We start from the raw sequence: 243,872 nt of genomic DNA, 5'->3' as shown, positions 1-243,872 counted from the left end.
ACGGAAAGTGTGGACCTTAGGCCGGATTGATGAATATGACTTTACATTTTGGAAAGCTTCGTAGAACTCTTGCCTCGGGCCAAAAAGGATGGTTTTTGCTTGTCCTTGAGCCAGAGCCTATAGTGTGTGAAGTGAAGAGGAGTTGTATAGCCTATGTCAGAGAGGACTATCTGAAGTTATGCAGCCAAGCCTTCGTTTCATCAAACCATGTTCCTGCTTTCGAGTGGAAAGCTCCGTTCTAGCAGGCAAGCAGGCAGGCACCAGTTTCAAATTGAAGATGGACTAAAATCTATAAGTGTTAAATATATGCGACAGTTACCCTGCCCCACAGGCAATATATCTTCTTTGAGTGATAAATAGAAAAATTTAGAGAAGCAAAAAAGCGGCATTCCACGGGTCCGAAAGTGCTGCCGTGATTTCGGCTGAGTTTATCATTCGGTTTTTCGCACTTGGGATTGCGGTAGAGAAATGGTATCAGATGTGCCTCTTAAACTTTAAAAGTTCTCTCATTGCTAAATAAATTAGAGTTTATCCTTTGCTCCTTTCTAAGTGATGAAGTTAGAAAGTTGGCCTACGGCAAAAAAGTCAACTTTTGAACTAAGACAGATAGATTTTTTTTTTCGACGGCAGTCGATAGCTTTTGATGAGCTGATTAAAGTATATGTCATCAATTTTTTGTACAAAAATTCCTTCATGAGATATACCAGTTTGAAAGTTTAAAGTGGTTGACAACTCCGAAAGTGCTGCCGTGATTTTGGCTGGGTTTATCATTTGTTCTTTCGGACTTGGGATTGAGGTAGAGAAATGTTATCAAATGTACTTCTTAAGCTTTAAAAGTTCTATCATTGCTAAAGAAATTGGAGCTTATCCTTTGCTCCTTTCTAAGTGGTGACGTTAGAAAGTTGGCCTACGGCAAAAAAAAACGACCAACTTTTGAACTAAGACAGATAGAATTTTTTTTTTTTTTTTGACGGCAATCGATAGCTCTTGATGAGCTCATCAAAGTATATATCATCCATTTTTTGGTACAACAATTCCTACAGGAGATTATGCTAGTTTGAAAGTTTCAAGGGGTTGACAACTTCAGTAGTAGGGTACACACTGAAACCAAAAATAAGCCAATACCAATTGTGAGACATGTAGGGGACATGTAAGGAAAGGTCGGTTGTTAGCTCATAATCATCTTTGGCAGTGAGGGGTTTGCAAATTTTGCTATTTGGTGTACCTATTATTTGTTTCCAGTTTATTTGATGGTAAGACCAAGTTGGTTCTAGTGGTAAGACATGTGGGGGACTTGTAAGTAATAATCGTCTGTTAGACTACAGTCTTCCTTAGTGAAGAGGGGTTTGTAACTTTTGCTAATTGCTGTAGCCTACCCATACTCACTGTAACCTAGAATTAAGTGTTTACGCAACGGGTACAAACGATATCGTAAAACAACGAGGCAGTTTCGTAATAATTAAGAGAGTGTCATCTATGGTATTTTGATCCTGAAATTCTACGAATAACTTTATAATACCAACTAGGTTATATAAGATATTTTTCCAAGTCTTGATTCGTCACGATGTCTACGATTGAAAAGGATAACGTTCAACTGGCTGCAAAGTCAATTTAGTCTCTTCTTTCGATATTCTTTTGTTATTGTTGTTTTTTCAACGCTGAGGAATAGCCTTTGATCATGCGATTACTGATCGCGTTCTTCTTTGAACATAACGTTTTAAAAGCTTCGATAGGCTGACAACTTCAGCGTTTAACCGATAGCAAAGAAACAAAACCAAAGTGTTGCTCTCGCAACACTTTATTCGGCGATGCCGGACAAAGGTTGCCGCAACACTTCACGTTGCTCAGGCAACTTAGGTCTAGTTTATATTTTATTTACGAAAGGGGATAGAAATATAGCCTACTTACCAGCCTATTTAACTACTTTAGAGAAAAAATCTTGATTTTAACAAACTCAAAAAAAATTTGTAAAAAAAAATTGAACATTTAACATTAAAAAGAAAAAAAATGCTCGCTCTACTGTTTTTGAAAAAATAAACAGTAGAAAAAAGAAAAAATCTTTAATTCTAGTTGACATTAGGACTAGACTTCAAAAGGAAGAATCCCCCTCCCCCTTAAAAAAATGTGGTTTCTTTCCTAGCTTTTCTTTCATATTTAGGAGCCTGTAAGAAAAAAAAAAATTAAGCTTCTTTTAAAACTATCAATTAGCTCTCAGGCCTAGAACGCGGTGTTCATATTTTTTTTTTTAAATAGTTTGGGGTAACAAACGGTACTTAAGGAATGGCTTGCCTCAATTATAACTGAAACTCTAAAAATTGAGAATTTTGATCGCTGTAGATACACCAAAAGTATCGGCTTTTAATGCAAATTCTTACAACTTGATTTAGTTTAATGCTACAAAAAAAATCTAAGAGACTGAAGAAGTTCAAGAGATTTTTGAAAAATACAGGGGGGGGGGGCAAAAGTAAAGCGATCTTAAATGAAACCACGGTACGAACTTCAGCATTTCCGAAAATTTATTTTTTAGTATTGAAGTTTCTAGATAAGAAATTCTTTATATTTATTTTTTGCCAAAAGAAATATTACAAATGGGTATTTATTTATTTTTTTCTGAGCTGATAACTTAATATAAAAATTCATAAAAGATCTCAGAAGAGCTCATTCAAATGGAAATTAAAAGTTTAGTGCTCTTTTTCTATGATCAAAAAAGGTCAAGACAACAAGCCCATTTTCCAAGCCCTTTCCTCCCCCTCCCAAAGACATCCAATCAAAATTTTTAGATAGCTATTTGATTTACGAAAGGTGAAAGATCTAATAATCATGTCTTCGGGGATGGCATGTCCCAGGGAAGGGTACGTAATTTGCATATTGTCTCATACATAGTATTTATCATTGAAAAATATGAAGACAAAATCGGTCGGATTTTGCTTGGAAAATTTTCTATCGTATGATTTTATTTGGAAAGTAATGTTTTAGTGGTTAGTTTTCCACAAGAAACTATGTACAGGGGAGTAAGGGAAGAGAAGGAGATTTCTTGAAAAGATTCGACATGGTTAAAATTTGAGTAAAAAGAATCTTTTTTCAACGAAAAGTAAGTATCATTATTAAATTTAAAAGTGAATTGAAACAACTATGTATAAAAAGAGGCAATTTTAGCCTCAGAGCCTCACTCTTTAAAAAAAATGATTTTTGATATTTTGTCACAATTAAGAAGGATTAATCAAACAAAAAAGGTTGTTAAACATGAATGACAAGTATTTTAAATAGCTTGAAGACTTTAGACCAGAGAGCAAAGGTTAAGGTGGGGGCATCCTACCCCAAGCGTACGAAATAATTTTGTTCATTTCATATTATTCATTGAAAAAATTTGTTGTTTTTTATTTTATTGTTCTAAAGGCTAGTCATCAAGGGCAATATATTTCTTGCGATTATAATATATATAACTGATACGTACTTTTATTTATAACCATGTGTATATCGCACTATAATTGGCTTAGGATCCCCTGACTCTGACGTAATAACTGAACTACTTGACTTACTGCTCCTGTCACATGATATGCGGCGTAGAGAGCGTAGCAACTTTTCTCTTCCAGGTCGACAGATCTGCTGCTATGAGGAGTACCTCAACAGCAGCGACGTCAACCATGCGAGGAGATTCTGCAAGTTGTCCTTCCATCTGGTTCGAGACCAATCTCTTGGGTGTCCCCAACCATGATATGAGGGGTTAAATTGTATATTATTCAACCAAGGGCTATCGATGGCATCCGAAAAAGATCGCTAAACTGTCGGAGAGCTTGCTTTGTCATTTGCGATGAGAATAGAGCTTGGTGAGTAAGGGCCAGGAGCTCTTCATTACCCACAAAATCGTCCCATCTGAACCGTTCAATGTGATGGAACTGTTTTGCATGGAAAGTTTGTATCCTGCTCAAAATGGTGAACTTGAGGGGACATGTCTTGGCTGTGTAGAGAAGTCTGAGTTAAAAAATGAATTATCCGTATGCGTCTTCATTCACCTAGAAAGATCTTTATATAGCATTGAGCTTTTCTACGATAAATTCAGCTTTCATGATTTGGCTGCTTAGGTCCGAAACCATGGAGCCATAATTTAAAATCAGAGAGCAAAGACAGACGAAGTTACTAACAACTTCGACTTGGGCCTCAAAAACCCTAATTTAAAATCGAGAAGCGTAAGCGGTGCGGGGGGTTTGACCAAGATTAGTTTTGCCAATTTACTTTAAGCCTGCCTTTTACAGCTTCGGCCTGCAGAACATTAATAGCATCTATAAGCTGTTACATGGAGTCGGCAACAAGCGGAAAGATGGGACTCAATCTTTAAATTTGAGGCCAAACGGCAATAGATTTTCAAGGATTTAACACTCTGATTGATGCTGAAAACCTGTATACAAAATAAACGTAGTCCTGCTTTTTCTAGAACTCAGTAGAATTACTCTGAGGATAATCTAATGAGATTTGAATAGCTAGGCTTATTTCTTGAAACAACTACTTCTAGGTTACACTGTGCCACTCTATAATTTTCAATAAAGTTGTAGCCTGCTTCTTTGTTGACGAGGATAGTACCCTTGTTTCAGTTAATATGTATTTATTGGTCTTCATAGTGTTAGAAAAATCTGGGCTAATCTACAAAGAGGATGGGGTATTAGGCCTTAGTTTTTTCCACCTGAACCACTCCTTTTATATGTATCTAAACTAAGATTGAAACTATCTGTTGGGGTGGCGCTTCGTGCCACCTCAACACCTAGTTGGTGGGGGCACTTCCCCCTCCCAAAGCCCCCCCCCCCCTGCGCGCATAAGTCGTTACGCGCCATATTAGTTACGCGCCATTGTAGTTGTGTCCCTGTGTCCCACCTGTGAATATAGATATATATATATATATTTATTTATATAAAAATAAGTTGTCTGTGTGTGTGTGGGCCTGTCTGTCGGGTGACGTCATGTTTGTGTGTTGATTGACGTCATGAAGTTAGTTGTCGTCATTTTTGTTGTGACGGTGACGTCATTAAAGATATTTGAGACATGCGTTCAGGTAGAAATCTATTAATGTTTAACTGTAAAATGACTGATGAACTTACAATGGCAACAGCCGAGGAAGATGCTCAAAGAGTCTATGCCAAAGAACTTGCTGCTGATAGAGAAAGTAAGAAAAGAAAGCATGCCGAGGAATCAAAAGAACAGCAAGGAAACAGGCTTGAGGCTGATAGAGAAAGAAAGAACAGAAAGCGTGCCGAGGAACTACCAGGGCAACGCGAAACCAGACTTGCTGCTAAAAGAGAAAGTGAAAAAACAAGGCGTGCCGAGGAACTACCAGAGCAACATGAAACCAGACTTGCTGCTAAAAGAGAAAGCGAAAAAAGAAGGCATGCCGAGGAACTACCAGAGCAACATGAAACTAGACTTGCTGCTAAAAGAGAAAGTGAAAAAAGAAGGCGTGCCGAGGAATCACAAGAACAGCAAGAAATCAGGCTTGCTGCTGATAGAGAAAGTAAGAAAAGAAAGCGTGCCGAGGAATCAGAGCAACCTGAAAGTTATCGCCTGGCATTCAGGTACAGCCCAGTCGATGATTATAGCTTGAGTAGATGTGTTCAAATCGGGACTATGTCTAAAATTTGTCCCTATTGCAAGGCCTTGAAATTCAATGGTGAAACAATGGGAATGTGTTGCGCCTCAGAAAGGTTAAACTTCCTCTATTGGCTGTACCACCAGAGCCATTCAAGACTTTTCTTACTGGAACTACGTCAGAATCTAAGCGTTTTTTTGCCAAAAATCAGAAAATATAACTCATAATTCCAAATGACGTCGTTTGGAGCCCAAATCGAAAATCTAGATCAATTTATGTCTACTTTCAAAGTAAAAGGGCAAATTTATCATAGGGCAGGGTCCCTTCTACCATTCTCAGGCGGGAATCATAAATTTTTACAATTGTACTTCATCAGTGATAGAAATTCTGAATTGAATGCACGTTGAGAAATTTCTCCCAACTTTGAAAGGACAATCGTTTCCCAATTGCAACATCTTTTCCACGAAAATAATACTTTAGTGCGTCTGTTCAAAAAAGCCATCGATTTGATGCCTACTGATACGCATAAAATTATTATTTCCGCTGACAAAACACCTCCTGGCCAACATGTGAGTAGATACAATGCTCCAACTATCGACGAAGTAGCAATCGTTATGGTCGGTGATCAGTTTTTACCTCGAGATATTATTCTTCATAAGCGAAACGCTCAGTTGTTAAGAATAGCTGAAACTCATCGATGCTACGATGCCCAACAATATCCTATCATTTTTTGGGATGGAGCCGACGGCTATCACTTTAATATTAAATTGATGAATCCAGCCACTAACAAAGAAATGACTAAGAAATGCAGTGCAGTGCATTATTATTCCTATAGATTAATGATTCGGCAGGATGAAGACAATTATATTTTAAAATGCCGTCAATTGTTTCACCAATTCGTCGTTGATATGTATGCTAAAATTGAATCAGAATGTTTGCTATTTATCCATCTGAATCAGACCAAGCTCCGTTCTGAACAATATATTCATTTGCGAGATGCAGTTATAAATGACGGTAATACCACAAACGTTGGAAGATTAACAATTTTACCTTCGTCATGTGCTGGCAGTCCCCGTCATATGCATGAATATGCTCAAGATGCTATTGCGGATGCTCGTCTCTATGGTCGTCCAGATTTATTTATTACATTTACATGTAATCAATCTTGGGACGAGATACAGCAGCTATTACTTCAAGGACAATCGGCGGTTCATAGACATGACATTACGGCCCGTGTCTTCCGGCAAAAGTTGAAATCACTGATAAACTACATAGTAAATTTTGAAGTGTTTGGGTCAGTGCGATGCTGGATGTACTCAGTGGAATGGCAAAAACGAGGTTTGTCACACGCACATATACTAATCTGGCTACATAAAAAAATTACTTCGAACGCAATTGATGATGTGATTTCCGCTGAAATACCTGATGAAAATGTCGATAAGGGGTTACATGATATTATTGTAAAAAATATGATACATGGACCTTGCGATGCACTGAACGAAAATTCACCATGCATGGCCAAAGGAAGGTGCACGAAGCAATATCCTCGACTTTTAGTATCCAACACAATTACTGGCAATGATGGTTACCCACAATATAGAAGAAGATCTACTGAAGATGGCGGTAAATGATGCAGCTGAAACTATAGATGAGAAAGATATGCAAACTATGCTCTACTCGTGTGTGGCCAACCTCCCCAAACCAAACTGAGAAACGCTTGCATACCTTATGTGCCATTTGCATCGGTAAGAATGATTTCATATCTGCACACATGGGATACCCCAAAAGGGTGAAGACTGACGTCTTGCCAATTTGTTAGTTTTAAGGTTGGGTAGCAGGGGACCCAGTGTTCCTCTTTGATGCGAATTTTCGACAAAAAAACGGATGTCGTGTCTGTCTCCCATCTCCCTACGAAGAACGAATTCTATTTTATATCGAAGAACGAATCTCCCTAAGAATTTTAGTTTAGCTACTTTTCGCTATCTTGAAAAGTGGTAAGGTTAGGAAAATGCAACTAGAGGATGGGTCTAGAGACTAAAGTTTGTCCTGAGAAGGTATTTAGAATTCCATATCTCCACTCCTTCTCCCTACTGAGGGCAGTGACTTGTGATGACCTGTATAAATTTTTTGTTATAAAAGTAAAACCTTACAAAATATATTTTCGGGTTTAATGAAACACAAGAAAACTGTTTACAGCTTTGCAACTTTGATGAATCCCAATTTATGAGGTTTCAAAGATATGCAAACACATTTCATAAACTTATATAAGAAAACATTTGATATGGCCTAAAACTATTCAAATAACAGTAGTTGCATTTTCAGAATTAAAGCCAGAGAAAAAGAAACTGATAACTGAAAATTAAGGCAAAATTTTGTCTTGTCAAAATTTCAATAGGCATAGACCTGTCAAGAAGGCTAATTTCCAAGACTTAGAAATCATAAGAGGGGTAACATAGAAGCTTGGCGATAGTTTCCCAGAGAATTTTCCCCATGCTTTTGACCCTAGATTCATTACTAAAATTTTCATTTTCCTAACCTAACCCCTTTCCAAGATAGCGAAAAGTAGCAGAACTAAAATTTTACCGAAAATTTCTCCCGTAGAATTTCAATCCTTCTATACCCTGATTCACCCAAGAGAGACCTTCTTGCGTGAATTTTCTAAACTTACTTATATTGACATTCATTTTTTTTCTTCTGTCAATTCGTGAATTAGTGCCCGCCGAACTCTACAAAGGAAAACTAAACTTATTTTACTAAAAATCTTTCCCAAAATAGCAATGTTTTAGTTAAATATATTTAAGAAAAATACATTATTGGAGCTGAGAGGGGGAAACGAATCACACCTGAAAATGTTAGAATACCAATTTTCTGAAAAAAAAAATCTTTGTTTTGTTCTCTGTGCTAGTTTTGGTGCGTCATATTTCTGTTCTTCTACGGTTTTAACGGGCTTGAATTAGATATGATAAACAGCGTCATCAATTAACTTATCACTCGAAAATTTTCTATTTTTAATGCGAATTTTATGTTTTGTAAGAAATACTACATCTTTTTCAAAAAATCAAGCTCTTAGGTGCAATAGACACTGATCTTCAAGAAGCAGCTACAAAAACTACCCTAAATTCCAATATCAATAGACCATGTATTTTAATTTAACGATTTCCAAATTAAACCTAATTATTTCTTATCAAAATGTAAATTTGAATTTTATTGTATTTTTTATTATTATTTAATAAATATAAAAATGAAACGTATAAAAATTAGACAGTTGTATTATTACCCAAAAACTGATTTTTTTAATGTATATTTTGTATCAAGTAGGAAAAATTAGATATTGTTAAAAGTCTAATATTTAGCTGCAATATCTAAATTTTGTATAATTAGGTTTATAAACTCAAAAGTAACTTTTCAATTTAAACTTTAAATTTGGTATTCACGGTAACATACATTTTTGATTGAAGATTATTTGATCTAAATAGATAAGAAAAATTTAAAATTTGAGATATTAGGAGCCATATTGAAGAGAAACTAGGTCAATTAAATTCCCCAAAAAAGTTCTACTTTCCAAAAGAAAAATATATCTTTCTTTTCAGTTTCACTGGGGCATTATTGTCTGCAAGTCGCACTATTATTTTCTTCTCGTATTGTTCTGTGCCTTCTCTGCAATTTCTTCTCTAACTTTATTCTTCTCTATCGTTTACCTCTGAGTTGCCGGTTAAAATGAGAACTCATGGACTACCCTGAGAAATATTTCCGTATTTTCATCTGAATGGGCCCAGTTCCTTACCAATTTTGCTCATTATGAAATTTAATTTTGTCAATATTTATGTTAGCATTAAACTTTTCTCTTTTTCGATGTAATAAAAAAGAATTTAAGTAGTTTTGCTGGTCTCATGTGGCCTTAGTCAGAGACAAGTTGCTACAACAGCGGTAGTAGAGTAAAGAACTGTTTAAAGTTCAGCAATAAAAATTAAAAACTGACTAACTTTGAGATATAAAACTACTTTATCTGGTAATGTATTGTATTTTTGTTCAATACTGAGACTCCAATTTCAAGTAAATCGTCAATTATTTTTCCTTATTTTTTCATTTTGTTTTTACTTTCCTTCTTAGTTTTGCCTTTTTTTAAATTACTTTCTCCGAATATCAGTCTTTTTCATAGGGACTTTTTTCCATAGCTCTACCTTGTTCCGATGCATAGTAAAACAAGATGCTATTTTTTTTTCACCAAAATTAAAATGTTATACAAATAATTTTCAGGACACGTAACGCGTGTATGTACTTTGTGGCTTTAGTATTGCTTATAACCTTGCCCTACAAGTTCACATTTGTATGAAATTAACAGTATGCCCCAAGACGAAGGAGAAATAAAAAAAAAATTCCACACGTGACTGTTAAAAACACTTTAGCAAATTAACGTAATTTTACTAAAAAGAAATAATTCTTTCAGTTTCCTTCCTTTTTTTTAAGTTTCACTGGATTATTTGGGTTGTTACTTGTGTTTTCACCTTTGCCTTATTCTCCAAAGCTCCAACCTCGAAAGGAATCTGTGGAATTTGTTATGCATATAAGAATCTCGTTACAGCCATGGGGAGGCAGGGGAGGATCGAGGAGGTGACCGTGCCCCCTCAATATTTTTATGGACTTCTATTTTTTTGTTTTTTCTCCTTTTTAGTTAAACTTGTCAATTTGGTCAATTATTGGCACCCTTCTCATATTTCCCCCTATCCTAAGATTCTGCTCTTTATCCACCTTTTAGGGGGGGGGGGGGTATATCTTAGATATTTTTTCAGGAGAGTGGAATCCTCCAAAAAGCGTATTTTTAGATCGTTAAATTTTAATGATTCAAGCAAAACTCGTGTTACAATTCTTCAAAAAAGTGCCAATGAGTATCGCAAGATTTTGAGAGTTCAGAGTTCTGAGTTTCATCTACCAATAAAAACAGAATGGAAATAAAACATTCTTATTGCCCCTTGAAAGGCTTCATGGCCATGGGGTCGAGAGTATTTGCCTTATGGCACCAACATCATTCGATATGTGCCTAGGATGTGTTCTTGAGGGGTGGAAAATGAATGAAAAGTAATATGTGTTATTAAAAAAAATTCAAAATTCGTCATTAAAGTAATATGCGTCTTCATCTAAAGAATTCAAATATAATGGGAGTTTGTAGACCAGGCTATTCCAATATATACCATGTTACCCCAAGGTTTTTTTTTCTGAAACTGTTAATATTCTCTCAACTCAACTTTTATTTCATCTTTATTTCTGTCAGTGTTGCCGAGTCACCGGCCTGTCAAATGCCCATAGAAAATTTAGCGAGGGTTTTTAGTCACACAATAGTTGGATACTCTCAACCAGACCCACCGCCTGCACTAATTTTAGCCCAAACGAGAACATTGAAGAATGTAAGTAAATCTTAGTAATTTAAGTAATGATGTGCTGAAATAAGAAAAGATGTAATTAGTTCATAAGTCTATTTTTTTAAGTCTAATTTTTTATTTTCACACTTACAAATAAATGAATAGACTAAAAACAGTTTCTCGCCTGAGAAAACCTATAAGGGTTTGTGGTTGCACGTACGTCCACGTAACTACTTACCTATTAACTCTACTATTTAATTAATAGTATTATAGATAAACCAAAAATAAATAAATTATAGCCAATATTTAAGAAAAAATGAACATATAAAATAGATAATTGAATTAAAAACGAAAATAGATTAATAAAAATAGCAAAGAAAAACAATAATTACAAATCCAGACTCTATCACTTTTCAATTCTCAACTCTCCCTTCTCTCATTTACCAATATTAGCCTATCTTTTTGTATTTTGACTCTTAAGCGTTTATTGAAAAGTGTTTCTTTCTTTTTCTTAAGAATCTTCTGAATAATCATTTTTTGTGGGCAACCCATCTTAAATAACAGTATTCGGTAATAGTCTTTGTCTTAGTCTATTTTTGAAATTTTGTTTTGTTGCACCAGTCTGGTGTATTAAATCGTTAGAAAAATGTAATCTATATAGTTCATAAATTATAAAATTAATTTGTATTTAATTGCGCACTCTTCTTTTAATTTGAATGGACATTTTAAACATTTCGTGGTGTCTTTTTGTAACAACAACTTATTCTAGGAACAATCATACTTCTTACCAACTAGTACCAAACAAATGAACACAGCACTTCTCTACGAAAAGAAATAACTTAGAAGCTAAAATTCTGTACGTGAAAGATCGAAAGTAAAGCTGGCGAAGCATTACAAAATTTTGAGAAATAAACTAAAGAAAGGGACTTGGTGTCAACGAATTTAGAGAAGAATATATTGTCGTTAGTTTGCTTAAACAATCAGTAATGTGTTGCAAGTGCGAAAGAAAATTGTGAACGGAAGAAAATAGTAGGCTACAGATTTGAGAAACAAAAAAAAAGGAAGATTAGAATGGAAAACTTAAATAAAATTGAAGGATCAATTTTTTTTAATGAATATATGCCATCCCATGTCGAATTTCAACTCTAACATTTTTCTAATCCTTTTAAGAATTTAGTTGTGTAGGTGGAATTGTATACATTAAAAAAGGTAAAAAAAAATTTATTAATATACAAGTCCAAGTTTTTAAAGGTTTTTGTACATTATTAATATTCCAGTTTTAGGAATTCTAGTATGTTCCTAGTATCAGAAAAGTTAAAATCAATGTAATAATTTAATTCCCCTTTGTGTCTCAGCTAAGGTTTAGAACACTACCGACTAATACCAGAAGCTATCGTGTCTTTGCGATCTCGATACATTTATTTTGAATGTATTTTAATAATATTTTATTTCTTTTCCTCGTGAGAAGGGGGTCAGTAAATTTTGTTTAAACTATTTTTAGGGCCAAGCCTTTTTTAGGGCTTTGGTGTTACAACCTTTAGCTACAGATTTATTAAATAGTCTTTAGATAATATTTTAGCCTTTCCTTGCTGTGTTTTTTAGACCGTCCAGCTGTTGTATGGATTGCTGTCTTGTGTTTCTATTTTGTTTATAAGCAGAACACTACTTTTTCTTGGTACTAATTATTTCTCTTATATTTAAGGTAATGGAAAAATTGCTGACGCTACCACCAGATTACTGGGCACAGTTTATAGTTGTGGACAACGCTGATCCTGTCACTCCAGGCTACAGTACTCGAAGTCAAAGAGGATCCGTGACAAGCACAACCGATTCAGCTGGCAGCATTTGGTAAGAACGACTTCGATAATTTCGGTAGCTATATGCCACTTGGAGAAATAAGAAACATTTCGGGGTCAAGGAGTGGTCCATATTGTTGCCTGATTTATGGGCATAATGAAGATTTAGAGCACTCTATGAACAATTTTAAAGTTTAAGGATTTGATGGATGAAATTTTGGGATTCGAGTAAGAAGGAGGGTATCGATAGTGGCAATTTAGAAAAGTAATTCCCAAATGGATATTAGGAATTTAGGAAGAATGGTTGTGCAGGGAGAAATCTCATAAGAACGATAATGAATCTCATACTTGTATATTTTGATAAATTTGATAAATGATTCAATATTTTTTTTTAAATTCTAATACATTCTACAAATTTAAGAAAATTGTCATGTAAACAAAGAGCTGTATTTTCATTAGTGGTAAGCTAATGCTTTGTTGAATAAAACCGGGATAAAGAGGGCTTTTGGATAGATTTTCGGACAAAATAGAACATGCAATGTCTCCCTACATAGTTGTACTTCCTAAATTCCTAGTATTCTGTTGGCAATTACTCTTCTTAATTTCCACCACTAACAGCTACATATAGTTTTTGGAGGGTGGAGGATCGGTAGGATAAGGAGAGAGAGAGTGTGATAAGTTAGGTATACACATAATGGGTGGACCGTGTCCAGGATATATGTTCTGAGGGTACCAAAAAAAAAAAAAATCAAATACGCATAAAAAATTTGTTTATATGTATTTTGTTATGATTTTACGTGTTGGACAGAAATTCGTGTCGGAATTGATACGGCCTTGCTTAGTGGGGTGTGAATTGTTTATTTTTCGTCATGTGTTTTTTCTTCATGTTTTCGTTTTGATGTCTTGTTTTAACCCATTGTCCATGTGGCTCCCATATTTAAATTTAACGTCTCTGATTTCTCCATATTGACCAATTTCCAAAGCATGTACCTCTTACCGGTACACCACCTTTACAACAGCACTGTCTTATCAGAGTGCCATCTCCTTTCCAAAATGTTAAGCTTCTCTTAGTGAAAAAACTAGGTTTTCAGCATTTTTCTTGGGGGTAAAGGGGGTCTAGGGTGTCCAAAATAAATATATCAGTTTAGGTATCTAGTTTATTCATATATAAAATCCAAACCAGGTTCTTTTGCACTTATAGGGATACATTGTTCCTATGGATTTGTATTTGTTAAAACAGTTCTAAGCTTCAAACATAAACTTTTTTTTTAATTAAAAATTTCAAATTTAATTTTTCTTAGCATAATTCGTCTTTATTAACAAGAATTCCAAGGTTCTTGTCTTATATTTTTTTATAATGGTATTATTTACCTACTTTAAATTTCTACTTAAACTAACTAAAACCCTAATTTTAAGTTTAACTTTCCCTCATCTATAGTATAAGCTATTAATTTTTTCGTTTTACCCTGTTTTTTTTTTTTTTTTACCAAACAACTCAGACTTTACAGCTATATGAATTTTATTGATGTCAGATCTAATCCTGATGTAACAAATTCTTTTTGTTCAAAGTTTATTCTGTAGTCTAAAAAGCGAGAAAAAATAATGGTATCTTGGGTGCGCTTTCTTTTTCCCATATCCAAAAGTGACAAAGATTATCATAAGCAAGCTGAGATATTATAATATAGATGAATAAAGATCATAAAGAGTCGAACATAGTCAGCATATTCACAATAAGCTTAAAAAAACTTGACAGCGGCAGATGATAGAACTTTCCTGATATGGTACATATATCACGTTAGAAACAGAAAAAAAGAACAAAATAGTAACGGTCTAGATAAATATTATTCATGCAGTATTTTCCCCTGAAGTTATGTCCACTTCAAATCCTTAAAACCTTTGCCGTTATTACTACTAATTCAAAAGACTACTATAAGCTGCTGCATAAAGGCTACCTAGCTGTAGAGTTCTGATCATAGCTTTTATTACTATTATTATTATTTAAGAACTAGCTGTTGGGGTGGTGATTCACACACCCCCCAAAGCCCCCCCCCCCGCGAGTAAGTCATTACGCGCCATATTAGTTACGCGGCATTGTAGTTGTGTCCCTGTGTACCACCTATGAATATAGATAGATTTATATATGTGTTTTGAACTACGTAAAACTTGCGAATATGTAACATTCTTGGCTTTCCCATTGTCTGTGCATATACAAAGCCTTATGTACTTATAATTACGTCATATTCAAACGCTCTTTTTAAAAACAAACAAACATTCATACACACAACTCGTGTTTATAGATAGATAGATAGATAAGTGTATTTCAAAAACCCTTGGGCCATATACACACAAAATATAAATAAATAACAGACAAGCAAGGAAATTATTGTTTATATAGATAGATAGATAGATAGATAGATAGATAGATAGATACAATAGATAAAAACTTGCGAATATTCAACATTCTTCGCCGTCCAATTGTCACTGCATATAAATAGATTGTCAGATTTACCGACCCTCGAACATGCAACGTACAATTGTCCATGGGAAAAACAATCAGTTTTAAGATCTAAACCACATTTTTCTAATGGTTGACCTTGAGCTATGTTGATGGTGATTGCAAATGCTAATCGAATTGGGACTTGCAATCATTTAAATTGAAGAGGCAGATCTGTTGGAATCATGGGAATGCGAGGAATAAGAACAGCCTCACCCTCAAAAGGCCCTGTCAAGATTTTGGCCTCTATTACGTTTTCCATTTTTTTTTTACGGCGAGTCGCGTGCCATTGCAAAGCTTTGGTGGGTTGATATTTCTTAACAGTATTATTGATACGCCTATTTTTAGTTGTAGCACATGTGGTGGAAACCCTGAAAGATCCAAAGAATTTAAAAATTCAGATGGATAATTAACCGCCTCATTTGGTTCCAAAATTATGTCGACTGACTTGTAAAGGACTGCCTGGTCTCGAATCTTGGTTAAAACAATATTGTTGATTTCGTGGACGTCTATATTTTTGGGTGCAAGAATCGTTCTTTCACATAGCCATTTTTTATTTTTATATATAAAAATAAGTTGTCTGTCTGTGTGTCTGTCTGTGGATCAGGTGACGTCATGTTTCTGTGTTGACTGACGTCATGTTTTCGACTGACGAAATTACGAAATTACATTCGGACACAAATGACGACCAGGACACCGGCACATAGGGAATATAACTGACGACCGGGACACTCAAAGAGAAAGCGACCGGGACACAAGGAATATTCAATTAGCAATCACCATCAACAAAGCACCGGGACACAAATGACGACCGGGACACAGGGAGTATAAATGACGATCAGGACATAAGTAAAAAAAAAAACTAAAAAAAGGTAAAAACTACAAAAAAACTAAAAAGAAAAAAACAAACTAAAAACTAATAAAAAAACTAAAAAAAAAAAAAAAAATAAAAAGAAAAAAGAAAAAAAACTAAAAAAACCAAAAAAAAATAAAAAGAAAAAAGGGGAAAAATACAAAAATTTATTTCATCATTTACCATTTCAAAAACGAATGTATATACAGACTGGGACACCGGAATACAAATGACGACCGGGACACAGGGAATATAAATGACGACCGGGACACAGGGACACAACTACAACGGGGACGCCGGGGGGCACAGGGGGATATATAAATGACGATGGGGACACAGAGAATGTTCGATTAGCAATCACCAAAGCTCAATCAACAAAGCTCAAGGGCAATCATTAGAATCATGAGGTATAACTAAAAAAACTAAAAAAAAGGCAGAAAACTAAAACCTAAAAAAAGACCAATTCAAAAACGAATGTATATACAGACCGGGACACCGGGACACGAATGACGACCGGGACACCGGGACACAAGGAATATCAATGACGCCCGGGACCCTCAAAGAGAATTCACAGACTGGGACACCGGGACATAAATGACGACCGGAACAAATGGAATATAAATGACGACCGGGACACCGGGGGGCACACGGGGATATATAAATGACGACGGCAACACAGGGAATCGTCGATTAGCAATCACCATCAACAAAGCTCAAGGGCAATCATTAGAATCATGAGGTATAGATCTGAATACGGATTGTTTTCCCATGGACCATTATTGTTGCATGTTCAAGAGTCGGTAAACCTGACAATCTATTTATATGCACAGACAATGGGACAGCAAAGAATGTTGTATATTCGCAAGTTTTACGTAGTTAAATATATATATATATATATATATATATATATATATATATATATATATATATATATATATATATATATATATATATATATATATATATATATATATATATATATATATATATATATATATATATATTCACAGGTGGGACATAGGGACACAACTACAATGGCGCGTAACTAATATGGCGCGTAACGACTTACCCACGCGGGGGGGGGCTTGGGGGAGGGGCGCGAAGCGCCCCCACCAACTAGGTGTTGGGGTGGCGCGAAGCGCCACCCCAACAGCTAGTTATTTTTATAATTGTTTAGAATATTTGGAAATACTTTTTCAATCAATTCATTTTTGACGTCACTAAATTACAGAATTCAGCAGGTAGTTGTATACGTCCTGAAATTGAGTCTACTGGGAGCTTTCCTTTTCCAATTGCCAGCAATTGATCTTAAAATGTTTGATCAGAGTCACCGTTTTGCAATCGGACACGCATATTTGTAGTTAATTTTAATGTCTTTACGTGTGCCCATAAATTATAATTTTTCAGGCAAGCATTCATTTCGTCTGCAGGGGTTGATCTAGGTATTATAGGCAATGTTTGCCTAAAATCTCCCGCAATGCCAGAATCAGTTTTATCACAAACGTTTTACCAGTACCTCCTGGCGCATCCAAAAAGAAAGTTTCTCCAACGTTGTTATCGACACAATGCATTATCGTATCATAAATATCTTTTTGTTCCGACGTTAACTTGGAAATGTTATTTTGTACATACGACAATAGATCACTTGCTGTTCTTGTGATTCCTCGGCAAGCCTTCTTTTTTCACTTTCTCTTTTAGCAGCAAGTCTAGTTTCGCGTCGCTCTGGTAGTTCCTCGGCACGCTCTCTGTTCTTACTTTCTCTATCAGCCGCAAGCCTGTTTTCTTGCTGTTCTTGTGATTCCTCGGCAAGCCTTCTTTTTTCACTTTCTCTTTTAGCAGCAAGTCTAGTTTCGCGTTGCTCTGGTAGTTCCTCGGCACGCTCTCTGTTCTTACTTTCTCTATCAGCCGCAAGCCTGTTTTCTTGCTGTTCTTGTGATTCCTCGGCACGCTTTCTTTTCTTACTTTCTCTATCAGCAGCATGTTTTTTGGCATAGACTCTTTGAGCAGCTTCCTGGGCTGTTGCCATTGTAGGTTCTTCAGTCACTTTACAATTAAACATTTTTCCGTGAACGAATGTCTTAAATACCTTAAATGACGTCATCGCCATAACAAACATGACGACAAATAACTTCATGACGACATGACATGAAAATATGATGTCACTTGACAGACACACAGACAACTTATTTTTATATATATAGATACGTCAGTTGACAAACATGACGTCAGTCGACACACAAACATGACGTCAGTAGACAGACACACAGACAAACAACTTATTTTTATATATATATAGATTAACGACGCTTCTTGACTACTAAGGTCCCTGCGTCGGCCTTGCAGTGAAATCCAGCAGCGTGATTCGATCTCTGGGTCCCGTATTACCAAGCTAAGGTCAAATCCACTGCGCCACCACAGGACTTTTATTACTATTTATTTTTCTATTAAGTACTTCAAATTTTTGTCCTGTCGTAAAATTTATTTTACTTAATATGGAACTCAACATTACACAAGGAATATGACAATGAAATAAACAAAGAGTAGCCGCATTTTGACCTTTTATTAAAGACGGGGGAGATAACTAAAGTCGTATATTATACCAAAGACCTCAATTCGGGACGAAAATAGTGTCTCCCTATTTTACATGCCTACTTCTATGTTTTAATAAATGATGACTTAAGTAAAGAGATCTTTTATTGGCGTAGACATCCTTAATGCGGCCCTGTTGATTGTCCCTCTCTTTTCTATTCTATCTAAATTGCAGGAGTTTGTCGTTCTGTAAACTTTTTTTTTATCCCTGGTGTAGTAAACCAGTATTCCAATATTTGGATATTTTTTTCCGATAGCTTGGCACAAAAATGCAGCTAAAAAAAACCTTAATCCATCCCCTCCAACAAATTTTGGCAAAAACCATTAGTGACATTTTTTTATTGCTTAATTTTTCTTTAGTTTTTACCTTACCATCACAGAAACAGAAAGATTGTGCTCAGCATATTGTATTCTAAATTGATTATAACGAACACTTCTACTAAGATAGTCGTAAAACCTTGACATGGTTTGGCCTTTATGTATGGCTTTATAGCCAAGTTAAGACCTATATGAACAATAGTAAGTATTATTTTATGAACAAATTAGAGTTTTTCCTCGGTTGTCACCATTATTTTGTTCACCAATCACATGAAAACTAATGAAAACCCAATTAAGGGCCAAAAGTCCCTTAATCTGCTCCTGTTGATGTCACTTCCTTTTCTTTTCTAGGAGCTTCCATCGTCTGCAGCAGCAGAAGTACTTCTCTACTTCATTTTAACAATAATGAGTTTTATTTCGTTTCCATTCTCCAAGGAAATGTTCTTTCTTTTTATAGTTCTGTTTTTTTTGTCTTTTAGACATGATTTTTTGTTAAGCCTGCAAAATTACTGGATAATTATAAACATTTTTAATCTTGCAAAATAATAATCTTAATATTTTATTAGAAAGTATACTCTAGCATAAATATTTCATTTATTACGAAAGTCTGTCAGGGCGTTCTCTACAAGCATGTGTTTGCATATTTTGAACGGTCTTTTGGCTTATAAGTAACATAGATCGTTCTGTCTTAAACCACCAACTAAGTAAAAAAAAACTCTCACAGTAAAACAACTACATTGAAAATTCTCATTAGTTTACATAATTTCTTTTCTACAATCATGCTCGTGTCCAACTATTGTGTCTTAACCATATTCTTTTTGTTTTTGTAAATCCTTGGCAAAATATTGAATTTAGGAAGCTTAATTGACACAAACAGAAAAAAATGTTAGGTCAAATTTCTTCGAATTGTAGGACAAACTTAATAAGAAAAATAGACTCGTATAATCTGAAACAAAGGTGTTCAGTCAGTATAGTTCACAGAATTTAGACCAGAAAGATTTCTCAGAAGAGAGGAGGTCTAACCCTGTCTTGGCCATTATCACCCTCTTCCCTAACCTTAAGGTGCCATGGCGGGAGAGAGCTCTCCCAAATAAAGTTACTAGACTAGGTTAAATTATATTAAACCAGACACCAACGTGTCTTTCAATACCTATGATAAACGGTTATTTTTATCTCATTTGTTTGTGCAAAACTTTTGCTACTCATATTACGAAATGTACACTTTCTGTAAGACACTGAATGCATTATTATTTTCATTTGATAAAATAGGATATTTTCAAATTCGGTTTTAGAATTGAGATTGTTTACAAATTTTTAGATAAAAGACTGTCAATTGAAAGCACTCATCAATTAAAATTTGAGTCAAGCGGCTGCAAGTTACCTGAACTATATTTGAGATTGTTCTTCAGTTTTAAATTAGTACATTCAGCGGAAGTTTGAGGTTGTACAGACGGGCCCTTACAAAAAGTAAAAAAAAAATACAAAAACTTATGTTTACAAAATGATATCTTATCTCTTTAAATTCTAAAACTGGGATGACGGTAACAACACCGAGTTTTGCTCTAAAGACACTAAAAGTACACATAAATGTAAACTCTAAAGTACACATTCCTGCATGCAAACAATCAATTGACCTGAACAATAAAACATCAAAATGATCACTCGTACAAAGAAAATATCCCTATGAAACAAAAGAATTTTCCTAAAGTTTATGTTGTAGAGCTCAAATTGCAGCAAACTGATAAAAAAAAAACAAAAAAAAACTTTTTATTAATGAAATGTAAGAACTCTTTTTTTTTCAGAATTCGCTTTTTGATAGTTTGATAAGTTTGATAGTTCACTTTTTGATAGTTACCAATTAAAATTCCGAGGAAATATAGACAAAAAAGAACTACTTCAAAAGTTGGTTCCTATATAGACATTGATCCGTCACCCAAGATAATATCAAAAATAGTTTACCATTTTAGAAATATAGTTGTTCGGGTGGTTCATACACTAGAGGCTGAGATTTTCGCCCCAGTCTGGTTATTGTTGCAGATAGACCTGAAAAGCTCGGGTATTTTTGTTTGAATATTTTTTTCTTGGACTTATACCCATATTCCTTCGGGTTTTATTGTATTTTTTATTTCACATTTTTTAATGTCATTTTCTCTGCACGCATGGCTGAGAGGTGCTGGGGGGTCGGGTAGAAGGCTTATAGAAGAAAATATATTTTGTATCTGTCTCTCATAGTTTATTGTGTCATAAATAAACAGTTAGTCTGAATACTATATTTGATCATTCAATTATGCTTTTCCTTTTTCTTTTTTGTTTCATCCCGTGCTCTAGAAGAGTCTAGGCTTGAACTGTTAAATTCCTTATTCTTAGAGCTTTTATGAAAGAAAGACTTGCCATTGTAGGTAAAATAAATCCTTTTTTGATTTGCATAAATACTTTCTAAGACCCCACTGCCTCTCAATTTCAAAGAACTTGAAAGAAATAAAAAAAAATGGGATAAAACTTTCATTTCAAGCCGATAACAAGCAATGTCAGTCTTATGTCCACACATATTTTTTAATCAGTAAACACAAGTATGAAACTAAATTTAAAGCCAATTATCAATTGAAGTAAATCAAAAAATTTATAACTAAATATAATTTTTTTTTTGCACAAAGCGTCAAAAAAGTAGAAAGTTTATTTTATATACGACTATTAACATCGCCCCTTTTAAACACAAAGCTATCTTATTTTGCCAAAAGAAATCCCAACGACATGGGATGCTTGAAAAAAATTCAAAAACTTTGTTTAGATAATTCTCTTTTAACTTGGCGTTTTCTTATTTCTTCTTTTTTTTAGAGCTATGTCATGACATCATGATGCCTCAATTATAGTTAGTTCATAAATAAATAAATAAAATCATGTAAAAACTAAAAGAGAACATTTAAAGAATTGTAAAGATCATTGAACTTTGAGCTAGGGCTGATGGGCGAAGCCTCTGGTCACATGCCCTGCTTTCAGCCTATATCGCAAGATTTCGCAATTTTTTCCATCATTTCTCATCCTTTTGGTCGACTGAAATGAATAATTTTTAGACAATTCTATAAGAGTTAGGCCAACTTTGCCTCTCACAAAGACCATCTGTCTCGGCTTTAGTTAATTTAGCCATGGCCCGAAAGCTCCCTAATGTTTATGCTGATTTGGAAGAAGCAGCACAAGTAAAAATCTCAACTACCCAACGCTTCAGAAAATACTTCTTTAAGTTCTAAAATCAAGGTCAGCGCTAAAAATTCCGAAGTAATTTGGTTGCATGTGCGGTGCTTTAGAAAAGCGAATGGGAATAGGCAAGTTTATGTCTCTGGTATTTTAATCTTTCTTACCATCTTCTTCGGGGTCTTTCAACGTATGCCACTGTGCAATAGGATGTCTTGGAGAAGCTAGCATAGCAGAACAATGGCGCAGCTCAGTGGCACTTTCATTATATCCCAAGATGACTTTACCAATCGGGTCTGAAGAACCAATCCTATCGAAGTCTACCACCATTATGATCAGCTTTACTTTCTAAAACATGGTTTATACCCCAGTGAGAACATCCAAGGCTAACAAATATACATAAAGGATTTCAAGCAAAACAAACAGGAAAGGGAAATTTTTACTCATATTACACCCGAGTCAAATTACCAAATATACAGAATTAACAAACATGCGTCTGCGTTCTGCACGACTGAAACATTTTTGGGAAAAAAGAGAAAGAAACACGTGAAAACTTCAAGGCTAAGGATTAAGTTCTTTGATGAGCAGGAAATTTTTTTTTAACAGCTGTTCGCGACGTACTGCAAGTAAAGAGCGACACTTTTTAATAGTACCTAAAACCCAAATAATCAGTGAAAGCTGAGTGAAATAAGAACCAACTGTGAAAATGGTATAACTGCAGTATTTCAGAAGCTCTTACTGGTATTCCGTATTTCGTTGAAACTGTCTCAAAAAGGTCATGAGGTGGCTGAGCAAATTAAGACACCCGTGTGCATCAAGGTTTGTGAAAAGTGCATTTATGTTATCTCAGGAATGGCTAAGGCTATTAGGTTATTTTCAGATATTATAGAGGTGAATATTTGTGTTATTTTAGGAATGGCTAAGGTCATTTTAACAGGATGTGGGTTTGAATAGTAAACCGAATTGAAATATACGAGGTGTGTTAAACTTATTGAAATGATATGTCTGCCATCACTCAGAAAGAGATTAGGACATAAAAACAAACCTTGAAACTTTTAGTTTCAAAGTTTTAATGGAAACTCTGAATCTTTTAAAAATTTAAACTTTTAGGGAAGGTTGAAGGGGATTGTTTAAGTAAGTCAAAAGTTATTCTGAACAACCGTGTTGTCAAAAGGGCATAAACTCGATATAAGATTTGAAAAATGTATGTGTCAAACAGAAATAGCTGTTCACCTCCCAGTGTGAAAAACCTTCTTTAAAATCTTTTGTAATTCATTTTAATAGCATAATTTTAGCCCAACTAATACATTTATATTGTAGAATCATTTTTACAGATTTTCTTTTATATATATATATATATATATATATATATATATATATATATATATATATATATATATATATATATATATATATATATATATATTTATATTTATATTTATATATATATAAAAATATATACATATATATATATATATATATATATATATATATATATATATATATATATATATATATATATATATATATATATATATATATATATATATATATATACATATATATATATTATATATATATATATATATATATATATATATATATATATATATATATATATATATTTATAGAAAATCTTAAAAGGGCAGCACTGCTCTTCAGTAATAACAGTTTATCTGTCAACTATCTTGAAAATATTTGTATAGATGACGCAAAAAGGCCAATTCTAACCGCAATGTTTCAATGTACTGAACTTGAAAAGCAATTTTTCTTTCAAAACTAAAACCATCAACAAAGCTATCGGAAAAGATTTGGTCATATAAGACTGTGTCTAGGTTCCCAATGTTAAAACCCATTAATAAATCTTCCTAATTACTTGACCTGTCTAAATCACTTTTTACACCAGAAAACGGAAGTTTTCAGTAAAAAACTTTAAAAATCCATAGAAGACATATATCAGATGTACAAACATTATACCCAATACTGGTCATGTTGCTATTAAGTTTTATTGTAGGCCAACGCTACAATAAGACTAAAGACGAGAGTACAGAGAGAAGTAGAAGACTTTACATCATGAAGCCTATCAAATTTTTAGTTAGGTAAATATAAAGGTATTAATAGCCATTAGCATTAGAATTCAAAAGATCACCAACCATCTGAAACAATTTGTGACAACTTTGACGCTAGGAAAGAACTTCATCCAATCTGGAAATCGGACTATTACTTTGGTGGATGAAATGAAGCGTAAGCACTCTGACACTTTCGATCGTCTACTAGCCGAATTTGACAGGAGGTTCACATATAACTTGCCAGCGCTGAGCACACTCGAAGCCTCGGATCCAAGCTCGACAAAGTTTATGGACACAGAGTTGGTCAAGCGTTTCTCTGATCTTTACGGCAAGCTGGATATTGACGATATACTTCTCGAATCTCAAGCTGGTATTACCAAGCATTTCTTGCTCGATAAGGAGAAAAAGCGGAAAACTTCCTAGATATTGTCGAACATCTTCAGGCATTACCAGTGGCTTACTCAGAAGTAATTAAAATACTTCGTATTGCTGCCACACTTCCTGTGACAGCAGCGAGCAATGAGCGTTTGTTTTCTCGCTTATAAATAGTGAAAAACTACCTGCGGTATACAACAGGAGACGATTGTCTCAGTCACCTCTTTTTGATGTTTGCAGAGAAGGATTTAGTAAAAATTTGGACCACAACCAGCTTGTTGATGATTTTGCAAAGATGAAACCTCTGCGGTTCCCCTTGTTACCTTGAGTGTTGTAATATTTTTTGTCTCTTGTTGTGTTTTTCCTTTTTGTAAATATATTTGATCTGAAAGAATTTTGCTGAAGGGAAATCGAGATTTTGGTTCCGACCCTCAGCATGCAAATGAAGATAACTTTCATCGATGCATTGTTTACTTAAATAAGAAAGTTTCTTGCTGTGGAACGCCAACCTGTAGTCTGGTTGAACTTTCTACTTTCAGTTTAATCACTTAACCTCGTTGATTGTGATCTTCGATGTTAGAATCAAACAGTTCGTGGTAACAAACTGTAGTAAGGAGCGACCCGGCTCAATAGTAAACGAAACTCTAAAAAACGGAATTTCGATGCTAAAAGATAAATCAAAAGAATCAGATTTTTATGCTGAGTTTAAATATATATAGGGTTATATAAATATATATAACCCTATATAGGCCAGTGTATTCTCCTGATGAGCCCTTATGTTGGGTGTTGCCTCTGAATTATTTGTCTATATTATTTTTTCTATTGTTTGGTAAATGACGACTTATACTTATTGACGACATGACTGCCTGTCCATGGATTATTCTTTATGGTTGATTGTGTGTGGCTATGCTGTTTGACCTATGTGATTGTATGGATGAGTAGGGTTAAGGCCTCATTCAAGTGCTGGTCTATATTAGTCACTAATTTAGGAAAACAGTCTTCCTTTTCTCCTTCTGTCTCTCTCTTTTTTTTTTGTGCTGTTGCATTGGTGATTTTTCTTTTCATGATATAAGTTTCATCAAATTTAGTCTTTGTCATCAGAAGTTACGAGCCTGAGAAAATTTGCATTATTTTAGAAAATAGGGGGTAACACCCCCTAAAAGTCATAGGATCTTAACGAAAATCGCACCATCGGATTCAGCATATCAGAGAACCCTGTAGCAAAAATTTCATGTATCCTATCTAAAAAAATGTGAAATTTCGTATTTTTTGCCAGAAGACAATTCACGGGTGCGTGTTTATTTGTTTTTTTTTTTTGTTTTTTTTTCCCAGGGGTCTTCGTATCGACCAAGTGGTCCTAGAGTGTTGCAAGAGGGCTCATTCTAACGGAAATGAAAAGTTCTAGTGCCCTTTTTAAGTGACAAAAAAATTGGAGGGCACCTAGGCCCCCTCCCACGCTCATTTTTTACCAAAGTCAACGGATCAAAATTTTGAGATAGCCATTTTGTTCCGCATAGTCTAAAACCATAATAACTATGTCTTTGGGGATGACTTACCCCCCACAGTCCGTGGGGGAGGGGCTATGAGTTACAAACTTTGGACAATGTTTACATACAGTAATGGTTACTGGGAAGTGTACCGACGTTATCAGGGGGATTTTTTTGGTGTGGGTGTGGGGTTCAGGGGAGGGGGCTATATGGGAGGATCTTTCCTTCGAGAAATATTTCATGGGGGAAGAGAAGTTCAATGAATTGGGCACAGGACTTTCTAGCATTACTAAAAAAAACAATGAAAATACAAACATGAAAAAGTTTTTTCAATTGAAAGTAACGAGAAGCATTAAAACTTAAAACGAACAGAGATTATTACGCATATGAGGGGTTCTAACAATACTTTAGCATAAAGAGCGAGGTATTTAGGAGGAGATAAATACTTCACTCTTTATGCTAAAATTTTTTTCAGTAATTTCAACTATTTATTCTACGGCCTTTCTGATTCAGGGGTCATTCTTAAAGAATTGGGACAAAACAAGATTTAGTGTGAAGAGCGAGGTATTAACGAGGGGACCAACCCCCTCATATTTATAATCAAAAATATAAGAATATAAAAGTTTGTTACGTAAGTTAATTCTTAAGTTGCGTATTTTTTACTTATAAAAACGTTCGCTAAAAATTAAAAGATCTAGTTGCCCTTTTAAGTAACCGAAAAATTGGAAGACAACTAGGCCTCCTTCCCCACCCTTATTTCTCAAAATCGTATGATCAAAACTAAGAGAAAGCCATTTAGCCAAAACAGAATTAATATACAAATTTCATTTTAATAATTTATGTACGGAGAGCCAAAATCAGACATACATTAATTCAAAAACTTTCAGAAATTAAATAAAAAAAACAAGTTTTTTGAAATGAAAGTAAGGAGCGACATTAAAACTTAAAACAAACAGAAATTACTCCGTATATGGAAGGGGTTTTTCCTCCTCGACGCCCCGCTCCTTGCGCTAAAGTTTGATTCTTTCTCGCAACTCTATTTTTTAAAACAATAAAAAATTTTAGCGTAAGGAGTGGGGCGTCGAGGAGGAAAAAACCCTTTCATATACGGAGTAATTTCTGTTCGTTTTAAGTTTTAATGTCGCTCCTTACTTTCATTTCAAAAAACTTGTTTTTTTTGTTTAATTAATTTTAGAGGTCAGTGTGGCTGAGTTCCAAATTCGGTTACAGTGCATTTCCAAGCAACACACGGATGTTGAATATTCTAAGTAAAAACTTAGAATATTCAATCGATGTGCTGCCAAAACCCGCATTTTTTCTTACGCGACACAAAGTGAGTCGAGGAGGGGGGGGGCCAAGATGCAGTTCATGCCCACCCCAAGATTTAGTCCAAATGGTGCCTCTGGATGACAGATGCTAACCCTTATTACGAAGAGGAGTGTTGCACTCTAAGATTTTTCTATCAAATACACATATATAAAAGAAAATCTGTAAAAATGTGATACAAATGGGAATTGTACTGCGAAAATGTTTTAGTTGGGCTAAAATTATGCTATTAAAATGAATTACAAAAGAATTTAAAGATGAATTTGAATTGAAAGATGAAAGAGACGAATGTAAAGATGGTTTTACACACAGGGAGCTGAACAAGAAGCTGTTTCTGTTTGACACATCTGTTTTTCGGATCTTTTACCAATTTAATGCCGTTTCGGCGAAACGGTTTTAAAGATTAACTTTTGACTAACTTAAACAATCCCCTTTAACTTTTCTAAAAGTTTAAACTTTTAAAAGCTTCAGAGTTTCCATTGAAAATTTGAAGTTAAAAGTTTTCAGGTTTGGTCTTATGTCTAGCACAAAATATTACCGTTTTACCAATAGGGTGTGAGCGACATTTGTTAGCATCAATGACCACTTACTTGTTCTCATCCAACAAAACTGCTACAGTAGTCTCATCTTTGGACTCCATCAGCTTCATTAATTCTGACGCCGTTTGAACTACATATTTGAGAAAATCTCTCTTGGTGGTTTCAAAAATCCTCTGAAGCCTTCTTGCATTTCGTCAGTGGCTGCTTCACAAACTTCGTCATTTCGTCAGTGGCATTTCGTCAGTGGCTTCTTGACAAACTTGTATATATTCTAAAAAAGAAAAGACATAATTTTTGAATTTTTCATTTTGCTACTGTAACTATTTTATCATTTTTATCAACTAAAAACTTGTTTCGGACTCATTTTCTTATGGATTTAGATTTAATAACATCAATATAATTATCTTGTTCCAGCAGTTACTCACCACCTCGCTCACGATATGAATTAGAAAGAATATAAATTATGATTTTGTAAAATACATAATACTAAAAAAGAAATAAAAAAAAACAATCAAGTTATCAAATGGCTGTGACATGGTATCCATAAGTGAAGCTGACTACCATCTGTTTTGAACATTGAAAATTTCAAAACAAATCATCCATTTGAATTGTAGGGGAAAAAAAAACACTTTTTAAGGTGAATTTTAACAATCTAAGAAGAAGAGGACCCGTTTAAGGTATGTATTATTCCCAGATAAAAGTATAATCCATGTCTTTGTCCTCGTTATATATTTGAATCGTGGACAAAGAAACATAATTTTTTTTTTACAAACAAACTACGATTTTATTTATATAGATTCAATAAAAATTGCCTGTACGCAACCACTTTCAAAAGGCACAGAAAATTATTGTCAGCCTCCCACACCTTCGAATTATCTGAAACTGGACAAAGGTGATGAAGCCTCTTAAAAAAGCAAAGGTAACAGCTAGCTGACCACTATAGTTTACCTGACTCCCCAATCCAGCACCAGTTAGGCCAAATAAAGCACAGTATTTTCAGAAGGAACCACATTTTTTTTCGCTGTACGCAAGACAGGGAAATGAATTGAACCACTCATATCTGAATTTCTTTGACTGTTTAGCTTTAGAATTCACAGGGAAGCTGATTTCAGACGATGTTTTCCAAGTTTCTTGTAAAAATTTAAGGCAAAATAGGACCTATTCAACAAAGAAATGCCGCTATTGAATTTTACTCGCATAGAAATTAATTTATAACCTTAAATTGTAAATCTTTTGAAAATTGCTTAAAGTAGAAAATATTCATTAAAATTACTTACTTTTGATGTTGAAGACAGGTCAGATTGAAAAAAAAGTACTTGATGGTGGTTCATCCGTTTTTGCCTCAACACTAATCATAACGGTGGTCACTGTTTCCCTCCCCCCCTCAACTTCGCGAAAATACCCCCACGAGCCCCCTGTCCCTTAACCCAAAAAACACCTCTACGGAAAATACACCCTTGAAAATGCCCCCCTGAAAACAACCCCAATGGAAAATAAACTCCGCAGAAAATAAATCCTCTTGAAAATACCCTCCCCCTTCCGTGGAAAAGAAGGCTTTCTTAATTTTGAGAATTTTATTTGAGTTTTTTTTTTAATTTTCCCTTGGGGGAAGGAATTTTGGTACTTGTGTATTATACGCCAATCACTCAAGTTTACCTGTGTAAAACACGAGAACAACTTACGCTGTAACACTTACGCAGTGTATTTGTGCGTGTGAGTTTTCCCTTCTGTGTGTTTTTGTCTCTCTCCATGCTTGTTTTTTTTCTTATTGTGCCTTTGACTTTGTGCGGTTGTTTGTGTATGTGTGCATGTGTTTTTCCCTCTGCATGTTTTGGTCCTTCTCTGTGTGTCTGTTTGTCTGAACGTATGTTTACCCGTATGTTTGGCTTTGTGTGTAAAACACGAGAACAACTTACGCTATAACAACTTACGCTGTAACACTTACGCTGTGTATTTGTGCGTGTGGGTTTTCCCTTCTGTGTGTTTTTGTCTCTCTCCATGCCTGTTTTTTTCTTATTGTGTCTTTGACTTTGTGTGGTTGTTTGTGTATGTGTGCATGTGTTTTTCCCTCTGCATGTTTTGGTCTCTCTCTGTGTGTCTGTTTGACTGAATGTATGTTTACCCGTATGTTTGGCTTTGTGTGTTGGTTTTTTTTTTTTTTTTTCATCTGTGTGTTTTTGTCTCTTCCCATCTACCTGTGTGTCTGACTTTGGGCTGTTTTGTGTATGTGTTTTCTCCACTGTGTGTTTTTTGTTTGTCTCTCCCTGCCTGTTTGTCCGACTGTTTGTGTGTCTAACCAGAGTTTGTGTGTCTACTATTTTATTCAGTTATTGTTTAGCATCGCATTGGTGCTCTTCAGATAAGAACTTGTTTTGGTGAAAGAGGTGAAATGGGTTCCTCCATGCCAAAAAGGACACATTTCTTGCTTTAATATCGTCATCCCCAATATCAGCAGTAAGCTGAGATTATAATAAATATGAACAACAACACATTTTTCTTTCTGTATTTTAAACACTTAAATGTGCCTTGATTTAGATTTTTGACATTTTGGAAGGTCTTTTTTGTGCGAAACTGGTTAAAATGAACCACTGATTGAGACATATTTATCCCTAGATTTACTTGTTCCTATCCTAGTTGCCATCGGATCACTTATAAGTCTTAAAAAGGGAACTAGAACTTTCAGTTTCTTTGCAAAGAAATACTTCGCCTAGACTGAAAAATATGAATTTGCCCCAGAACATATCCATAGGGATATAGCTTGCCAGCAAGTTGATAACCTAGGAAATTCAGTTGTTATTCAGTGTCTTTCAGCTATTATTTTTCAGTTTTACCGAAATTGGGCTATTACTCCATTTCGGAAAGTTCTTTTTACAACCTATAAACTTTCTATCTAAGCCTAAAACCGCTTCTTTCCACTTTTACCAAAAATCAGCCTGTACATACATATCGGAAAGTTTGACACTCGTGGCAAGGGGAGGAAAAAAAGCACTACCCTCTACTTCTGCACGGTGCTGTTAAACTATCTAATGGTGCTTGTTCTATGGTGCGAAATGAGAATTAGTTGATTAATTTTTAGTACCCACGCGAGAGGGTTAAAATTTTCTCTAGATGAAATTAGTATTGGTAAGCACTGGGATGCTGACATTGGTTTGTTCAAATTTGATAAGAAAATATCTGAAATCAGAATCTGATTAAAATGTAGCTAGGCACTTTATGCTGCAAAATATGTTTTCAATATTTTTGGATGGTTTATATTATTCCCCGCTGTTTTTTTAAAGTTTAGACTAGTGTTTTTTTAGACAAAATTTAAAAAATTGAAATTTATGGAAAAACGGAAGGAACATTATTCAGCTAAAACCAATTTTTACTTTATAAAAGATATAGCTGTAGACTGAACTTGTTGCTGTACTTATTTTGACGTCATATTTAAACGTTGACCTTAAAATTGGTTACCTGTTTTTAAAGTCCTGTGGTGGTGCAGTGGATTTGACCTTAGCTTGGTAATACGGGACCCAGAGATCGAATCACGCTGCAGGAATGCACTGCAGGGCCGACGCAGGGACTATAGTAGTCAAGAAGCGTCGTTAATTCTTAAGTAATAATTGATAATACCTGTTTTTAAATAGATTTTAGATTATCAGTAGAGTAGCTAAGAGTGTTTTGGAGCCCTCCCCATGCTTCTGGATAAGAAAAATGAATCGTATTTTGTTTTTCACCACATTTCGGATTCAAAACATTCGGCTTCTGCTCTATTTTTGTTAAATAGTTGAAACGTTAAATAATTATTTTAATTTCTTCACCTCTTGACTATTTCGGACATAATGGCCATCTCAAAATTTTGATTGGATACATTTTTGGAAAAAGAGGGTGTGGAAAGGGGGGGGGATTGATACTGTCCAATCACGTTTGTCTCTTAAAAAGGGCATAAGAAAATATTATTTCTAATTGAACTAGCTCCCTCAGAACTTTATTACACCACCCCTTGCATTTGAAGTACCCCTGGAGGAAAAAAATCAGCTTTACGGCCTTAGGGTTGGTGGGGGGAAGACTAGTTGCCATCGGATCACTTATAAGTCTTAAAAAGGGAACTAGAACTTTTAGTTTCTTTGCAAGGAAATACTTCGCCTAGACTGAAAAAACTATTGTGCTTTTTTTCTTGAGACTTTATTGTGGGATTTTGAAGGCCTCTATAACTTAAGAAACATAGTGTGACAAAGTGAATATTGTAGTTTCGTATGTGTCAATGTAAAATCTCCATAAAATTTTGATTATTTCTTTGATTGATGTATAGTCTGTCTTGTATTTTATTTCGTTGACACCATTTTGTTCCATTAATTGATTTAATTTGACTACCTTTTAGCTGTTGTCTAGCCATTTTATTGTTTTATATTTTTTATCAACACAAATTGGAAAGAGGGGAGGGTGGTACAACTTCATAAAAATAGAGAGAAAATATCGAATTGTGTTGAAAGTACATTAAAGGGTAGTGCTTGTATTAGAATCCTTGAGAAAAAATGGTGCTGGGGACTCGTCCACTAAGGCCACGTCTGGATAAGGATATATAAATAAAATATAAATCCAAGCCCTTTCCTCCAATAGGATCTTTAAGATATCAGGCTTTGGGCTTCCCCACCCTCCAAAAAATAAAGACTCCGATACTGAATCTCCAAGTAGCGTGTTGGTTTAAAATTATAGTATACCTAAAATTATAGCTTTTTCTTAGCACGGGGCAACTAAAATAATCTGTATATATATATATATATATATATATATATATATATATATATATATATATATATATATATATATATATATATATATATATATATATATATATATATATATATATATTATATATATAGATTATTTTAGTTGCCCCGTGCTAAAAAAAAGCTAATGGAACTCTTTATAATTCAACTCTAGTCATTACCTTTGACAACTGCTTTACTGGAAGGCGAAGTGTATCCTCGATGCAGAGCCTGCCATAAGTGCTTTAAGAAATGCTATTGTTGCCCTAGGTGGATTTCACACACGCATGAGTTTCCTAGGAACCATTTGCTTCCTTATGGCTAACTCGGGACTTTTGGAAATCCTAAGTCAAGTATACGCGCCTGACACTGTGCGTAGTATGTTACAAGGAACAGCTGTCTCTCGTTTTGTACGAGGCCATGGTCTGTTGGTGGTAGCCCTTTATGCGAACCTTTTATCATCAGAACTGGATAGCAGAACATTTGATGGTAATGAAATCTGGACATACTTGGAATCCTGAAAAAGAACCTGAGAGTTGAACGAAGCGGCAATCTTGAGCTTTATCTACAGTCATTGTTGGAAATGCTTCCTTACTTTGCTGCTTCCGGACACAATCTTTACACTAAGTCTACTTGGATGTTCGTGCAGTCCATGTTTCAGTTGATGAAAGACAACCCAGAGCAGTACAGAACGTCACAAAAGTACCTATTCATCCGAGTGCTGACAACTACTGGGCGGCACTTTCTCCTGATTTGGTGATCGAACAGACGTTAATAAGCAGTATGAAAGCGAGTGGCGGTCTGACGAGAGGTAGAGGCATGACTGAATTGCAGCGGAAAATTTGGACTTCTGCTATGCCTACTTTGGTTCTCGTTTACGAACGCATGCATAGGCTGACTGGCTTCGCGGAGTTGACTGTTGAAAATAAAGCAGAAGCAATATCTTCGAGGAGAGCTAGAGATCTGGCGGACATCGAAAAGATAGTTCGACACATTGAGCCCCTAAAACCCTACAGGCAGGATTCACAGCTGTTGAGCGTGGCTACTGGTGTCCGCGCTACATCATCTGTAAACTCAAGACGATGTCAAATCTGTGGGAGAAACCATTCTGAAGGATACGGAAGCGAAAGACATTTACAAATATGTTTTCAGGAGAAAGAAGAAAGCTACAACTATGGCTGAGAAGTCGTCCGTGGTGATAGACAGCGATATTTATCACTATAGCCGAATATCCCAGCTCTAATCTTGCAACGTCTAGCCGAAGTGGCTAGCACCAGTGGTTCTGATTTGAAAGAGGTTCTGTCGTTCGAGCTCTGTAGTTTTCCATCATCACTCTTTAGTTAGTTCGAGGTGAGGAGGATAGCCTCTCTAACAAATGCACTGATAAAAATTGAGGGGCTCGATGGTCCAGTGACATTGCCAACCTCTCAGAGAGTCTTAGACGGTGGCTGGCTAGTCCACAAAATCCCGTGAACTGCCGGATCCAGATACTCTGAGGTGCCAGATTCTTACTTAGATTATGTCACAAGACATTGCGGCCAGGCATTGGTAGTTTTTGACTCTTAGACTGATGCACCAAAGACAAAAAACTGCACACAACTGAAGAGAACCAAAGGACCATGTCCAACGATTCAATTCTCTCCTAACATAAAGATTGTCAAAAGTAAAGAGGAATTTCTGAGAAATCACAAAAACCAACAACGCTTCATCAGCCTACTTGCTGAGACGCTGGCGAACTCAGGATGCAAATTTCTGCACGCTCAAGATGATGCCGATGTCTTAGTTGTACAAACTGCAGTCAGTTGCGCTAAAAGTTCGTCGACCACATTGATTGGGAATGATACCCACCTATTAGTCCTTCTGCTGTACCATGCCAAACTTGATGCATGTGATATCTTTATGCAGAAAGACACACATGGAAATAACCGAAGAATGTACGACATAAAAAGGATCAAGGACAAACTAGGAACCGAAGCAGCAGAAAATCTACTCGTTTGCCAGGCAATGTCTGGCTGCAATACAACATCTAGACTTCACGGCGTAGGGAAACCAGCTGTGGTTTCCTTGTCACTTAATGATGGGATTTTTAAAGATGCTTGCAAGACTTTCAAGGCACCAGAATCTAACCACCAGGAGATCGCCGAAGCTGGAGAGAAAGATTTGCTCTGCATCTACAAAGGGCAAAGCAATGAGAAGACCCTGAAGAATGTTTGGGTGCGAGATTTTAAAATTCGGGTTGCAAGTGCAAATACTTTTGTTCAGGCAGAGCGGCTTCCACCGACTTTGGCTGCCGAAAAGTTGGCACCTCTCTTCGTCACGTAATATGTATGTTCCCATAATCACGGATGCTTAACCAGAACCGGAGAACCTGCTGAAGATGGTGCAATGCCAGTGCACCAGTAGGTGCGAGTCGCTCGGATGCAGCTGTCGTCGGAACTGTTTGCCCAGCAGCTTTGCCTGCGGGGAGTGTAAAGGGGCGTTATGTGCTAACGCTGCAGCGAGACAGGATGAGGATGATAACGAAGACGAGCAAGAAGAAGAATTAGCTTTAGGTTGTGCTTTAAAATCAAAATGTTCTAGTGATTAGTTTACCTGAGTTCAAAATGTTCCTTTTATAACTGATTGATCTGAAGTTTTGATTTCGATTAAAGAAGTGGTTTTTGAAGATGTTATACTTAGCAACCCTTCATATTACAGGCTCCTTAGAGGTGGAAATTAAATAAAATAAAATAATTTTTTTAGCTGAAAGTAAGGAGCGACATTAAAACTTAAAACGAACAGAAATTATTCCGTATATGAAATGAGTTGTCCCCTCCGCAATCCCTCGCTCTTTACGCTAAAGCTTTTAATTTTTTTTAAAAGTAGAATTGTGGCAAAGAGTCAAACTTTAGCGTAAAGAGCGAGGGATTGCGGAGGGGACAACTCATTTCATATACGGAATAATTTCTGTTCGTTTTAAGTTTTAATGTCGCTCCTTACTTTCAGCTAAAAAAATTATTTTTTTTATTTAATTTCTGAACGTTTTTGAATTAATGCATGTTTGGTTTTGGCTCTCCGCACATAAATTATTAAAATGAAATTTGTATATCAATTCTTTTTTATTTGCTAAATGGCTTTCTCTTAGTTTTGATCAGACGATTTTGAGAAATAAGGGGTGGAGAAGGAGGCCTAGTTGCCCTCCAATTTTTCGGTTACTTAAAAATGCAACTAGAACTTTTAATTTTTAACGAGCGTTTTTATTAGTAAAAAATATACGTAACTTAAGAATTAACTTACGTAACAAACTTTCATAACCTTATATTTTTAATATGTATACGAGGGGGTTTGTACCCTCGTTAGTACCTCGCTCTTTACACTAAATCGTAAGTTTTGTCCCAATTCTTTAAGAATGACCCCTGAATCAGAAAGGCCGTAGAATAAATAGTTTAAATTACTAAAAATACTTTAGCATAAAGAGCAAGGTATTTATCTCCTCCTAAATACCTCGCTCTTTATGCTAAAGTATTTTTAGAACCCCTCATATGCGTAATAATCTCTGTTCGTTTTAAGTTTCAATGCTACTTTTTCCTTTCATTTGAAAAAACGTTTTCATGTTTATTTTTCATTGTTTTCTTATAGTAATGCTAGAGAATCCTGCGCCCTTTTCATTGAATTTTTCTTCCCCCATGACAGATTCCTCCAAGGAAAGATCCTCCAACATAGCCCCCTCTACTCAGCCCCACCCCCAAACAAAATAAAATCCCCCTGAAAACGTCTGTACACTTCCCAATAACCATTACTATATGTAAACACTGGTCAAAGTTTGTAACTTGCAGCCCCTCCCCCCAGGGATTGTGGGGGAGTAAGTCATCCCCAAAGACATAGTTTTTATGGTTTTCGACTATGTTGAACAAAATGGCTATCTCAAAATTTTGATCCGTTGACTTTGGGAAAAAAATGAGCGTGGGAGGGGGCCTAGATGCCCTCCAATTTTTTTTGGTCACTTAAAAAGGGCACTAGAACTTTTCTTTTCCGTTAGAATGAGCCCTCTTGCAACATTCTATGACCACTTGGTCGATACGATGACCCCTGGGGAAAAGAAAAAAAAAAAAAAAAAAAACAAACAAATAAACACGCACCCGTGATTTGTCTTCTGGCAAAAAATACAAAATTCCACATTTTTGTAGATAAGAGCTTGAAACTTCTACAGTAGGGTTCTCTGATACGCTGAATCTGATGGTGTCATTTTCGTTAAGATCCTACGACTTTTAGGGGGTGTTTTCCCCTATTTTCCTAAATAAGGCAAATTTTCTCAGGCTCGTAACTCTTGATGGGTAAGACTAAACTTGATGAAACTTATATATTTAAAATCAGCATTAAAATGCGATTCTTTTGATGTAGCTATTGATATCAAAATTCAATTTCTTAGAGTTTTGGTTACTATTGAGCCGGGGCGCTCCTTACTACAGTTCGTTACCACGAACTGTTTGATGAGGTAAATAGTTAAAAAAAACTGCTTTTGACCTCATATCTGGCAATACGGCACTTCATTTGATATAAAATGATCATTTAGCCTTAGGAATCCGGCAAATAATGACCTGCGTACTTTACCCCCTCCCCGCTCTGTGAAGATCAAAATTGATGCTGGGGTGCGGAAAAATTGATTTCATATCAATTTTATATCGACTCAAACCCAAAAATACGTCCAAATAGAAATTTCAATTTCCCCCACTTATTTCCCCCCTTCAAAGGGGGGCGGGTAGTTATGCAAGGGAGATTCGGGGGGATTTTTTTATGTGATTAAGCTGATTTTTGTGAACATTTTGATGTCAAAAAAAATTTTGTTTCAATTTCCCCGAGGTCAAACCGCATTTTTCCTCCACTAATACTGGTAAATAAACACTACCAGTATACAATCAAACCATACTGTGTGCAGCTATACTATCGAATCTTGAATTACTACAATACTTGCCGAAATTTCAATGGCCCAAAAATCAACATTACAAATAGTACATGCTCATTGGTAATAAGCTATCTTAAGTGTTTATATTTTAGTTGTCGCTAACAAGAAGTATCACCTCTCCAATGCAGCTAAGAGATTACAAAGGTTGAGGGGTTTCAAGGATCAAGTTGCCTGTTATATATTGTTAGTTGTCCTTATTTTACATGCTAACGACTTCTTGTTGTTTACGTTTTACTGACGCTTTAATTTTGCAGATTAATTGTTTACCTCTTTCAGAGGACACAGCAAAAGTACACTGAATTTACACTCTATTAAAATCAACACTCAATTACACCTCTTCAAATACATTGAATTTAAAAAAGCCATACTAAACTTTTCTTTTCATCCAATACAAGAGAAAAATAAGAGAGACGTTGAGCATTGCATACTGAGGGAGGTCTCAAGCGGTTAAATACTGGGATTCTTTTGTACAAATTAAAGTCAATACCAATTAATTAAAGTCATTAATTAATATAAATTAAAGTCAATACCAATTAGAGATTCTGGACTAGTTGGTAGTCCCCCTTCAGTCCATAGAGTGAAGTGAAGATGCCATATAGTTCTTTGTGCACCCGACTGTATATTTTTTACAGATAGTTGTACCACTTGACAGACCATGCTTGAAAAGGACTTAGTTTTTGTTACACGAAACTGAAATGAAAGAGAGTAAATACAAAACTCTAAAAAGGCTTCGTCGTTACACGAATAATAAAAGAACTATTCTCTTTGTAAACGCAAAATAGTTTTTGCCATCATGATAAAGATTTTCTCAAAGGCCATGAAAAGAAATCGCTTTGCATTAAAGGCTCGTTTGGCCCCAAAGCCCTTAACTTGCGTTCATACTTGATCGCAGGCTATACATAGATACATTGATTTTTATGTGCCTGTAAATAGAGCAGCTCCCATTTCTGTTTTTGCAATTAGAATATAACTTTTCCGGGTTTTTCATTTGTGTATTTTAGATTGTCACTTTTTAGAATTTGAAAGTTCATATCTGATTTCCAACGTTGTTTTTAGGCTATAGCATCAAAAGAAAAAAAATATAAATTTAATTATATAAATGTTGTAATTATTTAATTATAAATCTAATTATATAATTATAAAAATACATAGCTTTTTGCTCCACAAGAATGGTTCTCATAGGTTTCAAATTAGCCATTCAGAACATTATATATATATATATATATATATATATATATATATATATATATATATATATATATATATATATATATATATGTATATATATTAGCTGTTGGGGTGGCGCTTCGCGCCACCCCAACACCTAGTTGGTGGGGGCGCTTCGCGCCCCCACCAAGCCCCCCCGCACGCGTAAGTCGTTACGCGCCATGTTAGTTACGCGCCATTGTAGTTGTGTCCCTATGTCCCCCGGCGCCCCCGTTGTAGTTGTGTCCCTGTGTCCCGGTCGTCATTTATATTCCCTGTGTCCCGGTCGTCATTTGTATTCCGGTGTCCCAGTCTGTATATACATTCGTTTTTGAAATGGTAAATGATGAAATAATTTTTTATATTTTTCCCCTTTTTTTATTTTTAGTTTTTTTGGTTTTTACATTTTTTTTAGTTTTTTTAGTTTTTTTTTCTTTTTTCTTTTTAGTTTTTTTTTTATTTTTATTTTTTTAGTTTTGTTTTTCTCCTTTATTTTTCTTTTTGTTTCCTTTTTTTATTTTTTTTTATTTTTTAGTTTTTTTTAGTTTTTTAGCATTTTTAGTTTTTTTTATTAGTTTTTAGTTTGTTTTTTTCTTTTTAGTTTTTTTGTAGTTTTTACCCTTTTTTTTAGTTTTTTTTTACTTATGTCCTGGTCGTCATTTATACTCCCTGTGTCCCGGTCGTCATTTGTTATGGTTTGTTGACGGTGTTTTGTTGATGGTGATTGCTAATTGAACATTCCTTGTTTCCCGGTCGCTTTCTCTTTGAGTGTCCCGGTCGTCATTTATATTCCCTATGTGCCGGTGTCCTGGTCGTCATTTGTGTCCCAATGTAATTTCGTAATTTCGTCAGTCGAAAACATGACGTCAGTCAACACAGAGACATGACGTCACCTGATCCACAGACAGACAGACAGACAACTTATTTTTATATATATAGATATATATATATATATATATATATATATATATATATATATATATATATATATATATATATCTATCTATCTATATAAAAATAAGTTGTCTGTCTGTGGATGTGTGGATCAGGTGACGTCACCTGAAAAAACTGGATCAGGTGACGTCAAAACTGAAAAAACTAAAAAAAGGCAAAAACTACAAAAAAAACTAAAAACTAATAAAAAAAAATAAAAAAGCTAAAAAACTAAAAAAACTAAAAAAAGGCAAAAACTACAAAAAAACTAAAAACTAATAAAAAAGCTAAAAAACTAAAAAAACTAAAAAAAGGCAAAAACTACAAAAAAAACTAAAAACTAATAAAAAAAATAAAAAAGCTAAAAAACTAAAAAAACTAAAAAAACTAAAAAAAGGTAAAAAACTAAAAAAACTAAAAACTAAAAAAAACTAAAAAAAGGAAAAAACTGAAAAATAAGCTAAAATAAAGGTAAAAACCAATAAAAAACTAAAAAAAAACTGAAAAAACTAAAAAAAGGCAAAAACTACAAAAAAAAAACTAAAAACTAATAAAAAAAGTAAAAAAGCTAAAAAACTAAAAAAACTAAAAAAACTAAAAAAAGGTGTAAAACTAAAAAAAAAAAAATAAAAAAAAACTAAAAAAAAGGAAAAAACTGAAAAATAAGCTAAAATAAAGGTAAAAACCAATAAAAAACTAAAAAGAAAAAAAGGAAAAAACTAAAAAAAATTTTCATCTAAAAAACTAAAAAAAACTAAAAAAGGTAAAAACTAAAGAACTAAAAAAGAAAAAAATAAATGACGAAACTCAAAGAGAAAGCGACCAGGACAAAAGGAATGTTCGATTAGCAATCAACAAAGCACCGGGACACAGGGAGTATAAATGACGACCAGGACATAAGTAAAAAAAAAAAACTATCTATATATATATAAAAATAAGTTGTCTGTGGATCTGTGGATCGTGGATCAGGTGACGTCACCTGAAAAAACTGGATCAGGTGACGTCAAAACTGAAAAAACTAAAAAAAGGCAAAAACTACAAAAAAAAACTAAAAACTAATAAAAAAAATAAAAAAGCTAAAAAACTAAAAAAACTAAAAAAAGGCAAAAACTACAAAAAAACTAAAAACTAATAAAAAAGCTAAAAAACTAAAAAAACAAAAAAAAAGGCAAAAACTACAAAAAAAAACTAAAAACTAATAAAAAAAATAAAAAAGCCAAAAAACTAAAAAAACTAAAAAAACTAAAAAAAGGTAAAAAACTAAAAAAACTAAAAACTAAAAAAAACTAAAAAAAAAAAAGGAAAAAACTGAAAAATAAGCTAAAATAAAGGTAAAAACCAATAAAAAACTAAAAAAAAAACTGAAAAAACTAAAAAAAGGCAAAAACTACAAAAAAACTAAAAACTAATAAAAAAAGTAAAAAAGCTAAAAAACTAAAAAAACTAAAAAAACTAAAAAAACTAAAAAAAGGTAAAAAACTAAAAAAAAATAAAAATAAAAAAAACTAAAAAAAAAGGAAAAAACTGAAAAATAAGCTAACATAAAGGTAAAAACCAATAAAAAACTAAAAAGAAAAAAAGGAAAAAACTAAAAAAAATTTTCATTTAAAAAACTAAAAAAAAACTAAAAAAGGTAAAAACTAAAAGAACTAAAAAAGAAAAAAATAAATGACGACACTCAAAGAGAAAGCGACCAGGACAAAAGGAATGTTCGATTAGCAATCAACAAAGCACCGGGACACAGGGAGTATAAATGACGACCAGGACATAAGTAAAAAAAAAAATTAACAAAACTAAAAAGAAGGTAAAAACTACAAAAAAACTAAAAAGAAAAAAAAACTAAAAACTAATAAAAAACTAAAAAATCTAAAAATCTAAATAAACTAAAAAAGAAAAAAAAAGGAAAAAAATAAAGGAGAAAAACAAAACTAAAAAACGAATGTATATACAGACCGGTACACCGGGATACAAATGACGACCGGGACACAGGGAATATAAATGACGACCGGGACACAGGGACACAACTACAACGGGGACACCGGGGGAAACAGGGGGATATAAATGACGACCGGGACAAAAAAACTAAAAAGAAAAAAAAACTAAAAACTAATAAAAAAACTAAAAAATCTAAAAATCTAAATAAGCTAAAAAAGAAAAAAAAAGGAAAAAAATAAAGGAGAAAAACAAAACTAAAAAACGAATGTATATACAGACCGGGACACCGGGATACAAATGACGACCGGGACACAGGGAATATAAATGACGACCGGGACACAGGGACACAACTACAACGGGGACACCGGGGGAAACAGGGGGATGTAAATGACGACCGGGACACCGGGACAGGGAATGGTCGATTAGCAATCACCATCAACAAAGCTCAAGGGCAATCATTAGAATCATGAGGTATAGATCTGAATACAGATTGTTTTCCCATGGACCATTATATGTTGCATGTTCAAGAGTCGGTAAACCTGACAATCTATTTATATGCAAAGACAATGGGACAGCAAAGAATGTTGTATATTCGCAAGTTTTACGTAGTTAAAACCATATATATATATATATATATATATATATATATATATATATATCTATATTCACAGGTGGGACATAGGGACACAACTACAATGGCGCGTAACTATTATGGCGCGTAACGACTTACGCGCGCGGGGGGGCTTGGGGGGGGCGCAAAGCGCCCCCACCAACTAGGTGTTGGGGTGGCGCGAAGCGCCACCCCAACAGCTAGTATATATATATATATATATATATATATATATATATATATATATATATATATATATATATATATATATATCTATATATATAAAAATAAGTTGTCTGTGTGTGGATCTGTGTGTGGATCAGGTGACGTCATGTTTGTCCGCATATGACGTCTGAATTATTTCACACTAATACAAAAGAAGAAAAAAACTAAAAAAGGTAAAAACTACAAAAAAAACTAAAAAGGAAAAAAAAACTAAAAAAGCTAAAAAACTAAAAAAAAACTAAAAAAAGGTAAAAATCTAATAACTAAAAAAAACTGAAAAAAAATAAAAAAAGGCAAAAACTACAAAAAAAATAAAAACTAATAAAAAAACTAAAAAAGCTAAAAAACTAAAGAAACTAAAAAAAAACTAAAAAAAGGTAAAAAACTAAAAAAAACTAAAAACTAAAAAAGAAAAAAACTAAAAAAAAGGAAAAAACTGAAAAATAAAAGAGAAAAAGAAAACTAAAAAAATATGAATAAATATATATAAAAATAAGTTTTTTGTGGGTTATGTCTGTCTGTCTGTCTGTCGAGTGACGTCGTGTTTGTCCGCATATGACGTCTGAATTATTTCACACTAATACAAAAGAAGAAAAAAAACTAAAAAAGGTAAAAACTACAAAAAAACTAAAAAGAAAAAAAACTAAAAAAGCTAAAAAACTAAAAAAAACTGAAAAAAGGTAAAAAACTAAAAACTAAAAAAAACTGAAAAAACTAAAAAAAGGCAAAAACTAAAAAAAAACTAAAAACTAATAAAAAACTAAAAAAGCTAAAAAACTAAAAAAACTAAAAAAACTAAAAAAAGGTAAAAAACAAAAAAAAAACTAAAAACTAAAAAAGAAAAAACTAAAAAAAGGAAAAAACTGAAAAATAAGAGAAAAAGAAAACTAAAAAAATATTAATAAATATAAAAAATATAAAAATAAATATAATATAAATTAGCAATCAACAAAGCACCGAGACACAAATGACGACCGGGACACAGGGAGTATAAATGACGACCAGGACATAAGTAAAAAAAAAAACTAAAAAAACTAAAAAAATGGTAAAAACTACAAAAAAACTAAAAACTAATAAAAAAACTAAAAAATCTAAAAATCTAAATAAACTAAAAAAAAAAAAGAAAAAAGGAGAAAAACAAAACTAAAAAACGAATGTATATACAGACCGGGACACCGGGATACAAATGACGACCGGGACACAGGGAATATAAATGACGACCGGGACACAGGGACACAACTACAATGGGGACGCCGGGGGGCACAGGGGGATATAAATGACGACCGGGACACCGGGACACAAGGAATATAAATGACGCCCGGGACACTCAAAGAGAAATCACAGACTGGAACACCGGGACACAAATGACGACCGGGACACAGGGAATATAAATGACGACCGGGACACAGGGACATAACTACAAAGGGGACGCCGGGGTGCACAGGGGGATATATAAATGACGATGGCGACTCAGGGAATGGTCGATTAGCAATCACCATCAACAAAGCTCAAGGGCAATCATTAGAATCATGAGGTATAGATCTGAATACGGATTGTTTTCCCATGGACCATTATATGTTGCATGTTCAAGAGTCGGTAAACCTGACAATCTATTTATATGCACAGACAATGGGACAGCAAAGAATGTTGTATATTCGCAAGTTTTACGTAGTTAAAAACATATATATATATATATATATATATATATATATATATATATATATATATATATATATATATATATACGGGACACCGGGATATGTCATTTGTATCCCGGTGTCCCGGTCTGTATATACATTCATTTTTTAGTTTTGTTTTTCTCCTTTATTTTTTTCCTTTTTTCTTTTTTTTCTTTTTTAGTTTATTTAGATTTTTTTTAGTTTTCTTTTTCTCTTTTATTTTTCAGTTTTTTCCTTTTTTTTAGTTTTTTTCTTTTTTAGTTTTTAGTTTTTTTTAGTTTTTTACCTTTTTTTAGTTTTTTTTTAGTTTTTTTAGTTTTTTAGCTTTTTTAGTTTTTTTATTAGTTTTTATTTTTTTTTGTAGTTTTTGCCTTTTTTTATTTTTTTCAGTTTTTTTTTAGTTATTAGATTTTTCCTTTTTTTAGTTTTTTTTAGTTTTTTAGCTTTTTTAGTTTTTTTTTTCTTTTTATTTTTTTTTTGTAGTTTTTACCTTTTTTAGTTTTTTTCTTCTTTTGTATTAGTGTGAAATAATTCAGACGTCATATGCGGACAAACATGACGTCACCTGATCCACACACAGATCCACACACAGACAACTTATTTTTATATATATAGATATATATATATATATATATTGGAGAATTTGAAATTCAGTTTGAAAGCAAAAATGAGTTACATCACAAATGGGCTAATAGCACTGTATATTTTAAAGAAAATACCCTACAAGTAAATACAAGTCTCGGCATTAGTCCCTAAAAGCTCCTAAGGTTGCGCTTTTTCCCTGAAGTCCCTTCCGAAATTCTTTACTTGGGAACATGGTGTATTTGAAAGAGCCTCTTTAGATAATATAGCTTCTCGACAAATCCGGTTGCACAGGTCTCTGTTGTGCATGTCGCAGTTCAGAAATAAACAACAAAAAAAGAAGGGATTTCGTCTGTGGCGAAAGTTTCTTCTAGCTGTCATAAATATAGGCAGCTAATAGCGGCATAGTGGGTAGAAAGGAGGATGAGTCATATTATCGTACTGCCAAAGGATGTAGAGCAATACTGACATACAAGGTTGGTGAGATGGCTTGGTCATATCGTAGTAAGGTTCAAGGATATACGTTTTCCTTTAGCTTCATAATATAAGCCATACAAGCAAGAATTTGTTCAAATTGTATTCTAATGGTGCAAATTACTTACTCTTTCCGCCCAAAGGTTAATTAATATGCTTATATCTGGTTGCGCGATAACAGAATTCCATGGATGGAATATTCAGATAGAAAAAATCTTGTGCTCAGTGTCCCAACTGTGTTTAGGAAAAACAAAGGACAAATTCAAATTTTGCCGCTCCTGGTTAACTAAAGAAGATACAGATGGCAGAAAGATAAAACATGGTGTCGGATTGCAGGAAAAACCTAAGCAGTCCCAAAGCCTTTTACCCCTTAAATCAGCATGAAGAGCACAAAAAAGCGACAATCTACCTCATAAAAATCTAATAATGATAGATAGTGATAGGCCAAACGTCAATAGAAAGGTATGGTCGCAAATGAATACATTTCTCTCGTTCTATCGTGAATTTTCTAGGTAAGTGAATTTCTATCGTTTTTGTGAGAGAAGCTTTCCAGGTGATTTCACGGAGCTCAATCTCTTTTTTAACCACTTGTGTTTTTTGTGGCATCTTGATTGTACCTTAATTTTTTTTTGGGGGGGGGGGTTGATTAAAGTAGACGACAGTTGAAGAAGAAATAGTTGAAGAGCTTGTCAATGGGATACGAGAAAGAGGGTGGATGTTAAACTACATTAAAAAAAAAAAAAATGTGACCATTTCTCCTCTCCCATCAAAATGTGAGCAAAATATGGCATAGACAATATTGATTCCTGAATCCTGACTATACCATCAATCTACTCAAAAAGACAAAAAACGAGGAAACACATAAAATAAAGACGAAGGTGCATTTTATTTCAACAGTTGAAAATTAGACACCAAAATATGGCTAAAAGTCACAAGAAAATTAACAACACGTCAAACACCAAACAGTGGTATACTATAATTTTAAACCAACACGCTACTTGGAGATTCAGTATCCGAGTCTTTATTTTTTGGAGGGTGGGGAAGCCCAAAGCCTGATATCTTAAAGATCCCATTGGAGGAAAGTGCTGGAATTTATATTTTATTTATATATCCTTATCCAGACGTGGCCTTAGTTGACGAGTCCCCAGCACCATTTTTTCTCAAGGATTCTAATACAAGCACTACGATTTAATGTACTTTCAACACAATTCGAAATTTTCTCTCTATTTTTATAAAGTTGTACCACCCTCCCCTCTTTCCAATTTGTGTTGATAAAAAATATAAAACAATAAAATGGTTAGACAACAGCTAAAAGGTGGTCAAATTAAATCAATTAATGGAACAAAATGGTGTCAATGAAATAAAATACAAGACAGTCTATACATCAATCAAAGAAATAATCAAAGTTTTATGGAGATTTTACATTGACACATACGAAACTACAATATTCACTTTGTCACACTATGTTTCTTAAGTTATAGAGGCCTTCAAAATCCCACAATAAAGTCTCAAGAAAAAAAGCACAATAGTTTTTTCAGTCTAGGCGAAGTATTTCTTTGCAAAGAAACTGAAAGTTCTAGTTCCCTTTTTAAGACTTATAAGTGATCCGATGGCAACTAGTCTTCCCCCCACCAACCCTAAGGCCGTAAAGCTGATTTTTTTTCTCCAGGGGTACTTCAAATGCAAGGGGCGGTGTAATAAAGTTCTGAGGGGGCTAGTTCAATTAGAAATAATATTTTCTTATGCCCTTTTTAAGAGACAGACGTGATTGGACAGTATCAATCCCCCCCTTTCCACGCCCTCTTTTTCCAAAAATGTATCCAATCAAAATTTTTAAATGGCCATTATGTCCGAAATAGTCAAGAGGTGAAGAAATTAAAATAATTATTTAACGTTTCAACTATTTAACAAAAATAGAGCAGAAGCCGAATGTTTTGAATCCAAAATGTGGTGAAAACAAAATGCAATTCATTTTTCTTATCCAGAAGCATGGGGAGGGCTCCAAAACACTCTTAGCTACTCTACTGGTAATCTAAAATCTATTTAAAAACAGGTATTATCAGTTATTACTTAAGAATTAACGACGCTTCTTGACTACTATAGTCCCTGCGTCGGCCCTGCAGTGCATTCCTGCAGCGTGATTCGATCTCTGGGTCCCGTATTACCAAGCTAAGGTCAAATCCACTGCGCCACCACAGGACTTTAAAAACAGGTAACCAATTTTAAGGTCAACGTTTAAATATGACGTCAAAATAAGTACAGCAACAAGTTCAGTCTACAGCTATATCTTTTATAAAGTAAAAAATGGTTTTAGCAGAATAATGTTCCTTCCGTTTTTCCATAAATTTCAATTTTTTAAATTTTGTCTAAAAAACACTAATCTAAACTTTAAAAAAACAGCGGGGAATAATATAAACCATCCAAAAATATTGAAAACATATTTTGCAGCATAAAGTGCCTAGCTACATTTTAATCAGATTCTGATTTCAGATATTTTCTTATCAAATTTGAACAAACCAATGTCAGCATCCCAGTGCTTACCAATACTAATTTCATCTAGAGAAAATTTTAACCCTCTCGCGTGGGTACTAAAAATTAACCAACTAATTCTCATTTCGCACCATTGAACAAGCACCATAGAACAAGCACCATTAGATAGTTTAACAGCACCGTGCAGAAGTAGAGGGTAGTGCTTTTTTTCCTCCCCTTGCCACGAGTGTCAAACTTTCCGATATGTACGTACAGGCTGATTTTTGGTAAAAGTGGAAAGAAGCGGTTTTAGGCTTAGATAGAAAGTTTATAGGTTGGTAAAAAGAACTTTCCGAAATGGAGTAATAGCCCAATTTCGGTAAAACTGAAAAATAATAGCTGAAAGACACTGAATAACAACTGAATTTCCTAGGTTATCAACTTGCTGGCAAGCTATATCCCTATGGATATGTTCTGGGGCAAATTCATATTTTTCAGTCTAGGCGAAGTATTTCTTTGCAAAGAAACTGAAAGTTCTAGTTCCCTTTTTAAGACTTATAAGTGATCCGATGGCAACTAGGATAGGAACAAGTAAATCTAGGGATAAATATGTCTCAATCAGTGGTTCATTTTAACCAGTTTCGCACAAAAAAGACCTTCCAAAATGTCAAAAATCTAAATCAAGGCACATTTAAGTGTTTAAAATACAGAAAGAAAAATGTGTTGTTGTTCATATTTATTATAATCTCAGCTTACTGCTGATATTGGGGATGACGATATTAAAGCAAGAAATGTGTCCTTTTTGGCATGGAGGAACCCATTTCACCTCTTTCACCAAAACAAGTTCTTATCTTAAGAGCACCAATGCGATGCTAAACAATAACTGAATAAAATAGTACTAAGTAAATAACCAAAAATCTGATTTTGGAACTTGAGCGTGCACTCAATCTCCAAACTGCTGTTTGATAGTCGACCCAACCCTTGAGCTGAATAGTTGGTAGCATTATCTAGACTAATAGTAGGTAAACACTTAACTCGACACAAGTACCTAAAATCACAAAGGTACAAATGGCTGAAAATAGGAGATACACACAAAAAAAGAGAGTGAGAGAGAGAGAGAAAGATATACAGAAGAGAGAGAGAGAGAGAGAGAGAGAGAGAGAGAGAGAGAGAGAGGGAGGGAGAGAGAGAGTGAGAGAGAGAGAAAGAGAGAGAGAGAGAGAGAAGAGAAGGGGCAAAAGACAAACTTACTGAGTATATGAAATTCACGAGATCTTCCAATGATTTACAGTAGGATAACATATTGTAATTTCTCGAACTCATTTTTGACTGTTTTTTTGTGTGTGTTACTTCTTGTGTAAATGGAATCAGGATCACAGCCGTACTGCCTTAAGCAGTAAAGAAACCTACGAACATTACATATTATCAGAATCATCTATTTCAAAACAGCTTTCATAATACTTGACGGAAAATATCGCTAACTAAATAGCACTGTTTTTTACCCTAGGATAGTTTATCAAAGGTACTAATAAAAATAGCACGAATGATTTATTAATTAGTTAGTTCCGAAAGGTAATATAATTAATTTGTTCCTCTTCCTGGTGTTAATCACTAAGTAGAAGGATACCGGTGATTGGGACTAGCACAGAGAAATTGACCTAAACAAACCAGCCATCAATAAAGACAATGATGAGTTCCACATTAGCGAAATTTGGGAACCCATTACCCATAGAATGAAAACTCACAATAACCTCCACCCCTCTCCTATAGGCCCAACCCCTTTAAGATCTATTAGGATAGCGGCAATCAATGCCTCTACCAAAATTCGGGCCTTATCACAGCAATGATTCCTATGTTCGGCTCATTATTAGTGTTTTTCAGTAATTTTAGTTTTATTTATTTAGTGATTGCATTTTCTGGCAAGAGATTTGAATTTGAACTTGATGATGAGAGGCACAGGTCCTGTTGAATTTACTGTTTGAAGAAAATCTATCACCTGACATCCATAACTTAGATAAGCTTATTACTATTTACCATTATTATGCCTAAAGGTCAGGGTAGCTTCAGAGAATATACTCCCATGTAACCCAATCCCTGAATTTTTTGGTCACTGAAAATGGCACTAGAACTTTTAATTTCCGTTTGAATGAGCTCTCTTGTATTATTTTAAGACCATTGGATTAATACGATCACCCCTAGGAAAAAAAGAACAAATAAACGATTAAATACACATTCGCGATTTTTCTCTTGGCAAAAAAACACAAAATTCCACATTTTCGCAGATAGGTGCTTGAAACCTCTACACTAGGGTTCTCTGATACACTGAATCAGATTTTCTAACATTCACTAAGAATCTCTTATTTTTATGGTTTTTGCCCTTTTTTGAGAATAAGGCAAATTTTCTCGGGGTCGTAAATTTCTATGGGCAAGACTAAACTTATGTATATGAAATCAGCACAAAAATCTAATTCTTTTGATTTATCTATCAAACAGTTCGTGGTGACGAACTGTAGTAAGGAGCGACCCGGGTCAATAGTAAACGAAACTCTAAAAAATGGAATTTCAATGCTAAAAGATATATCAAAAGAATCAGATTTTTATGCCCATTTTAAATATATAAGTTTCATCAAATTTAGTCTTTGTCATCAGAAGTTACGAGCCTGAGAAAATTTCCCTTATTTTAGAAAATAGGGGGTAACACCCCCTAAAAGTCATAGGATCTTAACGAAAATCACACCATCGGATTCAGCGTAGCAGAGAACCCTATAGAAAAAATTTCAAGGTCCAATCTACAAAAATGTGGAATTTCGTATTTCTTGCCAGAAGACAAATCACGGGTGCGTGTTTATTTGTTTTTTTGTTTGTTTTTTGCCCCAGGGGTCATCGTATCGACCAAGTGGTCCTAGAATTTCGCAAGAGGGCTCATTCTAACGGAAATGACAAGTTCTAGTCCCCTTTTTAAGTGACCAAAAAATTAGAGGGCACCTAGGCCCCCTCTCACACTAACTTTTTTTACGAAAGTCAACGGATCAAAATTTTGAGATAGCCATTTTGTTCCGCATAGTCGAAAACCATAATAACTATGTCTTTGGGGATGACGTACCCCCCACAGTCTCTGGGAGAGGGGCTGCAAGTTATAAACTTTGGCCAATGTTTACATACAGTAATGGTTACTGGAAAGTGTACCGACGTTATCAGGGGGATTTTTTTTGGTTTTGGTGTGGGGTTCAGGGGAGGGGGCTATATGGGAGGATCTTTTCTTGGAGGAATATTTCATGGGGGAAGAGAAATTCAATCAAAAGGGCGCAGGACTTTCTAGCATTACTATAAAAAAACAAACAATGAAAATATAAACATGAAAAAGTTTTTTCAATTGAAAGTAACGAGAAGCATCAATACTTAAAACGAACAGAGATTATTACGCATATGAGGGGTTCTAACAATACTTTAGCATAAAGAGCGAGGTATTTAGGAGGAGATAAATACTTCACTCTTTATGCTGAACATTTTTAAAGTAATTTCAACTATTTATTCTACGGACTTTCTGATTCAGGGGTCATTCTTAAAGAATTGGGACAAAACAAGATTTAGTGTGAAGAGCAAGGTATTAACGAGGGGACCAACCCCCTCATATATATAATCAAAAATATAAGAATATAAAAGTTTGTTACGTAAGTTAATTCTTAAGTTACGTATTTTTTTACTAATAAAAACGTTCGTTAAAAATTAAAAGATCTAGTTGCCTTTTTAAGTAACCGAAAAATTGGAGGACAACTAGGCCTCCTTCCCCACCCCTTATTTCTCAAAATCGTCTGATCAAAACTAAAAGAAAGCCATTTAGCCAAAAAAAGAATTATTATGCAAATTTCATTTTAATAATTTATGTACGGAAAGCCAAAATCAGACCTGCATTAATTCAAAAACTTTCAGAAATTAAATAAAAAAAACAAGTTTTTTGAAATAAAAGTAAGGAGCGACATTAAAACTTAAAACGAACAGAAATTACTCCTTATATGAGACGGGTTTTTCCTCCTCGACGCCCCGCTCCTTGCGCTAAAGTTTGATTCTTTCTCGCAACTCTACTTTTTAAAACAATAAAAAACTTAAGCGTAAGGAGCGAGGCGTCGAGGAGAAAAAACCCCTTTCATATAAGGAGTAATTTCTGTTTGTTTTAAGTTTTAATGTCGCTCCTTACTTTCATTTCAAAAAACTTGTTTTTTTTTATTTTTTGTAACAAATTCGACGTAGATAACTTCGAAGGCCACACTGCCTTTCATGACGCAAGTAAAGCAGTTCAAAATAGGGATGATACCTTTTTATTGACAGTGAATATATATAAAATTATTTAACAGGATATTTCGAACACATATACAGTGTTCATCATCAGTAGTAAAACTGAGTTTTACTACTGATGATGAACACTGTATATGTGTTCGAAATATCCAGTTAAATAATTTTATGTCTATTCACTGTCAATAAAAAGGTACCATCCCTATTTTGAACTGTTTTATTTTGGTGACAAATTCTGTTTTTTCGAAGTTTTGGTCACTGCTTTGCTACAACTAACTGTTTGACTCTATTCATTTATTTGAGCGTATTTTGACCAAGTAATTTTCGCCTCGTTGGTTGTCCTTTTTTACTCAAATATTGTTTATTTTTCTGAATTTCCTTTTTCTGATATTTTTCTCTTTTTCCTTTTTGTGTGTGATCGTTTCGTTGTTGCTAGGGTTTTTTACCAATAAAAAAAAAAAAAAAAAAAAAAAAAAAAAAAAAAAAAAAAACAATGAAAAAGGAAAAGAGTATCTCTTAAGGCTTCCTCGGATTGATTTAGTCCACCATCCCGCTTCTCCCTAAAAAAACTTAAAAGTCTATGAATTAATTTAAATTACTATGTTTGCTCTCTTCATTTGCAAAGTTATAAGTGTCTACCCTATTTAGAAAGATTAGAACTTTACACGTATTCTTCACATTAAACTACGGTAATTCAAATCGCACTATGTAGAATGCTTTCTGAACCTAATATTTATATCCATTCGCTTAAATGAAATCCTTCTCAATAACACACGGTACTTATTGTCTGTACTGAAAAATAATCAATTTTTGCTTAATTGCAACTTTTTTGTTTAATTGTAATCCCCCCCCCACTCCCCATCCCCTGAGATATTTATCTTACTCACTAACAAAAATGGATACAAACAATTTTTTATGCGTTCTTTGTATTTTGTTTATAAAACTCCCCAAGAAAAAATCCCTTTGTAACCCCTCCCTCCCCCTCAAAAAAGGTTGAGTATATAGCTATTGGTATATATTCCTCTAAAACCGACGGATGATAATTGTAGTGACTCCAAAGAAAAATAGATAGGATCCATGAACACATAGAAAAATAGGATATGGCTGCTTCATGAAAAATAGATAGGATCCCTAGGTAGAAACATAATTATTTTATAAGGTGATTTTAATGCTCGGATTCTTAGAAAGAAGAAATGACAATATCCTAGCGCAGAATATTCGATAGAGGAAAAAAGAAATATTAACGGTTATTGACTGCTGTAATTTTCTTCGTATACTTTTATTTAAGGTACAACGATTGGCTTTTATTCTGGGTTAATTTATCAGAAAAAATGTATATATGGCTTTTAATGACTGTAATTTTTTAGAAAGACTACCATTTTTCAACTGAAAGTTTAAACTTTATCCTTTTATGAAACACATACGATGATTTGAGAAGTTAGCACATTATTTTACAACGTAATCAAAACATAAGTTTAGAAGTTCTTTATTTTGCATTCTATTTTATGAATTCATTTAAAGGTGATGCAATGTCTGAAAGTGACGTCATTAGCACTTTACACACCAGATGACGTCAGCATATCTATGTGTATCATTGCAGGTCATGCAATGTCTGAAAGTGACGTCATTAATACTTCACACTAAATGACGTCAGCATATCTATATAAGAATATGTAGTTGAAGTTCATCATTTAGTTGATTACAAGCATTACACCCAAGATGTATCCCGAAAGATTTAGACATTTGTATGCGCGGAAAAAAGTCCAAAAGGGCCGTGTATGGAGAATGATCCAGCAACTCCAAAACTCTCATGTGAAACAGAAATGCTTCAATGAAAGTGACCAAAAATGGGGATCAGTTGAAAAATTGAAACACATTTTTGACAAAAAAGAAGCAGCAAATCCATCAGTTGATGCAGCAGCACCGGATCAAAAGTTTGAGGGTAGAGAAAATAGAACAGGAGCGCCTGTTCAGAACAAAATGAGAAACTCCACCCAAATTACCAAGAATTGCAGCACCGGCAACGTAATTGAAGCACTACCAGGTGGCAAAATATTGCAGACATTTGAGAAGAACGCACGAGGAAAAACAAATCCTGAAACAAAGCTAATAAACCGAGAAAAAATCAACCGTTCCATCAAAGCAGAAAAAAAAATTGGCTGTTATAATACTTACGAGGAGGAAGCAACAGTTGACGAAATATCTAAAACGCTGACCCGAAAGTTTGAGGAAATAGAAGGAAGAAAAAGAAATGCTGAAACAAACGTGCCAGATCCAGAAAAAACTGATTGCACAATCAACGTGAAACATAAGATGATTCAGAAACTCCAAAAATCGCATATGAAACAGAAATGCTTCAATGAAAGTGACCGAAAATGGGCATCGGTTGAAAAATTGAAACACATTTTTGACAACAAAGAAGCAGCAAATCCATCAGTTGATGCAGCAGCACCGGATCAAAAGTTTGAGGGTAGAGAAAATGGAACAGGAGCACCTGTTCAAAACAAAATCAGAAACTCCACCCAAATGACCAAGAATTGCAGCACCGGCAACGTAATTGAAGCACTACCAGGTGGCAAAATATTGCAGACATTTGAGAAGAACGCACGAGAAAAAACAAATCCTGAAACAAAGCTAATAAATCGAGAAAAAATCAACCGTTCCATCAAAGCAGAAAAAAAAATTGGCGGTTATAATACTTACGAGGAGGAAGCAACAATTGACGAGATATCTGAAGGTAAATGCAGCAATGAAGAAAAAAATAAAGATAAAGACAGGTGTAAGATGTGCCAACAGAAATTAGAAACATTTGATACACAAGATGATTGTTGTGAAATATACAAGATACAAGAACAAATATGTCATTATCTATCAAAACATAATATTTCGAAACGAAATCAATTAGATATTGCTCAAATACTAGAAACTCTTTCCAGTGAGCTGGATGTAATTGATAGAGACAAAATTATCGCTATTGACAACATCCTTGAGACAATTCAGTTGCAGATATCCCGTTTGGCTGGCCTATATTTGTTGGAGAATGATCCAATTTGCTTAGAACGTTTGAAAATGCTATATCATTTAGACCAACAAATAAGACAAGAAAAATCAGAATTATCTGAGAAAAGTTCACTCAAAGATAGATTAAGGTCTCTAATGTCTAAAAAGCGTATTAGCAATTTCCAATTGTGGTCACCTTTTAGTGTTGCTAAAGCTCATACAGACAAGGATCTTGATATACAAAATATGCAAGAAGTGTGGAGTTACCGTTGGAGTCGCGAAAGTTTGAAAGAAAGCACATTTGAAAAAATTTGGAATCTCGAAAAAACACTGGAAAATATTTCAAATAAACTAGACAAGATCGAGAGTATAAAAGAAAATGCAATTGAGACGTTGCTCAAATCGATAATGATAAGAGAATTGCGTCTGGCTGCCATATATGTGATTAATCGAGACAAAAATTACTTGCAAGAAATACACCGGCTATTAAACCTGGATAAGAAAATTTCCCAATTGAGGGAAAACACAAAATGTCAGAGAAAGTGGGACAACGGTGCTCTTGAGAAAGTGGTTACATCCTTGACAAATAGCGTGGCAATTTAGTTTTATTTTATCTGTGTTTATTTGTTTTATATAAAATTTATTAAGCAATAAAAATTTTCCAAAGCTTACCTTGTTAGTAGTCGAAGCTCCACCACGAAGACTCATTTTTACAGAACGAGATGTCATATGTCATTCTAGATAAGGTTTGTCTATGAAGTGGTTAGATTTTATTTCCTGGCTATAAATGCGAAAATCTTATATGTGCGAATAAATAGTTTCTTAGACCATGAGACCTCCCTGTATTCTGAAAAATACTTTCCCTCCCAGGGACTTACATGGTATTTTGTCAAAGAGTCGGGGTTACAAATAACTTTTAAATTTGTGTTAGAAATTATATGATTGTTGCTAAGGTTTTACGAGATGGAAAAACTTTTTATGGGGGAGGGGCTCAACCAAAAACGAGGTGAAACCTCTTTTTCTTTTCTGAAAAAGGTAAATGCGCATTCAAAATATTAAGATGTTTCCATTGAAAGATGATACGGCATGTGGTTTTGGAAATTTCAAAAAAGATTAAAAGAATTGGTTCAATAATGTGAAGAGGTTGAATATACCTGTATATATTTCAACAATTAGAGTTTCTGATTCGCAATTAAGGCAATCCAATTTATGGCGATAGATTTTAGTAAAGTGCTATATTTGTATGAATAATACTTACATAACTTGGTAGTCCTTAAGTATGAAGGAGATAGTTCAAGGGCGCATAGAATGGTACATAGAAAGCACTGACCCTTTTGACCACCCCCAAGGAATGTAACTCAACAGCATACTTTTTGGGACTGCGGAAAATCTTGGGGGACTGCGCTTGGGCAGACGCCTGTCTGCTCAATCTCTTTTTTAACCACTTGTGTTGTTTTGTGGCATCTTGATTGTACCTTGATTTTTTTTTGGGGGGGGGGGTGATTAAAGTAGACGACAGTTGAAGAAGAAATAGTTGACGAGCTTGTCAATGGGATAGGAGAAGGAGGGTGGATGTTAAACCACATTAAAAAAAAGTGAGCATTTCTCCTCTCCCATCAAAACGTGAGCAAAATATGGCATAGGCAATATTGATTCCTGAAGCCTGACTATACCATCAATCTACTCAAAAAGACAAAAAACGAGGAAACGCATAAAATAAAGACGAAGGTGCATTTTATTTCAACAGTTGAAAATTAGACACCAAAATATGGCTAAAAGTCACAAGAAAATTAACAACACGTCAAACACCAAACAGTGGTATACTATAATTTTAAACCAACACGCTACTTGGAGATTCAGTATCCGAGTCTTTATTTTTTGGAGGGTGGGGAAGCCCAAAGCCTGATATCTTAAAGATCCCATTGGAGGAAAGTGCTGGGATTTATATTTTATTTATATATCCTTATCCAGACGTGGCCTTAGTGGACGAGTCCCCAGCACCATTTTTCTCAAGGAGTCTAATGCAAGCACTATGATTTGATGTACTTTCAACACAATTCGATATTTTTTCTCTCTTTTTATGAAGTTGTACCGCCCTCCCCTCTTTCCAATTTGTGTTGATAAAAAAAAAAGTGTGAATAGGAATAAATCCGTTTATTAGACAGTGATAATTCACAAATAATACTGGATATTTCGGTCACATGTACAGAGACCGTCATCAACAGAAACACAGCATTCTGATGATGACGGTCACAAAACATGTGACCGAAATATACAGAATTATTTGTGAATTATCACTGTCTAATAAAAGGATTTATACCTTTTTGAACTTTTATTTATCGTCATGGAAATGCAGTGTGGTCTGCGAAATTACCTAATTCCTTTGTTGGTGTGAATCTTCGTCAAAATTTTTGTTGAAGGAAACAATTTTTCTGAAAAATTATTAAAAATTTTTAATTATTAAGATTTATTATTAATTATTATTAATTAATTAATTTTAATTATTTAAAATTTTAATTATAATTTATTAATTATTAAATTATTAAATTTTATTATTATTAAAAATTAATTATTAAAAATTATTAAAAATTAATTATTAAAAATTATTAAAATTTAATAAAATTATTAAAAGCAGATTTTGGCAAAACGGAGGTCATGCTATAATTTTTTTTGTGCATTTTCTATTCTACGTCTGCCACTAAAAAAGGAAAGCTGTGTGGCAAGTGGGGTTCCAGATCTCACCCCCACCCTTATGTTTGGAAACTGTACCCAGCAAATGCCGGCTATGTAAGGATCGCTTCGTTATTTGGAAACCACTCCCTACCCCCGAGCAACTGCCAAGGAAAATTCCCAGGGCACCCCATCTTCCAATCTAATATTATTGATACTAGATAATATATTATTGATTGAAGAGACCTATCAAAATTCATTTACCCCTAATAATATGCCACTGTAAGAGTCATTAACATATTAATAAGAACACTAAAGAACGTAACAGAGCATTTGGCACTGAAAAACTATAAACCAATAAAATAGTTAGACAACAACTAAAAGGTAGTCAAATTAAATCAATTAATGGAACAAAATGGTGTCAATGAAATAAAATACAGGACAGACTATACATCAATCAAAAAAATAATCAAAGTTTTATGGAGATTTTAGATTGACACATACGAAACTACAATGTTTACTTTGTCACACTATGTTTCTTAAGTTATAGAGGCCTTTTTAAACTATTACATCCCCTTTTGTTCAAAATCCCACAATAAAGTCTCAAGACAAAAAGCACAATAATTTTTTCAGTCTAGGCGAAGTGATCCGATGGCAACTAGTCTCCCCCCACCAACCCTAAGGCAGTAAAGCTGATTTTTTTCTCCAGGGGTACTTCAAATGCAAGGGGTGGTGTTATAAAGTTCTGAGGGGGCTAGTTCAATTAGAAATAATGATTTCTTATGTCCTTTTAAGAGACAAACGTGATTGGACGGTATCAATCGCCCCCTTTCCACGCCCTCTTTTTCCCAAATGTATCCAATCAAAATTTTGAGATGGCCATTATGCCCGAAATAGTCAAGAGATGAAGTAATTAAAAAAATATTTTGACGTTTCAACTATTTAACAAAAATAGAGCAGAAGCCGAATGTTTTGAATCCGAAATGTGGTGAAAAACAAAATGCGATTCATTTTTCTTATCCAGAAGCGTGGGGAGGGCTCCAAAACACTCTTGGCTACTCTACTGATAATCTAAAATCTATTTAAAAACAGGTATTATTATTTATTACTAAAGAATTAACGACGCTTCTTGACTACTATGGTCCCTGCGTCGGCCCTGCAGTGCATTCCTGCAGCGTGATTCGATCTCTGGGTCCCGTATTACCAAGCTAAGGTCAAATCCACTGCACCACCACAGGACTTTAAAAACAGGTAACCAATTTTAAGGTCAACGTTTAAATATGATACTAATACTGCTAAAGCCAAATTGGCTGTTTGAAACCCAACACGCAAAATTATGCTTTCGAAGATAGTACAGGTAATGTACAGATAACAGAAACCAGCAAACGGTTTATTTTTCTATTTAAAGATTACCAGTAGGTAAGGACTACAACAAAATAAGTACAGCAACAAGTTCAGTCTACAGCTATATCTGTTATAAAGTAAAAAATAATTTTAGCTGAATAATGTTCCTTCCGTTTTTCCATAAATTCCGACTTTTTTAATTTTGACTTCAAAACACTAATCTAAACTTTAAAAAAACAGCGGGGAATAATATAAACCATCCAAAAATATTGAAAACATATTTTGCAGCATAAAGTGCCTAGCTACATTTTAATCAGATTCTGATTTCAGATATTTTCTTATCAAATTTGAACAAACCAATGTCAGCATCCCAGTGCTTACCAATACTAATTTCATCTAGAGAAAATTTTAACCCTCTCGCGTGGGTACTAAAAATTAATAAACTAATTCTCATTTCGCACCATTGAACAAGCACCATAGAACAAGCACCATTAGATAGTTTAGCAGCACCGTACAACCATGATCAAATCTAGCCACCGCTATAAAAATTATAGCAATTTTTACACTAAAACTTTCTGTTTTGTCACTAACTACAAATAAAAACTTAAAGAAGTAGAGGGTAGTGGTTTTTTTCCTCCCCTTGCCACGAGAGTCAAACTTTCCGATATGTATGTACAGGCTGATTTTTGGTAAAAGTGGAAAGAAGCGGTTTTAGGCTTAGATAGAAAGTTTATAGGTTGGTAAAAAGAGCTTTCAAAAATCGAGTAATAGCCAAATTTCGGTAAAACTGAAAAATAATAGCTGAAAAACACTGAATAACAGCTCAATTTCCCATGTCATTGGTATGAAAGAACATCAGTCTTACTAGAGTTCCATGGATTATTTTCTTGATCACATTCAAAGACACTTATTGGTATATAGCAGGAAATCATCAGCTTGCTGGCAAGCTATATCCCTATGGGTATGTTCTGGGGCAAGTTCATCCCATAAGATAGGAACAAGTAAATATAGGGATAAATATGTCTCAATCAGTGGTTCATTTTAACCAGTTTCGCACAAAAAAGACCTTCCAAAATGTCAAAAATCTAAATCAAGGCACATTTAAGCGTTTAAAAAAAAGAAAGAAAAATGTTTTGTTGTTCATATTTATTATAATCTCAGCTTACTGCTGATATTGGGGATGACGATATTAAAGCAAGAAATGTGTCCTTTTTGGCATGGAGGAACCCATTTCACCTCTTTCACCAAAACAAGTTCTTATCTGAAGAGCAACAATGTGATGCTAAACAATAACTGAATAAAATAGTACTAAGTAAATAGCCAAAGATTTGATTTTGGAACTTGAGCGTGCACTCAATCTCCAAACTGCTGTTTGATAGTTGATCCAACCCTTGGGCTGAATAGTTGGTGGCATCATCTAGACTAATAGTAGGTAAGCACTTAACTCGGCACAAGCACCTAACATCACAAAGATACAAATGGCTGAAAATAGGAGATACACACAAACAAACAAAAAAAACAAAAGAGAGAGAGAGAGAGAGAGAGAGAGAGAGAGAGAGAGAGAGAGAGAGAGAGAGAGAGAGAGAGAGAGAGGGGGAGGGGGGGGAGGGGAGAGAGGAGGGGAGAGAGGAGGGGAGAGAGGAGGGGAGAGAGAAAGAGAGGAGGGAAGAGAGAAAGAAAGGAGGGGAGAGAGAAAGAGAGGAGGGGAAGAGAGAAAGAGAGGAGGGGAGAGAAAAAGAGAGAAAGCAAAAAAAGACAAACAAAAACTAGAATATTAAAATTAAAACCTAACAAGCAGTAGACACAATCTGCCCTTTAAATTAGTCTCGATCCTTTCAAGTAATTGACGAGAGCTTGATAAACCGCCCTGTATTGCCCGAGTGCTGGCACAAAATTCATTCGTTGCTGACGTAAGTGCAGTAGCATCTTTGACACATCCACATCCTGAAATATTTAAAAAAAAAACTACAATTCATTGAATCTATACCCATCTATGAAAAATATTTTGTCTTCTAGCGTTTCGAACAATAAAGCGCCGTCAAAACCAAATTTTATAACTTCGGGTTATCGTTATTTCGGATGAATAACAAAGTCGTTTCTCTTCAAGCACTGAGTAATTAAATATCTATGTATATATGTTTCTCGAATTTTAGGTTACAACAATCAATAATATGCCACTAATATTGGTAGTTCTCTTTTTCCCCATATGATGCGGTTAAAATCCATTGCAAAAGAAATTGAAGCTGGGCAATTTTGGGCAGTGGGAAAGTGACCAAGCTGACAACCTTAATTAATTTTAATTAATTTTTTAATTAATTTTTTTAATTAATTAATTAATTCTTTTAATTAATTAATTTTTTTAATTTTTTAATTAATTCTTTTAATTAATTTTTTTTTGAATTGATAAAATTTTTAGTATAAGCACCCTACCATAGATGGTAGGGTGCTCCAACAAGTAAATTCTACTTCTTTATTTTCACAGGTTATTTTAGGTATATATATCTATTATCTTACATCGTATATCTTATCTTATATGTTATATCTATTATCCATTATCTATGTTATCTATACAAAAATTCCCAGAAAGAAAGTACATGCCGGAGGTAATATTCAGTAGTTAAATGAAATGCACAGGTGTCTCAAAACATGTCGTTTATGACACTAAAAAAAGATAAATAGTCGTATTTTTACTTAATTAATTCAATTGCGCGTCGTTTCAAAAGAGATATCTTTATGTGGAAGACTATTCAATTTCACTTTTACTTATTTCAGAGTGAAGAAATTCAATTTTAGGCTGGCAAAATTTGTTTAAAAGAAATACTGAGTCCTGTTTGAAAGATGTACTATTAAATATCGACTGAATGTACAATTGTAAAATTGGTAATTTTTAACAAATAAAAATATTTTTTTCCAGATACCAACTAGAAGTTTTTTTTTTAAAGCAAATTTCAGTTCTAATTAAATATATCAGCCAGAATTGACAGAGCAAAATTTTTACCTTCTACCAGAGCTTATTAAAAAAAAGAATAATAAAAAAAAAAAATCAATAAAACGCACAATCAAAGATTCCACAAAGACTCCATGGAACGAAAAGCAGGACTTGAGCGACAGCTGGAAGTGTATCCTACATTTTTAAAGCCTCAACTAGAGGGTTAAAATTAAACCGTGAACAAGGTGTGAGAGGGACTCCTATTTAAGGGCCTTAAATTATCAAAATAGTAAAGGCAACATAACTCTCAGATACAGAAATAAGAGACCCAAACACAATTGGGAGAGTCCCATGCAACCGTTCACAAGTGAACGAAGTACATGCAAGGTGACAAACTAAATGGAGATCTAAACTGAGCTTAGCTTTAATATACAGTAGCCATAATTTAGCCGACTATATTCAATTTGAATATACCAGCCAGAACTCACAAAGGCATGCCACCTGACCAAATTTTCCACTTTCTACCAAAGCTTAGCTTTAATATGCAGTAGTTAGAGCTTAGCCAAGTCAGATACGAAAATCATATATTCTCAAATTAAAGACTGAACAACCTGACTCAAAAAGAATTACTGTAGAGACAAAGAGTCTCCCTCTAAGTCTATTTAGTTTAGTTGTAAAAACAAACGACTTCACAAATAAGATATGTCCGGTAGAAGTGACAATTTACAATTCCAAAAACGAGATCAATGCGAATCCTTATCTATTTGGTTGTAATGTTACATATTTAGGCAACATTTAGATGAAAACAGATATTTTTTTCTGAAGGGGGGTGGGACGGGTCAATTGTAGAAAACTTTTTTTTTATAATTTAAAAGAAAATTAATAATTTAATTGATAAAGAAATTTAGAAATGTTTGGGATTTAAGGGGGAGCAGGTCCCAAGGCCCCCGTGATCATGTTTTAGGTTGAAGTGTGTGAGCGCTGTCAGCTTTGAAAATAAAACAAGGGGAATAAAAACTGGAAATAAAGGGAAGATAAATAGCTGGATACCCAAGATTACAAGGATAGTCCCTCATATCAACCAATCTCTTGCAACAAACTATCTCTTAATCTTTTCAATTAACCACAAAGATAGGTTGCATACGTGCCGATCAGCCAAGCCTTTATTGATATGAGCGGTAACAATTTCTCAGGAGAATTTTCCTGGAAAGGAGGGGTCACAAATTGGAAACAAGTATTTTGAAGTTTTTTTTTTCAAATTAAGGGCTATTCGGGGATTTCCGCCACTTTGTCTAAACAGCTGTTGAACTAACAGTATGTTGAAAACAGATAATAAATTAGTGATAGAAGTTGAAAACAGTAAAAGAAAATAACTTTAAAAACGAAAAAACTAAAAGCTAAAGAAAAAAAGGAGGTAAACAGAAGAAACTAGCACTTACTGAGTTAAAGTCAATGGAATGTCGAAGAATGTCAAAGAGTATAAAGACTCCAGCTCTTCCCACACCAGTAGCACACTGCACATATACAGGACGATTCCTATTATACGAATAAACAGGTTTATCGGGAGATTCCGCTACTGTTGCCATCTTTCGAATGGATTCTAGTTCTTCTGATAGGGCTACAGTTGAAGAGTTACAATTAGTGGGAACATAAAAGTATTGTGCATTGTGCGATTAAATAAGTATACGGTATAAGAAGACGATGTTACAGTAAGGGGAGACGAGGATAAGAATATACAGTACCTCAAGATCACCCTACCCAGTCCATTATAATTTTTTTTTAATTTGTGCGGCCAAACTATTTAGGGTTGATTATCAAAGAAGTCTTATCAAACTTCTAGATATTGAATAAGAGATCCTAATAAACGACTAAAAGCCGACAACTACTTTTCGAAAATTTTACAAGAACCATTTAACGTTTCGCGTTTTGTCCCGGGGATAGAGGTATTCAGTTCTTCTTTTTTTTCCAATCAATCTATCAATTCATCCAATCAATATATTTAGATGACCTGAAACAAACATGGGAGATACGACAATGGAACAAATACACACACACACAAAAAACATATTTTTAACATAGAAAATTACATCATCGGGAAATGTCAATTTTTGTTTTTTCGATTAAATGGAGCAGAATTTTCTTTTTGAAGTTCAAGAAACTACATACCCTAAAAATATTCTAATATACCTGCTAGGAAAATGCCTAAAATTATCTTAAAGGAAATATTATTTGAGCAGTTTGGCCGCTTTAGGAGTTTCCTGTTTGTCACCTTCTTTGGCTGAAAATCTCACCGACAAAAGGAACATAAAATTTTACAGTATTGTCAGTCAAGTTTCAAAGTCAAACGACAGCTCAAGATGATATCTAGTCCCCTGTGAGAACTCGCTAACGGGGTCCTTTATTTTTGAGACGGTCAGCCGACGCTGAAGCTCGCAAGATGATTTTTAAGGTACCATGTGATTTTAATAAAAAAAAGAAACTTTTCTTCCCTAAGTGTATAACACTGAAAAAAGAAAAACTACACACTAATAATAAGGTTGAAATGATTGAAATGACCTAGATGTTGTTCAGTATACTTTAACAAACAATAAACATGGCGAACAATAAAGGTGAACAGGAAAAAAAGGTAACGATAAAAACAAAAGATAACAAACAAGAAAGGTAAACAATAAACCTGTTCAAAAAAAGACACAAATAAAATAAAACGTCAATAAAATACAAACAACGATAAATCGGTAGCATTAAAAATAAGGAATATATATATATATATATATATATATATATATATATATATATATATATATATATATATATATATATATATATATATATATATATATATACCCGTGCTAAAAAAAAGCTAATGGAACTCTTTATAATTCAACCCTAGTCATTACCTTTGACAACCGCTTTACTGGAAGGCGAAGTGTATCCTCGATACAGAGCCTGCCATAAGTGCTTTAAGAAATGCTATTGTTGCCCTAGGTGGATATCACACACGCATGAGTTTCCTAGGTACCATTTGCTTCCTTATGGCTGACTCGGGACTTTTGGAAATCCCAAGTCAAGTATACGCGCTTGACACTGTGCGTAGCATGTTACAAGGCACAGCTGTCTCTCGTGCTGTGCGAGGCCATGGTCTGTTGGTGGTAGCCCTTTATGCGAACCTTTTATCATCAGAACTGGATAGCAGAACGTTTGATGGTAATGAAATCTGGACGTAATTGGAATCCTGAGAAAGAACCTGAGAGTTGAACGAAGCGGCAACCTTGAGCTTTATCTACAGTCGTTGTTGGAAATGCTTCCTTACTTTGCTGCTTCCGGACACAATCTTTACACTAAGTCTACTTGGATGTTCGTGCAGTCCATGTTTCAGTTGAGGAAAGACAACTCAGAGCAGTACAGAACGTCACAAAAGTAACTATTCATCCGAATACTGACAACTACTGGGCGGCACTTTCTCCTGATTTGGTGATCGAACAGACGTTAATAAGAAGTATGAAAGCGAGTGGCGGTCTGACGAGAGGTAGAGGCATGGCTGAATTGCAGCGGAAAATTTGGACTTCTGCTATGCCTACTTTGGTTCTCGGTTACGAACGCGTGCAGAGCCTGACTGGCCTCGCGGAGTTGACTGTTGAAAATAAAGCAAAAGCAATATCTTCGAGGAGAGCTAGAGATCTGGCGGACATCGAAAAGATAGTTCGACACATTGAACCCCTAAAACCCTTCAGGCAGGATTCACAGCTGTTGAGCGTGGCTACTGGTGTCCGCGCTACATCATCTGTAAACTCAGACGATGCCAAATCTGTGGGAGAAACCATTCTGAAGGATATGGAAGCGAAAGACATTTACAAATATGTTTTCAGGAAAACTATGGCTGAGAAGTCGTCCGTGGTGATAGATAGCGATATCTATCACTATAGCCGAATATCCCAGCTCTAATCTTGCAACGTCTAGCCGAAGTGGCTAGCACCAGTGGTTCTGACTTGAAAGAGGTTCTGTCGTTCGAGCTCTGTAGTTTTCCATCATCACTCTTTAGTTAGTTCGAGGTGATGAGGACAGTCGATAAAGCCTCTCTAACAAATGCACTGATAAAAATTGAGGGGCTCGATGGTCCAGTGACATTGCCAACCTCTCAGAGAGTCTTCGACGTTGGCTGGCTAGTCCACAAAATCCCGTGGACTGCCGGATCCAGATACTCTGAGGTGGCAGATTCTTACTTAGATAATGTCACAAGACATTTCGGCCAGGCATTGGTAGTTTTTGACTCTTACACTGATGCACCAAAGACAAAAAACTGCATACAACTGAAGAGAACCAAAGGACCGTGTCCAACGATTCAATTCTCTCCTAACATGAAGATTGTCAAAAGTAAAGAGGAATTTCTGATAAATCATAAAAACCAACAACGCTTCATTAACTACTTTCTGAGAGGCTGGCGAACTCAGGATGCAAGTTTCTGCACGCTCAAGATGATGCCGATGTCTTAGTTTTACAAACTGCAGTCAGTTGCACTAAAACTTCGTCGACCACTTTGATTGGGAATGATACCCACCTATTAGTCCTTCTGCTGTACCATGCCAAGCTTGATGCATGTGATATCTTTATGCAGAAAGACACACATGGAAATAACCGAAGAGTGTACGACATAAAAAGGATCAAGAACAAACTAGGAACCGAAGCAGCAGAAAATCTACTCGTTTGCCAGGCAATGTCTGGCTGCGATACAACATCTAGACTTCACGGCGTAGGGAGACCAGCAGTGGTTTCCTTATCACTTAATGAAGGGATTTTTAAAGATGCTTGCAAGACTTTCATGGCACCAGAATCCAACCATCGGGAGATCGCCGAAGCTGGAGAGAAAGCTTTGCTCTGCATCTACAAAGGGCAAAGCAATGAGAAGACCCTGAAGGATGTTCGGGTGCGAGAATTTACAATTCGGGTTGCAAGTGCAAATACTTTTGCTCAGGCAGAGCGGCTTCCGCCGACTTTGGCTGCCGCAAAGTTGGCACCTCTCTTCGTCACGTAATATGTATGTTCCCATAATGACGGATGCTTCACCAGTGCCGGAGAACTTGCTGAAGATGGTGCAATGCCAGTGCACCAGTGGGTGCGAGTCGCTCAGATGCAGCTGCCGTCGGAACGGCTTGCCCAGCAGCTTTGCCTGCGGGGAGTGTAAAGGGGCGTTATGTGCTAACGCTGCAGCGAGACAGGATGAGGATGATAACGAAGACGAGCAAGAAGGAGAATTAGCTTTAGGTTGTGCTTTAAAATCAAAATGTTCTTGTGATAAGTTTACCTGAGTTCTAAATGTTCCTTTTTATAACTGATTGATCTGAAGTTTTGATCTCGATTAAAGAAGTGGTTTTTGAAGATGTTATACTTAGCAACCCTTCATATTAGAGGCCCCTTAGAGGTGAAAATGAGGTAAATAGTTAAAAAAAAACTGCTTTTTGACCTCATATCTGGCAATACGGTACTTTATTTGATATAAAATGATCCTTTAGCCCTAGGAATCCGGAAAGTAATGACCTGCGTACTTTACCCCCTCCCCGCCGTTTTGTGAAGGTCAAAATTGATGCTGGGGTGCGGAAAAATTGATTTCTGATGTCAGGTTCGGATTCATAATACTTGATTTGATAGAAAACGAAGACTTAAACCCAAAAATACGTCCAAATAGAAATTCCAATTTCCCCCCTTCAAGGGGGGGGGGGTCCGGATAGTTGTGCAAGGGAGATTCGGGGGGATTTTTTTATGTGATTAAGCTGATTTTTGTGAAAATTTTGGTGTAAAAAAAATTCTGTTGCAATTTCCCCGAGGTCAAACCGTATTTTTCCTCCACTAATACTGGTAAATAAACACTACCAGTATACAATCAAACCATACTGTGTGCAGCTATACTATCGAATCTTGAATTACTACAATACTTGCCGAAATTTCAATGGCCCAAAAATCAACATTACAAATAGTACATGCTCATTGGTAATAAGCTATCTTAAGTGTTTATATCCAATGCAGCTAAGAGATAACAAAGGTTGAGGGGTTTCAGGGGTCAAGTTGCTTTTGTTGGGCCTGTTATATATTGTTAGTTGTCCTTAATTTACATACTAACGACCTCTTGTTGTTTACGTTTTACTGACGCTTTTTTTGCACAGATTAATTGTTTACCTCTTTCAGAGTACACTGCAAAAGTACAATGAATTTACACTCTATTAAAATTTACACACAATTACACCTCTTCAAATACATTGACTTTAAAAAAGCCATACTAATTTTTTTTTTCATCCAATACAAGAGAAAAATAAGAGAGAGTACTGGGATTCTTTTGTACAAATTAAAGTCAATAACAATTAATTAAAGTCAATACCAATTAGAGATTCTGGACTAGTTGGTAGTCCCCCTTCAGTCCATAGAGTGAAGTGAAGATGCCATATAGTTCTTTGTGCACCCGACTGTATATTTTTTACAGATAGTTGTACAACTTGACAGACCATGCTTGAAAAGGACTTAATTTTTGTTACACGAAACTGAAATGAAAGAGAGTAAATAGAAAACTGTAAAAGGCTTCGTGGTTACACGAATAATAAAAGAGCTATTCTCCTCGTAAACGCAAATTAGTTTTTACTATCATGATAAAGATTTTCTCAAAGGCCATGAAAAGAAATCGCTTGGCGTTAAAGGTTCGTTTGGCCCCAAAGCCCTTAACTTGCGTTCATACTTGATCGCAGGCTATACATAGATACATTGATTTTTATGTGCCTGTCAATAGAGCAGCTCCCATTTCTGTTTTTGCAATTTGAATATAACTTTTCCCGTTTTTGTGTTTTTTAGATTGTCAAAATTTCCTTTATAATTCACTTTTTAGAATTTGAAAGTTCATATCTGATTTCCAATGTTGTTTTTAGGCTATAGCATCAAAAGAAAAAAATATATAAATTTAATTATATAAATGTTGTAATTATTTCATTATAAATCTAATTATATAATTATAAAAGTATATAAATTTTTGCTCCATAAGAGATGTTCTCATAGGTTTCAAATTAGCCATTCAGAACATTATATATATATATATATATATATATATATATATATATATATATATATATATATATATATATATATATATATATATATATATATATATATATATATATATATATTGGAGAATTTGAAATTCAGTTTGAAGGCAGAAATGAGTTACATCACAAATGGGCTAATAGCACTGTATATTTTAAAGAAAATACCCTACAAGTAAATACAAGGCTCGGCATTAGTCCCTAAAAGCTCCTAAGGTTGCGCTTTTTCCCTGAAGTCCCTTGCAAAATTCTTTACTTGGGAACATGGAGCCTCTTTAGATAATATAGCTTCTCGACGAATTCGGTTGCACAGGTCTCTGTTGTGCATGTCGCAGTTCAGAAATAAACAACAAAAAAGAAGGGACTTCGTCTGTGGCGAAAGTTTCTTCTAGCTGTCATAAATATAGGCAGCTAATAGCGGCATAACATTGAACTTTCCACCTAAAGGTTAGTTAATATGCTAATATCTGGTTGCGCGATAAGAGAATTCCATGGATGGAATATATAGATAGAAAAAATCTTGTTCTCAGTGTCCCAACTATGTTTAGGAAAAACAAAGGACAAATTCAAATTTTGCCGCTCCTGGTTAGCTAAAGAAGATACGGATGGCAGAAAGATAAAATATGGTGTCGGGTTGCAGGAAAAACCTAAGCAGTCGCAAAGCCTTTTACACCTTAAATCAGCATGACGAGCACAAGGAAGCAACAATCTACCTCGTGAAAATCTAATAATGATAGATAGTGATAGGCCTAATGTCGATAGAAAGGTATGGTCGCAAATGAATACATTGAAGAGCAAAGTCTTCGAAAGAGCTTTTGAGTATTGGAACGTGTAATATCCATGTTATGCATAACGCGTTCATGGAAGGGCTCCAGGAACTTTCAGAGGAGTCATCCGACTTTGTTGACATCTTGAGGTGTATGTTCCTTGGCTGGCTTGCACTATGCAAGGATTTCCGAGAATACCAGACAATGAAAGGCGTCCCATGCAGCAGTTTCATTCAGCACGTCTCAACAAAGTGCTGACGTTGGATCCTGTTTTTTACCGAGCGATTGATCAGTGGCTGGTATTTTTACGAGTATTTTTTTTTGCATTTCGTGCCTGCAAAGGAAACATTATAGGAACGCCATGTCGTCAGAAAAGTATCTCAAGATTGTAAGCTGCCTAAGAAAAGAAAGACATGCTTGGAGAACTCAAAGTCTTACATTCATCGCCTGAGCTTTATACGGAATTCACAACACCGTTTCAGAAGAACGAATCAATTACGTACGCTCTTCCTGCAAAGATGAAAAGCTTATCTCTCACTGTTTTGGCGAGACATCTGGGCTTTTGTTTGACAAAATTAAATTTTGTGACTTTCATAGTAGGAAAATCAGACAAAACTGATAAGGTAGAAAAAAACTAACTTGATAAAGTGCTTTCAGCCAAAAAAAAAAAAAAAAAGGGAAATACCTTAAACGACACAGATCAAAAGATTCCAGCTTAGCTTCAGAGAGGGAAGCTTACCCAAAACTCCAAGAAAGTTTGCCTGCTTCATCCGCTTTCATCATCAAAATAGAGCCCAATCACAAATTTTTCTTTCTTCTTTTTTCTTCATTTACTTGCAAAATTAAAAAAAAATGCACATAAAAAAGACCAACTTAGAAAAATTTACGAAAAAAAATTGCTAGCTATGTTTGTGAGAACCTTTACTTCTTCTTTCATTTCCTCAACGGCGTTTATATGACATGGGACTTTCTTTCGTATAGGCTTCTTGGCATAGTCTCCGTTGTTTTAGCTTTTGCTTGCTCCTTTTCAAGTTGATTTGGTGCAGCCTCTAGCATAACTTTGGCTAGGCCTCTTTCAGTATCGTATTAATTCTTAATTCTAGAGTCTCCCATTAGCCTCCTGAACTAGCTTCTCTAGAGCTTTGGATTATCACGACCGTATTTCTTTTTCTCAAGAATACTCTTTTTGAGCTCTAGCAGTTTAACTTTTTCGCCCGCTAAAATTTTCCCCTCTTGGTCATTCTTAAGCCTCTCCTTTTCTGCTAGTCGTTTTCCATGCTCTTCCCTTTTTTTCTGAGGGGGGAATAGGAATTTATTAAATTCAACTTAAAAATACAAAGCCCTTGCTTTCTTTACTTTCTCGCCTCTAAATATGCTTTGTAGCTAGCACTGGTGCCACGGGCTAGTTGAACGCATAATCATTCTGGTGTTGAGGTTATTAGATCCCATGGAGGCTTTGTCTTCGGTAAGCACTCTTGCCAACTTTGAAAACGCTCTTACCACCTCTGCGTTGCTATGTTAAAGACCGAGGCGACATTCTAATACCTTGGCGACAGTAAGATTTTTAATTAAGTCTTCAATTTCATGAGTAAAAAAAAAAAGGTTCTGGAACTGGTCGTTTGGAGTACTTTCAGTAGCAGGAAAAGGAACATCGTCAAACTGTAAAAACCTGTACTCACTGCGCAGTCTCTCAACAGGAAGACAAAACGTCATAAATGCAGCATCTTCGCTATATCATTCACACTTCTCGCTAGTTTTCTGTTCCCTTGCGTGATAGAAACCTAAGGTGCATCGTCCTATTTTGCTATAATCTTTCAAAATTTCACCTACTCGGGCACCACCTTCCACACCTTCAAGACACAGGGACTAGTTCATTTAATAAAAAACACTCTTTTTAAGCACATTATTTCTTTTCAACTTGTCTAGAACTCCTGGCTTCATACGTCTTTCCATCAAATCAAAATTAGTACAAGGCGACCAATCTCGTCAAACATCGTACGAATTACATTTTTTCAGTCAGAAATGTACCAGTGAAACCCGTGACGACTTTGGCAAATGAGACGACGAATAGGAGAAGAGGTCATGTCTGCAAATCTTTTAGAATGTCCAATATTTTTTTTTGTAGCCACTCAAATTCGTTATGAATTTTAAATGGGGATGGAGGTACTTCAAAAGGCATATTTGGCGCGTTTTAACTATTCGAGAACACGTATGGCAGCATCAACTAGGGTCAAACACGGAGATTCAACGTGCTTTAGAAATCTGTGTCTAAGCAAGCCGAATTCTGTCGGAATTTTCTTACAGTCCTCAACTTTAGACGGCTATCCACTGAAGAAGCAGTAGATGCGGATCACCAAGTCAGCAAACATAGGGTCCTGAACTACTAGCCCCTAAAAAAAGGCTTTGTAAATTATATTTAATTTAATTTATTTTTCACCCACACGACACATAAAGTAAGTATGGTGGAGTAAGAATAAATATAAAAAAAAACAAAGAGAACAACAAATGCACGCACAAAATCAACGAAAAAAACGGATAAGACGGTGGTGAGGGGATAGTCGCGCAAAAGCTGTACTGGAGAGTTTTCTGTGAAGAATTTCCAAGTTAAAGTTATATCAGGAACTGAGAATTTTCTAACAAGAGTCCGATTTTTTGTCCAGGTGGAATATACAGAAGAAATTTGCAAAATTTAAAATAATTTATCCGAATTCTTTTTAAATTACCATTATTAAGAAGGGCGAAAAGACCTGAAGCATAAAGGACAGAATTATCACATAAAGTAGAATAAAGTTTGGCCAGCGCACGTCTATTATACTTCTCTTTGTTTGCAACAATCTTTGCATAACCAGTCTGAATCTTTTTACTTATATCACAAACAGTACGCTGACGTAAGCTCGAAAGATTGCTAGTAATAGAGATACCAAGCCAGCGAATACAATCAACAAGAGGGATAGTGAAGTTATTACTGCGAAGGGGAGTAGCAGCAGTACAGTTATAGGTAACAAACTCACACTTATCTGTATTAAGTGAAAGGCGAATATCAAAGAAAGCATCAGAAACTATAGAGACCATTTAGGAAAAACCCTATTCGGAACGGCTAATCAGAAGTAAGTCGTCAGCATACAAAAAATAAGAAACACCCGCAAGACCAGGAGGGTATGTACCTGACTTAGACAGCACACTAGAAATACAAATCTTAAAAAGCGTAGGGGACAGAACACCGCCCTGCCTAACTCCTCTTCGTACCGTTATAATAGTGTCTGGTGCAGATCTTAATTGAAGAAAAGAATTTGAATACCAAAACCTAAGAAGCATTATAACAGAGAGATTGACACCAAAATTATACCGAGAAAAAAGGAGCTGACTATGGACCACACTATCAAACGCTTTCGAAAGATCCAATGCACAAATCTAAAGACCATTTCCCTTGGAAGAATTATCAGCGAATAAAGAAGACAGAATCTCATGCTCATGCTGGCAACCCACCCCATGCCGAAAACCAAATTGGTTCTCACCCTCATTAATATTTTTAGTCATAAAAGGTAGAAGGATATACTCAAAAACCTTGCTAATATTATAAGAGACAGAAATAGGTCAATAACAGGAACAATCAGTCGGTGACTTTCCCCTTTTTAAAATTGACGAAACAGTGCCACACACAGATCTCTCAAGTACACCTGAAGTACATATACACATCTGAAAAAGAAGCTGAAAGTGACATATAAGGGGGGGGGGGGGTGCGGTCAATCGGCATATGCATCTTAGAAATACCATCCTAATCCATTGAATCAGATTTTAAACTTTTCACCGCATCAATTACGGAAGAAAAAGATATGGGCCATATGGCGTTGCGAAAGCGTTGTACTAAAGAAGGGGGTAAGAAGGCGAGTATATACAGAATGCACTGAATAGTTAATCACCGAAAAAATCGAAGAATAATGTTTACACCAAGCTAAAGATGGAAGGCAATTACTTGTCATAGTATCATCATTTAACTTGTCAGAATTGATCACTTTTCGCCAATCTTTTTTATTCAAAGGGAAGTCCATACCGCGGTAACGTGCCGACCTCAGATAAGGTTTATATTTAGTTTTAGTTTTACGTTTGATATCAGCTACACATCCAAAACTTGGCCGACCACATTCATTCCATATCTGGAGCCATAGTTTCGCTTTATTTTTTATCGACTTTCAACAACGTTCCATTGACCAGATATATAATTCACCAATATCTTCCACTAAACGTTTACGAAAGTGGGGATTCAGGTCTTCTGTTACCATACAGCTAATTTCAGCTCTGTTAGGGCTGAAGTTTTTTGACCTGTCATGTGACGCGATCATTGATCAAAATAGCCCATTAATCCTATTGCAAGACAGGGCTGACATATCTGAGATAGCGTTCTTAATAGTCCATAAAATATCTGCTTAAGGCTAGAACTGGTGTTAGAAATAATCTTCACTGGCTTGTTCTACTCGTGAGCCACAGGACATTTCAATCCGCGGCAAGTTTGAGCTCAGTCTTATTTCCTCATATCCTTCATGCTATGCGCCTTCAGAGTGTCGTAAAAGCGATTGCCATCCATCAGCATAGCTGAGGGTTTTTATCACAAATTTTCTAGAAAGCAAGCTCAGCATTAGATTTTACTTCAGCACAACAAACAGAAATTAGCTTGCCAGTTGCATTTCTTGCAGACTGCCAAGAATAGCAGAAGAAAAATCTTCCCATAGCCGAAATTTATGCAGTTATAAAAAACAAAACAAGCCTTAAAATAGAAAGAAAACGCAGAAGAATTTCGACTGGAGAAGCAGACTTGAAAAAAGGAGCCCAACTTCATTATAATCAAGGTCCTAATTCTTACCTAGTGAATTTTAGCAAAAAAAAAATCAGGTAGAATAAAAATAGGTGAACTCGGAAACCATAGATAGAACAACATCAGTCAGAAGTAAGGAAAAGCAAGAAAGAAAGAAGGAAAAAAAGATCATCAATCCTGGTAGGCCTGGTTAATAGTGCGAACCAATATGAATTTGAAAATGGATTTGCACACCATTCTTGACCAAAAACATAGATTTTAGGTCCGTTTGCAGTAGAGTGCCCTAAATAAAGAAAAATCTGACTATTTTTGTAGAAAATCTAAATTAACGGCAACACTGCCAGGGTGATCATAAAATCCAAATTTTTGTGTCTGATACAAAATATCTCATTGTTTCAGATTTTAAAATCCTTAAAAAAATTTGTCGCATAGCGAAGTTATTCCTAGGAAAGACCCCTACATCAACATAGCAATGAGACGTAAGTTAAAACCTGTTCCATAGCAGGAGCTGGCTAAACCTTTGATGACCAATAATTTGATCGAAAGATTCAACAAAATGGAGGGGGCAACCCATTTAAATATTCTTCTATAATGTCCAGTATTTCATGATCAAATACAGACTTAGACAAGACCAAGATTAAAGCTTATCACCAACGAGGTTGACGGTTTTAAGTAAAACTGTGAGGCGAGATTAGGGTCTTTCAATTTGATCCAGATGGGTTCAACCATTGCTTATATTAGTCCCAAATTCTTTAGGGTGGGCCCGAATTACAGAAAAGAGAATTGGGTTTACTTCTCTCCAAAAATTAACATCGACACATACACGAACGTAAACACAAAATTAAAATCGTTAACTTTTGTTAACGTTAGTGTTCGTGGAGATTTGAGAGAATACATCTTCATTTCAGAGAAATTCGGAAAAATCCCGTAAAATTCCGGGTAAGTGAAAGCACTAAACTAAACCCATTATACACTTGCAAATCTTCCATTAAAGTTCATCAAATTTAGACCTACATCACCAAAGTCCATGGTTCCCATATCGATCATAGGCCAATATTGAGTGCACGTCTCCTTGGCTACTGTTCCAAGACTAGATGAGCTTGTCTGATTTGATGCTGTGTGTTGATTTCTGCCACTGCTACTCCGCCCAAAGGAAAACCTAATAATGAAAAAAACAAATTATAAGAAAATTAGTCATTCGGTAAACTAAAATTAATAATTGAAACTTATGCTTGATCTTCTAGATCAGTGATTCTCAAATTTTTTTTTTTACCCATGGACCCCTTTTCCCTTCTTTTTATCCTGGTGGATCCCTTCATAGCTGTTGGACATAAGAACAATTTTCTATTCTTCACCAATATAAATTTTAAGGTTTAAATTATCAAAGAAATAGTTTACGATTAAGCTTTATTTTTAAATGTAAACTAATTTAATACAAATAAAATGTTCTACTATAATAATAATAATAATAATAATAATAATTATTATTATTACTATTATTGTGATAATAACTACAATATTACAATGTTTCTTCCAAGGGCAAGCAACACAAGCTCATGGAGAGTAGAGCTCCTCAGGCAGTTTAATTCCCTCCAACATTATGTAAACTGGATAAAAAAGGAGTTGAAATTAAATGTGTGATTAAAAAAAAAAGGAAAAGGCATGTTTATTCAATGAAATCCCTGTGGTTAATTCTTCTCGGCGAGTTGATTTATATTTGGTTCTATTGATGTTAATGATAGTCAAAGGTCCCTTCAACAAGATAAGATGTAGGAAAAGCAATAACGTAGTTTATGCCAGAGCATTGGGTACTTTGTAGCAACATCATTTGCTTTCCATATATTGCACTTGGCGATCTTTGAATTTTGCATGCATTATTTCATCACTTTGTATTTTGTTGAGGGGCTCTTGCAAAGACATGTCTATTTCGGCAACATTAACTTCGAAAGGAATTAAAACCCAAATCGGTATTTCCATTCCGAGTAGGTCGCCAACCCGAGTTTGCATATCTTCTTGTATATTTTCCAAATATCCAACATATAATGCAAGATCTTCATCTTACAAATCACTGTTAATACAGGCCAAACAAGGAAACTGTGCAAATGCATGACGCCTGATATTATTCTTATACAGCTGTAGTTTCCTTCGAAAAGCAGTAATAGCACTTTTACTAGATATCAGATCAGAATTGTTTTCTTGGAGCTGTTTATTAAGTGAATTAAATTTTTCAAATATATCTGATAAGTAAAACACATCACATTTATTTGCAAGCAGTTTTGCTCCAAGTTGTGTGTCAGCAAGAAAGGAAACAATAGAATCCCAAAGTGCAATGAAACGCTTAAGACAATTCCCCTTTGATAGCCATCTCACCTCTGTATGTAATACAAGCCGCCCAAACTTTTCTCAATTTTGCTTACCGAATTCACGAAAAAGGTGGTCTCGGAGAGAATTTGATTTAACATGGTTAACTACTTTCATTACAACAGTAAGGGCATCATGCAGACGTGCACTCATTTTCTTTGCAACTAAGTGTTGAGGGTGTATTACACAGTGAACACAATATAAAGTGAACAGTAAATTACAGTAAAAAATAAATTCTTAAAAATAAAGAGTGTTATGAGCTGGTTTTCTTCATGGACCCCCAAAATATCATTGTGGATCCCGGTTGAGAAATACTGTTCTAGATGAAATAAAAAGTGGTTTCCAAATTTAATATGAAAGGCAGAACGTTGTTCTTATTCATAGGAACTAAACTTATTTACTATTTAATTATTTATTCAATAAAACAATTTAAATGGACCGTAACACGATATCACAAATGGACCGTTATTTTTAAAATTTTAACCTGAAGAGATAGAACAACAAGGTGAAAAGAATACCCATATTTAACACAACTTCTACAAAGAGTCAAAACCGAAAGAAATAAAAAGACGAAAGAGAGAGAGAGAGAGAGAGAGAGAGAGAGAGGGAGAGAGAGAGAGAGAGAGAGAGAGAGAGAGAGAGAAAAAGAGAGAGAGAGAGAGAGAGAACAGCAAGAAAATTATTCATCAAATAGACCTTTATAGCAATTATTTTCAAAATTTAAAATTATATACACCAGACAAGAAAACCACCAACCAACCGTTTACATCTTTTTCGTTTTGACAATTTCAACAACAATTTCGTAAGTAGAAAATAAAATTATGTACGGCATTTATTGATGAAAATTGGATCACAGCAGCTATTATTTGGGCTTAAAAAAGCACCTCTTGGTAAATTATATTTTTAGACGGAACTGATATATATATATATATATATATATATATATATATATATATATATATATATATATATATATATATATATATATATATATATATATATATATATATATATATATATATATATATATATATATATATATATATATATATATATATATATATATATATATATATATATATATATATATATATATATATATATATATATATATATATATATATATATATATATATATATATATATATATATATATATATATATATATATATATATATATATATATATATATATATATATATATATATATATATATATATATATAACAAAAACATTACTGTACGTAATTCTACGGAGAAATAATATTTGAGTTAGGTTAAAGAACAGCAATTCAAAACAACCCCTTTGATCTTGTGAGGTAATTTCTGACCCAACGGTGTAAATGTTATTTTGTGTTTAAAAAATAAAAAGTTTCTTCCATATTTTTATCATTTCTTTCGTATTGAATGAGCCTAAAAAAGTCAATTAAATTTGAGTGCTTCTAGGAATGACATACTTCGTGTGCTATTTTGAGGTGACACTTCTGGAGTCCTAATAAAAAATAAGCTGTTTAAAAAAAAAATTAAAAAAAAATGTCAACTATTATCACCTAGTCAAGAATGAAGAAAATTTTTAATCTATATAGTTTGTCTTCATTGGTCAATAGAATCTTCAAATTATTATTATGTATTATGAAGATGGTAATATAGCCAATGAACTTACGGATTACGCATGGACTACTACAACTACTGACAACTCAGCACATCACTAAGCCCCTAGCGATCAACATAATTAAGCATGCATATCCTCCTTTCAGAGCCCACTCTCTACTCGCTTCCATGAGGCTCCAACTCGCATAATCAGACTTAAGCCTAACTGTGCCGAGAAAAACAATAGTTGACGATATATTATCATTAATTGATAAATGTAGCTTAACCATCTAGAATCCTCTTTCATTTGGGAACTAGACAATGGGATTAAGCCATTTTTTTTGGTATAGCCAATTGTTGGATATAGCTTATACAAACGTTACACCAGAGCGCAATGTAGTAACAAGGCACTATCGAAACGTGGGCGCTTCAAAATAAGGCAGATATACTGTATGTTTTCCAGATGAATCTTCTAAGCGTAATCTTGGAAAATCGTTGAAAAGAACGTGTAACGAACAATAGGCTGCAAGAAAAATATGGTTCTATCCTACTTCCTATGGCTAAAATGAAAGAAAATTTATAAAACGTTATACCGGAATAAAACAAAATGCTATATGTGTAACGTTTATAAAAGGTATAAAACATAATACCAGAATAAAACAAAATGCTTTATAGCATTTTGTTTTATTTTGGTATAATGTTCTAAAAATTCGAAGTATTCTTTCTTAAAAACAAAACCATTCATTCTTACCTGTTTAAAAGTACTGATGGTAGGTTTTGTGGTGGAATTTTGACGTTAGTATTTTGCTGCTCTATTTCACACAAAAGAATGACGATTCTCACATCAGATTCCCAAATTGACTGCCAAAACGCACTGACTGTATCAAATAAAGGTGCTTGTGCTGCTATATAAAACTTTTGAAGACCTCCTATTGAACCCTAAAATAGAATCAAGTAAAACAAAGGCAAAGGACATTAATATACAGAATGCAAGAAAGAAAAAAATGAGAGGAAGAAAAAACCAAAAAGAAAATCACTAAAAAACGCAAAAATTATGGTTGTGCCTTCCAGTGAAGCTAGAAGCGTGGAATTTTGATATGAATAAAAAAGGCAAAGTTTAAGAATATGGCGTTGGACTTTACAGTCCCTAACGGTGGTGTTGATCTCTGCTTCATGGCCCTTCAGCCAGGAAGTGCAATGGGGGATTAGGAGCAAGCCAACCTGTTCTTTAGCATACCACTCCTGTTTACATTCCCCAAATTTCTCCAGGAGCCCATTTAGAATTGGGTCGACTCTACCTGAGCTTACAGAATCACGCCACTGGCCCCCGTAACCAAATAAACAGCTACACCAGGAATCAAAACCCCGTCCTCAAGGACAAAGATTTGAAGTCTAGCGTGCTAACCATTTGGCTAGGACATGAATGACTTACATATTTTGGAATCATAAAAAAAAAGTAAGAAAATAAATATAAAAAAAATGACATTTGTATAAGTATTTTCATGTGTTTCCTTGAGGAACTAAAAGAGCAAAATTTTAAAGGAAGGAAAAATATACTCTGTTTAGTAAAGTCAATAGATACGTACATGTATCTTTGAGAACTCATTTCAAATTCTGAAATTTTGGTGTAAATAAAGTGAGATGTTTAGAATAAAAGAAAAATCAACGACATAGAGCTGAGAACCTGGAAGAAACGAGAAGGCACGAAACTGGCAGGAAAGGAAAATCGAAATAAACAAAAAAAGAGGCCCGGTACTGTCCAGAATTCGCGGATATAGCAACATAAGTAGATAGAACTGTCTCTGAACAGAACTTTTCAGAAACGCTTTTCGGTAACTAAATATTCCCTAGATAGTGGAGTCAATCGAAATTTCAGAGATCTCAACGCGAGCAAGCCAAAAACTATCTGCTTAGAATGATAGTACCGGAAAATACCAAACATTTAAAGCATATGACCTTAAAAAGATACTCTCCGACGGAGATGTACGCAGAAAGGGGGAGGGGGAGTATCGAGATCTTCCTTTCCTCAAAATATTGGATACTACCGCTACTACTACTAATAACTCACCGCAGCACCAAGTCGCCTGAGGCCACCACAGCTACGCAAGCTCCTCCTCCATCCCAATCTATTCAAAGCCTTCCTCTTTGCACCCTCCCAGGAAATTCCCATTTTCTTTAAATCTTTCTTTATAACATCCTCCCACCCCAACCGTGAAACAACCTGTTTTCCATTTAGCCCAACACGGTTGGCCAAAAAGGACTATCTTTGGTGATCTGTCATCCTTCATCCGCAGAACATGCCCTAGCCATCACAACCGTTCCCTCATTATAGCCCTAGAAAGCGAGCTTGAACAACACTTTTCGTATAGCCTGTTTGAAATACAGTCAGTCAGCGGGTACCCAGAACAATCCAGAGGCAACTTCTCAGGAAAAAATTTAGCAAATCTTCACTCGCTTTCTGGAGGGCCCATACTTCAAAGACATATTTGACCACTGTTATCACTGTAGCTTCCAATATTTTAATCATGGCATGGGCACCCGGAGGGGGGTAGAGAATGACCCCTCATGGAAATTCGGAACTATAAAGTGATCATAAGGAAACCAATGGAAAAAGAGTAGAATAGGGAAAGACCATGGCAAAAATACGTGTTGCCCCATTGTTAGCTGCCTACCGATAGATTTTGACCCTTAATAAGGAAAATATAAGTTCTAATTTGTGACTGATTGCCCCTTTCCAGTTTTCCCCAAAAATTTTTTTCTATGTGATTTAGTTGGAGTAACAAAAAAAAAAAAAAAAAATCATATTCTTCACAGTAATGAATGGTGAGTAAATAACGATCCTTGTTAATAACGAATGTATAAGAGCCTAACTATTGATAACATTAAATCAAATAATTAGATTTTTATGGTGATCCTAAATATGTATTTCTTTATTAGTAGTAATTCGTACACAGGGAAGTTCGTATAATTATAGTAAACACAAGGAAAACAACTTAAAAAGGGGCAATTTCGGTAAAAAATACGCCGTCAACATTAGCTGCCATTGCAAGAGTACCAATGAGCTGATATATGAAGCGACTATATCAGAAATGTTGCCCCTGAACGGGTTTCTGGAAATTTCTGTACTTTCTCCCTGAACGGATACGCCTTTTGTGTTTATTATGCTTCATTTTTTTCCAGGGGTGATCGTATTTATCTAGTTGTCACTTTGAAAAAGATTTGATTTTTTATAGTTATTAAGTATAAAGGTGTCAAATATATTGTTTTTGTGTTTAAATTAATAATATTGAATTACAAATCTTTATTTGATCTTCTTAATATTAGTTTCCATGTTTTATTTTGAACAAACTACTTTGATAATTTGTTACTTTTTATGAACACTGAGTCTAACGGTATTAAATATTTTGGTGTTTCTTAACCAAGTTCAAAACTTTCGATATAGTTGAAAAAATATCCGTTCACCGCTTCGACATTGCTCAACAGAACTGAATGCTGGAAGTTTATATATTAGTTTTTGTATGTAGGTTACTGTTTTGTGTAGTTCTTGTAATTACATACTTTTTTCATTTTTATATACTTTTACTTTCATTGACATACTTTTTCCACTGCCTTTAGGAAAATGTTTGTCTCTAAGCTTCATTCAATAAAAAACAAGAGCTAAGAGCTCATATGGCACTTGTGACAAGGCAAGAAGAGCTAAGAGCCAAGAGATCATATGGTTTGAGCTCTAGCAAAATTCTATGAATCAACAGATTGATTTAAAAGGAAAATAAAGAGGCTTAATGCTGGTCTGGATTTAAAATAAGAGCTCTGAGTCACGATGTCCTTCTAAATATCAAAATTCATTAAGATCCGATCACCCACTCGTATGTTATAAATACCTAATTTTTTCTAATTTTTCCTCTCCCTTTAGCCCCCTATATGGTCGAATCTTGGAAAACGACTTTATCAAGTCAATTTGTGCAGCTCCCTGACACTCCCACCAATTTCCATCGTCCTAGCACGTCCAGAAGCCCTAAACTCGCCAAAGCACTGAACCCCTCTCCCAACTCCCCCAAAGAGAGCGAATCCAGTACGGTTAAGTCAATCACGTATCTATGACATTTGCTTATTCTATCCACCAAGCTTCATCCCGATTCCTCCACTCCAAGTGTTTTCCAATCTTTCCCCCTCCAACACCCCCCAATGTCAAAAGATCTGGTCGGGATTTGAAATAAGAGCTCTGAGACATGAATTCCTTCTAAATATCAAATTTCATTAAGATCCGATCACTTATTCGTAAAATAAAAATACCCCAATTTTCACGTTTTCCAAGAATTCCGGTTTCCCCCTCCAACTCCCCCCAATGTCACAGGATCTGGTCGGAATTCAAAATTAGAACTTTAAAGCCCAAGACCATTCTAAATATCAAATTTCATTAAGATCTGGTCACCTTTTCGTAAATTAAAATACCTCAATTTTCAAAATTACCCCCCCCCCCAACTACACCAAAGAGAGCAGATCCGGTCCGATTATGTCAGTCACGTGTCTTAGACTGGTTCTTATTCTTCCCATCCAGTTTCATCCTGATCTCACCGCTTTAAGTATTTTCTAAGATTTCCAGTTCCCCTCAACTGCCCCCGCCCAATTACGCTGGATCCGGTTGAGATTTAAAATAAGAGATCTGAGTCACGAGGTCCTTCTAAATATGAAGTTTTATGAAGATCCGATCACTCCTTCGTAAGTTAAAAATACTTAATTTTTTTCAAATTTTTCAGAATTAACCCCCCCCCCAAATAGAGTGGATCCGTTCCAATTATGTAAATCACGTATCTAAGACTTCTGCTTATTTTACCCCACCCCAAACTCCTCCCAATGTCACCAGATCCGGTCGGGACTTAACATAAGAGCTTTGAGACATGATACTCTTCTAAATATCAAATTTCACTGAGATCCGATCACCCGTTCGTAAGTTAAAAATACCTCATTTTTTCTAATTTTTCAGAATTAACCCCCCCTCCCCCAACTACCCCAAAGAGAGCGGATCCGCTCCGGTTATGTCAATCATGTATCTAGGACTTGTACTTATTTTTCCCACCAAGTTTCATCCCGATCCCTCCACTCTAAGTGTTTTCCAAGTTTTAGGTTTCCCCCTCCCAACTCTCCCCCCAATGTCACCAGATCTGTTCAGGATTTAAAATAAGAGCTCTGAGACACGATATTCTTCTAAATATCAAATTTCATTGAGATCCGATCACCCGTTCGTAAGTAAAAAATACCTCATTTTTTTTATTTTTCAGAATTACCCCCCCCCCCCCGACTACCCCAAAGAGAGCAGATCCGTTCTAGTTATGTCAATCATGTATCTAGGACATGTGCTTATTTTTTCCACCAAGTTTCATCCCGATCCCTCCACTCTAAGTGTTTTTCACCCCTCCCAACCCCCCTCCCCAATGTCACCAGATCTGTTCGGGATTTAAAATAAAAGCTCTGAGACCCGATATCCCTCTAAATATCAAACTTCATTGAGATTCGATTACCCGTTCGTAAGTTAAAAATACCTCATTTTTTTCTAATTTTCCAGAATTAACCCCACCCCAACTATCCCAAAGAGAGCGGATCCGTTCCGGTTATGTCAATCATGTATCTAGGACTTGTGCTTATTTTTCCCACCAAGTTTCATCCCGATCCTTCCACTCTAAGTGTTTTCCAAGTTTTAGGTTTCCCCCTCCCATCTCCCCCCAAATGTCACCAGATCCGGTCGGGATTTAAAATAGCAGCTCTGAGACACGATATCCTTCCAAACATCAAATTTCATTAAGATCTGATCAGCCGTTCTAAGTTAAAAATACTTGAATTTTCCTATTTTTTCCAAATTAACGGGCCCCTACTCCCCCCCCCCCAGATGATCAAATCGGGAAAATGACTATTTCTAATTTAATCTGGTCCGGTCCCTGATACGTCAGCCAAATTTCATCGTCCTAGCTTACCTGGAAGTGCCTAAAGTAGCAAAACCAGGACCGACAGACCGACAGAATTTGCGATTGCTACATGTCACTTGGTTAATACCAAGTGCCATAAAAAGTTTTCTTTCAATTGAAAGTAAAGAGCAGCATCAAAACTTTAAACAAACGGAAGTTATTACGTATATGAAGGGTTTACCCCCTTTTCAACACCTCGATCTTCCCGCTATTGTTTTCCGGCACTTAAGAAAAAATTACTTATTGTTCTAATTAAACGACCCTTGGGTTTCACAAGTCGTTTTTAAAGAATTGTGGAAAAATTTAAACTTTAAGACGTAAAGAGCAAGTTTAAAGAGAGTTTAAACGTAAAGAGCGAGGTACTGAGAGGGGATGACCTCCTCATATACGTAACAATCTTTGTTTGTTCGAAGTTTTAATGTTGCTCCTTACTTTCAGTTGGAAAAACTTGTCTTTTTATTTAAATTTAATCTCTGATCGTTTTTTAAATAATACCAGGATATCTGGCTCAACCTCCATGGAAAAATCCCCCTCCCCACAGAAATATTCTCTGGACAATCCAATCCTAGCAAAAATTTACCCAAGACAATTACCACATCTCCACGCGTAAAATTGAATCGATAAAGAGAAAGCAAGACATAAAGAAATTTCGTATAGGAATTCTGGCAAATTCACTCAGTGTAAAATTTTCCCTGAAAAGCTAATACTCTGAGAGCTACCCTCTCCATGGAAAATTCTCCCCGTGCAAAATCTTCCCAGTGTAAAATTCATCCTCCCCTCCCCACTCGAAAAATGTATGAATATTTCTTCCAATAACAAAATACTATACGTAAACAATGGGCAAATTTTATGACCAAATAAACTTTCCCCAGGGGCTGTAAGGGGTTATTTTATCTCCAAAGACATAGTTATTGGTTTTTCAACTATGTTGAAAAATAATTATCTCAAAATTTTCATCGGATGATTTTAGGAAAAAAGTGGCGTGAGAGGGGGCCCAGTTGCCCTCTAATTTTTTTGGTCACTTAAAAAGGGCACTAAAACTTTTCATTTCCGTTAGAATGAGCCTTCTTCCGACGTTTTAGGCCGATAAAATCACCCCTAGAAAAAATAACAAACACACATCCGTAATTTTTGTTCTGGCAAAAATAACAAAATTAGACATTTTTGCAGGTAGGAGTTTGAAACCACTACAAAAGGGTTCTTTGATACGCTAAATATGATGGTGTGCTTTTCATTAAAATTATATGACTTCTAGAGAGACTTTCTTCCTTACTTTGAAAATCAAACAAATTCTCTCAGGCTCGTAGCTTTTGATGATTTAGAATAAACTTGATGAAACTATTGGCATCAAAATTCTTAGGGATTCGTTTACTATCGAGCTGGGTCGCTCCTTACTTACAGCTTATTACGACGAGCTGTTTTATTACCCATCAAAATCCAAGCAGAGATCAATAATGATCGTTTTTCTGCGTTACCAAAAGTATTGTATTCATAGAACTTTACAGTTTCCTGAAATACAATTAAACAAATAGAAAAATATTTTTCAACTAAAGTAAAGAGCAAGTTTAAAAATTAAAAAAGAAATTGAAATTACTCTGTATATATGGGGAACTGTCCCCTTCTCAACACCTTGCCCATTAAACAAAAGTTTTATTAGTGCTTTCAAAGGTCTTTTTTTCCAATTGCAAATTTTCTTTAAAAATATGGACAAAAATCAAACTTATCTGTAAAGGTAAGGAGCTAAGGAGGAGAGAGCCCCCTTCATACACAGAACAATCTGTTCAAATAGGTTTCAAATCTGTTCCTTCCTTTTAGTTGAAAAGCTCCTTATTTTATTTAGTGTCTAATTGTTTTCCAAATCACACTCAGGCCTAACCAAGATGTAATTTGAGGTACAGGTCCCTTAAATCCCTGGTTAATTGATTTTAAAATGTGTAAAATCAATAATTGTACGTTGATTAGTACCGTCCTGCGTTCAAATTTGCAATTTCAATTTGGAATAAAATTTGAATATGCTTAAAAAAATAGAACTAGCGAGCTACTTTCCCGACTTTAGATTCAAGGAGGCACTATCTAAGTACTGAAGCACCCACTTTCGTTTTACCATTCGAAGGGTTATAAAATAATTCTTAACGAAAGTATAACAGTTCAAAATAGGGATGGAACCTTTTAATCGCCAGTGAACAGATATAAAAATTTTAACTGGATATTTCGAACATATATACAGTGTTCATCATCAGCAGTATAATTTTACTGCTGATGATGAACACAATATATGTGTTCGAAATATCCAGTTAAAAAAATTTATATCTGTTCACTGTCGATTAGAAGGTTTCATCCCTATTTTGAACTGTTATATTTTCGTCATGGAAAGGCAGTGTGATCTTCGAGGCTATCTAAAATAATTCTTGCATAAAAAACAAACAACAAATAGCATAGCTTTTGTGTCAAAATGTGAAAAAGTATAAAGAATAAATATTTCTACCAGTAAAAAATGACATTCTTCTAAAATACAAAATGAAAACTTGAGGCGCTCATGATATATAAGTTGTTTTTGAATACATGGGAATGAACGAGTTATTAAAGAAATTTAGTATGTGTCTGTTGCCTTATTAAACTATAAAGATTTTTCGATTCATTCAAAAAGCTACAGTTCGGTATTAAAATGCATATATTTATTTAAGAATTAACGACGCTTCTTGACTACTACGGCCCCTGCGTCAGCCCTGCAGTACATCCCTGCAAAGTGATTCCATCTCTGGGTCCCGTATTACCGTAAGTCAAAGCCACTGCGCCACCACAAGACATATCCTCTATTTGTAAACTGTGAAAAAAGGCAGTTCTTCATTATTATTATTATTTAAGAATTAACGACGCTTCTTGACTACTATGGTCCCTGCGTCAGCCCTGCAGTGCATTCCTGCAAAATGATTCCATCTCTGGGTCCCGTATTACCAAGCTAAAGTCAAAGCCACTGCGCCACCACAAGACATATCCTCTATTTGTAAACTGTGAAAAAAGGCAGTTCTTCATTATTATTATTATTTAAGAATTAACGACGCTTCTTGACTACTACGGCCCCTGCGTCAGCCCTGCAGTGCATTCCTGCAAAGTGATTCCATCTCTGGGTCCCGTATTACCAAGCTAAAGTCAAAGCCACTGCGCCACCACAAGACATATCCTCTATTTGTAAACTGTGAAAAAAGGCAGTTGTTCATTATTATTATTATTGAAGAATTAACTACGCTTCTTGACTACTACAGCTCCTGCGTCAGCCCTGCAGTGCAATCCTGCAAAGTGATTCCATCTCTGGGTTCCGTATTACCAAGCTAAAGTCAAAGCCACTGCGCCACCACAAGACATATCCTCTATTTGTAAAATGTGAAAAAAGGCAGTTCTTCATTATTATTATTATTTAAGAATTAACTACGCTTCTTGACTACTACAGCTCCTGCGTCAGCCCTGCAGTGCAATCCTGCAAAGTGATTCCATCTCTGGGTTCCGTATTACCAAGCTAAAGTCAAAGCCACTGCGCCACCACAAGACATATCCTCTATTTGTAAAATGTGAAAAAAGGCAGTTCTTCATTATTATTATTATTTAAGAATTAACGACGCTTCTTGACTACTATGGTTCCTGCGTCAGCCCTGCAGCGCATTCCTGCAGAGTGATTCCATCTCTGGGTCCCGTATTACCAAGCTAAAGTCAAAGCCACTGCGCCACCACAAGACATATCCTCTATTTGTAAAATGTGAAAAAATGCAGTTCTTCATTATTATTATTATTTAAGAATTAACGACGCTTCTTGACTACTATGGTTCCTGCGTCAGCCCTGCAGTGCATTCCTGCAGAGTGATTCCATCTCTGGGTCCCGTATTACCAAGCTAAGGTCAAATCCACTGCGCCACCACAGGACTTAAAATGCATATATATTTCTAAAATTGTAATGGTTTGAAATACGAAATCATTAGTCTAAAATGTTGAAAGTGAAAATTCTGTCATTTCTTTTAGGGCCAGAAAGACCTAAGATAACAAAAGCCGATATGACTGTTTCTAGTTTCAAGACAAGAAAAGAGCCTTACCGTGTACCGTGTTTCGGTTCACGTTTTGTGTGTCGACCATTCCAACAATTGGAAGCATTTATTTTCCACAATTTAATCGGGAGGGGCAGTTTTGTTATTTCCCGATTTTATTCTATGAAATTACCAAAACTGATTTGCTATCAATATACTAAAGAGGTATTTTTAAAATCTAGGGCGGGAGAGAAGGGGGCTAAAATGTGTTGAAACTGAATGGGATAGACTATTTCTGTTGAAACTAAAAATCATGTAAAAACCTAATATCTATAAAATTATCTTTTAAGAATCTATAAATCTACAGAGAAGGTATGAGATATCATGGATCACGATTCGTGATTACTATTTCTTTCAGAAATGAATATCACAAATACCACTTCTTCCTCCACCGGCTTCAATTAAAGGAGGGAGGGCTATGCCCCTATTAGATCTGCCAACCCAAATAAAAAACATCATTTTTTTACTTACAGAAAAAAAGGTACGCTTTGGTCTACGTTTTGGTCTAAATCTGAAAAATGAAGATTGTAACTTAACGCAATTCTAAGCAATAAATAAAAATTCAGCTTCAAACCTTTTCGATACTTACAGAAATATGAGATGCATTAATATAACCAAAACGATTTTCCCTAGAAGGGGTGAGACGGATACGGTTCTCTTCGTACGGCAAAATGTCCGTATATCTAAAAACCAAAAGAACTGGTTGAACATTTTATAATATAATTTAAAATTGCTAAGAATTGAACAAACAAATCCTAACGAAAAGAGATTATCTTTTTTCAGAATTCTGGAACGATACAGGGAAACAATGACAACTCAGTATCAAAACAGGTTTAACCAATTAATGTATGTAAATAATTTGATAAATATGAATACGTTAATTGAGTATACCTAATTTTGAATTTGAAGAAGTTTTGAACAATTGCTATTCGAAGTTGAAAGTTAAAATAATTTCTCAAATCTACACTATTTTCTATTTCAAGGTATATATATATATATATATATATATATATATATATATATATATATATATATATATATATATATATATATATATATATATATATATATATATATATATATATATATATATATATATATATATATATATATATATATATATATATATATATATATATATATACTTTTGCAGTTTATTCAACTATCTAAAGATTTCCAGAGGTGAAACAAAATATTCAGACTGTTAAAGCGATATTTCTTTACATATATATTTTTTTTCTCCAACCCTTCGCACTAACTCGTTCAAACTAAATTTATGAAGCACAATACGTTATAAACAGAACCACTTTGATATCAATATACTTTACTTCAAAAACTAAAAAAGAAAAGAAAAAGGTTGCATGCTGGATATTAATTTAATATACCTATTGCCGAGAACAACAAAAATGCAGGATTTTTGCTTGCTTGCGAATGTGAGTTTTTAGAATATGTTTTAGTATTTGCTTGTGCTTGTGAGTTTTTAGATTATGCTTAAGCGGTTTTCACATGAATGCACAGATAGACTTAAACATTTAGACACGTGTCGGCAAACCAAAATATGTATTACCATTCACATAGACAAATTAAACGTCATCGATGATTCCCATGTAAAATTCTACATTCAAAATGTTTACTGTATTTCTTGGTATTATTCCTCGTGTTTAGAGGGTTATTCTTGTAAATATTCAATTTACTAGTCAATCAAGTCGTCTGACACTAGAATTGCCACCAATAAATTAGTTGGACTCAGTCACTTGGGTTTATGGACGATTTGTGCACCAGACACTGAAACATCAATAAAGTACCAATAACTATCAAAGTCTAACTTCTATTCCGTCAAATCTTGTATTTAGCTGCTCCTTTGCTGAATAAAACTGACTTTCAGCAAAAATTAAAACTGACTTTCAGCAAATATTATTATTTGTGCACAATTATCAAAAAAATGTGCATGATCCAGAAAACTGACAATTATCACATTTTTACAAAAACGTCAGATTAAAATATTCAAATGTCCCTATTTAACAGGGTTTCACAAACCAACAAAGAATAAGAGTTTTGTTGACCTACTTTATATTTACTCAATTACGACTCATACTTATCTTACTTTAGGTCTGATTTTTATTGGCATTTAAAACTCTTTTTAGGTTTATTTCTCATCGCTTTCACTTTTAAACGAAGGAATACAGCTTACGGGCCTAGAGCTACGCCAAGAGTATTAAGATATGGCCCATGTTCTAAACAGCATATGAATTGTACAGCCTTTAGTAAAAAAAAAAAAATAAAATAAAAAAATAAAAAAAAAGGAATCACTATCCCTATTCCTAGTAGGAAGTAGGCAATACCATTGTATCTTTAGCAGGAAAAACGAGGAACAATCTTACAAGCCAGTTTAGGATTATTTTTACCAGTTGCAACTGAATACTATTTAGAATAAGTTTTATTTTTGCTCACGAGTTAATTCAAATCAAAGACGTCTCTGTCTTTCCGTTCTGATCATTTTCAGTTTGACAAGAAAAATATTTCACGAAAATGCAGGAGAGGGGACTACGCTTTTTGGAATCTAGTACCCCAAAACCGATACTTTTCATAATCTAGGATGGGGAGAGGGGTAAATCTTGAAGACACAAATAATCCCCTTGTTCCTATCCCCAATTAATGCCACTGGGTTCTCTAAAAAAAAACCTATACTAGTAAATAGCTGCAAAAGGAATATTTCTGAATATCGATGCACTTCAATACTTTTACATTACATCTAATCACTTGAAAAAAGTATCGAATAAAAAAAAACTCTGGAATATGGTCTGCTTATAACTATCAGCAAATGAAAAATATGATCATGAATAAAAGAACAATGAGCAAGATATTCCAAACTTTTTGTCAAGGCAACATCCCACTGGCCACACCAAAATTTACAAAAAAAAACTTACTAATGTTAATAACAAAAATTTAATAGAACCTATGAACATAAATGCAGTACCAGACCGACCTATGTAACCTGCACACGCCAATCCAACCTCTGTGAGAGGACACTCTGGCAGCAACAAAGCACAGAGAAGATCGGGAGCTCTTTCCTGATGCCCTTTGTGACTCTGATGGCACAAGCGGATCTAAATTTGAAGGGACAAGTGCATTTTAAGGTAAGCAAATTCAGTTTTTTTTTTTTTTTTTTTTTTTTTTTTTTTTTTTTTTTTTTTTTTTTTTTTTTTTTTTTTACAGACTCTTTCCCAAACGTGTGACAAAAGGGGTTGTCAAAATACAGTACTTTCAGTTTAGAAAGTACTGCTTTAAGTTATAAAATATTTAATTATTTTATGTTTATCCTCCCTCCAAAATATGCGATTTCTGACCGATCTACGGCTGTAACTTGCACAAAAATGAAAAGATGCTTATGTCATATAAATGATTAGTTTCAGGTCTATCCTTTTATCCAGCAAGAAGTAGGATACAGTACAACTTTTGACTCTTTCTTGGATAATGGTATGAAATTGCTTAGAAAATACAGAGGTTCCTGCTTTGGCATTTTTCTAACTTATTTTCCCAATATTTTTCAATTTAAGAAAAATACAAAGCAAATTTTATAATTCTATTCAGTAGATAGAAAACACGAACCTTATAAAGAGAGAGAAGGAAAGAAGAAAGAATAAAAGCTACCTATTTCGAGGGGCATTCTCCGAATGTGCAGCGGTTGCAAAATCAGCATGCGGTTTTCTTTTGGGTATAAGCTCAAATTCTAGATGGAGTTGGTCACTTGACATCCGGTTTACCAGTGCTTGCAACTATACATAACAATAGACATGCTCAAGAAAAGTTCAGTAATAATAACTATCAAATAAAAGGGTATTCTCCAATAGCACTTCGTAAAGACGAAGAAGAAGAAGAAGAAGAAGCTTCCAAATCCAAACTAGAAGACATTTTTTTATTTATTTATTTAAGGAATTATATATTCCTATATGTATAATTATATAATTATATATACATATATAATTATTATATAATTAATTATATAATTATATATATATATATATATATATATATATATATATATATATATATATATATATATATATATATATATATATATATATAGGGTTTGGTGCGGCAAAAAAAAATATCAAAAACATACCTAGTCTCTGTTACTCTTTTGTGTATGGTTTGAACATTAAAATGAATTTCTTACAAAAGGAAATCCCTGCAAAATCGTAGAAGCTCTGAAACTAACTAAAAATACAGTTAGCTTATTGCAATAGACAAATATCCAAAGAATTTCTTATCTGTATACGGACAAATTGCAGCTTGTTGAGCTTTGAAGCACAGTAAGCAAAATAATCAATTTAATAGATTTCGATACGCGCTTATGAACGCAATTTAATAGCTGAAACTGCCGTGTCGAACGCCAAAATTTAAAAAAATCAAAAAGCTTATAATCAAAATCAAAAAACTTAAAAATCAATAAGCAAAAAGCTTATTGAAAGCGTGGTTGATTCCGATTTAAATTCTTAAATCTAAGGGGGAAAAAAGTAAATTCTCATGGATATAACGACCGTGATTTTTCAAGTGAAATCCAAAACCTAAGAGGTAAAAATACAACTCGAGTCATTGAAGGATTCCAAATTTTCATGTAAAAACCACGGTAAGCTTCAAGTTAAGCCCAAAACCTAAAGGAAAACACAGAATTCGGATTTGCAATAGTCTTCAAATTCTAAGAAAAATAACCACGTGATTTTCAAGTTAAGCCAACAACCTCAAAGAAAGAACAAAGCTAGGGTTTTCAAAGGTATTAGAATTCTCATAAAAACAGCCACGGTGAGTTTCAAGTTAAGCCCAAAACCTAAAAGAAAACACGAAATTGGGATTTTCAAAAGTCTTCAAATACTCATAAAAATAACCACGTGTCTTCAAGTTAAGCCAACAACCTCAAAGAAAGAACAAAGCTAGGGTTTTCAAAGGTATTAGAATTCTCATAAAAACAGCCACGGTGAGTTTCAAGTTAAGCCCAAAACCTAAAAGAAAAGACAAAATTGGGATTTTCAAAAGTCTTCAAATACTCATAAAAATAACCACGTGTCTTCAAGTTAAGCCAACAACCTCAAAGAAAGAACAAAGCTAGGGTTTTCAAAGGTATTAGAATTCTCATAAAAACAGCCACGGTGAGTTTCAAGTTAAACCCAAAACTTAAAAGAAAACACGAAATTGGGATTTTCAAAAGTCTTCAAATACTCATAAAAATAACCACGTGTCTTCAAGTTAAGCCAACAACCTCAAAGAAAGAACAAAGCTAGGGTTTTCAAAGGTATTAGAATTCTCATAAAAACAGCCACGGTGAGTTTCAAGTTAAGCTCAGAACCTAAAGAAAACAAAAACTTGGGTCTTCAAACTCTAATAGAAATTACAACAGTTACCTTCAAGTTAAGCAAATTAAATTGGGGTCTTCAATGAGTGACAGAAATAACAAAGTTATTTTCGGGTTAAGCCCAAAACCTAAAAGGAAAAATAAAAACTAGGGTCTCGTATTTGAAGCATAGCCGCAACTGTCTAATTTTAGCACAGACTCAATGAAACACGACACAACTTTTTTTGGGGGGCTTAATTGTTATGGAGCTATTTCTGACTTTGGCATCTTAATGAGCTTTGGTGAGAACAAAAGAAGTCCCTGACTTACAAGATTTGAGAGCTATTTGCTTATTATTTTTTTTTAAACTTTATGCTTGAAAAGAAAGAGCATAAATTTGTTCTAAGTAGGTGATCTAACAAATCAGGCTCAAATAACATTGTCGCATTCTTTAACTCGGTTTTAGGAGGGGTCGACGGATATTTCGTCACGTTAAAGGACACCCTAGCTTCAGGAGAGTAAAAAACAATCGATTCAACTACCATATTTAGATGAATCTCAGTTTTTAGAGCTCTTAACCCTATTTTCAAATTTTGACCTAAAGCTTTCTTACGAATAAAAAATGCAGGAAAAAAAAACACAGAATACCCCATATTATACGGGATTGTCACATCCAATAAATACAAAGAGAAAAAAATGGAATAAGGATTTAGCGGAAGATAAAACGAATTTTTTTCTTATCTTCTATCTAATCTTTAAGATAAGTCGAATTATGAATCTTTTGAAGATGACTAATTTTGAATTTGACCTTTTAAATATAGTTTTCTAATTACAACATATGTTTTTAGTTTCAATTATCTTAATAACACGATGAAGTTTTCAAAATTTCAAATGGATCAGTGTTTTAATAGTCGAGTTCAACGAATTCAACCTGGTCAGTAAACCATCACCCACAAAGTGCCAAAACAAGAGTCAATCAGCATTATACCCCAACAAAAAACCATTCCGGCAATTAAAAGGAATGAAAAGGAAAACTAGGAAAACACAATGCATCTTAAAGAGGTATCCTACCATACATACATTTTTTTTTAAATTATTATTACCCAAGTTTAGGGCGTGTTCATATAGGGTGGTTTTTCTCAACACAACAGTAAAGACTTAAAGATTAAATAACATTAGTGGCAGCAATATTAAACCCTACACAGATTCACTACACAATTTAGGCAAACAAGTTTATTATTGAAGCATTATGCAAAGCTCCCTTTTAACTAAAAAGATGCCACATTCCATGCTGTAAAAATACTGGCAGTCAATTTGACTTGAAACTAAGGACCAAGTTAATATAAATTAGCCTACAAACTTAGGAAGAAGAGAATTCTTATTTCTAAGCCTAAGAGGTTTTAACCCCTCCCCCACATTCAAAATCTTTTATATAAGGGTTAATAGTCGGTTTTAAAAGTTCAGTACTTATGCAAAAAGACAATATTATTTAGAAACTATTTGGTTTCAAATTAAATGTATAAACAAATACAAAAAGTAACAGAATACTGAATTCGCCCGTATAAATCCGTTTTTAGTGTGATAATTGGATTGTAATGGTAAAACAGATAAACTAGGTAAAACTGGTAAAACAGGTATAACTAGTAAAATAGGTAAAACTGGTAAAATAGGTAAAACCCAAAATATTATTGATTCTTATGTTATTACCTGAACAAAACTGCTTAGAGCTTAGAAAGGATGATCTAAGCCAATAAGTAGGCACGATGTATCTCGTAGGCACAGAATACTGGTGTGTAATACCAACAAAGTTTAGCTCCTATCTTAAAACTAATTAATTCGATAATTAAAAATCATTTGTTAAAAGAGAATGTTTCTGTTATGTGCTCAGATGGGAATATTTGTGAATTAGCTAAAAGGCGGATTGGAAACAGTTCTATGTAAATCTATTTTTGGATTCGTCTTTTCTAAGACGGAAAATTTCGTAACTGGATGCAAAGTCAGCTTTAATTCTAGTTTTCGATCATTCAGTTTATTTCAAGCTTGACTTTTAAATTTAGTGAATTTTAATCTTACCAATTGTCGTATCGGCTTTCAATGTTTGATTGAATGTGTCCATAAATAGGATAAAGGGTATAGATTTTCCACCTCTTTAGGTATTAATAACCTTTGTTTTCAAACTTTATGATGCACTTAAATTGTCAAAATCCAACCTAAGTAGCAGAGCCAAATCAATGTATCTAAGGGGATAAGGCATGTTGAAACGCAATAATAATCAATGGAATCACAAACACCATAGCCACAATTTCTTGCCAAAAGGAGGGGTTAATTGGGGAGGGAGGAGGAAAAGCTCATTGAAATTTACGAGATCAGAGAAGCTACATAAAGAATACAGGAAAAGTAACAATAGACAAAAAGAAGTTGCTATACTGCAAAACTGAAATATAATCTCATCCCCAATCCCTGCAGCTAACAACAATAATAAATTACGAAAAGAAAGGATGTCTGTTCAGTTCTGAGAATTATTACCTTGATTTAGAGCAATACATAGAAATTGAACTTTTTAAAATTATCCAAAATAGATTGCCATGACCAAAAAATTACCTCATGGCCAAAAACTAAAGTCCTCTTGAATTAAAAAGAAAGTTGATTGACCTATTCGAATCTATTAAATTTGTCTAGTGTCCAAAAGCCTTCCACGCCCTGAATCCTCCCCCTAACTACGCCACCAATGAACCTTTGGCCTAACTCCTTAATCAGATCAAACCAAAATATAAAAGATAACACAGCAGCTTACAAGACTGTCTTTGCTCACGGGCTTGAGGGGAGGAGCTTGCTGCGGCCAAGATAGCTCTGGTGGTATTTGCTCTAATGATTCAGCAGGGGCCAAAAATTCCGATTGACTGAGGTGATCTTGAGCCCATTTTGGCATATTGCCTTGCTTTTGGAGCAAAATGCCTCTAGTTGGAAGGTTCTGATAAATCGGTTCCCTTGATTCTTCAAGGTCCAAGTGAGGGGCAAGCACCTTTATATATAAAAAACAACAAATAAATAAATATACAGCACACATATTCTCAATGATTAAGGTGTATTTTTTATTTTCAAATAAAATTGTTATTAAAGCTATAGCCACATACTGTCATTATAGCATATGACACAATATGCTGTCGGCACTGTACTGTCATTACTGTATAATCAAGCGTAGCATAAAATATATTTTCTTGCTTCCTTTTCTTCCATTCGAGATTTATCTAATTTATTACTAAATGAAACATTCTATGAGTTGGTGAATTCACAAGGATGCTGAATTCCACTTATGAAGTACCACATTTCTATGCACCGTACTGTCATTATAGAACATGTCATAATATGCTGTCGGCACTATACTGTCATTGGTGTATAATCAAACTTAGTATAAAATGTATATTCTAGTTATCTTTTCTTCTATTAGAGATTTACTTTATCTATTATTTAGTGAATCATTCTATTAATTGGTGGGTCAAAGGGATGCTGAATAGCTTCTATACAGCACCAATTGTTTATGCACCATACTATCATTGCTGCCATTATAGAATATGTCATTATATACTTCCGGTACCATACTGTCATTGCTGTATAATACAGCTTAGTATAAAATATATTTATCGTCCGGGTTTGGAATTGAAGTATTTATTCCATCACGAGAAGTGATACAATAAACTTCTTTTTAGCATATTACGAATAAACCATTACTTTTTTACATCCTTTATGACTCTATATGTTTCATGGTGATCTGGTAGCTTAACTGCACACAGAATTAGAGAAAACCAAACATTTTTTTTTATAGTCAGAAAATGATGAAAGGTGACATACATAAAGTGAACATAGCTAACACTTCGTAAGTTGAAACTGTAATTATGCTATACTGATTCAATAATAAACAGCTAAACCGCTCAGATACCCGAATAAGGGTTTCAAATCCCACGGACGACATACTTTTTTAAAACAAATTCCCATTACAGTATTATCTGGTAATAATATGGTCAAACGAACACAAAGTAGAAAGTAATACGTGGTAACAATTTGGTAAAAATTGGTAATAATTTGGCAATAGCAATAATATGGTGAAGTTTTGGTAGATCAAGCTTACCTGTGAAACAGATACTTCGACGTCTTCTGTTTTAAAAATCTGTGGACTAGAATGAACCACTTCACTACCGATACTATTAACAAGGTTACTAATATTTTCATAAGTTCGCTGTGATTCGTGGTGAACTCTATGCTGATATGGAGGCTTGTTGTTCCCAATAGCTGGCAAATGGCCAACCGATGAGCTTGGCATTCTCAAATGATGGTAATGAGGTTGACTATTTCCAACGCCGACAAGGTTAGGATACGAAGAAGATATCTATAAGAATAGAGGGTGGTGAAAGTGAAAAGAAAATAAACTAAGAGAAGAAAAAGATGATACACACCATTTAGCATAGCCTCTGCTAATATACAAAACAGCAAGCTAATATACAAAACAGCAAGCATCAAAACAAGATGAGCGAAAAAAAAATTAGACCGATTAAGTAAATAAGAGGGGAAAATAGCTTCTTTCAGTGATATACGAAACATCAATGAAACAAAAGATAATAAATGTTGATTTTGTAATGAAAATACATATTTATCTTTCCGACTAACATTCTTATTTATCAGAATACCCAAGCTGGCAACACATCACAACGCCAAGCCACCTGTGACCAACATGGCCACATACGACCTTCCTCAACATTTATTTCATATAGGCCAATAAAGTAGAATCATACCATATTTTTGTACAGCTGATTTTTTGTTATAGGGTCATTTAAAGAATATCCAACACATTCTTTAACCACTGATCCAGAAAATATCCACCATATGTTTCTGAATCATTCAAAGTGCCTCACGTTTAAGATTAATACTTGATCAATATCGCCCATTCTAGTATTCTAATATTCGTTCTTAGGCTTATCGCCTTACTTTTTCATTTTATTTTCAACTGCACAAAAAAACCCATGCAGCTTGGCTATTCTACTTGATGCATTTCCCTTGCATCCTAAGTCCAATATAGGCCAATTATAGGCGCCTTATTTTTCCATTTTATTTTCAACTGCACAAAAAAGCCATGCAGCTTGGCTATTCTACTTGATGCATTTCCCTTGCATCCTAAGTCCAATATAGGCCAATTATAGGCGCCTTATTTTTCCATTTTATTTTCAACTGCACAAAAAAGCCATGCAGCTTGGCTATTCTACTTGATGCATTTCCCTTGCATCCTAATTCCAATATAATTCCAATCTAATATTACCAAAATTACTAATAATACAACCAGCTAAATGAAGCTATCCACTCGGTCAATTTTTTTTTACCGGCAACTAGATGGATTTTGATGTAATTTTGATTTACATCGAAATAATAAGATGTGATTTTAGTAGGGAAGGAACAGTATTCAGTATTATAAGATGTGAAGTTGGTGTTAGTAGGGAGGGAACAGTTTTCATGGTGACAGATAGCAATCTTGGTCACAAATAGATTTAATTTGAGTATCCTAAAATTTGAACTTGTGTAGAGTTGAATCAATTCCTTCGTTAGGCTGTAGGGATAATGATTTAAGCAGTTATTCTTCTTAACACAAGTTTTATAACCTATTCCTGTATTCAAAACCCTTAAAATTCTTTCACATAGCTAATAATATTTCCTATGGCACTCATATTATACTAATCTAAAGAGAGACTTAAAAAAGGGAAACCTTTCCATTTAATGCTGTATTTTCGGGAACTCATTATAAAACATTCATTCTCCTTCCACCATGCTTAAAGAATTCTTGCTAGTATTCCTTAGAAAATTTCCTCTCTAAAACTTTGGGACTTAATAAACTGTGTTTTTGGACATTCCTACCACCTTCTATTTTTACCAAACTCTAATCCCTACTCTTTCATATTCAACTATTTTGGGAACGCCTGTCCATAAGTTATCATCCTAAAAATTATCTACACAAACAATACCAGATTAGTAGTCATCCTTCCTAAATATCAGAGAGAGCCTTACTTTGACATCAATAACACCCCTCAATAGAGAACAAATGGTCCCATCAGTGTAGGCCAGGGACCAACGCCTCAAGTCTAATGAATTTGCTTCCACCAGCTTAAAACTGGACGGTAAGAAATGCCCTGAACCTCCAGTCGAATTGGCGAATTATGATTAATACATGATTTTCAACAATTGGTTATGCACTCTCACTCCAAGAGTCATCATCCTCCACAAGTAATCCCAGGTTCATTACCCCACAACAACTTATATAGTCATGCCCACAACAAAAATGCAACGATTGTGAGGTACTTTACAATAAAATAATATAGTGAGGAGATTAAACAGTCCACCATAACTACCTAAAATAACTGATTACTGCTCAAAATTCAGTATATTGCCGTATCGTTAACTAGGCTATAATTTTCTCAAGAGACATCACTCCTTAAGGCCATCCGGCAACACCAGTCACAGCCAAGATTCTAGTTAAGCAAAGTCTTGAAAGATGGCCACGCAGCCAAGATTTTCCTCCCAAGGATAGGTAAGGGGAAATGAGCTTATGATGGAGCAGAGATCCACAGCCATCTCAGAATACGGGGGCAGCTCAATGTTTTATACCCAATTTACCATCTTCGGTAATCTTTTTTTTTGCACAGAAGCATTTCCGCCCTTTTGTTTAAACCCTTAAAGCAAGATTACTTAAAGCTCAGCAGAATAGCCTGAAAAACAGCTTCGTTAATTTTTGATAAATGTAGAATAAAGTAAATTCAATCGCAACAAGTCTATCTGAAACGTATTACTGATCATTCTACGGATAATAACGATCCCAGCAAATGGAATCGGAGTAGCTTATAGCATGTATGTATGATTTACTTATATTTGAATTGATTAATTTTTCTTCTTAAAGCATCTTACATGAAAGAAAAAGAAAAACAAAACTAGATTATTGCCATCTCCAATAAAGATAGAATATGAAAGATAATCAGATCTTTGGCGGGTTAAATAAATCATTAAAATCAGCTAAATTATAGCTTATAAACGAAAAATGAAACTAATATATCAAAATGATTACATGAAGTTAAAATATCAAAACAATAAAAATGCAAAACATATCACTACTTTCCTCAGCAAATAATCTGTAAATTATATAATAATGACCAGATGAAAGTTTCAAAGCACGATAATACTGATATTAAAAAGTCCAAGGGATTTAAGCATACTCACCAACACGTACCAAAAACCCATATGGAATCTAAACAAAAACTTCGCGCTCGTATTACTAGCCGGAACCAAAGAAAATATCGAAATAAACAGAAGTGGATCTCCGAACCTTGAGTTCTTACGAAAAAAAGGATTAAAACGAATTGAAAGCATCTAAATATAGTGGACCTGATATCCCTCAAGCCCTCTGCTCTTAATGCTAAGTAAAGTAAAAAAAAAAGTAAGTAAGACGGCACTAGACCCTTAAGATCCAAAACGGCGGTGCTGATCTCCGTTTCATGACCCTTCAGCCAGGAAGTGCAATGGGGGGTTGGTGGCCAACCATCCTGTGCTTTCACACACCCTTTCTGCTTACCTTCTCCAGATTTCTCCAGGTACCCATTTAGAGCTGGGTCGACTCTGGCTGAGCTTACAGAGTCACGCCACTGACCCCCGTCCCAAACTAAAGAACTGGTCACAGCTGGGATTGAACCCGTGTCCCTTGGACACAGAATTCCCACGCCAGCGCAGCTTATAATGCTACAGTTCAACTTAGCACTTTTAAGCCCAACACATTTCAAATGTGTACTTTTTACCACAATACCTGAATATTCGTTGAAGTGTATTTGCTTTAAAATACAAAATTGTCAGTAAGACTGCAAACAGCAATATTTTCAGTTTCCATTTTTTGAAACACAATGGTAAAGCAAAACTAACAATTACTAGGAGGATGTGTTTGTTACATTCCAATAAGCTTTCAGCAAAGCTTCCCCAAAGAGATAAGTGCAATATATGTTTTAGTGTTAATATTTGTTTTTATTTTAATATGAAATACTTATGATATTGTGTGCTTAGTTGAATTACGGAGTATTCACGGAATACAACAATTCCCTTTCGGCCTGTTTTCCATTTATTTATGAACCTTTAAAAATTTGTAAACTATACTACAGAAGAATGTGCTTAAAAATGAAACACACGACCAATTTTAATTTAAATCCAGCAGAATATACTGATAGATGACGTATCGACAGCAACTTACGGATTCTTATATCGCCACCTACAATCTCCACTTAGATCAGACAGAGTGAAAATCAACAAAGGCAAAACTAGAAAGCGTAATTCTTGCCAAGTTTGGTTTAGACCTGGTAAATGTCATGATAACACGAATTATAGGACCTCAATTAAGTCAGATTGGGTAAGTACTCCGGCCAGATAAAACTAGGCCACTTACTGGTAATTTTTTCAGAAGAAATGTCAACACAATTTTTAGAACACATTTTTGGAACAAATAATAAGACAAGCGGAATCTCAGGTTTATGAAACGATTTATAACTGAAAACCTTGACAAAGTAAAAAAAGAGACAAAAACAAATCAGATAGTCCAAAGCCAGATTAAAAGACAAAAGAGAGATAATGTAAAAATGAAACAAAAAAACAAACCTGATAGTCAAAAGCCAGATTAGGACTGCTATAACTATTAATTTTCCCAAAGGGATACGGAGGAGGGGGTTTTCCGACAATCTGCTGAAGCATATTAGGGTCCTTATCAAGATAAATGATTTTATTATCTGCCCCTCGATAATAATTCATGTCGTTTCGATTACAGTCAGCTTCTGCAGGCATTGATGTGCTCCGTAGAAAGTGTTCAGCCATGATTGGACCATATTTTTGGACCAGCGCAGTGGCGTAATCAGGTGCTTTCCTAAACAAAAGGGTGTATAAAACATCAATATTGGCAAATGCATTAAATATACATGAATCATTATCTCAGGCTGGCCGGAATATCGAGCTGACAATATCTTAGACTGTTTTGAACCAGATTAATCAAGTAAATAAATGCAAAAAACGAAAGAAAGTCAATCCAAAGAAAATCTCCTCATTTTTCATGAACAAAGTCTAATTAAGAATATTGCAATTTTTATTGCTGTTGAAATAATGAAAAAAGAACTATTCCTTAACCATTTATAAGTACGATACTTGTATTTTTATGGGCTTTTTTTCTGTTTTCTTTTTTTTTATTTGACATAAGATGTGAATTGAAAATAAGTCTATCTTACATAAATAAGTCTAAATACACATCTTACAAGTAAATAAGTCCAATATTACAAAAATTAGTTTAATCTTACAAGTTTTCAGTAAAGATGGTGACTCACAATGGCAAAGATATGGTAATCACCACACTCTATCTACAAAAAAAATTATTTGCTGACAAAAACCAACCATAGACTCCTCTATTCGCTCTATAAACGTAAGTTTAGACACTTTGGAAATTCGGCATCTTACCCTTTAAAACCGTCACAGAAAAAATCAGTTAGCTTTCAAAATGTAATAATGGAATATTTGAAATCGGAATGGCATCTATAGTAGAATGTAATGATATAGAATACGTGCGATACTTGAAAAATATACGTATGTGGCTATTTCTATGTTACATCTATCCATCCTAAACAATGGCTAAAATATATGGTTTACGCGAACTTAAAGCTAGGAAGAAATAACTGTCTGCAGCTTTTTTTTTCACCTGGACCAGAAAAAATAGCAACAGTGCTTTTTCAAAGGATTGTAACAGTTTTGAGAAACTGGGCATCAAATTTAAAATTGTTTACCATCTTCTTTTTGTTTCTAATTGAATACATGATTTATGCAAATTTACCAGCAGGAAGAAAAGCTGTCAGTTTTTGAGAAACAGTTTTGAGAAACTGGGCATCAAATTTAAAATTCTTTACCATCTTCTTTTTGTTTCTAATTGAATACATGATTTATGCAAATTTACCAGCAGGAAGAAAAGCTGTCAGTTTTTGAGAAACAGTTTTGAGAAACTGGGCATCAAATTTAAAATTCTTTACCATCTTCTTTTTGTTTCTAATTGAATACATGATTTATGCAAATTTACCAGCAGGAAGAAAAGCTGTCAGTTTTTGAGAAACAGTTTTGAGAAACTGGGCATCAAATTTAAAATTCTTTACCATCTTCTTTTTGTTTCTAATTGAATACATGATTTATGCAAATTTACCAGCAGGAAGAAAAGCTGTCAGTTTTTGAGAAACAGTAGCCTACACACATTAACTAGCCTACACATGCCATTTTGGCATAAGCATTCATCCAGTTTTATAAATAATCTGCATTTTGTTATTTTTTCGACATTTTAGGAATGTTGGTATTATGAAAAAGCTCGACAAATGGGTACAACAGACAGAGAATAAAACATTGTATTTGTGAATTCACTTTTCCCTACTTTCATACAATATTGATGATTCAATTTTAGACTACACTGGAACGCGCGAAGAAAAATGAATTCTCTTTCACACAAAATCAGCAAACTATTTTAATTATCTTACTTTAGAAAAGCTTTTTCTTATTGGCGTTTTTATTTCCGTAAAAACGTTCAAAATCTATTACTTAACCTTTAAAAATCCAAATAAAACGGTATGTTTGAAACTTACCATTAAAGATCTGTCCAAAAACAGGCCTGAATTAATACAAAATAAGAATAACTGTTCCTATGCCTGCTTCTTGAACATCATTAATCATAAAAAAATATATATAAACCTGTGACATTCCATCTTTTTAAAATCGAAAGTCCGTTAACAGGGATGATATATATATATATATATATATATATATATATATATATATATATATATATATATATATATATATATATATATATATATATATATATATGTAGAAACATGTGATATTTCATCTTTGAAAATGGAAAGTCCGTTAACAGGGATGATACAATATACAAGTAGCTATCCCTATTAGTTCTTAGTTTTGATGTTAATTAAAACTGAATTTTATGCTAATTAGTCCTCTCATCCGAACCATACAAAAGTTTTCTGAAGATTGAGCCTAAAATAAAGTACGAAAAGTAAGACAGCTACTCTTGACGACCTAACCTTTGAGAAAGATTAAATTTAAGAATTTTTCAAAATAGCGGTTTTTGAAAAAAACTGAAGTCATCTTAGGTTTGAAATGAGTAGAAATAAAGTTAACTAAAATTTACGACGACCTAAAATCAATAATCATAAAAAAACATAGAAGATTAAATACTAATATATATGAATAAACAAATTCCCAAACGGGTAAAAATCAAATTGAATACTCAAGTCAAACTCAAAATGCACAAAAATTACTACAAACAGGATTTTGGTTACTGGCTCCTGGGACTTGCAATTTCGTGCTTGGAGGAAAGGGACACACACCTACCAACAAACATTTAAATAAGATGTAATATTGATCAATTTCAAATTTAAATTTTTTGCGGTATGTTTTAAAAAGAAACACTAATGTTTGTATTTTGTAGACTTACAAAAAAAGAAGGGAAAAAAAGGGGCATTTTAGGACCTCAGCGTGAAAATTAACATACGGGATATCAAATTCTGAGTTTGCTAATAAAATGCGAGACAGGATTTGCAACTCGAAAAAGCGGCTTCGTAGACAACACTGCCTTTTAACTAATAATTAAAATTAAACAAACATTCATTTAATTATTTTTCCTTCTCTCTTTTCCCCCGTTTATAAAGGCTTCAATATATGGATCCGAAATATTCGGACTTTTATTAGAATATTCATAAAAGAAATCTCAACGTTCTCTGTTTTAAGTGAAAGTTTTACCATTATCATATTTTCATTTCATTCTAATAATAATTGCTATTGGATAACACCTTCCATACTAAGTCGCCTACACAGAGCCTATGGTTTTTATGGCACTTGGTAAATACCGAGTGACATATAGCGATCGCAAATTCCGTCAGTCTGTCTGTCGGTCCCGGTTTTCCTAGTTTAGGCACTTCCAGATAAGCTAGGACGATGAAATTTGACAGGCGTATCAGGGACCAGGCCAGCTGAAATTAGAAATTGTCATTTCCCCGATTCGACCATCTGGGGGGGGGGGAGAAGGTTAATTCAGAAAAATTAGAAAAAATGAGGTATTTTTAACTTTCGAACAGATGATCAGATCTTAGTGAAATTCGATATTTGGAAAGATACCGTGTCTCAGAGCTCTTATTTTAAATCCCGACCGGATCCGGTGACACTGGGAGTTGGAGGGGGGAAATGAGCAGAAGTCCTGGATACGTGAATGACATAACCGGAACGGATCCGCTCTCTTTGAGGGAGTTGGGGGGAGGGTCAATTCTGAAAAATTGGAAAAAACGAGGAATTTTTAAGTTACGAAGAAGTGACCGGATCTTAATGAAATTTCATATTTCATTTTATTGAGTTACGAGGGACCTCGTAACTCAGATCTCTTATTTTAAATCGTGACCGGATCTAGTGTCGTTGGGGGGAGTTGGGAGAGAAAGGGGTCGGAAATCTTGGAAATGGCTTAGAGTGGAGAGATCAGGATGAAACTTGGTGGGAAAAATAAGCACAAGTCTAAGATACGTGAATGACATAACCAGGCCGGATCCGCTCTCTTCGGGGGAGTCGGGGAGGAGGGGGGTAATTCGGAGAAATTAGAAAAAATGAGGTATTTGTAACTTACGAACGGGTGATCAGATTTTAATAAAATTTGATATTTAGAAGGACCTTGTGCTTCAGAACTCCTATTTGAAATCCCGAACAGATTCGGAGACATTGGGGGGAGGGGGAGTTGGAGGGGGAAACCGGAAATCTTGGAAAACGTGAAAATTGAGGCGTCTTTATCTTACGAATGGGTGATCAGATCTTAATGAAACTTGATATATAGAAAGACTTTATGTCTCAGATGCTCCATTTTCCATTCGAATCGGATCCGGGGACATAGGGGGACGAAGGGGGGGGGGGAAAGAAATCTTGGAAACCGGAAATCTTGGAAAACGCTTAGAGTGGAGAGATCGGGGTGACACTTGATGGGAAGAATAAGCACAAGTTATAGATACGTGATTGACATAATTGGAACGGATCAGTTTTGTTTGGGGGAGCTAGGGGGGTGTTAAGTTGTAAGAATGAGAGATATTGAGGTATTTTTCAACTTAAGAACGGGTGACCGGATCTTAATGAAATTTGTTATTTAGAAGGAACTTATGTCTCAAAGCTCTTATTTCAAATCCCGACCAGAGCTGTAGACATGGGGGGGAGCTGGAGGGGGAAACCGGAAATCCTGGAAATCGCTTAGAGTAGAGAGATCGGGATAAAACTTGGTGGGTAGAATTAGCAAATGTTGTAGATACGTGATTGACGTAATGGGACTGGATATGCTCTCTTTGGGGGAGTTAGGGGGTGGGGTTCAGGGGTTTGGCGAGAATGGTGCTTCTGGACGTGCTAGAACGATGAAAATTGGTAGGCGTGTCAGGGAGCTGCACAAATTGACTTGATAAAGTCTCCATCTGGGGGGCTGAAGGGAGAGGAAAAATTAGAAAAAATGAGGTATTTATGTAACGTACGAGTGGGAGGTCGGATTTTAATGCATTTTGAAATTTAGAAAGACCTCGTGACTCAGAGATCTTATCTTAAATCCCGACCGACATTAAGCCTCTGATTTTCCTTTTAAATCAATCTATTGATTCTTAGAATTTTGCTAGAGCTCATGCCATATGAGCTCTTGGCTCTTCCGACCTCGTCACAAGTGCCATATGAGCTCTTAGCTCTTGTTTATTTATCAAACTTCCAACTTTCATGCACAAAAATTTTGGTTAGTATTCATTACTAGTAAGAACAAAAATGCCCAAAAAATCAAAGAAAGCAATTAAAGCAAACAAACCATACCTATAGGCAGGAAGTAAACTCCTAAGATGTTCCACGTCGTGCTGTGGACGTGGATGAGCTCTTCCTTGAACACTTGGAGCTGGAATAGAAGTTTCATCCATATTTACCCCCGGGTCATGAACAAGCCTTTGGACACCTTGAGCCGACGCAAGAAGCAAAGATTGAGCATCTCTTTGCAACTGCATATGCTTCTCTTCATATGAATGAAGTGGAATTTGATGTTCATTGACAGGCGAACAAACGGAGTGCAAACATGGCTAAATAAAATAAAAAACAACAGATAACAAATTGTTTTAACAAAAATTGTCTAAGAGGGTGGCCTACTATTCAATTATACATAGTTTACCTGACTTTACCAGGATTTACATTAAACAGAGCTTCCTGCATGTTTACCTAAGGTAACTACTTAGCAGGTAACTTTTAATACATAATTCTGAATTTTATCGAAGATTAGATTCTTCCGATGCAAAAATTTCTTTCAAACTACTGCTTTTTTTTAAGTTTTGGTTTCTATTGACAAGGGTGGCTCTTTACCCTTAAAATGGAGGAGTAATTTATGAAATTTGAAAATAAAATAGCACAAGTTTCCTAAAAAGCTTTTCACGCTTCAATCTTCATTTCCGAATCACATTTTTTTTTTTAGTTTGCTTAAAATAATCGTGATTATTTTAGATGACGATTATGAGGGTATTATGAGTTTTTACGTTAGCCTAGTGTGAATGGACTTATGTAAGTGTGAAAGATTACACTTAACGTAGCATAAATTAACCACTTAGCATAGAGAATTAAGTAGACAGTATATGAAAGTTGCTTCAACGCAAGATGACAATCTTATTATCATCCAATAGCTGAGTTTTAAGCCTTATTCATCAACCAAATTATATTTTTAAAATTTGCTTTGTATTTTTTAGATTACAAATACGTCAGAGACTTACTAAAATAGAAAAATACACCAATTTTAAGGCAGGTTCAGATTACTCTCTAAGGGAAAGTCCGAGTAATATCAGAATTTTGGCTATGTGAACAGATAGGTTTGAAACTATTGAATTGAAAATATAAGTTTTATAAATATTAAATACAAATAATCAAGTTATCTAATAATATAAGTACTAAATACAATAATTAAAATATAAGTTAATATAAATGGTTAATATAAACTAAATATAAGTTATAAATATAAACTATAAATAAAAATTACATAAATAAGATTTGAAAATATAAGTAAGTAGTTTAGTGTAAGTTCCAGTCATAAATTTGTTGCAAAGTCAAGTTTTTCATAAATGAAATTACAAAAAGCGCATGTTAAAGAAACAGTGATGTTTAAGTTAGTAAGAGAAACCAATAAAAAATAATGCTAAGATCCCTCGTATACGTAAATACCATTCTCACGGAAAATGTGAAATATCTTGTCATTTGTTTTTTAAGTAAAGGAATAAACCTAAAGGAGGAGCAAAATTAAACCTCTAAAAACACAGCCCCTCCAAAAAAAATTACTTAAAAGCCTGATCAAAAATCAGATAAATTTGGCAGAAAATCTTTAGAAAAAAGCAAAGAACATTCTGTCTAAAAAAGATGTAACCACCCAAAATGGATGCAGTGTCTACTATTACAGTGGTAGACGTAGAAATATTTTAACCAAGTTTATTTTAATCAGTTTAGGTACAAACTATTTTTAACAGTATTTACTATATCTCTATACGGGTACCTTTAGTTGTATGAAAATCATCAAAACAATGCTTGATTTCGTGCCAGGGTCCATATAGGATAGTCTCTTCAATGATCGCAACAATTCCGCACAGCCTTTGCTTCAAGTCGACGTTGTATTCCGTCGTCGAAAATTTTTGTCTGCTCCAAATTATCTTTTATATGGATATGGCCCATCCCTCCGGACCCATTCCTCTGAAAATGTTTGACTGAGAAACTGACGAATATGCAGTCCCGAATTTAGTAGTGCATCTTACTTGACAAGCCAATAGTTGTGAAGGTCTATTTTCGGTCAGAAGCTTTAGGTAAACATGTGTAATAGCTGTTGCCTCACTGAGAGAGATGTACCATTTATTCGGTTATATATGATTCCAAATGATATACTCACCTTTGGACTATGAATGTAAAGCTCTCCAGTCAAATTGGACGTGTTCTGATCCCTAATATTCACTTTGTTTTTGTTTGGTTTTCCTGAGATATGAAAGTTTGCCTCGTTATCAAAACAAAGCTTGCTTGAGGAACGCTTCATTCTTAGAGATACTTCCTAGCAGATTGAGTGCAAAGTGTGAATTATTTTTTAAGTGCAAAGAAGCTCCATGAGCACCTTGTATTTTATCAACACAAATTAAATTACTGTCTTGCAGTTCCCTAATGTTTTACTACGCTACAAGGTACTAAATTAGGTCCACTCTCATTTGTTACTTTTTTTAACCGTGTTTTAACAACAATTCGTGAGCGTTTTAAATTTTCCGATGACTCAACTGCCTTTACACTGCGACTAAGCCCTCCGACTACCGAGCAGTCTGACTTGAGGAGAATTTTTAATGATTTAAAAGCTGAATTAAGGACAGTTAAAACTGACAGGTCAATGAGACTAAGAGCTCTTCTATGAATTTTTCCTTAATAAAAGTTTACAGCTACACTTCCTGTAATTCCCTACTACCGATAAAGTAAACAGTGAAAATACTTTTGTACGAATATTTGAGATGGAACTCGCAAGTTGACTATCTGACCAAAAAAGGTGCCTCAATTTACGGTTGTTTTTTTTTCAACCTGAAGAGATTTGTTATCCCAGCTGAGGTTTAATATATGTATACTTTGTAGGTTAAACCTTCTCTTTGATATGCATGTCCAGCTTCGCATCCGGGACTAACAAACGATCAATCAGATTAATCAGATAATAAAAGAACTACAAAAATCAAAATGAAAAAGATAAAAAATCAAAGAGCAAAAATGTAAAAAATTAAAAATCAATGAAAAAAATATCTTGGTACTGCCCAGTTATTTAGATTCGTGAATATAAAGCAAAATCATTCATCTGAAAGCGGGTAGTAATTAAGAAACAGTAATTTCTTCATAAAAAGATAATAGACGTCCCATCTCCGGCGTTATTATATGTTTTTGTACTTATACTAAAATAGAACACCCAAATAAATTGAAAGGACACAAAAGACATCTATAGTATATTCATTGAGTGAGTCCGTCATAACAGCAACCAAGCTAAAATAAACATTTTCATCTGGAAATTGGTAAACCATTTTTCTTTATATTGAGATAAGAGATGCCAAATCTCAAGTATTTCAATATTATAATCGACAGGTATTAAAACAGAAACCTTAAAACAATAAAAAGGCATGCTAACATAAAATCACATACCCTAGGTCCATGAAGCGAGTCTGCCGTATCAGGAACTAAGCTCAGCTTTGACAAGTCAACATTAAGAGCTCCAGCATCTTCCAAATTTTGTAAATTCTGTTTAAAAAATGTATGTTGTAGAACGCATAAACGCCAAACATAACGAGCTGCATCAGAAGACTCAAATGTAAACGTCACATTTCTCTCTTTTTCCTGACATTCAATACCGAAAGTCCTCTTTTGGTTAACTAAATTGACAATGTCATCCCATCTAAAAGGAAACAATGTCGTTTTGAAGCTATAGGCATAGGGAATAATTAACTACAATCATTTTTTTTCCAAGACGGATAGTCATGTATATGTGTTTATTTTATTGCTTTTTTTTCGTTATCGATTTTATTCACCCATTGTTGATAGATGAGAAGAGGGCTCATCAAACATGAACATAAAGTACTACTACCGTTTTTAAGTCACAAAAGGAATCACACAAAACCAATTTGCAGTTTCTGCTATTTTGTGCCACGGAACAACTTGACCCAAACAGGGAAAGAAGCAATCGGCGTGGATAGACACCAATATAAAGGTTACATTTCTCCCTCTTTTTTAAAGCTAATCCCCAAAAGTTCCTTTTATGTCTATTTCTTCGACAATGTCATCCCATCTTCAAGGCAAAAAAAGTTCTGAGCCTACATATATATTGCATTCGTTGTTGACAGATCAGGAGAGGGGTCATTTGAACAGGAACCTAAAAGACTATTACCCCTTTTAAGTAGAAAAAGGGATAACGCCGCAGTAAATTGTAGATTTCTGCCATTCCGTGCCACTAAACAACGATTTTCACCCGAACAAGGTAAAAGTGATCGGCATGGACAGACTCAAATATAATGGTTACATTTCTCTCTTTTTTATTTAAACTAAATCCCAGAAGTCGTTTGGTTGTATAGATTGACAATGTCATCCCACCTAGAGGGAAAACAGAGTTAGGAGCATATACTAAGTCATTTAGTTTTTGTTGCCTAACTTGCAGTGCCAGTATGTCAGAACTAGATGCAGTGCCAGACATGAGCAATCAAGTAAGAGCCCAGGTTTGAACCGTCCTAACATATTTTTCCAAATTAAAATTATCATGATTTGATCAGATATTTATTATATATTAGCTAAATACAGTTTCTTTCCATTTCAAATGATAAAACTTCTGGAATTCTTCTTCTACCCGTTGACAGAGCTACCAAATAGGCTAGTAGGGAAAGCTAGCATTTAAAAAAGAAGAAGAACATATTTCCATTAATTAAAAGAATGTCTGTCGGAAGAAAAACGTAAGCAACATTCCTTTTGGATGGTATCTGAAGACTAGAAATTCTGGAATAAGCCCATGCAAGAGTATTATAGAAACTAGCGGGTTTTTGAAGGACGTTGTGCAAGCCATTTTTAAAGATAGTTCTGACTGTTCTGCTTATGCAAGAGTGGCTCTAGAAGCTAGGGATTTTTGAAGGCCGCTCTGCAAGCGATTTTAAAGACCGTTCTGCCTATGCAAGAGTGGTTCGAGCAACTAGCGTTTGTTGAAGACCAATCTGCAAGCAATTTTTCATGAACGCTTTGCAAGTGATTTTTAAGGACCGTTCTGTCTATGCAAGAGTGGTTCTAGAAACTAACAATTTATGAAGACCCCTCTGCAAGCGATTTTGAAAACCATTCTGCCGATTTTTGCAAGATTGTTCGGCCTATGCAAGAGTTTGTTCTAGGAACTAACAATTTATGAAGACCCCTCTGCAAGCGATTTTTGAAGACCATTTTGCCGATTTTTGCAAGATTGTTCGGCCTATGCAAGAATGGTTTTAGAAACGAGCGATTGTTGAAGACTGCTCTGCAGGCGATTTTAGAAGATCGTTCTGCTTATACAAGAGTGGTTATAGAAACTAGCGATTTTTGAAGACCCCTCTGCAAGCCATTTTCGAAAACCGTGCTGCCTATGCAAGAGTTGTTCTAGAAACGAGTGACTTTTGAGTGCCATTATGGAAAAAAATTCAGCATTAGCATTTTTTTAGGGCCGTACCTCATCGAAAAGGGTCACTAGATGATCACGTCTGGTAGATATTCTAGTCTACAGCCTTACCCGGCAAACCTTTAAGCTGCATGAAAGTAGATCTCTAGAAGGAACAAGAAGATCCCTTCTACTGACGCAGATCTTTGAAAAGTTCAGTTACGGGTCCCCCTTCCTTAAAGTTTTCTGAGACAAGACCCTTAAGATTAATAGTAGCGGCCCTTTTGTACAGTTACTCAAAACAGGGTAAGACAGCTAATTTTCGGTACATTAGTTCTGCCGAGCATCAATAATAGTTGATTATCTGTTATATATTTAATATAGTATATAATGCTTAAAAATAGATTCAAATATAAGTAAAATTTAGACTGTTTTCAAACGCCCTAATTTGTTGCAATTACAGACCCTACTGATGCGACTGCGGGAATCTTGTAAAACCTGGAAACTGATAAGTTCACATTTAAATATTTTTTTAAAGCTTGAGAAGAAGATAGAAATGTATATACGGAGTTCAGAGACTAATAATGTGACTAACCATATCCAACCAATGGATAATAAGCAATACTTTAAGAAATAACCTAATCCATCATCAGTGTCTCAAAGTACCTAGAGTGAAGGCTACAAAGCAACGTTTAACAACCTAAAAATATCACAGACCTACTGGGTCGTAACCAGGATTTTGATTCTGGGAGGCTAGATAGGATATCCTAAAACTGTGCTCCTTTATGGAATTTTTCATGCTTCGTGGGGGTTAGTTCGAAAGATCCCTCTCTCAAGATACGGTCTTTGGACCACATTAATTTTCAAGATATACTAGTGTAAATAAGTTAGAGACACTAGGCGGTGGAGGGTAGCCTAGAACTTGTCCCCGTGAGAAAAAAAAAGAAGCTATTTTACTATTCCGAAGATTTTTCATATGAAAGTAGAATTGATGTTAAAACTTATAACGACCATTCTTTGTCCCAAATATTGGGGAGCTCGCCCCTCCCATCAACCCCTTACGTTTTGCGTTGAGGTTTAACTTGCACCTTTAAGAAAGCGATGTTCATCTTTTTAATCACTGATACGACGCCTGGGGAACGAATGTTTTCAGTTAAATGTCATTGCTTTAAAACATAAGCTTTTCGCTAAGACTTTGAGAGCAAAACTTTTAGATTACACAATTTTTTTAACACAGTAAATAAATTCAAACATAAGAGAGAAGGAAAGAGAATCAATAGGAAAAAAGACAAAACCCTACCTATAATGAACCAGGGCCTCCGTATTTGACCTACGTACAAGAACACCATGCAAACTAGCTGCAACAAGAACTTCTTGATTAGCTTCATTCTTAGCTAAAAAGCATTCTTGACCATAGCCATCAAGCTTTTGGGCACCCAAAAGGTAACAGCACTCAGCTAATCCCTGACTTATTCCCTAAATGAGATAATAAGCATAAATCAAATACGTAATATATTAAATACATTTAATAAATAGGAAAATAATTATATTAGTATAAGTTCTATACAGACTTATTCATAAAATCTGAGACTTTGGGAGAATACTAAGGTTTCTAGAGGGGTTTGATGTTTCAGACATATGATTTTGGGCCCAGCCCTAAATCAAAAATTTAATACGTGCAAAACCAGGAATTGCACAAAAAGTTGGAAACAAATAGTAATTGCAACTTGTCGCCTAAGAGTGGAAACTGGCCATTGGCAAAAGCCACCATTTTTTGGCATTTTTATTGTGTTGGTCTCAGAAACTCGAGTAGACTCTAATTATTACAGCAATTGGGTCAGTTACAATGATTACACTAATATTACTTTATTTTAAACTGAACCAATTCAAAAAGAAGCCTTGCACTAAAGAGCGTTTTTTATGTTTTTTATGTTTTTATGTTTATGTTTTTTTATGTTTTGTTTATGTTTTGTTTATGTTTTTTTATGTTTTTATGTTTTTTTATGTTTTTTATGTTTTGTTTATGTTTTTTATGTTTTATGTTTTTTACTCTACTCTTCTGTGCTTCTACTCTTATACTTTACCCATACTTCTTGGTTGGGGCTAAAAATAAACTCAAGAATCAACCTATAGCAAAAGCTAATTCATCTGTAAACGTAGAATGAACAAAAAAGCCTTACATTTGACGACACATGTTGAAATCATTAAATTAAAATTGTTGAAATTAATAAATTTATTCAGACTGGTCAAATACAACAGGATACGTAAGAGTTTATTTAGCTTATACTTAACAAGACTTGAATAGCTCTAGAGGTCTTAAAGTACGCTTATAGAGGAAGCAGTCCTAGTGTGGGTTGAATTGTTCTCCTACGCTAATATACAGGTATATTTTGCGCTATCAGAAGTATGACAGAAAAAAAATATCAGAAGTATGACAGAAAAAAAATACCGCCTATGACAGAAAAAAAAACATACCGCCTGTATACAGGTATGTTTTCCGCTATCAGAAATATGACAGAAAAAAAGACAGTAGAAAGAAAAACAATTTATTTGACTATAGATTTTTTTTAACGTGTATCAAAGTACATTTTCTTTGTTCAAACAGTTCGTGGTAACGAACTATAGTAAGGAGCGACCCGGCTCAATAGTAACCAAAACTCTAAAAAATGAAATTTTGATACCAATAGCTACATCAAAAGAATCACATTTTAATGCTGATTTTAAATATTTAAGTTTCATCAAGTTTAGTCTTACCCATCAAAAGTTAGAGCCTGAGAAAATATGCCTTATTTTAGAAAGTAGGGGGAAACACCCCCTAAAAGTCATAGAATCTTAACGAAAATCACAGCGTCAGATTCAGCGTATAAGAGAACCCTATTGTAAGAGTTTCAAGCTCCTATCTACAAAAACGTGGAATTTTGTATTTTTTGCCAGAAGGCAGATCACGAATGCGTGTTTATTTGTTTGGGTTGTTTTTTGTTTTTTTTTCCCCAGGGTTGATCGCATCGACCCAGTGGTCCTAGAATGTTTCGAGAGAACTCTTTCTAGCGGAACTGAAAAGTTCTAGTGCCCTTTCTAATTGACCAAAAAAATTGGAGGCCACCTAGGCCTCCTCCCACGCTAATTATTTTCCAAAAGTTAACGGATCAAAATTCTGAGATAGCCATTTTATTCCACGTAGTCGAAAAACCTTATAACTATGTCTTTGGGGACGACTTACTCCCCCCCCAGTCCAAGTGGGAGGGGCTACAGGTTACAAACTTTGACCAGGTCTTACATATAGTAATGGTTATTGGGAAGTGTACAGACATTTTCAGGGGGATTTTTTTGTTGGGGGAGGGGTTGAAAAGAGGGGGATATGCTAGGGGAACTTTCCATCGAGGAATTTGTCATGGGGAAGAAAATTTGCATGAAGGGAGCGCAGGATGTTCTAGCATTATTAAGAAAAACAATGAAAAAATAAATATGAAAAAGTTTTTTCAGCTGGAAGTAAGGAGCAGCATTAAAACTTAAAACGAACAGAAATTATTACGCATATGAGGGGCTCACCTCCTCCTAATACATTGCTCTTTACGCTAAAGTATTTTTAGTAATTTCAACTATTTATTCTACGGCTTTTGTGATTTAGGGGTCATTCTTAATGAATTGGGACAAAATTTAAGCTTTAGTGTAAAGAGCAAGGTACTAACGAGGGGGCGAACCCCCTCATATATGTAATAAAAACATGAGAATACAAAAGTTCGTTACGTAGACTAATTTATAAGTTACGTATATCTTTTACTAGTAAAAACATTCTTAAAAAATTAAAAGTTCTAGTTGCCTTTTTAAGTAACCAAAAAATCGGAGGGCAGCTAGGCTTCCTCCCCCGCTCTTTTTTTTCTCAAAATCATTCAATCAAAACTATGAGAAAGCCATTTAGCCAATAAAAAATATATGCAAATTTCGTTTTAATTATTCCTCTGCGGAGAGCCAAAATCCAAATATGCATTGATTCAAAAACGTTCAGAAATTAAATAAAAAAACAAGTTTTTTTAACTGAAAGTAAGGAGCGACGTTAAAACTTAAAACGAACAGAAATTACTTGGTATATGAAAGTGGCTGCTTCCTCATCAACGCCCAGCTCTTTAAGCTAAGTTTTTTACTGTTTTAAAAAGAAGAGTTGAGAGAAAGAGTCAAACTTAAGCGTAAAGAGCGGGGTGCTGATGAGTAAATGTGGATGAGGAAAATGAAGATGTGGCTTCACTTTTTGCCACAATTCAGTAAGAAAGACTCCTCAAACACAAGGGTGGTTGAGTTTGAATGAGAATTGTTTTTAAAGAACTTTAAGACTTTAGTGTAAAGAGCGAGGGTTAAGGAAGGGGCAGTCCCCTCATTCACCGAAAACGTTTCTGTTCATTTTAAGTTTTAATGTTGCTCCTTACTCTCAGTTGAAAAAAAACCTTTTTTTAATTTAATTTATTAAGACATATTTGATTGCTTAAGTTTCAAATCGCCAATTCAAACAATCCGATTTCTTTGCCATAATCCTTAGTACTTTCTAAGTTTTGAACTACAAGTCCAGCTTAGTCCTTGTTTGCTTAATGCTAAAATTTCAAGAGCAAATGAAACCAATTCAATCATTAGAAAAAAATCCCACTAAATAGGCATAAACACACCTGTAATGCTGCATATTGTCTTGCAACAGCCTCTGTGACAGCTGTTCTTTGTGATTCTGTTACCAAATGTCGAGGTACAAGAACGAAATCCCTTAAATATGATACACTGTGTCGTTCAGGGTCGTAATCAGCAAATTCAGCTGAAAAAATAAACAGAGGCTATTAGGTTTATATAGAGATGATTTTGTAAAAAAATACACTCTCATACATAAAATAAAGTTAAAAGCATATGACTCCCTTTTTTCATAACGGGCTTCACGGCTCCATCACAAATGATAATTAACTATTAATCCTAGTTTCACCAGCTTATTCTCTGTTTTTAAGCTATTTGTTGAACAACTTCCCGTGAAATCGTAAATAGAATAATTTTCAGAGATTATTTCTGCTGGGATGAATTCAACTTGGCGACCAATCGTCAAGCGACATTCGTTTTCAAGGTTCCTTGCGGGGTGAACTCTAAACAAGGTAGTACCGACGTAATGTACTTTGATGAGTTGATCACAAAGGATTTGCTCTGTCTAAAATGAACTTTGACAACTCTTCTGGTGGAGTGCAATGCATCTATGCTTTAAAATTCTCTTATCAATATTTTCGGATTATAACAGATAAATTATAAATTTTAAATTAAAATATATACATATTTTAGCATCAGACACATTCATTTTGAATACTTTGGAGGCTTTAAAACTTTTTCTTGAAACACATTTTTTTCTTTTGCATATGCCTATTGTTGGGTTTGAAATTCCCATATGCATATTTACAGATTATTATATATAATTTATACATACATTATAGATATTATATTAAAATACATACGGGAATTTCAAAGCCAACAATAGGCATATACAAAAGAAACAATGCAATATTAAAAGATATGTTTTGCAAAAAAAATTTAAAGCGTCGAAAGTGGGCTATTCAAAATTAAATTGTCTGAAGTTAAAATATGTATGTATTTTAATATAATATCTATAATTTACCTATTATAATCTTTAAATATGTATACGGGAATTTCAAAGCCAACCATAGGCACATACAAAAGAAACAATGCAAAAGAAAAAGATATGTTTGAAGGAAAAGTTTTTAAAGTGTCTATAGTATTCAAAATGAAATTGTCTGATGTTAAAATATGTATATATTTCAATATAATATCTGTAATTTATCCATAATAATCTGTAAATATGTATACGGGAATTTCAAAGTCAAAAATAGGCATATACGAAAGAAAAATGCAAAAGAAAAAAGATATTTTGAACAATTAGTTTTAAAGCCTCCAAAGTATTCAAAATGATATTGTCTGATGTTAAAATATGTACATTTTTTAATTAAATATCCATATTTAAAGATTATTATGGATATTATACTAAAATATATACATATTGTAACATCAGAAAATTTCCTTTTGAATACTTTGGACGTCTTAAAAACTTTTCCTTCAAACGTAACTTTTTCTTTTACATTGATTCTTTTGTCTATGCCGATTGTTGGCTTTGAAATTCCCGCAAGTATAAATACAGGTAGTTCTTTATATCTCAATTATTTTACACTTATAACAAATTATTTGGACCATTTTGAAGAACTTCACACGTAGAAGACCTCTAGTCGTAAAAAAAAGAAAGTGCCTCTAAAGTAATAATTGAGTCGTAAATCTAGTCGTAAAAAAAAGAAAGTGCCTCTAAAGTAATAAGTACACACAGCAATGTCTTTACAGAACCATAAAGATTTAAACATAAATGAACAAGTCAAGGCACATAAATTAAATTAATTACTCAACAGTCATGATTACATTCTATCTTCAGAGATGGCAATTTGTGCATTTGAAAAATTTAACATAACTATGCACATTAAATAAAGGCGATGCAGATGTAGCATGTTATATATCAAGTAGAAAATAAATAAAAGGCTGTTAAGAGAGCAAATTTTTTCACTTAATTTCAGTTTATATGAGAAGTGGATCACTTACAGTTTTTTGGTATTTGATTTGCCGAGCATCAAGTATTTATTCAGATTACAAATATATTCATGTTCACTTCTGAATTTAATAATAACAAAAAGCTTATTCTGATGGCCACTCAGACTCAATTTGTATCCTGAAATGGCCACAAACAAAATTACCGATTTGGTTTTACTAGATCTACTGCAAGAAATGCAACAAACAAAGGGCCCCATGCCACCCTTGATTTTTTTTTTACCCATAGGTTTCGGAAAATTTCTTTTTGGGGATACTTTCGGTGAAAATGCCTTTTTTGTACTTCCATTGAATAAACTGAAGAAAATGACAAATTTGCCCTGCTCTTAGATTAAAAAAAAAAAAAAAACGTTTTGCCCCTCTTCCTAAATTTTCATGAACTAAAACCATCGTTCAGACCCCCCAGAATAAATCCCCTAGTAATCCTCCAGTTAAAATTGGACGGAGCAGATATACGGAGGGAAGAAGATCTTTCCTTCACAGGAAAGATCTATCAAACTATCAAATAGACTATCAAAAAAGACTTACAACTATCAAAGTTCGTCAATGTACTCCTAAATAGAAATGTAACTTTAAGATTCCATTTACCTTGTAAACTGTAGGCTGCCAAAGGAATGGCTTCTTCAAGTGTGCATCTTAATCTTCCTTCAGCTACATCAGCTTTTAGCTGTAGAAAATAATGATAACGAGTGGTTTCATCTTTAATTAGACTCAGCCCAGGTCCAGGTACATAAAACATTACCCTAAGATATAGATAAACCTCTTGAGCGAGTCTATCCAATTGCTTTTTTAAAGGTCGATCCAAATCTACCCATCTTACTCTTGGGTAGCCTCTTTTTGATACATAACGAAGACCAAAAAATTCTGGCTAGAAAAAAGCACACATCAACCCAAGCAATAAATTTACATTCCTTTTCACACAAAGCCCACCGAGATTGAGCCACAGGATTTTTTTCTGAAACTAGGCCTAGCATCGGTTCTAAATTTGTCATTTCCCGGAAAAATGGGCAAGAAATCTGGAAAGTTCGACCAATCAAGATGCATCTGTAAAAGGTGGTTCATGTTGGTTGATGCCTTACAATCCTTTCCAGCATATTTGAAAACGACAAGTTTCCGGAAAACTCATTTTCCTACCATTAGCATATGCCTTGAAGTGCAGATTGAATTTAATATAGTTCTAGGCTCTAGCTTTGCAAAATTTCAGAAAATTTAATCAAAACGATAAATTCTATCAGAAAAAATGGAAATAGTGATAATATGCTGAAGAGAAGCATCATTTTTGTGCTGAAGCAATGAAGAAATAATTCCATGTTCTACACGAGTCTGATGATCCTGGGGATTTGTAAGCTGGGGCTGTTTTGTTTGCTTATTATTTCTACTTCTTTGTAGACCATAGAAAATGCGGGATTTAACATTTTTCTGGAGACTTTGCAAACTTCCGAGACATTTGTCTGTTTTACGATCTCCGTAATTGACAAATAGTTTAAATTTCACTCTCCAGCCGTTACTGTGGTCGGCTTCTAATTACGAGAAAAAACAAACATGTCTTCGCTCTAAATATCTGTTTCCAATTCTTTTTTTCTTTGGTACTAATCGTTTATACAAGGCATTCTCTCGGGGGAGGGCATTAAAGAATTTTCCTTAGAGGGTGGATGGGCTGAAAAATAAAATAGATTTTAGTTGTAAGGCACTTATTTTCTTTGGGAGGAGTTCTTTGGAGTAATGCCAAAGGGGGAAGGGTTCCCTTCCTTCTGTATGCTAACATTAATGGCACATCTAGGATTTTTGTACGAGGGGAGGGGTTGCGAAAAACTTAAAAAACGCACTTTGAAAAACCAATGGGAACCGAAGCAGGTTTATAAGACAGGCTAGTGAGAATTATACCGGCTAGTCAGGAATAACAAGAAAAGAATCAAGTTATTCAGAATTTGAACCACTTCTATTGCCACAACCAATTTTAACCATAAACGAGCACCAGTAAACGGTCACGGATATTACTTTGCACAGTTAAAAAAAAATATTATTTGTTATTTTAGAATTGAATGTGTGCTATAATTGGAATTTAGCGCAAAGAATCACTAGCCAGAAACACTCCCCACTAGCGTGCTCGATTTGCTTTCCAAGTGCAGCCAGTTCTTGTCTTCTTGCGAACAATAGTGGAAGCTTTCTGCTAATCGCTAACTATAGAAACAAACAGCGGAAATCAAAGCCAGTTCCTTTTCCGGCTCATTCTCAGATTCTTGTAATATTCACTGTCAATATATATTTTTTAAACATCTTTAAACCACAACTATCCATGCTGACCTCCAAAGACTCCCCCCCCCCCCGCTAAAAAAAATTTTACGGGCTCTGCAGTGTTATATCTGTGTGTTATATGCATTGTTATACGCAGTGTTATATCAAACTGTTATGTCGCCTATTTTGATAGATGTTTTTTTTTGCTTTTTTTTAATACACCAGACTAACCGAATATAGCCTAACACGCCAAAAATTAGGACGACAGGGATAACAAAGGAAAGAACTGTAGCGAATACTCTTTTATGAGGATTGAAGATAAAACATTCTGTCCCTTTCCTCCAAACACAAAATTCTAAGTCCCCTTACCCCTCTCTCAAAAAAAAAATTTCCTGAAAGTTTTAAGCAGTGAGGAAAAAACGTGGTAAGTTTATCAAAATATAACAAATTTCCCCTTTTAACGTAACCTAGCTGCATGCTATCCCTACAACAAGAAAGTTTTTCTTACTTTTGGGCATAAAAATCTTCACTTACGATGTTTTTATGTAAGTTTAAGGGGAAATATACTTTTATATCTACTGGCGACAATTACTCCTTAGAATTCATCATGCAAAACATGGTTTACTTCTTGCACAAACTTTATTTGTAATTTTAGTGCATTCTTAAAGCCAGCACTGAAAGATTTAAATCAAAGGCAGATGATATAATTGATACCAAGGATATATTCAGGGCACTGATTTCTTTTTTATTTTACAAAACGCATCAAAAATTTCTTTACATGCTTTTTCGTTCCTTTTTTTGGGAGTCAGACAAAATTACGGGGAGGAGGGTTTTCCAAACCCGTTAATCCCCCTCTCTCCTGAATACGGCCTTGATCAATAGCCTACAGATGTGATCTCTTATCTTTTCATATAAAAGGAAAATACTCACTAAATGAAATACATTTTAATAGAAAATGAAGAATGTGGGCAGCATAAATTCTGAAATTAGCATTTTAAATCCAATAGTGTTAATCAATGTCATTAAATTTCATACTGTATTCTCGTCAAGTATTAATAGTCATGAGACTTTGAAATTTGCAAGGGTTGTATAGGGCCAAATTGGGACAGTCTAGATTTTAATGCATGCACTGGTGTGGCACATTCAGTTTTTCAAAAATAGATACAAAAGTGTTCACATAAGCAAACAAGCTCAATGAAGAAAAAAAATCACTAAAACACCATTAAATATTCCAAAATGTAAAATTAACAGAAGATGAAATGAATAAGGACTGATTGCCTATCATTGACAAATTCCATTGCAAAGAATATTATTCATTGGTTTCTGAACAAGTTTCACTTTGCTGTTGTTGGCTATAAAGGATTATTTTTGCATTCCTGAAAAGTATTCTTAAAACCAAAATTATTTTGCCTTTCAGGTTAATGCTGCTGCAAGCGAAAAAATTGGGATTTTTCCATAAAAATTTGCCAATCCAAGGGCAATTTAATTGGACTATTTCAGATCTATTCTATTTTATGCATATTCCAGGTGGCAATTCTTAAAAGTTAACATTAGTCATCTCTGATAAACTCAAAAGAAAGTGTTCCAATCAGACTGGGAAATAGATGAATAGCTTGAAGGTCGTTTGCTTGTATATAAGTAACGGAGTCAGGGATAGCGTTTTGAGAGCCCAGACACCCTCTGAGATGCAAATTGCGTAAATGGGTATTTTCTATTGCACAGCGACAATAAAAGGTATTTTTCAAGAGCTAGATCCCCCCCCCCTTCCTTCATCCTTTATTTTCCTTTTATCCTTCTCTTTCGTAATTTTCGAAAAAATAAGCAAAAAGAAAAATGTGACCTTGTAATCATTTTCATAGTGGTTTCTGCAGGTTTTGCAAACAATGCAAGTTTCTACATATTTGTCGTCATGTTATTTCAGGAATCAGTGCGTCTGATAAGCGTATTTTTGGTCATGTCGACCTGTGTTCAGTTTTATCTTATATTGATAATTCGTGTAATTATGCTCATGCATCATCAGGGGTGGAGGGTAGGCTTAAAACTCAACCTTTTTAGGGCGACGTCAAAAGTATTCACGACCAACCCCCTCCCCTAGATCGTGTTTCATTCAACTTTCAGCCTTATCCCCCTGCAAACCCTATGCAAAGCAGTATACCCCAGGAATCCATCCCCCCAAAACAATCCTCTGCCCGAAGTACTTAGGCGTATCCAGTCAACCCAACCCCCAAAATCACTTTATTCAATTCGGACCATACCCCCCCCCCCCCCTCACTCTCATTCTTCCCAAAAAATCACCTTCTTTCGACTCCGTTCCTCTCCGCACGTCCAAGAAGTTACCGACTGGTTATGGACTTCACTCGTAATTTGTCGAAACAAACCCGACCCTTCCCTCTCCCAGTATCGTCTCGCCTTCCCATCCCCCCATATAAAGACCACTCCCAATTTGACTTATTCCATGATCACCCGGAAACCTTTCCCCCACCCCTTGCACTTTATCCCCCTGGCTACCCTACCAGTGTGACTCTGGTTTAAGAGTTGCCACATGCGAAAATTAACCTGTAATAAATATTCCGCCACAAAAACAATTCGCTCCATCCCATCGTCCACTTAAAGCTTCACTCTTGAAGTCCAACCATAGACCAGTTAATACTTCACTGATTACCTGTGATTATTCAGGTAAAAGATATGATTTCCCCTCTTTAATAGAAGAAAATTTTACAAAAGAACAAAATTTTACCCGCGGCTCTGCCAATTTACCCCATAATTTTAAAAGTGAACCTCTTCCCATCCCACTTCAAAACCGGTTTAATAGTTTCTCGATATAGGGTGGTGAGTTTGAGCCTTAGGACAAACCTTCCTACAATACCCCGAATGATAATATTTCACTTTCAGGGGATGTTCTTTCCACCACCCTATTGATTTTAATATTTACACCCAGCCCGAGTTGCGTCAGAATAAGGCTTTTTTGAAGAAATCAGTTGTTAAAGAGTAGAGAGTAGAGGGGCTTTAATCCATTTCAAGATAAAAAAAACAACTAATCATTTCCCTGTTTTCATCCTTACGAACGCCAAAATTTTGGATTTTGAAAAGTTAGTTGAGTTAGAAACAACAGCAAAATTGAACCATATTGATTTAATTGCAGTTACTAAAGTCCAGGCACAAAATCCAGATCTCCTTAAAATGACTGGTTTTCAGGATTTTATAAAGCTACGCCCGGTTGACCACCCACTGGCAAAAAAAAAGGAGGATGAGTAAGGATTTTTTGCAAAAGATTGCCAATCTCCTACCCATATCCATGTGCCAGGATTAGGTAACTGCGATGAAACCATTTGGATATCTACTAAGTCTAAATGCCAGCCTCGGCGTTATACTAATTTAATCAGTTACTTATTTTATTATTGACCCGGACAGAATACTTGCTCTCGTCGTAATTTCTATGATAGGCTGCAAGCAAGCCTTGACATTGTGACGAAAAAGTATCCAAATGCCAGGGTTTTTATAGCAGGAGACGCAAACGAACTAAGTCTTAATTATCTGTGCAAAGATCTGAAGCCCACGCAAATTCTTGATTTCCCTACTACAAAAGGTGGAACCAGTTTGGATGTTATTTGCACCAATCTTAAAACCTTTTACAATATTCCAACTACCCTTCCCCTCTCAGTGATAACTATCGTTTCATGCTATATTTGAAACCACTGCTAGTTTTTAAAACAAATTACTCCATTTCTGAATTTTCGTACCAGCCAATAGCAAGTCAAGGTCTTTGTGATTTTGGATCTTGGATTACGTCTGAGAGTTGGGATGATGTTTTGTCGTGAGTAAAACTTAATTCAAAGGTTAGTTTGTTCAACAAAAATTAATGACAAATTACCAAAATTATTTCCCAGAGGTTACCAAAAAGGTACGTTCCTCAGACAAACCTTACATAGATGAAAAAAAAGGACTAATTCATTTGAAGCTAAAACTTTTTCGCCTTAGAAAGAAAGAGCAAGCCTTAACCCTCCGTAAACAAATAAAGAAAGAAATACGTCGTGCTGTTTTTCGTTATGGTAAGAAGAAATTAAATTACTTAAAATGGAGCAAACCTTAGCAACAGTTTAAGAAAGTGAAAGAAGTAGGGGGTCGCTCGTGCAAGAACCTTGATTTTCTTCTGGATGAACCACCTGAACAAACAGCCAATGAGCTTAATAAACACCTAACTAGCAGTGTGCAAACGTTCCCCCCTCTCTCGGAAATTTCAGGAATCTCTCGGAATCCCGGAAATTTCAGTGAAACAAATAATAGAAAAAATACAGAAACTGAAAAAAACCTAGTATTTGTCCTATATTTGTAATATCCCAATTGATCTAATAAAAGCATTACCTGATAAACTATCAACACCCCTTATTATTTTTCTTAATGATATTAGTAATTCCAGATGTTACCCTTCATGCTGGAAGCTGGGCTACATTGCTCCAATCCAAAGGAATGGAGGCATGAATGACTTTATTGGAGTACAGCCAATTACCTTAACCCCAGTTTTTTTTTTCAAAAATGCATGAGCATTTCTCAGCTAATTGGTTAAAAACAAAAGATTCGTAAACTTACTAACTTACAGCAATTTGGAAACCTGACGGAGACATCTAGATTTCAAACTACCTTGTTAGTCTTCTTGACACCATTTTTAAAAACCCTGATACTTGGCTGAATCTTTTATTAATTGACCTCCAGACAGCATATGACCTAATTGACCACAATATCCTTGTAAATAAACTGCAGATGGAGTTGCAAGTGAGTCCCTTTCTAGTTAAAATTGTTGGCTCCTATTTAACAAATCGTTATCAAGTACTTAAATATAAAAATGTTTATTCGGATACGCTTCCTATCTTTTGTGGGGTGCCTCAGGGATCTCTGATGTGTCCCATTTTATTCCCCATACATTCCTCATACACGGTTAATAGCCTCCATGACTGACCACACAGAGTGATGGAAGTATGTGGACAACCTGCCTGCACTTGAGGTTGGCAAAAGAAATATTAAAAGCTTAATTATGACATTACTTGACAATGTCACACAGGAGGCTTCTTTGTCGAAGATGAAAGTAAACCCTAATAAATCGTGAGTTATGACAGTTAATTTTTTTTTTAATCATCCCCCACTTTCACAAATCTCATTCCTCCCAAAATTTCTGTCACTTGCATTAAACTACTTGGAGTGACAATTACTGCTAACTTGAAGTAGGATTTCCACGTTCAAAACATACTCAACCAAGCTTCCTCTTCTAGAAATTTTGACAAAATTGTTTTGCCCCTCTAAGGAGCTTCTCCAACTTAAGTGTTCTTTTCTTTGGCCAATGCTCGAGTTTGTTTGTCCAATGTGGCATTTAGGTCTTTCTTCAGAACAAATCTGTGTGATCGAAAATGTCATGAAGAGGAGAAATCATGAAGAGAAGGTTCCATATCATTATCTACTAGGTAAGTTCAAACTCACCACGTTGGTCGAGAAAAGGAGCCTCCTGTGCCTCCAATTCGGCACCAAGACCCTGTCTGTTCCCTGATTACGTTCCACCATCCCCAAGCCCAACCATCCTGCTTGTAATACACCATCCTGTTTAAAATCACTCATATCCCTGCTAAACATGAAAGATATTGCAAGAATTTTGTTCCAGGTTTTATTGAGCTGCATAATAACCAAGAAAACTAGTCATTAATTTTATTGTTAACTATTTATTTTTCATTTTTGGCTTTTTAATCAGTTTCGAATCTTTCATTTTTCATGTAATTTTAACAATGAATTATGTCTGATGTGAAGGTTAGGTTTTTTCAATATATGTATGTATATATGCTTGTGTTTTTTTTATGTAAAATTCAAATTCGGCAACCATGCTGCAAGAAAAATTTCAAATTAAAATTATATTTTTTTTTGTATTTGGCCTTTCAAGCTTTTTTCAATTGATATATCTATAAAATTCACAAGCCAAAACATAACTAGCATAGAAACTAGGTTTTACCTGTTCAAGGTTCAGCCGTTGACAGACATTGTCAAGACAATCCCAGCCGCTACTAGTTACAGACAATGTACATTCTACAATTGAACTGTCAAGTAGTTCCACACAAATAACATAAAGTCCATTGGATGCAACATTGTAATGATGCTTTTTCTTCAACTTTAGTCCAAATGGCATTTTTAGAACTAGCTTAATTCAAATAATTTAAAATATAATCCATTCCTCAAAGCTTTAGTGAGTCAAATATGGACAATCACTTTTGAGATCAGAGAGTGCTGAATAAAACAATGTTTAAACGATTATTTCCTTGAAGAGTGTCCCTTGCTTTTCTTTGCAGATTGTCATTACCTGAAAAAGACAAAATGACAAAAACAAGCATAAACATCTATAACAGGATTTAAGGAAAATGAACAAGTCAATTAAAAAAAATAGTGCCAATGCAAATATATCAAATAGATTAAGATAAGCTTTTAGTGACTAAACTTTGGAAAGTCGAGGATTGTCCTGGATGTCTGTAGATAATGAGTTTTGATTCATTCATTTATTTTATTACTTGTGGGGATTATGATGATACGTAGTTCCCAGAGGAAAAGTAAAGCAGTGATGTTGCTTTCTTTTCATATCTATAGTTGAGTCTGGTGGTATTAGTGGTGTCGGTGGCCTGGTGTTCTTTTAATTTATGTATTTTGTTTTCTCTATCTCCCCCTTGGACAAGCTTTAATTTTTAGGTGAGGCAGTAACCATTTTTTGTTTATTATCTGTTTGATGAATAAATCCTTCTCTCTCTTGATGGGAGGAGATCAGAATACAAAAACAAGAGCTAAGAGCTCTTATGGCACTTGTGACGAGACGAGAAGAGCTAAGAGCCAAGAGATCATATGGTATGAGCTCGAACAAAATTCTATGAATCAATAGATTGATTTAAAAAGGAAAATAAGAGGCTCAATGCCGGTCAGGATTTAAAATAAGAGCTCTGACTCACGATGTCCTTCTAAATATCAAAATTCATTAAGATCCGATCACCCACTCGTAAGTTATAAATACCTAATTTTTTCTAATTTTTCCTCTCCCTTTTGCCCCCCAGATGGTCGAATCTGGGAAAACGACTTTATGAAGTCAAATTGTGCAGCTCCCTGACACGCCTACCAATTTTCATCGTCCTAGCATGTCCAGAAGCACCAAACTCGCCAAATCACTGAACCCCTCCCACCAACTCCGCCAAAGAGAGCGAATCCAGTACGATTCTGTCAATCACATATCAAGGACATTTGTTTATTCTATCCACCAAGCTTCATCCCGATTCCTCCACTCCACGTGTTTTCCCAAGATTTCCCCCTCCAACTCCCCCCAATGTTAAAAGATCTGGTCGGGATTTGAAATAAGAGCCCTGAGACATGAATTCCTTCTAAAAATCAAATTTCATTAAGATCCGATCATCTATTCGTAAGATAAAAATACCCCAATTTTCACGTTTTCCAAGTATTCCGGTTTCCCCCTCCAACTCCCCCCAATGTCACAGGATCTGGTCGGAATTTAAAATTAGAACTTTAAACCACAAGATCCTTCTAAATATCAAATTTCATTGAGATCTGGTCACCCTTTCGTAAGTTACAAATACCTCAATTTTCAAAATTACCCTCCCCCCCTCCGCCCCCAATTCCACCAAAGAGAGCAGATCCGGTCCGGTTATGTCAGTCACGTATATTAGACAAGTTTCTATTCTTCCCAACCAGTTTCATCCTAATCTCACCGCTTTAAGTATTTTCTAAGATTTCCGGTCCCCCAACTGCCCCCCCCCCAATTACGCTTGATCCGGTTGAAATTTAAAATAGGTGATCTGAGTTACGAGGTCCTTCTAAATATGAGGTTTCATGAAGATCCGACCACTCCTTCGTAAGTTAAAAATACGTCATTTCTTCTAATTTTCTAAATTAACCCCCCCCCCCCCAATAGAGCAGATCCGTTCCAATTATGTAAATCACCTATATAAGACTTCTGCGTATTTTTCTCACCAAGTTTGATCCCGATCCCTCCAATCTAAGCGTTTTCCATAATTTTGGGTTCCCCCACCCCAAACTTCCCCCAATGTCACCAGATCCAGTCAGGATTTAAAATAAGAGCTTTGAGACACGATATCCTTCTAAATATCAAATTTCATTGAGATCCGATCACTCGTTCGTAAGTTAAAAATACCTCATTTTTCCTAATTTTTCAGAATTAATCCCCCCCCGACTACCCCAAAGAGAGCGGATCCATTCTGGTTATGTCAATCATGTATTTAGGACTTGTGCTTATTTTTCCCACCAAGTTTCATCCCGATCCCGCCACTCTAAGTGTTTTCCAAGTTTTAGGTTTCCCCCTCCCAACTCCCCCCCAATGTCACCAGATCTGGTCAGTTTTAAAATAAGAGCTCTGAGCCACGATATCCTTCTAAATATCAAATTTCATTGAGATCCAATCACCCATTCGTAAGTTAAAAATACCTCATTTTTTCTAATTTTTCATAAATAACCCCCCCCCCCAAACTACCCCAAAGAGAGCGGATCCGTTTCGTTTATGTCAATCATGTATCTAGGACTTGTGTTTATTTTTCCCACCAAGTTTCATCCTGATCCCTCCTCTCTAAGTGTTTTCCAAGTTTTAAGTTTACCCCTCCCAACTCCCCCCTATGTCAACAGATCCGGTCGGGATTTGAAATAAGAGCTCTAAGACACGATATCCTTCTAAACATCAAATTTCATTGAGATCCGATCACCCGTTCGTAAGCTAAAAATACCTAATTTTTTCTAATTTTCAGAATTACCCCCCCCCCCCCCCAACTACTCCAAAGAGAGCGGATCCGTTCCGATTATGTCAATCGTGTATCTGGGACTTGTGCTTATTTTTCCCATCAAGTTTCATCCCGATCCCTCCACTCTAAGTGTTTTCCAAGATTTTAGGTTCCCCCCCCCCCAACTCCCCCCAATGTCATCAGATCCGGTCGGGATCTAAAATAAGAGCTCTGAGACACAATTTCATTAAGATCCCATCACCAGCTCATAAATTAAAAATACTTCATTTTTTCTATTTTTTCCGAATTAACCGGCCCCCCACTCCCCCCAGATGGTCAAATCATGAAAACGACTATTTCTAATTTAATCTGGTCCGGTTCCTGATACGCTTACCAAATTTTATCGTCCTAGCTTACCTGGAAGTGCCTAAAGTAGCAAAACTGGGACCCACAGACTGACAGACAGACCAACAGAATTTGCGATTGCTATATGTCACTTGGTTAATACCAAGTGCCATAAAAAGTAAACCTCCCTTCTCATTACAGATAAATATATCTGACATTTATTTTCATTTAACATAACTAATTTGCTTCATATTTCCTAAAATTAATTGCGAAGATATGTAAGTGAATATCACCTACTATAAAGGAGGGGCGGTGGATCATTTTATAAGTGGGGGGCTACGCCTTCAAGAGTACATTTTAATGCCAAACTATCAAAATCTCATCGAGCCCTTAGATAAATAGCCAATAAAATAAGCTCCAGGGAGGGGAAGGGAGGTAAAAATATATTTCTAATTTCTCTTTATTTTCGGGAATATCCCCAGCCTACACTGTTGTTAGTGGTGAAGGAGAGGAAGGGTAATAGGGCTCCTCTATTGCGAAAACCTTTTCTCACCTAGCCTAAAATGTTAAATTCACAGGTCAAACCATTACAGAGATGGAAAAGGCAAGATGGGGAAATCATTCGCCTCAACAGGAAAGTTCTAGGGGGAGGAGCAGCAAATTCTACCAGGAGCTTTTTTTCAGCTATTTTATATAGTAATATTTTTCTTTTCTATTTATATGCAATTTTTTAATGCGTTTAAACGTATTTAAGAATCAGAAGCCTCTATTGTAGAGGGTATGATGGTTTTGGCTGCATGGAACAACAAGCTTTTTGAAAGCACTGAAAGTTTTAGTGTAAATACTGAAGTGTTGAGGAGAGGATGGCTTCAATCATATATGGTATAATTTTTCTTTATTTAAAGTTTTAATTATGCTCCTTAATTTCAATTGAAAAAACTGTTTTGATCTATCTTACAGACTTTGATATATCTTACAGAATTATTTTTATATTTTACTTCTTTTAATTCTTTTTTTTTAGTCTTTTTGAGGCTGAGGGTTGAGTGATTGTATAAGGTAAGATAAAGCTTAAAGAAGCTTTATCTTACCTATCTTACCTCCTTTATCTTACAATCAACATGAGTAGGGCCCATAACCACTGTGCCTCTCGAGGCCAGAACATAATTCGCACTTTACTAAAAAAAAATCAATTTTTTCACTTTTACAACTTTAATATTGAAGAACTGTAAAGATTTTAGGAAATAAATATGAGCATATGTATATTAAACTGAAGATGCATATTCATTTGTAGTTTTTTCAGCGAAGTGCAAATTATATTCTGGTTTTGTGAAGGCATTGGGTTTATGAGCCCTAATCATGTTAATTTCTGCTTGTTTTGAGTTTGACTCTGATATTTACTATAATGTCTGTTTGTTAGGTTTCATTTATTTATTAATGCTGACTTGTGGTAATTTACGCCTGGTAGATTATTTGATTCTATTTATGCCCATTTTTGGTTTAATCGAGTTCTTTACTTTGCTAAAAAAAAGTATTTTTTTAACTAATTTAAAATAAGGACTCCTGTTCTTCTTAAAATTTCCTGATTCTAAGTTTAAGTTTTAATCTTTGTTATTAAAAAAATGCCCCTTAAATGTAATTAAATAAAAAAAAACAATTTTTTTTTATCTGCACGTAAAGAGCAACATTAAAACTTAAAACGAATGAGAGGTTGTCCTCTCCTCAACGTCCACTCTTTACGCTAAAGTTTGAGACTTTGTCACAACTCTACTTTTTAAAACAATAAAAAACTTTAGCATACAGAGCAAGGCATTGAGGAGGGGACAACCCCTTTCACATATGGAATAATTTCTGTTCGTTTCAAGTTTTAATGTTGCTCCTTACTTGCAGTTAAAAAAAAACCTGTTTTTCATTTAATTTCTGAATGTTTTTGAATTGATGCATGTTTTGATTTTGGCTCACTGCACATGAATAATTAAAACGAAATTTGCATATTATTTTTTTTTTTTTGCAAAATGGCTTTCTCATAGTTTTATTCGGACGATTTTGAAAAAAGGAGTGGGGGAGGAGGCCTAGTTGCCCTCCAATTTTGGTTACTTAAAAATGCAACTAGAACTTTTTTTGTGAACGTTTTTATTAGTAATAAATATACATAACTTACAAATTAACTACCATAACAAACTTCTATATTTGTATATTTTTATTACATATTTTGGGGGTTCGCCCCCTCATCAATACTCTTCTTTTTACACTAAAGCTTGAATTTTGTCCCAATTCTGTAAGAATTTTGGAGGAGACGAACTTCCTTATATACATAATATTTTCTGTTTGTTTAAGCTTTAATGCTGCTCCTTATTTCCAGCTGAAAAAACAACTTTTTTTTATTTAATTTCCTTTTGTTTGTTTTTTTAAATAATGCTAGAAAAACCTGGACAGATCCCTAGCATTTAATTTAATAAAATTAAAATTTGATCAAGAAAATAATCCTTAAAAGCCCCATGCCACTAGACTCTGAAGATTGGTCATGCCTAACTTTTTTTTTATTATTAAGTCTATCTGTAAAGAACTAACTGTTTTCAGAATTCACACTTGTTATCCCAGGTGCTCCAGGGGTTATTTCATCCTTGGATGCATATTTATTTATTGTTGAATTTTTTGAAAATAAAATTGGTACCTGACAAAGTTGACCAGATTTTCACTAGGGTTATAGAAAGACTGAATATCAAAAAAGGTTCTAAGAGGGGGGCTAGTTGGTCTCCAATCACTTTTGACTTTAAAAGAAAGCACTAGAACACTCAGTTCCTGATTGAATGAGCATCCTCCAAAGTTTCTACAATCATTTGGGTGACTATGAGGGATAGGGGATGAAGCCACCTCATGAAAGGAATAAATCCTGATTGCTTAAGGTTTAATGTTGCTCTTTGTTTTCATGTAATAATACTTGTTATGTTTGTTTAATAGAAGAAATAGTTGTCATGTTTGGTCCTGGTCATCTTATTGGTTAGGATTTTCTAGGGATCATTTTAGAGGCCAAGATATCAAAATTTTGACAAGACATTTCTCTGGAAACAACATACACAGCTGAGTAAAGGAAAACACACTATGCATGTCTGCCATTTCTTGTGACTTACTTGGGGAAATGAGTGGAAATATCTATCAACTGGACTTCAAATTCAGAAATAAGGGAGGGAGCATAGGTAAACCAAAAGACTCAGTGTGTATCCTGGAATCAAAATAGGAAGAGTGGAACCACTCACATTTATAAAAATTTAATTCGCCTTTTATCAACATTTCACTGTATGACATAAGATCATATTAAACTTAAGATCAATAGAAATAAATATCTATAATACTTCACACTCAATAATAAATTTATTAATAAATAAAATTAAACTGAACATTTCATTCATAATGATATTAGTTGCTGAAAGCTCATTAAAATTTTTGAAATTTTAATTAATTGTAATTTTCATTTTATTTTCAAAGCTGTAATAAGCACAAAAAAAATTATTTGTGATATAATTCATTTTGAGTAAAGTGCCAATGATGCAGAAGGCTTTAAAAACTCTTACTGTTAGGAAAGGGGGCAGTAGCCAAACTCTTGTTTTTAGTGATTTTTGTTCGTTTTCAGCTTGATTTGGATATTCAATTTCAGTTTTACTTTTTTAAAGATTTATTTATTCATTTTATTTGTATGTTTGTTATGATTGTTTATTTAATTTCTGTTTGTTTTGGGTCTTATTTACTCTTTAATAGTAAAAGATTTTTGTTTGTTTTAAATTTGTTTGTCCTGCCCCCAAAACATAATATATAAAAGAAAAGAGACTTATAATAATCCACAACCTTTACAAGTAAAATGAAAATTTAAAAAAAAAGTTTCAAACATCCTTACTTCAGTGAAGTTCAACCAGGACTTTTCATTTTGTTTACCTTCTTTCATTTTGTATATTTGGTATCCTTAAACCAGCCTAAATATAATGGGATGCATGGGGCATCCCATGCAGTTTTTATGTTTTTGCACACAAGTGTTGATGAAATGAATTTTTGAAAGCATCAACACTGGGACAGTCACTGCTTTATTTGCAAGGAAATCCCTCATGTTCATGACACAGTTTGAGAAGAGGTTGTTTCTTAACCTTGTTTTTACTCTTCTGTGAAACAGCTCTATTGATTGGCCTATTTTTCTGGCAGTGTTGTCTAACTGGAAGGGAATTCTCCATAATAGAGTACCTTGTAGGCAATAATAATTTATTCCCTTTTCTTACTCTAACTAAAAGTATGAAGCTTGAGTCTCTTAAGACAAAATGTGTAATCACCATGATGTATATACTTGTTGGCATGTCTTTGTACAGACTCTAACCTCCCTTGTAGAGGGGAATATAAACATTCACACCAAACTCTAATTGGGATAGATTACAGATTTTAAAACACTGGTTGTGATAGCAGGTGACCTGCTACTGAATGTCTGTTTGAACAAACCTAAGTGTTTGTATGGCCTTTGCTGAAGTGATCTAAGCACTGCAACCATCTGAAGAATTCTTCACAGTAGGCCTATTACTTGCAAGAAGAGGTTATTGTGATCAATCTATTGAGGCCATGTAATACCACTACCTGGATAATCTGGGATAATCAGGTAGCTATCCCCTTATAATAACTGGGATAATCAGGGAGTGGGGCACCCTATCAGCACAGTATTATTAGACTGAAAGAGCAAAATAAAATAAAAATTAAATTAAAAATAAAAGAGTAAAATAAAATTTTCACCAATGATTTGTCAGCATAGCCTAAATTGAAAATGTAGTTTTGACAAGCAATTGAATAGAAAATAATATATATTTAATATTTGTGATTTATGGAATAATTATCAAGCCATAAAAGTTTCATTTCTATAATCAGAAGAAATTTAGTTTTGTGTTATTATTTGAATAAAACTGAAACACTAAGAAGATATATATATATATATATATATATATATATATATATATATATATATATATATATATATATATATATATATATATATATATATATATATATATATATATATATATATATCAAAATAGGCTAATTGGTATTTGCACAGAGAGATCCTTCTAAGAAAGCCAACAAATTAATATTTTTAAGTGTTTGATCTTAAACAGTTCTAATAATAACCATATTGATACTTAGCTTATGTTTTTAGCTAGCCTATACACTGATATATACAATTGTCAATGCATATTTGGTAGCAAGTTGAGGGTTTTGTTTTATATAACTTGGCTTTATTGGATAGGGCTATAACTTTTTTTACTCTAGACTCTTGATTTCTTAATTAACTCTTGAGAGTTAATTAAGGAATTGCACGGTGCTCCTTTTTAGATATTAATGTTTCCTTAAAAGAGCAAATCTCTACTTGTATGACCAAAAATCACTGGTGATTATGAAACCATAATCCACAGGTAGCCTAGTAAGCACACTAGGCTACCTTTAGATTTTAGCATCCCTGATAGATTCATTTACCGTAAAAAACTACACCAAGAAGTCTATCGCCTAGGATTTTATGTGATTTAATCAAAGAACCCAGCCTAGGCCTAATAGAGAAAAAAACCTAGCACACTTTTTTTAACTATAATCTTGATGAAGGTATTCTAATCAAAATTATGTTAGAAAATTTAGATTAATACCATTTAGAATTCTGTGGATAAAATGTACAAATACAGCAAGGTGACAAGACAATTGCTATCAAACTTTCAAAGAATTAAAAGGAATTTGCTAGTATTTACAGATAGAATCTTTCTGAATGAAAATTTCTGATGAAGCAGGTTTCGTTTAACCTTTCCGCTAGGTAGCGAGAACTTACACTGCTATCTATAATCAAGAGCCTTAGAGATCTAGCATTTGTTTTCCTGATAAAGCCTATCGGAAGAAAGAGACAAAACAAGGATTAGACACAACCCTTTATACTTATCCTGAAGGTGAACTAACCTAGTTCGAGGCCTACTGTTCCGTTTTTTAGTTGTGTCTTTTAAAAGGATAAGCTGATTATATAGAGGAAGGCTACCTTAGTTTATGTGGAGTAGGCTACTTTGCTTCCTTAAGTGAGAAATTCCTGTTGACACCAGTGGTGCAAGCTTGCAGTTTTTTGGAGAGGGGGGATAAATTGTATTTTTTTAAATCCAGGGGGAGAAAATTAAACATTTTTTCATTTCCCTAATGAATAGGCCTACCAAAATTAAGGGTATTTATCAGTGAAAGTAGCTGACCTGCAAAGGTAGCATATTTTTCAAAATCCAGTTTAGCAAATGCCCCTCTCCCTGACAACTTCTTATACATTGGAACCATTTTGGTATAAAGGACTCAGTACAAAAAGAATGCATGGTAAAATTCTAGTTTAGGGACTTCTTGCTATCTTGGAAAGAGGTTAGGCTAGGAAAATGAAACTTTCAGGGATGGGTCTACAGGCTAAAGTATGGTAAAATTCTAGTTAATTGACTTCTGGCTATCTCAGAAAGGGTTTAGGTTAGGAAAAATGAAACTTTCAGGGATGGATCTACAGGGTAGAGTATGTCCCTGGAAGGCATTTTAAAGTTCCCACCTCCACTCCTTTTCCTTCAGAAGGATCTGAAAGTGGTGGACATGACAGGTCTATACCTATTGAAATTTTGACAAAACAACATTTAACCTTAATTTTCAGTTGCTAGTTGCTTTTTTTCTGCCTATAGTTCTGAAAATGCAATTCCTGTTAGGCTATTTGAGAAGAAGTTTAAGCCATATCAATGTTTTTTTTTTCAAAATTTAGGAAATGTATATGCATATCTTTAAAACCGTATAAAATGGAATTGAGCAAAGTTATGAAGCTGAAAACAATTTTGTTGTACTTCAATTAAGTAGAAGATCTATTTTGCAAGGTTCCACTTTAATAACACACATATTTTTAAAGGTTATCAAAGGTCAGGACCCTCTAGAGAGAGAAGGTGTAGAGGTAGTTGCTTCAAAATACCTTCCCATGACATACTTTAGTCTGTAGATTTATCCCTGGAAGTTTCATTTTCCTAACCTGAACCCTTTCTGATATAGCAAGAAGTCAACTAACTAGAATTTCACCTAAAGTATGTCCTGGGAAGGTATTTTGAAGTGCCTACCTCCACTTGTAAATAAAACCTGCCATGTAAATTTCAAGGCCCTCTAGAGGGAGAAGGAGTGGAGTTGGTCACTTCAAAACATCTTCCCAGGATATACTTTAGCATGTAGACCCATCCCTGAAAGTCATTTTCCTAACCAAATCCCTTTCTGAGATACCCAAAAGTCAGTAAACTAAAATTTTACCAAGTGCATAATAAATTTCTTAGCAATCTTTAGACAACACAGCTCCACATGTTCATCCTCTGCCTAATCTATTCAAAGCCTTTCATTTTACTCACTCCCAGGAAGTTCCAATTTCTCTTGAATCTTTCTGTACAGTATCTGGTAAAATTATGACAGTTCATATTATTGACTTACTAATAAAGTGAACATACCACTCAACACATTTTTTATCCTCTTTATGAATATAATAATTGCTTCTATTGCAATTTTAAATGTAAGCACTTTATAAGCTATTAAAAAAGATAGATGCTCAGTGACAATATGAGTTATTGGTCATTTTCTGACAAAATAATGCTATATTTTCTCAGTGCTAAAATTATTTGTAATAAGGTTAAATTTGGTCAAAAAGTGCTTAAATTTGAATTTGCAATAGAAGCAATTATTATATTCACAAAGAGCATAAAAAAGGCTTCAAGTGGTATATTCACTTTATTGGTAAGTCAATAACATGAACTGTCATAAATTTACCCAATATCCCTCTGGTAAATGTATCACAGTTCATATAATTGATTTATCAATAAAGTGAACATACCACTCAATGCCTTTTTTATGCTTTTTATGAATATAGTAATCACTTATATCACAAATTCAAATTTAAGTACTTTTTGATCTAACCTAATCTAACTATAAATAATTTTGGCACTGAGAAAATATAGTATTATTTTGTCAAAAATGACAGAGAAAACGATGCTCAGAAAAAATAGCGTTATTTTGTCAAAAATGACCAATAATTTGTACTTTAATTGAAAATTTGTCTTCTTTAAGAGCAGAAAAAGTGCTTAAAATTTGAATTTTTAATAGAAGCAACTATTATATTCATAAAGAGCATAAAAAATGCATCAATTGGTATGTTCACTTTAATGGTAAGTTTATTATATGAACTATGATATATTTACCATCCTCCCACCCAAACTGTAGATGCACTGTTTTCCATTTAGCCCTAGATGGTTGGCCTAAAAGTACAATGCAACGTATAATCTTTTATCTGGTATCCAAAACAATCTATAGGAAATTTCCCTGGAAAACATCTAGCAGTGCCTAACCTCAGACAAACATCCTGATTAAATTAAAATGTAGGTATCTTGGTATATATTTTGAGGTTAGTTTCTCCAGTAGGAAACACTTTAAAGTTTTACCAAATTAATTTTTCTCTATGAGTTTTCCATAAGCCTAGCTGACTCTTTAACCTTAAACCACATTTATGAGCAATAAGACAAACTCCTGTAGGCTATTTGCCAGACATTCCAATGTGATGACATATTGTTCCAAAAAAAGCCAATGTAATAACAGCATATAAGTTTCTAAATTTTGAGGATAGTATTCCTGGCCTTTTCCACTGGAAAAATTATAAGAGAACTTGTGGTCACCCTCAAAAGCTTTTCTGGGAATAAGTAAGCACCAAACTAGGGAATAAGGTCTAGCTTAGAAGCAATTATTATATTCATAAAGAGAATAAAAAAGGCATCAATTGGTATGTTCACTTTAATGGTAAGTGTATTATATGAACTATGATATATTTACAATCCTCCCACCCAAACTGTAGATGCCCTGTTTTCCATTTAGCCCTAGATGGTTGGCCTAAAAGTACAATCTTCAGCAATGTATAATCTTTTATCTGGTATCCAAAACAATCTATAGGAAATTTCCCTGGAAAACATCTAGTAGTGCCTAACCTCAGACAAACATCCTGATTAAATCAAAATGTAGGTATCTTGGTATATATTCTGAGGTTAGTTTCTCCAGTAGGAAACACTTTAAAGTTTTACGAAATTAATTGTTCTCTATGATTTTCCCATAAGCCTAGCTGACTCTTTACCCTTAAACCACATTTGTGAGCAATAAGACAAAATCCTGTAGGCTATTTGCCAAACATTCCAATGTGATGACATATTGTTCCAAAGAAGCCAATGCAATAACAGCATATAAGTTTCTAAATTTTGAGGATAGTATTCCTGGCCTTTTCCACTGGAAAAATTATAAGAGAACTTTTGGTCACCCTCAAAAGCTTTTCTGGGAATGAGTAAGCACCAAACTAGGGAATAAGGTCTAGTCTAATATGCAAGATCTACCAGTAAGTCTTGAAACTTACTCTTACCAAATAAGCAACTACTAACTTTGGTAAGTTACTGCATAAGTGGTAAGTTTCAAATGCTCAATGAATTTAAAAGGAAATATTCTCTTTTCTCCAACAGATTTATAAGAAAAATATTATTTTTGATTATTTTTATTCGTTTATTTCCTACTTTGTTTGCAAAAGGGATTTTTTTTTTTTTAGCACTCTAGCTTCAGATATTCTTGATAAGAGATAAGCTAGAGCTGCTACTCCTCCTCATCTAGTGCATCTTCAAATGCTTCTGGCAGATCATCTTCCACCAGACCATCTCAACTATTATGTTACATGATTGCAGTAGAAACATTCCTTCCAGTCTTTCACATCAATTTCCAGGTATTCTTGAAGCTGCATGGTGATGCTCAATTTTTTGGTTATTGAGCAACTGATAGAATATTAGATTTGTGTTTGCTGTTTCATTTTTATGTGGTTTCTATGGTGGGTCTATACTAGTCCATAACCTGACCAGAGTCTGTTACAGAAGGCTAAAGTAACAAAGATTGTTGAGATTTTTGTAGCCACTCCTGCAAGCACCAACTTCACAAAAAACAGCCCACCAACAGGCTGTCAATTCAACAGCTTTTGCAGTCTCAAAGTATAATGATTTGAAAAATGTGTCACTTTTTGGATATGTAGCTACTGAGTTCTGTGTTCAAGACCCCAACAAAGTTGGCTTCAGATCTTTTGTTAAATGAATCATTGCCATTTATAAATCAACAGTTCAACCTTTACTCAAATACAATTTGTCAGTATGGTATTCATTGAATAAAAAAGACAGAGCAAGGGTTGAAAAAATACAGAAAAGAGCAACTAAGCTTGTTTCATATTTGAAACATTTTCTGTATGAAAATAGACTGCACAGACTAGATTGCCAAGTCTTCAATTCTTGAGGGATAGGGCAGACATTGTTAACACATTCCATATAATGAAAGGTTTTGATAAAATAAGTACATCATAGTTCTTCACATTTAATGACACTAACAGGAGCCGTTATCACCCACACAAATTGTACCCCTCACTTTCAAAAAGGAAAATAGGCCAACATTCATTTTACAGCAGGGTGTAATTTATTCTCGTTTGCCACAACCTCTTCTACCAGATGCCACTCAAAGAAACTGTCTAAGACGTTATGCCAACTCTGCTAGAGAAGTCACTGTCAGAATGTGCTGTCTCTGCAACCTGTCTTGAAACTTTCAAATCAAGAGTGGATGCTGAATGGAGTGATGTAGAGTGGAAGTATGATTGGGCAGCCCGTGAGTCTTCAACTCGTCTTTAATTCTTCACAGAGCTTACAAGGAGGAAATTGTTAGATTGCTCCAAGCTGCAATTTAAGGTAATGATATAAACACATTCAAAACAAAACTAGCAGAAACGCATTTTCACAGTAAATCATTTATAGTATTATTTGTCAGTGTTTGTTATAGTTGTTATTTTTCATAGATTTGTATGTGTGTATAATGTTGGCAGCATTGTTATAACTTATTTTTGTTATGTTTAGCACAACAAGCTTGAAAGCCTACTGCATTTAGTATTAATAAAAAAATATCACCATCCTTCTGAAATTGGTAGACAAATTTTGTACCCTCATTTATTCAACATACTGCATCCATAAACCCATTCTGTGTCAGAGGGTTTGCACCAAAAAGCAGATTAAGTGGAGTAGCTATATCCAGGGTGGGATCATATGCATTATCCTCTTATTTTCTTGATACTTGTTAGCTTTCTTGGCCTTTTTGACTGGCAAAAATGGAACAGTCTTCTGTAAATGCCACTGTAACAAATTGAAGTATGGGATGAGTCACAAAGCAAGAGCATCCTATCCTTCAAAGAAGTGGCAGCCATGGGAAATTTGCTTCAAGAATTTCAGACGGGCCGTTAATTAATCCAGTTTCACATCATTGAAAAATACTTCTCTTTTATCATGAATACCCTTATTTATATCACACCTTCTATCAGTTGACATAGACTGTAAAGGTTCCCATGACTCTTTCATGAAGCACATAGATCAGTAGATGTAGGTAGTTTTTGGCTGGTAGTAAGGACGACTTTAGCCATGTGATAAGACCTGACAAATGTGATGACCTTAAAGATATTATTGACACACTGGTCTTAGCTTTTTGTGGTATCTTGGACAAGTAGATTCAAAATGTGAGGGATGTACCCAATAGTTTGAAGGTGGGGATATTTTTGCTTCAATAACAAAGTAGCACGTTTATTTACACTAGGATTATCAAGGCTAATCTTGTCAATCTCTATTATTGCATTCCTGTATCCAGGCATAGCAGAGCACCAAACTTTAGCAACTCATTCCAGTTCATCAGCTATAAACTGTAGAGTGTGCAACTTATTGCTTGTTTCTACTGATTCAAGGAAGAGCTTTGTCAGTGACAAGGACATAGTTGACAATGCATTCCCATCTAATATTTGTCTATCCATTGGAAGACAGAGTTTTAGCTGTTTTGTAGTTATGAGTTTCCAGTTTAATGTCAAGTGTGCTTTCAGTAAAACATTTATCCAGGTACTTGATATGCACTTTGTTATCCAAAATGTCCTTCATAGCTGGATTTGTAGCTCTTATTGCCTCTGCAGAATCTTCATTTTTGACCAAAGTAAATTGTATATTGCATGCATAAAATTTACAATCACAAACTTTGGTGCATGCTCTATGGTCCTGTTGTTCTATGGTTCCTGTTATTTAAATTCCTGTTGTTCTATGGTCACCTTTTGAATACACATAAGTCTGGTTTGCTAGACTTTTCTAGCTTGAATCAATGCACTAAACTGTGCAATTTATTTGAAACCGCTTTTAACCGGTTTTGAAACCGGTTTTACCCATCATGTAATTTTACCTTCAAAAAAGCTGCAATAATTTTACATTCATAAAACCCTATATACTAAACCTTCTTTTTTGATACCTTAATTGCATAGCCTTTATAGAAGAAAAAACTTACATAATAAAAACAAAAAAAAAAGAAAACTTTTCTAGGCTACCTCACACCAAGCAGAGTAAAAGTTGGTAACAATAGCAGCTTAACAAATGGCTACCTCACACCAAGCAGAGTAAAAGTTGGTAGCAATAGCAGTTTAACAAACTAATACAGTAAATTGTGAAAAAAAAATTGTAAACATATGCAGTGATGGACAGATAGAGAACATTGAAAACAACTAAAGACATTGAATTAAACTTGGCCAAGATTATAAAATAAGATAAAAAGTCAGAGCATTGGCAAAACCTCCTTCTAATGACATTTCATCCAGAAATAATTAAGAATCTAGTGGGATGATGGAGAGGTTTTATGTATGGACATTTGTTTCTTCTGTGTCACCATTGCAATGCTAGTTTAGAAGAGATTGGTTTATTAGCTTTCTGGTGGATATCTTTGTGTATTTGATTTCAGTAGCACTTGAGGAAAGAAGCTTTTATGAAGAAAACCTTAAGGCCTAATAACAAAGTAACAGCATTGTTTGATTCCTCAAATGACACTGTCCAAATATAATATTTGTTACTCTAACAAAAGTATACACCTCTTGCTATTATTTTTTTATTATAGTGGTTGCTTCATTGTAAGAATCTTATTATGGAATTACCTTATGTTAGGAAGAACATTACATTGGGAACTAAGTTTGTTCTGTAAGTAACCCTCTCTATATTTTGAAAATAGTATTCTGCATGGCCTCTTCTGAACTAAACATATAACCGGTTATTATTCCTAACCTGTGAAAAAAGGAAAGCCCACTGTGGAGAAGGAAACACTAAAAAAAATTTGAAGACCACTTTGAAACGTTATAACATGCTTACTACCCCCCCCCCCCCCTTAGTCAAGCATATACCATGAATAATGTATAAACAATGAATATGCTGTATGTGACTTTTATCAAAATGATTTTACATCAAACAAGCAATACAATATATGCAATAAAGAAAACATTGGATTTTGTTAACTGATTTGTAGTTTTCTTTGTTGTAGCTTTGCAAGCACAAATTGCATCAGGACTACATTCAGCAATAAGGGACACTCAATCATACTTTTTTTCGTTTAGTCCATCATACTTAAAGAAACAATATTCAGGTTATTTCACAACTTAGCTGGAGAGATTTGAGAATTATTAATTATGCCAGCTGAAGAATAATGTGGACTACTCATGCTCATATAACTTGAAAAGCCTTTATTCTTGCTGCTATTTAATGAAAACACGGATAAAAATATATTATGACATGTACTGATTGTGCAATTAATGTTTATATTTATGTACTATTTACACTGTTTACTTCTTTTTATTAAGTTGAATTGATGTAACAGCTTTCTCTGTCACATGTTTTTTCATGATGTTGTACTATTTTTATGCCAAAGTCAGACTTGCCAACAGCAGTTCAGCTAAAGGGCTTTACATTTAATGCAATTCTTCTTGAACTTGTCATCATGAAATTGCACTGTATTTCTGCCCTCAAATGAAAGACAAACAATTGGATTTTTCACTATTAAATCTGTCGTACATAACAATACCAATTGGGGATTGTTAGATATGTGATTATTGGGTTAAATCATACATACTAGCAATTTGGATGAATCTATATCAAATTAACAGTGTTTCTCGACTACTAAGGTCCTTGCATTGGCCCTGCAGTATGTTGATATAGCTGGGTTTGATCTCTTGGTCCTGTATTACCAAGAAAATGTGAAACTGGCTGCACCACCATAGGACATGTGGGATCTAAAGCGTCAATGTTGAATGTTAAACTGATTTATTATTATTTAAGAATTAACGACGCTCTTGACTACTAAGGTCCCTGCGTCGGCCCTGCAGTGCATTCCTGCAGCGAGATTCGATCTCTGGGTCCCGTATTACCAAGCTAAGGTCAAATCCACTGCGCCACCACAGGACTGTTAAACTGACAACAATGCTTCGATTCAAATTTGAAATTCCTGTCCAAAAACGAAAGTTCATTCTAGCCATGCTAATCTTCAATTCCAGCATTTACATCTGTCTCTTCGTAGTGCTTTTGATTGGTCAGTTAAACCAATACCACAGTAAGTAAAGTGAATTTGAGTACAGTGAAAATGTTGCAGTGGTACCTGCAACCTAGCAAAGGACAATATAACAAGAACCAGACAAATGCATAACAAAGTTTCACACTGCTGCAATATCGCACAAAATGGCCGTTTTTGCGTGATCTGTCAAATGTCATCTATCTGTTGCTACAAGTTTGTGGGTCATGACTATTCAATGGCTTGAATAGTCATGCCCCTTTCATATACGAAGTAATTTCTGTTCGTTTTAAGTTTTAATTTTGCTCCTTACTTTCAGTTAAAAATAACTTGTTTTTTTTATTTAATTTCTGAACGTTTTTCAATCAATGCATGTTTTGATTTTGGCTCTCTGCAGAGGAATAATTAAAACGAAATTTGCATATTTATTATTTTTTTTTTTGCTAAATGACTTTCTCATAATTTTGATTGAATGATTTTGAGAAAAAAGAGTGGGGGAGGAAGCCTAGTTGCCCTCCGATTTTTTGGTTAATTAAGATAAAGGCAACTAGAACTTTTAATTTTTACGAATCTTTTTTTTTAGTAAAAGAAATACGTAACTTATAAATTAGCTTACGTAAAGAAGTTTTGTATTCTCATGTTTTTATTACATATATGAGGGGGTTCGCCCCCTCGTCAGTACCTCGCTCTTTACACTAAAGCTTAGATTTTGTCCCAATTCATTGAGAATGACCTCTGAATCACCAAAGCCGTAAAATAAATAGTTAAAATTACTAAAAATACTTTAGCGTAAAGATCGGGGTATTAGGAGGAGGTGAGCTCCTCATATGGGTAATAATTTCCGTTCGTTTTAAGTTTTAATGCTGTTCTTTACTTCCAGCTGAAAAAAACTTTTTCATATTTCTTTTTTCATTGTTTTTTTTTTTAATAATGCTAGTAAATCCTGCGCTCCCTTCATGGGAATTTTCTTCTACCATGACAAATTCCTCGATGGAAAGTCAGTTGACTTTAGGAAAAAAATGAGCGTGGGAGGGAGCCGAGATGCCCTCCAATTTTTTGGTCACTTAAAAAGGGCACTAGAACTTTTCATTTCCGTTAGAATGAGCCCTCTTGCGACATTCTAGGACCACTTGGTCGATACGATGACCCCTGGGGAAAAAAAAAACAAATAAACACGCACCCGTGATTTGTCTTCTGGCAAAAAATACAAAATTCCACATTTTTGTAGATATGAGCTTGAAACTTCTACAGTAGGGTTCTCTGAGACGCTGAATCTGATGGTGTCATTTTCGTTAAGATCCTACGACTTTTAGGGGGTGTTTTCCCCTATTTTCCTAAATAAGGCAAATTTTCTCAGGCTCGTAACTTTTGATGGGTAAGACTAAACTTGATGAAACTTATATATTTAAAATCAGCATTAAAATGCGATTCTGTTGATGTAGCTATTGATATCAAAATTCAATTTTTAGAGTTTTGGTTACTATTGAGCCGGATCGCTCCTTACTACAGTTCGTTACCACGAACTGTTTGATTTAGCCTATTCCTATGCTCTTTAGTTATGTCCTGATAGTTTTTGCACTTCAGTCGCAACAGTGAACTGTTTCTGTGTGAACATTTTTGCCATTTTCTTGCATCTGCTAACCCTGGAACATTTTGTAATGCAAAGAATCAACTCAGTGTGAACTGAGGGATGTATGTAATTGTAAACTGCACATATGATAATTTGTGAAGGTAAATACTGTATAGGAGGCTGTAAATATGTAGTATATGCTAATAATTAGTCCAATTACATGGACTAATTCCACAGGTCCTTCGGACATTAGTCCAAAGGACCTGTGGTAGAAAACTTACCAAAGATAGGGAATCTGCATGCATCTATGTGCATTACAATTCAGATACAATTTTTTTTTTATTTTTTTAGGAAAGAAAGTTGAAGTTGTTACCTCCACCATGAAAGAAAGTGATTCACCACCCAAATCGGAAAAACAAGATAAAACTCTGAGGGTGGGACAAAGAGTTGAAATTCCTGGCCGAGATGCAATTGGCACTGTTGCATACATTGGAACAGCCCTGTTTTCTCCTGGAAAATGGGTTGGTGTTGTTCTGGATGAGGCAAAAGGAAAAAACAATGGTACTGTCATGGGCAAAGCCTACTTCTCTGTGAGTATATTCTCCTGTTGTTGCCAAATCAGGGACTTCCACACAAGATGATTACAGTTAGGATGTGGTTACAGTCAGGCTCTAAATGATTGTGATTATTGTTGTTTGTGCAATCCTATCTGCTGTCTCTTGTTTTATTTGTACTGCATGCTCTTTTTCATTTTTAATTAACTGAGGGTGCTTGAGCAAAGACAAACAAAACGTAAAACTGACTATAGCCTTTTTTTTATACAATTGATGCGTTAATCTTGGGAAATTTTTATTTCCAGCTTTTACCTCCAGTGTTACATGCTTTTAAAAGAAGCAACAATTCCGTTCGTGAAAGGTAACCATTAAAATAAATCGAAAAAAAATTGCAATGTATAAATAATTTTACATTGCTTGCAATTAGATTTTGCAGAAGAAAGGGTATTTTTAGCTCAGTAAAGTAAATTATGTTGTAATTGTCAATTTAACGTTTGTTGATACGCAAATATTAAATCCTGTTAAAAATAATGTGATGCATTTTCTTTGATGATCAGATTTCGTTGATGATAATTGACAATTTAGCTGTGAAGATCCACATTTCACCTCCAGTCCTATACCTGATATATGATTTGGAGTAGTGAATGGTGGTTCTTTGAGGCAAGATTGTGAAACTGTGCTCTCAAATCCACATAAAAACCGTAATTTTGTGGGACTGGAAAAGTAGGCTCCAAAATTACCTCACAATATGAACAATATAGTGTGAAATAAATAAAGAAATAAACTTTTAGCAATGGAAAATTAACAGTCTTAAATAATTTTTACGAAAAATTAAGCAAAAAAACGGGTTTTAATTTCTACAAAGCAGTGAACGAAAAAATAAAAATGCAACACTCTCTTCAATTGAAGAATATGCAATCCAGTTGTGATTTTTTAGCCAAGCATATGAGAACTTACTTTTTCGGCTACCAATTTTTCGAAAAGGGATTTTAAAGTTTTCATCAGAAACCCATACGGTCTTCAGTATGTCAAGTTTCTCTTGATTCTCTAAAGCGAGTAGCCTGTTCTTTATAAATAAGTTAATTTCTTTTGCATGATTTCCTTACCAGTTTGAACGTTGAGAAGCTTGAGAGAAGAGACTAGTATTAGTTTCCGTTTCTATTACTGATTCTTACTGATAGACACTTTTCACTGATTGGCCAGTATGAACTACGTCACAACGCTGTTTTTTACTTGCATTAAAAAATACGTTACTCATTTTCAAGGAAACAACGAACAGCCAAATCTCATAAGGAAAGCCAAATCTTCTTTTCTGGAAAATAAAGAAAACACTGTATTTAGACTTTTGCCAATAGTTTGCGCCACTAGTTAAAAACTAGTTTGTTTTTATGAATTAATTAAATTTTAATTTTTAATTATAGTGCAAAGAGAACCATGGTGTTTTTGTGCGACAGTCTCAGCTTGTTGTCCTAGAAGACCAAACACCTTCCTCTACCATTACTAGTCCCGCGGGTGGCCCACCTCAAACTGGAACTGTTAATACCCCTACTGCAGTCAAAAGTCGGTAAGTTACCTACAAATCATAATTAGCATCCACCTTAAACATAATGGAGTAGTATATACAAAAAAGATTCCCGAAAAATCAAATGCTTTTAATCAAGATTCTGGCAGGTTAATATTATAAGTATATAAGGCACTTAGTTCGAAGTGACCATAATCTGGACTTAAGATATTTCAACTCTATTTTGATCGCAAGAAAATTAGGATACTGCACTTACGTTATATTTAAAGCTTGTTCACGGGAGCTTAAAGACATTTTAGTCATGGAACTATAACTATGTTATTAAAATTTTCTTGTATCAGCTTGAAATGAAAGAAAATACATTTGTGAAAATACAGTTCTATATCCATGGATAATGCTCCTGATGGGTAGTATTTGACAGTAAGATCGATATATTCGTTTGGATATTGAATATCAAAATAATAGATCGTGCATAGATCATCTCGATTAATCTGTTAATTAAATGCTAAAATATACATATCTGCTAATTTTACTAAGAACTTGCCTAATATTGTGTATTTTTGGATTTTGGATATTTATGTCCTTATCTAGCTAATGATAGTTCTGTCAAAGCAGAAGTTCCCGCTTGAAATCGGTACTAATAATGCTGTTTACAAGTGTTTCATGGAATTAAATGTAGAAACTAAGTGTCAGAAATTTATAATAGGGTGGATTTCTAAAATTAATGTATGTTTTTAAAGTAATCTTATTCGTTTCTGTAGTTTTCTTGGACTCTGGTTGCAAAACTAGAAAAAGGCGTAGTACTGTCACTAGCAAAGCCAATATTTACTAGTCTCATAAATTTATGCTAGTGCAGTTAATATATTTGTTATGTTTACCAGGTTTTATTCTTTTATGTCAGTGTACCCAAGGGCCCAAGAACCGGAAGACTTCAAAAAAGGTAAAATTCAATGCACAAATAAATGTAAAGGCCAGTGCCAGCTAAGTAAAACAGTACTTTAGAATGAATGACTATGTTTTTGTCGAATTTTTTATTTCGATTCTATTTAGAACCCATAAGCTTATGAAAAAAATATAATAAAAAATATTAACTGCGAAACCGAAAGTAATATCAACCCTTAGACAGACAAGAAGGAAAATGACATAAGTAAATATTTTGGTAAGGGCTTCTGCCAAGCCGTCTTCAAAAGAAGCCGGCTTAAAAGAAGAAGAAAAACTATCCTTTTGAAGTTAACTCCAACAGAGCACGAGAAAACACTCCTCTTGCTGGTATTACCCTCGTTTTCTTGGTTGTTTTTTAAATTGTATTTTCATCTGTTTGTCATACACCATGTATAGTCAGTGTGATCTTGAAATGTATTCAGAACCATTAAAGTCTGACTACATGTTCAATTTAAAATTCCTTTGATTTGTACCATATTTGTTCGATTCTTTTGATTTTATTGTCTGCTCTTAGACGAGGTAAAGGCTGCTAAGTATTAGTAAAACTGCCGTGTATGGTTATTTTATTATCTTTGAAATATACTGAAACTAAACATCCGCGCCATATTTAATTAAGAAAGAATTTTTTTTTTTTTTTTAGTAGAACATTTCCGTCTTTTCTTTTTCTTTTTTAAATTAAGTTAATGTCATAAGGAGTAAGAACTTAAAACCGGAATATAACCTAGTTTATAACTTGGTATTTTAAAGTCAGGCTGATAACATTTTTGAAAGCATAAACTATGTTGGAAATGTCTGTTATTAGAGATGTCTCTGATATAATGTTTTACTTGAAAAATCTATCTTTGCTGACGTTCAGCGTCAAAGTAGAGCCAAAATCCTTTATTTGCACTTTTTTGGCTCTATAAAATTTTTTCAATATTTTTGGTGTGATGTTAGACCTAAATAATATATTCAAAGTAATTTTCAATTTTTTTTATTTTAGGTTGGTAGGTAAAGCTCAATCTCAGGTCTCAAGTGATTGCAAAATTGTTGTACTAGGCTGAGAAAATCCAACCGCAGGACTTCTGAAATAACATAATCAAAAATTAGCACAGTGAACATTACCTTAATATGAACCATATCTACAGTCACAATAGTAATTTATATTTACAACTAAATATTACAATCATAATAGCAGTTATATAACATCCATTTATAGGGTACTTGGTCTTGGTAACTCTTATTTTTCGTTAGTACGTTAATCATTAAGATTCTGAAATTAAACTTAGGAATGCTAAACGTAAAACTTATTTTAAGATTTTCAAGTATTTTTCCCAACATTTTTAATAGTAAACAAATGAGTTGCGACATGTTACGACAGATAACAAATACACAGTCTTTTTGAAATAGCTTGAAAGGTCTTGTTTCGGAAAAATAGAAATGGGTTGAACTTACTTTGGTACTAATACAGTGTGTGTCTACTAAGTAATGCTACGTCACTGTTTATAGACTAAAAGGCAAGTCGTGTAAAAACTTGTAAGAAAAGCCCTTCCACAGGATAATCAGCTTCTTTATCATGGTGGGTTCCGTTAATAGAGATAGTATGTAGATGGCATTTGTGGATGGCTGAGATCCTTCAATGTCAAAAAAGACTAATTGAAGCCCTATATTACCTATCCATGTCGTTCTGTTTTGTTATCTTTATGCTCCCATCTCACACGTGGCTCTGTATAGAGTACCATATAGAGTATAGAGCACATTCGTGTAGAATACCTTCTTGTCATTCTTTTCTCCAAGTGGCAAGACTTCTCAAGGTACATTCAACTTGCTTGGTGAAACTTCGCTCAGACTTATTGTTGCTCGGCGAAAACTACTGGGCAAAACGATGGTCTGTGGAATAAAACTGCATAAAAATTCTGACCCTAATCCTACAAACCAAGATGGTCTATTTGGCCTGTTTTCGTGTTAACATTTTAGGCTTTATAACATAATCTTTCGGAAAAGGACAATATTCAACAACATGAAGAGTCTCATCATTATGTCAGCAGTAGCAATTATGGTATTGATATATTTGTTGTTTTTAGTAAAAAAAAAAAAAATAATAATAATTCTGCAGTCGTTCTAGTTGTGTTTTGATTGTGGTCAGGCCCAGATTTACCAATAGGCCCACTGGGCCCCTGGCTAGGTGCGCACAATGCTAGGGGGTGCAGCAAATTATCACTGAGTGATTTTTTTTTTAATAAAATTTGTACTGATGTGATTTATCATCAGTGTGCGAGGTACACTCCGCCGCCGTGGTGCCTATTCACAGAAATGTGATTCTAAAAAACACAGGAATTCCATGGCCACTTATAAACTGTCAGGTGTCTCCGAAGAACGGCAGCTGAGAGCTCAGTATCACCTCTCTCTTTAGACTATTTCATTACTTTTGGTTCATCAGTTGCGTTCCGTTCAGTGCTTCCACTGCCCCCGAATTTTTTGGGATTTTCCCAAAAATTTTCGCACAAAAGAGCGGCAAAAATGGTCGGGTCTGGAAGCATCAGAGCTTTAAATCCAGTTCTTATCGTGGAGCTACAAAAAAAAGTTTAAAAATGTCTGATAAAGCTTTTTGAATTAGCACAGCAAAGATGTATTCACATGTCTCATTGTTTGGGATATCCACGAAGTTTTGCAAATGCCTATAATCCTTTTTCTGGTCTATAGACTGTATGTTTATTTGACCTTATCAAAACTGTTGATAAGCCTTCATTTGGAAAAATAGTTGAATAGCATAAGCATTCTAATGTTTTTAGGAAAAACTAGGTTTTATGGAATAACACGTTTTTCCGTGTGGAAATGGTGTTCAACCGTAACTCGCCTTCCTATGGACCAAACTACTTATTAGACACACTGTATTAAACATTTAGTTGCTGTGTTATTGAGATAAAAAATACGAGTGAATTATTCAGACTATAGTACTGTTTTATTTATGTTTATGCTATTGAATTGTAATATTATACGCTATTTAAAAGAAAATGCCAATTTCTATCTATTAATCCTCACGCCGCTTCAAAAAAGATTTCACGTGTAGAAATAACATTTCTTCTGTTATCTAACACAGTCAGTGTTTTTTGCCTTCTAGGGACTCAGTTTTATTTTTATTTCATCTGGATTAAAGGTATTCATAATTCTCATTGAAATTAATCTGTAAACAAAGAACATAGTCTGTTATTTTGTAATTAAATTTTCCAAGACAATTAATAATTACAATTATTTTTTGTTTAATAGCTGATAATTATTCTGGGAAAATGGCAAAAAAAAAGAGTTTGTTTGAATTTTCTTTTATCAGTTTTAAGTTGGTTTAAATTAAGATTTTCTACTGATATTTACTCTCGTTTCAAAGCAATATAAAAACTTGGCTGAAATAGCACATATCTTTAATTAAAGAGGGAAGTTCCATGGATTGTCTCCTTGGATTCATTAATAACAGTAATTTTTATTATCTAAAATAGTAGAATTTTGACTTGATAAGAGTCTGATATCATTTTTTGGATCTGATTATTTGAAAAGGAACAAAAACAAGCTGATTGATCTATTAGGGTGGTTTTCGACTTTCAATTATGATTTGGGATATTATTGTATTGTTGGAGAAAATTGTTGGAGTGTTTTTTGGAGAAAATAATTTAGCTTGTTTTTTGCGTATACGTCGTTAAATTTTGTAATTTAAGTGTATAACATTTCACGGGGGTATGATATTTGCAAATCTACAAATTCTAGTTTGTACCTTAGAAATTAAAAATTTGCAGTTTGAGTGTATTGCATTTCAAGAATGTATCAATTTCTCTAGTTCGAAATTCTATAGTTCAGTAATTTAAATTTTGTAATTTAAATATATAGTACTTCCAAGGTGTATCAATTTGCAAATCCGCAAATTCTAATTTTTAATTCAGGTATATCAAATTCACAAACCCACAAGTTCCTATTCGTAATTGAACTTGATACTAACCTAGCCAAAAGCTGACGAATTTGTCTCCAAACTTAATATAAAAAGATCAATGCCGTATTCTTTCTTTTTTTTCTACAAAGAGAATAATTTTAAAGAAAAAAAACACTCCGAATATTGTCTAGTTTTTGCTGAAACTGTAGTTTTGCATGTAGTATTGTTGGCTCCTTCTCAAAATCGTTGACTTAATCAGCTGTTGAAGTTACAATTGACAATTGAGGTTGTAAGTTAGTAAATTGTACATTAATACTTAATGGAACACAGGTTATTTTTTGTTGTTCATTTTATTTCAGTTCATTTATTGAATCTCATTTGGCTAAAGTCAGTGAATTGACTATCCAACAACGGTACAAACTGTAGGTAAGAAGTGACCTGGCCCAATAGTAACCGAAACTCTAAAAAATGAATTTCATAATAGCGAATGCATCAAAAGAACCACCTGTTTAAACTGATCCCAAATTTATGAAATTCATTAAGTTTAATGTCACCCGTCAAAAATTACGAGTTTGAGAAAATTTGCCTGGTTATCGAAAAAAAAAGAAAGCACATTCAGTTAAAGCTTACAAAGGGAAAACACTTACTTGCTTCTTGCTTCCAGTTGAAAAAACTAGGTTTTTTTTAAACTAATGAAAGATCAGTAATAGAAAACATTAAAAGCTTTGTGATACTGGGCATATATGAGTATTTCTCTGTGACTGCGTTAAGAACGAATGGACACAACGGACGAACGTGCGTTGTGTAAGGACGAATGGAAACTTGAATACGAATCTTCTTGTTAAGATGTACCCTTTTAATTTAAATATAGAAAAATCTAAAATAGAGTGCATAGTTTACTAAATTAATGGATGTTGTTCTAGCAACCCTATTTGTTTTTGTGATTTTCCCCAGACCCTCTTTGCAGAAAAAAAAGATGCAGTAACATCACAAGCCGATATTTAGTAGTAATACAAGTTTAGGCTAGCTCAATTAATGCAATTATTATGTTTACCAAGTTTTGTTCTTTTATATTAGTGTACTCAAGGGCCCAGCAGCTGGAGGACTTAAAAAAAGGTAAACTTTCAATGCACAAATAAATATAAAGGCGAATGCCAGCTAAGTAAAACAGTACTTTGGAATGAAATGTTTTTATTTGGAAGGTATTACGTTTCAATAACGATTTCAGCTTAAAATTTGCGTGATTCGCTCTAAAAGCTGCTAAAAAAATTGTTTATGTCAGTTCTCACCGACGCTAATATTTTACTCAGTAATCAGCCATCCTTTGAATCATATTACTTATTAAGAAACCCTGTTTATTAAGCATTTATTTATATGTTTTATGTTAGATTCAAATTATACTGATTTATTCAGACTTTAGTACTGTTTTACCCATATTGATGCTATTAAATTCTAATATTTTATGCTTTTTAAAATAAATAAAGCCAATTTCTGTTTATTAATCCTCACTTTCACTCCAAAAAATTTTCACAAGTAGAAATAACTTATCTTCTGTTAACTAACGCAATTAATGTCTTTGTGCTCTCAAGTAAAATTGGAAGGAAGCCATCTAATATTCCAAGATATATTGGGTTCAGGTATTAAATATAGCTAAGCCTTTCTAGCATGGTTGAGCATGAACGACCTGACACACTAGTTGTTTTCTTTAGGTTCCTTTACTTCAGTCAGACTTCTATCAACTTTTATTTCTTATGTTGCAAAGCATGGAATGTTCTTTTTTTGTCGTTATCCCGCTTTGCATCAGTTATTTTTATTGTATTAATTGCGCAGCTAATAAACCAATTTCCTTGCAAAGCAAACATAAGAGATTGTTTCGTAAGCCTCATTGCCCTAACATAATATAAACAAATTTGAAGGAATCAAGATCGAGGAAGTAGTCTTTTAGGGGCTGCAAGAATACTGGACAAACAAAGCGAATATGTCGGGAGGACAACCGCTACCCGAATATTCGCCTTGTTTGTCCAGTATTTTTTTTTTTGCCTTAAAAAAGCCCCACTCTCAACCTGTATTTTTTCAAATATATTTTTGCAAATATTGAAAATAAAACTTATGGAGGATGTGCATTGCTGGTTTTTCATTATAATGAGCGTGTTTGTTTAGTTGCTTAAGACTCGAGGATGTATTGAAGGACATTATAATTAAGCATTAGTCAAATTTACTGTTTATTGTATTCAGTGGCAAAAACTTATTGTTTTTATGTTTGTCATTTGCTAGTTATTTTTCGTTTGTTGAACATTTCTTTATGGATACTAAAAATCAAGTCAAGGGCTTCAAAACCATGGAAAAAAGAGAAAAACAAACTTACTAATTCGAATCATTGATGTTTCTTAGGTACGACCTTATTTCTCTTCATAAGTTAATTCTATTGAGGTGTCTTCCAAAGGTCTTGAAATTTCTTTACCGGTTTCATAAGAGTAGTAAATATTATGAATGAAGTAGTATGTGTGAAATATCAGTTTTTAGGATGATTCGCAGTGGCGAATTTTGAAAGTGTAGGGGACGAAGATACAGGTTACATTTTATGAAATGTCGAAATGCACAATATACGTCGTTGCTGACCTAACAGACCCATCTTATGGACGTGAATGGCAAGAATGAAGAATTATAGTTTTAGATTTCCCACATGAATTCTAGCAATCCACTTTAGTACTTAGACTGAAGGAAGGAGAATCGAAAAACCTCTCTCAGAGGTCGGATTAGGCATAGATTATAAAAAGGGACAATTATCTGCTCCATTCTTGCTTCTCTGCCAGTTTTTTTCTTTTTTTTTTAAATACATTCCCCTATTTTCTTTTTCCACTTGCATTGAATCAATCCCAGGGTTTGAAAGCACAAACTACGGGATTAAATGTAACTTCTAACTAGGTATGGTTGAAATTCAACCGTCCTTCCTCATAAAAGCTCTAATGACTGGAATTTTAATACCCCCCACCCCCATCAAGAGGCAAGATAGGCCACAAACCTCGTATAAAAAAATAGATAATTATATGTTACCTCTCATCAAGTTAGGTTGAGTTTTAACAACCTCTTGTTGGGTTAATCTGAATAAATCATAAGCGACTCCCTTCCCCAAAGGGGTTAAATTGTGTCCTGACCCAGAGAAGGTTCAACGTGGAAATCAGCTCTCACTTTCCACAAGGGTTTTCAACTGTAGACGTTTCCAATGAGTGCAAATCAAGGACCAAAAAGATCAATTTTCATTCAAAAAGAGCGGGTAACAAACTTTGGGTGCGCCCAGTGTCTTAAAAATAACCATAAGTTATCCTGCTGTTATTAAACATGTTGCCCTTAAATGTTCCAAATGTATTTGAATTGAAAAGTCAGGAGGGCTCCCTACTTAAATGAACCTCAAAATAACGAGTTAGATAATAATTCTCGTTCTATTTATAGCTAATATGTAATAATCTGCTAGAATTTTGCGTGTGTTGATTTTGATCGCTTGGAATTTTAAACAAGTTATAGTTGACTTCATACAGTATTCCAGTAAGGCTTTTGCCTCCAATTTGCTTAATTGTTTTGAAAAAAATATTAGAAGTCCAAGTAGCTAGTCAAGAACTATAGCTGACTTCACTGTAGCCAAGTCGAATACCGTACCGTAGCAGCAAATAATGGTAAGCACACTCTTAGTCCTACAAAATAATTCTTCTTTTTCTTCTATAGATTTTTCTTCTTTCCGTTTCTTCCCAATTTCTATGTTAAAGGAGTAGTTATCTTTGTACAATTTAAGAAACTGGATAGCTGCTTGTTTGGTGAATGTACTACTTTGAACATATTAATAGTATATAAACTATATAAAACAGCATATGAGTATATAAAAACATTTCGAATTTGTTGTCAGTATCCTCTCAAATTTTGCCTTCATAGACTTAGGCTTAATAGTACTAGTATCACAGTAGTTGTGGTGCTAGTAGTAGAAGTAGTTGCAGTGTTAGTATTACACTAGTAGTAGTAGTAACAGTACTAGCAGCAGTATTAATAGCGGTAGTAGCGTGTACATTTTGCGTTTTGATCAGTTGAACATCCCTTCATGATGCCCAGGAAGTTTCACCTTGGCACGGTAAGCCGTTCCAAAAATATTGCTGATTTGCGCTTTTGACCCCCTTTTCATCTTAATACTCTAAGCCTTACATGTTGTTGCAATTGAAGTAGTAGTTGGAGTAGCTTAGTAGCAGTAGCAGCATTGGTAAAAGTAGCAGTGTTAGTAGTGACATGCATTTGTTACCTTTTTGACAATTAATCTTCCCCTTTAAGCATTCTCTAAAAGTTCCAACTTAATACCTAAATCTATACTTGAGATACGCCCTTTTGACAATCTGCATGCTCACAGTATGTTTCGATGTAATTCAAACTCCCCCTCAATATTCTGTCAAATTTTCAACTTCATATATATATATATATATATATATATATATATATATATATATATATATATATATATATATATATATATATATATATATATATATATATATATATATAACGTTGGGTGATCTTGCCTTTGCATCATTGCTGCTGCTGCTGCTGTCCACACTCCACTATCAACTTCCAACAGTGTAATTAAATCACTCATTTTTAATCGTAAATTATATTTGTCAAGTAAAACTTGAAGAAAAAATATATTCTTACTGTATCTATGGTTACTGTGTCTATGGGTAGCTATCTCTCTGATATTTACTTTCTTACTGTTGTAAAATTCATCTAAATTTCCCCTTATATTTATTCAGTGATCAGTATCTGGTGAACTTTATGGTATAGTAAAGCGGTTTATTTGAATTGAAACGGCTAGGATTGATCATTGTAGTTATTTTGGCTACAGATAGCTGCGGCCATCGGACGTATCATGATTACAGATAGGGGCGACCATAGCACCTTTAATGACTGCAGATAGAGGTTACTATTGTTCCTATAATGGCTACAAACAGGGGCGACCATAGCAGTTATTATGGCTACAGATAGGGGTGACCATCGGACTTGTGGAGACATGGGGCGACGATGATAAATAATCAAGACTGGGTGAATAGATGGCAGCATGAGGGGGTGACGTGAGTATTTGTATAGAGGGATGGGGGCGACGTCAGTATTTGTTCAGGCCTTACTAATTCTTAAACCTGATGAACTACATATAATTGGATTCAGCATAAAACCCTATCCTTTAGATTAATCTATTATTATCCAAATTTTGTTTTTAGAGTTTCCTTTAATCTTGAGCCAAGTCGCTTCTTACTTACAGTTTGTTGACACCGAACTATTTTATTGTCCTCAACATCCCCTGAAAGTTTCAGTTGATTACGCTTAGCAGTTCCTAATATTCGTAAATATACCCCTAACATTTTTCGAAAGTTTCAACATAACACCCTAAGCCGTTTTGAAGACCAGGATCAAATATGATTGCTTTTAGGCTTTATATATAATTTATTTGCTCAGGCAGAAATCATGGGGTACATAGACAGGGAGTAAGGCTCAGGATAAATAAGGAAGCTTCTAAGTCTGGTTTAGGCTGGGAAGGTATTGATAACAGAATGGTGGTCGGTTATTTCATGACTTAAAAAAAGTAATTTTTCAGTCAAAATAGTAAGGGCCAGTAGTGTCAACATAACACCTAAGCCGTTTTGAAGACCAGGATCAAAGGTGAATTTATTGCTTTTAGGTTTGAGATATAATTTATTCAGGCAGGAATCATGGGGTACATAGACAGGGAGAAAGGCTCAGGATGAATAAGGAAGCTTCTTAGTCTTGTTTAGACTGGGAAGGTATTGATAACAGAATGGTGGTCGGTTATTTCATGACTTAAAAAAAGTAATTTTTTCAGTCAAAATAGTAAGGGCCAGTAGTGTCAACATAACACCTAAGCCGTTTTGAAGACCAGGATCAAAGGTGAATTTATTGCTTTTAGGTTTGAGATATAATTTATTCAGGCAGGAATCATGGGGTACATAGACAGGGAGAAAGGCTCAGGATGAATAAGGAAGCTTCTTAGTCTTGTTTAGACTGGGAAGGTATTGATAACAGAATGGTGGTCGGTTATTTCATGACTTAAAAAAAGTAATTTTTTCAGTCAAAATAGTAAGGGCCAGTAGTGTCAACATAACAGCTAAGCCGTTTTGAAGACCAGGATCAAAGGTGAATTTATTGCTTTTAGGCTTGAGATATAATTTATTCAGGCAGGAATCATGGGGTACATAGACAGGGAGAAAGGCTCAGGATGAATAAGGAAGCTTCTTAGTCTTGTTTAGACTGGGAAGGTATTGATAACAGAATGGTAGCTGCTCATTTCATGACTAAAAAAAAAAATGTTTTAGTCAAAATAGTAAAGGCCCCTGCCGAATCGACTGATGGAGATAACAGTAACTCAGATTATTTTTACTGTCAGCTAGGGGAACAAATAGACGGGTGTATGGTAGGAACATGGGATTCTAATGCCCATGCTGGTAGAAATAGGGATCAATGGTATCCTTGCCCAAGGAAATATGCTGTAGGAAAGGAAAACAGTAACAGTTATAGACCGTAGCAATTTTGCAGATATAATAATGTATTTATTACCTATATAGTATTTGGTCATAAAAAGGCCCATAAGTTAACATGGTGTTCACCTGATGGTTGAACAACTAACCTTATTGATTATGTTAGTGTAACTGAAGACTAGCAGAATCGATTCAAGACACTAGGGTGTTTAGGAGCGCTTTTATTAATGTTAAAAGTAGAGAGCACCATCTAGTAGTATCTAGAGTTAATTTAAGGCTTAAATTTAGGAAGGGTAACTACCTTCTGGGAAGCTATGACGCTTGTGGACTTCAGGATGACAATCTGAGAGAAACTTCCTGGGAACAGTTTAATACTAAACTAGATAGTTCTAAGAGAACTATACCTATATATAAAGTTATTTTTTCCTGTGCTTTAGCGCTTTAAATTGTAGCTTCTTCTTTCAAATGACCTTCGAAAATATATATACCTCTCCACATGGTGAGATAAGTTCCATTTTAAGTATCAACTTAGGTCCTATTTTAGGCAGTTTTTTTTTTCTGAATAAGGCACTAACTTGCACAAGCGTATTGATCTTTTAGCCTAAAAACGTGCTTGTGGCGCGAATGAAATTAATAAAAAAGAGATTAAATCGATCTAAACAAAAGAAAAATATTTTGAGGAATAATTATGGAAATATTAACTTGTTTTTTCTTCAATTGTAGCTCTATTTATAGGCTATCAATGATAACAAAGACGCCTGGTGCTGCATCACCTACAGTATCTTTGACTACTGTTACACCTACGCCTTCGTCCGATGGAACCGAATCACTGAAACCAGAACTGGGAAGCAAAAGAGCATCTTTTATTGAAGTAAGTATCAAAGATAATAGTTATCTGAGAAAACGTATCGTTGCCTGTATCGCAATATTTGGGTAGCTATCACCAGTGAATTGGTTGTAATGGAATGAATAATGACGTTTTCACGTCGCTTTGTGACAAATATACGTGCGTGGTACGTAGGGGTCATGGTATAGAGTCAAAACATTGGCTGATCCCCTTCCCCCCAATCCTCTTTATGTGCGCGTTCGGATGTCTCTTTCTGTCAATACAGTCGGTTTTTTGTCCTTTTTTCTGTATAAAGTGTAAAAATTTTAGAAAATACATAACTATTTACCTTCCAATGACTGGGTAATATTGTTTATTTGATTCAAGTACGATTCATGGAAATATCCTGACTGGGTGTTTGTGTTTTTCTCTTTAAAATTCTAGTAAATAAATTAATAAACAATAATAAAAAAAGAACATTAAATAACCTACAGGGAAAAATTGGTTTTTCTTCCGATGAAGTTTTTAAGGAAGCTTCTCACGCCCCCCCCCCCTCTCCCAGGGCTATCATTGACCCTTAAACGTCGATCATTGCTAGTTGCAGTAATTGGCTGTGAATCACTTTAGACCGCATGCATTTATTTATTTTTTGTGAATTTCAGACATGTAATATTTTAAACTGGCTACTATTAGAAATTCTGAAGTCACCTTCCGTCTTTTCCAGAATGGGGGATGAATGCCTCCTAAAGATCGGACAATAAGGAAAGCTTTTTGGCCATCAACAATTTTTTTTCATTTTTTGTGTCTTCCGTATTTGATGACTTTTTGGCCGCCGTGGTCGAATTTTAGTGTCAATTTGCTTCAAACATTTGAAAGTTTGTAACCTTCGGAAGAAGCAATAAAATAAAAGCAAGTTTTTTTCAGCTCTAAAAATAACTTCTTTTTTCTTGTCAATGAGGATTACCGCTGAAATTTTTGAGTTAACCCCCAATGTTTCGAAGAAGATTGTGCACCCTAAAAAGCTCGGTTAGTATCTTCTCCTTAATTTTTATATTAAAATCAAGAAACTATTTTGGGCGCAAGCCCATGATAGTTGTAATAGTGACTTGTGATGCTTTTACAATTGCTTTCCAAATGCTTTATAATTGACACGATACATGTTTGGCAAATGTATGTTTCCCTTGAAAACGAGAAGCAAAAATCAATCCCCCAGGGGTGCTCTTATTTGACGTATATTGTCTTGTATTTTTTTTCTGCGTTTTACTTTACTGTATTTATTGTTTTATTCATCACTGTATTTTGGTTTGTAGGTAGTTTTTGGTAATTTTATTAGTATGCATGTGTTTTTACAAGTTTTTATTATACTTTTTTGTTTGACGGTTATACTATTGACGGTTTGGCTGTACTGTTTTGTCTTGGGTAATTGGATAGATGGGTAGGCTAAGGTTAAGACCTCATTCAAGTGCTCATATATCTCAATTGCTGGATTAGGAAGACAGTTCTTTCCTTTTATTTTATTTTTTTTAGCCCAGTCACCTCTAAAACATTACATATCATTCGCAGGAAAATTTCTGTAGCTTTTTCTTAGCAAGAACCTAGTAAAGAAGTAATTACGTTATCAATAATGAATCTTCTACCCCCTCCCAAAAAGAAATTACACCTTTCAAAGTCAAGGTTTAAGGCAAACATTTTTTTTAATTGGAAAAGGTGGGAGCTTGTAAAAGTAAACGCATCAAAAATTTCTTTTTATTCATTTTTGCTACTTTTTAAGAGTTGGACAAACATTTTGGGAGGGTGTCAAACCTCCTAGTGCCCCCTGGATTCACACTGGGAGAATTTGCCAGAATTCCTACACGAAATTCTTTTTATGCGTCTTACTTTTTCTTTGCTGACTCAATTTTACTTTTGGTTTTGGTTTATAATTAATATGGAGATATTCACGGGAATTGTCCGGTAGAAAATTCTTACCGGGTTTAAATTGTCTAGATTGGCTCTCCGCATGGGGAGGGGGACTTTTCTGCGGGAAAAATTCTCCATGGGAGAGTTTTCCACAGGGTAAATTCCCCAGAGGAATTTTTTGCGGGAGCAACTTTCGACTAGGGGAGGGGGGTGTATTTGGGGAATAATTTTCAATGGAGGGGGGATATCTGGTATGATTTGGAAAACAACCAGTAACTAAAAGGGGGTTGCCCTCTCCTTGATATCTCATTGTTCACGCTAGTTTGACTTGTTCCAATTATTTACGAATGACTCCTGAAACAAAAGGGCCGTTTAATTAGAATAATAAGATTTTTTAAGTTCTAAGAGGTCTTAGCATAAAGAGCGAGGTATTGAGAAGGGGCAGCCCCCCTCATATACTTAATAATTTCTGTTTGTTTCTTTCTATTTATTCATCTACATCGGTGCCTTTTGTTCCTTTTTCGTTTTTAGTTTGAATATTCATCAACACTTTATCTTGTTTTATTGCTATCACTTTTTTCAAAGCTGCTCTTTAAAGTAATGACTGCGCAAAAGTCTTAGTTATTTAAAACTACTTTTCAGTGCCTACTAGTTGAGACGTCTCTCTTACAGAATTTTGACAAAAAAGTCAAACTTTAGCGTAAAGAGCGAGGGTTTTGTAAGGGGCAATCCAACTCATATACGAAATAGTTTTTGTTCGTTTGATGTTGTAATGTTGCTCCTAATTTTCAGTTGACAGCTTTTTTTCAGTTTCTGGCCGTTCTTCAAAGCATGCCATGAAGTTTCAAAGAAAAACGGTGCGAATAACCTCAAATTCTTTTCGTCACTTAAAAGGACAATAGAACTTTTGACTTTTTTTCAAATGAGCAATCTCTCCATCTTCTACAATCACCCCTAGAAAAATAAGGGATTCTAAGTATTATATTGCTTTGTTTTTTCCCAAAACACAATACCACAACCTTTGAAAACTCGACGAAGGCAGTTGAAAAGCGGCTGAGAGCAGACTTTTTTTTTTTTTTTTTTTTTTTTTTTTTTTTTTTTTTTTTTTTTTTTTTTTTTAATTCAAATTTATGAGACTTTTTACCAAAGTCCTAAATAATTTACTTAGTGAATTACTTAAAAAAATGAATTGAAAAAAAACGAAACTAAAAAGTAACCTGTTAAAAAGTAACATGTTTAAAAAATAAAGTGAAGAAAGAATAATGAAAAAATTAAGTTGCAGAATGATTCTTTTATAATTTTTTAATAACAGAATTTGATTCTCTTTGCCAGTTGTTTCCAGGCGTGGCCTTATCCACTGCGCTGTGACTAGGTGGCTACTGAGCACATTCAAAAAATACATGAAATGATATAAGAAACTATATGAGAGGAAAACTAGTAACGTCACCAGTTTTACCTACCTAAATTTAGGCTATATACCTAAACGCAATTATCACCTGGATTATTTTTTAAGTTTTGCTTTTGCTTCATTTAGGGCTCCGCTATTTTCAATATTTCGAATATATCCATATTACCCTGCTTAAGGTATAAAAAAAGAAGAGAAAATTATAGCCAATAGCTACTATCTTAAGTTTGGCGCGGAGTATTTTCTAACGTTGATACCATGACTAAAGCTCCAGAATCAAAGGAACCTAAAAAGGACACAAATCTACATTGATTCTTGACTTATTTTTGTTTGTTCTTATTTTTGATCGTATCGTAATTTGAGTGGGGGCAAAAACGAATTTACCCGACAAAAACTAAATGTCCTACATAAGTTTGTTGTTGTTTAAAATTCGGAAGTTCAACTTCAGTTTCTTAAACTGCATAAAAATAGCAGACTTTTTGGCGAATTATCCAAGAAAATGGATTATTTATTATTTATTATATTTTATATATTATTTGTTATTTACTATTATTTTTTATAGTTTATAATTTTTGTCTTCGGTTGTTTGGTGTGCGTTTGTTTCTGTGTTTGTGCTGTTGCACTGGTGATTTCTATTTTCACTATAGTGGTAATTTTTTCATGCTATAACTCTAGACGGCTTTCAAAAGGAAACTTTTTAAAACGTCTGTTTGAGGAAGAAAGGGGGTTTCGATTCCTGCGGGCTGGATTTATAAATTTTCGTTATCGAGAAACTAGTAGAAGGTGTAGTCAAATATGGACAAACTTTTGAGGAAGCAAAAACTAGTTTCCTAGATTTGGCTTTTGGAGATCTGGAAGTCTGAACAACGTCCATTGGGGTGATTTCGGCTATCATATTTCTGTTATTTTTGATAACATCAGAACATTTGATAAATAATACAGTTGAGTCTCAATCAAGGTTGCAAAGGGTAGGGGACCTTGAACTTACTTTTATCAGGATCTCAAACCAAATGATGGTAGGATATAAGAAAAATTGGTGGAAAGTAAGGTATCTCAATTATGGTTTTTGGGGATCCTTCGTGGATGCGACTTTTTTAGGTATCCCCATGTTTTTGTCATCAAGGTAACTAATGCAATGGGTTGTCGGATCTCAGACAAATTCATGTGGAAGAAAAAACTATTCTAACTATGTTTATTGGGGGGACCGTTCCCATTCTGCACTCTATAGGAATGGGTCCCTGACTTCTTGTTACCATAGCACCTATCAGAACGAGTGGTCAAAACTAAACATAGGAGTTAATATCCTAGCTCTGCTTTTTTTAAACCAGGGCCAGATTTAGCCATTATAGGGGAGGAAAATTGAAAGAGTCCTTAAATTCAGGATTCAATAGCAGTGTCCAGAAGGGTGGGTAGGATTTCAGCCAAAATAAATCATATTTAATAATTGATGTGTTATTTCTGTCTTTAGAAGTCTTGGACGAGTGCATCACTTTGAGGGGGAGAAAGGAAGGTGATCAATCTTTTTTGTCAAAACATCTTTCAGTAAGATCGTTTGGTCTCAACCAAACTGAGTGACAGCAAGAAACAACGTCTTGATTCCCTCTTTAAGGAGAAAGGACAAGTTCTATCTGAAGGGCGACAGGGGAAGGGGGTCTCTGTATTTTCATCCGCATTACACCAGAAGAGGGGCCTGAGCCACACCGTTCTTCGTGAAAAAAGAAAAATAATCTCCCAGTTGTGTTGTTGGTCTACAAACATATTCCAACCTCTATATAAGAGGAGGGGCCCCTAAATTCTTACCAACAGGAAACCTACCAGAAAATGTTGTTGGACGTTAACCCAACTTGGTAGAAAGTAAGAATAGGTGAATCGTCCTATTTTTTACTTATGACGGCCTGTACCTGAGATGTCCTTTGTTAGGCGAGGGGATTCATCATCCATTCTTATCGTTATAATATTTGCCAGTGCCTGTCGCCAAATAAAAATAAATAATTTTTCTGGAAAGTAAGAGCAAGTGTTCTACGTTTACTTTTACAGAACCGCGAACTGGTCCTATCTTTTTGAGTTGTAGTAGAAGGCAGGAGGGGAAAAGTAATATAATATTTGCTCATAAAATTCGCCAGTGCATGTAAAAATTGTTAGCCTAACAAAACTAACAAGTTTCTAGAAAGTAAGAGCGAGCGTTCTAACTATGATTTTACTGGACCATGAACCGGTATTATCTATTTGGATGGTTGTAAAAGGGGTGGGGGAGATTATTTTAATCAATACATTTACCAGAGTGGCATTAGGAATTTCATAATTTTATAAGGTTTATTTATGAAGAGTAGAAACCCTGAAGTATTACCTGTTGAAAATGCATTTAATGTTATGGGCTGTTTCTTTTCTTCCTTTCTGATTTCTGGTCCAGCTTGTAAGTAAAGTTTACTACTGGTAAACCCAACAGGCTTGATGTGTTACCTTATTGAAGAGGGTATTGTCCAATAAACAATAATTTAACATGCCAGTTTGATTTACTAATCAAATCGTTTCAAACCAGTTTAATAAGCAATCATTTAGCATGTTCAGAAAATAGTGTCCAGCAAGCAACCACTTGTTCAAAAATGTCACTTTAACCAAGTTCGTTTGGTGTGGAGAAAATGGTTCCTCACAGCCTGAGTTTTAGGCTGTGGTTCCCTGCTACAACATTAATCTTGCTTTTTAACAAGATTAATATGTTATTCTCACTTTACGCCTATCGAATGTTCTTAATCAGCTTTGATTTGAAATTGTTTGCTGTTGCAAATGCAAATGCAGTGCCAGCTGTCTTTGTAAAGAAAAGTTCATGTAGCACATTTACTAATGACCCTACTCAGGTCACTAGTGAATGTGTTGCATAAGCAGATAGTTTACAAAATTTTACTAGTGCTCGATTTTGATAGTCTCCTGTAGATTTGCAGATAAACCCAGTGAAAAGATGCCACCGACAAAAAATATGAGACCAGCACATTGAAAGAATCTCAAGTGCACGTGTATATTTCACACGCTCTTACTATAGTTTACACCAATCAAGGGTATTTGATTCGAAATAAACTAAACACTAAGCCAACTAAATTAGTAAAGACCTAGTGAATAATGATGATGGCTGATTAACCATCCACAGTTTAGCTTTTTTCTTGAAGTTTTGCGCTGATCTTCACAACATGAATTAGTGATACGGAATAAAATTTTGAAGAAAACTAAGCATACATAATCAATGAGAATGTTTTAGCCTTTGTTTGAAAAAAAAAATCTTTCTCTGAAAATCCCTAAAACCTTTACTTTACCGTAGACTACCCTGAATCCCTAGATCCTACAAAATTAGTATCCCTAAATAAGTGGTTTTCCCTTAAAACAGGGAGTAATCCATATAAGTAGAAGCATTTTTTTTTTGCTTCTCTAAGCCTTGAATATTTAGTTTTTCTTCTCGTGGAAAGACTGTATCCCACACAGGAAAATGCCTTCAGCTTTTTTTTTTAAGAACGAATTACCAAAAAACTCCACTTTTTGCAAACCAAAAAAATTGTCTCTTATTTTATTGTTATCACTTTTACCCAGGCCATTCTTTAAAGTAACGAGCAACCACTAGTTCAAACCCTGTCCTATTGGATCATTGGTGTTCAGACTTTTCAAAAGGTACGTGTATTATGTTATCATCTTTTACATGAAGATGCATTTTTGCTTAACACTGTATTTTATTTTAATATTATCTTTTTATGCAAATGCAATAAATATAAAAATTATTAGTAAAATGAGCCCTTAAACATCTCTGTTATGTTTCAGGGTCCCAATCTTATTCTATGATGATTCCAATAGCTCAGTTTTCATTTTGATCTGACACCATTTTTGATAGCTTTCAGACTTTTTTTTTGATTTCCTTAATTCTGTTTTTGGGAAAATTTTACCAAAAAGATTAGTCAAACTAACAGTGAGTACTCCTAAATCGGCTTCAAGTGGCGATTTCTCCTCGCTTGAAAGCTTTTTTTAGTCTATCAAGGCGTTTTGAATTTTTGGTTACTATGGGCTAGAGTTCATTTTTGTTAGGTTGTGACTTATTGGGACTGTTTCTTTTAGACTGGATTCATCGAGACATTCAAAGCTCAGTTTAAGCCCGGCGCACCTGTATCGCCATCTCTGTCTTTAGCTATTGAAGAACAAGGGCAGGTGTCAGTCATAAAACAGGAACTGGATAATTACCGAACTGAAATTAAAGATCTCAATGAAAAGCTCGAAACTTTGAAAGGCAAGTAAATATAAACCAGGTAAAATATGGACTGAGGATTTTTTTCCTGGCATCAAACTCATATAGCTTTACGACATTTTGAAGCGCTGTATTTGTGTAGGCTATAATCTTGCACTCGTAAGTTTGTATTACTTATTATAGATGTCAAAATTAACTCATTAAAAGTTCGCTGCGAGGCGATACTCAATATATTCTGCTACGCTTTTACTATTATGATCACGGTGCCATTGGAGAAGCAGGTGAATTAGACACACATATCGAAGCTGTGCCAACTAACTTGCCTTTTCTTCAAAGCCAGATGGCAGCAGTATATATCATGATCTTCTCTCTCTTTCATATTCTGTGATTCTAAGGACAGAAACACGAATGGATTAGTCTCAACAAAGTCGTTGAAAAGACGTCTGTAAAAATCGTGTCACATCTAAAGGTCTTAACTAGCAGTTGCAACCTGTAGGTGGTGGGCTATAGGAAATAAACCACATTTTTCTGTAGTCAGAGTACACGCAGTAAGAAAGGAACACGATGTATGCATGCATTGAACGAACTGCAAAGAACGAGCTAGTGTTTGCGATTGTGGGGTCGTGCACTATCCGTCTTTTAGCAAGAACAAGACCATTTCCATTCAGTACAAGTGCTGTTGCCGATCCCAAGCGTTGAAACGGCTTCCTAAAGCTAAGATTGGATCTTTTACGGAACAAGAAAAAGGCCAAAGATCCTAGCATTGTTTTCAAGAACAATCAAGATGATTCGTGATCTATAAGACACCCTGAATTTATTTTAATTAAAGTATATTTTTTCAATCTGACTTAAGGTCGTTTGATATCAGTACAGGAAGTATAGTTGCCTCTACATTTGAAGTATAGCTGACAGAGGCTTATCCAAAACGTTTTCCACTTGCTAAATAAAGGACCAAAGAGTCTAGTAAAAAGTACTGAAAAGACCTATGCTATTCGATGGTTATTCCTCGCATCTACCACGACTTTTAAACAAAGATACCATATGCCAAAGCGGTGAGCCCTCTTGAAGGATAGTATGTCAATGAAGTTCATCAGCTGACTCTTGACGAAGTAGATTTGTGTGTGAAAGACATGAGCGTAACTGTGCGGATCAGTTCTCTTTTTATTGAATGTCTATTTAAGTGTTTTTTTTCTGAATTTCTCCTAGGAATAGGGGGGGGGGGGTCTTCGAAATATTTTAAGTCGGATTTTGATAGATTAGCAGTCATATTGTTTGAGTGGAAGCTTTTTATGATAAATATAGAACTGCTTCTTTCTTATTCTAAAAAAGAGGAGCCGTAGGAGTTGTAACAAAAATATGAGTATGTATCAGTATGTCTTAATCCCTTACTATTTTTCGTTTTTTTAAGGTACTTAATTTATAGGATTTCCGAAATTTTCATGTTATTGATAGTTTAATCTATTATTTTATTTTGTTAATGTTTCCTTTTCTTAAACGGACAAGTGCCTTGTCCGTTTATTTTGGGATTTCATCAGTCAGTTTTTTTCTTTTGCCAAAAATGTACTATCCTATAACTTATGGGTTCTGAATAAACCGAAAAGCAGTAAGTAAATTATAATTTGTACCTAAGCCACATGTAACTCCGAAATATATTATCTAGTCTTTTCCTTAGTCGAATTAGTGTCTCAACTACTCCTGGTATTTTATGAGATTTTCAGTGAAGCTATTTATTGCAGACTCCAAATAATTTATGTTATCATTAGTATTTTTATTATTTTTGTATTTAATCTTAAACTATTTTAAGGTTAATAATAAGGGCTATTAATTTATCTTCAGGCTAAATTCAAAACAGTATGTCTGCAGTTTTTGGCATGGAAGGGTATATAAGCCCTCAAAAGCAGTTATAAAGAATATAGAATGAAAAGAAGTAAAAAAAAAAAAGGAAAAAAAATTACGCAAAAAAATACAGCAATAATATTGTATATATATATATATATATATATATATATATATATATATATATATATATATATATATATATATATATATATATATATATATATATATATATATATATATATATATATATATCAATAAATTTTTCAGTTAAACGAAGTCAAGATAAAGAAAAGCTGAAAGAATTTGAGAAAATGAAGATTCAGTTAGATCAGCTGCTTGAGTTCAAAAGAGCAATATTAGAATCACAGTCGCAGTTGCAAAAGGAACTGCAACGCTGGAAGCAAGAAGCAAGGGAGGCAGTGGAAGCGAAAGAGCGGCATGAAGAAGAAACAACAGAAATGGTTGAAAATTTTGAGCTCGCAACGCTGGACAAAGAAATGGCCGAAGAAAAGGTTCATTCGTTTTATATTTTTTTCTGTCATGAACAAATGACAAGGTCCAATAGAAATATTTAACCATAGGGATCAGACGTACATGCTTCTGGGAATTAGGCATAGGCTTCTGAATTCCCCCATGCCTCTTCCAGGGGATATGCGCTAGTTTCTAAAGGAAATTTTTTGTTTGCTGTTTTTAGTTTTCTATTAAGCTTGATTGAAGAAATCAAAGAAGTTCGCCTATATGAGGTTTATACAACGTAGGGTAAAGATTCAGATAGAAAATAAAAGAATGTAAAGGGGGAGATTATCAAAATGTAAATACATCTAAGTAGGGGTGCCAATTCATGAAAATGTAGTGAGGGGGCAAAGACTCTTTAATCTAGGAGATGGGTGATTTTGCTTTTTTTTTTCTTTTTACCATTGAAAGCTCTCCAAAATTGGTATTTTTAAAACTTATGGAGGTAACAAACTCTATCCACGTCCCACTTGGCACCCCTGTTTCTCACAGAATAAATATTAACCCAAGATACTAGTTTTCTAAAGCATTGAACTGTTATAATTATAAGAGCACAACTTAGAAATTTGACCTTTTATATTTTGCTAGTGTTTTGATGTTCCTACATACAAGTTTCTAAGGCTGATGTACTTACGTCATTGTCTACAAGTATATTTGGGCTGCCACTAGGTCCCTAAAACAGGAGAAAGTCCCTAAATAGCTCTCACTCCCTTTTTAGAAGATTTAACTGTCATTGCTTCAGCAAAGAAGTCTAGTTGGTGACCGTTAGTGTCCTGAAGTCTGTAGAATAAAATCAAGGCTACAGTGCCCAAGTCCTCTTGATAATGATGGACGAAATGAATTGACGCCCTTTACCTCTCGAGTCACTTAAGCTGCTGGGCTTTTTTGAGTGATTACTCATTACTGAGTATCACTGAAAGCACTAATAATAGGAAACGAGATACTTAAAGGGAAGACACTTGTTTTTGTAGTTTCCCATTTCTTCATTCAATCTCAGACGGAGATATGGAGGGGAATGCAGGTGGAAGATTCTCAGCAGGTAACTGATAAGACAATGCCGGAAGGCTCTGGGCGATGGAAGCAAGGAATTTGTTAAAAACTTGCACTGCTTACGAAACTTACAGGGACTATGATTAAAAGGATTACATATCACATTTTTTTTGCTTATTCTTCTGTTTCCTTTCTTTTCATTTTTCACAAGCTTCTCAAAAATAATCATTATGTTATCATCTGCATACTATTTAGCATTGACCTTGTAAGACCTTAAAATAACAGTGTCATTATCACCTTTTAATTCCGACATACAATCGGAAGTTATTAAGCTACTAGTGTATTCAGTAGCTTGATCCGTTACCATAGCAATAGAAGATTTGTTGATTGGGTTAATCCATTCACAAATAATTGATTCAGCTTCAATATTTTTGTAGACGGCTCCGGTCAGTGGAATTTCTAATAATCTGGTTTGACACAGGTTTGACTCCACCCGGCCTTTCAAATGAATTTGGAAAGGTCAGATTAGCATTTTCTAATTGTCCTTGAAAGGAAGAGGAAATGTCGGAGATATTGAAGAAATTCAGGTGGGGAGGAATATGACAGCTTTGTATTGCAAATAGGGGGTCTGAAATAATGGTTAAAATGTACCGTAATGTCTCTACTAGTCTGTCTTTTAATTTCAAAGCCACCACGCAGACCCTCTTTTAAGAATTTCATGATTCGTAGAGCAGATTTCTGTCTGGCAAGCAAAATCTTTAACGCAGGCATTTGAAGACTTTATATTATCAGTGGCAAAACCTAAGAAGGGTGCGGTCGGAACAGATACCTCACGTGAGCAGGTGTTTTAATTTTCCATTGCTGGTGTTAAAAGTAGAGGATGGATCGATGGTCAAAACGGCAGTGCTCTCAGTCTGGCAAGAAACTTCACGCGGAGGACGTCACTTTATGCTGGAGATAGGGAGAAGCTGGGATCAAGTTCTGCAAAAGGGGGGGGGAACGGTGATTTAAGTTTATTTAGGATGTTAAGCATCCTAGTCCTTGAATTTGGAGAACGGGGGTGTGAGGTGAAAGTTAAACAGTTAAGTTCAAAGAATTTACCTATATGGTTGAAATTTCTTAAGAGGAGGAGTCTGGGCAACACAAGCTCTGACTCCAATTAGCTGTATCAATTTTGCCGAGTAACAACCAAGAAGCTTGCAGGCTGGATGCTAGATGTGGACATAAAGTTAGTGAGTTACCTAGGTAGAATGGGCAAGTGCGAATTTCATCAAGTATGGCTGGAGGAGAAAGACGCCATTGGCCACCAGATAAAAGAATGGTGCAGAGCTGTTCCTTGCTGCGGTCGTTTGTCTTACTGCAGTATTTGCTGTTCTTTGTTTGTTTGCGAGAAAGGTTCCTATATTGTTTTACAGCAAGTCCAAATGGATGAACACAAGAAGAATGTTTAAAACTACGCTTAATCCAAATCAGATGTGCCTTTGTGGCCCCTGCAGTTGGAAAGTGGTTAAAGTTCTACTCTAATAGAAACCTTGGAGTTTACTCAGTCAATGACAGCTGTGGGAAATCACAGTTTATTTAGGATTTGAAAAAGGTCGAATCTCATTATTCTGGTTGTTCGGCAGATGGCATAACATAGGTATTTGGCAAAAGGTTTCTAGTCTGGAAAATTTCTCGATGGGACAAACAAGTTTTACATATCTATTGATCATTGCTCTTGGTCTACACTCTCACCAGACGACTTATAGGTAAGGTTGGGCACAGCTATTACGAACAACTAACTTTGGGATTAAAAAGAGGTACAGATCTGGATCCAATTCTGGGCTTTAAATGAACAGCGTGTTGTAGAAAGACATCTAAAATGAGCTTCGTTGGTTACGGTAGAGCTGAGGATCTGAATATTGAACTACTACTACTACTACTACTACTAATAACTCACTGCAGCACCAAGCCGCCTGAGGCCAACACAGCTACGCACGCTCCTCCTCCAACCTAATCTATTTAAAGCCTCCCTCTTTACACCCTCCCAGGAAGTTCCCATTTCCTTTAAATCCTTATTTATGACATCCTCCCAACCCAGACAAGGACGACCTGCTTTCCGTGTAGCCCCAGACGGTTGGCCAAAAAGGACAATCTTCGGTAATCTGTCATCCTTCATCCGTAGAACGTGGCCTAGCCATCTCAACCTTTCTTTCACTATAGCCCCAGAAAGCGGGATTGAACCACACTTTTCGTACAACCTACTGTTTGAAATACGGTCAGTCAGCCGGGTACCCAGAACAATCCGTAGGCAATTTCTCTGGAAAACATCTAGTAAATTTTCATCTGCTTTTCGGAGTGTCCATGCTTCAGAGCCATATTTGACCACTGTCATCACTGTAGCTTCCAATATTCTAATCTTGGTTTGTAGGCTTATCTTTCTATTCTTCCAAACTTTTTTTAACTGTGAAAAAACACCCTGAGCTTTAGCTATTCTACTTTTAACATCTTCACTGCTCCCACCATCTTTACTAATAATACTACCAAGGTAACTGAAGCTCCCAACCTGATCAATCTTTTCGTTACCTAAGGTCACCTGCTCATCTTCACTTATTCCTAACCTTAGTGACTTAGTCTTCTTAACATTAATTTTCAAGCCTATTTTAGCACCCTGAACTCGTAAAACCTCTAAAAATTCATTCATTTTGCTCACACTTTCATCTAATATGCTTAAATCATCAGCATAATCTAAGTCCAGGAGCGTTCTTCCTCCCCATTTGATTCCATGGTCTCCAATTGCCTTTCCTGTGCTCCTTAAGACGAAGTCCATCAAAATGATCCATATAAAGGGGGATAGAACACAACCCTGCTTAACTCCTGATTTAATACAAAACCAGTTGCTAACCTCATTTCCTACCTTAACCGCAGCAGTATTATTCTCGTACATAGCGCAAATCACTTTAATGTATTTTTCTGGTATACCATATAACGATAAGACCTTTGTTAACGCTGTTCTATCAACAGAATCGAAAGCTTGCTCATAATCGATAAAACTAAGGACCAAAGGTGTTTGACAACGAAGGGACTTCTCAATTATTAACCTAAGAGTGAAAACATGGTCGACGCATCCTCTACCTTTTCTAAAACCGCATTGTTCTTCCCTTAAAACTTTGTCTACAGCATGTCTCAGTCTAAAAAGTATCATATTACTCAGTAATTTGCTACCTACAGAGACCAGACTAATGCCTCGATAATTCCGACATTCACTCTTGTCACCTTTCTTATACAGTGGTTTAATTAAGGTTTTCCTAAAATCATTGGGTACTTCCCCTTTTTCAAAAATCATGTTCATAATCTTCAGTAGCTTATTCCTAACCTCAGAGCCACCATATTTAAGGAACTCATTAATCATACTATCAGAACCTGGGGCCTTATTATTTTTTAATCCTTCTAGTACTGTCGCTAATTCTTCCTCACTAAACAAATCTTCCTTCACATCCAAGGTATCACAAACTTTTTCATTTTTATCTATATCTTTTCCTGCAACTGTATCTCGGTTTAGCACATTCTCAAAATGTTCCACCCATCTTTCTTTAACTTTTTCCTTATCACTAATTGTGACCCCATTTCTATCTTTAACTGGGACTAGTCCGGATCGGCTACTCCCTTTCAATTTATTAACATGCCAGTATAATATTTTACTATTATGCCGTCTAGCCGCATCTTCCAGATCCTCAGCAATTTTATCCATCGCCTCCATTTCACATCTCCTTAGTTCATATTTTAATGCTTTCTCCACTTTCTTTACATTCCTTTTGTTTTCATACGACCTATCGCTCAGATAATTCTTATACAAACCCCTTCTACTCTCTATTAAACCTAAAGCTTTTTCACTTATATTCCTAGTTGCTGTCTTAGCACTCTTCCCTAGGACACCATCAGCAACTTCACAAATTGTTTTTCTGAAATTATTCCATCCATCTTCCACATTGTCAAATTTTAAACCCTCAAGTTTAGTACTCAACTGTTCCTGGAATTTTTTTCTCAAATTTTCATCCTGAAGTCTACCAACATCATAACTTCCCGGGAGGGAGTTACTCTTCCGAAATTTCAGCTTTAAATTAACCTTAGACACTACTAGATGGTGATCTTTACTTTTAACATCAATAACGGCACTCCTATACACCCTAGTATCTTGTATTGATCCTGCTAGTCTTCTGTTTACAATAACATAATCAATAAGGTTTGCTGTCTTACCATCACGTGAATACCATGTCAACTTATGGGCCATTTTGTGACCAAACACCGTATTGGTTATAACTAGGTTGTTATACTTACAAAATTGCAAAAGCCGATAGCCATTACTGTTTTCTTTTCCTACACCAAAATTACCTAGGCTAGGATACCATCTATCCCTATTTCTACCAACCTGGGCATTAAAATCTCCTAGCAAAAACACCATATTTCTACCTGGTACCCTGTCGATTTGCTCCTGTAACTGTAAGTAAAATTCATCTGAGTCACTAGTATCTCCATCAGTTGGTTCAATGGGGGCATATACTACTATAACTGATACCCTAAACTTTTTAGTCATAAAATGAGCAATTAGTATTCTATTATTAATACCTTCCCAGCCTAAACAAGACTTAGCAGCTTCCTTATTCATCATGAGCCCTACTCCCTGTCTATGTACCCCATCCTTCCTTCCTGAGTAAACAAATTCTATGTCACCTAATTTCATGCTTCCTACCCCTGGGATATGAGTTTCTGAAACTCCTAATAAATCCAGTTCAAACCGTCTGAATTCGTCAGTCAAAATGTCGATGCGATAGTCATTTTTTAACGTCGTAACATTCCAAGTTCCAATTTTCATGTTCTTTAAATCTTTGAAATTATTTTGGCCTCAAGAAAAGCAGTGATCCCGGATACCAGTGCAGGATGGGGACCAACATATCTTCTCAAGTCTACACCGAAGCGCTTAAGCCGGCTTAGAACCGGACAGCAAGAAGTCCCTGGGACCTCCAGTAAGTTGGAGGCTTTGTGCAATCCTGGGCCCATCTTGGTCACAACATGGTTTTCAGCACTTGGCGATGCTCTTCTATCAACAAGAGTCGAAATCCTGCACAGACAGTCCCAAGCCTATTACCTCCGACTCATTATATATTCATGCCTACAAATATTATGCTACTACGGGGAGGCAGCCCATAGTAGATAAATTAGCTAGGAAGAGGTTTTTCAGCCCGAAAACGCCCATCAAAACAAACCAAGCCCAGAAAATTATCCAATAATCAGAATCCCGTACGAGTGCTGTGTTGTTTACTAGGCTATAATTTCCTCGAGGGGCGCCACTCCTCAAGTGGGAAAAATTGACCGCAAGTTTCCCAGTCTTGCAGGTACCCCGAAAGGGTCGAGGCAGCCCTTTACAGAGGCCGTTGTCCATAAATCTGGATCTTACGCCCTGCCGCAGTTGTCCTCCTATAGAGGATCCTCCCACGATGGTGTTCTGCTTCACCATGCAATTTAACCCATTACTGGGAGAAGGTTTGTAACTCATCTGACGCGTGAACACGGCAGTTGGCCCTGCTGAGTGTACATTTGAGGGGCCTTCTTCCTCCTCCACCTGAAATTATGACCCCCAGGGGAGGGTTTCCCAGTTTCTATTATGGGCCCCACTGGGACAAGGTCCTACTTGGCCTAAGCCTCCTATGGAGCTACTCTACCTATCTATAGGGCTTACATATATACATATATATATATATATATATATATATATATATATATATACATATATATACATACATATACATACATATACATACACACATACACATACACATACACACATATACACATACATACACATATACTCACTAACGTGCAAATATATACCCTGAATTGGTATAGGCTAGGTCTGTATATGGTGAATATTAATTTCCTTTCTGATGCAAATGCACAATAACTTTGGATTCATGGATGCAATTCTGACTATAGAGATAAGTATTTTTCTTACTTGAAGTGTATGTGCAGAATTAGAAATTCTGCTGGTACTACAAAAGTAGACCTAAGTAGCCAATTTAGCCTGTCTGAAACATCTCACAAGCCAACACCTTATAAAAAACAAAAAAAAGGCTAAGTATAAAACTAAAGACCATAATAAACAGTGACGAATAAAAACAGGAATACAAAATGCAGAAATGCAGAAAATACAGAATTTGTTTCTAATTTAAAATACGGAAAAAAAATGTTCCGAACCATTATCTACGGGTAAAATATGTCTACAACTATCCTTACAGATTATTATTGGCTAGAGATCTCCTCACGGTTCCAGAAGTTCGAAAAGTGATTCTATACGATTAAGTAACTGTACGGTCCCGTTACTCTATGCCTATCTACCTTAGTTCTACTCTACGATGGATGGTGTCTTTGATCACTTCCACCAATTTAATAATCCAAAAATCAGCGGACTCGATAAGGGTAAAAAAATGCACATTTTAAAATTAGAAAAAATGTTCTGACCCTTTAGGCTAAAGATATCCTTACAGCTCAAGAAGGTAGAAAAGAGATTCTGTATGGTAAACTTCTTCAGATGTCGTAAAGTGATATATCCTTTATATATCGATATTATAAAACGTACTACCTCTAATCAGAAAAGCTTACTTTGACTCTAAAATTCAAAAGGCTATTTTTAGCCTTTATACTTTTAAGCACTCCTACTGACCAATTTTCTGGGAGATTTGTCCATCTTTGTCCATGAAAAGTCCCTCCCAAAGGACCAGATAAATAATAGCGCTAAATAAATGGATAGATGAATAAGCGCAATAGCGCTGCCTAAGTAAAGAGCGATGTGGGTACAATGTATTATTTATTTATTTATGTTTTTTTTTTTTTTTTTTTTTTTTTTTTTTTTTTTTTTTTTTTTTTTTTACCCGGGCACTTGGTATCGAAGGAGTTGTCGTAGATCTTTTGAATAGTCAGAAGTGATTGGAGGGCAACTAACCCCCTCCCGCGCCCACCATTTCACCAAACACATTCAATCAAAATTTTGAATAGCCATTTGTTCAACATAGTTGAAAGATCCGGAAATTATCTCTTTGAGGATGACAACCTTCCCCTCCCCACAGGCCTCAGGGCAGGGGTTTCAAGTTATGCCCTGGGGGTATTTAAGGTTTGTATAAAAAGGGCGATCGTATAAACGTCGGAAGGGGTTCATTAGATCAGTAATCAAAAGTTGTAGTGCCCTCTTTAAGATTCAGTGTGACCAGAGGGTAGAAACCACCCCCAACTTGCTATAATTAAGGGTTGTGGCTTATCCCTTTTGAAATTTCTTACACTGAGTAGAAAGTTTTCTTGGCTGCTCTATTGTAAAAACAAAAGAAGTTAACTGGGAGTTCAGGACTACTTGACGTTGTGATATGTAGAATTTACCTCGTGCACAGTACTTTTAGAAAGGATACTGGTGAATGTGGTGAATCTTGCTCAGCTTTGATCATAAAAGTTTATTAATTTTTTCCGTGGCTGGCCTTCTCAGATTTCGAACTAAAATCCATGAAAAAATTGGCTTTCCTAACTTGATGTTTGTCAAACACGTACCAACTCCTTAGTTGTTGATCGTTCTTGCTGCCACTAGAATAATATAGTAATACCTAGCCTTTATTAATTATCCTTTACTGGGTTGCATCTACCGCTGCAACCATCATTTCACCGTCTTAGTCCCTAAGAATAACGAAAGCCTGATCAAATCCTGTGCTTACAATGATGTTCCAAATCTGCTCTAAGAGTTGATTTTGAACTTAAAATGTCAGTTCCCGATTGAAACTTCCGAATTTTTTGCACTTTTACTCAGAAGTTTCAGTGTGAAGAACTGCATAAAATATATACGGAGCTGCAGTATCTTCTTTTGACGCTTACTCGGTGCATTTTGAGACCTGAAGCCGTTTGATAACTGAAAGTTGACTTGGACGTGAAACCATTTGAAGATGGAAAAAAGGTGTTGCCTTTAGTTGACACTATGATAAGTTAGAAAGTGCAAGCATGTTTCTTAGTGGCTGATGAAATCTCAAAACAGTTTTTCTTGCATTATCAAACAGTTCGTGGTAACGAACTGTAGTAAGGAGCTCAATAGTAAACGAAACTCTAAAAAACGGAATTTTGATGCTAAAAGATACATCAAAAGAATGGGATTTTCATGCTGATTTTAAATATATAAGTTTCATCAAATTTAGTCTTGTGTCATCAAAAGTTACGAGCCTGAGAAAATGTGCCTTATTTTGGAAAATAGGGGTAAACACCCCCTAAAAGTCATAGAATCTTAACGAAAATCACACCATCTCATTCAGCGTATCAGAGAACCCTATTGCGAAAATTTCAAGCTCCTATCTACAAAAATGTGGAATTTCGTATTTTTTTGCCAGAAGACAGATCACGGGTGCGTTTTTTTTTTTTTTTTTTTTCCCTCCGGGGGTCATCGTATCGACCAAGTGGTCCTAGAATGTTGCAAGAGGGCTCATTCTAATGGAAATGAAAAGTTCTAGTGCTCTTTTTAAGTGACTAAAAAAATTGGAGGACACCTAGGCCTCCTCCCACGCTAATTTTTTCCCAAATTCAACGGATCAAAATTTTGAGATAGCCATTTTGTTCCACATAGTCGGAACAAATTGGGGTAAAAATTTGCTCCTTATTTCTCAAAATCGTCTGATCAAAACTAAGAGAAAGCCATTTAGCCAAAAAAAGAATTAATATGCAAATCTCATTTTAATAATTTATGTGCGGAGAGCCAAAATAAAACATGCATTAATTCAAAAACGTTCAGAAATTGAATAAAAAAAAACTAGTTTTTATAACTGAAAGTAAGGAGCGACATTAAAACTTAAAACGAACAGAAATTACTCCGTATGTGAAATGGGTTGTCCCCTCCGCAATCCCTCGCTCTTTACGCTAAAGTTTGACTCTTTGCCACAGTTCTACTTTTTAAAACAATCAAAAACTTTAGCGTAAAGAGCGAGGCGTTGAGGAGGGGACAACTCATTTCATATACGGAGTAATTTCTGTTCGTTTTAAGTTTTAATGTCGCTCCTTACTTTCAGTTAAAAAGAAACTAGTTTTTTTTTATTTAGTGTCTTGAAGCATTTGACTTCAGCTGCCAAGTGTATTTTTAATCGAACTCTAAGTGTTGAATATTTGTGAAAAGTTTTCTACACCCTGCTCGGATGTCTAAACTAAATGATGTCCTAGACTTACTATTTGTTGCTCCAAACTTTCCTATCCTGTTGAAAACGGATCTCCACTTTGACAAATTTAAACTAGTACAAAACTACGATTTTCCCACACAGTTGAACAGGATCAATGACTGATGAAACAGGGTATCTACGGATGGAAAATACTCGAATTTGGTGGTAGTGATCGAAAATATGCTGATCGTTTTGCGAGGGTCTACCAGCGTTGAAAGAGGCGTTTCATTGTCTGAAAGGATTCTTAGTAAATGGAGGGCATGAATAATTGAGTGAACATTGGACGCTCTGCGTAGGTTTTGTGGGAGAGCCTAGAGCGGCCATTTAACTGAGGACAGGATAAAGCTTGCACGATCTGTATGGAAAAGTTGCGAAAGTTATCTTGAGCACTAGAGAGAGTTGGAAAAAAGAGTGAAGAAAAACGAAGGAAGCATTCAAAAAAAGAAAAGCAAATTCTCGCTGATATTTCTTCCAGCAAGCAAACAGTAGAGGTTCTCCAAAATTCGTTACAAGAAAAAAATAAGCCGCTGGTTACAAGGAGCAAGCTACTGACAAGATGCTTGAAAAAGCCAAAAATCGGCTTAAAATGGGCTTTGAGAAGCAAGACCTGATTGAAATTCAGCTCGCCCAGACCATGTTGGCTGGGTAACTTTTTTTTCACACCGAACGGAAAAAGGAATCTACTCAAGTGCTTTTACAGAAAGAAAATGTGCTGATAACTTCACTTATAAAGGTCTACTCTAGATGAAGCAAAGCCAAGAAAAAGTGATTTCAAATATGATAATGATTTTCTGTTCATTAACCGAAGAAGTCGTGTATTTTTCCACTTTTTGTACCATCATAGTTGAAAACCGAGGAAAAAAACCTGAGAAGATCCATATAGAAAGCCAAGTGGTCAGATCATTTTGATAATATCCGTGTCTTTCCAGAAAATGATGAGACTACAGGCGATCGTTGCAGACCGTCCTGGTTTCAGATTTCTGAGAGATTGGTTTGAATATCGTGTATGATGTTGATTGAGTCATTTATACGGTAAACAACAGCTGGAATAGGTCCCTCTTTCGATGTCAGGAAGGTCCCTTTTTCCTAAAATAAAGCCCCTAAAGTCCTATTTTTAACTCTCTGAACCTGTGTCAGCCCTAATACGCAGATGATAATCAACTGTGATATTGCAAATAGCGTTATGTTGCACTACTTAAATTATGCACACACCCAATAAAACAAAAATGTTATTTTTAAATTTTTGTACTATTATTTAATTATACTGTTTGGCTAAACTACGATTCAGATTGATTCTACTATTCATTAGTTAATTCAATTTTTTTATGAATCCAAAGAAAATTGTCATTTTCTTCCAAGTGACTCGTGTTATAAGGGGTACAGAATTCTTAGTTTTTGCTATTTTGAGTTGTCTATTCTAGTTGAGTGACTAAAATCAAAGAAGCTAGGCTATATTAGGTGTATACAATGTTTGTTTGAGGTTCTTATTCTGATTGCAAAACTGTCCATGAATGAGAATAGTGGATATAGTTTATTTTGGAAAACCAGAAACTTCTAACACCTCTGTAGAACCGAATAAGAAATGGGACACCGGAAGGTTAAGTATAATCCACCAATCTTAGCTTGAAAAAAATGCTAAGCATACCTTTTCAATTAACATTGCCAAGTTATCCACAAAACAACCTCTAGAGACTTTGGCATTGGGAACACGTAAAATCGATTTTTTTCTTTTTTTAAAATAATTTTTTTGTAAATTAATATATTAATGGTAATAACAAATTCATTTAAGAACTTAATAAGAGGTACAGGAAATTTCGGAGAGCTCAGGATTCGGGGGTGAGAAGAATAGGTCTCAAGAGCCCTCCCCCTCGACTTGGCATTGAGAACATATAGAATAAGTTGTGATTTTTTAAATTTTTTTTAGCAGTACTTGCGAAGCTATTTTTATTAAAGTCACTATGATGATTTGTAACAAGTCTTGTAAAAAATCTCCCGTTATTATAAAATAATTTGTTTAAATATTCTTTTTATTTTAATTTAATTTTGTCATTTCATAGGCGGAAACGTTACAAATTGAATTAGATCAAGCTAGGCAGCGTGTTGAGGAATTACAATTGGACTTGGATATTTTAAGAGCAGAGGTCAGTGAGTGTGGATCAGATGGCGCAGGTGCGGTTTTCCAAATTAAGCAGCTTGAACAACAAAACCATAGATTGAAGGAAACTCTTGTAAAATTAAGGGATGTTAGTGCCTTAGACAAGCAGGAGCTTATGCGAACTCAAAAGGAATTGGAGCAGAAGAAAAATGAAGTTAATGAACTGGTATAAAATTTTTTTGATTATTCCAATCTTTTCCAACACTTGGAAAATTAAAAAAAGGTGCCTGAGCCCCTGAACTCTAACAATAATCCATGTTTTAGAACAAAGATTCTGGTTTCAGATCTTATAGTTTGTATCCTTCTTGGAGCAGAGCATTCTTTCTAGAATGTTTGGGGGCAGAGTGCAATATGCCAATAAATAATAATGAAGACAAACTGCCTCTTTTTCATACAAGATACTGAAGAACTTGTTGTTGAAATTCAGATTTCTTGATTTCTTTTTAAAAGTACAATTCGTGTCTTAAATGGTTTCATTTCCCAGGTTTCTGTCGAATTGACCTATCAGATAACTCAGAATATGCCATTCTTTTTAGTGTCATAATGTTTTGGTTTTGGAAAGAAATAAAGAACAATGTGCCTCCTTGAACCTAGACAAGCTAATTCTTTTCAAAGTAAATATTCAAAAAAGTATTTTTCAGTAAAGTGTATTTTTTCAAAATGTAAACGGGGAAATGTTGCTCCTTTCTTCCCAATTTGGGCGCTCTGCCAACAAGGGCTATTTTTCTTCTTATTTTTTTAGTGGAATCAAATAGTTAAAGTAACAAGGTTAATTAGTTAAAGTCCTGATTGAATGATTTCTATGTTTTTTTATTATTTGATGTATATTTATTTTTTTAGTATATTTTTAAACGTTACAAGATGTAAGAAGCTATTGGAGACTTTTCTGAAGACAGTGAATAAAGTAATATCTAAGCAAATATTGTGACTAAATAAGTAATAGCCCAAATACAATACAAACATTATTTTTACAAAAAAAAATGAAGTGTTTGCATTATATTTGTCATACAGCTGATCTAAAAAAATTTTTTATTTTGACTCAACTCCACTGTCATCTTAGTACTTAGAACTTTTGTAGTTGAGTTGTAACAGCGTTCTTAAAAACCAACCAAATGAATATTTTAAGCGTTCTCCATTCCACTATTATCTTAGTACTTATAATTTTTGTAGAATTTTTGTAGCTCTCAACAATGAGTCTAATGATAAATAATGTTTTTGTTTCAATTTTGACTTGGCTCCGCTATCATCTTAGTACTTCTAATTTTTGTAGGTGAGGAGTAACAAAGCTCTAAACAATCAGTTGGATACTGTTCGTTCAACTATTATTGAGCTACAAGAGCAGGTGGACGCAGCCCTTGGAGCAGAGAGTATGGTAGAACAGTTAACTGAACGCAATTTATTGCTCGAAGACAAGATAGCAGAACTAGAAGAAGCAGTATCTGACCTCGAACAGCTACAAGTAAGTCCTACAGAAATTGCATTTTCGTCATCAGAAATATAATACTGGTGGGGTTTCTGTGTGTTGGTACTACTGTTTAAATAATATTTTTCTTTTTTTTTTTCTTTTCTGTTTTTTTTCTAATGCTAATTTTATCATTAATTGGGTTTTTATAAAATGGTTTTGTCAATAAGTGGAACAGTTAAGTGAACGCAATTTATTGAACGAAGACAAAATAGCAGAACTAGAAGAAGCAGACTGTGACCTCGAACAGTTACAAGTAAGTCCTATAGAAATTGATATCTTTGTTAGATAGGGAGGGGGTGTATTGTGTCTGCTGTTGAAACTTGAACCTGGGACGAACAGTAGTTTATTTAATATATAATTGTTAGAGCAAGTCTCATTGCTCCCGAAAAATCCGATTGAAAATACGAAATTACGAACAACCCTTGTAGAGAGTTGTTCATCCCTCTAAAAAGCAATACAGAATATTGATTGTATATCCCTATACTTGTTCACTGTTTCCTCTTCGGTAGTGTTATCTCGCTATTTCTCTCTCTCTCTCTCTCTCTCTCTCTCTCTCTCTCTCTCTCTCTCTCTCTCTCTCTCTCTCTCTCGCTCTCGCTCTCTCTCTCTCTCTCTCTCTCTCTCTCTCTCTCTCTCTCTCTCTCTCTCTCTCTCTCTCTCTCTCTCTCTCTCTCTCTCTCTCTCTCTCTCTCTCTCTCTCTCTTTCCCTTTTTTTCGTTCCTTTTTTTAGAGAGAGAGAGAAAGGACTAAAATTAATTTAAGAATTAAAGTTATTAATAATTTACTGTTTAAATTAATAAGGATTAATTTTTTAACAAAAATTATAATTTTCATTAATAAAACATATAAAAATAAAGTCAGAAAAACTCTTTGAAAAGTTTAGCTGTCCTTAGCTTACATTGTTTATTCATTTTCATTTACACTTTATAATTTAAAAACATGAAATTAGGAAATGATAAAAAAAATAGTCCTATTAAACGTAAATATTTCAAAACAGTTTATTATAGATTTTAAATCTACATATAGTATATATTATATTTGTTTAATATATATAATGTATGCGTAAGTAATATATAATCCATATTGGAAAGTATGCGTAAGTAATATATAATATGTATCGGAAAGTAGATCCTGAAAATTATGTTCTACAGACAATAGGGAGCTCACAATCTAGATTGTTATTATAGAAAGTTAACAATCTAGATTGTTATTACAGAAAGCCCACAATCTATATTGTTATCATAGGGAGGTCACAATCTAAATTGTGTTATAGAGAGCTCAAAATCTAGATTGCTTATTCGTAAGTCATGCTTGAAAGTATGATTTTGATCTAGGTGGATTGTGGGCCAAATAAATTTTGGTTTTCAACAGTTTGCAATTCGACAAACAATTCATATGAATGATAATATGGTAGAATACAATGTTGTAACATATTGCAATAAACTTCATTTTAGGATTTGAACGAAGAACTACAAGAAAATGCTCGTGAAATGGAGTTGGAATTAAGGGAAGAATTAGATATGGCCCAGTCGAAAACCCGAGAAGCACTCAGAGTTAGAGACGCTCTTCAGGAGATGGCGTCGGATCGAGAACAGACTATACTAAAATTTAGAGATTTGGTACAGAAACTACAGGAGCAAAATCAAGAGCTGAGAAACAGCTTAGAAAAAGAGACAAACAAACCTGTAACTCCAACAGAAATAATTGATTTCAAGGTATTTTTTTATCTTCTTCTGTTAAGAGTGTAGCTGAAATTTTTGGGCTATAATTTTGAAAAAATAGCAAAAGAACCTGTGGTACCATTTAAATAATTATCTTCCTGTGTTTGAAGTATGACTCAGTGTATGTTTAGAAACTGTGTAGATACGAACAGGCTTGCAAACTTAACTGAAATAATTGATTGTAATTTATTTTCAATATCTGCTTGTGTTACACCAATGCGTAACTCGGAAGCATATATAGTAATCGAACAGGGCTGTGATCCCAATGAAATAAATTATTTTAAGTTGTAAATAATTTTATTTTAAGTTAATTGAAATAGTTTATTTTAGTTTATTTAATAGTTATATACACACGTCACAGCACGTGTTACGTCAGGTCTTTCTTTGTCCATCAATTTTTATTCTTTGTTCTTCATTTTTTACGGAATATACTTGGTCGTTACTCAAGAACAGGGTTGCCAACAATTTCCCAGTTCAAATTGCCAGTTTTCCCGTCTTGAAGTTTTCGCCTGCATCGCCTGAATTTAAACTTGAGCTGCCGGAGTTTTTTTTTTCTGTCACTTAAATCACACACACACAAAAAAATGAACACGTCTGTGTGATTGAAATTTTTTAGCAAAAATTCTAGCAAAACAAACAAGCCTTTGGTTCCAACTTAAACGATCGATTTTAAAGTAATTGTTGTAATTTATTTCAAGAACTGGTTTTGAATGCAGCCTTTGTATTTAGAATTGCAAAAGCAGCAGTGGGTGGTAAGTAGATCGTATTCAGGTAAATAGATCAAGTGGTAAGTAGATGGCGCTCGAGTTCTTGCACCAAGTTCAGGTTTGATCAAGTTCAGGGCTGAGTCTACACCGCTTATTTTGCCCACATCTCTTCTTTGTGGCTCCAATTTTGAGATTTTTTTTCTATGCACTCCGAACGTAAGCTAGTTCGATCTTTATTTTTCATTTTTGTATTTATCTTCTCTAGTTACTGCTTTGGAGGGATATCTGGTATATTCCCATAAAAAATAAGATCTTTCATCGTAAATGGGCACATTTTTCTTACCTGGAAATGTTATCTTAGCCTGTAAAATGAACTAGCTTGTGGGTCGGTATACTAAGCGGGGTAGAACTATTGTTGATTTTCCGTGTTATTGTCAAATTGAAATAGTTAAGATGTGCTTGTTTTTCTCAAGTTTTTTTTGTGCTTCTCTAACTCAAACGTATTTTAGAAATTATTTAGAGTTAAATACAAACACATCTATAACCCCAACTGTAATAATTGATTTAATAACGATCCTGTAACTAATGATAAGGCCTCCATCAGCCTAGTGACTGGATAAAAAGTATTTTGAAGGCTTTCCACACTCCCAACAGAAGTTGCCTTAGACATACAGATAGTCTTCAGGTACTGATACAGATAGGATTGCTGGTAGAGATATATTTTTCCACGCCCCTTTCTTTGTCTAAAGCTTCTTCTGGTATTATAACATAATAAAACTTTCTTGCTACTTTTACCATAAACTGTCATAGAACAACTCTCTTGTTACTTTCACCATAAATTTCATCACGTCACATGCTCCAATCAAGAGCCAAAGAAATGAAAACAGTAAATCATTAAATAAAAAAGTCAATGATCATCAGATCCTTGTAATATTCAACCCTTCCTTCTAAGATATTTCCTGGCTATTCTCAGGATGTTCTTCACCTCTCCACATTTTGTGCCGATAGGCATATAAATGTTACATGAGGCTACTGAGAAACATTTCTGTACAACAATAGGGCAGGTATTATCAAAGCGTCCAACTTATTGGCTTAATCCAAAATATTCCCGGGGAGGAAGGGAAGAGAGAGAGAGAGAGAGAGAGAGAGAGAGACTAAATTTGTGGGTGGTTGCCTGTCCCTCTCCAAGTGTGTTTTATCATGAAGCAATACCCTACGGTCCTTTTTTCGCATACCATGCACCTTTTATATCTTCCCTTGTGTTATCTAAAAGTTTATTTGTTATTTATTTCAGAAAATCTATAGTGAAACCAGGGCCCAAGCAAAAAGTATTGACCTTGAACTGCGAAAACTAGATGCAAATCAGGCTGTCCAACATGTCCAGTATCTTTGTGCGTTTATGCCTGATAGCTTCCTGAGTCGAGGTGGGGAATATGACTCATTGCAGGTCAGTTATTTTCTCTTGTTTTTTTTTATCTTTATTCCTTTTAGTCTTCTTCTTTTTCTTTTATGCAATTTCAAATGTTTTTTGCAGGTTCAAGCAATATTTTTGTAGTTTTAAACCTTTAAGATCACCCGGCACTTAGGTGAAGAAAAAAAAAATTGCTTTCGTAGCTTCTGATCTTTTTTTTTGTTTAATTATAATCAAATTTAAGCTTTTGGGGAAAATTGTGTAGTTTTCAAAAACTGTTTTAAACAAAATTTTCATTTTTGTGTAATGCTGCCTAGGAAGAAGGTCACTCCACCCTCCGCATGGTGTGAAGCAGCGATGGTTCCACTCCAAACGAAAGGCTCGAAAGCAATCTGTGATAATTACCGGCCATAAGCCTTACGAGCCACGGCCGCTAAAATACTCATTAGAGTTTTATCGGAGCGTATAACGGCTATAGCTTCAACTGTTTTTCCAGAATATCAGGCTGATTTTCGCCCAAACAGGCTAACGATTGATCATATATTTGCGGTCTGTCAAATTATGGAGAAATATCTTGAACTTGGACATTGTATTTTCCACCTTTTCGTTGACTTTAAGCAGGTTTTCGACCTTATATGGTGATAATGTCCCTGGCAAATTCATCTCCACTTTGGTATACCACAAAACTTAGTATCATCGATCAGAGATATGTACCCGAAGTTCAGAAGTCGCGTCATGACGGGAGAGGGCCTTTCTGATAACTTTGAAACATCGACTGGTGGGCTGCAGGGCTGCTTGCTTTCACCGGAAATGTTTTACTGTTCCTTAGCGCTGTCTTATTTCTTCTTAACAACTTGTCGTGTCCTCATCGGGGGAATATGGATTGATAGATTAGCTTATGCAGACGACATAGATGAAAGAAATGAGAAACTTGGGGGCCTTCAGTCCCAGGCCGGCAAATTCCAATCAACTACCAGCCGCTTTTAATGACCATCAACTCCTCAAAGACGAAAGCCATGCTGTGTTCACGAAAGATGGAAAAAAAAGAAAATTTAAGCCTCCAGCCCGGTGGCAACATAAACTGGTTCGAAGATTTCACCTACCTTGGTAGCCTTATAACGTCCGATAACAACCACTCAAAAGATATATCGACACTGTTAAAAATAAGACCCTTCAACACACTGATTATCCCGATTGCCATTTACGCTTGTGAATCATGTATGGCGGCCAGTTTCGCCCAGCCGCATTCGAAACAAAGTCACTTCGCCGTATTGTGGGCAATCCGTGCCAGGACAGGATCTCTAATATTAGGCTGTTTGAAAGCCTCAAATAAAAATGCAACAACTTAGGTGGCTAAGCCACATTCAGCATATGGAAAATTCCCGTCTTCCGAAAATAGTCTTCCATGGTTACGTGCATGGTTCTCGCCCCAGAGGTCGGCCCTTGAAGAGAAGGAAAGACAATTTCTCTATCCTCAACCTGCCGCAACTTCTACGCCTGACTGAAGATAGATGCTCCTATAGACTCGTATCCGCGTAGTAACCTTCGCGGATGGATGGGACTTTTAAACCATTTGTCATTTGGATGCACTATTTTGTCAATTTGTTGACCATTTTTTTATAAGCTTTTATATCTCTTCATTGTGAACTTTCGAGCTACTATTTTCTTGTGAACTCCTTATTGAAAAAAATGGCATTGGACAAATCTGCTTTACTAAATTATTGAATTCAGGTGTAATAAGCTATAATAAAAAAAAAATTCAGTAGTGCCAAAAATCGGTATAATAAAAAATTGCCTGTTTCGCATCAGAAAGGGCGTGACTTGTGGTCATGATCAGAAAAAGAAAGAACATTAAAACGCACTAAATTTATCGAACATATGGCCCCATTTTCTGTTTCGTCACCGCTGCAGTTGGTGTTTGTATTGTTGCAGCAAGTATTTTTAATCTATGCGAAAAGCATCGTGTTTAACTTTGTTTGCATTAAAACATAAGACCCCGTTACAATAAACATAAAAATAAAAAAAAATGTTAAGGTGCATTAACATCGTGGAATAATATTATATTATTAAATTTTGTTTGCTTGATGATTGGCTTGACAATTTCTTTTTAAGGTCTTTGTTTATTTGCAACAATATTTTATGATATCTGCCCTGTTTTGCTTCAAGGTCTCACAGCAGATCAAACATTTGAAGCCAAGAATATTCATAAAATGACTATTCATTCATAAAATTGATTTTACTTTCTTCCTTTATTATTTTTGAAGGGGATCTAAATTTAGTTCGTTAAAAATAAACTTCCTCAAAACGTAGTTGAAAATTTAACTCGTTTAAATTCCAAAAAATTAAACTGTGCTTGAATATAATTTAATTAACCTAAAGTAAATATGCATTAATCAAAAACAAATTTTTTTATTTAATTAAATGTAGCTTAATCAAGTTTAAATTAAAAATTAAACATCCTGAAAATAAAGTTTGTTAAGAGCTCCTTAAAATAGAACGACATAAAGGTGCAATGGACTTTAACCTGAAATGCATACCCTTCGGCTTTCACCGTCACGTTCTTCCTCCCCGCAAAGAAAACTTGGAGACTAAAGTTCTATACTAGGCCAACTTGTAATAATGCCAATAGAATGTCACCTCAGGAGAACTATTTCGAAACTAGAGAAAAATCTTGATATATTTATGCTGTAGGCTATTCATTATTTAGACCTTAATTTCCATTGCTTAATGTTTTTCGTCCATCTTACTGTGTTGTCTTTGAAATAGGGCTTTCTACTTCTTCTTTTTTTTTTGAAGATCCCTGCATTGCTCAATACACCTTTTTTTCGAATTTGACATGCTCATGTTCTCATGTTAGTTTAAAACCATTATAGTGAATAACATATTCTATTTGAAGTGACAAAGCAGAACTAACGCACGTAAAATAGCAGGAAAGCAACTACCACATTGAAAACCACACTTTTAGTGTGTCGACTAACACGTTGAAAGCACTAAAGTAGAACCAAGTGACCAATTGGCCAAAGTAGAACCAATTGATCTAAGCAGAGCCAACGCACATAAAACGCCAAACACTCACACTGAAAACCAAATTTTCACTATATCATGCAATATATTGAAAACACCAAATCAGAACCATTTATTTTTGCCTTGCAACTCTGTCTCTACTATTTTCAAGAATAAAGTATCTAATCTTGGTTTATTATTTCTTGTTGGTCATGTAAGGACTAGGTCACTTAGTTTAAGATAACCAGGATGAACGTTTTGAATTACAACAAAAACTGTATCATTTTCTTAGATAATGACTACATTATGCACATCTGATGCTTAATTTATTATACTCTATTGTGCATATTTAACATGTACTTTATTGCACATATTTATTTGCTTCATAAATTTTACGATACAAATCAGTCCCTTTGTAAAGATTTTATTGTACAATTTCTTGATGTATTTGCCAAAAAAATCCTCTCGAACAAGAAAACCCTCAGAAAAGCTGCTTTATGCCAAAAAGCCTCTCGACTTTTAAAAAATGAAAAATCAGCTGTAGTTTATATTCTTTTTTAAGGGTCAGAGAAAAAATGTTTCCTGAAAGTTTCCAAAATTACTATCGAATTCGTAACCTTTTAATGAAACCTATTGATTGAATGCATGTAAAATATACTCGCTCGCCCTTAGACTTCAGTCATAAAAAAGCGCCTGTGTCTTGTGAGCATCGAGAACCAACTGACTGATTGTAAAATTACTCTATAGAAAGCGTTACCTGTCGTACAGCGTCACGTCATCTTATTCTAGCCACTTATCTATTATATAAGTAAGATGATTTTATATTAATGACTGGATTATCATTAAAATGCGTGAAAAGGAAATATAAAATTTGAAAATAAAAGAAAGGTAATTCTTGAAAAGAGAAGTTCGTCAAAATACATATCTGAATAAGGCGCCATTTTTACCAACTCAAAAATTATGATTGGTTTCCTGCCCTTTGCAGAGCACAAAGTTGAGCAAAAAAAAAAAAAGCACAAAAAAGAGAACTGAATTATAAATAACAGATAGCTAGAGTAAGTCGTAAAATGCAGAAATACTACGATGTTCGGAAAATTCATTTTGTGGAAAACCCTCGATATTTCTTCCCATGATAATTCTGCAGTCATCGTGGCGTTCGTGGGAATGAGATATACTTGATACTAGCATTCAGGCAATTTTTTCAGGTGGTTTTCTTTATTTTCTTTAATAATTTCAATGAGTTATAATAATATATTCCTTATATTTATTTTGTGGGACTCATTTTAGGAATTTCCTTAAACTTGCAACCTCGGAGAAAGAGTATCAGAAACTGATAAGGGCTAAAATTTAAGTTATGATAAAAAAAAAGGAGAGAAACAGACATAAAACCTAATATCTCCCAGAAAAATAACGAGATTTAGTTAAACAATTCTAAGTGAAAGTGACTTTTGAAGTGACTTTTTTTTCAATTTTTATTAACATTTTGTCCAAGATTAAATGATCACATTTGGCATAAGGGTAAAATGTAAGTTGTTTTTTTTTTTATATCTTGTCCTCTGCATAAAAATTTAGTTTCTGCTTGTATATACTAAGTGAAAAATGTAACGTACTTTCAGACAACTTTAAGCTAGATCCAAAAATAAACAGACCCCTCAATTGTATCCAAACTATAACACATATTATTTAGCCTGTTTTAAATTTGGCTATTTTTTTATGACACTTCACTGTCAGTGTCGCTAGTGGTTAGTTTCTATTAAACCATGGCTCTAGAGAGAAATGAATCTTTTTCATCTATCTCCCAAACTTTTTGCCTTTCTAGCTGATTTGTCCACTGCATTATATCACCTTTAAAAGATGGTACACACTGTGATCCATTCCACGACATTGTGATCGATATTTTGTCTTTTCTTGCTATATTTTTTGCTTTTATGATTTTTTTTCTCTATCCATTCTATATAAATTTATACTTTTCGTTTCGTTAATTGTATCTTTTGTATAATGTTTATTTTGACTATTTACTCATAGGTAGATAAAAAAAACTACTTTGCTAATATTTAATTGATTTAAAATTTTTTTTTGCTAATTCAAGATGTTTTTCTTTTTTTTGTTCTGTTTTTGTAGGTATTGCTGTTAATACCCCGGTTTTTGTGGAAAGCTGAAATTATTGCTGGTCAATTAAAAGAAAGATTTCCCCAGCCTGAAAAGATAGACCGAGAAACTGCAATAAAAACTCAAGCTGCTGAAAGATATTCATATTGTCGTAAAGTCCTCCAGCTTCTGTTTTCACTTCAGGTAAGCTTTATGCAATAGCAATATTCTCTAATGTGGTAAGCTGTTATTTAAACTATTATTTAACATCTTGGGATTTCTCCCGGCCTAGAGGTTTTCGCAAGTGGTTTCAAAATATTGTTAAATTCTCAGTAGGTAGTCCTAGTTATAAGTGTGATTAGAAATTTAATTTTGTTTAAGTAGAAATTGAAATTATTTAATTTGATTGGAGTTTAATAAGATTCAATTTAATTGCAATTTGGTTTAATCTGACAGGAAAGCAAAGCCATTGGATTTTTCTCCTTTCTCTCCTTTCTCCTAGAAAGGATCTCCTAGAAAGGAGATTTTTCTCCTTTCTCTTTCAATGCAATTCTTCGTTGCCGTCAAAATGATGTCAAGGCCGTCAAAATGCAATCTGTGAACATGCAAGATTGTAATTAGTAAGTATAAGTCATCATAAGCTAAAAAAAAGGAACCTCAAATCAAATAAGTTACACCCAAGTTATCACTATCAGGGATCGTCAAAGCACACTAGCCTTTATGGGTTTTTGTTGCTTCAAATCCTGGAACCAGACATTGTGGTGTGCCTACTTTAAAAAACATTTTGGTCTACCTATGATAAATGAATCTTGCAAAGTACTTCTATATTAACGTTGTCATCAAGAATTTAAAAAATAAATAAAACGGCAATAGATTAGGTGTATCCCTGTTTGATGCAAGCTATCTCTAATGGGCAAAAAAGGTATAATGAATCCTTGTCTAAGAATCCAAGGGTGCCATAGAAAATAAGGCGTTTTGTTGGGTGTTAAGAAATCGCAAAATTAAAATATCTCGCCTAAGATTCGGTGTAAGGCTATTTTTCGAAATGATCATAAATTTGTTTTCACGATAAACTTTTACCAATCGAATTAGCCGAAATAACAATTATCATTTTTGAATTAGCCACAAATGACAATTTTTTTCGCTAGACAGGTTTCTTCCCTTTCAAAACGCTTTTTTAATTTTTTTGTTACTATGGACTGGACTTCGTTCTTTACTAGGTTGCAGCTGCTACTGCAATCATGATGTATTTGATCATTTGATTGATGTATTTGATTTGATTTACTGCAATCAGGAATGTATTGGAATGATCGTAAATAAAACAGACCTTAATGCTTCTGAACGACACAGCTAAGTTCTGAGCGAACTGCTGCTGAGTGATATATCGACAGACGTGGAAATTTAATTTGTACAGAAACACACTCTACGTGTGTTTGTTACTCTGTTACTTTGCTAGTGTTTGTAGGATACACAGTGTTAATTTCCTAAAGGTGGACTTTATTAACTTCGCCTTTGAAAGGTGGGGTTAATAAACTCCGCCTATTAAAAACCTCCTTGGTTCTTTGGTTACTAATACTGAGCCGGTAATAAGTACGCCATATTTTGTATACCTATGGTTGCGTGTATAGCACAAATGTGTATATAATTTGTATACATGGGTACAGATTAAGGGGGAAATCATCCGCTTTAGATTTCTAGTTTAAAGTTGAATTTTTTGAACATTGTTTGGGAGATTCTTTGTCTTAGTGGTCTAAATTCTTGTCTACCTCGATGAAAGTTACAGCATCTCCGTCTCAAATGAAGGAACAAATTTATTACTTTTGGATTTATGAAATCTTTACTTTTCGTTCTTTTATGTCAAATAAAAATATGTCGTTGGTTATATTTTTCAGATATTCAGTCATATTTATATTTGTAACATAAAAAGTCATACTTTTAAGGCATTACATGCAAACTGAATAAAAACTTTATGTTACTTAGATAATTATTTCAAATACACTTCGATCGTAAGATATTGAGCAATTTTTTATCCCGATAGACAAATTTATTTCAGATATTTTAATTTCTAAAACGAACCTCCGCTTATGATCACATTTTTCAAACAAATGAGTTCTTCAAGCGAGTCTTCGCTTGTTGAAATATCAAATAAGAGTGACAGTCATTATTCTTATCTTTTGTCTGGCTCTTATGAACAATGATTTTTTATTTGTTTGATGTTTCATAGGGTATTTCGCCCTTTTAACTTGAGGGATTTCGCCATTATTTTAGTAAGGTTGTGAGAGACAGAAGCCAGTTTTATCAGCCAGATTTCCATTTTAAGACCCACATTCAGGTATTATATCTTAATTAATTTCCTTGAATTTACATTCATTTGCAATGTTGCAAAATGAAAACTCTAGGTACTATTGAGGGTTTGGGTACGCTATCTTTGCGAGTTTGAAAACAAATACCATATAGGATATGAACAAATCACGTTATCATTTTGAAGTGGAGTAACAGAAGAAGACAATAGGTCAATAAGGGATTAAGTATGTCTACATATAATAAAACATTTAATAAATAATATAATAAAATTAACATTAAAATAAAATAATAATATAATGAAATTAAACATGTCTTGCGCCAGTGTTAGATACTTTCTGTGAAGAGAAATCCTTTGTTTGAGGACATAAATTCTACAGGTTTTTTAGGAATCTTGGAAGCCTTATGCAAAAGAACAAAAAAAAACAAAATATAAAAATAAATGTAAGAACAAAGCAAAATAAATAGTGTTGTGTGAATGAACAATAAAAAACGGTGATTGACGAAGTCTTTTAATACTGATGTTACATAACGGAAACAGTAGTTGTTTTCTCCGAGTTGTCTTGTATATTATTGTGTTTTAGTTTTGTGTATGAGTGTTTGTTTTAAGTTTTTTCTTATGTTTTTTGGTATTGTGTTTCAGCTTTATGCATTTGTTTATTTTATGTTTTTTTTTATGGTTTTTTTTCACACTTTCGATTGCTCTTTCGTCCTGCTGTTTTGCTAAATAAAACGATTTCTGGTTAGTTCTTTTGTGTGACTTTTCAAGCCAGTTTTTACAAGAATGATATGTTTCTGCAATAAGACTTCCATTGATTTTGACTTGGATGGATTTATTCAGATATTAAACTCACAAAAAGAGTATTTTGATGAATAAACAAACTATGAACAATAGACACACGAAAAAAGAAGAAATTACTGTTCTAATACTTCCCTGTTAAAAAGTGTACTTTAATTCCATTGATTTATTTTTCTGACGTATATTCACAAGCCAATCACATTCCTTATTTCTGAATGGAAAAGTAGTCCTGTCTTTTTAAAATCTTTTTAAAATTAAAAATTTATTTTTAACATAATGTATTTTTTATAGATAACATTATTATTTCTATAATTAACATACAATTATCCTAATTAACAATAATTTTATAATTATTTTGAATATTATTTTATAGTTATGATTAACAATGTTTTTTTAATTAACATAATTTATTTTTTCAACGTAATTTAATTTTTGTTATCTCGTACTAAATCTAATGTAGTGACAAAAAGATCTCCCTCCGTTCCTTCTGAGACTGAGGAACCCACACAGTTCACGAGAATTCAGCGAAGATGTTGGATGATTATACAATCACATTGCAGCCTATTGTAATGCATCCAGTCGTTCTATTATACCTTGTTTACTAATTAGGGACATGATTTGGTTTATTCCGGGTTTAAAAAAAAATTAAGTCTGTCTTTAGTGATGCTATTGTTTAGTATTTTCGGAAACGGTTTTTTCCTTTTTTGAATTTTTAATATTTATTTTTTTATTATAATTTTATTGTAATTTGTTTCAGGGGATATTACATCAGTTTAGTACTGCTTTGAACACGTGCTCTCCGGAGACATATCTTAAGATGGGTGGACTCTTGAGCGAGATGATAGCACATGAAAAGTCTCTTGATTTTTATATTGACTTGCTTCGGAAAGATCAGCTTGACGAAAATGTGACGTCGGAACCTCTTGAAAAATGCTTTGGATATTTTACAAATTTATATCCTGTGCATCTTCAAGATGAGAAAATCAATTCAAATTTATTTCTCCAAGATGAAGCGAAAATTGCCCAGGCGGTGTGTGAATGTATTGAAGTTGACGTTTCAAGGATGAAAGTAGTGATGCAGGTAATTTGCCCTCTTTTTTGCTTTCTTTTTTCTCTTTTTTTACTTTCTTTTTTCTTATAATAAGATTTGTGCCGTCATTCAAAGAACACAGAAAACTGGATTTCAGCATCAGTGGATTAACATGGAACTTTTATATTACAAGTTCAACTATTTGTTGTTCTATATGCATACATATAAGTTTGAATAGTCCTATGGAAAGTCAATTTTTTCTCTTTTTTCTCTTTTTTGCTCTCTTTTTTTCTTACAATAAGATTTGTGCCGTCATTCAAAGAATACAGAAAACTGGATTAACATGGATCTTTTATATGGATCTTTTTATATCTTTTATGTAATGTTTAGTCTCCCACCGTCACAGGCCAAAGAGCCTTTGTGGGGTCTAATGCTTGTAATTTTTCTTTATTTTCTCTTAATAAATAGATTGATTGATTCATTGATGTATTTCAAGTTCAACTATTTGTTGTTTAACAAATAGTTGAACTTGAACTATTTGTTGTTGAACATTTGTTGTTTAAAAAAAGCTAATTTTTTCAGCGTGATAATTTACTTGACAAAGTAATTTTGCTTAGGCGGGGAATTAAATTATCGTTACTAGCAAATGTTGCTCTGGTGTAAACCAAGGGTTTATGACGTAGAGTAAGAATTATCGAAAAAAAAGCCCTATTTAAAGAACAAACATATCCATGTCTGAACTTTTTTTTCCTTTTGTTTCTTTTTTTTTTGTAACGTAACATCTAAACAGGCTTATTCTTTAAGTTTCTAATTACGGAAGTAATATATACTGTTTTGTTAGGGTTTCTCTAGATATAGATATTCTCCTTAATTAAATGTTTTTGTCTAGCTCTATCTTATTTTCAAACAGTGTCAATATTTTCTTCTTATTCATTAATGTTCCTTCAGTGTCCTTTGGGGTAAGTCTTTGAGTCCTGGTGTCGCTGATTATTTGGTTTGAGATGGTGGTCAGCGGTGTGACTCTGTTAGCTCAGCTAGAGTCGACCCAGCTCTAAATCAGTGTCTAGAGAAATGTGGAGGAAAAATATGGAAGGAGTCGGATAATTTGCTTCCTACCTCCGACTTTTGGCAAAGGCTGAGAATCAGAAAGCGGGCTCTTGCGCCACTCGGTCAATTTGTCTGCATGTGAAAAGTTTTAATTTTGGCTATCCTTTCAGTTAATTTATTTTTTTAGTCTGGCAATGAAGGTAGTGATGTTTCAATCATTTTGAGGGATCTTGAATCTGGCGCCAAGGATTTAGGTGGCGTTGTAAGAAAAATAAAAAGACGACTGCCACAAGATGGTTCCTCTTCTCAAATTAACTTAAACGCTGAGATAAGGATGAGAATTGTTCAGTCTGTTATATGTGCTTCAAAAGTTGCTAAATTTCTGCAAACCACTGCAAAACTCGTGACTCAACATGCTGCTGTTTTGGTTGGTAAGTCAATTTATGTGAAAATTTTTCAGAAGTTACATTTCGCCATGTTCTGACATGTGTAAATTTTTACTGCAGTTGCCAGATTTCACGTAATCGAATGAAAATATATTACCAAGTGGGGAAATATTAGGTTCGCTTTGGTTTCAGATAAGAGTTTAAAATTTTGTTTTCCATCCGACCTAGTTTTATTTAGGTATCCAAACGAGTATTTTCATTTCAAAAATTTTATAGGAATGATTTTTAAAGAATTTTTAAGTAGATATTATACCCTGAATTCATGTAGCGACCTCATTCGGTCGCTGTCGCTTGATAAAAAACGTCGCCTTCTGTCTGAACCTGCCTTTAGACAGACCGCACATCTCCGTGATTTATACTGAATTTTCTCATTAAAATCGTTCGAATTTTTCAGTCTGCACTTAGTCATGATTTAAGTGATACTCATACAAAGGTTTTATTGGGTTTTAACGTGATTTCTTCTAACATTGTTTTTTTTTTTTTTTTTTTCAAGAATGTTTTGGCCTTAAACCGGAGGAAATAAGGCAAAAAAAAAGATTTAAAAGACATCAGAATTTCAGAAAAGTGAGTAACAAGACAACCTGTATTTTCATAAACAGGAAAATTTTTTCCTTTTGAACAATTCTTTCCTCACTCTTAAGCACATTTATCTCCTTTATCTCATAATTTTTGCCATTAGTTGTTCAGGGTTTCTTATCTCAACTTTGTTTATTTTCTAATTTGTCATTTTATTTTACTTTTTATATATTTGTATGTTTTCTTTTGTTTTACAGATTTTTGTACCATTAATAATAGTGATAATGATCTTTGTTGATTAAGTTTGTTGGTCAGAATGGTCTGATTGTGTGTTTGCTTGTCTTTTTGTCTGTCTTTGTATGTTTGTGTGTCTGATTCTGTGCGGCTGTGTGTGTTTTTGTCTCTCTCTCCTTGCCTGTGTGTCTGACTCTGTGTTTGCCTGTCTTTTTGTGTGTCTTTGTGTATCTAACTTAGTGTGTTCGCGTGAGTTGTTTGTCTCTTTTTCTCTATGCCTGTGTGTCTGACTGTGTGATTGTCTGTCTCAGTGTCTATCTTTGTGTGTTTGTTTTTGTCTGAATCTGTGTGTTTGTGTGTGTATTTCCCCCCTCTCTCTCCGTACCTGTGTGTCTGAATCTGTGCTTGGCTGTCTAAGTGTTTGTCTTTGTAAGTTTGTTGATCTGACTCTGTGTTTGTGTGTGTTTCTCTCTCTTTCTCTCTCTCTCTCTCTCTCTCTCTCTCTCTCTCTCTCTCTCTCTCTCTCTCTCTCTCTCTCTCTCTCTCTCTCTCTCTCTCTCTCTCTCTCTCTCCCTCTCTCTCTCTGCCCCTGCCTCTTCCTCTGCTAACACCAGTTCCAAATGAGAATTCCAGCAATATCCAAAGGTTGATCAATTGTTCAGCAGAATGACCCGTCCTTTGCTAATCATAAAAGTAGGTAATTATCTGGTCATCCAAATGCAATTGGAACATAGTATGTTAGTTTAAGGAAACGAAATATCAATCTTAAATGTCAAATATAAAAAATTCGATACTATTAAAAAAAAGATGTAAATAAAGATGATATATTTCTGTGTGGCAAGGGAACTAATTTGAGCCAATGTTATAGAATCGGAAACTGGTGTCCCAGCTGCCAAAATGCGTGAGTTTATTGTTCAAGCCTGTTATGCAATTTACGATAGAGATGACAACGCTGCTCTTGAGTCGGTTGTAGCTGGTCTTCGTGGATCGTTTTCCGCAATTGATAAGATAGCCCAATGTTTTGTTGATGGAGAATATGATTTTGATGGTACTCCTGAACAAAAGGTAATTTGAAAATTGCTATTAGTCTGTTAGTTTTTTTTTTTTTTTTTTTTTTTTTTTTTTTTTTTTTTTTTTTTTTTTTTTTTTTTTTGAAATGGAACAATGCACAAAGATACAGAATTTCGTGAATAGGTTTTCCAGACTACTTTTCCTTCTCTTCCTTTCCACTGCCTTTTTGTGCTGGACGTAGATACTAAGCTCTATATTTCTAGTATGTTCGTTTCTGACTTTGGCTTTGTGAAACCAAAAAATCTGTTTTCAATCGTTTTTTAACGGAAATTTTCAAGGTTTTGACAGAGGACATATAAGAAGATATTTTTCCAAAGGAAAGAGCCAAGTGAAATTCTGACAAAAATTGACAGTGAAATTCGTCGAAGTCTTCTGGATAATTATTAAAAAAAAAATCCTTTTTTTACTTGAATTAAAGTGTCCCCTCACCCTCTGGGGGGAAGGGGGGCACTCTGATTTAAAATGTTTTTGAACTCGTTTTCAAAATTGACTAAATAGTAATTTCGAAATTTCGAAAATCTCTTAATGCAAATGAAAACGAGTGATGCAAAATGGACTGGGCTTTAAATAACTTTATCTTTAACTCTTTTTCCTCAGCTGACCTACTTTTTTCATTTATGTATTTATAACTTAGTTCAATTTGATATCTATTTTATGTAAAGCCCGTTTTGTTTTAGGTCCTTAACTTGTATTCATAGATTCTCGAGAAAAAGAACATTAATTTCTACTTTTTGGTCTATTTCCAAATCGAATTTAAAAAAAAGATTTGTTGTTAAAATTAAATTTGGCTAGTTCTCAGGTTTTAAAAACATACACAATAAACCTCACCAAAAGATTTTTATCTAACTTAGTGAAGAAACTAAAAGAGGCAACTTTAGTTTTTGTTAAAATAGGGGATTAAATATAAGCCGTGTTCTACTTCACACCTCTCTTAAAAAAAATTCCTTAAATAATCTGCAATTTTGTTAAATGAAGAGTCAAAATGGTATATATCACTCTGTATATTTTTTAGGAGTTGCAGATCAAATATTTAATTATGTATGGGATTATGTTCAATATGAAATATTATGTTCAATAATCATATTATATTATGATTATGTTCAATATGTTCTATATGAAACAAGTTCTATTTTACACCCGTCAGTTTATTATAAAACTTTTTTATAATTTATAACATAAAAAGAATTTGGGAAACCAGTTTATGACAAAATGCTACACGCGGCTTTGAGGTTTTTGTTTCTAGGCCAAACAAACTTCTTCGTGTCCGGTCCACACTTTCCTGGAGGTAGAGCTTACGTCTCGGCTATTTATAGAGTACGGATAATTTTTGCACAGCCAAAATTAAGTTTATTCCGTATAGCAGACTGGTTCATCCCGGGTTGCCATTGAAGGAGCTGAAAGGGAACTTGGATTTTATCCAGTACTAGCTGTTGGGGTGGCGCTTCGCGCCACCCCAACACCTAGTTGGTGGGGGCGCTTCGCGCACCCCCCCAAGCCCCCCCGCGCGCGTAAGTCGTTACGCGCCATATTAGTTACGCGCCATTGTAGTTGTGTCCCTGTGTACCATCTATGAATATAGATAGATTTATATATGTGTTTTGAACTACGTAAAACTTGCGAATATACAACATTCTTGGCTTTCCCATTGTCTGTGCATATACAAAGCCTTATGTACTAATAATGACATCATATGCAAACGTTCTTTTTACAAACAGACAAACATGCATACACACAACTCGTTTTTATATAGATAGATAGATAGATAGATACAATACAAATTAACTGCGTAAAACTTCGAATATACAACATTCTTCGCTGTCCAATTGTCGCTGCATATAAATAGATTGTCAGGTTTACCGACCCTCGAACATGCAACGTACAATTGTCCATGGGAAAAACAATCAGTATTAAGATCTATACCACATTTTTCTAATGATTGACCTTGAGCTTTGTTGATGGTGATTGCAAATGCTAATCGAATTGGGAATTGCAATCTATTAAATTGAAAAGGCAGATCCGTTGGAATCATGGGAATGCGAGGAATAAGAATAGCCTCACCCTCAAAAGGCCCTGTCAAGATTGTGGCCTCTATTACGTTTTCCATTGTTTTTTTTTACGGCAAGTCGCGTGCCATTGCAAAGCTTTGGTGGGTTGATATTTCTTAACAGTATTATTGGTACGCCTATTTTTAGTTGTAGCACGTGTGGTGGAAACCCTGAAAGATCCAAGGAATTTAAAAATTCAGATGGATAATTAACCACCTCATTTGGTTCCAAAACTCTGTCGACTGACTTGTAAAGGACTGCCTGGTCTCAAATCTTGGTCAAAACAATATTGTTGATTTCGTGGACGTCTATATTTTTGGGTGCAAGAATCGCTCTTTCACTTAGCCATTTGTTATTTTTATAATTGTTTAGAATATTCGGAAATACTTTTTCAATCAATTCATTTTTGGACGTCACTAAATTACAGAATTCAGCAGGTAGTTGTATACGTCCTGAAATTGAGTCTACTGGGAGCTTTCCGTTTCCAATTGCCAGCAATTGATCTGAAAATGTTTGATCAGAGTCATCGTTTTGCAATCGAACACGCATATTTGTAGTTAATTTTAATGTTTTTACGTATGCCCATATATTAAAATTTTTCAGGCAAGCATTCATTTCGTCATGTGCTGCCAAAGGGTTTCGAATTCCCTCGCAAATCTTTCAAGCATTGATCCAGAGCCTCGAGCGATTTTTTGTGTGCCATTGTGCACTCGTCCCAAATAATAAGTTTGCATTGCTGCAATACTTTACCCATCCCAGATGATTTGGAAATATTGCACGTGGGAGTTTCTGTAGAATGCAAATTCAGAGGCAATTTCAAAGCGGAATGAGCAGTTCTTCCACCAGGCAGCAACGTTGCGGCTATTCCGGACGACGCAATTGCCAACGCTATATCATTTTTTGTTCGAATTGATGCCAGAATCAGTTTTATCACAAACGTTTTACCAGTAGCTCCTGGCGCATCCAAAAAGAAAATTTCTCCAACGTTGTTATCGACACAATGCATTATCGTATCATAAATGTCTTTTTTTTCCGACGTTAACTTGGAAATGTTATTTTGTACATACGACAATAGATCACTCGTGCTGTAACTTTGTTCACGATCGAATTCTACACATGTCGAAACAGCAGCGGTACGATTAGGTGAAGGCATTCCCAAATCCTGAAGAGGTTTGTTTGCCATACATACGCACAAATCTTCTATAATAACTAAAGTGTAGTTATAAATTTCTGATGTAAAATCAAAAGTCATATCTGACGTCTCTAACCGTTTTCGATGGAGTATATCTTCGGAGATTTTTTATTTATATTTTTCCCATAACTCTGTAGGAGCTGATGGAGAGCAAGTTGTTAGTATGGTGCCAAACAATGCACGAATTTGACTTGGAGTTGACGTTTCGCACGTGTCATTGATGCAGTTATCCCAGTGTTGGTCATTCTCCAATAAATTCAGAGCTTGGCATGCACTACGGTAAGTGTCATGTATAGTACCGTTTACAGTTCTCAAATACTCAAAGGACGTCGGACCGGGTACATTCACCAAAAGCAGGCGTAGAAAGAAGCATTCATGTTGATTGGGGTGAACGGTGTAGAGTATTCCTATCGTGGTATCTTTGAAGATGGTAGGTTGGCCGTCGACTGACTTACCCTGTTTTCGACGTTCAAATACTTTATTTTTAGTATTCCACGTGTAATACGAAGGCACTTCAGTATACAGCAGTTTTTTTGCAAAAGAATCATTTTTGCATAGCGAAAAGAAAGCAGTTAACTTTGTATCCGGTGGATTCAGGGCTCTTTGTTGCACGTTGGATTCCGAAAAATAAACACGTTGACCATTTTGTAAATGTACCGCTAAGTGAACAACAGCTGAACTACGTTCATGTATCGGAAATGAAAGAATTCGCCAAGCAGCTTCATTACTGCGTATGTATCTTCCAGCCTGATATTGTACGATTTCGTCGATATCTTTGATTTCGGACTGCAAGCCAAAAACTGCCATGTCACTGCCTTTGTTGACGTTTTTACATATGTATTTGATTGCCTTTACGGAGTCACAGTATTCAACGTTTATGTGTGCATTACATGTTTTTGATAATAATAGGGAATATGGAACAACCCACTGGTTATCTACTTCGATGGTGGTACTGTTACGCTTCTTTATTATAACTGTTTTACCGCCATCTTCAGTAGATCTTCTTTTATATTGTGGGTAACCATCATTGCCAGTAATTGTGTTGGATACTAAAAGTCGAGGATATTGCTTCGTGCACCTTCCTTTGGCCATGCATGGTGAATTTTCGTTCAGTGCACCGCAAGGTCCATGTATCATATTTTTTACAATATCATATAACCCCTTATCGACATTTTCATCAGGTATTTCAGCGGAAATCACGTCATCAATTTCGTTAGAAGTAATTTTATTATGTAGCCAGATTAGTATATGTGCGTGTGGCAAACCTCGTTTTTGCCATTCCACTGAGTACATACAGCATCGCACTGACCCAAACACTTCAAGTTTTACTATGTAGTTTATCAGTGATTTCAACTTTTGCCGGAAGACACGGGCCGTAATGTCATGTCTATGAACCGCCGATTGTCCTTGAAGTAAAAGCTGCTGTATCTCGTCCCAAGATTGATTACATATAAATGTAATAAATAAATCTGGACGACCATAGAGACGAACATACGCAATAGCATCTTGAGCATATTCATGCATATGACGGGGACTGCCAGCATATGACGAAGGTAAAATCGTTAATCTTCCAACGTTTGTGGTATTACCGTCATTTAAAACTGCATCTCGCAAATGAATGTATTGTTCAGAGCGGAGCTTGGTCTGATTCAGACGGATATATAGCAAACGTTCTGATTCAATTTTTGAATACATATCAACGACGTATTGGTGAAACAATTGACGGCATTTTAAAATATAATTGTCTTCATCCTGCCGAATCATTAGTCTATAGGAATAATAATGCATTGCACTGCATTTCTTATTCATTTCTTTGTTAGTGGCTGGATTCATCAATTTAATATTAAAGTGATAGCCGTCGGCTCCATCCCAAAAAATGATAGGATATTGTAGGGCATCGTAGCATCGATGAGTTTCAGCAATTCTTACCAACTGAGCGTTTCGCTTATGAAGAATAATATCTCGAGGTAAAAACTGATCACCGACCACAACGATTGCCACTTCGTCGATAGTTGGAGCATTGTACCTACGCACATGTTGGCCAGGAGGCGTTTTGTCAGCGGAAATAACAATTTTATGCGTATCAGTAGGCATCAAATCGATGGCTGTTTTGAACAGACGCACTAAATTATTATTTTCGTGGAAAAGATGTTGCGATTGGAAACGATTGTCCTTTCAACGTTGGGAGAAATTTCGCAACGTGTATTCAATTCAGAATTTCTATCACTGATGAAGTACAATTGTAAAAATTTATGATTCTCGCCTGAGAATGGTAGAAGGGACCCTGCTCTATGATAAATTTGCCCTTTTACTTTGAAAGTAGGCATAAATTGATCTTGATTTTCGATTTGGGCACCAAACGACGTCATTTGGAAACATGAGTTATATTTTCTGATGTTTGATAAAAAACGCTTAGATTCTGACGCAGTTCCAGTAAGCAAAGTCTTCAATGGCTCTGGGGGTGCAGCCAGTAGAGGAAGTTTAACTTTCCCTGAGGCGCAACACATTCCCATTGTTTCACCATTAAATTTCAAGGCCTTGCAGTAGGGACAAATTTTAGACATAGTCCCGATTTGAACACATCTACTATAATCATCGACTGGGTTGTACCTGAATGCCATGCGATAATTTTCACGTTGCTCTTGTGATTCCTCGGCACGCTTTCTTTTGGCATTATCTCTTGAAGCCGCAAGCCTGTTTTCACGTTGCTCTTGTGATTCCTCGACACGCATTCTTTTTTTACTTTCTCTTTCAGCAGCAAGTCTGGTTTTGCGTTGCTCTGGTAGCTCCTCGACACGCCTTCGTTGACGTAAATTGCACATTCCTAATCTGGCCCTTTCTCTTTGAACCGCAAGCCTGGTTTTGCTTTTTGGTAAACGTGTAATTTTTTTTTTTTTTTTTTTTTTTTTTTGAATGACCGTGTAACCGGTTGGCAAAATAGAAAGAAAAGATCCAGCACTTAAGTGAATAAGTCACAATCGAAGTCACCAATAAGTATACACATCTTTTAAATATTTTTTATCAACTTAGATACTTCTCTGAAAGCAATAGCAAGTTTTCTTTCGGAGGCTTCGTCTCTGTAATTTGATGGGAAATAGGTATTAACTATAGTAATTGCATCAATATTTATGGCAAGATAGCAATCACGCTAATTGGCAATTTGCCAAGACGGCTAGATCACCGCCTGGCCTTCCTTTTGCTTGAAGTCTTTTAGCTAGGGGCAGATGTGCTATTACACTAGGAGAAGGGCGTAAAAGCCGTGAGTTCATGCCTGTTGAAAAGTGCTCATGTAAACACCTTCTGGAGAGCCCCCAAGGCGTCACAAAGAAACGATTTTAAGAAGTAAAAAACCGCCTTCACACTTTTAGTAAGTAAGACGGCACTTGACCCTTAAGGTTCAAACCGGTGTTGTTGATCTCCATTTTGCGGCCCTTTAGCCAAGAAGTGCAATGGGAGGCTGGGGGCCAACCATCCTGTGCCTTTACACACCCTTCCTGTATATCTTCTCCAGATTTCTCCAGGTACCCATTTAGGGCTGGGTCGACTCTTGCTGAGCTCACAGAGTCACTTCACTGACCCCCGTTCCAAACCAAACAACTACGCCTGGGATCGAACCCGTGCCCCATGGACAAAGAATTCTCAAACCAGTGCGGCAACCTCTTAGCCAGGATGGCTCGGCAGGATTGACCAGTCTACATCTGGGATTGAACCGGTACCCCATGGACAAAGAATTCTCAAACCAGTGCAGCAACTACTTAGCAGGACAGATTTAAGATATATATGTATATATAAAGGAATTGATAATGATAGGAACCTTTTAGATATGCAGTAAAATGAGGAACGCTGAAAAAAATGGATTGCAGTTGGATGGTGTCTTTTCTGATGGATAAAGACCTAAGCATAATATCTGATGGTTTGTAGAGGATCATCCCTGGTATTCTGCATGCAGAGGAACTTAGACGTATATAGGATAATTGATAAACTCATTTTCTCAATGAATGAAGGTCCTGCATCAATTTTTTTTTATTTCTGAGAGTCAAAACCTCTTAAGTTTCCAGCAAAGGGAGGAAGGTGAAATAAAATGGCGTTCCAGGCATGATCCGATGAAAAGAATCCCTGGTGTTCTAGAAGATATTAATCATTGAATCGGCGTATCTAATAAATAATTTTTGTCTAATTTATGAGTCTCTTTTTCTTTCTTTTCTTTTTTTATTAATATTTACTATTGTCATAGAGAAGTGGAATCAATATAAACGTCAAAAACTTGAACGCAAGTTTAGCTAATGATTAATGTTTAAATAATCAAAAGGTAGAGGAAATGGCACTAGACATGACAGTCTATATCGGCGGTGCTGATCACTGTTTCTTGATCCTTCAGCCAGAAAGCTTGATAGGGACCAGCTAGCCTGTGCTTTTGCGCGATTGTCCTGTTTTACCTTCCTGGTATTTCTCCTATTGCCCAATTTGGAGCTAGGTGAACTCTGACTCAGCTTGCAGAAACACAACACTGACCCTGTTACAAACCATTATTAATGTGTTGGGAAGTTTTGATCAATCAGTATTTGTTTTTTTCTATTACAAGCAGTCCTAATTTGTGAAATACAATAATGACTCGACATTGAGGTCAAGCTAAGCATATGTGAGACCCAGGGTTTATAGACAGATGAATTTGGATGAAACTTTAATATCAGACTACAAGCTTTTTTAAGAAAAAAACAAGAGCTAAGAGCTCATATGGCACTTGTGACGAGGCCAGAAGAGCCAAGAGAATATGGTATGAGCTCTAACAAAATTCTAAGAATCAATAGATTTATTTAAAAGGAAACTCAGAGGCTTAATGCCGGTCGGGGTTTAAAATAAGAGCTCTGAGTCACGATGTCCTTCTAAATATCAAAATTCATTAAGATCCGATTACCCACTCGTAAGTTATAAATCCCAGATGGTTGAATCAGGGAAAACGACTTTATCAAGTCAATTTGTACAGCTTACTGACACGCCTACCAATTTTCATCGTCCTACCATGTCCAGAAGGACCAAACTCGCCAAAACACTAAACCCCACCCCCTAACATCCCCAAAGAGAGCGAATCCAGTACGGTTACGTCAATCACGTATCTACGACATTTGCTTATTCTACCCACCAGGCTTCATCCTGATCCCTCCACTCCAAGTGTTTTCCAAGATATCCAATTTCCCCCTCCAACTCCCCCCAATGTCAACAGATCTGGTCAGGATTTGAAATAAGAGCTCTGAGACATGAACTCCTCCTAAATATCTAATTTAATTAAGATCCTGGTCACCCGTTCGTAAGTTACAAACACCTCATTTTTCCGAATTACCCCCCCCCCCTCCCACAACTCCACCAAAGAGAGCGGATCCGGTCCAGTTATGTCAGTCACGTATCTTAGACTTGTTTTTGTTCTTCCCGCCCAGTTTCATCCTTATCTCTCCGCTTTAAGTGTTTTCTAAGATCCCTCCCCCCAATGACGCTGGATCCGGTTGAGATTTGAAATAAGAGATCTGAGTTACGAGGTCCTTCTAAATATAAAGTTTCATGAAGATCCGGTCACTCCTTCGTAAGTTAAAAATACGTCATTTTTTCTAATTCTTCAGAATTAAACAACCCCCCCCCAATTCCCCCAAATAGAGTGGATCCGTTCCGATTATGTCAATCACGTATCTAAGACTTCTGCTTATTTTTCTCACCAAGTTCCATCCCGATCCCTCCACTCTAAGCTATTTCCAAGATTTTAGGTCCCCCCTTCAACTTCCCCCGATGTCACCAGATCCGGTCGGGATTTGAAATAACAGCTTTGAGACACGATATCCGTCTAAATATCAAATTTCATTCAGATATGATCACCCGTTCGTAAGTTAAAAATGCCTCATTTTTCCTAATTTTTCAGAATTAACCCTCCCCTCCCCAACTACCCCAAAGAGAACGGATCCATTCCGCTTATGTCAATCACGTATCTAGGACTTGTGCTTATTTTACCCACCAAGTTTCATTCACATCCCTCCACTCTAAGTGTTTTCCAAGATTTTAGGTTCCCCCCTAACTCCGCCCAATGTCTCCAGATCCGGTCAGGATTTAAAATAAGAGCTCTGACACACGATATCCTTCCAAACGTCCAATTTCATTAAGATCTGATCTACCGTTCGTAAGTTAAAAATATTTCATTTTTTTTCTATTTTTTCCGAATTTACCGGCCCCCCACTTCCCCCTCCCAGATAGTCAAACTGGGAAAACGACTATTTCTAATTTAATCTGGCCTGATGTGCATGCCAAATTTAATCGTCCTATCTTACCTGGAAGTGCCTAAAGTAGCAAAACCGGGACAGACCGACAGAATTTGCGACTGCTACATGTCACTTGGTTAATACCAAGTGCCATAAAAAGAATGTAAACTTGTTTTGAGAAAAAGGTCAAATATCATTCAGACAACATATAAAGTGTGGTTTAATTTTAACTAAAAACGTCTTTTGTCACTTTTCGAGCTGTTTTGTTGTTATTTTTTGTCAAGTTGCTTTTGTTTATCTCGTTAATTAATGTATTCCCCTATGTTTAGGCTCCAGCACCAGTTACTTTACGAGCCCAGCATTTTAAGGCTGAAATGAAAAATCTGGAAAGTTTACGAAGCAAGATTGAACAAAAAGAACAGGAAATCAGGGATTTAAGAGCGTTGATCAAACTTAAACAAGAAGAAGTCTCTGAACTTAACATTCGAAGGGATTTATCTGACAAAAAGCTAAATAGCACCCTCAAAGACGCAGAGCTCTCTATTGAACGTTTGAATAGGTATCTATTGATTAGTAGATTTTTTAGCTAGATTATTTAGTAGATTTTGTAGATCAGTAGTATTTTTCATAGTCTTATTGTAGTGGGCAGCATTGTAAATAAAACAATTACCAAACAATTACAAGATCATTTCCTGTCTGGCAGCATTAGTCCTCTCTTATATCTTATATGGTGTACTATTCTGGAAAATGTTTACGAAATTAGACCGGTCAAAGATCTCTTTCTGTTTTGCACAATATTTACCATGTTGCTTAGAAATACACATATAAATCAGAAATACAAGTTTCAGACCCTGATGTAAATACTGCACCAGATTCTTTTTATTGTATTCCTAACTATAAACCTTATTCCCACGTAGCATCTAAATTGCAGATGTCATATGAGCTGGAAAACAACTTTTCCTACTGCAAATGCAAGTAAGTAACTATAAACCTGATCTTTCAATACATTGTCTCACAAAAAATTAAACATAAGCCTGATCTGTAATTGTAGACTTCATATTTCAATATACCCTAAAAAGACTATTGACACGATTGAGATACATTCTTGACCAGCTACTTTTATATTGTGTTTTTGAATTATAAACCTTATTTTTCAGTCTACCACACAAAATTAGATAAAATAGACGTATTGGTGATTTGCTACTTTTTCACTATGCTTCTCAATTGTACACCTTACCTTTTAATTCACCCGACTAAAAACTAGAGATAAGCATAATTTGTGACCAGCTATTAGTCTTATTACATTGTTCAGTTGTTAACGTAATTTTTTAACCTACCTCACAAAAATAAAACTAAACAGCTACATTCGTGATTAGCTGCTATTTCACATGCACATGAAAAGCCATGTACAGTGCATATGGAAAGGAACTTCTACCTCTTAATTTAAATTTTTTTACCCTTGAGGGTGCTTAAGCTATGTTTCTGAACTCTCTGATGCTAGGTCCCCCCCCCTTGGTCCGCGCCTCCCTACCCCAGAGGCACCATGCAAATTTGTAGGACATAAATAATTTCTTATACCACACTGCTTTTCCATTTACGAAAAGTTAAGCAAGAGAAGTGGGTTTTAATTTAAATAAAGCAGTGACAAAGTTTTAAAAACAAATTACGCTTTCATCAATAAATAAAAATTATGAAGATTTCGGTTCCACGTCGGGAGCATTTATCAACCGAGAAAAACCAAAATAAAACTTTAAATAAGGAAAAAAATAGTTTTTAAGTTAAAACTTCCTAGAAAAAAAAGATAATTCAACACACGGAAAAAAAAAAAACAAGTCAAACCTACTATCTACTATTGCGGATATTGATTTTTTTTTCGATTTTTTTTTATTGATTGAGTGTTGTTTTTTTTTTTTTTTTAACTTTTGTCACTACATTGTTTAAATTACAACATGTTTCTCACAATTAACTTTTCAATGCTGGGCATTCCCATATCTGCTACAATGGGAAGAACTGAAGGGCCTGGAAAAAGTTCCGACTAAGAAGGTGACTCATTAGTTGCTATTGATCTTTCAGTACACCAAATAAAATCAACCTAATTCATGACCAGATTGTTTTTATTGTGTTTTTTAGCTGTAAACCAATTTTGTCCATATACTAATAAAACTTACACATTTGCTTAATTTTTGGCCAGGTATTTTTTTTATGGCTTTTAAATGTAAATTTGATTTTTAAGTCCAGCTCACAAAAAAAAGGAGGCGCTAGGTGGAGTCAACTATGGAATAGTAACTAATAGAGGCAAGAGAAAATTTCCAAGGTAATTGAGTAGGACGAAGATGGTGCGTTAGCTATGCTGCACTATCCATAAGGGATTTAATTCTCAACATTTCAGGAAACTTGAAGATGCTGAGATAATGTTGGCAAGAAAAGACAAGGAATTTGAAGAGACGATTGAACATCTGCAACAGGACTTGAAAGAAATGGAAATTGAGCGAAACGAGCTGAAAGAAAAGAATTTGGCTCTTTCCAAAAGAATCGTCTTTGAAAGCATAGCTAAAGGCAGTGTCTCGTCAGGTATCTTTTTCTTTCTATTTATTTTTGCCTTATTTTCTCTCTTTTTTTCGAACGTTCTTTAAAGAAAAACATGTTGGTTTATTATAACCGTGAGGGGAAAACTTAAGGGTAGGGTGTTAAAACAAATCAAGTCCTTCTTGACATTTTCAACATGCTTGTGCCCAAGTCTTATATAAAACCCGACTATAAATGCATTCCAGGATTAAACTCGATTCACATGTTAAAGAAGACATTGTAGGAGGGACTGCGGCAAAATATTTACTAATATGCTACTACCACTGCTAACAACTCACTGCAGCACCAGGCCGCCTGAGGCCAATGCAGCAACGCATGCTCCTTCTCCTTTCCATTCTATTCAAAGCCTCCCTCTTCACACCCTATCAAGAAGTTCCCATTTCCCTTAAATATTTCTTTACGACATACTCCTACCACAACCGTGGACGACCTGCCTTCTGTTTGACCCTAGACGGTTGGGAAAAAAGGATAATCTTCTACAATCTGTCTTCCCTTATCCACAGAACGTGCCCTAGTTATCTTAAACTAGAATAAAGCCGCCGAAGGCCAACACGGTTATGCAAGCTCTTCCTCCATCCCACAAGCCCCAAAAGACCTTCCAGGTAGATCGGTTTCATCTGGCTCTTCGAAAAAAACTACTAGACTACTACTATCACAAAAAATCATCACAGCACCAAGCCGCCGGACGCACGCTCCTTCTCCAGCCCATTCTGTTTACATTCCCCGTCTTAACACCCTATCGAGAAGTTCCCATTTCCCTTAAATATTCATTTACGACATACCCCTACCACAACCGTAGCCGACCTGCCTTCTGTTTAACCCTAGACGGTTGGGTGAAACAGATAATCTTCGGCAATCTGTCTTTCTTTATCTACAGAACTTGCCCTAGATATCTTAAAGCAGAAGCCGTCGGAGGCCAACACAGCTATGCAAGCTCTTCCTCCATCCCAAAAGCCCCAAAAGACCTTCCATGTAGATCGTTTTCATCTGGCTCCTCGAAGAAAACTACGAGGCTACTACTATCACAAAAAATCATCCCAGCTCCAAGCCGCCTGACGCACGCTCCTTCTCCACCCTATTTTATTCACAGCCCTCCTCTTTACATCCTATTAAGAAGTTCCCATTTCCCTAAAATCTTTCCTTGCAACATCCTCCCACCCTATTCAGGGACAGATATATTAACTAATATAAGTCAGGGACTTCGATTGTTCTCCAGGCTCACGCTTCCCTTTAATCTTGTCGAAAGATTGTGTCTTTTCTTCTATCTTTTGTTAACGTTTTAGCTTGTGTAGGTTTCCACCATGTAGCTGTAGCGTTGTAGGTATAGCTGTTTATAAATCTAGAATTGTCGATAAATCATGGAAATGCTCAGAGTATTTTAATTTGGGGTTTCCATTCATTGATTATAGTGCAGAGGAACTATCATATAACTCAGGGAAATTTGATACTTGTGGTCAAGAATATTGAATCACGCCATTTTATGGATATAAATAATGATAACTTAGTTTTTTGGATAGTTAATTGTTCCTGCTTCATCTGAACAGAATCATAATATGCCTGAGGTACTGCAGACGCTGTTTCTCGTTTCTTTTTTTTTGCCTTAGGTTTGTAGCCTCCATTCTTATGGTTAATATTCAGTCTGAAATAATCGATTTAGTGACAGGTCTGTACCTATAACTTGCATCAAAGGGACAAGAAACTTGTACCATAGACTTCATTAGTCCTATATCTGCCCCTTCACCGAGTCAGAGCTATAATATTATTTAAACTCTTCCTTGAGGAAGGGTCTAAAATCGCTTAAAATGGTAAACTTTGTCGTTTTTCAAGGATGTTCGGCCAATTTTTGGTTTATTTTTCGTCTTAAAAAAGTAGAACAAATTTTCAAGATGCAATTGGGCAGAGTTGAATCTTAGTCACGAAATGACATGAAAATTGCCGTTTTTCGTTGATATATTAAAACTGTAGGAGAGCAGAAAAATAGTATACTAAAACGTGCAGGGAGCCTAAACCTCAAGATCGTCATTTCTAAGTATTAGCCCCATCTATATTCTCACGTTCTAAGGACATTGAGAGGCATCTGTTTATTTCCTAAGTTTGCTACATCCTCTTATCCTAGAAACAGTTAGGAAATTGACTTTTTGACGTCAAAATTTACTTTGTTGAGTTTCCGAAGAAAATATTCGCACAGCAAATGCTTGTCAAAAAATAAAATAAAGCAAAATTAATTTGTTTTTGTTTTCCATCTTTCTTGTCGAACCTGTGTCTTGTAACATGACGCTTTTGGAATAACCGTAGCAAAATAATCGACTGTAACTCATAGACCAAAACAGTGTTGTTGTAACATACAGAAAAGAATAGAAGTAAAATAAAAAGAGGGTTTATTTTATAGTATTGGCACCTGTTCAAAGTATCCTAAATATAGCAGATAAACCAAATCAGTTTAAATCAAATAATCATTTCTAGACACCCTTTGTATTTAGGACCACTGACCGTCGCTAATTTTGTACTTAGGCTTTCTACTCATAGAGATATTAACATATGCACTTAGTGAAATAATGTTTTCATTTCAAAAAAAAATATTCTGTCTTATGTAAGTTTTATATTATATTTATGTTGCTTTTTTTCCGAGTAAATAATTTTCTCCACTAGTTGGTATAAATAAAAGGATGAATGATGAACTTATATGAAACTATGAAGCATTAAAAGCAGATATATTGTTGCAGATACCCTTTTCTGGTCAAAGTGTGACTGTAACTCCTAAAATAGTTACATATGTCTCGGCCTGTCAAGCCATATGTCTTCTATGCCTTTTGCTGATATCGTAACTTTCGGTCGATATTGCCGCTGGTCGTAGTGTGGCTGTACCTCATGAAATAGTATATGTCTTCTAGGCCTTTTGCCGATATCGTGACTATCGATTGATATTGCCGCTGGTCATAGTGTGGCTGTACCTCATGAAATAGTATATGTCTTCTAGGCCTTTTGCCGATATCGTGACTTTCGGTCGATATTGCCGCTGGTCGTAGTGTGGCTCTACCTCATGAAATAGTATATGTCTTCTAGGCCTTTTGCCGATATCGTGACTTTCGGTCGATATTGCCGCTGGTCATAGTGTGGCTATACCTAATGAAGTAGCATATGTCTTCTAGGCCTTTTGCCGATATCGTGACTTTCGGTCGATATTGCCGCTGGTTATAGTGTGGCTGTACTTCATGAAATAGTATATGTCTTCTAGGCCTTTTGCCGATATTGTGACTCTCGATCGATATTGCCGAAAACGTGTTTGTAAAAACTAGAAAAGAGTTTCTTTAGCAAACTTTCTTTATTCTGCACAGGACAATTTAATCAAAATAGTATCAAAAGTATGTTCACTACCAGATGAAGAGAAAGATGCGCTAGACTTTTGTCTAAAAAACTGCCTAAAAACTGCCCTTTGTCTAAAAAGTATGTGTATAATGTGTTAGAGGTAGTTAATTGGTTAGAAGAAAAGGAAAAGAATAAGAAAATAACTATAAGCCGAATTTTCTGGATAACACTTTATATTTTTAGAAGTTCTTTTTAATCTCGCATTAAGTTTCTCTATCCCAAACTAGTATTTCATCTTCTTCCTTTTTATTTTCATGGATCAAAATACATATTTTTATAAGTTCTTTCAAAACTCCTATTAAAGTTTCCTTATCCCTAACTAAGTCTTCACCTTCTCTCTTTTTATTTTTAAGGATCACAACTCATATTTTTAGAGATTCTGTTGAATTTCATATAAAAGTCTCCCTTTTTTCCTACTTCAGATAAAATTTTCTTCTCCATTTGAAGATCCTATATTTGAATACGAATGTCTAAGTTTTATTTCTTACCGCCCAATAGCAAGATATCATAGATGAAAGTTAGAGTTAGGGGGCATGCATGAAATTCTTGCTTGTCGGGACATTTCATATATGTATAGACGTAAAAGAGCCATGCAAAATCTGCTCTTTTGATTTCTGGTTTCGGTGAATGGTTTTATTGCTTTAAGGTTTGTGTATTTGTAGCCAGCAAGCAAAAAACAAATTGATCACTTTCAAAAAAGTTGCATTAATTATGTTTCATGAATAAAAATCTAAAAGTCGTGGTTTTTTGAAATAAATGCTAAACCTACCAACTATTTCTCACAGTGTTTGAATGTACCTGAAACTGACAAAGAAAAGGCAGTATTTTTTTAACAAATATATTTTAATTTCTGAAATATGAACACTCAAAGAAGACTGTTATGCCATATCATCAGAAATATGCTAAGTGAAATTAAATGTGGTCAAACCTTAGCAGTATTTCTACATATCTGCTATTGCGGATATTGATTTTGATTCAGTCAAAGTCTCCAATATAGAAAAATTAGCGGAAAATTGATAAGATTATTATCAATTGTTTCAGTGCCTGTTGATTTCAGGCCTTATATGGCCTGCTTATTTCAGTGCCCGAAAAATCTAGAAGTAACTAAAAGTTAATAACATCGATTGCTAACTTCGGTGCTCAGGGTATCTTAAGTAATGCAGATGGCATAACAGTACCGTGATATTGTTTTGCCTAAGACCCCATCTAGAAACAAATTAAATTAAAAAAAAAAAAACAAGTTTTCCTAACTGAAAGTAAGGAGCGACATTGAAACTTACTCAACGTCTCGCTCTTTGCGCTAAAGTTTGACTCTTTCTCTCAACTCTTCTTCTTAAAACATTAAAAACTTTAGCGTAAAGAGCGGGGCGTCGAGGAGGGAACAGCCCCTTTCAAATACGGAGTAATTTCTGTTCCTTATAAGTTTTAGTGTCGCTCCTTACTTTCAGTTAAGAAAACTTGTTTTTTTATTTAATTTCTGCACGTTTTGGAGTTCAGAAGATAAAGTTAGCGCAAGATTGATAAGAGCGTCAGTATAGAAAAAACTGCATGACCAAAATATTGGGTACAAAATCCTGCATCAGTTAGATATGGCTGCCTTTGCTTGAAAAATGCTACTTCGTTCTAAATATGTTAATATTATGTGATGTTTTAGGACCATTAGTGAGTGCACCTATTCATGCGGCATCTATAACTACTCCTCAAACAACTCCTGCTTCGTCAAGAGATCTAAACTTGTTGCAGTCACAAGTTATGTCCCTTACAGAAGCGCTTCGTCATTCTAGAAGGGAGGCAACTGCACTTAGAGCTGCGGATATGAAACAAAAACTAGCTGCACTAACGCCTATAAAGGTAGCTATATGCACTAGGTTTTTTTTCTTCCTTTTTTTTCTTTTACTTTTTTTGTCTTCTCTTCTTCCATTAGGTTTTTTCTTCTTTTCTTCTTCTACGTTTTTCTTCTTTTCTTCTTTTATATTTTTTCTTCTTTCTTTCAAGTTTTTTTTTACCCAGAGAAGTTGTTTTTTTCCTAACTTTTTCGAGTTAAGAATGTTTAAATGCTATTTTAAAGAATGTCAAGTTGAATTAGAGAGTAGAAAGGTACAAAAAAGGTGTATTTACTCAAAGATTACAAGGATCTGAGCAAAGCCAAAACTAAGGGTAATTGAGGCCACAGGACAATTTAATCAAAATAGTATCAAAAGTATCTTCTTTTCTTCTTCTACGTTTTTCTTCTTTTCTTCTTTTATATTTTTTCTTCTTTCTTTCAAGTTTTTTTTACCCAGAGAAGTTGTTTTTTTTTCCTAACTTTTTCGAGTTAAGAATGTTTAAATGCTATTTTAAAGAATGTCAAGATGAATTAGAGAGTAGAAAGGTACAAAAAAGGTGTATTTGCTCAAAGATTACAAGGATCTGAGCAAAGCCAAAACTAAGGGTAATTGAGGCCACAGGACAATTTAATCAAAATAGTATCAAAAGTATGTTCACTACCAGATGAAGAGGAAGATGCGCTAGACTTTTGTCTAAAAAACTGCCTAAAAACTGCCCTTTGTCTAAAAAGTATGTGTATAATGTGTTAGAGGTAGTTAATTGGTTAGAAGAAAAGGAAAAGAATAAGAAAATAACTATAAGCCGAATTTTCTGGATAACACTTTATATTTTTAGAAGTTCTTTTTAATCTCGCATTAAGTTTCTCTATCCCAAACTAGTATTTCATCTTCTTCCTTTTTATTTTCATGGATCAAAATACATATTTTTATAAGTTCTTTCAAAACTCCTATTAAAGTTTCCTTATCCCTAACTAAGTCTTCACCTTCTCTCTTTTTATTTTTAAGGATCACAACTCATATTTTTAGAGATTCTGTTGAATTTCATATAAAAGTCTCCCTTTTTTCCTACTTCAGATAAAATTTTCTTCTCCATTTGAAGATCCTATATTTGAATACGAATGTCTAAGTTTTATTTCTTACCGCCCAATAGCAAGATATCATAGATGAAAGTTAGAGTTAGGGGGCATGCATGAAATTTAGATTTTGCAACAGGGTAGTTTAAGTAGCACCAATTTTAGAAAGGTAAGAAAACAAAATTTGTCTTAGTGTTTCCTCGCACAACAATCAAAATAAAAAGGAAAATAGATAAATAGAGCAGGGTAGTTTAAATGGCACCATTTTTAGAAAGATAAGAAAACAATCCAATTTTTCTTAGTGTTTCCTCGCACAACAGTCAAAATCAATAGGAAAATAGATAAATAGAGCAGGGTAGTTTAAGTGGCACCATTTTTAGAAAGTTAAGAAAACAATCCAATTTTTCTTAGTGTTTCCTCGCACAACAATCAAAACTAGACCTACGTTGCCTGGGCAACGTGAAGTGTTGCGGCAACCTTTGTCCGGCTTTGCCGATTAAAGTGTTGCGAGAGCAACACTTTGGTTTTGTTTCTTCGCTATCGGTTAAATGCTGAAGTTGTCAAAACTATCAAAGCTTTCAAAACGGCATATTCAAAGAAGAACACAATCAGTAATCACATGATCAAATTCTTCAGCGTTGAAAAAACAACAGCAAAAGAATATCGGAAAAAGGGACTAAATTGAGTTTGCAGCCTGTTGAACTTTATCCTTTTCAATCGTAGACATCGTGACGGATGGAAACTTGGAACATTATCTTATATAATCTAGTTGGTATTATAAAGCTATCCGTAACTTTTCAGGATCAAATACCATAGATGTGCACCAATTTGCACAAATTTGTAGCCCCTCATGAACCTCCTCTAGCAACCCATTCTTGCTTACAAGTCCCTCTTCCGTGAGAGACAAAGAATAACACAATCAGTAATCAAATGATCAAAGGCTATTCCTCAGGGTTGAAAAAAAAAAAAAAATATTGGAAGAAGGGACTAAATTGACTTTGCAGCCAGTTGAACTTTATCCTTTGCACACCATAGGCTCTGGCTCGAGGACAAGCAAAAACCATCCTTTTTGGCCCCAGGCAAGAGTCGTACGGAGCTTTCCAAAATATAATGTCATATTCATCAATCCGGCCCGAGGTCCACACTAACAGCCGATTATTACTTACTAGGCCCCTAAATGTCACTTTGCAGCCGGTTGAACTTTATCCTTTTCAATCGTAGACATCGTGACGGATGGAAACTTGGAACATTATCTTATGTAATCTAGTTGGTATTATAAAGCTATCTGTAACTTTTCAGGATCAAAATACCATCAGGGACCCATAAATTTCCTGTAATGACTCGCCATCCAGGATCGCTTATTATTGGATGGGGAGTCATTACAGGAAATTTATGGGTCCCTGATTCCATAGATGTGTACCAATTTGCACAAATTTGTAGCCCCTCGTGCTAGCAACCGATTCTTACTTACAAGTCCCTCTCCCGGGATATACATCCAAGTTCACCGGAAACAAATAATGGGTACACCAACTAGCAAAAGTTCCAAACCCCTTGTCGCTGAAGTCATTCTAGCCTAACAGCCGATTATTACTTACAACTCCCCTACATGTCTTACAATCGGGAACCAAGTTGTTCTTACCATCAATTACACCAGAAACAGATAATAGGTACAACAATCAGCAAAAGTTGCAAACCCCTCATTGCCAAAGATGATTATAAGCTAATAATCGACTGTTGCTTGGAAGTCCCCTACATATCTCACAATTGGTATCGGCCTATTTTTGGTTCAAGTGTGTACCTTACCACTGAAGTTGTCAACCCCTTGAAACTTTCAAACTGGTGTATGTCATGAAGGAATTTTTGTAACAAAAAATGGATGACATATACTTTGATCAGCTCATCAAGGTCTATCGATTGTCATTGAAAAAAAAATTCTATCTGTGTTAGTTCAAAAGTTGACTTTTTTGCCGGAGGCCAACTTTCTAACACCACCACTTAGAAAGGAGCAAAGGATAAGCTCTAATTTCTTTAGCAATGAGAGAACTTTTAAAGTTTAAGAGGTATATCTGATACCATTTCTCTATTGCAATCCCAAGTAGAAAAAAAAGAATGGTAAAGTCAGCTGAAATCACGAACAGAAATGGCAAGAAACAATAGATGGCAGCACTTTCGGACCCGTGGGAAAATCGCACTTTTTTGTTTCTGTAAATTTTTCTATTTATCACTCAAAGAAGATATATTGGCTGTGGGGCCGGGGAACTACCGCATATATTTAACACTTATAGATTTTAGTCCATCTTCAATTTGAAACTGGTGCCTGCCTGCTTGCCTGCTAGAACGGAGCTTTCCACTCGAAAGCAGAAACATGGTTTGATGAAACGAAAGCTTGGCTGCACAACTTCAGATACTCCTCTCTGACATAGGCTATATAACTCAACTTCACTTCGCACACCATAGGCTCTGGCTCGAGGACAAGAAAAAACCATCCTTTTTGGCCCCAGGCAAGAGTTCTACGGAGCTTTCCAAAATGTAATGTCATATTCATCAATCCGGCCTGAGGTCCACACTTTCCGTAAAAACCGCACAGGTTAGACCCTTACCAGTTTCCAGGAATAAGCTGAGATCGGCGGCATAGGAAAAAAAAAAAAAAAAAAAAAAAAAAAAAACGGGACAAAACCAAAGTGTTGCTCTCGCAACACAATAAATAGGACAATAGATAAATAGAGCAGGGTAGTTTAAGTGGCACCATTTTTAGAAAGGTAAGAAAACAATCCAATTTTTCTTAGTGTTTCCTCGCACAACAATCAAAATAAATAGGAAAATAGAGTAGGGTAGTTTAAGTGGCACAATTTTTAGAAAGTTAAGAAAACAATCCAATTTTTCTTAGTGTTTCCTCGCACAACAATCAAAATAAATAGGAAAATAGATAAATAGAGCAGGGTAGTTTAAGTGGCACCATTTTTAGAAAGGTAAGAAAACAATCCAATTTTTCCTTAGTGTTTCCTCGCACAACAATCAAATTAAATAGGAAAATAGATAAATAGAGCAGGGTAGTTTAAGTAGCACCAATTTTAGGAAGGTAAGAAAACAATCCAATTTTTCTTGGTGTTTCCTCGCACAACAATCAAATTAAATAGGAAAATAGATAAATAGAGCAGGGTAGTTTAAATGGCACCATTTTTAGAAAGATAAGAAAACAATCCAATTTTCTTAGTGTTTCCTCGCACAACAATCAAATTAAATAGGAAAATAGATAAATAGAGCAGGGTAGTTTAAATGGCACCATTTTTAGAAAGATAAGAAAACAATCCAATTTTCTTAGTGTTTCCTCGCACAACAATCAAATTAAATAGGAAAATAGATAAATAGAGCAGGGTAGTTTAAATGGCACCATTTTTAGAAAGATAAGAAAACAATCCAATTTTCTTAGTGTCTCCTCGCACAACAGTCAAAATTAATAGGAAAATAGATAAATAGAGCAGGGTAATTTAAGTGGCACCATTTTTAAAAAGGTAAGAAAACAGTCCAATTTTTCTTAGTGTTTCCTCGCACAACAATCAAAATAAATAGGAAAATAGATAAATAGAGCAGGGTAGTTTAAGTAGCACCAATTTTAGGAAGGTAAGAAAACAATCCAATTTTTCTTGGTGTTTCCTCGCACAACAATCAAATTAAATAGGAAAATAGATAAATAGAGCAGGGTAGTTTAAATGGCACCATTTTTAGAAAGATAAGAAAACAATCCAATTTTCTTAGTGTTTCCTCGCACAACAATCAAATTAAATAGGAAAATAGATAAATAGAGCAGGGTAGTTTAAATGGCACCATTTTTAGAAAGATAAGAAAACAATCCAATTTTCTTAGTGTTTCCTCGCACAACAATCAAATTAAATAGGAAAATAGATAAATAGAGCAGGGTAGTTTAAATGGCACCATTTTTAGAAAGATAAGAAAACAATCCAATTTTCTTAGTGTCTCCTCGCACAACAGTCAAAATTAATAGGAAAATAGATAAATAGAGCAGGGTAATTTAAGTGGCACCATTTTTAAAAAGGTAAGAAAACAGTCCAATTTTTCTTAGTGTTTCCTCGCACAACAATCAAAATAAATAGGAAAATAGATAAATAGAGCAGGGTAGTTTAAGTAGCACCAATTTTAGAAAGGTAAGAAAACAATCCAATTTTTCTTGGTGTTTCCTCGCACAACAATCAAAATAAATAGGAAAATAGATAAATAGAGCAGGATAGTTTAAGTGGCACCATTTTTAGAAAGGTAAGAAAACAATCCAATTTTTCTTAGTGTTTCCTCGCACAACAATCAAAATAAATAGGAAAATAGATAAATAGAGCCGGGTAGTTTTAAGTGGCACCATTTTTAGAAAGGTAAGAAATCCAATTTTTCTTAGTGTTTCCTTGCACAACAATCAAAATAAATAGGAAAATAGATAAATAGAGCAGGGTAGTTTAAGTGGCATCATTTTTAGAAAGGTAAGAAAACAATCCAATTTTTCTTAGTGTTTCCTCGCACAACAATCAAAATAAATAGGAAAATAAATAAATAGAGCAGGGTAGTTTAAGTGGCACCATTTTTAGAAAGGTAAGAAAACAATCCAATTTTTCTTAGTGTTTCCTCGCACAACAATCAAAATAAATAGGAAAATAGATAAATAGAGCAGGGTAGTTGAAGTGCCACCATTTTTAGAAAGGTAAGAAAACAATCCAATTTTTCTTAGTGTTTCCTCGCACAACAATCAAAATAAATAGGAAAATAGATAAATAGAGCAGGGTAGTTGAAGTGGTACCATTTTTAGAAAGGTAAGAAAACAATCCAATTTTTCTTAGTGTTTCCTCGCACAACAATCAAAATAAATAGGAAAAACTAATTTGGTAAATTTGAGAAACTTCGTCCGTGAAAAATTCAAAGGTCATCATTATGTAGACTCCCAAAGACAACTCTATCTTCAAAGGAAAGCTACATTGGTTTTTGATATAAGATGCTAGATGATGACATCTCACATTCATCTTTTAGTTCAGTTTCTACTGCTTTCAATTGATCTATATGTTTATGATTATATTGAAGCTCATAAAAATCGAGTTTTAATCGCTTTAAAAGATTACGGTAATTAAAAATTTAATCGAAGCTGCCGGAAAATTTAATCCCCATGAAAAAAACGAAACAAAAAATTGTTCTTCAGCTGCATTTGCGTATCTGTTGCAAGCAAAAATGCCGGAACGCTCTGCTCCCGTTTTGTTGTGTTTTTCAAAAAGAAGTAAACAGTTAAGGTGCAAAAGCGTTTTTTCTGTTTTCAAAAATATAAGCTGGGCAGTTGGAACCAGAAATAGTTTCAGATTTGCTAGAGTCAATTGGATAAATATTTGGGGGCTGAATACGATAATTAAGCTAAATGGAGTCTTTTCATAAAAATTGCAATCTTCAGTTTTACAATTTTATCTTTTAATAATCCCTTAATTCAAATCTTTTTTTTCCTTGTAAAGTCGACCCTTGGAATTTCGAAGGCCTTTCTAAATCAAGAAACATGCTTGTTGAGCTGATTAAGTCTTATTTTGTTTTTGTTTAATTCGAAGCTTAAAGTAATTAAATACTGAAGATTAATTGTATTGCAATGGTTTATTTTGTTTTTTAGAATATACTAAATTGGTTTTCTTCTCACATACAGTACGCAAAACGTGTTTTGTCCAAACAAGTGGTGAGAAGATATATAACTCCCATAATTATCCATTAAGCATGATTTTTTTTTAAATATAATCTAAAATTTGGTAGAGAAAAATCAGAAAATTATTTAACCGGATTTTTAAAACCTATTAACGAAGCTTTTTTTATGTTATTTACATGTAAAATAGACTTGCCTTCAATTTATGCCTATAAATGAATTGTGTGTAAAAAAATTAACGCCGTTATTAGAAATGCTGCTTTGATTGACAACACATTAATCATAGCCCCTGAGTAACGATGTAGACAAAGCATTTGCAGGAGTTGTGATAGTAAGTTACCCACCGTCAGTGGGGACTTTCTGTCACGGACGGAGGTCCTCATTACCGTATGAGGCCAGGTTAGACTATATTTACTAAGCGAAAATCGTATTTGCGGCTAAGTCTATTGTATTGTTCTAATGTGAAATTTTGTGACTGCATCGCTCTTCCTTTAAAAAAAAAAAAAAAAAAAAATTGATGCCAGGTAATTTTTTTCAGCGATAGTTATTTTATTTCGTTTTTTACATTTTCTAGATTATTGGAAAATCAAAGAACATCGAGTCAAGACAACCTTTAGAGGCTGAATTCATGTTTCCAAAAATTCAGTTACTTTCTAGAAAAAAGAAACAAGATGAAAGTCAAATCCCGGAAAATATAAAAAAGAGGAATGACACTGAAAATACGGAGCTTCAGGAAATAGCAAAAAGATCTTCAACTATTTTATCGGTAAGCTTATTTACAACAAGTCAGTATGAATCATTCATTTATATTTTACTAGCTGTTGGGGTGGCGCTTCGCGCCACCCCAACACCTAGTTGATGGGGGCGCTTCGCGCCCCCCCCCCCAAGCCCCTCCGCACGCACAAGTCGTTACGCGCCATATTAGTTACGCGCCATTGTAGTTGTGTCCCTGTGTCCCACCTGTGAATATAGATAGATATATATATATATTTTTAATTACGTAAAACTTGCGAATGTACAACATTCTTGGCTGTCCCATTGTCTGTGCATATAAATAGATTGTCAGGTTTACCGGCTCTTGAACATGCAACATATAATTGTCCATGGGAAAAACAATCTGTATTCAGATCTATACCTCATTATTCTAATGATTGCCCTTGAGCTTTGTTTATGGTGATTGCTAATCGAACATTCTCTGTGTCCCTGTAGTCATTTATATATCCCCCTGTGCCCCCCGGCGTCCCCGTTGTTGTTGTTTCCCTGTGTCCCGGTCGTCATTTGTGTCCCGGTGTCCCAGTCTGTAATTTCTCTTTGAGTGTCGCGGTCGTCATTTATATTCCCTGTGTCCCGGTCGTCATTTGTGTCCCGGTGCCTTGTTGATGGTGATTGCTAATCGAACATTTCTTGTGTCCCGGTCGCTATCTCTTTTAGTGTCCCGGTCGTCATTTATATTCCCTATGTCCCGGTGTCCCGGTCGTCATTTGTGTCCTGATGTCCCGGTGTGTAATTTCGTCAATCAACAAACATGACGTCAGTCGACACACAAACATGACGTCACTCGACACACAGACAACTTATTTTTATATATATAGATGTCCCGGTGTCCCGGTCGTCATTTGTGTCCCGATGTCCCGGTGTGTAATTTCGTCAATCAACAAACATGACGTCAGTCGACACACAAACATGACGTCACCCGACTCACACACACACACACACACAGACAACTTATTTTTATATATATAGATTTATATGAACATAGCCATATTTGTTATTAAAATTATATAGATTGCATTCCAAATGTAAGGAAAGTTTTCACAGTAGCTGCGATCCACTAAAGAGGGAACCGTTGCCCACAGTAGTTTTAATTTAAAACAGGTTTCAGAAGAAACTGTTTTGTCACAAACACTTCCCACGTCATACTACATTAACTTTCGAAAATAGTACTGTTCATTTAGTGTAACTGAACAGTAATTTGAATCATTGTTTAGGAAATTTCGAGAATTTTCTGACAAGAACCTATTCCGTCCACTCCCCTCCAAAAAAAATATGAAATAGAAAGTGCCTCCTTTAAAAATTCGTAATTGAAAACCCTTGACTGAAGGTCTATAGTCCCCAGCAAAAAAAAAATATCAACGCCATCAAGCTTTTAGCGACACTTTGTATTTTTTCAAGCTTTGTAATCATTTTTCTGCCAGTAACTGCGATTAGAATCTTATTACTACTCTAATTTTACCAACAACGCAAATTAGATTAACTGTTCTTATTATTAGAAACGAGAAATGCCAATCGTCACTAAACGCTAGATGGCCTTGACGGCTTTTTTGGCACTAGTGCCAGATCTCACTTTTGTAAGTTACCCATGCTCTTTTGAGAAAAAGAGAGAAAGATGGATTTATTAATATAAATAAACAAAACAAAACAAGCAGATGGCCTGAAGCAAAGCGTGTTTGGGCTTATAACCCCAGTTCACATACAAATTAAAAACAATACGAAAAAGGAGAGGAAAATAAAAAAAGAAAAGGAAAAGAAATGAAAAGAAAAAGAAAAAAATTCGATTACCCTGCATTTCGATCGACGCGGGGTTACGCTTCAAAAAAAAAAAAAAAAAAAAAAAACACTTGGCCAGCATCGCCTAAAACAAAACCAACATCTTGGCTCCACTTGATGTCCACTCAACTATCAAAACCGTAAATATTAACGTTAAATAGCTTTAATTCCCGTCAAAATTCATGGATATTATCCATGTTTTTTAAAGTCGTAGATAAACAATTCCATGCGTGGGGTCCTAGATGCCGAATAGGAAATTGAGATCTACGGGTAATAGCAAGCGGACGACGAATTATATTGGACTGTCTCGTAAAATGTGTAAGAATATCACTTCCTAATTCAAACATACTTTTAAAACATATTGGTAAACAATTTTGAAAATATTTATATATAAACATGCTTTGTTTCCCAGCATTGAACAACCATGTTAACTTTGCTTGTCTAGCACTGATGTGGTCCGTTCTGGCTATTGGTCCGTTTTGCTAAAAAGTCCGCTTTGCTAAAATGTCGTTGGAAGCTGAAGAAATGATGATAAAAAGCATAAGGAAGGATTGGTACTGGAGAAAGAAGAATAAGTCGTTTTTTTTTCGGTATTAGGACAGTGAAATTGTACAAAAAAAAATATGATCTTCAGGAGCTTGGACAATTTCTTTTAATATGTAAGGAAATAAGTGATTTTTTTTATCTTTCTAGCCTACTAATTAACATAAAAGAATAAATCAAAGAAAGTTTGTTCCGGTTGCGAAGTAAGCTTTGAGGGTTGTTATAACTTTTTATGCGTTTTTCCATTGAAATCATCTCTTCGATCCTGAGCCTTGATTTTGAAAAATTAATTCTCGAAAAGTCAATCTAAAAACTTTGAATTCTGTTGTTTTTTTTAAATTTTTTTCTCATTTTTAGCGAAATTTACAATTTTAAGTAAATGTTCTAAAAAATTGTATAAACATAGAGTATGGGTTTGCGACTAAAATGAAACAATTCTACCTACGTTCTGACACAGGTGGGGAAAGCGAGTTTTCTGAAACAGAGTCTTAGAGCTTGTACAGCTGCCAGAGAGGGTCACCAAATCTCCACGGTACTTCATGGGAAGTAAGAGGTAGTGTCTAGTTGTGGTTTTTAGGCTTCTAGACACTTTTCAAACCTCCGATAGGGGGGAGGAAGTTAAATTTATGTTATCTAGATATCTTAGGTATCATTCAGAATGGGTTGTAAGATCTTGACTGAACATAGTCAGAAATCCAATTCTGTATGTTAGTTCTGCTGTTGAAGAGGAAAGAATCGATGTTACCTCTGAGGGAGAACGACTGCGACTACTTGCGACTACCTCTTACTGTGACTGTGAGTACAGAAGTGGCTATTTGCGACTGCAACCGTGACTACTTGTGACTGTCGCTATACGCAACTGTGACTGCGACTATTTTTGAATGTAATTTTGATTACTTACATTTGATTACTTGTAGAAAAGAAAACCCTTAATTCTGGTTATTATGGTATCTTTTAGAAGGTGACGTCAAATTTCAAACAACTCGGTGGGAATTACCACACATTCTAGTTGTGTCATCTGTACAGAGTGTACAGTCGCAGGCGGCGCTGTGTGGTTAAGAGAAGGTTAATCTAAGAGAAATGGTCATTGGATTTCATCCTTGCCTATTGCAAAGAAGAGTTAAGTTTCATAGTTGAACCTTTTGAGTTGAATCTAAGTTTAACTATAGTTGAGCCCAATGCAGAGAAGAGTAAAAGTGTCATAGCTAAACTTTCGCCTGCTTTCTTTTTCCCATTTCACAAACCATCTCTTTGTTTCTGTCTTTGCATAAAAGAGAAATAGGCTATCTGTTCTTATTCTGGCTGTTATCTTCTGTTAGTATTTTTCTAAAAGTAAGACAGCTAACATGAATATATTTTTTATGTGTCTTTTGCTTTTCTGTATTAATGGAAAATAAATGATTTTTTTCTTTTTATCAAGCTTTTTTGAATAATGTTTCTTTTTTTTTATTCTTACCTTTTTCTTTGACAATTTATTGACACTAATTTTATTTGTTCATTCAGTTTTAACTGGAGTGCGAATTGAATCTTTTATCCTGACCCAGTGCCATTTATAATATTAGTCAGTATAACTCATCTTGAGAATAGTTAACTTGCACTTGCATAAAATAAATACAATGTTTTAATTTAAGGAACTCTATAACCTTACGGCATATTCAAAAATCGTGGATATCACGAAGAGGCAACCTGGTTTCAACTTTTTGTCTGAACGCTTAAGCCCAGCTTACCCTCTGTCAAAGCATCAAGCTAAAGTCAAAACCCTACAGCGTGAAATTTTGAGGCTTCAAGTAAGTAGATTTTTCGTTTTTACTTTATTTGTTTGTTTTGATTTATCGTCTCGATTCTATGAATTCATAAAATTTGGTTTGGAATAGGGGACAAGTCTAAAAGACATATGTAATGACGAAGGTTATGCTGTCTTTTCATTTAAAACAAAGAAGTTGCGTTGAATGGGGACTTTGTAAAATCGAAGAGGAATATTATGCTACACTCGTGAAAAATGTAACATGGGTAATATTAATGTAAACATAAATAGATTAGAGAGCATATGGATACAGTTAACCCAGAGAATATAAAAACAATAAACTTTGGAATTGTTTACAGAAGTCCTTCAAGAAACCTTGAAAATGATGAACTTCTTCTTTCACAAATTTTTGAGCATTTTAGACCAAATATTCTACTACTAGCATCATTTTGGGTGATTCCAAGTACCCACTGATTGATTGGGATGCATAATATACACAAGAATCACTTGGGTAACTAAAAGCAATGCAATGTAAAATCTAGAAGCAATGTATGAAAACTATCTAGACCAGCTTGTAAAGCAGCCAACTTGAATTCGGGGAAAAGTTAAACCAACAACACTTGATCTGGTTCTGTGCAGCAGTGGCTCGGAAATTAAAATAGTTAGAGTTGAGGCGCCTCTGGACAAGCCGGGTCATGCTACTATTACTGTTGAATTCATAGTTGAAACGAAACACAAATACAACAATGAAAATAAGCTCAATTATCATAAACCAGAGTACAAATCAATACGTTGAGCTCTGAGTAAAGTGGATTGGCCTGAAGAATTTAAAAATCTTGAGACGGCGGAGGAGATGTAAGGGTTATTTTTGTGATAAAATCCAGAAATTGGTAAAAAAAAAAAAAAAAAAAAAAAAAAAAAAAAAAAAAAAAAAAAAAAAAAAAAAAAAAAACCTTTTTGCCAGCTAAAATAAAGCACACAAGACCCGCACTGAAGCGAGAAACTTTGGAGCTAATCAAAAGAAACAGCTTGGAGAAAGTTCGCTACAACCCATGGCAACGAAGACTATAAACTATTGTACCGCTTAAGAAATAAAGCAAGAAAACTAACACGTTATTTTGCAGCTCAAAGAGAAAAACAAGTCACCAAAAACATAAAAGAAAATCCTAAGGCTTTCTGGAATTATGGAAGCTCCAAGCAACATCACCGACTTAAGCTCTAAGCAACATCACCGACTTAGCACCCCAGCTTTATTAGATCCTTTATCTAGAAAAACATTGCAAGACCCCACTGAAAAAGCCAATCTATTTAATTATCATTTTGTATTAGTTTTTACACAACAATCTGAGGATAGAAGTGAAGCAGCACAAATAGAGGAAGAAAATGTTGGCTTTTCAGTGATAGATTTCGATGAAGTGTCCATCTACCAAAAACTGAAAAAGCTAAACACAAATAAATCTGAAGGCCCAGGCGGCTATAGACAAGCCAAAATAATTGTTTGTTTTTATGCTTTCTTAATTATTCAAAAGTTCATCTTTCAAGTAAAGAGTGGATTAAGAAGACATTTAATAGAGTTTTATAACGGCTTTTTCTATTTCTTTTTCTTTTTTTAGTCTTATTTATTGGCTTAAACAGTCTTCATTTTCTTTTATCTCTCTTAATGCTTTTCAATTGAAGTGACCTAGTAGTTCTTAAGAAAAATAAGACTAAATTTAACCAAGAAAAAAAACAAATTAAACGCTTCACCTTGAGCTTCCAATTGAGTTACTTAGTTTTCGGAAATCGTAAAGGACACTATCCTTCCTAAGGTTTGAGGTGGACGGGAACACTCTATTTATTGGTGGTAATTTCTATTGCATTTTTACTTTTGTACGTATTTTGATTACTTTTTATTCATATTTTATTACTTCTTTACATATTTATCTACACATATTTTTTACTCTTTTAGAACTCAATTGCCACTATAGCTGCTCACAGGCGATCTTCTTCAGTGTTATACCAGCCAACAAATGAAAAGGTAAGTTCAAATTCTAGGGCAATATTAGCTGCACCTTTTATACTCGATCAATTTCGTCATGTGATGATTACTGGCAAATGATCAAGATCAGAAAATAAGAGTCAGAAATACATCAACATAAAGGAATGTACTGACAAAGCATCTAATGCTTTGTCTGTACTACATCAAACATGCACTCTGAGGAAAATATACTTTTACTTGATAGTGATGCAAATTGCGGAAAAAGGGGTAGTTGTCCCCCCCTCGATAGACTTAGAAAAATGACTTTTTTGATGTCTTCACTAAAATAAAAAGAATTAATTGCCCTTCTGTGTTCTCAATTTAAAGTAGCACAGTCGATTTATGTTCTACTTGGCAGTGCAAGGCTTGGGGTTCGGTTCAGCTACCACAAGGCTTGGCGATAGGCCTGCTACCTGTCCCTGTAAGAAAAACTTACTGAGACGTTGTTTACTGAGACGTTGATTTGACGCCCTATCCGCCATTAACGGAACTGGAAGATCTTCATCCTTTATCCCTCCTGTTATGTTTTCGACTATTGGTGTTAGGAACACTGGATTACTCGGTGTAAAAAGGCTAAAAAAAAACACAATATTCATAGAACAGTCTAGGGCCGTCTTGGTCATGATTAATAAGTGCAAATACTGATCAGAACAATATAATGCCTTTAATAAGATATTCTTCAGTGTACTGAAGGTAGAAGTAAATTGTAAAAAAATGAATAGGGATATGTTTTATATTCGTTTTGTCCTTTCCATGCTTGAAATTTTAATATTCATTATATTCATAGAGGTGTTAAAGTTTGGAATAATTTAGATGATGAAAGAAAAAATTAGATGATCTAGTTTAGTCTAAGAAAATATTAGTGAAAACTTATATTCCAATTATGAGAGTGTCTTCCACAGAGGTCTCTGGGAGGTTTCTTAGTCTTTTTCTGCATTTATGATTAGGTTTTGGTTTTTGACTGCAGAAAAGGAAATACATTTTTCCCTCTTCTTTGCTTTTTTAAAATATGCCAATTAAGTGCTTCCACCCCATGGGCAAGCACTGCTTCTTGTATGGATTATTTATCCGTGTTGTGTCATGAAAATAACGGATTTCACAACATTAATAAGGGTCATTATGCTCAATCTGATCTCGAAATCATCTTGTTAATCATTAAGCATGACAACAAGGAAGATAAATTATCTTATACTTTTTCTTCCAATAAATAGGTTTGGAGTGCCTCAAAAGGGTCTGGAGTTTGTACTACTTACCGGCAAAAAGTGACACATTCAGGGTCATCTCTAACCTTGTAACTGACCAAAGCCACTCAAAGCAGTAACTTTGAAATGTAAATACTTTATTTCTCGACATAATTAACACCCATGGCTTATGAATTTTTTTTCCAGTGCAAGTAACCCAAACTGTTTCTTAATGAAAAAAGGAAGTTTTTAACCTGACGAGGCTTGTCTTATTAAAAAAAAATAACCTTCTTATCAATCACAAGTCATTATACTAAAATGAAGAACAATGCTATCATAACCAGGGACGTAGGTAGGGAAGAGGCAAGGGGGTTTGCTGCCCCTGAATGGAGCGTCTAAGGGGGCACTGAACTATGTTTTTCGTCAATACTTTGATCTTCTGGGGGGGGGGGCTTCTGATGAGGAGAGGGTAAAAACTAGTATTGTCTCTAGGCGCTAGAAACCCCAGCTGTACCTCCCCTTGATATTAACTATTTTCTTTCTTTTCTTGACTCTCTAATTTTCTATCCTTTCTTGATTAGTTGATATTGTATACACTGCTGACGATGATTGGCTGCACAATTGAAAGATTCAAAATTCATGCACTAAGTGAGATACTTATTAGTATACTAATTTTTCATATTATTACTATAAAAAAAAACAAATAACATCAAATCCTTTATGTTTTATCGACAATATCGGCAGATATGTCAAATATGATATGGTAATATCGTCAAATATGTCGTCTAGTCAGATTAGTATCCAGAAATTTGTATTTTTGGTATGACAATATCGGCAGTTCCTACTCTTATAAGTTGCTCATACTTTTTGAACGGGGTCTTAAATAGCGTTCTTTGCTTTCTTTGCTTTCTTCCCTCCCTAATTCGAAATTTTCTAATAATCCATATACGAATGATTTCTGAATGTTCTAAGGATTCGGTAATTCCCCTAAATGATGCACTGACTGATTTATATAAGAGTGTAGAGCCAACTGTAATTAAAGTAAATCCATCCTATATCAGAAATGCCTTGGTTTTTCAGCAGGAGCCCTAGTAAAGTGGCTTCCCTGAGAGAATCCGCTTACAACTGTGTTAATGACAACACTGTTCATGCAAAATCATGTTTCTCAAATCGAACTATAACAAAGGAATAGCTTTTATTTCACTGAGTTTTAAATGGAATATTTCTGATTTTCCTGTTTATATGCATTATTTAATTTTTTATTGTTTCCCGGGGGCGGGCAGTGCTCGTGTTTGCCGGCGCATCCATTGGAAAAATCACTATAAAAAAGTATCAACGATGACTTCGTTTTGAAGATCGTGGAAACGAAGACACTATAAATACTACTACTACTACTAACAACTCGCCGCAGCACCAAGCTGCCTGAGGCTAACATGGCTACGCACGCTTTTTTTCCATCTCAATCTAGTCAAAACTTCCCTCTTTACACCCACCCCCCCTCTCCCAGAAAATTTCTCCTTTCATCAAATATTTCCTTACGAAGTTCTTCCACCCCAACCGAGGACGACATGCTTTTTTAGCCCTAGATGATTGGCGGAAAAGGACAATCTCTGGCAATCTGTTATCCTTCATGTGCAGAATGTGCCCTAGCCTTCAGTATATAAATAATTTTATTTATTTAGGACCCCCTCCCTTCTATTGACTATTTCAAGGGCCGAATTTTCTAAGGAATGACTCTCATTCTCGGAGTTTTGTTTTACGAATATTAGACTTGAATGTAAAAACGGAGGTTGAGTGAAGGAGCAGCTGTGCTCCTTAACATTTAAAAGGCCATTGGATCAAACAGCTTTTAGTAAGAAACTGTTAAGGAAGAGCAGCCCTTGTCAATAGAACCTGAAACTCTAAAAACAAAGTTTCGGCTACAAATATATGCAACAACAAATTGTAATATCCCTAATCATGTCGATTCTAAAAACGAAATCATAGAAGTTGGGATCAAATCCCCCTCCCAAAAAAAACGGTGTGATCTTTATTGAAACTAATCATTGTAGTTCAACATATATCACATACCTAAAGACAAGGTTTAAAATAAAATATAAAATAAAAGAGAAAAAACATTGTCAAAAATATACTTGAAGAAAAATTAGAGGGTATAAATTCGACTATGAATGCTACTAGCCTTATATTTGAGCCACTTAACATATCGAGAGCTAGTCATGTGACCAGACACATAGACCTCTCAGTTTGGAATTCGTTTCCAGATTCCACTCGTCAAACTAAAAGTGCTCTTCAACATAAAAATTATATTAAAACGTCCATTTTTTTGGAATTTGGCAATGTTAAAGACTCCAGACGAGGTTTTTTCTGATCATTTCGTTTTTAACATTTCATTTGCATTTATTCTTTTCTGTATTTTTTTTTTTAGCTTTTCTTCCTTTATTTTGGTTTTTGTCTTCCTTCTTATTGTTTTTGATACCCCATCTTTTTTCGATTTGGTAAGATGAATTAGCATTAATGATTCCAACCGGTCGCATTTTCAAGCATATATTCTGCTTTAATGAAACTTATTATCAAACTTAGTTTTATTTGTGTCGATGAAATGAATTGAATATCAAGTGCCTTTATTGAAAAAATAAAAACAAAAAAGAACGCTTAAAATGTACTAAAGACATTACAGATATTGATTATTGTTAATAATTTGCGCAATTTATTGATCTAATTCCTCACATGAATTATTTCTTTCTCTTTGATTTCAGATAAAACGGTTTTTCTTTCAAATAAAATTAAAGGGCAACCCTAAAGCTGGAAACGAAGAACAATTTATTAAAATTTATTTCTTGAAAATTTGACATTTATTAAAGATTGACATTCATAGACTGAATTATTTTTAGGCTGATGAACTACGGGCTCGTCTCCAATTTCCTGGCATAGAAGGTGGCTCTGAAACAATTCACTTAACCCAAGAAGAGCTAAGAGCTATTCATCTTAAACTTGCACCCTAGTCTTCTTAAACACATTTTCTTAATTTAGGTTTTGGTTTATCGTTTTCCATTCTGCTTCTTAATGTTTTTGCTTTAGTTTGTTTATTATTTAAATTAAAAGTCGGATATGAAGTGAAAGCTTGCATGTTCTTTTTTGGCTAAATTAGCGATAGTTCAGGTTTGTTCGGGCCTTTGATTATGTGTGCGTTTGAGCATCCCTTAACCAATTTGTCTATTTATCCTACTTATCCATTTACCCTAATTTCCCCAGATTCAATCCGGGAAATGCTTACCCGGGTCCTGTTTCGTCGCAATTTGAAATACTATTCCTCAAACAAACATTTATTTTATTGCTAAGATTGTGCTTCAATATGTCTAGAGATGTAGCATGTACATTTTATGTATATTTCTTTATGTGAATTTCTTTCTCTTATCTTACTGCTGTTAGGTGATATTACGATACATGGTGGAAAATCTTTATGTAAATTTTCAAGCATTGTGCCTACCATAATTTAGATTTTTGTCACTGCCAGCATTATTTGCCGATTTTTATTCCGGTGGCAATCTCCAGTGTTTTTTTTTTACAAAAATTTGGTTAGTCACTGGAAATATAGTAGATTAAAGAAATTTTATATTCTTCTGTCTTTTACACCTATTGTTCGGGGTTGCTTTGTTTGGTCAAATTGTCCATATCCCATTCTCAAAACCAATTTTATATATAAAAACTGTATCAATATGAAACACATCTCTATGACCTTGCAGTAGGCTGCTAGACTTGCTGTAGCATTGGCAAAAAAAACAGATCACTGCTACTCGCGTAAAAAAAGGGATTTTCTTGTTTTTCAAGATGGGGGCTCAAAATCTGCACTAAAGGTCTTTCAACTGGGGTGATACCAATGGTGTACTTTGCAGCTTGATCTGTTGCTATTTTGTCGAGATTCAAATTCTTTGCCAGAATTTTCAAAAATTAGCTTCACAGTTAATTTTTAATATTAAAATAACGCAAATATCAGTCATCATTCCTGGCACCCCTTTAGATGATTTTTTTTTTCTTATTTTTAACTTTTACTATAAAAAAAAATAACGCAAATATCAGTCATCATTCCTCGAACCTCTTTAAGTGAATTTTTGTTCCTATTTGTAGTTTTTACTATTATAAATAACGCAAATAACAGTCATCATTCCTGGAACCCCTTTAGAGGATTTTTTTCCTATTTTTGATTTTTACTATTAAAAGTAACACAAATATCAGTCATCATTCCTGGAACCCCTTTAGATGAAATTTTTATCTAAAATATAAGTTACTATTCCAAATTATTAATTACTATTGTTTAATTTTAATCACATATATTGAGCAGACTCAGTGAGAGACATTACAATAACGTCTGGTTTTGGATTTGATGGTGAACCTGTTATTCAAAATCAAATTTTGTAGTTATTTGAATAATTTATATCTATTTATGCTTAGATTAATAAAGCATCTCTGAACCAATTGTTTCCTAATACCGAATTTGAACCAAATATCTAATTTCCTCCGAACGGGAAAAACTATTTTAGGAAATTCGTTTAAAAAAAACAGAGGAAGATGGAAATGAAAATGAAATATATTTTTCAATTGCCCTTCTATTTATTATTTTTATGATCAAGTTTTTTTTTTAATCAAGTATATTAGGCAGGTGCAGTGAGGGGTAGAACACTGCATCTGCCTAGATTGATTTGATGATTTGCAGGGGATTCAAAACCCATCATTTATATTTATCAGAATGGTGTATATCTTTATGTACGAGTATTTACATAAATAACGCACTATTGCACCAATTGTTCATGTAAGTGGTAAATATCTGTAGCTCTAAGTAGCCATATCTGTTTAGAGAAAGTAAAAGCATAATTGGAAGTAGTATCATTCCAGGCAGTGGTGTAATTTCGTCATTTTTCTTGTTTTTTTTGGGGGGGAGGCGTAGTTGGAGCCAATTTTCCCAAATCATTTGAAAATGACAGCAAAAACTGAAATATGATCCATATATTGCCATAAAGGCAAAGATATACTAAAGAAAACTGACCTGTTTCTCTGGATACTTGAACTATGGCTGGCTTCTCTTAGTTTAAACAAGATTTTTTGCAGAAAATTAATTTCAGTTGGGGGTGCAAACTGAGGTCCGGGAGGGGGGGGGCAAAATTAAGTCTGGAAAGGGGCAGTTGCCCCCTACCCCATAGGAAATTGCGCCCATGACGCTAGGAACGTTTCCAGGGGGATGAAATGGCTCTAAGCCCGTGCGCTCTCTCAAATTTCTTTATTTTTGAGGATAATTACCACTCAGATTATCAAATTAATTTTCTTACCCGTTATTGGTTCCTCTGCCCCGAAATTAAACCTACGTGTCTGATTCAGACAAAGTTAAATTTGAAATTTCAACAAGTCAAAAAATCCAAAATTAAATGAAAAGAAAAACCAAATCCCTTGCAAAAGGCTAAAAACTAGTTTAAAACTCTGAAAAATAAAGACCAAGGAAAGACTCAACCATAGACCAACCACAGTTTATACTTTTCATATTTCTCTGAAACCTTCGTTTCCCACAAATGTGCTGATTTACTTGCATACTAGTAGCAAAGCCTTTTGTGCGGCAGGTTGGAAAAAGAAAAAAACGTAGCATTTACTCTTTTGTGTGGATGAAGAAAAATTGTCCTCCACCCCTTTCTCTCTGGCTCAAACCTCTTTGCTAAAAATGAATGAACAGACGAAATTTGTTAGAAAAGCTCTAAATAATTTTAGAAATTTAGAGCCATTTATTATGTCAGGATAACAAAAAAATTGGAGGATTTTCCTCTCTGTTCTATTTATAACAGGGTAGTGAATATGGTCCCCTTCATTTCAGTAACCTCTTGGTCACGGTATTTATGGCCAGTGCTGTTAAACACTGTGAAGATTTTAGGAATTATCAAATATCCGAACATTAAAACTAACTGTAGCAGATTTTTTTGTAAATTAGCATACTTTTTTTACATGATTAATTCAATTACAGATTTGAAGGGATTCCTTTTATAAAAAAGGGCGACTTATTGTCATGTTAAACAACAGAAATCAAATTGAAGACTGGCAAACGGAAATTAAGTCCCGGGAGGTGCCAATTCCATAAAAAAAATTGTCAGAAAGTCGCAAAATGTTGGGATTTTGGACCTCCCCAACATCAAAGAGGCCTAGAAAATTATAAAACATAAGAAAAGTGTTTCAGCTACTTCTACCCTCTTCTCCCCTACAAAACTTATTTGAAAAGTTAACCTGAATTCCCTAGCCGGGAGACGAACCAGGGTAGACATACCAAAAATACAAATTTCTGGATACTAATCTGACTAGACGACATATTTGACGACGAATAGAAAAGTTGGACATTTATGCAAGGTCCAGTAAGTGAACTGCAACTAATTATAAGTTCCTCTACGTCATCCTTCCTTACACTCCACCTGCTAGAATTTGGTGTATTGCTTTGGAGGTGGCAATTCGAGGGGGTAGAATTGACATCACTTTAAGGACATGTAAGGGGGTGAATGTATTTTTCGTAATCTAGGGGGTAATTAATTTTTTTTTTAATTTTTTCAGTGAAAATAACCCCAAAAAGACATTTTTGTGAAATTTAGGGAGGCAAAAATGGGGGGATAGGAAGAAATTATCTTTCTTTTCAATTGATGTCCTTTGAGAAAACCGTATTTCTTGAGGAAATGCATTTTTTCTGTGTATCTTCATTACGTAGAAATTGAAAACAATGTTTATTTTCGTTAATTAGTACCCCTGAAGGCCATCTAGGAAATGTCCCGTGCTTAAGAATATATTTTTAGGTTGGGGTGGAATAAAAAAACGTCAATAAATGATATACGAAAGCTTTTAAATTCCCGAACGTCTCCCTCCCCCCCCCCCTTGCGCAAATGCGTATGGAGTTACCTTAAATTACCTTAAACCGCATTGTCCAGCGAAATGAGGATTAAATCCTGTAGAATTGCTGGTTAGTGATGACGATGGTTGAACGTCTCAACGGCATCCCACTCAGTTCGCCACGGCTTTGATGACCATTCTCCATCAACGGCTCTTTTGAAGGCAGCAGTACTGGGGGTAGTGACCTCTTTTTTGGTGAAAGAATTCCACAAACTCACTATTCTGTAAGTGAAGAAGTTATTGCGTAGTCTAGTGGCAGCTCTCTTCTGATATAGTTTCCGACTATGCCCCCTAGTTCTGGCAGACTGGTCAAGTTGAAATAGCTTATTTAATGGAGAGTTATAATTCAGGAGCTTATGCGTCATGATAATATCACCCCTTTTACGTCTGTAGACAAGAGTGGGGAGTTTCAGCCTCTTCAGACGGGATGAGTAGTTTAAGTATTTGCATCCCTCAATTGCTTTCGTAGCTCGTCTCTGAACTGTTTCTAACTTCTGCTCGTCACCTTTGTTGAGGGGGCTAGCAACACACATGCCACACTCCAAATTAGGCCTGACCAACGCCTTATATAATTTAGTCATTACCATATGTGACCTACTAGTGATTTTTCTTTTTATAATGCCCAGGGTTTGGAGTGCTTTGGCTACAGCTGTCTGTGTGTGTATAGTGGATTTTAATTCTTTATCGACTATGACCCCCAAGTCTCTCTTCGCTTCAGATAAGATAATAGTCTGTCTGGATCCATCCATCCCTAACATATGATAAGGGCATTTCTCATTTTTCTTTCCAAAGTGGATTGTTCGACATGTATTTACATTGAATTCAAGCCTCCACAAAGCTGCCCAATGGGAAAGTGCCCACAGGTCATTCTGCATAGAGGCTCTCTTATCGGGTGTATCGACAGGTCCAATGAGTTTGGAGTCATCAGCACAAAGACTTATTTTAGTTTTGACTGTGGTTGGTGCATCATTAATATAAATGTTGAATAAAGTTGGTCCCAAGATGGTTCCCTGGGGCACTCCACTTAATGCTTCCACCTCTTCTGGAAAGAATACCTGTCCATTTTTTCCAAATATTTTCACCCTTTGCTTTCTCCTGGAAAGAAACTGGAGCACCCAATCTACGATTTCATTATGTATTCCAATTGCAAATAACTTGGTCCTTAGTCGACGGTGACATACTTTATCGAAGGCTTTCGCAAAATCCAATAAAACCAAGTCGACAGGGATTGCTTGATCTAGATGCTCAGTAGCATAATCATACGTATCGATCAAATTAGTTTCAACCGAGCGTCCATGTCAAAAGCCATGCTGACTATCATTGAGCAGCTCATTGGTGGTCAAGTTTTCGACAATGCGAGTATTCACGATTCCTTCTAAGATTTTACCAGCTACAGATGTAAGACTAATGAGTCGATAATTGGAAATGCTGTTGCGGCTACCCCCTTTGTGTACAGGTGTAGCGTTAGCATTCCGCCAGTCTTGAGGAATCTGCTTAGTATCAACAGACTTCTGAAACATGCTCGTAAGGGGAAGGGCTATTTCCGTATGAGCTTCTTTCAATACTCGTGGGTGAACTTCATCAGGGCCAACTGATTTGTTAGGATTAAGCAGCTTCAGACGCCTCTTCACACCAAAGGCAACCACAGTTATCTTTTGCATAGGTTCCTCAATAGAATATTCTGGTGCCTCTGGTAAGTGGGCATCGTCTGGAGGCGTGAACGCTGACTTAAATTGTCTACTCAATTCAGCTGCTATATCATTTGGGGTACTAACTATATTGCCATTCACAAGTAGTTCCGTAACTGAGTGTCTCCCCAGATTCCGAGCTGAAGCATAATTCATATTCCTCTTCATATTCTGTCGTATGCTTTCTCGTGCGATACCTAACTTTATTCCGGGTTTGTTTAAATTTCTCATAGTTTTCATGGGAGGGGTTACATTAATATTTGCTCCAATACTTCTTCTTTTTAAGTACAGCTTTCTTGACATCACGAGTGATAAATGACAGGGTTTTTGGGTATTCTTTTCCAGGAAATTACTGTACGTTTTTCTGTTTTAATTAAAACCCTTTTCATTTCAAGCCACGCCTCCTCCATATTCTTATCATCAATGAATGACCAATCCTGGTGTGCCAACTCTTGTCTGACCTGGTTTTAATTTGTGTAAACATGCTTAATCCAATTATCCTTTTGTGGGTATAACCTAAGCCTACAAGTAATTGTAACATGGTCACTCGCTTTGTTGCTGACAGAATATCAAAATTTAATATAAGTATATTTGAACACAACAGACTAAACTAGTTGATAAATTCCATGTGTTTTACTTGCAGGGGAGTACCAAAAATCTAATGAAAGTGCTCTTGAGTACAGTAAACTCAGCTAGTAGATAAATACCGAGTATTTCAGTTTCTGGCTGAGTACCGAATAATTTAATAAAAATACTTTTGACTACAACCAACACAACTAATTGGTAAATTCTGAGTGTTTTAGTTGCTAGCTAGATATCAATAAATTTAATAAAAGTACTTTTGAGTGCAAAAACTCAGCTAGTTGATAAATTCCGTATGAAAATACCAAGTGTTTTAGCTGCTGGCTGAGTACCAAAAATTTAATGAAAGTACTTTTGAGTAAAACAAGCTTTGCTAATTGATAAATACGGAGTGTTTTAATTGCTTGTTGAGTACCAAAAAATTTAATGAAAAAACTTTTGACTACAACAAACAACTAGTCGGTTAATTCTTAGTCCTATAGTTACTAACTGAATATCAAAAATTAAATAAAAGCACTTTTGAGTACCAAACACAGATAGTTTGTAAATTCTGTGTATTTTAGTTAAATAAACTCAGCTAGTTGGCAAATTCCATGTGTTTTAGTTGACGACTGAGTACCAAAAAAATTTTAACTATAACAAACTCAACTAGATGGTAAATTCCGAGGGTTTACGGTGCTGACTAAGTAAAAAAATTTAACGAAAGTACTTTTTCTGGCATGCAGCCAGCAACTAAAACACTCGGCATTTATCAACTACCTGAGTTTGTTGTACTCAAAAGTGCTTTCATTAACTTTTTTACAGGCCAAATGAAAATAGTGAAGAAAACACAGAAAGCGAATATTTCGAGAGAACAACCGCCTCTCTTCTTCAGCGTGAACAAAATTATATAATCAAGGAAAAAACAAAACCCAAAAAACAAGCATGGAAAGTAAAACAAAACCAATGAAAAAACACCAAAAAACTAAATAAAATTCAATAAAAGACTAAAAATTAAAAGAACTAAAATCAAATACCGAACAAAAACTAATATGATTTTTTCGCCAATATCCGTTATTTGCACAAAATTCAAACAAATTTGAACTGCCATCGACGGATGCTAACGAACACCTGAGAAATAAAAGAAAAAATCAGTCACTCAAACAAATGAAGCAGCCGTTGAATATA

General features: G+C 34.8%; 3 protein-coding genes across 10 annotated transcripts; 1 reads left to right on the top strand and 2 right to left on the bottom strand.

The window, feature by feature from the left end:
- Window positions 1-60,684: 60,684 nt before the first annotated feature.
- LOC136027428 (tyrosine-protein phosphatase non-receptor type 21-like) lies at window positions 60,685-136,955 on the bottom strand. Of its 2 annotated transcripts, none has more exons than XM_065704696.1 (17): window positions 136,826-136,955; window positions 128,054-128,398; window positions 120,418-120,697; window positions 117,864-118,003; window positions 114,509-114,684; window positions 111,249-111,498; window positions 107,889-108,145; window positions 102,636-102,897; window positions 98,095-98,352; window positions 96,763-96,990; window positions 92,291-92,415; window positions 89,229-89,322; window positions 79,358-79,545; window positions 75,671-75,815; window positions 68,371-68,530; window positions 63,443-63,621; window positions 60,685-61,018 (listed from the first exon to the last, which is right to left on the bottom strand). In XM_065704696.1, exons 2-17 carry the CDS (start codon window positions 128,225-128,227, stop codon window positions 60,890-60,892), a joined length of 3,045 nt encoding a protein of 1,014 aa, XP_065560768.1. In that variant the 5' UTR covers window positions 128,228-128,398; window positions 136,826-136,955; the 3' UTR covers window positions 60,685-60,889. The 2 variants fall into 2 exon arrangements, with proteins under 2 accessions (XP_065560768.1, XP_065560769.1); XM_065704697.1 differs by having other exon boundaries at window positions 120,418-120,496.
- Window positions 136,956-137,031: 76 nt separating this feature from the next.
- Window positions 137,032-236,648, top strand: LOC136027427 (dynactin subunit 1-like). 7 transcript variants are annotated; one of them, XM_065704690.1, is made up of 23 exons: window positions 137,032-137,116; window positions 147,526-147,764; window positions 149,150-149,292; window positions 150,152-150,190; window positions 155,165-155,203; window positions 161,344-161,479; window positions 168,831-168,999; window positions 171,064-171,308; window positions 183,563-183,826; window positions 184,931-185,119; window positions 186,580-186,840; window positions 188,848-189,000; window positions 194,089-194,259; window positions 197,913-198,236; window positions 199,420-199,663; window positions 201,297-201,493; window positions 211,305-211,534; window positions 213,365-213,546; window positions 218,582-218,778; window positions 226,072-226,263; window positions 230,219-230,374; window positions 232,280-232,348; window positions 236,421-236,648. In XM_065704690.1, exons 2-23 carry the CDS (start codon window positions 147,555-147,557, stop codon window positions 236,529-236,531), a joined length of 3,921 nt encoding a protein of 1,306 aa, XP_065560762.1. In that variant the 5' UTR covers window positions 137,032-137,116; window positions 147,526-147,554; the 3' UTR covers window positions 236,532-236,648. The 7 variants fall into 7 exon arrangements, with proteins under 7 accessions (XP_065560762.1, XP_065560765.1, XP_065560767.1 ...); XM_065704689.1 differs by lacking the exon at window positions 137,032-137,116 and adding an exon at window positions 137,196-137,217; XM_065704693.1 differs by lacking the exon at window positions 150,152-150,190.
- A 5,085-nt stretch (window positions 236,649-241,733) lies between these two features.
- LOC136027736 (uncharacterized) lies at window positions 241,734-242,426 on the bottom strand. The gene has a single exon (XM_065705192.1). It carries the CDS (start codon window positions 242,424-242,426, stop codon window positions 241,734-241,736), a length of 693 nt encoding a protein of 230 aa, XP_065561264.1.
- Window positions 242,427-243,872: the final 1,446 nt, after the last annotated feature.

The sequence above is a fragment of the Artemia franciscana genome, chromosome 5, assembly GCF_032884065.1.
Source record: "Artemia franciscana chromosome 5, ASM3288406v1, whole genome shotgun sequence".
Taxonomy (NCBI): Eukaryota; Metazoa; Arthropoda; class Branchiopoda; order Anostraca; family Artemiidae; genus Artemia; species Artemia franciscana.
Note: the sequence above shows the minus strand (reverse complement) of the source record. Positions and strands in the feature narration are given on the sequence as shown.

Coding starts and splice junctions, on each gene's coding strand:
- LOC136027428 (XM_065704696.1), bottom strand. CDS start 128,227: ATGCCATTTGGACTAAAGTTGAAGAAAAAGCATCATTACAATGTTGCA. Junction 118,004..120,417: donor GGCAGCCTACAGTTTACAAG/GTAAATGGAATC, acceptor TTATTTTTTCAG/CTGAATTTGCTGATTACGAC. Junction 68,531..75,670: donor GAACCATGGACTTTGGTGAT/GTAGGTCTAAAT, acceptor CTTTCATTTCAG/TTTCGTGTAACAAAAATTAA.
- LOC136027427 (XM_065704689.1), top strand. Junction 171,309..183,562: donor AAGAAATGGCCGAAGAAAAG/GTTCATTCGTTT, acceptor GTCATTTCATAG/GCGGAAACGTTACAAATTGA. Junction 226,264..230,218: donor GATCTTCAACTATTTTATCG/GTAAGCTTATTT, acceptor TTTTAATTTAAG/GAACTCTATAACCTTACGGC.
- LOC136027736 (XM_065705192.1), bottom strand. CDS start 242,426: ATGTCAAGAAAGCTGTACTTAAAAAGAAGAAGTATTGGAGCAAATATT.